The sequence below is a fragment of the Salvelinus fontinalis genome, chromosome 38 (assembly GCF_029448725.1).
Source record: "Salvelinus fontinalis isolate EN_2023a chromosome 38, ASM2944872v1, whole genome shotgun sequence".
In the NCBI taxonomy this organism is placed as follows: Eukaryota; Metazoa; Chordata; class Actinopteri; order Salmoniformes; family Salmonidae; genus Salvelinus; species Salvelinus fontinalis.
Genome location: NC_074702.1, coordinates 26,558,379 through 26,846,736, shown reverse-complemented (window position 1 = coordinate 26,846,736; position 288,358 = coordinate 26,558,379). Strand labels below are relative to the sequence as shown.

General features: G+C 44.4%; 2 protein-coding genes across 4 annotated transcripts in view; both read right to left on the bottom strand.

The window, feature by feature from the left end:
* LOC129837737 (uncharacterized) overlaps positions 1-8,205 on the bottom strand; it is an 8,891-nt gene extending 686 nt beyond the window's left edge. Inside the window, exons 1-7 of the mRNA XM_055904146.1 lie at positions 7,714-8,205; positions 5,330-5,450; positions 4,093-4,259; positions 3,611-3,798; positions 3,328-3,472; positions 2,147-2,271; positions 1-1,496 (exon numbers count right to left, since the gene is read on the bottom strand). The exon at positions 1-1,496 is cut by the window's left edge and continues 686 nt beyond it. Of these exons, the coding sequence (XP_055760121.1) occupies positions 462-1,496; positions 2,147-2,271; positions 3,328-3,472; positions 3,611-3,798; positions 4,093-4,259; positions 5,330-5,450; positions 7,714-7,762 (1,830 nt within the window). The 5' untranslated portion in view covers positions 7,763-8,205 and the 3' untranslated portion in view covers positions 1-461. The remainder of the gene's footprint in view (positions 1,497-2,146; positions 2,272-3,327; positions 3,473-3,610; positions 3,799-4,092; positions 4,260-5,329; positions 5,451-7,713) is intronic.
* Positions 8,206-73,807: 65,602 nt separating this feature from the next.
* On the bottom strand, positions 73,808-284,561 carry LOC129837231 (mannosyl-oligosaccharide 1,2-alpha-mannosidase IC-like). Of its 3 annotated transcripts, none has more exons than XM_055903228.1 (12): positions 282,811-284,561; positions 185,837-185,933; positions 157,457-157,572; positions 140,649-140,729; positions 97,173-97,267; positions 92,283-92,406; positions 91,654-91,747; positions 90,164-90,279; positions 88,152-88,371; positions 79,851-80,023; positions 77,312-77,427; positions 73,808-75,759 (listed from the first exon to the last, which is right to left on the bottom strand). In XM_055903228.1, exons 1-12 carry the CDS (start codon positions 283,378-283,380, stop codon positions 75,615-75,617), a joined length of 1,947 nt encoding a protein of 648 aa, XP_055759203.1. In that variant the 5' UTR covers positions 283,381-284,561; the 3' UTR covers positions 73,808-75,614. The 3 variants fall into 3 exon arrangements, with proteins under 3 accessions (XP_055759203.1, XP_055759205.1, XP_055759204.1); XM_055903230.1 differs by lacking the exon at positions 282,811-284,561 and adding an exon at positions 271,843-272,520; XM_055903229.1 differs by lacking the exon at positions 282,811-284,561 and adding an exon at positions 271,196-271,784.
* Between the last annotated feature and the right edge of the window lie 3,797 nt (positions 284,562-288,358).

Genomic DNA, 288,358 nt, shown 5'->3' with positions numbered 1-288,358 from the left:
ACATTAAGATGTGTGTATGTATGCACACGCATATTGGTAGAACTAGCCTATTGCTGGAAATGTTGCAAAATATGCAAATGAAAAAATCGCCGTCACAATCAAATGTACAGAATCTATTTTACAGCATTTTATCCTACATCCTACATTTGTCATAATGTAAAAAAGGGCCAAAATTATAGCATAAACTCAGTAGGATTCCATTGAGGGGGGCATGTGTGCTGGATACTGGAGTAGAATCATGCTCTTGTTTCTGAATCATAAGCTCCATAGCAGGCAGGAGAGGGACCGTGAAAGCCACACTGCACCGCCACCAAAACGCTCTCTCTGCTACTTCCATCTTCTCCCTGCACTTTGTGAAGGCTCGCTGAGACGGAACTTGTCTCTGACGTACATTGGGAACCCAAACAGAGCGAAGAACAGGCCCTAAAGATTATTTTAGGGAACTAAAAAACGAAAACCAATCATCCTAGAATTTGTACCACCCAACCTCCCAGAAAGAATTCACTGCCTCTTTCATCTCCTCCTTCCTCTCCTTCTTCCTCTTCCTCCTGATCAATCCAAGCCTGTTGCGGAGCATATGAGGAAATCACAAAGTTATCCTCTGCTGTTAGCACTTGAGGGGCAAGGGGTACCCAGTGTTGTTTGTAACCAGACAAGAACGTCATTGATGAGGTCTCACAGTCTGCAAGGTTGATGGGAGGTATGGAGTGAGATGGTGAGTCATTGGAGTTATTGAAACACATTGGAGAGATTGGGGTGTATATTGTTCTCTCCTCCTCTCTCCCTGTACCAGGGTCCAACCACTCTGTCTCGCCCGTGGTGACCAGATCAGACAATAGTGATGCCCCTTGCCCAGTGTTGTCTAGGTCCCACAAAAGGGACTGCCCCTCAGCGTCTGTAGGCAGTGCCATACTGGCCATGGCACTCTGTGTCTCTGGCTGGAGCAGCAGAGTGGACAACTGCAGTTGGCCATCAATACGCCGCAATGTGGGCAGTACCAAGGGGTGCCCTCTTGAGTCCCTGTCTCCAACACACCGGTTCGGCTCAGGTGGTGCTCCACGCGAAAACAAAACTGGACCACCTTGAACCCAACTGGGTTTGTGGTCACTGGATTCAGATGACCGTGGAGAGTTGATGTTGTCTTCGCTGTCTGGATGGCGATGGCATTCTTCCTTCATACCTTCATTGGCCACCTGCACTACGACCATGCTATAGTTGGTGGAGGACTGGGTGCTATTGTTGGAGTGCTCTGGGGGTGGACCCTGCTGGCCCATGTAGGTGTCACAGTGCCTGGGCTGGGCAATGGAGGAGGGTCCGTCCTGGGGGGAATAGGGCCCAGACCCACTGCTGGTGAACTTTGACCCCATCTGGAGTTTATCAGTCTTCAAGTCACTGTAGGAGAACCCCACAGGGTAATGATACGGCTTAGCAGTGGAGATAGTGATGGTTTCTGGAAGGTACCACGATGGAGGTGGGATGTTGCTTGTTGTCAGTTTCTGTGTAGAAGAGAAAGAGGATTTAGTTTATGTAACTTACTAAAGCACCTCTATGACCCCCTCTCCATCCCACCAAACCCTTGGAATCATTGAGTGGTTACAATGTATGTCAAACCAAAATGAACTTGTTCAATTATAATTCTGAACAACTTTCATGGCAAGAATGAAATGAGCTCAACTGAAACAACACTGCTGTAATCTTTTGTAATTGCTTTCAGTTCTTGGCATGAAATGCAAATTACAGTGATACAACTGATTAAACAGGTATGATTTCTCAGCATATGAGAGGAAATGGAATAAAACAGATGCAACTTTGGGAAGATTGGTAAATGCAGCCATTTAAAGAGAAAATGAATGACGATAAAGTTAAATCATTTCCTCATAAATCAGTGCATGTGTAAATTGCAAAGAGATCAAATGTTATTGTAACTACTGTTACACATTGTGGCCTGTTCTAAATGAGGTGTTGCTGTAGAAAAGAGCTGAATGTACTGTGTGTTTGTGGCTGAGATTAAACTCCGGTTCGGTTTCACCCTATTGAACCCTCTCATACACGTGTTACTGTACGTTTTGCCTGGAGGCCTGTATTTCCAGTAACAGGAACTGGCACTCCTTCATGTATGGGGAAATCTCCAATCAACATTTCTTACCAAGGCGTCTGGCATGTTACTCTTCTTTCTCACATAGTGACGACACGCCACCACCGGTAGTAGGAGGGAACCAAGTAACAGACACACTAAGAGGAGGAACCAGGGGAACAGCAGCCAGGGGTCACCTAGATGGGGGAAGATTGTTTCTATTACACCTCAGTAGTGGCAATACAGCTGCCTCACTCTCAGAGCCTATTGGAAACAGGCCAATAGGATGTAAATTGCCAGCGCTATAGAGCAAGCGTGGGCGTGTCCGTGACGTCAGTCAGTACAGTAGTTTCAAGGATTCATAAATAAGAGGCTACATTCAGTCTTGTCACCAGGAAGTGAGCCTTTATATAATCTTTTAAAAGGCAGCAGGAATACCCTTAACATTGTGAAACTACAGTCAATGCATTTACAGTATGCCTTTCAGTTCTTAATGGTAACAGTATGATTACTCAAATCATTCACAAATTATTCATTCAACAAAACTAGCAAAGGCAAAAAGAAAAGGCATTACCAGCCTGGTCTCATAGACTAGAAGTAACACAGTAAATGTAAATCCGGTACACTCAAATGGGTATGATATGTTACGTTTGGTATGGTTACAAAAGACAGATAGTTACTTAAAGCAAAAACAAAAGTTGGGTGGTTGGTCGTGGTGGATGGGTGGATGTATAACCAAAGGATGCGAGTTCAAATCTCATCACGAAAAATTTGAGAATTTTAACAAATTAGCAACTTTTCAACTATTTACTACTTTTTAGCTACTTTGCAACTACTTAGCATATAAGCTAACCCTTCCCCTTCCCTTAACCCTAACCTTAACCCTTTTAGCTAAACCTTCCCATAACATTAACCCTTTAACCTAACTCCTAAACTTAACCTTAACCCTAACCCCTAACCCCAACCCCTAACCCCTAGCCTAGCTAACGGTAGCCAGCTAGCTAACATTAGCCACCTAGCTAGTTCAAAACATATTGTACGTTTTTCTAATTCAGAACATATAATACAAATTTCAATTCGTAACATATCATACGACATGGGTGACGGACAACCACAAATGAATACATACAATACGAAACGTAACATATCATACTAAATGGAGCGTCTCGGATTTACATACAAAATAATACGAAATGCTCTGAGACCAGCTTATGCATACATTCAGAGCCTTGAATGACACCAGATGACCTCACCTGGTAATGCCACACAGAATGTATGGCTCTCACTGGCATTTCGGTGTATTTCTATAGTCGGGATGTACACCACATAGCCACAGTACTCTACGTTGCTGTTCTTTAGATTGTCAAGGACAAACTCTCCAGTTGTGTTTTTGTGGACCTGTGGAAAAAAGAGTCAGCAGTTAGACCATGTTTTGTATATCTAATATGTGTGTGTGTGTGTGTGTGTGTGTGGGTGGGTGGGTGTGCGTGTGTCTGCATGCATATTGTGTGAGCAGTACTTGTGGGGGGGTATCACCTGTGCTGCCCAGCTAGGACGAGTGATGTTGAGGATATAGATGGTTGGAGGGTTACGGTAGGAAAAGTTGGTACTGTTGAAAATCTCCTCGATGGAAGTCTTATTATCCGGTCCCAACGGTAGGGTGACAGTCACTTTTAAAGATGATGTTGTGAGGTTCACAGACACATTGGGTGGGCCAAGGACAGCTGACATGTAAAAGACAAATAAAGGGTGAGAATAAGACTAGGGAAAATAGAGAATTAGAGACAATCTGAAGAAAACAGGATAAACCCGTTGAGTATGGACCAAATGCTAACTGGACGAATTGGTGAATAACATAAGCTTTCATGGAAACATACTATGATGTCATTAGAGAATATGAACAGATAATTGGAGCGATGTGTATGTATCACAACTAAGGATTCTGCTCTCTGAGCCAACACATACCCCAAAAACATCCCAAGCAAGAAAAAGTAGGATAAAGAGAGGGAATTGCTTACTGTCTCTCAGAGGTTTAAACCGTGCTGTATGGCCTAGCGAGTGACTGTTGGCGAAAACCTCAGCGTAGTAGAAATTTGGATAGATGTATGGTGTCTCTGCAGTGAGGTCACAAGAAAGAGTGGTGATGTTCTGGCACGCCATCTTCGGCTTGTATGGCTCTCCGTATCTATAATGAACACAAAAACCACGATCAAACATAAAACACACTATGTAAGGAACCCTTAGCCAAAATTGAATGTTGCAATTTGTAAAAATATTGAGTCACACTTTACTTGATGCCTGCAGGTACACTGCTTTTTATATTGTTATAAGCATGTATGAGCCTTTATCATGACATATCACGTTGTAAATGTATTGCCTTTCAGGGTGTGCTTGCGGCAGCCTAGCTGCTAGACCACAAACAGCACAACAGAGTTCTGAAATAGGTGTGTTATTTAACCCCTTACTTCCTCATATAAAAATAACTAAAGGATAGTGTGTCAAACAGGGAACCGATATTCAGCAGGGATGATCAGGGCCAATCTTTTTCTGAACTTATTTGATGGTGGCGCTATGAGGCAATGCGTAAGGACATGCAAGCCATTCCAGGCGACAGTCTCGTAGAAACAAATCAATGCAATTGGTGTGGCACTTGGCATTTGCCCGTCAGACCGGGTCACGATGAGCTGACGTTTCCACTTCGTAACAAGATCTCAAAGAGGCAGTAAGACAAAGTGATTGAGACGAAAACGTTGGCCTCACATAGCCACAGGTGAACTGAGTGCCGTTTGTAAAGTTAAATGGTACATTTTTACAGGCATTTTTTTTTTAACAGATTTATCCCTGTGGTGTGCAGAGAAACAGAGTGAGGCCTGTGGTAATGCACAGACCACAGCCTGTATGCTAAGGCTTGCCCCAGCCAGTGGAGCTCAACCTGCAGCATGGAGAAGTACAGTAGCACCACGCTTTCAAGGCTGATGGCAGTAGGTGGAGCAGCAAATCGAAAGAGCAACGCACCATATCCAAAACAATGGGGACAACGATGGGGATAACGATAGGGACAACAATGGGGATAACGATGGGGACAACAATGGGGACAACGGTGCTGAAAAGGAGCATGGTTATGTCTTTCAGCACACAGCTTTAAAATGTGGTTGACATAAGTCACATATTGCCCTAGGTCACCCTAGCCTAGGCACATAAATATGTTGTTGGCTTGAAAGGTGAAAAGGTGACCACTGTATTCCTGTCTCACACCTTTTGTAATGGACACTGTAAAGGACCCCTTCATCTGGGCTGTCAAACTTGTTCCAGTGGAGCACAGTGATGAAATTCCTCGAGATGAAGTATGGCTTCCCTTCACCAATGGCGGAACAACCTAGAGATAAAGAGAAAGACGGTGGGGAAAGTTAACTTGAGACTGTCCATTTCCGAATAGCATTCGTAGTATAACGTCTCGCTAGTCAGTACACAAAAAGCACTGCTCTATTATTCAACATTGTCACGACCTATGTGACATGCACACAACAACAGCCTCTGTCAAAGGATCTGCCTCCCTCGGGATACACTTGCTCCATTTTCACTCACAGCAGCTGTGGGCCAAACTCAAACAGGGCTTACGTGAGCTGGGCTTTGTTTCATTGGCAGCAGGAACTAAAGTGTGTAATTGTTCCAGGGCTACAGAGGAGGGAATTTAAGCAACTGAACATGTGGAAGCAAGCCAATCGTTTGATTTGAGTGAGAATAGGATGAAACAAAAGCCACAGTTTGGGTCTGTAGGGCCCATCCACAAAGGGATGTTTCGTAATAAAATACCGTGCCCATTATAGGACAGCCTTAATTCCTCAAGAGGTTTGTGCCAGTCTTATCAGGACTGTATAATAAGATAGAAACTGTAGTGGAAGAATGATAGAAGGGGATAATCGCGACTAGCGACTTGCAGGCGCTGAGGCCCAGCGTGATGACATGGATCATGATTTATGACATTGTTTGTATGGCTGATCATCTGTAGGGCTATCTCTGGGGACTTCTCTGGGGAGGGACGTTCCCACAGAACCCTGCGAGTACGGAGACCATTGGAGGTGTGACGACAGATGAAAACGTGAAATCAACTAAATGAATGTTGTTGGGAGTTAAATTGTTATGTTTGCGAGTTAAATTGTCAATGTTTGAATTGTTTTAAGAGTTCATATTGAGCAATGGATTTTGATATGTTTCATTGTGCTGTAAGTGCTATGGATTTATTGTTACAGGGAAAATGCATCATTCTGTTAATCGGACGGCTGATATTTCAAAGAGGGAGCGGCACAGTGGCGCTTTGCTATATTCTAAATTGAGTTGATTAGATTAGAATCTGGGTGTGTTTCCCTGTCTTTAGTTTTTACTAGCCAAGTGCAAAGAAATGTTCATTCAGGTTGAGTGTGTGTTCATGCTTGAATTTGGTTCAAGGACAGTAAATGTGTTTATATTTTGAGAACTTAAAGATCATTCTGAATTGAAGTGTAACCACGTTAAGTCTTAGCCTATTGGTGATAGTAATTTATGCTGAATAGTCTGTAATGTATGTATGTCACGTACACTGCAATTGTTTGAGTGTTAATTATTTCACGACTAGGACATTCTTCTAGTTGAATTGAGTAAATGCGTTCCTCTCTCTACAGAGTCATTCTTTGATTGATTATAAGTCCCATACTCTTATAATTTAGCAGGTCTATTGTCAGTTGTTATATACACAATACCCATAGCATATGCCTGGGTACCACCTTGACGTCCCTGATCTGCTTGCTTCAGTAAATGAATGCTAGAACATTGGACGCCAGGATGAGCTATTCGTATCTAGTCTCTTAATAGTTGAATAACGGTGCAAATTAGACATGTTCATTATAGTCATTCTGAGAGGTGATGCAAGGCTCGCTACCTTGACTAGATCCTCTAGAGACGTACAGGGCCTGTCGCATTTATTTACATAATGTTGGAGTCAGATTGATAAAGGTAGTTTATTATTATGCTCAACATCCTTTCTACATGACGGTTGGATCATTTCCATCCAACTACATAACGGGTGGGATTTTCACTACACTACAATATAGATACACTAGGAAGAATTTATACTTAATTAACCTTTCCTTTTTTTTTGGTGTCAGTTACGTATGTAGAACCACTTACGTCACAATGCATCTGGTCATGTCTCGTGCAGATTACAGGTTACGTAATTCACCAGAAAAGGATACACAGTCTCGACTCCCTTCAACATCAGCGTTTTGACATGCTCTGTAATAATGTAGTCGATATAATAGGCCACTCAAATGAACTCAAATGAATCCATTTTCCATTGATCGCTATAATTTAGTCCACATGGGGTTCACTACTCTTTGTCCACCAGGAGCTTGATTAGAACTGTGGGGAAATCTCAAGAGACTCACGTCATCTAATTCATTGCGACTACATATTAAAACAAAGACTATCGTCATGCGTCCCAAATGGGCCCCTACTCCCTATATGGCGCAGTGCTTTTGTCCAGAGCACCAGCGCACACTATTTAAGAAATAGGGTGGCATTTGGGACCCAGCCTAGGTTTATACCTACATAGAGTGCGCTCATCCAAGTCAAACAGGAGATCAGTAGCGCTCCGTTAAACTCACCGCAGCAGTACAGGAGAAGCACCACGACCTTCCTAGGCCACAGATCCATTGGGCTTGAGGAGTCAGAAGAGTGAGATTAAAATCCCGTTCTCACGGTCTGTACTCCTTTGTCCTGATTTCCTCAGGGAGCACCCACCATGTGATGTGTAGTAAATACGACTCCAGTCAACAACAACAAAACAGGAATGGCCCAGGTCCAAAATCAATGAAGACACAAGGAGAGACCACGTCCCAATCCTCCGGGTATCGGAGAGCAGATCTGGGCTTCATAGGATATCCTATCCACGACCTGAACCATCTCTGACCAGCTTAGGGAGAGGAGCACCCATCCCCAGGTGTGCTGCAGGTGAACTTTGGAACCGTCTTGTCAACTTTGTTCCTGTTTTTGTCTCCCTGTGCTCAACCTCCCTCCCACAAAGTCTCTACTACTGTGTTGGCTGTCCTCTCTCTCTCTCTCTCTCTCCCTCTCTCTCTCTCTCTTTCTATTTTTCTTTCTCTTTCTATTTCTCTCCTGTTCTTGTCTTTCAGGTTTTATCTGAAAATGTATCCTAAATATTTACAAAGGCGATGGAACGCGCAATTGGTCAACACATCTCACCGCCACATGAGAATAAACTGTTTAACCTGTTTTCAGTTTCTCCAGTATTCCATTGCTGTGATTAATGGTTTTCAAACAATGGTATGTTACATAGCTGGTTATTCAATGGCACACCTTTCTGTGCACAACCAAGGTGTGTACAGAACGTGAATTACTGTATCGGAATGAATGGAGGAGACTCCAAGAAATATTGCTTCAATGGATCTTTGTATGATAATTATGGAAATCTGATTTTATAATGGAACCCATTTTGTTTTCCACAGGAGTCCTTGCTATCCACCGCCATATCACATAGACTAAGTTTTAATATGGTAATAGCATGGACCATCAAGTTATTTGATTCTCAATCCAGAGGGTATAATACACACTGAATTATGTGTCTATTATCTATTGTATACACTGGTGTGAAGAGTTGGTCATCAGTTTACAATAGGAGGAAGTGTCACGCCCTGATCTGTTTCACCTGTCTTTGTGATTGTCTCCACCCACCTCCAGGTGTCACCCGTTTTCCCCATAAGTCCCTGGGTTTGTCTTGTCAGGTCAAGTCAACCAGCGGGGTTTTCCGTGTTCCTGCGTTTTCTTATCTCTCTTTTGCTAGTCATCCCGGTTTTGACCCTTGCCTGCCTTGACTCTGAACCCTCCTGTCTGACCATACTGCCTGCCCTGACCTCGAACCTGCCTGCCACTCTGTACCTCCTGGACTTTGACCTTGTTATGATCTCTTGCCTGCCCCTTGGATTATAAAACATATCAGAGTCTCGATCCATCGGCCTTCCGTATCTGCATCCGGGTCTCGCCCTGTGCCCTTATAGGAAGTAAGAAATAGGAAGAAAAAAAACGCTACAGAGGTCAAGGTGTGCAAAACATACATTATCTAATGCTGTGATTATTCCATATAATTGTTAGTCTAAGATGGGAACACTAAAACGTTGTTGATTAAGTCATATATGAGGGACCTTCTATCTCCATCAACAGTAACAGAGATGACTGTATAACACTGCACTCAATAACTGGATAATTGTACAGAAGTATTCATCCTCAGCGCAAATAAGCTGCTGTGTTTACGTTTATGTCTGTCTGAGTGTCGAAGAATCCTATTGGCCATAAATACTTAAGGCTGCGTGCATAACTCTACGACAAAGAGCAAATCAACATTCAAATTCAGTGACTCAGACATAATTGGACTGGGTAAAAACAGAGTGTGGACCATGGTCACTGAATTGTGATTCCAGTTGGTGTCTGCAAGACTAGAACACGACTCTAACCCCCTCGTTTCCATGAGATATTCAACGGTTATTTTGCATCACAACAAACAATCTATTGGTGTAACTTAACCCCACAACTCTCTGCGTATTTATGTATTTATGCCTGGGAGTGTAGCACAATTAGATAAGACATTTTGCTAAGTGGAAAAATCAAATCAAATGGTATTGGTCACATACACATGGTTAGCAGATGTTATTGCAAGTGTAGCGAATTGCTTGTGCTTCGAGTTCCAACAGTGCAGCAATATCTAACAAGTAATATCTAACATTCCACAACAAATACCTAATGCACACAAATCTAAGTAAAGGAATGGAATAAGAATATATAAATATATGGATTACAGTATATACATATGAGATGAGTAATGCAAGCTATGTAAACATTATTAAAGTGGCATTAATAAAGTGCCTAGTTGTCACGCCCTGACTTTAGTTATATTTGTTTTCTTTATTTTTTGGTTAGGTCAGGGTGTGACAAGGGTGGTTTGTTTAGATTTTGTATGGTCTAGAGGTATGTAGGTTTATGGTGGCCTGAATTGGTTCCCAATCAGAGACAGCTGTTTCTCGTTGTCTCTGATTGGGGAGCCTATTTAGGTTGCCATTTTCCATGTTGGTTTTGTGGGTAGTTGTTTTCTGTTTTGTGTTGCTGTACCTTACAGGACTGTTTTGTTTTCGTTCCTTCTCGTTGTTATTTTGTTTAGTGTTCTGGTTTTAATAAATATAACATGAACACTTACCACGCTGCACATTGGTCCGACTACTCTTCATCCGAATACCAATATCTTTACACTAGTGTTCCATTTATTAAAGTGACCAATGATTTGAAGTCTGTATGTAGGCAGCAAGCTCTCTGTGTTAGTGATGGCTGTTTAACAGTCTGATGGCCTTGAGATAGAAGCTGTTTATCAGTCTCTCGGTCCCAGCTTTGATGCACCTGTACTGACCTCGCCCTCTGGATGGCAGCGGGGTGAACAGTCAGTGGCTCTTGTGGTTGTTGTCCTTTTTTTGTCCTTCCTGTGACATTGGGTGCTGTAGGTGTCCTGGAGGGCAGAGAGTTGGTGATGCGTTGTGCAGACCTTCACCACCCTCTGGAGAGCCCTGCGGTTGTGGGTGGTGCAGTTGCCATACTAGGCGGTGATACAGCCCGGCAGGATGCTCTCAATTGTGCATCTGTAAAAGTTTGTGAGGGTTTTAGGTGACAAGCCAAATGTCTTCAGACTCCTGAGGTTGAAGAGGTCTGTGTGGGTGGATCATTTCAGTTTGTCAGTGATATGTACGCCGAGAAACCTAAAACTTTCCACCTTCTCCACTGCTGTTCCGTCAATGTGGATAGCGGTGTGCTCCCCACCAACCTCTCCTTTGTTTTGTTGACGTTAAGTGAGAGGTTATTTTCCTGACACCACACTCCAAGAGCCCTCACCTCCTCCCTGTAGGCTCTCTCGTTATTATTGGTAATCAAGCCTACTACTGTTCTGTCGTCTGCAAACTGATGATTGAGTTGGAGGCGTGCATGGCCACGCAGTCATGGGTGAATAGGGAGTACAGAAGGGGGCTGAGCACACACCTTTGTGGAGCCCCAGTGTTGAGGATCAGCGAAGTGGAGATGTTGTTTCCTACCTTTACCAGCTGGGGGCGGTCCGTCAGGAAGTTCAGGACCCAATTGCAAAGGGCGGGGTTGAGACCCAGGGCCTCAAGCTTAATGATGAGCTTGGAGGGTACTATGGTGTTGAATGCTGGAAGGCAGTGTATTCATACATTTTTAAAAGCCTTGGTATCTTTACCCTATAAAGCTGGACTGCAACACAGAGCATGAAACTAATGTAATTGTGGGTTTCTTCTGCGGTCCCGCTCACCTCTCTCATCGGGAACAGATTTGACACATGCAGGAGATAGCAAAATCCAGCACTGTAAATTATATTCCTACAGTCAATACTTCATGACTGATGTAGACATAGCATTCACATATGTCCCTCTTACCTCTCTAACCAGGAAAATAGATGGATGTACACAACAGGAGACAGAAAGTCTTGGCCTAAATATTATTTTCCTTCAGTCAATACTTCATGACTGATAAATATAGACAGAGACCTGCATAAAATGTTCTGTCCTTTCACAGAAATTTAAGGGACAATATACACTCTTTGAAAAACGGATCCAAAAGGGTTATTCAGCTGTCGCCATAGGAGATCTCTTTCTGGTTCCAGGTAGAACCCTTTTTGGTTTCAGAGAGAAATCTTTTGGGTTACATTTAGAACCCTCTGTGGAAAGGGTTCTTCATGGAACCCAACAGGGTTCTAACTAGAACCAAACAGGGATCTTCAAAGGGTTCTCTTACAGGGACAGCCAAATAACCATTAGGTTCTAGATAATATCCTTTTTCTCTAAGAGTGTACAGTGTGCACCCAATAAATTGTTCTATCAAAAAGTTATTGAGGTTTATTGTATTTATAAATCCGACCAGTTTCTTATTTAGAACTTTTGATCCAAGGCTGTTTGCCGAGAACTTTGATATGAGATGAAGTTTATCTTCGAGAAGTGTCTCAGAGTTGTCACCATATTCTCAGGAGAGAAGTGCACACATAGATACACTAAAATACAAGGTTTTATATTTCATTATGTGAGTCCACGCACCTCTTCCTCCATTCTCTTCAAAAGCAAATGATTAAGAAGTCAACAAGGAAGGCCTTTAGAGATTAGAAACCATGGCCTTATCTGCTCCCTAGCCGACGCTTTTCATACACTGCTGGCAGTCCTCTCATCATTACATGACAAATTCATTAGTCTCCCCACAATTAACTAGTTTTACCTCCCACTGCTCACACTCGCTTCTCACCCTTGTTCAAATGCAAATGAGAAAAGCCAAAGGTAGACAAAGAGGATCAGGGAAAATTACACCGTACAAAATGGATGAGAGGTCCCATGGTGCAACAGTGCTTTTGCTGCCTTTATTTGCCGTTCAGAAAATGAGTGTGAAAAATAAAACTGTTTGGCGTCAAATGAATTGCTATAATGACTCATAATCATAGCCATACTGCTGCCAGTCCAGCCATGCAGTCCCACAGTACAGTGTGTGCATCTTAGTAAAAAAAACACAATTAAACAAAAACTATTATGGCCACAAATGTACTGATCAATCATAGCAAAACAGATGGTCTTAAAGCAAACAGAGGGATTTCAACTTTCTGAAGAGTGTCCTTGCTTCAGCTGCAGAGTTAACTGTGCAAAAATGCAATAATTGCTATGTGAAAGAACAGATTCAGCTCAGCAAAGGAATCATCGATGGGCTCCAAGCACAAATCACTTGTCGCACATAATTGCAATAGGCATCATGATGTTCTCTTTCAAATTAGCTCCACTTTATGATTCTTTGCTATCCTCACTGGTCAGACATATGGAAGTTAATAAAAATATTCTACATGAGCTACATTTTCAATGGTTTACTTTTTTTTGTTTGGTCTATAAACTTGTAAAATATACACAAACATGCTGATAGCGCTTCGATCCAATTACCAAATTTAATTAACTGCTGTTTGACTACTGTGGCAGAGCCACTGCCACCTGAATATGACAGCTGGCCACAGGCTGATAGAGGAGTTGGCCCATTTACAAGACGCTGTGTTCTAACAGAAAGATAACGGAACAGCCACCTCAACCTGGCAACAAAATGATCTGGCAACCCAGCAACATCAAGCTCAAAATCCACAGCATCCTAAGGTACTGCAGTATGGGCTACTCGATTTAACAACGCAGAGAGGCCCTATTGTTCTTTCCAGTATTCCTTTTCCTCAGGACTTGTGAAAATGTGATAATTTTTGGGGAACAAATCTGAGCTTTGATTGTCCGTCTGTTCGTTCTGAACTTTTCATGAGGCATGAGATGAGACATCTGCCCATTTTACTGACTCCATTTATTGGGCCTAGTAACAAAGAAATCAATCACAAGATGAGACTATTAATTAAAAAGAGAACAAATGAACTGTCTGGGTAATAGACATCTGTGAACTTCCCACCCATGGAGACCCAGAGAAGTAGAGAAAGGGGGATGTTCTGTGTAACTACAGTATATTGGACAGTGTGTTACTATGCTGACCTCAACTTCTACTGAAAGTCGTCGGACTCCCTTTGAAGCCCAAAGTTCATCCTGTCGACAAGTTTTTTTTATCAGCATGTCACCCGAGAAATCCATACGCTCCTGTGATCCCTGGCTGTTTCCAATTCCTACTCTGCTGTAACAATGTGCTCGAGTGGATTCTAGACGAGAATCTATCTCTTTTCTCCTTGTCACCAAATCAATTCACAGCCAAGGCACCCTTGAGAGAAAACAGCTTTGAAGTTGGACACAGACTGAGTGAAGAAAGAGAGAGTGAGAGCAGACCTAGCCTTGTGCTTCAGGAGCATCATCACTGGTTCTTCCTGCCTGTTTACCGTCACAGCCAGTCAAACATGACTCACACCTTTCACCTATAGCTAGCTGGTCTACAGAAGTAGTGGAATGAGTCAGTACCTTTGATCTGGCCTTGGAAACATATGTTGGTCTGAGATAACACTGTCCCCTTTAGGGCCAATCATCCAGGGGTCTCAGTGCAAGAAGGAACAGAGGGAGCCGGTACTGCGGCCATATTAGACATTTTTCTGTCAACTGAGGGACTTTCTAATATGGATTCTGTGAGACAAGGGGGTCTTCAAGCATACATCACCTTACATTGCTGCATCTCGTCACGCTAGAAGATGTCTCGCCTACATCAACTGACATACATAGCCAAGCATTGTCTGTACGTCTCTGACTTTGTGTGTAGCTATCCCACATCTCTTTCTGGGCATAAAGCAGAGATTACTGAATGCTGATCGCAGCCGCCCTTCACATATAGAGGAATAGAGTAATACATCACGAGCAGACCACAAATGGATTCAGAAGGGAGAAATAGAAACACAAAATAGAATGCGGCCCCATTGAAATGATAAGTCTTAGAATGTGTGGAGAGCATGGAACCAAGGTCTTCTCTGTCTCTGCGGGAGAAAAGCAGCTAATTACTGGCTGCTGACTGCAGGCGGTCGATAGGCCCTAGTTCCCTGCAGGGCCGTATCCATTGGAAACGGGTCTGAGATCGAGCTCGCTGCGGGAATGGGAGAAGTGATCACCCACCGCCTCCCTGGAAAAGGTCTCGGTGGTATTTTGAGGCTCAGGAGGGGGGTCATGACAATCTAATGAAAGCTCACAGGTACCCTGAGCAACTCTGACAGATCCTTCTCAGACAGAGAGAGACAGAGAGAAGGGCAGGAGGCAGCGCCACAGAGACTGGTGGACTGAGAGAGTGTACACACTCTCTGTCTGGCACAGCCAGAAGAGGACTGGCCACCCCTCATAGCCTGGTTCCTCTCTAGGTTTCTTCCTAGGTTTTGGCCTTTCTAGGGAGTTTTTCCTAGCCACCGTGCTTCTACACCTGCATTGCTTGCTGTTTGGGGTTTTAGGCTGGGTTTGTCTACAGCACTTTGAGATATCAGCTGATGCAAGAAGGGCTATATAAATACATTTGATTTTATTTGATTGACAGTTAGACAGACACATGAACATGAGGGCGGGCAGGCAGGCAGGCAGACAGACAGACAGGCAGACAAACAAGCAGGCATGCAAGAAGGCAGAGAGGTCAACATGCACAACAGGGGCCACATTTCAACCTGAATTCACAGGAATCTAATTTACAATCTATTACAAACCGTATTACTGCCTCTATAATTTTCTCGAAGAATTTGACCTCGACACAGTTATAAACTGTCATGTGTGTGGCACAATAGGCAAACGTGAAAAAATATTATTTGATTAGGGCAAGGGACAAGAAGAAAAGTTAAGCCATGTCTTATGTCACAGTAGCATAAGTATGGAATGAGTCAGATTGTTCATCAGTGTCAATTTATTCACTAATGGCCTCAAAATAACCCTCTCAAAAGAGGTGCCTTTTTCCGACATTAATGAGAAATTATTATAACGAGACAATAATGTACTATTTGTCTCCAGGCAAAGACATTTGATTATATCATTAAAGTATGCGGCATGTAGCTGGGCTAATGGTGTGGCATTATCAAAACCAATCAATTTTGCCTCCATCATTTTAATTTGTGGACGACCAAGATGTGTAACTTCGCAAACAACAGGAAACTGTTCGTTACACCAACAGTCTTGCTTTGTTGTTGGGTAGGCGGAAAATAATGTGACTAATGTGAGTTAAGCAACCAGACTTTCTTGCGCTCAAATCCTTGATGGCGCTTTTGCTGTTGTAGCTTTATCCAAGTACTTAACCTGCATTATTCCGGGAAATGAATAATTCAATAGAACCACGCTCTTATCCCTGATCCCCACGTCAACATGAATAGGGCCAGGCAGACTAGCTTTACAATCAATATTTCATTCTGCCAGGAGCAGTAGCATACCCAGCCAGGCACCGGAGCCCACAGACAGCAGTCATATACAGCTCTGAGACGCTGCTCTAGACATCTCCTCAAAGGTCGGCCAAATTAGAGCAAGTTGGAAGCAAGTGTATCTACAGAATGAGGAAGTGATTCACATGGAGAATCATCACATCATCCGAGAAGTGCAAATCGACACAAAAATGGCGACTTTTGAAGCTACAAAGCCAAGGTCGGTGTTACTAAAGGGAGGGATAGTGGACTGTAGTCGACACCAATGGATGATACAGAGTCCGGTGACGATTTTTACCGCCAGCTCAATGCGTCCTCCTGGATTGACCACCACAATACATCACCTCAGATCTTCCCGTTCCTCGTGTGGCAGCCATGTTGGACTTTTCATGCACAGATAAAAGACAGGCCGCTTCATTTGTAAAAGAGTGAAAGAGACCCTTTGGGCATGAAACACTAACAATCAAAAGACATATATTGGATACTAAAGATCTGCCTCGGGCCATGTGAGTACACACACACTTTCTACACATCCAAGCAGCACCTTGGGGAATAAGAAGAGTGAGAGAAAAAAACACTGAATGACTGTGTCCTTCAAACCTAGAGTCCGTTTGTTCTGATTATTGGATTCTCTGAGATGACTCTGAATTCACAATGTTGGCATTTTTGTGCTCTTCTCACAAGTCAGCAGCAGCATACGGGACCATACTGTCAGCGTCAGTGTGCAGTGCCGCTCTCCTACAGCGGGGCCATTCCTAAAAAACTCAGACAAGGCCTGTACCAGAGGACATTACACTTTTTTTGCTGTGGGATCTTTTAATTAGGGGCAGTTCACCATTTTTGCTGGTCATTTAAAGAAATGCACCTGACCTTCCATTTATACTGTAAAATAAATTGCACACCCTCCCCCTCTCATAGAATAAACTCAAAATAATGTTTACGAGCACAAATAACAACAGCTGTAGCAACCCTGTGTTTATAATGCCACTTCAACATGCTTTTGTGGTACAGTCGATGCCACGTAGGGCTACGGGCCAGAATGTTGAGGGTTCGACCCCCTCCATGGACGAGCTCATTCTCCCTGCTTGACTCATTACACTACGATCAGAGCCGGCTGTAGACAATGATCAGCTAGGTTTGATGCAATATTTAGAATTATATAAAATATATGCAACACATTTTTCACCAACAGCTTTCTGTTTCAATGCACCACACAACCAATAAATAAAGCATACCGACTTCGGGCACCTCCATGTCATGGTTTGCATCCTGCCACCTCTGGCCCTCTCACCATCTGAAACCTTACCTCTTCAAAGAGTATCTTAAATAATCCCACAGCACCCGCCCTTGTATCACCCCCCCCCCCCCCCCCCCCCCCCCCCCACCACAAGTAAAAATAATTATAAATAAATGCATTTCATGAACTAACAATTGCACTTGAATTGTCCCCTCCTTACTGGCACTGACTTTGCTGATGGCTAGTTTATTGAGATAAAAAGTACATACTTATTAAGATGAACGCACAAACATTAAATCACTCTGGATAAGAGCGTTTGCTAAATGACTAAAATGTTGTTGTTTTTTTAATTGTAGGCTGCTGGTATCGAATGCTTGGTTTGACAGTCTCCAAAAGCCTTAAAACCTTTCTGTAACAGATATCTCTTTACATTCATCAATGGAAAGAGACACAGTTTGTATTGATTTATTGGCTGATTTTATTTGTCAGTAAAAAAAATACATACACTGCTCAAAAAAATAAAGGGAACACTTAAACAACACAATGTAACTCCAAGTCAATCACACTTCTGTGAAATCAAACTGTCCACTTAGGAAGCAACACTGATTGACAATAAATTTCACATGCTGTTGTGCAAATGGAATAGACAAAAGGTGGAAATTATAGACAATTAGCAAGACATCCCCCAAAACAGGAGTGATTCTGCAGGTGGTGACCACAGACCACTTCTCAGTTCCTATGCTTCCTGGCTGATGTTTTGGTCACTTTTGAATGCTGGCGGTGCTCTCACTCAAGTGGTAGCATGAGACGGAGTCTACAACCCACACAAGTGGCTCAGGTAGTGCAGCTCATCCAGGATGGCACATCAATGCGAACTGTGGCAAAAAGGTTTGCTGTGTCTGCACAACAGCATGTGAAATGTATTGTCAATCAGTGTTGCTTCCTAAGTGGACAGTTTGATTTCACAGAAGTGTGATTGACTTGGAGTTACATTGTGTTGTTTAAGTGTTCCCTTTATTTTTTTGAGCAGTGTATATACATCAGTGGCGACCTGTCATTCAGGGCAGCAGGGGTAGCTCCAAAATGCAGGTGTTTCAGCCTAGCTTAGTGCTTTCTGTGGTGTTGGAGCAAGCCAGCAGAAAATACGGAGTGTTGCGCCGTGATTGGCTCAGTGTTCTGTCACTCATGGGGACACTACGTCACCACCAAGTCTAAGGGTAGAGCTCTAAAATTCTAGGCCCTTGGGTGCTGCCATAGAATTACATTAGAAGTGCCCATCCAAGAAGGCACAAGGTCATTGGCCACAGATAAAATTATGTCAAATCACATTATATCTACAGTAACTTTGATTGGACTGATCATGTCAACATCATACTTGAAAAATCTTAGACATCTTGGACATAAAGATTACACAACAAATTGGAAATCGCAAATTCAACAATGAGTGGTTTGGAAGGAATCAGTGTCTAACTGCAAGCATTGCAAAGTAATCATTCACCTGCTATTTAGTGGAGTAGCTGTGTGGTACCAAGTTTAAGATTAAGGGTCTCTTTTCCTAGTTTAAAATTATAAACATTCAAAATTGGCCATGGTGTCAATGAAGCATGATTTGTGCCGCACTCAAACGAATTGTTAACTCGGAACTGCAAAATCTGTTCAATTGGGAATTCGTAAAAAACGAGCCACGACTGGAAAAATAAGTGTTGAACTTTCATCCAACTCAGATTCTCAGGCCTCTTTCTAGTGCTACAACTTGAAGATCACTGACGTCATCATGATTCAACCTTTTTTTCTCTCTTCGAGTTCCCAGTTGTCTTGAAAGCACCATAAATCCAGAGAATGGCAGAATTCATGACAACATTTGCCCACGAAGGACCGCCGCACCACCTTCCTGTTCAAGTTAGCGCAACACAACAAGGTGAGTCCAAAAACGTCTTGCATGCTGCTGCATAAATTATGTAATATGTCAGGGAGATATGTATATAGTAGCTAATAAAGTAATACTAAGTGCATGTTGTGTAGTAAGCTGTTAGTAGTCTGTGTGCCTCACCCTAATAATTTGGTCTATTTACCCCTCTTCATTTCGCCTACTGTTCTGACTTGGTGGTGCACATGTAGCCTATAACCTGTTTTTGAGAAATGCAATCATTAAATATTGTAAGAGCTTTCATTGTCTGCTTATATGCCTCCTTTATTTATCCTACAGTTCTGACTTGGTGTACAGGGAGAACACTGTAAGAACGGCCCATGTTCTGAATTCTGTAGCTGTACATTTTAAAAGCACTGAACAAATAGTTATATTGACTACGTCCGTCCTAGCTCGCTTATTAATGTCAATCGAAATCAAGGATTGCCTCTTATCGTCCCCTACGGTTTGTACATCTCAGTTGTCAGTAGAAACCACATTTGTTTAAGCAAGTCAGCCATATCAGCTATGTTTTTTTTAAAGTCAGTAAATGGGGCTGAATGAACTGTTTCGCTGCCAGACAAGGCTTCGCTGATAGCCAGGTGTAGCAGTATTAAGGTGTTGGGACTGCTGTTGGGACTTTATGTAGTTTCTGGGCACCGTTTGTCACCTTTATAGTGCAATTAATGTATTGTAGTGTTGTGTTGTGCAGTGGCTTTGCTGGCATGCATCCCACTTTATTTTTGCCCCACCAAGATATAAATGCTAAAATCGCCACTGTACACAATACAAAGATTTTTTTAAAGTGACCGGGATTGCACAATAAAGTCAGGGACTTATTTCCTTTGTGGTCGCAATTTTCTTTACATAACTACGTGTACAATTACATAGATAGACACACTACAGAGATACAGACAAAAAAATCCTAAACCTCCAGATGAGTATCAGGGGGGAGTTTAAGTACAATTCTTAAAGCTTGTTTTGGCTGGTCTGTAGCTTAGTCTTTGTGGCTGCTGGTGAACCATGATGTGGAGGCATAATCAAAGAGACATGGACTAGCGCACTTGAGTCTTTAAGGTGTCTATAGCTAGGTTTCCATCCAATTGACGACAGATTCTCATCTGAATATTCTAAAATCTGCATATAAACAACATGCAAATGTTCCCATCAGAGTTGTGTTTCCATCAAATGTACATGTTGCGGAGAAAGTCTGTGCGTAAATACGTAGTGCACATAAAAATAACTTTTGCAATTAAATTCCCATGTACTGAATATTGCCAATAACATGTACTGGTATTGGCACATGCACTGTAGCCAACAGCTTGCATATACAGTACAGTGCAGGTATAGCCTACTAAATAATACAATTGTTATGGACAGAAGTGTGAGATTTATTTATTTGTCGAATGACAGCCAAGCTTTGATCATCATGTCACCAGAATAAGACCCTCAATATTTATTGAAAGGAGCATCAAGCTCATCACCTTGCACTTTCATCACCACAACCTGGTTAATGTCAAGCCATTTTGAGGACTCTGGAATTACATTTTGGATGAACGTGCGCACGCCTACAGGAGACTTTTGAAGTAGCCTAATCAGATTAAAAGATTGTGACTGGTTGTGTTCATGCCACATATACAAGGTAATACATTTTAAAAGTTAAATAATAAATATTTAGGCTTTATTGAAGCATTAGGTTCTAGGTGTGCAAGGAATAGGCACTCCGTTTGGAGGGGAGGGAGAGCTCAAGTTAAGCTTTCCTGAATATCTGGGCCTGCCGGGAGCGTCTGCGGCCACATTATTAAAGGACGACTTGGGAGAATGATGATCTGCAACAGACAGTTCATCTCAGTGTCAGAAGTAAAAATGCCGCCAGTCTGGCCTGCTACTGTGCCTTTCTAGACCTTATAAACTGTTGAGAGTAGGCCCGCAACTGATCCCAATGGAATGGCTTTAATTCAAATGATATGATCACTGCCGCCTAGTGTAGAATTTTGCACTCACTTAAAAAACACTAATGCAATTATTCATTGCGTTGTGGTGTTGTAGGCTAGTCTAGGTAGGATAATTGTATTGTCCCTGAACAAGATCAAAAGCTTTTTGAGCAGAGTGTCTCGTGTCTTTCATGCTCAATGAGGCACCTGGCCTCTCCGCTGCCTATCAGCTATTCCTATTTGTTCTTCAGGATTCATAATGACAATTGATGCAGCTTTGAATGCTTATATGTGTGGTACAATTGCAAGTTAGCCTATCGCAGATCTGGACAAATGATCCACCTACCACTGTTGTCACTATGAATGGTGGATAAAGGGCAGGATAGACAGTTAGACTGGTAGACTATATTGATCTGTGGTATAGTTAAGCAATAAGGCCCGAGGGGGTCATACTGTAGCATTCACCTGGTCAGCCTACGTCATGGAAAGAGCAGGTGTTCCTAATGTTTTGTACACTAAGTGTATAATGTACTAACTGATGAAAAGGCAATTGAGAAGTGAAGAAGCTCTGCGATAACAAAATTCCCAAATTCATCCCTAAATTAGCATACTTTTGGGACACTGCCTCCAGTAAATAAAAGCAATTGCACTTGAGTTAGCCAACTGGTACTTTCATCTACACAGCCTTAGGAACAGCTAAGGACTGTTCCCAGCTCGACGCAACGTAGAGTGCCTGGACACAGCCCTTAGCCATGGTTTATTGGCCATATATCACAAACCCCGGAGGTGTCTTATTGCTATTATAAACTGGTTACCAATGTAATTAGAGCAGTAAAATAAATGTTTTGTCATATCCATGGTATGCGGTCTGACATACCACAGCTGTCAGCCAATCAGCATTCAGGGCTCAAACCACCCAGTTTATAACAAAAGTTAACGTGCGGAAAAGCAGATGAGGAAATTTGGCTTGGATGGAAGAAATTATATAGCAAAAGCTGCAAAAGAGTGAATGTAAACCAGGGAAAAAAACGCCCGACCTTCCGCTGTGCCCAATAAAAAAACAACACAACCCTCCCCATTTCGATCTGTCCCTTATATACAGTTGACGTCGGAAGTTTACCTACAGTTAGGTTGGAGTCATTAAAACTCGTTTTTCAACCTCTCCACAAATTTCTGGTTAACAAACTATAGTTTTGGCAAGTCGGTTAAGACATCTACTTTGTGCATGACACAAGTAATTTTTCCAACAATTGTTTACTATCAGATTATTTCACTTATAATTCACTGTATCACAATTCCAGTGGGTCAGATGTTCACATATACTACGTTGACTGTGCCTTTAAACAGCTTGGAAAATTCCAGAAAATGATGTCATGGCTTTGTTCATCCTTGGAAGCAATTTCAAAATGCCTGAAGGTACCACGTTCATCTGTACAAGCAATAGTACGCAAGTATAAACACCATGGGACCACGCTGCCGTCATACCGCTCAGGAAGTAGACGCGTTCTGTCTCCTAGAGATGAACGTACTTTGGTGCGAAAAGTGCAAATCAATCCCAGAACAACAGCAAAGGACCTTGTGAAGATGCTGGAGGAAACAGGTACAAAAGTATCAATATTCTCAGTAAAACGAGTTCTATATCGACATAACCTGAAAGGCCGCTCAGCAAGGAAGAAGCCACTGCTCCAAAACCGCATAAAAAAACAGACTACGGTTTGCAACTGCACATGGGGACAAAGATCGTACTTTTTGGAGAAATGTCCTCTGGTCTGATGAAACAAAAATAGAACTGTTTGGCCATAATGACCATCGTTATGTTTGGAGGAAAAAGGAGGAGGCTTGCAAGCCGAAGTACACCATCCCAAACGTGATTCACGGGGGTGAAAGCATCATGTTGTGGGAGTGCTTTGCTGCAGGACGGACTGGTGTACTTCACAAAATAGATGGCTTCATGAGGCAGGAAAATGATGTGGATATATTGAAGCAACATCTCAAGACATCAGTCAGGAAGTTAAAGCTTGGTCGCAAATGGGTCTTCCAAATGGACAATGACCCCAAGCATACTTCCAAAGTTGTGGCAAAATGGCTTAAGGACAACAAAGTCTAGGTATTGGAGTGGCCATCACAAAGCCCTGACCTCAATCCCATAGAAAAGCTGTGGGCATAACTGAAAAAGCATGTGCGAGCAAGGAGGCCTACAAACCTGACTCAGTTACACCAGCTCTGTCAGGAGGAATGGGCCAAATTTCCCTCAACTTACTATGGGAAGCTTGTAGAAGGCTACCCAAAACATTTGACCCAAGTTAAACAATTTAAAGGCAATGCTACCAAATACTAATTGAGTGTATGTAAACTTCCGACCCATTGGGAATGTGATGAAAGAAATAAAAGCTGAAATTAATCATTCTCTCTACTATTATTCTGACATTTCACAGTCTTAAAATAAAGTGGTGATTCTAACTGACCTAAGACAGGACATTTTTACTAGGATTAAATGTCAGGAATTGTGAAAAACGGAGTTTAAATGTATTTGGCTTAGGTGTATGTAAACTTCTGACTTCAACTGTATCTTGTAATGCTACTGAACTCTGACAGTTTCAGGACATGATGGGAAACCAGGGGATCACACTGAAACATACATATCAGACATGATCTGAAATATGAAATGCTTTCCTCCAAAAACATCTATACGGACATAAATCTCGTTATCGGCCAGCTACACCAGTTCCAATGTTTTATACATTGCCTATGATGTCCAAATAAATGTTTCAACCTTTCAAAGACGTATAGCCAAACCTCCCAAGCACACCAATACACACTCATAAAAATGAAAGCCTCTATATTTTACCAAATGCTCTTTAATTAAAATTCAGGCATTCTGCATCAATATATACAGTAGGATATTTCGCCATTAAACTATAAGTGCCTATTTCCCAGGCAGAGATTAAGCCTAATCCTGGACTAAATGCTCTTTCAATGGAGAATCTCCACTGAGACTGCCTTTTAGTCCTGGACTAGGCTTAATCGGTGTCTGGGAAGCCATCCCTAACGGTTTCCACATGGTAACTGCAAAGGTATAGCTAAGCCCTCTCATGTCGTTATTAACTCCTCTGGTACTTTCCAAAAAAAGGAGAACTGGATTTAAATGTCAGTTCCCTAAAATAGATACACACAATGAAATCACTCAAACAATGCTTTGCTTTCACCTTTCACCCTGTTCCTTTTGGTTAGGGTTATTACAGTACAGCCAACTGACACCTAATTAGAGCACCATCTGTCCGCTTTTCCCGAACATATTTAAACCACAACAGCCATTTGATATTTTCCACTCCATACTTCTTTCTGAGGGAGAGGGAGAGGGATAGAGAGCAAGAGATGGATGCACACGCACATGCACAAACACACACACACACGTCACCTACACACGAAGGCAGGCCGGCTTGAGGCATGTGTTTTGCAAAATAAAGTGGTGTTGGAGTAATTTAAAATTACAGAGTCAGTGATCTGTTAACAGGGAGGCCTCCAGTGAAGTCAAACCTATAGCACAGTGTTTGAAAGCTGGGCTACTAGGGACTGGCTGTCCCCCTAGCATAAACAAACGTGGTTGTCTCCCAACCACAACAACACAACTGAAGAGGAGAGCAGGCATAGCTTAAGAGTAGCTGTAGGGTCATAAGACTGTGTAGATGAAAGTGCCAGTTGGCTAACTCAAGTGCAATTGCTTTTATTTACTGGAGGCAGTGTCCCAAAAGTATGTTAATTTAGGGATGAAATAGGGAATTTTGTTATCGCAGAGCTTCTTCACTTCTCAATTGCCTTTTCATGAGTTAGTAAATTATGTACTGAGTGTACAAACATTAGGAACACCTGCTCTTTTCATGACATAGGCTGACCAGGTGAATCTTACAGTATGATAACCTTATTGATGTCACTTGTTAAATCCACTTCAGTGTTGATAAAGGGGAGACAGGTTAAAGAAGGACTTTTAAGCCTTGAGACAATTGAGACGTAGACTGTGTATGTGTGCCATTCGGAGGGTGAATGTGCAAGAAGATTTAAGTGCCTTTGAACTGGGTATGGTAGTAGGTGCCAGGTGCACCGGTTTGAGTGTGTCAAGAACTGCAACGCTGATGGGTTTTTCACAGTAAACTATTTCCTGTGTGCATCAAGAAACATCCACCACCCAAAGGACCTACAGCCAATTTGACACAACTGTTGGAAGCATTGGAGTCAACATGGGCCAGCATCCCTGTGGAACGCTTTCAACACCACTGTTTTGAGGGCAAAATGGGGTGCAATTCAATATTAGGAAGGTGTTCCTAATGTTTTGTACACTCAGTGTATATCTTTTCGTCTATTAGATCTCTGACAACTTTGAGTGTGTAGATGAAGTTAAACTTGAAGGCAAGAAATCTCAATATACAGTACAAAAGTGAATGACTTTGTTATGTAGTTTACAGCAGTTAAGGCCAACTATGCCAACGGCAATAAGTACACCCCAAGTGACAGCTTTATTCTGTGTGTTCATTATGTTAACTTCCATCTCTTAGCTTCCCAGTGGAAATTATCTCTTTGATAAATCCAATGGGAAATTCCAATTAGAAAATCTAATCCTTTCAACAAACACATGGGATACAAACTAGGTGGAATGAATGTGTAAATGATGTGAGAGTGATGCGCAGTATAAGCAGTCCTCATCTAGGATGCCAGTTCTAATGACTCATCTGACTCGAGAGCAGCTATCTAACAGCAGAGAGAACATCTCAGTTTACCAGACAAGTCCACATCCAACTCTAGTTGTTTATCTCTTTGCTAGAACTCGGAAGGGAAACGATGGACCTGAGGACAAAATCGCCATGCCTTACGGTGTCCATGCCTTACGGTGTCCATGCCTTACGGTGTGCATGCCTTACTGTGTCCATATTAGGACATCATCACACGTTCACGGCAAAGTATAACTTATTCAGACACCATTTCAGGATGGCTTCAAATATTTTTGCTGTTTGTTACGTACATAGTTTACAGCAGGTATAAAAGGTGCAATAATCAATATCAATAATGAAAAAGTCAAATAAAAATGTACAAGTAACAGGAGAAAGTAGCATGCATAGCAATAAACTGATATGTACACAATGGGATATACAGTGCAGATTATGACTGTGATATAGATGCAGGATCTTAATTTGAGCCAGTTTGCTACAGCAGGAAGATAATCCTCCAGTAACAGAAAATGTTAATTGTTTTGTGGATTATAATTAATGGGCATTTTTGCAGGGGTTGATACATTTGTATCAACACCGAACAAGGGCACTCACAAGTAAAAACATTCATGATTTGTTGTTCCAGGAGTCGGTTCGTGTGCAAGGTATATGATTAATGGGAGAATAGTTATAGAATGTGTTCACGATAAGTGTCCCTTTCTCTCTCTCTCTCTCTCTCTTTTCCCCCCTCTCCATCTCTGTGTAATAAGTCATCATGGGCCTCCCGAGTGGCGCAGTGGTCTAAGGCACTGCATCGCAATTGTTAATTGTTACATGATTCATTTAATGGGGTAACAATTAAACATAGTTAGTGGATTAAATAAATAACAGTCATCAGATTAATGAAAGTAAAGTCTTCGTTTTAGCCTATGGATCATAAACACACAAGAAATGACAACCTGCATTCTGGGAATTATGGGTTCTCGATGCTTGCCCACACCGACGCACACTTACATGCCTTTAGACGTTTTGGTCCAATATGAGTGTGGAATTCATATTAGGGATTCTCATTGCAATAATGAGCAAAACAAGAGGTTGAGGTATTTTGTAGTCTCAGGACACCATTTGCCAACATCATTTGCCTAACACTAATCCTGGAGGTAGCACTTCAGATTGATGTGCCAAGTGCAAAATCAAAATTGCCTATATTGTAGAAATGTATGATGTTTTTTGTTATTGTTGCTTTTCGGTCTTGATTTAAGATTAGGGTTATGCATTAGGGTTAGCAGTGTGGTTAAGATCAGATTTTAGGAATTTGTGGCAGTGCTGTCACGTTCGTCGAAAGGATCGGACCAAGGCGCAGCGTGCGTAAAGTTCCACATCTTTTAATTAAATGAAATTCACCAAACAAAACAATAAAGCACAAGAACAAACGAAACGTGAAGCTACTGGTGTGCACACAGGCAACTATCTGTAGACAAGATCCCACAAACATAATGGGGAAAAATGGCTACCTAAATATGATCCCCAATCAAAGACAACGATAAACAGCTGTCTCTGATTGGGAAGCATACCAGGTCAACATAAACCATTAATCACCTAGATGACCCACCCTAGTCACTATCATGCCCCAACCAATATAGAGAATAAACAGCTCTCTATGGTCAGGGCGTGACAGTATCCCCCCCCCCCCCCCAACGGTGCGGACTCCGGCCGCAAAACCCGACTCAATAGGGGAGGGTCCGGGTGGGCATCTACGATGAATGACACAGGACGTCGGGAGCCGCTCCGGTGTGGGGCGAAGTACCCACTCCGCTCGCAGATTCTTCATCCTCCATGGCGGCTCTGGTGCGGGGATCGTCGCCGGAAGCTCCGGACCGTGGGTCGTCGCTGGAGTCACCGGACCGTGGATCGTTGCCGGAGGCTCCGGACCGTGGATCGTTGCCGGAGGCTCCGGACCGTGGATCGTCGCCGGAGGAACTGGACCGCCGACCGTCGCAGGAGGCTCTGGACTGAGAACCCCTGCTGAAGGCTCTGGACCGCCACCCGTCGCTGGAGGCTCTGGACCGCCACCCGTCGCTGGAGGCTCCAGACCGCCGACCGTCGCTGGAGGCTCCGGACAGCAGACCGTCGCTGGAGACTCCGGACCGCAGACCGTCTCAGGAGGTTCCGGACCGTAGACCGTCTCAGGAGGTTCCGGACCGTAAACCGTCTCAGGAGGTTCCAGACCGTAGACCGTCTCAGGAGGTTCCGGACCGTAGACCATTGACCGTCTCAGGAGATTCCGGACCGTGGACCGTCGCAGGAGGTTGTGGACCGTCGCAGGAGGTTCCGGACCGTGGACCGTCGCAGGAGGTTCCGGACTATGAACCGTCGTTGGAGGTTCCGTACTGTGAAACGTCACCAGAAGCTCTGGACTGGGAACTGTCGCCGGAAGCTCTGGACTGGGAACTGTCGCCGGAAGCTTTGGAGTGGGAACTGTCGCCGGAAGCTCTGGATTCTCCATCTAATTCTCCCATCTCTCTCTCTCGTCCCAGAGGACCTATTATTTGACCCTGCTGGTCATCTATGAACATTTGAACATCTTGAAGAACGAACTCTCCTTAACCTTTCTCGCCCCGGGGTTCTGCTAGCGGAACACCCACAACATTCCGCAGCGCGCGAAATTCAAAAATATTTTTGGGAAATATTTAACTTCCACACATAAACAAGTCCAATACAGCAAATGAAAGATAAACATCTTGTGAATCCAGCCAACATGTCCGATTTTTAAAATGTTTTACAGCGAAAACACAATATATATTTATGTTAGCTCACCACAATAGCCAAACACACAACGCCATTTATTCACCACTAACATAGCTTTTGCAAAACCCACAAATAGAGATAAAATTAATCACTAACCTTTGAACAACTTCATCAGATGACAGTCTTATAACATCATGTCATACAATACATGTATGTTTTGTTCGAAAATGTGCATATTTATAGCTACAAATCCTGGTTTTACATTGTGAATACGGTGCCATAATGCACCAAATTGTCCGGAGAAATTTTGGACAGTCACGTAATCTAACCAAAAAACTAATCATAAACTTTACTAAAAAATACATGTTGTACAGCAAATGAAAGATACACTGGTTCTTAATGCAACCGCTGTGTTAGATTTAAAAAAATAACTTTAGTACAAAGTACAGCATGCAATATTCTGAGACAGCGTCCAGCAATTCTCCGCCATGTTGGAGCCAACATATTCCACAGAAATACGAAATAACATCATAAATATTCTGTTACCTTTGATGATCTTCCATCAGAATGTAGTGCAAGGAGTCCTAGTTCCACAATAAATCGTTGTTTTGTTTTAGAATGTCCATTTCTTCTGTCGAATTAGCAACTTTGGCTAGCATTGTGGAGGGCACATGTCCATCAACTCTTGGCGCATGGAACGAAAAATTCCAAAAGTCACAATAACATTGAATAAACTGGTCAAACTCAGTTGAAAATCCATCTTTATGATGTTTTTCTCATATGTATCCAATAAATTCCAAGACGGAGCATTTCGTCGTGTATACCTAACGCATTTCAGAAGACAATGTGGGGTTCCCTGGTGCGCGGCTAAATACTTCCAATAGGGCGGACCTGTCACTCCAAAAGCTCTCATTCGGTCTCACATCAAGCTAGACACCCCATTCAACATTCTACTGCCTGTTGACATCTAGTGTAAGGCGTATGAAGTGCATACAGATCCATAAATATAAGGCAATTGAATAGGCAAGGCCTGACACAGAGCCCCATTTTCAGAATTTTCACTTCCTGTTTGGAAGTGTTTGGAAGAGTTCTGTTTTACTCACAGATATAATTCAAACAGTTTTAGAAACTTCAGAGTGTTTTCTATCCAATAGTAATAATAATGACCTCCCGGGTGGCGCAGTGGTCTAGGGCACTGCATCGCAGTGCTAACTGCACCACCAGAGTCTCTGGGTTCGCCCCCAGGCTCTGTCGCAGCCGGCCGCGACCGGGAGGTCCGTGGGGCGATGCACAATTGGGCTAGCGTCGTCCGGGTTAGGGAGGGTTTGGCCGGTAGGGATTTCCTTGTCTCATCGCGCTCCAGCGACTCCTGTGGCGGGCTGGGCGCAGTGTGCGCTAACCAAGGGGGGCCAGGTGCACGGTGTTTCCTCCGACACATTGGTGCGGCTGGCTTCCGGGTTGGAGGCGCGCTGTGTTAAAGAAGCAGTGCGGCTTGGTTGGGTTGTGCTTCGGAGGACGCATGGCTTTCGACCTTCGTCTCTCCCGAGCCCGTACGGGAGTTGTAGCGATGAGACAAGATATTAATTACTAGCGATTGGATACAACGAAAATTGGGGATAAAAGGGGAGAAAATTTTTACAAAAAAAATAAAAAATAAAAAAACAATAGTAATAATAATATGCATATCGTATGATCTAGAACAGAGTACGAGGCCGTTTAATTTGGGCACGATTTCTTCCCAAAGTGAAAACAGCGCCCCCTATTCACTAAGAGGCCATGTATTCTCATAATCTCCACCCGGCACAGCCAGAAGAGGCTGGCCACCCCTCAGAGCTTGGTTCCTCTCTAGGTTCTTTCCTAGGTTCTAGCCTTACTAGGGAGTTTTTCCTAGCCACCATGCTTCTACATCGGCATTGCTTGCTCTTTGGGGTTTTAGGCTAGGTTTCTGTATAAGCTCTTTGTAACAACTGCTGAATTAAAACGGGCTTTATAAATACATTTTGATTGATTTGATTGATTGTAGTAAAGACACGTTTAGCTACATTGGCACGTATCTAGGTTTTGCCTTTAGAATTCGAGACAATTCACAATTAAGGATACTTTTCACTTCTCCCATTGACTTGCCAAACCCCAAATCTGGTCTGTCGAGTCTGTCAAGTCTGCTTCTCAACACGTTGCCGGAAGTATCTCTATGATGTGCCTCTGGGTTTGAAAACTCTGTGACCATATTGTGTATGAATCTATCAATACAGTATGATATTGGTATTAAGAAAAAGTGAAAGGAGAGCTGCTGTTTGAATGCTCATCATTCTTATACTCTCTCTCCCTCTTCCTCTCTTTCTCTCTCTGTCCTTACTCTCAGCTGTCTTTTTCTGCTCTATTTATTGTTCTCTCCTTCCCTCTATCTCTCTCTCTTCTTCCCTCTCTTTCTCTGTTCTTTTTGTTTAACTCATGGAGAGAAAGGGGTGAAGGGAAGTAATAACCTCTAGCTAGCAACTGACTGTAAATAATGTTCTTGTCCGAAAGCCTCCAATAAAATAACTATTTTATTAATATGTCTGATCCTAAAATCTCTGCACCAGTTTTGAAATCCAGAATCGTCATACCAAGTAAACCGAACCCATTGGCCCTACTCAGTGCTTCATGTTTTATTGCTGGAAGGGGAAAGAAGAGCCTGGGTGGAGATAATACTCTGTGGCGTACTCTTTTCTTGGATTTATTCTTGTTTTTGTCTTCACATTTTTTTATTGAATCGTGTCCAGCTTCCAAAACACTTCAGTATGGTGGTCACAAGTTGCAAAATAATTTGTCCTTCTGGCCAGCCCTGTTCCTATACCTTTCTTATTATGTTCACAATCATAGGCATAGTCATTATCTATTTCCTCAACATAGGTGACCTTCTGTGTGTTAAAGGTCCACACAGGCATCCTATTTCTCAAGCCTTTGAATGACCAAAACGTCACCCATAATATTTGTACAACATTAAAACACTCAGAATTGAAGACATTTGACATTTTTTCTCATCTTTAACAATCAGGAAGCCTGGAAGAACAGGCTGAGTGGGCGGAGAGCTTATCTTCATGATCTCGGCTTGATTGACAGCTCTGAAATGCACTTGTGGTCGTTGCCAGGTAACAAGGTAAACAATGGGCTACAGGATGTAGATGAAAACAGCATAAAACAGATGTACTGGACAATTTGAAATATGCAATATTTGGTTGTGCACTTATTTGTGAAACTTTTGAATGTTTTCTATTTGGAAATGTTCATCTGCCTGAAATGCTCAACTGATGTAGATTTGAAATGAACGACTATAACTCGTATATGTTTCCACAGGCTTCAAAGCATAACCCCTCGTCTTTGGCTGTGGGAAAGCTGATTTTATATCACAGCATTCCTGCTGCAGTGGTTGCAGTGGTTGCCTAGAAAAGTCAACACATACTCTATCATTACGGCTTGATGGTAGGAGAAAGACAAAAGGAGATGGAGAGTGAAATAATAATCCCAAGGGTTACATTTGAAATGCTATACACACCGCAACTCCTTTTGTGGACAACATTCCTTTGTGCCAACTGTGTGCTGGCAGTTTTCAGACTCAATGTAGGGGGCTTATGGATGGAAGAACAAAAAACATATAGGTGTGTTACAGAAAATATACAGTTCACAAGTCAAAACAGCCGCAGCCACTGCTGTATTATCTAACGGCCCCCCCTCCCCCGATCCCTCCAAAAGGTTGGCTACCGTGTCAGACTCATCAAACTGATACTTACATTATGGTCACCGCTTGCAAGATCCGCTGTCAATGATGGTACAGCATCCATCTTCAGGATTAGCTTCCTGGCAAGACAAAGCGAATCTGCTTCCCAATATATAAAGCAACTTTGCTTGAAATGTGCACTGCATACGCATGACATGATCGTAATTTTCGGTGCAGCCTGTCCACCCTGAATGAAATGTCGGATGTCTTCATTTGTCAGAAAATAGTGCAACTTTAATTCTACACTATGGCATCCAGTCACAACACAGTGTGCTTTAGCCGGCATGCTGGGAAGTAGCTTGCTCGCTAACAGTCACACCACAGATGAAAGGTTACCGATATCTTTTGTATTACTAATTTACGGTTTGTAAATAAAGCCAAAGCAAGGCATAAGCGCAAATGTGAATAGTAAAGATGATAAGACGCTACCATTGGTGCATTATATTTCCAGCTTTATGTGACGTTGCATAAAGCCGGAATTAAATCCTTAGTAATAACTGCCTCCTGAATCCAAGTGTTTGACAGGTTACTGTTAAAACGTTACTGTTACTGTTTGACAGTAACTTTATGATCAAACTTTATCAATGTACCAACTACAGTCATTTTTCATCTCTTGTGTCGCCCTACAATGAACTGGTTTCATCCAAATATCATCCCATTTGATGAAAAACATGATTTTCACTGTTTCACTGTTCCACTGTAAGATACTGTTACATTGCAAAAATCCCTAAATTCATCAAAATACCTAACTATTATGTATAGGTACCCGTTTACTTTAGTTAACCCATAATTGTGACGATTAACAACATAACATTTCACAGTAAATCCACTACAACAGACTGTGATCCTTAGGTAAATGATCTCCTGGGACAGACACGGTTATTGATTGTTTTTCCAGAGCTCGTTATTGTCATGTGGGATAATAATCCAACCCTTATCGTTGATGTAGAGGAAATGAGTAGGCAGCAAGATGGTTATAAACATTTCATCAACTTCATGCATGTTTGTTTTTTTCCGACTTGGGGTTTGCAGAACTCTGCAGCTCTGGAGGCAGCACAGCAGCCTTGCATAAATCAATTTCTCAAAATAATTCAAGCCCAAGTCCTCGGCCGCATCAAATTGGTCCAAGTCCAATTCAGGCTTTGGGTGACACACATCCCTGATATTCTTCTTCCACTTTGATCAATGAGAGCTGGGCTACAGTGAGTGTGGGACACTTTTAGAAGAGCATGAGAAGGGGAGAGAGAAAGAGAGAGAGAAAGGCAGAGAGAGGGGTATACTTGAAAATACCTTCGGTAACCAAAAAGTTGCATTAAAACTTTTTGGTGAAATCACTGCATGTACAAAACATCAGGAACACCTTCCTAGTATTGAGTTTCACCCCCTTCTGCCCTCAGAACAATCTCAATTCGTCAGGGAATGAACTCTACAAGGTGTCGAAATCGTTCCACAGGGATGCTGGCCCATGTTGATTCCAATGCATCCCATAGTTGTTTCAAGTTGGCTAGATGTTCTTTGGCTGGTGGCCCATTCTTGGTACGGGAAAGCAGCATTGAAGTTTTTGACACACTCAAACTAGTGCGCCTGGCAGCTACTACCATACCCCGTTCAAAGACACTTAAATCTTTTGTCTTTCCCATTCAGAGGCTGGAGAAAGAGGAGGCAGAGAAAGAGAGGCGGAGAAAGAGAGGCCGGAGAGCAGGCTGCCTTCTAAGGATTCGGAGGCGATCGAATAAATCCCCACTTCCCTCAATTCTGCTAGCAAACATGCAATCTTTGGACAATAAAATCGAAGAGTTACGCGGAAGATTAAACTACCATTAGACATTAAAAACTGTAACATCTTATGCTTCACAGAGTCGTGGCTGAATAACAACAATATCAACCTACAGCTGGCTGGTTATACGATGTACCGGCAGGATAGAACAGCGGCATCTGGTAAGACAAGGGGCGGCGGACTATGTATTTTTGTAAATAACAGCTGGTGCACGATATCTAAGCAAGTGTAGAGCTATTGCAGGAAGCACCGGTGACTAGATCAATACAAAAGTGGTCAGATGAAGCAGATGCTTAGCTACATGACTGTTTTGCTAGCACAGACTAAAATATGTTCCGGGATTCCTCCAATGGCATTGCGGAGTAGACCACGTCTGTCATTGGCTTCATCAATAACTACATAGACGACGTCGTCCCCACAGTGACCGTACGTAATACCCCAACCAGAAGCCATGGATTACAGGCAGCATCCACACTGAGCTAAAGGCTGGAGCTGCTGCTTTCAAGGAGAGGGACTCTAACCCGGAAGCTTATAAGAAATCCCGCTATGCCCTCCGATGAACCATCAAACAGGCAAAGCATCAATACAGGACTAAGATCGAGTCGTACTACACCGGCTCTGATGCTCGTCAGATGTGGCAAGGCTTGCAAAACATTATAGACTACAAAGAGAAGCACAGTCGAGAGCTTCCCAGTGACACGAGCCTACCAGACGAGCGAAACTACTTCTATGCTCGCTTCGAGGCAAATAACACTGAAACATGCACAAGAGCACCATCTGTTCCGGCCCCACTTCCATTTGCATACCGCCCCAACAAATCCACAGATGATGCAATCTCTATTGCACTCCACACTTCCCTTTCCCACCTGGACAAAATGACCACCTATGTGAGAATGCTATTAATTTATTACAGCTCAGCATTCAACACCACAGTGCCCTCAAAGCTCATCACTAAGCTAAGGACCCTTGGACTTAACACCTCCATCTGCTACTTGATCCTGGACTTCCTGATGGGCCGCCCACAGGTGGTAAGGGTAGGGAACAACACATCCGCCACGCTGATCCTCAACACAGGGGCCCCTCAGGGGTATGTGCTCAGCCCCTTCTGTACTCCCTGTTCACTCATGACTGCACGGCCAGGCACGACTCCAACACCATCATTAAATTAGCTGATGACACAACAGTGGTAGGCCTGATCACCAACAACAACGAGACAGCCTATAGGGAGGTCAGATGATTGTGGACTACAGGAAAGAGGACCAAGCACTTCCCCATTCTCAACGACAGGGCTGCAGTGGAGCATGTTGAGAGCTTCAAGTTCCTTGGTGTCCACATCACCAACAAACTAACACGGTCCAAGCACATCAAGACAGCCGTGAAGCGGGCACGACAAAACCTATTCCACTTCAGGAGACTGAAACGATTTGTCATGTGTCCTCCAATCCTCAAAAGGTTCTACAGCTGCACCATCGAGAGCATCCTGACTGGTTGCATCACTGCCTGGTATGGCAACTGCTTGGCCTCCGACCGCAAGGCATTACATAGGGTAGTGCGTACTGCCCAGTACATCACTGGGGCCAGGCTTCCTGCCATCCAGGACCTCTATACCAGACGGTGTCAGAGGAAGACTAAAGCCACCCTAGTAATAGACTGTTCTCTCTACTACCGCACGACAAGCGGTACCGGAGCGCCAAGTCTAGGTCCAAGAGGCTTCTAAACAGCTTCTACCCCCAAGCCATAAGACTCCTGAACATCTAGTCAAATGGCTACCCAGACTATTTGCATTGCCCCTCCTCTCCACACCACTGCCACTCACTGTTGTCATCTATGCATAGTCACTTTAATTAACTCTACCAACATGTAGATACTACCTCAACTAACCGGTGCCCCTGCACATTGACTCTGCACCGGCACCCCCTGTATATATTGTTATTTTTTGACTGCTGCTCTTTAATTACTTGTTACTTTTATCTCTTATTCTTATCTGTATTTTTTGGGAAACTGCACTGTTGGTTAGGGGCTCGTAAGTAAGTATTTCACTGTAAGGTATTCGGCGCATGTGACTAATACAATTTGATTTGATTTGAATGGCACACAAACACCATCCATGTCTCAATTGTCTCAAGGCTTAAAAATCCTTCTTTAACCTGTCTCCTCCCCTTCATCTTCTCCCCTTCAATAGTGGATCATAGCTTAACAAAATAGCAGGTGCTCATAATGTTTTGTACACTCAGTGCATACTGGAATGTGGCATTGTATGCATCAAGACAAAAAAAGAGAATCATTTTCAGAAAATAATGATAAAACCTCTGCCAGAAATGCACAGAGAAATACTCAACAGTTCTAAGGTCATTTTCATCAATGAGATGATATCACAGCAAAAGTTTTGGGCTTAACATAACATTTCCCACAATCTTGGCTGGTGCAATAGAAATTATATTGGATTCAAACTTACAAGTTTTACTATCCGTGCTATTAATTGGCTAATTAACAGGGAGAGCACAAGGATAAGGCTTATCATTATTAAAGATTTAGTAAATCTGATGTCTCCTTTTGAACTCTGAATTAAAATACTTGAAATAAGGCATTAAAGGCATGATTTAGGAAACTGTCTAACCCAATTTTAACATCTAAAAACCGCAAAGTTTCATTTTGGGTTCTGTCTCGTTGAGTCATTTCAGAAAACACTCTAACGTCCTGCTGAGACTAAGGCTGATGTCATGCTGTTTTTAAACTGTTATTGAACTGTTAAAGGGATTGATCCATGACTCCATGAAAATGAACTGGACTGAAAACACATGAGTCTTCAGTGTTCATAAATCCCTCACGTTCATTTTTATCTGTAAATCCATATCCAAAATCCAGCCATAGTCATTCAAGAGCAAACTTTGACTTGACAGGAAGATCTGCTTCAACTTCTCAATGTCGAAACTTTCCTCTCTTATCCTTGTCACTCTTTCCTTCAAAATGAGGACATTTTGCAAGCTATCTGCATTATGCAAGCTATCAAAACTCAGCCTAAACATTATCTTGTAGAGATATTATTTTAGGAATGAATAAGAAGATAAAGCGTGATAAATTGACTGTCAGTGTTTGGGTCGTGTGCTTATAGTGCAAACGCATCTTTCCCCCTGTTAGGGCTGTCTTTCTCCTCATCCTCGGACGAGGTGAGGAGAGAAGGATCATCAGACCAATACGCAGCATTAGGGAAATAAGCCATCTTTTATTTAACGACGACGGCAACACGAAAACAGAAAAACAAAACACTTTCAAATATACAAAACAACATAAAACAGGTCAGGACCGTTACAGAACCCCCCCCTCAAGGTGCGAACGCCGGGCGCACCAGCACAAAGTCCAGGGGAGGGTCTGGGTGGGCAGTTGACCACGGTGGTGGCTCCGGCTCTGGACGCTGTCCCCACACCACCATAGTCACTCCCCGTTTCTGTCTTCCCCTCCCAATGACCACCCTAAAACTCACATCCCCTAAATAAACGGCCAGCACCAGGAGAAGGGGCAGCACCGGGACAAGGAGCAGCACCGGGACAAGGGGCAGCACCGGGACAAGGGGCAGCACCGGGACAAGGGGCAGCACCGGGACAAGGGGCAGCACCAGGATAAAGACCAGCACCGGGATAAGGGGCAGCACCGGGACAAGGGGCAGCACCGGGATAAGGGGCAGCACCGGGATAAGGGGCAACACCGGGACAAGGGGCAACACCGGGACAAGGGGCAGGTCCCGGCTGATATACTCTGGCAGATCCTGGCTGAGGGACTCTGGCAGGTCTATGCAGGCAGACGGCTCTCGACGCTCATGGCAGGCTGACGGCTCTCGACGCTCATGGCAGGCTGACGGCTCTCGACGCTCATGGCAGGCTGACGGCTCTCGACGCTCATGGCGGGCTGACGGCTCTCGACGCTCATGGCGGGCTGACGGCTCTCGACGCTCATGGCGGGCTGACGGCTCTCGACGCTCATGGCTCTCTGACGGCTCTGGCTGCTCATGGCTCTCTGACGGCTCTGGCTGCTCATGGCTCGCTGGCGGCTCTGGCAGATCCTGTCTGGTTGGCGGCTCTGGCAGATCCTGTCTGGTTGGCGGCTCTGGCAGATCCTGTCTGGTTGGCGGCTCTGGCAGATCCTGTCTGGCGGGCGGCTCTGGCAGATCCTGTCTGGCGGGCGGCTCTAGCGGCTCCTGTCTGGCTGGCGGCTCTAGCGGCTCCTGTCTGGCGGATGGCTCTGTAGGCTCATGGCAGACGGGCGGCTTTGCAGGCTCATGGCAGACGGGCGGCTTTGCAGGCTCATGGCAGACGGATGGCTCAGACGGCGCTGGGGAGACGGATGGCTCAGATGGCGCTGGGGAGACGGATGGCTCAGATGGCGCTGGTGAGACGGATGGCTCAGATGGCGCTGGTGAGACGGATGGCTCTGGCCGGATACGGCGCACTGTAGACCTGGTGCGTGGTGCCGGAACTGGAGGCACCGGGCTAAGGATAAGCACCTTCCTACTAGTGCGGGGAGCAGGGACAGGGCACACTGTACTCTCAAAGCCTACTCTATCCCTGATGAGAGGTACCGGCACTGGTGACACCGGGCTGAGGTCAAGCACATCAGGATTAGTAGGGGGAGAAGATACAGTGTGTACAGGGCTCTGGAGACGCACAGGTGGCTTAGTGCGTGGGGCCGGAACTGGAGGCACCGGGCTAGATACACGCACTACAGGGAGAGTGCGTGGAGGAGGAACAGGGCTCAGGATACGCACTGGTAGCCTAGTGCGTAGTGTAGGCACTGTAGGTACTAGGCTGGGGCGGGGAGGTGGCGCCGGAAATACCGGACCGTGGAGACGTACTGGCACTCTTGAGCATTGAGCCTGCCCAACCTTACCTGGTTGAATGCTCCCGGTCGCCCGACCAGTGCGGGGAGGTGGAATAACCCGCACGGGCTATGTAGGCGAACCGGGGAAACCATGCGTAAGGCAGGTGCCATGTATGCCGGCCCGAGGAGACGCACTGGAGACCAGACGCGTTGAGCCGGCCTCATGACACCTGGCTCAATACCCAATCTAGCCCTACCAGTGCGGGGATGTGGAATAACCCGCACTGGGCTATGCACTCGTACAGGAGACACCGTGCGCTCTACTGCGTAACACGGCGCCTGCCCGTACTCCCGCTCTCCACGGTAAGCCTGGGAAGTGGGCGCAGGTCTCCTACCTGCCCTTGGCCCACTACCTCCTAGCCCCCCCCCAAGAAATTTTTGGGAATTACTTACGGGCTTTTTGGGCTTCCGTGCCAGACGCGTTCCCTCATAGCTCCGGTTCCTCTCTCCGGTAGCCTCTGCTCTCCTCAGTGCCTCCTGCTGCTCCCATGGCTTTTCGGGCTTCCAGCCACGTCTCCTTGCTGCCTCTTCATATCTCCGCCTCTCTGCCTTCGCTGCCTCCAGCTCAGCTTTAGGGCGGCGATATTCTCCTGGTTGAGTCCATGGTCCCTTTCCATCCAATATTTCCTCCCATGTCCATGAGTCCTGGTTTACCTGTCCCTTACTCCATTGAGTTTTCCCTTGCCGCTTGGTCTTAGCGTGGTGGGTGATTCTGTTAGGGCTGTCTTTCTCCTCATCCTCGGACGAGGTGAGGAGAGAAGGATCATCAGACCAATACGCAGCATTAGGGAAATAAGCCATCTTTTATTTAACGACGACGGCAACACGAAAACAGAAAAACAAAACACTTTCAAATATACAAAACAACATAAAACAGGTCAGGACCGTTACACCCCCAAGGTTTAATATGTCATACAAACTTCTCCCGCATACAGTGCACTGCACAGCCTCCCCATAATGTATACATACCAGATCTTTATCTTGCTTTTTGTACTAGCTGCCATACTTGCAGTGAATATTGATGCAAATAGGAATTTTTCTGACAATAGTTTCAGTCAAGAAGGTCACAGAAATATGACTGTGCATAACAGTGAGAGTGACCCTAGAGCTTTCAATAGTCAATACAAACCGAAGTGGCATTCATAATCTTTAAATCTTTAAAACAGAAAAAGTGTTTTAAAGATTATGAAAAGTATAGTCACCACGGCATTTCAGCGAGCAAGAGATCAAACCATGGAAAAGAAGACTGCAGTTTGCAATAGGAAAAATGCGGATAGTCTGGCTTGTCTTAAAAGAGTGAGTTATGTTTGAAACTGTGCCTTCAACTGTCTGTGTCAAAGGTGATGACTTGAAAACCAGACACCGCCTCACACAACAATAGTTCATTTTCGAACCAAATTCTCTGTGAGCCTTGATATTGCAGAGTTCAGTCAGCCAAAGTGAGATTCAAAAACGTTTCCCTGTATGCTCGGACTTAAAATGCCAACTCATGATCTGTGAAATCCTAACTTAATAAAGATTGATTTGGGGCTCTATTCAAAGTCTGCTGTAAAGCTGAACCTCCGTGAAATTTAAAGGCAATGAACTTCCTTGAATATGAAAGGCAAATAGCTTCAGTTTCAAATTTAAAGGCAATGTTCCCGCTTTAGCTGCATATCTTAGCTCAATCGGAAATTACCTTTACATTTCTATTGCGGAATTTGTAACGCTTCAGCTTCACAGATTTAGATAGAGCCGTTGATCAATTGATTGGATAAGGCAGGTTCATGACTCAGTAAAGTAACAAGGTTCTAAGAGACATTGCTTAGGATCCCCACCAAACCCAGTGAGATGATGTCAATAAAGACATCAGGGCTACTGTTAGTCGACCGAGCGTTCAGCGCGCTGTTGATGTCTGACTGCTGACATTTTTGGTATTTCTACATGTAAAATCGGGTTGCACTCGGTTCGCATGTACGTTCTCTCTGCAGGCCGCATGTACGTTCTCTCTGCAGGCAAACACTACTGGTGTGTTCGAGCCCTTACTCGAGCCAAAGTGCATCTCAAACAGTACCTACTGTATGTTGAAGACATGTCAGAAACTCCACTCAAAAATAATATTTTGGTATTTTTTTTATTAGTCCACCGTTGGTACAGTTCCACAATGGAAAATGCATCATATGATGGAAAACGCATCATCGGGAGGATGTGGCAAGTGACACTTTGTTTCTTGAAAGTCCAATATCTTGAAAACTTGACTGCTTACTAATAAAAAATATACACTGCTCAAAAAAATAAAGGGAACACTTAAACAACACAATGTAACTCCAAGTCAATCACACTTCTGTGAAATCAAACTGTCCACTTAGGAAGCAACACTGATTGACAATACATTTCACATGCTGTTGTGCAAATGGAATAGACAACAGGTGGAAATTATAGGCAATTAGCAAGACACCCCCCAAAACAGGAGTGATTCTGCAGGTGGTGACCACAGACCACTTCTCAGTTCCTATGCTTCCTGACTGATGTTTTGGTCACTTTTGAATGCTGGCGGTGCTCTCACTCTAGTGGTAGCATGAGACGGAGTCTACAACCCACACAAGTGGCTCAGGTAGTGCAGTTCATCCAGGATGGCACATCAAAGCGAACTGTGGCAAAAAGGTTTGCTGTGTCTGTCAGCGTAGTGTCCAGAGCATGCAGGCGCTACCAGGAGACAGGCCAGTACATCAGGAGACGTGGAGGAGGCCGTAGGAGGGCAACAACCCAGCAGCAGGACCGCTACCTCCGCCTTTGTGCAAGGAGGTGCACTGCCAGCGCCCTGCAAAATGACCTCCAGCAGGCCACAAATGTGCATGTGTCTGCTCAAACGGTCAGAAACAGACTCCATGAGGGTGGTATGAGGGCCCGACGTCCACAGGTGGGGGTTGTGCTTACAGCCCAACACGGTGCAGGACGTTTGGCATTTGCCAGAGAACACCAAGATTGGCAAATTCGCCACTGGCGCCCTGTGCTCTTCACAGATGAAAGCAGGTTCACACTGAGCACATGAGCACATGTGACAGACGTGACAGAGTCTGGAGACGCCGTGGAGAACGTTCTGCTGCCTGCAACATCCTCCAGCATGACCGGTTTGGCGATGGGTCAGTCATGGTGTGGGGTGGCATTTCTTTGTGGGGCCGCACAGCCCTCCATGTGCTCGCCAGAGGTAGCCTGACTGCCATTAGGTACCGAGATGAGATCCACAGACCCCTTGTGAGACCATATGCTGACACATGCACATTTGTGGCCTGCTGGAGGTCATTTTGCAGGGCTCTGGCAGTGCACCTCCTTGCACTAAGGCGGAGGTAGCGGTCCTGCTGCTGGGTTGTTGCCCTCCTACGGCCTCCTCCACGTCTCCTGATGTACTGGCCTGTCTCCTGGTAGCGCCTGCATGCTCTGGACACTACGCTGACAGACACAGCAAACCTTTTTGCCACAGTTCGCATTGATGTGCCATCCTGGATGAACTGCACTACCTGAGCCACTTGTGTGGGTTGTAGACTCCGTCTCATGCTACCACTAAAGTGAGAGCACCGCCAGCATTCAAAAGTGACCAAAACATCAGCCAGGAAGCATAGGAACTGAGAAGTGGTCTGTGGTCACCACCTGCAGAATCACTCCTGTTTTGGGGGGTGTCTTGCTAATTGCCTATAATTTCCACCTTTTGTCTATTCCATTTGCACAACAGCATGTGACATTTATTGTCAATCAGTGTTGCTTCCTAAGTGGACAGTTTGATTTCACAGAAGTGTGATTGACTTGGAGTTACATTGTGTTGTTTAAGTGTTCCCTTTATTTTTTTGAGCAGTGTATATATGCTGTATATATTGTTTTTTGAGTGGATTTTTCCTTTAAGAGATCAGGCAACAATAGCAGCCATGCCTGTGCCCTAGTGTGGTTTCTAAGTGACCCTTCTTCATGCCTTGTAATTTTTTACAACCATAAAACCCTTATTTACTCATATCTAGCTTTTAAAAAAATCTTTTTGGTTTTGTTCATGGTACACCATATCATTCTTTAGTAATTCCTTCAGTATTTAACATATACTCTATCTGGTGCAATGGTTTCAACCGTGAATCATCTCACAAGCAGCTGATAGAACAAAATAGGAGAAAACACCCATGAATGTAAAAAAAGGCCACCAGAGGAAGTAACAGAATAGATCTCGACAAATATCAATACCTGTTTAAAGTGAAAAGGAGAACGCCTACACATTAGAGTGGAGGTCAGGAGAGCTAAGCTTCGCAACCTTGGCAGATTGAAAAAGCTCGATGGCATGAACTTGCCCTAGACTTTTATTATTTAATGCTTGAGAATTTACATTGAAAGTCTGAGCCCTGATAGCTGCTCGCAGCGGCAGCTTTGGAAAGCACAACAGGAGCTATTTGTCTGATTTAAAAATGCTCCCAGGGAGACAGACAGGGGTGGGAGATATAGTGGGAGACTGGGAGTGGGGGGAATGAACGAGCAAACAAATGCATTATGAAAATGAAACACCAGAGTTTTAGGCTGTCTGGTGTGACCTTTAGCAAATAGATTTCTGTAAACTATGAGAAATGAAAAATAATGACTGTGACATTCTGATTAGGGAGTTATATTTGTGTGGCCTTGGAAAATGTAACACACATTCATACACACACAGGCCCATACATGCGCAGGCACATTCCTCTTGCCTTGTTTGCCGCTTCTGATTGAAGAGGGCTCTTGTGAACTCACACCACGTTATCATGGTCACTGTCACCACATTTCCTGGTAAAGGTCAAGAAAGGATGCAGTGTTGACATTACAATTAGCCAAAACTCAACTTGAAGTTCAGGACAGTCGAAAGTCGAAACAGTCCTAGGCCCACCGTGCCGGACGAGGGATATGGCTTGAAAACGAATCTCAGTCCATGGATGGAAGGTGTCGCTGTGCTCCTAATTATCCCATTATCCAGGCCGCGAAATTGAGAAGATCAAAATACTGTTTTTTATTAAACTGCCTTTTTCATCAACATGCTAGGCTAGCTAATGCTTAAGCAGCCTATTGGATTCCACAACACTTTCAGCAGATATTTATAAAAAAATACAGAAATACAGACGATATGATGCATTTTGTATCATATGATACTGCGTTTTGCATCATATGATGTAAAATTCTGTATTTTGAAAGTTATATTTCTTGATTGTTGACATGCAAAACATTTTGGGACTATATAAACAATGGACTAATGAAACAAATACCAAAAGATCGTTTTTGGGTGGAATTGTCCTTTAAATCAGTTCCATTCAGATCTTGGTGGTTCCCTACTGCTGTGTTTTGAAGAGCTCATGAGAGAGAGAGCGAGACAGAGACAGAAAGAGACAGAGAAAGAGAAAGAGAGGGAGGGTTAGAGACAGATGGAGAGAAATAGAGAGAGAGAGAGAGTGAGTGTGAGAGAGAGCGAGGGAGCTAGAGAGAGAAAGAGAGAGAGATAAAGAATGAGAAAAAGAGAGATTGCTCACAGGCACAAGACAGACAACACTTGACTGGAAACAGCGGGAGCCCTGGGGAGATGTAAATAGTGGTGGCATTACACAGGAGACAGCTGCCAATCTGTCTGAGACTTTGTCTGTCTTTCTGTCCTCCCTCGCGTCTGTATGTATGATAGGGAATCTGTAATTACAAGCCATTCCAGATGCAGTATATGAATAATATGAATAATACTAAAGGCCCATAACCAGTAAATCAATAGCACTCCAACACAGATCTATTACACTTGGTATCTAACTTCTTGCGATATATGTCTCAGACCACCCCTCCGCACCCTTCGCCCCTAGCTGCCTTTACCATTTAAACTAGCCTGTGAACTCATGGTGGCATTGCTGCAGTGACCACAGTGATAGTCCCATTGACAGACAGTAGCTGTGGATTCACCAGGCTCAGTGGAGTGGACATTTTTCCGCTAATGCGCCAGAGCCCTGGTCAGAGGGCGGCCTACTCCAGCCTCTCTATTACATTAAGTGGATTGAAGTGGGCTGCTCAGAAGAGCCCATTTCGTAGCTCTCTTTACGACTCCGCCAGGACCAGGGCAGCATTCCAGCGGCTGCAAACAGGCGGAGAGAGAGGCGCATAAAGAATTCTTAACAAGACCCAATTATCCTGCAAGGAAAACTTCCTCCAGACTTACCTACAACTACATGAGCTCATTGTACACCAACACTCCTTTATACCCACGTTGGCCCCGTATTTACGAGTTTCAGAGTAACAGCACTTGTATGGGATAAGATGTCCCCTTTTATATGGACAGATTGGACCTGATCCTAGATCAGCACTCCTACTCTGAGACTGCTCCTCTGTGAATAACAGGTCATTCTCCCTAGAACTGAGTTCAGTGTACACCAGCACTCCTGTATACCTTCATGCTCAGATGCTATAAGAGTACAGTATACCTTATTGGGTGAAGAAGTGGGAACTGGAGAATAAGACAATCTAGGTAAACAGAGGGACATTGATGTACAGGCATGGAAGATCAGGGAGGATATTGAAGAATAGAATGTAGTAGATAGTACATTTTCATGGAGGGCAAGTGTGTTGTGGGGGGGGGGGGGGGGGGGGGGGGGGAGTCTTATAAGTGCTTGTGGGATCATGTGTGTACCTATGTGTGTGATGTCATCACACTATGTGTCCGGAGAGAGGATCAAGTTCCCCGTCAAGCGGAATTCTAAGTATGCATGGCATGGGAGGGCAAATGATGATGCTCTCTATGAATAATGCAGCTCATGTGGGAGGTGCCGTGTATCCTCCTTAGCATTTGCTTTGCTGACACCTGCTGGTGCATCAATAACAAAAGCAATTAGAGCCGTGGCCCTCTAGGACATCCTGGCACGCTCTCAAACCCAGTCTAGCTGCTTTTTGTGTCCTCTTTCTCTCTCGCTCTCTTCTCCTCTCAGTGAATGTCTCTCTGTCTTTCTAACTCACACCCTTTGTTCCACTCTCTTTCTATCTCTCTCTCCATCTCTCACTTTCTTCTCTCTCTCTCCTGTTCTCTCTCTTTGTTCCTCTCACAGAGTGTCAGGGACACAACTTTCCCCCAAGAGATTTCCCTGCGGTCTGTCACCCTTTTGCTGTTTATTTGATTGGTGGAATCGAGAGACCATCCTGCACTCATTTCACCGCTGTCTCTCCTAATTCAGTTCCGCGCTGTTTCCCCGAAAACAAACATTGCTTAGAATCTTAAACTTCTCTCATATATCCATAATATGGTGGAATTCGTGTTCACCTTGTAGACAGGATTACTGTAACATGAGGTCATGGTCTGCATTTACTACAAGCTCTTTTCGATATTATCTCAAGACTGAGTTGAGACGTTGTCATCTTCTCTCTTCACCCCTTCTACTAACATCTTCTAACCTCTCAGTCAAATCTTCTCTACCCAGAAATTGGGTAAATAGACACGTTTCCAAGTGGATACTTGTTGTCCTTGGCCATTTATAAACTTTGGAATAGACTGTTGGATATGCAATTGCCAATTGCCAGAATAGCCAGCAATGTTTTCCAATGGGATCTCTCCATAGGGGGAGCTGGGCAACTGATATGTCTGACCATTTCCAACAGGGAAACATAGATGCTAAGATTTTCACGTAATCATAGTGGTGGTGCTGAGGGTGCGGCAGCACCCCCTGAAAAAAAATATCTATATATACATATTTTATAAAAAATGTAAAAAATTAAATCACAAAAGTTGGTCTTTAAATAGTCCTGTATTAACAGAACGATATAGCCGTCTGCAGCGTGAGCAAAATTGTATTCAATTTAGAGTTTTCACTTTATATACATCACAGGAGACTAAAATATAACAAAACTATTTGACATAGAAACACCAAAAAAACCTTGATTGATTAAGAAATTCTGAAAAACATTAATAACTTTCTACTCATGAGGCCAATGAGGGCGCTTTTTGGTCATTGACTGCATGAAAGGGCTACAGGAAATACAGTTGAAATCAGAAGTTTACATACACCTTAGCCAAATACATTTAAACTCAGTTTTTCACAATTCCTGACATTTAATCCTAGTAAAAATGTCCTGTCTTAGGTCAGTTAGGGTCACCACTTTATTTTAAGAACGTGACATGTCAGAATAATAGTAGACAGAATTATTTATTCCAGCTTTTATTTCTTTCATCACATACCCAGTGGGTCAGAAGTTTACATACACTCCATTAGTATTTGGTAGCATTGCCTTAAAATAGTTTAACTTGGGTCAAACGTTTTTGGGTAGCCTTCCACAAGCGTCCCACAGTACGTTGAGTGAGTTTTGGCCCATTCCTCCTAACATAGCTGGTGTAATAGAGTCAGGTTTGTAGGCCTCCTTGCTCAAACACGCTTTTTCAGTTATGCCCACAACTTTTCTATGGGATTGAGGTCAGGGCTTTGTGATGGCCACTCCAATACATTGACTATGTTGTCCTCAAGCCATTTTGTCACATCTTTGGAAGTATGCTTGGGTCATTGTCCATTTGGAAGACCCATTTGTGACCAAGCTTTAACTTCCTGACTGATGTCTTGAGATGTTGCTTCAATACATCCACATAATTTTCCTCCCTCATGATGCCATCTATTTTGTGAAGTGCACCAGTCCCTCCTGCAGAAAAGCACCCCCACAACATTATGCTGCCACCCCCGTGAATCACGGTTGGGATGGTGTTCTTCGGCTTGCAAGCCTCCCCCTTTTTCCTCCAAACATAACATTGGTCATTATGGCCAAACAGTTCTATTTTTGTTTCATCAGACCAGAGGACATTTCTCCAAAAAGTACAATCTTTGTCCCCATGTACAGTTGCAAACTGTTGTCTGGCTTTTTATGGCGGTTTTTCTTCCTTGCTGAGTGGCCTTTCAGGTTATGTCGATATAGGACTCGATTTACTGTGGATATAGATACTTTTGTACCTGTTTCCTCCAGCATCTTCACAAGGTCCTTAGCTGTTGTTCTGATATTGATTTGCACTTTTCGCACCAAAGTACGTTCATTTCTAGGAGACAGAACGCATCTCCTTCCTGAGCAGTATGACGGCTATGTGGTCCCATGGTGTTTATACTTGCGTACTATTGTTTGTACAGATGAACATGGTATATTCAGGTGTTTGGAAATTGCTCCCAAGGATGAACTGAGGTCTTGGCTGATTTCTTTTGATATTCCCATGATGTCAAGCAAAGAGGCACTGAGTTTAAAGGTAGGCCTTGAAATACATCCACAAGTACACCTCCAATTGACTCAAATGTTGTTAATTAGCCCATCAGACGCTTCTAAAGCCATGACATAATTTTCTGGATTTTTCCAAGCTGTTTAAAGGCACAGTATGTATAGTTCTGACCCACTGGAATTGTGATAAAGTGAATTATAAGTGAAATAATCTGTCTGTAAACAATTGTTGGAAAAATGATTTGTGTCATGCGCAATATAGATGTCCTAACCGACTTGCCAAAACTAAAGGTTGTTAACAAGAAATTTGTGGAGAGTTTGAAAAACGAGATTTAATGACTAAGTGTATGTAAACTTCCGACTTCAACTGTATGTCTAACATTTTATTCCCAAAAAGTGTTGTGAAACAAGGAGTGACAGCAATCCACGCTTTGATTTTGTTAGAAAAGTCATTGCCAAGAAACACTTATGTTAGCATTTTCGGACTATGTTCAGATGACATGAAAATAGATCTCTGGTGGGTTTGGTGTTGAAAAATAGAAGTATAGTATTCAGAAAAGTACCTAATACCTACGGTAAAGTATGGTGGTGGTGGATTTTTATGTTATGGGGCTATTTTGGTTTCACAGGACATTTTAGCCAAATAACTGGCTAGAAGTGGGATCTAACCAGAAAAACAACGACCCCAAGCACTAATCAAAATCCACCAATACATTTGATTGTCCATAAAATCAACACTCAGTCTCCAGACTTGAACCACATTGAAAACCTGTAGTTTGAATTGAAGAGGGCAGTCCATAAGAGAAGATGAAGGATATCAAGGATCTGGAAAGATTCTGTATGGAGGAACGGTCTGTATGGAGGAATGGTCTGTATGGAGGAATGGTCTGTATGGAGGAATGGTCTGTATGGAGGAATGGTCTGTATGGAGGAATGGCCTGTATGGAGGAACGGTCTGTATGGAGGAACGGTCTGTATGGAGGAATGGTTTGTATGGAGGAATGGTTTGTATGGAGGAATGGTCTGTATGGAGGAATGGTCTGTATGGAGGAATGGTCTGTATGGAGGAATGGTTTGTATGGAGGAATGGTCTGTATGGAGGAATGGTCTGTATGGAGGAACGGTCTGTATGGAGGAACGGTCTGTATGGAGGAATGGTTTGTATGGAGGAATGGTCTGTATGGAGGAATGGTCTGTATGGAGGAACGGTCTGTATGGAGGAACGGTCTGTATGGAGGAATGGTCTGTATGGAGGAACGGTCTGTATGGAGGAATGGTTTGTATGGAGGAATGGTCTGTATGGAGGAATGGTCTGTATGGAGGAATCCCTCCCAACGTGTTCCACAATCTCATAAAACATTTAAGAAAAAAGCTAAATTTTTAACCAGAAAAACAACGACCCCAAGCACTAATCAAAATCCACCAATACATTTGATTGTCCATATAATCAACATTTTGCAATGGCCATCTCAGTCTCCAGACTTGAACCACATTGAAAACCTGTAGTTTGAATTGAAGAGGGCAGTCCATAAGAGAAGATGAAGGATATCAAGGATCTGGAAAGATTCTGTATGGAGGAACGGTCTGTATGGAGGAATGGTCTGTATGGAGGAATGGTCTGTATGGAGGAATGGTATGTATGGAGGAACGGTCTGTATGGAGGAATGGTCTGTATGGAGGAACGGTCTGTATGGATGAACGGTCTGTATGGAGGAATGGTTTGTATGGAGGAATGGTTTGTATGGAGGAATGGTCTGTATGGAGGAATGGTCTGTATGGAGGAATGGTCTGTATGGAGGAATGGTTTGTATGGAGGAATGGTCTGTATGGAGGAATGGTCTGTATGGAGGAACGGTCTGTATGGAGGAACGGTCTGTATGGAGGAATGGTTTGTATGGAGGAATGGTCTGTATGGAGGAATGGTCTGTATGGAGGAACGGTCTGTATGGAGGAACGGTCTGTATGGAGGAATGGTCTGTATGGAGGAACGGTCTGTATGGAGGAATGGTCTGTATGGAGGAATGGTCTGTATGGAGGAATCCCTCCCAAAGTGTTCCACAATCTCATAAAACATTTAAGAAAAAAGCTACATTTTTGTATTACTTGTTAAACAAAATCTCTTACTCTGATTGATTGTATTACTATAAAATAACATAATTTCCCAATTTTTTGACTTCAATATAGCGCAGTATTTGTATTACTAATTTTACACTGTATTTTTTGGTCGTCTTTATCAAGGGTGCCAATAATTATGGACCTGACTATATTGAATGTGAAATTCAAACACTAGCGCTGACACAAAATTGTTGACACTCCAGACAATCATGTCTCCCTCTTTCTGCCATTCCCGAAACATTGGCGTGTAGTTGAAAGCAACGCCAATGTCAATGCATAGGCATAGGAATCCTTCAAGTTTGGACCCCAGAGATCCTGAGCCATTCAAACTAAATGCATCCCATCCATTTGATGATACGATCTGTTTGTCCCAGCAAACCTGAAGGGTTTTATTTTCTCTGCATAATTAGCTCAAAAACATCCCGTACAATCCGACCCTTAACAGCTTCCACCGCATGAGATAAATGCTTGTGGGCTGTGGGAGTAAGACCCAAGGCCTTTGAAGATTTTTTTGCACTCTAATGGTTTGACCCAAAAGGGAAATACCCCATGTAGATACAGTGGTAGGCCCCAGACTAAGAAAGCCTATGAGAACAGTGAAGAGAACAGCGGAGACACTGATAATAATAGTTAATAAAGCCCACTGGGTTAAGTAATGGGTTTTATGTGTGTGTGTGGTTGGGTGGGTGGAGTGGACTAGACGTTTCCTAACAGATCATTCATCTACCCTCGCTAATGATGGCTGCTGGTTCAATTAGAATTAGTTGAATGTGTGCTGGAGTTTATTCACTTGAAATGTGACAAACTTGTTACCTACCCAGTTGTGAATGATTCATGATTCATTTTGTTTTTTTTATAACCCAATGAATTAGAGTGAAAGGAAAGGACATGAAACACTTTCCAATTTCAGATACTGATCTGCGGTCTGTTACACAACGATCTAATTTGAAACACCACTTCAACCTGATTGACCATAATATTCCTAATCTAAAGTTGTTTTTAATTGTTGAGCTCAGATGAACAGACATATGTTGACTGCACTTGATGGCTCAATCAGAGCAGAAGTAAATTACTTTTTGTCAGCTGGAAGGTAACACATACAGAGGAGGCGTCCTTAGACTAGGGCTTGGATACAGCGCTTCAGGGTCTACTTAAGTGCACACCGTATGAGTAGAGAGATGGGAGCGCCAGGCTAGTGGGTGGCAGCCTGGTAGAAGCCTTATGTTGAGGCAGCAGACACAGATGAAGTCCTTCAGTAGGTATTCGGGACCACAGGGCACAACGAGCATTACGGGAAAGTGTTCTCCTCACAACAGTGTCCAACATAATCAATGGAACAGCAATAGGCGACAAAATAGAAACCAAATCAACAACCAATCGCCCCCATCCCAAATCAAATAAATCACGTTGTTGAAGAAGTCACCATGGTGGATAAGGGGACTAGACGAGTAGTCAGCAAAATAACCTTCATCTGGGTGCCTGAAAAATGTGGATTGAACAAGAATTAGAAATCCTTAATTTCTTCCCATTGGCTATACCGTGGCACTGTGCAATTTTTAAAAAGTCCTTTGATTCCCATCCTCTCTCAGTTTCCCAGGGCCCAAGTGAGAGAGTTACTTTTCTTTAGAAGAAAAACTGTCTGAAACCAACAACAAAAAAAGGTTACGTTCGCTCCGCTCAAAGGCTCCCTGAGGAAGGTGCCATTTAGTTCCCCCCTTGGCTGCGCGTGTTTCAAAAACTGTATTGCTTGTTCATTTTAATGCTATTTGCCTTTTAAAAAATGTTAATTGCTTTTTGTCTTTAAAGGACTTGGTGGCATGACACGGTTGCTCTACTCACCCTACCGTGGCTTGCTTCTCTCCTGTTTTATTCCACAAAAGCCACATCCTGTTGTCACGCTTTTGAGAGACTTACAGTACTACAAGCTGGTGTTGATTTAGCTTTCAGAACATCAGATAAGGAACCAATATTGGGGTCAGAGAACCGGTGGTGTCTGCAATATTAAAATGAGTAAGTGAACAGCAGGTGGCTTTAATCAGATTAAAGGCTTGTTGAAGCCTCCTTCTGTGTGACATTTGATTTATTTTTGAAGAAGTTCTGGAATTGGCATTTGTTTATTTATATTTTGTTTTGAGAATAGTGTGCTCTTGTTATAGGATTGTCCTGTGGCTAATTACTATCTGAACAGTATGCTATGTTCGTACTCGCTACGGTTTATTAGGGAGAGCACATCATGATCATGTCTTATGAAAGTTCACCATGCAGCTACAACCGTAGAGCTGTGCTCCTGTCAAAGGGAGTCTTTAAGTGTGTTTGCTAGTAATACACGTATAATGGCAATGAACGCTGTGAAGGCTGGTGCAGTCTTGTGCCCAATACCGAAACATGCAGAGACGTTTGTCAAGACATTGAGGAGGACCACGCCCAACTATCAATAAGACGAAAGACTTAGATAAGGAGGGCAATGAAGGACCATGGTGCCATACTGTCTCGTCCCCTGCCAACGTGCCCAGTAGGGGCCCACTGCCCAGGCTCCCTGCTGGCTTTGGGGACTTGGAGAGAAGTATCAGAGGGCTTTGAGAGAGTCCCACTCAGGCCCGTGGGAGAGTGCCACTTTAAAGTCCACATCACAGACCGGATCAAGCCACCATCAAGCCTTTGATTAAGGTTAAGTTCTGTGGTGCTAAGTCAAGATGACACCACTCAAAGCACAGCAGGACACCCCCATGAAAAGCACTAAATTGATCCTTTCCCCCGCACTGATGAAAACTCAGGGCAAAGCTCAGTTGAGATAAACAACCGAAAGGCACAGTGCACAACCCTTAGTGTTCCACGCAAGTGCTCCATAAAATACACTCGGTTCTTTCAGGAGTATCTGATGTCCTTGTTTGATATTTGGTTCTCGCAAAACAAAATAGATTTAACTATACAAGTTGTAGATGAGGAGTTTGAAAGTGTTTGGGGGTTAATGAAGACTGTGGCACAGTGACCTGATAATTACAGATATTAAGCGAAGATTGAGCTGTAAACCAATTGTCAGCAAATTCAGTCAGTTTTTCAGAGTTTTCTTGATAGTTTTTTAAGCAATTATTTATGTATCACTGGAGTTTTACATCACTGTAGCAAAAGTTGATGAGAGGCTGAGTATAAAAGCGTGTGTGTGTGTGTGTGTGTGTGTGTGTGTGTGTGTGTGTGTGTGTGTGTGTGTGTGTGTGTGTGTGTGTGTGTGTGTGTGTGTGTGTGTGTGTGTGTGTGTGTGTGTGTGTGTGTGTGTGTGTGTGTGTGTGTGTGTGTGTACGGGCATGTGTGAGCATATCACCCTGACTAGTTGTATTTGCTGAGTCATAGTGTGGGTTGTGGGGCCCTGGGGATGGGGTGTATGGGCTGCTCCATCGGTTGGCATCATTGATGGAGTGCTGGGCTCATTAAATCCCCAGATGGCGCATGCACATGCGTGGTGCAACAAACGGCATTGTCACCCAGCGGGGTGAGCTAAGGACCACATGGGACCCTGGTCTAGCAGATGACCACTGACCACATGGAACCTGTTCTTGCTGGGAGCTCATCTGTTGTGACGAATCAACAGAAATAGAATGACAAAGGGCTGGCAGTATCTTTATTACGTTTCTTAAAGCAATGGGCTAATTAAGTATTAAGTATTGTGTCCTGACTCTCTGAGGTCGTTAAAGATCCCATGGCACTTATCGTAAGAGTAGGGGTGTTAACCCCGGTGTCCTGGCTAAATTCCCAATCTGGCCCTCAAACCATCACGGTCACCTAATAATCCCCAGTTTACAATTGGCTCATTCATCCCCCTCCTCTCCCCTGTAACTATTCCCCAGGTCGTTGCTGCAAATGAGAACGTGTTCTCAGTCAACTTACCTGGTAAAATAACGGTAAAATAAATAAAAAAAAACAGCATAACTAAGGGATTATTTGCTGGCAGTTTGTACACACATAAACACATTTGGGTGCACTATTCAAGGAAGTATCAGATATTTAAAAAAAACTTGGCTTTAAATGTAGCTGTGATTCGAGAGTAAATTGTGTACCCTCGTTAGAACTCATTTCACCCGGCATCCCCCGCTGCATGTTTTGGATGTAACCCCCCCATTCAGACTGCTGAATCAAAGAGGATGATATGATCACATTTTACAGATGTGGTCTGTTAATGACTGAATATCATCCAGAAACAAAGCAGTTTCCCTCCTGACTCACTTCCCACTTAACGCGCCCTCCTGTGAACAGACAAAGGCATCAATCCGGGATCAGTGGTCTAAAGAGAGAGATAATCAGATTGTTTTCCAATATCAACTCCAAAAGCCTGCAGTTTAACTCACTTGTGGACTTACCTACCTCTTACAGTTTCCCCAGAGACAAAAGATCCATTCTGAATGAAAACAAAGGAAACATAAGATTGTTTTCCATTAAAAGTCTCTCTCCCAGCCAATGCTCATTACCGTGGGTGCTCTTATTGAGAAGAGATGTGTTTATTTTATACATTGTAGACCCTCTCTGCAGCAGATAATCAAAAGACAGGAGAAAGGGGGAAGAAGAGAATAAGAGACACAGAGAGAGAGAGAGAGAGAGAGAGAGAGAGAGAGAGAGAGAGAGAGAGAGCAGAGTGGGTTTTGCTTACTCCAAGACTAAACTCAGGAAAAGCTCATAAAACCAGGGTAAATTATATTTGGCTTCCTCTTTATCTGTGGCAAGCAGGCAGTCTGGGAAGTTTGAGAGGTTTATGGGTAATGGAAAGAAGAGAGCAGCCGTGTGGCCCGCCTTTATGAACAGGATTAAGCCTGAGTCGTCAGGCTGTAGGACAAGTGAGTGGGTCTGGTCTCACACATTTAGTAACTGTACAGCAAGATTGTCTGTCACTGCTCTCTCTCTCTCTCTGGTTTTGAGTATGCTGCACAGGGAATCATCCTAATTGATGTTTGCTGTTGTCACCTCATCATCTTGGCTTGAATGTTTTGGTGCATGTCTGATTTTGTTTAGCCTATTAAGTCTGTCTGTCTGTCTGTCTGTCTGTCTGTCTGTCTGTCTGTCTTTCTTTCCTTCTGCATTGATGATCCAACCCAAATTGAATAGCGTAAAAACTTTATGAGAGAATGTCGGCTATTTGCTTCTCTTGGAGGTAAGTCTTCTATAACATCTGTGGTGAGTGGGAGGGTCCCTGTCGTCAGTGATCAGACACACCTCTTTCTCTTGGAGTATCACAGGGGATGCCTGTGTGGCTGGCTTATTACAATACCAGCATGAGACACCAGGATTGAACTGGGGTGGCACTAATGTAGTCGTCAGGAACTGCAGACCTCCTGGGGACATCCGCCACCATGAATACTGCCATAATACTGCCAGGCTAGGAGAGAATATCATATTTCAATATCGAAAATACATAATTAAGTCTTGGGCAATTGGTTTTGCTAGCTAGATTGATGTCGGAACATCATTTGATTGACTGTATCACACTATCATACATTCTTTATCTCAATCTGAAGTGAAAGGAGGCTTCGAGATGTTGCCACCGAATGTGTTTTCTTTAAATGCTGAATAACACTGTGAATACCTGGTGACAGGAGCGGTGTAATTAGTGGTGGCAGCTCATCTACTGTTTCCCTTTCACTCTCTGGCAACTTCACTATATCTGCATTCCTGTCATACACCTGATGAGACAGGAGTTACTAGGAAACCAAGCGAGACAGGCCGCTATAGTAATTAACCAAGTAGATGGATGAACTTTGTCAAATCAAATCCGTTTCATAAACGTTCCGTCTTCATGAGCGTGTTGCTGATGTTGGACTATGAAAGGAAATGAATGAGCAACAACATATTGTTATGGAAAAGCAACTGATTTGAAACTCGTGTTCTAATTTGAAAACAACGGCACACATTTTGGGAGGCAACAATGTATATCAACTCTGGTTACACAAAAGAACATTGAACAATGTCATAATTGTTCAATAGGCTCAAATTGTACTGGTATGATTGAAATGTGAAATAGACTCTGCATTATTTTAATATATCCGTTTAGTCATTCATCATTTGTCTTGGCATATTGTGAAACTCAGTGTCTGCTGAATGTTCCTCTAATGATAGAAAGAGAATGTGACGAGGTAATAAAGAACTCTACAGCGTTTGTGCACAATGTGCATTGTTCTTCGAATCCAGTGTTTTGTGCCTGTTGCCTCAGTTCTGTTTTCTAAACTGCGCCAAGCCGGCAACCACACACATACACACACTCATATACCAAGCCTTCAACCACACACACGCGGGAACCACCTGCTGTAAAACTGATTAGTAAAGCATTGTCCTCCTGGTCCTGGAATAAATGGCTGATTGGATGCTTAATGAGAAAGGGAGGGAGGGCATGTAGAGGTTAGACAACTGCTTCTGTTGATACTTCTCCTTTCATGAACTCATTTGTACGTTTTCTCAGTTTAAAGATACATTTCCCTTCCCTGGAATAAAGACAATGGAACATTATGGAGAAATGATCATTATCATATGCCTTCTGTTACCAGAATGTTTGATTGTGGAAATCTTCTCTGCTTCTGTTTGAATGCTCCCCAGTAATAGGAAATGCAAACCGCATCACGTACCAATAGCTCATAATATAATAATATACGTAGTTTGAGTTGACTCCGCCAGGTCTGTCCATGTGTCAACCTGTTTGAGTTAGCTTTGTAGGCCTATCTCTGGAGGGTGCTGATGTTGTAAAGCAAACAAACACTAAGTAACAGACTAGGAAGAGGTAGATTAAATAGTAGGAACCTGGTTTTCAACAGATGCTCACCATCCATCTGTTATGACAAGCTGCACTGCTAATTACACTAGCGGAGACGTCTATTGCATTTTAATGGCCTACACGCAGCTGATCTACAAGGCCCTCGCACACATGCGTTACAAGTGAACCCCGAGCCTTGACTTGTGAATAAATCAGAGGAGAAGCAGCCCTGACAGCCTTGCCCTCCACTCCTTTCACAGGAAAGACAACCCTGGGAAAAGCAGACAGCGTAGCCTAGAAATGTCATATGGATACAAGAGTTGGCAGAGAGAACATGAGCCAACACAACATACTGCTAGCTGGCTAAGAAATGCAAAGAGTGGGTGGAAGAGAGAAATAGAGAGAAGTTGGAGTGGAGATAAATGGATTGCGGGAGAAAGATAAAGTGAGAGAAGAGGGGAACAGGGAATGGAAATTAGAGGGAATGTGAGGGAGAAACAAAAAAAGAGAGTGAAGGAAAAGGAGAAGAGAGAGGGTGAGAGACATGAGGAGAGCGGCTTGGAGCAACAGAGAAACACCAAATGCCTGTTCCACTTGACTCCAGTTCTTCTCTCCCCACAGTCATTTAATGGTGGTGTCGCCCGCTATCCCTTCTATAAGCCCAGTGCCTTATCCCAACAGTCAGCCCAAAGGTGATGAACGACCTGTTGTGGTTATATTGCTGGCATGTCTGCAGCTGGAGCCCCTCAGAGAACAAAGCATTACCTACCCAAACAACCATCTCCAGCACAACACAGACAGATAGCAAAACAACCATAGAGGTCTGATAGCCAATACATCTGGCAATTTTTCAACTTTGAATAGTTGCTAACTGCATGTTTCACTATGTAGTCATGCATATTCATAAAACATATGTCAACAGCCATGTACTCTACAGAATTAGCGTTGGACTCGGACATAGGCCCTATACATGTGTTTTTTAAATGTACCAACCATGTAAAATATTTGTACGGTTCAATTAGGCAGGACAAGATGGCCCCCACAATCCTAAATAGAACCACAATTGACTATACAGTCAGGTCACCACAACGTACATCCCCCTTATTTTTAAAAATATTCTATGTGTGCCTGGCAGTTCCATAACATTGTTGAGATGAATTGTCATTTCAGTTATAGGTTCAGGCAACTTTAATTCATAACATTCATGACCGCATCAATATGAGATTCCAATGTTGAGATAAAAATGTACAGTGCCTTGCAAAATGATTCATCCCCCTTGGCGTTTTTCCTATTTTGCTGCATTACAACATGTAATGTAAATATATTTTTATTTGGATTTCATGTAATGGACATACACAAAATAGTCTAAATTGGTGAAGTGAAATGAAAAAAAATTACTTGTTTCAACAAAGAAAACACACAAAAAAAACAGATAGGTGCATATTTATTCACCCCCTTTGCTATGAAGCCCTTAATACGATTTGGTGCAACCAATTACCTTCAGAAGTCACATAATTAGTTAAATAAAGTCCCCCTGTGTGCAATCTAAGTGTCACATGATCTGTCACATGATCTCAGTATATATACACCTGTTCTGAAAGGTCCCAGAGTCTGCAACACCACTAAGCAAGAGGCACCACCAAGCAAGCAAGCAGTACCATGAAGACCAAGGTGCTCTCCAAACAGGTCAGGGACAAAGTTCTGGAGAAGTACAGATCAGGGTTGGGTTATGAAAAAAAATCTGAAACTTCGAACATCCCACAGAGCACCATTAAATCCATTATTAAAAAATGGAAAGAATATGGCACCACAACAAACCTGCCAAGAGAGGGCCGCCAACCAAAACTCATGGACCAAGCAAGTAGGGCATTAATCAGAGAGGCAACAAAGAGACCAAAGATAACCCTGAAGGAGCTGCAAAGCTCCACATTAGAGATTGGAGTATCTGTCCATAGGACCACTTTAAACCATACACTCCACAGAGCTGGGCTTTACAGAAGAGTGGCCAGAAAAAAGCCATTGCTTAAAGAATAAAATAAGCAAACACGTTTGGTGTTCGCCAAAGGGCATTTGGGAGACTCCCCAAACATACGGAAGAAGGTACTCTGGTCAGTTGAGACAAAAAATTTAGCTTTTGGCCATGGAAAACGATGTCTGGCGTAAATCCAATACCTCTCATCACCCCGAGAACACCATCCCCACAGTGAAGCATGGTGGTGGCAGCATCATGCTGTGGGGATGTTTTTCATCGGCAGGGACTGGGAAACTGGTCAGAATTGAAGGAATGATGGATGGCGCTAACTACAGGGAAATTCTTGAGAGAAACCTGTTTCAGTCTTCCAGAGATTTGAGACTGGAACGGAGGTTCACCTTCCAGCAGCAGGACAATGACACTAAGCATACTGCTAAAGCAACACTGGAGTGGTTTAGGGGAAACATTTTAATTTCTTGGAATGGCCTAGTCAAAGCTCAGACCTCAATCCAATTGAGCATCAGTGGTATGACTTAAAGATTGCTGTACACCAGCGGAACCTATCCAACTTGAAGGAGCTGAAGCAGTTTTGCCTTGAAGAATGGGCAAAACCACAGTGGCTAGATGTGCCTAGCTTATAGAGACATACCCCAAGAAAGTTGCAGCTGTATTTGCTGCAAAAGGTGGCTCTACAAAGTATTGACTTTGGGGGGGGGGGGGGGGGGGGGGGGGGTGAATAGTTATGCACGCTCAAGTTCAGATTTTTTGTCTTATTTCTTGTTTGTTTTACCAAAATGTTTTATTTTGCATCTTCAAAGTGTTAGGCATGTTGTGTAAATCAAATTATACAACCACCCAAAAATCAATTTTAATTCCAGGTTGTAAGGCAACAAAATAAGAAAAATGCCAAGGGGGTGAATACTTTCGCAAGCCACCGTAGTACTGACTTAATGTTAACATTTTAGATTCTGTTTGGCTCTTTGTGAGAAATACCTATAGTGCTCTTTTGCAAACCTTGTATGCCTAATCCAGATCTGGTTTTATGAAAGTTTCCATACTTTGGAGACTTGTGCATAGTTTTTAAAGCCCAATTCTGGATGCATCCTCATGGAGTAGCACTGTGCCCAAATTTTTCACTATTTGGTACAATTCACCGGCTGCAGTCGTAGCTTGGCAGTTTCTTGTTATTGAAAAAGTAGCACATCTGGTGTCTGTGAAAATAATATCCCATTGTGCTCGAGGAGGCAATCCAGCTTCTCTCCTATACTCTGGAGAGATCATAATGACCATAATAAAAGACATAGCTCTAAGGTATTTTAGCAGCATCTCCATCGAGGAAGCAGCACAGGCCTGGACTACTGCTTTCCAACTGTTTTCCAGTTAGTGCAGCAGTCAAAGGAGAAAATATTGTCTATCTGTCAGATAAACAAGAACATGCAAACAGCAGAGTCACTGGAGAAGCCATGACTTTCCAATGCCTTAGAAACAATAAGGATAAACTTGAAGTATTCACCCCCTTGGCATTTTTCCTATTTTGTTGCCTTACAACCTGGAATTAAAATAGATTTTGGGGGGGGTTGCATAATTTGATTTACACAACATGCCTACCACTTTGAAGATGCAAAATATTTTTTTGTGGGGAACAAACAAGAAATAAGACCAAAAAAGCTGAAAGCTTGAGCGTGCATAACTATTCACCCCCCAATGTCAATACTTTGTAGAGCCACCTTTTGCAGCAATTACAGCTACAAGTCTCTTGGAGTATGTCTCTATAAGCTTGGCACATCTAGCCACTGTGGTTTTGCCCATTCTTCAAGGCCAAACTGCTCCAGCTCCTTCAAGTTGGATGGGTTTTGCTGGTGTACATCAATCTTTAAGTCATACCACAGATGCTCAATTGGATTGAGGTCTGGGCTTTGACTAAGCCATTCCAAGACATTTAAATGTTTCCCCTTAAACCACTCCAGTGTTGCTTTAGCAGTATGCTTAGGGTCATTGTCCTGCTGGAAGGTGAACCTCCGTCCCAGTCTCAAATCTCTGGAAGACTGAAACAGGTTTCCCTCAAGAATTTCCCTGTATTTAGCGCCATCCATCATTCCTTCAATTCTGACCAGTTTCCCAGTCACTGCCGATGAAAAACATCCCCACAGCATGATGCTGCCACCACCATGCTTCACTGTGGAGATGTCGTTCTCGGGTGATGAGAGGTGTTGGGTTTACGCCAGACATGGCGTTTTCCTTGATGGCAAAAAAATCTACATTTTCATCTCATCTGACCAGAGTACCTTCTTCCATATGTTTGGGGAGTCTTCAACATGCCTAATCAAAGGCCTGTGCGGTCCATTTATAAAATTGGTCAGGGGTAGGCAACCCTGTTCCTGGAGTGCCGCAGCTGCTAATTGCTCAGTTCAGTGATTGCCTACATTCAACACACCTCGTCTTCCAGGTTGGTTAAATCAAAAACATGAACTGCCTGCGGCACACTAGGAGCAGTGTTGCCCTAAGTCATCCTAAACACAATGTGATATCAGAATATTAGTACCGCAAAGACATCCTTGGCTGGAAACGCATATCAATTTGTCTCTGATCCCATTGTGCTTCAAATATGAAAATGCGAGACACAGTGTTAGAGCTGAAGCAGAAAACAATAGGATACAGTGTGGTCAGAGCTCCAATTGAGCACATCATTGCTTCATTGACTTTGCTCAATGTCTTCTTAACTGTCCATTCCAACTCACACAAGTGCTTTTTAGCCAGCTAATGTGAAGCCAGAATTTGCCAAATGTGGCCTATGGAAGTTTGAGACTTTAGGAAATATCTTACCTTCACTTTATTGTTGCAAATGTGAGATTTCAGGATATAATATTTCATCTTAATTTTCTGTTTTGAATAGTTTCAATAAAATAATATGCATATGAGCTACCTGTTCTGTTTGCCCTAAGATACTAGTTCGATGAAGCATTGAATTCAGCACACGTCTGTCCTTATTTTGGCCCCTGGGTGCAATTACTCAAAGACACTGTGCTCATTTGATTAGACCTGTGTGACAGATAGGGCCCCCCTCAATCAACGGTGGCACATTATTTATGGAAATGACTTCACGGGCAATTAACAGCAGAAATTTGAATGTGGGCTGCAAGTTGTCACAATTATTTTTGTTTTTGTGATTCATAATTATGAAAAATTTGTAATATCTAATAAAAACATGGAATCGAGTGTCATTCAGGCATGTCGTGCCTTTGTTGTTTGTTCTAACAAGCTTGAAAAAACAGGGATAATTACCACTCTTAACCTGATAATGATGTATGGCTTGCATATGCTTTTAAAAGTGCCATGAATAAACTGTAAAGAGTCATTCTTTCATATGGAACTTCTGAACAATTACATTTCCATGTTTGCCCCCAGAAAGCACGGCCATTAACTTGGTCTACGTGCCAAATGGAATCCTTTTACTGACATACCGGGTCAAAAGTAGTGCACTATAAAGGAATTATACAAGTATGCAACGCTAGCTGTCATTAAATTTTACTTAACCTTGTAAAATATGTAGCACTATACATTCCTTTACAATTCATCAGCTGAGATAAAGCACTCCAGCTGTGGAACAAGATGTAATCACCAGCTTCAGTACAACCACCATAGAGACATCAGCTTCAGTACAATCACCATAGAGACATCAGCTTCAGTACAATCACCATATAGACATCAGCTTCAGTACAATCACCATAGAGACATCAGCTTCAGTACAATCACCATAGAGACATCAGCTTCAGTACAATCACCATAGAGACATCAGCTTCAGTACAATCACCATAGAGACATCAGCTTCAGTACAATCACCATAGAGACATCAGCTTCAGTACAATCACCATAGAGACATCAGCTTCAGTACAATCACCATACAGACATCAGCTTCAGTACAATCACCATAGAGACGTCAGCTTCAGTACAATCACCATAGAGACGTTAGCTTCAGTACAATCACCATAGAGACATCAGCTTCAGTACAATCACCATAGAGACATCAGCTTCAGTACAATCACCATAGAGACGTCAGCTTCAGTACAATCACCATAGAGACATCAGCTTCAGTACAATCACCATATAGACGTTAGCTTCTGTACAATCACCATAGAGATAGCAGCTTCAGTACAATCACCATAGAGACATCAGCTTCAGTACAATCACCATAGAGACTTCAGCTTCAGTACAATCACCATAGAGACGTCAGCTTCAGTACAAACACCATAGAGACATCAGCTTCAGTACAATCACCATAGAGACATCAGCTTCAGTACAATCACCATAGAGACATCAGCTTCAGTACAATCACCATAGAGACATCAGCTTCAGTACAACCACCATAGAGACATCAGCTTCAGTACAATCACCATAGAGACATCAGCTTCAGTACAATCACCATAGAGACTTCAGCTTCAGTACAATCACCATAGAGATAGCAGCTTCAGTACAACCACCATAGAGACATCAGCTTCAGTACAATCACCATAGAGACGTCAGCTTCAGTACAAACACCATAGAGACATTACATGTAGCTTCAGTACAATCACCATAGAGACGTCAGCTTCAGTACAATCACCATAGAGACATTAGCTTCAGTACAAACACCATATAGACGTCAGCTTCAGTACAATCACCATAGAGACGTCAGCTTCAGTACAATCACCATAGAGACGTCAGCTTCAGTACAAACACCATAGAGACGTCAGCTTCAGTACAATCACCATAGAGACGTCAGCTTCAGTACAAACACCATAGAGACATTACATGTAGCTTCAGTACAATCACCATAGAGACGTCAGCTTCAGTACAATCACCATAGAGACATTAGCTTCAGTACAAACACCATATAGACGTCAGCTTCAGTACAATCACCATAGAGACGTCAGCTTCAGTACAATCACCATAGAGATATCAGCTTCAGTACAATCACCATAGAGACATCAGCTTCAGTACAATCACCATAGAGACATCAGCTTCAGTACAATCCCCATAGAGACAACAGATATTTAGATGCAAATTAGTCATACAAGTTTGTCATTACTGTGATTAGCAGGTGTCATGCAACACAACATGCTTCATCACTATTAGAGGATATGGTTTTCTATGCTCATTGAATTTGTGAGTCCAACATCAGACATTGCTGTTACTATACAACCGCAGAGCACAAGGTTTTTCTGAGGTCAAACAAAGGAAGAAATTATAATATTATCATTCAACAATATACAAGTCTAATAGGGGATCAAATATGTACTTCTAATTTGGAATCAACCACCATAGAGACATCAGCATTAGTACTTTTTATTTAGAAAGCTGTAGGACAATATTTCACAAGATAAACACCCCCCCCCCTCATTAATTATTCGCACAATAAAAAATATCTAGTCAGTCCCACTTTGTTTGCATAGTCTGGATAGTCCATCTGTAGATGCCCCACAGATGGTCATACTACCAACAAACTATCTGTTGATTAGCAACTGCTTGCTAAGGTTACAGTTAGGGTTAGGTTTAGAATAAGGGTTAGGGTAAGAGTTAAGTTTAACTTTAGGATAAGGGTGAAGGGTTAGGGTTTGTACATAGTCAGTTGAAATGTTACTGGTAGTCTGCATCTACAGATGGAGTATCCACATAGTGTTAGCCTACCAAATATTCTGTCAGAAAATTGGTTAGCATGTCTTATCTTGCATAATACATTATTTTGTTATTTGGGCTGCCCTTGCTTCCCGATTTAATAGACAGATTGATCATTAATATATACAGTATATATCAGGAAGGAACACAAGAGAAAAAGCTGTTAAAGGGGTGTAAAAGTTATTCGTGTAATAAGACTTTGTTTGGAACAGTACCCAGCTGCCTCTCAATTACAATTAGCTTAATTGAGGCCCTTTTTTTAATGAACTGAGTGTTTCAATCACTCTAAAGTGCGGCGATTGAAAGAGCCCGACTGTCAATCAACAGTGGCGGCCCATAATTACCGTCTGCTTTCGCACAGAAGAGTTTTCCTATTATTAATCCCCTTCATCAGGAATATACTGCTTTCAAAGCACTACCTGGCTCTTTCGATTAGCACACTTGTTTTTCAAACCGTGCCTGTCTTCTCCACCCACTTCCGCAAAAAACTCCCAGAGCTGCGTTAATGATCTATAAACTCCCCGAGACTTATATGCAAACGTGTATGCAACTGCACTAGCACCAGAAGATTCTTTTGAAGCCACTTGAAGCTAAAAAAATCTAGGAAAACGTTCTATGGTACAAATGTGATCTTACTTCGTTTCATACCAGTGACTTCATAATCTGCGTTACGATCTGCCGTGTACAGTTAGACATCTAGAAATCAACGATAATGACACGAAAATGATGGAAAAACATAAAATCACAGCTGTGATTCAGATCTGAATAAGGATAGTCCTCATCACACTTTGTCCATTGCGATATGCAAAAGTGATTAAAATAACATTAAAAAGCAATAATGCCAGCTCTTTGGCTTTGCATGATATGTTCATTATGGACTTTAATAATAATGAAGGAGAGTGGGGGGAAAAAGTAGTGCAAATCCTAGGCTCACCATAGAGCAGCTAGTATGCTCCAGTCATCGTCTAGCTTTAATTAATCAGTGGTATCACTTATACAAATGAACGAAGCACAATAACAATTAATCTGTCTTGATGTTATAACACCACAGATCATAATAGAACAATGAGCAGAACATTACTTCAGCATATTGCTACAGATGGGCTTGAGAACGCCACACTGAAAGTATACTGCAAGCGTATCATCATAATATGCTGGGAATGCCTTTGTGAATCGTATCTATTTTGATTTTGAATTCAAATAATATTTAGGATAAGCATGAAACTAGACATGATAGCATTCCGTTCACCTGATCCATCATCAAGGTGTCTAGTGCAGAATTCTTTCTCTGTGTATTACGGTGTCCATATAAGGACGCCACGTCCATGGAAGTTGTGTCTGTCCTAATATGGACACCGTAGAATAATAACCTCTGACTGATGCCCTCGGGTGGTGACAGGGCCAGAGAGGTTCTGCCTTCCAACACAATCAGCAGTCAATAGGGCTCCTGTATTCGGACTATAAAATGTTCTGGTCCCCCCCTTGTTCAGTAAACACTAAATCAAGCCATTCTGAAGGTTTTTCCTCCAGGTGTGAATCAGCTATTCATAAAGTAGCACACAAGTGCAAAAATAACTATTACACCTGTAGATGCAGGTGTAACTAACTAATAAAAACTGCTCCCAGGTGGCTACTATTGGACGGTAACGGAAGCAGGTGGAGGGCCATTGGTCAAACACCGGGGGGAAGGAGTCCTTGGGAAAGAAGCTAGAAATGAATCATGCAAATGTTTCTTTTATCAAATTGCCACCGGCGAGCAGGGGAGTCCCAGGCACGGGATAGCTTGGAGGCTCAAAAGGGCTGGCGTCAAGACCAATATTCACAACTAACTCTATATATCCCATCTTCTGAGTTTTCTGGTTGGTCAAAAAAGGTTGGGATGCATAACTGATATTATTATGGTCGGGAATTGGTGTTTGAATGGGAGTTCACTGACTGTTTGGGTTGAGATTCATTGCATGGTGGCTGAATTTTGTCACAGGGACTGGGCAACAGATGTACAATTACAGATCCAGAATGGAAACCATTGAAAATGCAGTGCAATGGTCTCCCATTTGTCTAATGTTGTATGAATGTCTTTTTAGGTACTGCACAACTGATTTCTGGATGACTGTGGGTATTGAGGTGTAACTTCACTACAGAAACAAACTGCACCCCTTTGGAGGTAACTCAAAACAAAAGGTTTCAACTCTAGACTAACCTTGGCATTTATACTTCTGTAGAACTCTTTTACATTTCGTGGGGGAACCTTTTACCCTCAAACTAGCAAACTAGACACTCTAATGTACTTGTCCTCTTGCTCAGTTGTGCACCGGGGCCTCCCACTCCTCTTTCAATGCTGGTTAGAGCCAGTTTGCGCAACCAAAATCCCAAAACAAGTTGCACATATTGAATATTGGAGGGAATTCTACGAATTCAGGTATTTATATAACACTTTTCATTGAATAAATATTTTGTTCATAGGTAGTTTTGATCCTGGACTCTGATTGGTTGATAGCAGGGAGTTATATCACCACAATCCCTGTATTCTCCGGCGTATGCCTGCCATAGATCAAGCAGTACCAGCACTTCAGGTGAATATTTTTTTCATTGCATTGTATGAGGTTATTCTTCTAATCTAAACTTGGGAGGTGAATTGATGTTGTGCAAGGTTGTAATGTCTTCAAATGTTTTTGTGTTATTTCCTGTTTTACAGCTTCAATGCTTTGGAACCTGGTGTTGTTGTCGCAAAGGAGCGTTCGGACTCAGTCGGGACCAGGTGCTGCTGCACAACGCTGACATCCTTCCTCCCATAGATGGTCTGCCTGTACAAACACCACCTGGACTGGACACAACTAGACAAACTATCTTTTTGACAAGATCAGGGAGTTTTGCGACAAAGAGGCTATGGACATCACATGCCCTGCACCAAAGTCAAGGGCAGGACAGAAACAGACTCTCCGAATATAGATTCCCTTGTTCATGCGTGGTTTGGACGGACCAGTCATCAGCACTATCTGCAGTGCCTCTATTCACATGACTCTCTCATAACACACACCCCGTACGTTGCTGCTACTATTTATTATTTATCCCGCTGCTCAGCCACTTTACCCCTGATTGTATGCATATAACTACTTCATCTATCACTGATATCGTTATTGATATAGTTCGTGTACATACTGTATATCATTTTATTTATATTGACTCTATCTATTTATGATATTGCTACTATGAAAGTAACCATTTGGCTGTACAGTTTACACCTTCTGTAGAGACCCATCCACTTAGCAAGACTTAGCAAAATATTGATATATAAAATGAATATTGATATGTGTGGTCGTAACATGATTTTGTGACATACCACACAGACTCACTAAACACAAATGCTTCATTTTTAAATTACGTCTGAGTGTTGGAGTATGCCCCTGGCTATCCGCCAATAAATAAAATAAAAAAAATTGGTCCGTCTGGTTTAAGGAATTTGAAATAATTTATACTTTTACTTTTGATACTTAAGTACATTTGAGTAATTCCATTTACTTTCGATTCTTAAGTATTTTTTAAAACCAAATAATTTTAGACTTTTACTCAAGTAGTATTTTACTGGGTGACTTTGACTTTTACTTCAGTCATTTTCTATTAAGGCATCTTTACATCTGGACACTTTCTGTTTACCTGTAATTTGTCGTTATTGTAGGCTACTATCACTTTTAGTTTTAATCTTTACTACACTATTCACTGTTTAGCACACCTCATGTGAATCCTTAAATAGATGGGTGGGGCTGGTTTAAGAGGGTGTGAACAATGCTGAATAGGTGTAGACAAAGGAAAGCTCTCCAGTAGGTATCAAAACATTCAAAGGCCATTTTCTCAAAAGTGAGTTTACAAGTGTATCAACTTTCAAAGCAGGATGACTTTCCCATTGTTCCTCAAAAATGCAGTGTATGATATACCATTTTGTAGCTCTGAGTCTCTACTTTTTACCAACGTAAAAAAAATAAAAAAAACATAAGACCGAATCCAGATGGTGAGTCACATATCTCTATAGATGATCTGTCTACCTGGTCAAAATCACTGATACAGACCCCCCCCCTCCCCCCCCTCCAGAGAAATCTAGATTCAAATAGAGGTCCTATCAATAACATTTATATAGCCAGAAATATGTATTTTTGGTTGGGGTCAAAATGACCACAAAGGAGTTGAATTTTCTAAAACAAAAGGATTTAAATGCATTAAGAACAAGTTGATTGACAAAGTCAGAAAGAATTGAAGAAAGCACCTTTGGGCTATGAGATCTACAATATACCTATTGGGTCAAAATGATCCCAGTCGATAGTTTGAGAGTTACAAAGATGCTAAGATTTCTCCAGAGCTCCACTCAGGGCTCAGCATCTGTACATTGATTACTGCTGGTCCTCAGTTGAAGAGGTCCATGTAACTATTTAGAGTCTAGACATAATGCCAGCACACAATTCAAACTAACCCTGCAAATGTTCATGTAAAACCATGGGTGAGTGTTATTCTTCTCAAGTATGTGGTGCTCAATGCTGTTCGACCCTGGTTGAATCATTAGAATTGCAATAAGTGATTGCAACAACCTTTAAATCAAGCATAGCCTGCCTATTATCCTGTAAAACACAACATAATCTTAGAGCAATGAGTTTCATTTCAATCTTCACAAACAAAAACCCATCTCAGTTTAAACAATTATCCTGTAAACATATTTTGTATTCTAGAGCGTCGTCAGTCTACGTGCGTTCCAAAAAGCTTCAGCACATTCCCATCAGAACACACATAATTGAGATGTGTTAAAAGCATAAGGCAGGTTTCCCTTTAACAAAATTGTTATGGCTTGGAATGAACTAGGCAAAACTCATACCCATGTTGATTTTAGTATACTGCTGTTAAAACAAAACAATGGTATGAAGCCCATTCAAAAGCACCTGCAGAATAACAAGACAAAACTATCTCCGATATGAAAATACATAATATCTGAAGAGAGGGAGAGAGAGGTAGAGAGAGCCCTCGAACCATTGTCAGAACAACAACTGCTGAGAAAATAGGGCTCGTTCCAAAGTTTTTAATGCCTTAAATCTCTCCAAACTGCGGTCACTGTAATGTCACAGAGAGGGCGATATGCATAGTATACGGCGCTGTGAGTGACAACTGGATATTATTAATTACAATGAACTTGGTAGAAAAAAATTGCGTTAGATTAATCACGACAGACATTCTGAAATAGGTTCTCTGATTATTCAAAGCCTCAGGAGAAAAAATATTCAACATTAATTGGTATAAGAGCCTGCTTCACTCTGGCAACTGCTGACAGACCACAAATCACCAGCTCCAAACACAGCATAAACAGTCGTTGACGTTTACTGAGGCAGAATAACACGACATTGTTGTTTCGCCCACATTGTCTTCTCTATAATTTTAACCCTGAATAGTGTGACCTTGAATTACCATGCAATCCTGCAAACTACAGTACGAATCATACTATAGTTCACTGAATAGACTTTTGAACAGATTCTTTTACTGGATGTCTTCTTCTGTTGAACTCAGTATTCATGAGGGTTGTGTTCACTAGTAATAAAACGGAAGGAAATGTTCCCGAAACGAGGAGGTACTATCCGGAATTGTCCAATAAGAAAGGTTGATTTCTGTTTCCGTTGTAAAATATTTTGCTACACTGTGCTCTAATGAACATGAGGTCCCAGTGCTATGGATGTCTGTGTTAGCAGCTGATGATGCAGCTGTGATTGCTCCCTCTCCCTAACAAGGTGTTGGTAGCTTGGTGACCCAGGACTATTGGACCTTGAGAAGTGCTAGCGGTGCAGTTTTCTGACAGACCAATCAGCACACCGTTGTCTGGGGGAATCTGCTCAACACACACCCACATACACCCAGAGTCACAAGCGTTGGGCCAGTAACTGAAAGGTCGCTGGTTCGAATCCCTGAGCCGGCATGGTGGAAAAACCTGCTGTTCTGCCCTTGACTATGGCAGTTAACCCTCAACAACAACTGCTCCCCTGGTGCCGATGATGTGGATGTCGATTAAGGCAGCCCCCCCACACCTCTCTGATTTAGGTTAAATCCAGAAGACACACTTCAGTTGAATGCATTCAGTTGAGCAACTGATTAGCTATCCCCTTTCACACGCACACAGTTGGGGAAAACACAAATCATTGTCTCCTCTCACAAGCTGGGTGACTTGGAAGAAACCATGGAAAATTCCATTCTATTATGATAATGTTGAACAGTAATGTGAGTATGCCTGTATGCCCTGGAAAAATAGGATGATTTCCCAACATCATACAGTCTTGACATTAAGATTTGATAATCATTAGCAACGTAATCTAATCATGAAACCTTTAAACTGCTATATCTCCAACTGAGGGAAACATAAGAATAGAATTGAGCGAGGATAGAGACTAGTTGAATCTGAAAGGAAAGAGGTTCATTAGAATTTGATAATGCTTGGGGAAATGCTTAATGTTTTTGCTTCCATTGTTTGACCTTTAGTCTGTCATATTCAGGCCTGCCCTGTTTCTTCCATCTTTTTCTATTGAACAATGACCCGGAATTGTCTGCTTTTGGAAAATTGGCCTTTCACCTCAAAGAGCTGTCAAAAACTTAAACAAACCCATCCTTTCACAAGATTAGATATGGGCAGTTTCTTATTTTTTGCTGAAGTATTACCCTGAAAATCTTTCAATTGTTTCTCGTTTTTTTACTCTTCAAAACCCTGAGAGAAAATAACCACTTAACAAACCATGAAAGTGCGCACAGACAAGACACAGGGAGAGAGAGGGCGGGGGTAAAAGCCATTGAGCATGAAGTCAAACCTTGATCTTCATTTCATCCCTTGAAGAGGGAGGTTGAATAAGGAATTACAGTCTGTCTCGCTGCCTCCCTGGTCATCGGAAGAGACTGAGGGAAGTGAGCAGGCATATGCTAGTACAACACATCTCCCTCCCCTCTTCTTTACAGTGCACACAGACGATCATTTAAATCCCCTGCCATTCCCCTTTGTTGTCCACACACACACCAGGTCCACGCCAAGCGTTGTCGGGCCTTCCTCTGCGAGGCGGCCATCTTGATCGCAGTACATGCACATAGGGACCCAGCACGGGGAGAGCTATGGAGGCCGTAAGTGAGCCGTGTGGGGCCGCCGAGACCAAGCTGTGAGAGGAAGATAACAATGGCCGCTCACTAAGCAGCGGTGACTGGCCCCCACCGTCTCCTCTGCTCTGTTTCACTGGAATTATTACAGGGGGGATTATCTGTATCAGTCCCAGGTGCATTCAAATGTACAGTAATCCCCCCCATCCGTAGCCCCCAACACCGAACAGGGCTGCTCATGGATGCACACCGTGCTCCCTTTCTCTCACCTTCTTTCTTTCTAAGACCTTAAAGCTAAGACATCTCTTAGTACGTCAGCATGTCTTTGACTGTTTGACTCAAAAAACATTGTGTAAAGGGAAGAAAGTGGGAGAATTTCAGGCATTTTTTAGAAAAGACTATTGTCTGTTTGTTTTTGTCTGCTTGACTTATCTAAGCAGGGTACATTTGCTCTGTTGACAAAATATAATACAATTCTAATAACTTGATTTGGATAAGCCTTTCTGGTTACATGTGAAGGTATACTATTTGGAGCAGAATGAAATGAAATTGTCCCTCCTGTGTTCCATTGGTGTGATGACTAAACCCACATTATTCATTTTCGGTTCCTAATTGCTGGAACCTTACCTATCTTTGAGACGTCCCCCCATCAATTAAATCTGTAATGAACATCCCCTGTGCCAACAATTAATCAAATTTCATCACTCGGTGAGCACCTCATCTCCTCTCATGAAAATCAATGAGGAAAAATTCCATTAAAACGCAGACTGATATACTAGCAATGAATCCAAGCAGCACAAAACCAGTGTTGGGGAAGCTACTCTGAAAATATAGTTTACCAAGTTACCAATTACTTCACACGGGAAGAAATTAAGCTACGTTAAAGCTACCCTGAAGAACATGCCGTTTACTCAAAGTTACTTTGAAAGAGTTCATTACATCCAAACTATTTTGTGATAAATTATCATATGTAAATCGGAAATGTCATAGACAACAAATGGCAAGAATCGATCACTTTGGGGTTATATGTTAACAGAAGGTGTAATTCAGCCTATTAAACACAAAAACGATTTTTCACGTGAACATTTTCCAGGTCTAATGCCGAAAAAGAAAGGGAATTATTTCTTACTTCACCCATATTTGTTTTTTTGCCCAAAAAAGTAGAGTGTAGTTCCAGTAGTTAGCTACACCGCTACATTGTGAAAAAGTAGTGTGTAGTTCCAGTAGTTAGCTACACCGCTAAATGGTAAAAAAGTAGTGTGCAGTTCCAATAGTTAGCTACATCGCTACATTGTGAAAAAGTTAACTACTGAAAACACTACCTAGATTTGAAATTTGTTCAACTACCACTAAGCTACTGCAAAATGTCGTCAAATTACTAGTTGAACTGCATGTAGTTCACTACTCCCCAACACTGCGCAAAACTATGCATTTATGATATTGAATAAGTTGTTGAGTCTTTGAGACATAGATGGCATAAAGTATGCCTCGATGTTATGCAAAGAACTACCTTCCCAAGAGTTGTGCTCAATGGACAGACTGTTTGAAGGCTTAGCTGGTGTGCCCTTCTATGTTCGGATCACTCTTTCACACTATACCTTCTGGCTTCCTTTAACCAAACACCCACTGACTTCACTCAACCAAACACCCACTCCCCTGTAGTGTTTTGTGTACCTGGGTCCAGATTCACAAACCACTTCTTACGCAAAAACGTAAAAAGATTCTTACAAAGGTTTTGTGAATGTGGGCCCTGAACTACAATGTGAACAAGAGCTAAGAGCCATGTAAATATTTCTAATCTTGATGTCATGGAGAATGATCTTGTCTGATATTGATGTTGTTAAGGTATAGGAAACGTTGTATTGGTAGACCTGGAGCACAAAGCTATAGAAAGCAGAGCTTTGCCAATTGCAGCATTGGTGGTACAGATACGTGATGCGGTTTCAATTGTGAAGTATGGTGAAGCTCTTAGGTCTTCAGTATCAATAGGTGAAGTTGACAGTGTATTCAGGAAATACACTCAGTCAATGTGTTGGAAGGTGAGGTCAAACATAGATTGAACACTCCATACAGTAAAAACCATAAGCAGTAATATTAGGGACAGACAACAACAAAAATCCAGACAAAGCAAATGAAGTTGCTTTAAATGTACAAAGTTGCACAGGTCTTTTATCAGTATTTGAAAATATTCAACAATGAAAGATAAGTAATAACAATAATTCATATCAACCAGAACTATAATTAAAGTCAAAGTTTTTCCTCTTTTACAGAAACACCTGAGGGAAGCAAATGAAAAAGCAATGAAAATAATGATGTAATTAAGTCAAATAAATCACAAAAGAAACTGAAGATAAGCTAATACAGGGGACCCTTACATTCATCCAGGTCTGTACAGCAAATTCTCTCTGTATTGGACAGCAGTGATGATACGAATAAGGATGAAATAGGAAAGCGCCGTTCACATTCCCCTCTACTGAATACATTTTAGCAAACCCTTAGCCTCAAGCCTAACTTTCCCCACTGTGGATTTGAGAGAGCCGGAGCTCTCGATGAGGGCTGTTAACTTTGGCAGGCATATTTGAGCCCAGTCATACTAAGTGACTGAGACCAGCTGTGGTGATCTTGCCTCTGGGGTGGTTGTGAGTGCTTGTGTTACAGTAGCAGGACTGACACTTGTGTTGGAGTCACAGAACTGACACTTGTGTCACAGTGTTACAGTAACAGGACTGACACTTGTGTTGGAGTCACAGAACTGACACTCGTGTCACAGTGTTACAGTAGCAGGACTGACACTTGTGTTTTAGTCACAGGACTGACACTTGTTCTACAGTGTTACAGTAACATGACTGACACTTGTGTTACGGTGTCGGTCACAGGACTCACACTCGTTCTATAGTATTACAGTCACAGGACTGACACTCATTCTATAGTGCTACAGTAACAGGACTTACACTTGTGTTACAATAACAGGACTGACAGTTGTGTTAAAGTCACAGGACTGACACAATGTGAAGTTATGCTCTGAAAGGCAGTGTCCAGGAGGATTCAACACAGACTTGGCCTGATGAAAATATGTCACCAGTATTGTACTCGAAACAAATTATAAGGACAAAGAATTTATAAAAATGGGCCCTGGACATGTAAGACATCTCTCCAACAACATCTTCAGTTTTCAATTTGTCCCATGCCTGTTATTATTCATTTAACCTGTTTCTGCAAGGAAACTCTGAATAAACAATCCTTTTCAAGGTGGATTTTGAGTATTACATTTCACAATTGTCTATACATTTAATATTCAACACCATTCAACCCTCCCTATTAGTCTGTCATCTTACTCTTGGTCAAATCTCACCACAAAGATGATGTGTTAAGGGAATTATGAGGGGGTGAACAAAAAAAAAAAAACTTTGGTCAAAGAGACAGAGAAAAAAGCCATAAAAAAAAGCAATGACAAGATCAAGTGAAATCATTAATTGATTGCGGTGAAAAAACGGAATCAAAGCAAAAGCTCAGTGGTTCTCTCTCTCTCTCTCGCTCACAATATGGCCCATAATACAGCACTCTTCCCATTACATTTGGGTCTGCAAGATACTCTTGGTTTCCTCACAGAGGAAAGAAGGAAAGAAAAAAAGGTGCTCTTTTCATGAAAATCATGTTCGTCCTGATTGTCCACAGAAAGTAACGCCGGCAGGAAGTAGTCCCGACCCGGCTCAAGATTATACAATCACAGCGTATACGACAAGATCCTTTACTGGAAAGGAATTGAGAGTCTGTGACAGGGCCCAAGGGACGTTGGCCCTGCATTTTGTTGCGGTGTTGTTACCTGTGTGTAATGTTGTCTATGTGTGGGTCTATGTGTGTGTTTTGTGTGCATGTGATGTAACAATACGTGTTACTCTGTGTCTGTATCCAGGTGAGTTGTGCAGTGGTTGTACAGTAGGTTGCTACTCCGAGGTTGTCTTGTCGTGTGTCCCTCCCTCCCCCTGTAGGCAGCTCTTGCGGACAACGGGCAAGGGGTGAGCTTCTGTGTTGAACACCCAGTCCTCCAGAGGCAGCAGGTCATCGTCAGAGAAGAGCAGGTATAGATACCTGAGAGGGACAAACAGAGTCAGTGTCTGGGGAAACGAACGGCTACAATAAAGGATTGGCTGGCTAGTTTTCTCCTAGACTACGGGTATCTAAACAAATACATCATGGCTATAATGCTATTGTATGAGCCAATAAAACATGTTTTAGTCATGGTTGGGCAGTGATAGATTTATTACTGATGTAACGACATGACATTCTTTGCTTTTGTAAAACAAGTCTCTTTTGTAATGTCTCACAACTATTGAATGAATTATTGAATTATTGACGAATACAATACATGATGAACAACAGCAAGGTGAAGCGTGTGCTTTATTTAAAGCTTGTCTGGAGATTCCCCCCCCCCCCACAATAAAAATCAAAATTAGAATTCATCTTATCTCTCGTGAAAAGAGTTAGTATAAAACACAGCTTTCTCCATTTTCCCACCAAGGTTTTCAAGGGTTCTTTCTCTAAGGGGGCCCAGACGACGCTCACACGTTCCTCACGGTCTGAAACAACATCACTATGTGGATTGTCCACATCACTTAACCAGCCCATCACACACGGAGTCTGAGAGGGGGCTAGATGGAGTCTTTCAGCTGAATCTAAATGGGAATTCCTCAAAGTCTATTCCTTTCATGATAAGGTTTGTCTGTAAATGTTGAAATTAAAATACTGTGCTTGAGTGCACTCAATATATTGTGTGAATATCTTAGACTAATGTGAGTGTTCTCACGATAGGCAGACCAGTCAACAGGGTGGAAAGTGTAAACCATAGCTAACGAGAAAACATTTCTTCATGCTTTAGAGTCTAAGCCAGGGGGGTGGGGGTTCTAAGCTAACGTATGGAATTGTTTTAAGATGGTCATACCAAGGATCATTTATCTATTTGATATCAAGTTTTAGGACCCTTTAAGGTATAAAAATAAAACTATTATTTGATGAAACACTGAATTTAGCCTTACTGCTAGCAGCCCATTGAAATGCATTGAATAACAGCTTCATACATGGATAAACAAACAGATAGTTCCCCCAAAAATCTAAAGGAAGTTTGTTCTGAACTGTCTATCCTATATCTGAGAGATAAGGAAGATCAGGAATGATTGTCCTTTCTTGTGAGGCTTGTGGGCGTCCTGGAGCAGAACAACCAACATGTAGTCTCATCTTCCCATCGAGGGCTCAAACTACCACAGACGTTTTCGTGAGAAGACAGATTTCTCGGGATGTCTCATGGTCTGACAAACCCCGCTCTAGCTCTGCCACCTTTCACCGGAGATGCGGAAGGGCGACATCGGTGGATGCAGTGGATTGAGAAGCAGCCGGTGAAAAAAGATATCTCGAGCTTAAACTAACAGATTTTGATGGGGATTTTTGTATTATGCTAATTCCATCGACTCTAGGGGGCTTTAAACTGCAATTGCCATTTACTTCTTACTACTTCTCAGAAACTGTAAATGCCACTTACACTTAGTGGAAGAAGCTCTGTAGCCGTTTACAAATCAAAAAAAGCTAAGTGTTTGCTGGTATATTCTCAGTAGCGGGGGGGATGTTGACTTTGCCGTGTTAGACTTACTTGAGTGTCTCGGAGAGGAAAAAGCTTTGTTGCATGTTATCGTGGCTGACTGTCTGGGCGTACACGTCTCGGATCCCAGAGAAACCAGCTTCGACTCTGCAGTGTTGCTCCAGAGCCTGGGGAGAAGAATAGAAAGAAGAGAGCAGGAGGGACGTTAATGTCAAAATGGACATGTACTATACCAGTAGTTAGCCAATGGGCACAGACAGTATCTTCCTACCTATCGACGTAATGACTGCAATTCATATCAAATCAAACTTCCAGTAGTAGGACTGCAGCTCTCAAGTACTGGAGTTGCGCAACCCTAATAAGGGAACGTAAGGTTGTTTACGGAGAGCCAGAGACAGATGCGTCAACCTCGTACCGTGTCCTCAAACGCCCGCTTTTACCTCACAGCACACTCACCTCGTACGACACCAAACATAAAGCCTACTTACATTAAGGTCTTGTCTGGGGCACCGTATACAATATTCAACGGCATCCAGTAGCACGAGTGAGAACAAGAGTTTGGGGTTGAGGTGGTGAATGGGGGCAGAGCTAATAACGTGGCTCCCAACCCCCTTAGCCGTTGCCATGGGGGTCGGGATGATAGATTTAGCATTCATGCTGTGTGATCAGACTGACACATGCATTAATTATGGGGCACAAAGGTTGACAAAACGCACACTTTGCTTCTTCTCGTGCAGATGCAACAGGAAGAACAGGGGTCTGTGTTAATTATGGTGCATTAGTCTGCTTTTGTCAAGGGGCAGTAATATGCTAATCAGCCTGGCTAGTTCTGCCCTCACACTGCCTTGACAGATGTAGCATCGAAGGACCTTGATCATGTTCAATTATATGTAATGTACATTAGCTCCTCGAGAGAATACGCATGGACAGAGACCAGTACAGATGTCAGATCTCAATTTGATTCCTTTTGTCGCAGGAGGAAAATCAGATTTAAAAAATCTATTGTTTTATTATATGTCGAAGGAAAGCAACAGGTATAATAAATGGTTGGTTTTCTCAGTGCCTATGTGGTCCAGCGGTTACAGCCACTAACCCCGGCACACATATGCCAGAGTCGGCATGGCTTCGAATCCGGACCACTACCCTTTGACTCATGGATGAATGTCTTTTTGTAACGCATTAATTCCACGTGTTTACAGGATTCATTCCGCAGGGTTACAGCACAGCTGTCAAACTCATTCCACGGAAGGCCCGAGTGTCTGTGGGTTTTCGCTTCTCACTCGATTGACGAATTAAGGTCACCAATTAGTAAGGAACTCTTAAATGAAAGGACAAAAATTTAAAACTGCACACACTAGGCCCTCCATGGAATGAGTTCGACAGCCCTGGGTTACAGGGTTAAAACCGAAACAACTCGAAGGTTAACAGTTTGGGGTAGGCAACCCTATTCCTGGAGAGCCGCAGTGTATGCTGGTTTTTGATTTAACCGACCTGGAAGACCAGGTGTGTTGAATTTAGTCAATCACTGAACTGATCAATTAGCTCAGTTTGTCAGTTCAGAGATTGACTAAATTCAACACACACGGTTGGTATTGTAATCAGAACAACTTAGTCCTTTTTGAACAGAAGGGCGATGTATCTATTTGACAAACATTCTGTGCAATAGAAATAAAGTTTATAACCGTTTACCACGGCAAATCTACTATGGCAATTTACCCTACACTGTATGAATGTAAACTGTTGGTGTAGCCTATTGTTATTATTTTATTTGTTTCCTATTCATCTTATCCAAAAGTGTCTGGTATGGTCATTTCTTATCAAGGTCAGGGGTCAAATATCCCTGGAATAATATTTGAAATGTGTAAATAAATCAAGTCAATCAGGGGATTGAGTTATTTGTGCCAGAAAGGCGTGGTAGGCTGACATGGTAGGCCTATATGTGAGCGCTGAAGGCAGTGACCCTAACAGCTAGACCACCTCAGGCCACGACCGAACTCAATTCTGACCTTAGGATACACTTGACACTTGTATGTTGTAACCTAGTGTAGACCAATATTTATCTTGTGTTATTAAGCTATATAAAACGACAGTTCCTGTGATTGGCTGCATTTCAGATACATTTTTGTACATTTGAATGTTACAGTAATAGGACATAGGCAAAGAATTTAAGCGAGCGAGAGAGAAAATGATTTTGATAGCAAGCCCTGATCCAAATGACTCGACTGCCCCCACATGCAGGAAAGATAACTGCTGTTTTTCGGGGACTCATTTGAATTTCCTGATGCAGCAGGAAAATTCTCTGCCACAAGAGTGATCAAGTTAAGATCCGACATCTGTACGTGGGATATGTCTCTACTGAGGTTTTGAATCATATTTCAACACATTCCAGAATCCAGGTTTTATTGTTCTTTACACATCCTTGTTAAATGCACTTTAAGGATAAGCGCCAGATCTCCACTCAGTTTAAACTGCTAATCAAAGTGTAACAAATAAAACCAGAAGATATTTTGGAGATTAAGCACCAGAGTAATAAGTCATTCGTTTAGTGACATTATGAAGACTGTGCAACGTTAACGTCTGTGTGACTCACCTCCACTGCCTCCCAGCCCCACTCCCGGTACTTGGGGTCATGGGTCAACCTCCACATGTACATGTAGCTCTCGATGACCTCCGGCCGCAGGATGTAGTATCTGTCACTCAGTCTGGTCGCTGTGGCTTCCGCCCCGCCGTCGAATCGGAATGCCTCGGGCCCTAATTTTGTAGCTAAAGGGAGATTAGAGAGACACAGATTGAACAGATCACTTTAAAAAAACCTGGGGGATGAGGAATATTATTTCAGTCAATTTATTTTTAAGTTAATAGTTTGTTCAATCAGTCTTCTGAGGTACTGAAACAAATCAAAACTAATCACATAGTTGTGGGTGAATTAGCAATGCACTATAAATACTATAGCCCTCGCACAGAATCGGGATTCTGACATTACGCTCTAAAAAGTCATTGAAAATGAGCTCTACAATAAAGACCTTTTCCCCAGTTGGTCTTGTAACCCAGATGGTCTACACATTCTGTTTCTGTTAGCCGGCTGCCACTCTGGAAGGCCATATCGACAGCATGTGAACAGGATTCCCATCTACAGTAGCACAATGGTTGCTATTCTGGGTAGAAATGTATTTTACATTTGGAGTTCAGGTTAAGACCATTGACATGGCAACATTTCACATTCTGAATTTCAATCAGGACGAGTGTGTATTTCTACGTATGTCACATGACGCATGTTTAACATATTGTGTTTTTTTCCCCCAAACCGTAGTAGGATATTTGCCAGGTGGTTTGCAAAACCCTTACCAAAAATCACACACACGTTGAGCTTAAATTTCACATGTGAAACCATATTTTTACATGTATTACATTTAGAGTTCACATGTTAACGCGTGAAGAGAATAACATGTTTCACCTCACATGTGAATTGTCATTTGGAATATCGGATATGCAGTTATATTTCACATGTGGAATTGCAAGTTCACATGTGGGGTTGAAATAATGTTATTCCCCTCACATGCGAAAAGATGGTGTTACATGTTGCAGTAGCAAAGCTTCCACTGGTGGAATTAGGGTGACCACATGTAAAAAGCCCAAATGTGGGACAAGGGAACAATTTTGCAGGACTATCGCGGAACAGTGGACAGAATTGTAAAAAATCTTACAGGTTAATGGATCACGTTCAAATGGGGACATAGTTCTGCTGTATGAAGGTCACTGCCGGTTAAAGGGGCAATCCTTAGTAAGTACATCCATTTTAGTACTTACTCACTGTAGTCACAACATCCATCTGGCAGGAGAGGAATGAGAGCAGCAATGGCAGCAGTGGCATTTCACTCCTTGACATCATCACCTTACTATTTCAGTACACACGACCGACTCCAACTTTCTCAACTCTTTTAAGGACAGAGAGCCCATCTGTCTTTTGAACTATTGACTGTTTTATGTTTCTATACATCAACCTTCATCTCCTCCCCAACAGCGAGGCACATTAGCCAATGACGGAAAACTTTCAGAGATTTTCTCTCGTGTCTGAATCGATATAGGGATGTAAAGATGGTGCTGGAGGGTAGGGCTGCCGTCTTAACGGCTCTTAAGTTGAGGCTAGGGGGTGCTGTTGTCACTATTTATGGAAATCGTGTAATTTTTGAAACGGCTTCCTACTAAATTCTTGATCGTACAATATGCATATTATTATTATTATTGGATAGAAAACAGTCTCTAGTTTCTATAGCCGTTGAAATTTTGTCTCTGAGTGGAACAGAACTCATTCTACAGCAATTTCCCTGACATGGAGTCAGATTTCACACATTTTGGCCCCTGATCTGGAGTCAGTTAAAAGGCCACTGTTATTGCTATGAGTATACAGACACTGCTTACGTCTTCCCCTGGATGCCTTTACGTGATGACGATTTGAATGGTATCGATTGCGCAATCACAGCCCCTATAAAACAAAAACACGTGTAGGTAGGAACTCTTTTCCAGGTGCGTCAGGCGCGCGGAGGACACCGACCTACTCTTTTTCCAAGCATTAGTGTAGCCAGTTATATTTCTCCGGTCATGTTTCTACTCGTTATAGGAGTTAAAAACATCATAAGGTAGTTAATTTAAAGTGTTTTATAGCAATTTATATCCGTTTAGTGCGATTTTGGGACATTTATTTCTGAGACACTGTGAATCTCTGGGCACGGTTCCAGTTCATGCCGAACGCAATGGGCATTTCTACATGGCAAGAGGACAGCTTTCGACCAAAAGACGATTAGACCCAAGAAAGGATTCTTTGCCCAAGATTCTGATGGAAGAACAGCTCAAAGTAGGAACAATTTATTATGATAAATCGTGTTTCTGTCGAGAAATGTTAATCGCTTATGACGCCATCTTGCTAGACGTAGCTTCGCTTGGCGCAAACTGTATTGAAAAGTAAGGATAATTTAAAAAATGTAAATCGGCGATTGTATTAAGAATTAAATTGTCTATCAATCGCTGTCCACCCTATTTTTTAGTCACGTTTATGAGTATTTATGTATACGACTAGATCACTGTCTAATATGGCGCACGACATTGTCTGACCAGCTGGGCAACTTTTGTCATTGTCTAACCATGATTTTGGTGGCTAAATATGCACATTTTCGAACAAACTGTATATGTATGTTGTAATGTGATGTTACAGGAGTGTCATCTGAAGAATTCTGAGAAGGTTAGTGAAAAAATATATTTTGGCTATGTTTACGTTATCGCTCTCTTTGGCTAGAATCAATGCTCTGGTAACGTTTGCATATGTGGTATGCTAATATAACGATTTATTGTGTTTTCGCTGTAAGACACTTAGAAAATCTGAAATATTGTCTGTATTCACAGGATCTGTGTCTTTCGATTAGTGTATGCTGTGTATTTTTAAGAAATGTTTGATGATTAGTAATTAGGTAAACACGTTGCTCTATATATTTATTCTAGTCCATTTGTGACGGTGGGTGCAATTGTAAACTATGACATCTACCTGAAATATGCACATTGTTCTAACAAAACCTATCCTATACCATAAATATGTTATCAGACTGTCATCTGATGAGTTTTTTTCTTGGTTAGTGGCTATCAATATCTTAGTTTAGCCGAATTGGTGATAGCTACTGGTGTTGGTTGACAAATAAAAGATGGTGTCTTATGCTAATGAGTTTAGCTAATAGATTTATATCTTTACATATTGTGTCTTCCCTGTAAAACATTTTAAAAATCGGACATGTTGGCTGGATTCACACGATCTGTGTCTTTCATTAGCTGTATTGGACTTTAATGTGTGAAAGTTAAATATTTAAAAAATATTTTTTTTTTGAATTTCGCGCTCTGCCTTTTCAGTGGAATGTGGGGGGGGGGTGTGCCGCTAGCGGCACCCCAGTCCTAGACAGGTTAACCAACCATGCTATTTAAAAAAAAATGTTTTGCGTTGTTCGTAACTTGTTTTGTACATAATGTTGCTGCTACCTAAAAGTGCTTCTAGGCATCAGAACTGGGATTACTAACCTCAAATTGGAGAAGGATTTCTTCTCCAATGAGTCAGACGCGAGGGATATACTACAGACACCCGACCAGACCCAGATCCCCGTGATTCGCTGGAAAAGGAAACGTAGGTTTCGCGGAAAGAGATCAGGATGCCTTGTGAGGATCAGGCAATAAGTGCCTAATCTGCCCTTGCCTTCTGTTCTGCTAGCTAATGTTCAATCGCTGGAAAATTTATGGGACGAACTTTAAAGCGCGTATATCCTACCAATGGGACATTAAAAACTGTAATATCTTATGTTTCACCGAGTCGTGGCTGAACGACGACATTAAGAACATACAGCTGGCGGGTTATACACTCTATCGGCAGGATAGAACAGCAGCCTCTGGTAAGACACGGGGCAGGGGCCTATGCATATTTGTAAACAATAGCTGGTGCAGTCTCGAGGCTTTGCTCGCCTGAGGTAGAGTATCTCATTATAAGCTGTAGACCACACTATCTACCTAGAGAGTATTCATCTGTATTTTTCGTAGCTGTCTACATACAACCACAGACCGAGGCTGGCACAAAACCACACTCAATGAGCTGTATTCCGCCATAAGCAAACAGGAAAATGCGCTCCTAGTGGCTGGGGACTTTAATACAGGGAAACTTAAATCAGCTTTACCTAATTTCTATCAGCATGTTAAATGTGTAACCAGAGGGAAAAAAATTCTAGACCACCTTTACTCCCTCACCCTCCATTTGGCAAATCTGACCATAACTCTATCCTCCTGATTCCTGCTTGCAAGCAAAAATTAAAGCAGGAAGCACCAGTGACTCGGTCTATAAAAAAAGGTGGTCAGATGAAGTAGATGCTAAACTACAGGACTGTTTTGCTAGCAAAGACTGGAATATGTTCCAGGATTCTTCAGATGGCATTGAGGAGTACACCACATCAGTCATTGGCTTCATCAATAAGTGCATCGAGGACTTCGTCCCCACAGCGACTGTACGTACATACCCCAAACAGAAGCAATGGATTACAGGCAACATTCACATTGAGCTAAAGGCTAGAGCTGCCACGTTAAAAGGAGCGGGACTCTAACCCGGAAGCTTATAAGAAATCCCGCTATGCCCTCCGAAGAACCATCAAAAGGGCAAAGTGTCAATACAGTACTAAGATCGAATCATACTACACCGGCTCCGACGCTTGTCGGATGTGGCAGGGCTTGCAAACTATTACAGACTACAAAAGGGAAGCACAGTCGAGAGCTGCCCAGTGACACGAGCCTACCCTACGAGCTAAATAACTTCTATGCTCGCTTCGAGGCAAGTAACACTGAAACATGCATGAGAGCATCAGCTGTTCCGGATGACTGTGTGACCATGCTCTCCGCAGCCAATGGGAGTAAGATTTAATTGGATTTGATTTGACCTTTAAACAGGTCAACATTCACAAGGCGGCTGGACCAGACGGATTACCAGGACGTGTACTCTGAGCATGCGCTGACCAACTGGCAATTGTCTTCACTGACATTTTCAACCTCTCCCTGTCTGAGTCTGTAATACCAACATGTTTCAAGCAGACCACCATAGTCCCTGTGCCCAAGATCACTAAGGTAACCTGCCTAAATGACTACCGACCCGTAGCACTCACGTCTGTAGCAATGAAATGCTTTGATAGGCTGGTCATGGCTCACATCAACACCATTATCCCAGAAACCATAGACCCACTCCAATTTGCATACCAAACCAACAGATCCACAGATGATGCAATCTCTATTGTACTCCACACTGCCATTTCTCATCAGGACAAAAGAAATACCTATGTGAGAATGATATTCATTGACTACAGCTCAGCGTTCAACACCATAGTGCCCTCAAAGCTCATCACTGAGCTAAGGAACCTGGGACTAAACACTTCCCTCTGCAACTGGATCCTGAACTTCCTGACGGGCCACCCTCAGGTGATAAGGGCAGGTAACAACACATCTGCCACGCTGATCCTCAACACGGGGGCCCCTCAGGGGTGCGTACTCAGTCCCCTCCTGTACTCCCTGTTCACTCATGACTGCACGGCCAGGCACCACTCCAACACCATCATTAGGTTTGATGATGACACAACAGCGGGACAGTAGGCCTGATCACCGACAACGACGAGACAGTCTATAGGGAGGAGCCCTGACCATGTCGTGCAAGGACAACAACCTCTCCCTCAACGTGATCAAGACAAAGGAGATGATTGTGGACTACAGGAAAAGGAGGACCGAGCACGCCCCTATTCTCATCGACGGGGCTGTAGTGGAGCAGGTTGAGAACTTCAAGTTCCTTGGCGTCCACATCACCATCAAACTAACACGGTCCAAGCACACCAAGACAGTCATGAAGAGGGCACGACAAAACCTATTCCTCCTCAGGAGACTGGAAAGATTTGGCATGCGTCCTCAGATTGTCAAAGGTTCTATAGCTGCACCAACGAGAGCATCCTGACTGGTTGCATCACTGCCTGGTATGGCAACTGCTTGGCCTCCGACCGCAAGGCACTACAGAGTGCGTACGGCCCAGTACATCACTGGGGTCAAGCTTCCTGCCATCCAGGACCTCCATACCAGGCGGTGTCAAAGGAAGGCCCTAAAAATTGTCAGAGACTACAGCCACCCTAGTCATAGACTGTTCACTCTGCTACCGCACGGCAAGCGGTACCAGAGCTCCAAGTCCAGGTCCAAGAGGCTTCTAAACAGCTTCTATCCCCAAGCCATAAGACTCCTGAACAGTTAATCAAATGGCTACCCAGACTATTTGTATTGCCCCCCCCCCCCATGCTGCTGCTACTCTCTGTTATTATCTATGCAAAGCCACTTCAATAACTCTACCTACATGTATATAATTACAACAATTACCTCGACTAACCTGTGCCCCCGCACATTGACTCTGTACCAGTACTCCCTGTATATAGCCACGCCATTGTTAATGCTGCACTTTAATTATTTGTTATTCTTATCTCACTTTTTGGGGGGGATTTTCTTAAAACTGAATTGTTGGTTAAGGGCTTGTAAGTAAGCATTTCACTGTTGTATTCGGTGCATGTGACAATTAAAATTTGATTTGGCTAGAAGACGGGGGCCAGCCGGCCCTGTTGTGTTGATGGCACAGATCCAGACAGCAGAGAGGAACGGCAGAAGGAGAGACCCTTTTAACCTCCTTTCTCACTCCAAAGGCATATCCAATCCAACAGAAGCTAAGAGGCTCGGAAGTGAAATATTGAGCAGCCCTCTAATGAGAAGGGGGAAAAAATGAAAAGCAGAGGATGGCAATATAAAGGAGGAGGCGCCTTTTGGGTGGGGAGATCAAAAGTCTTCTAAGTATATCGAGAAACCTGTTATGCGATGAGTCACATTAGCTGTATTTTCAGGATGAAACCGGTCTGCTCACCTTGCGGTGGAAACACCCAAAATTGATAATATATTCCCGTTAATTTTCAAGGCCGAAGATGAGAAATCAAGTTCAAGCGAGTTTTTTCCCCCAAAAGTGAACACAACTCATCATTTTTTCTCTCAGTCTTTTAGATTTCTTCGAGTTCATTCTCCATCCAGACAGTGCACAGTAAATAAAGGATCGTTGAAAAATGTTGGGTTGAATTGACTCTACTGGGAGTGTTCTTAACCCTCGGGAGTGATACGCTCCCTGGAGTTAGTGTTGATAACTGGAGTTGATTGGGACACAGTACTTTTACCTTCATTAAGAGTAACCATAATGTGACACTATAAATATTTAAATAAGGCTTTATACCCTTATAACTCAAAGGAAGTAAACTGAAGGAGACATTTACTCTGCTGGAGTTGATTATTAGTTTTAATTCGTTTTTTATACTGAAAAGAATAAAATGGCAATTAGAGTTAAATTTAAGCAACTCTTTGCGAGTTGGATATTTACTCCATTTAGTGTAATTTTAACTTACAAAATATGAACACCATGACCAGAATAGTTAACAATATAAATAGTTAGAATAATTTTAACTATATATATATATCATATAAACCCCAAAATAGTGTAAAATGAACTGTGTGTGTGGAATCTCATCAAGACTGGAGGATCTTGGGCTTGTTTGATCTTTGGCCTGTGGTCTCTGTGAGACTCTCATTCTCTGTTTATTTTTTACAAATGACAGACATCTTGGTCTTTTCTCCATTCTGAATCACCACTGACTGCCTTCAAATTATTACTGCTTTCAAAAGAGGTCTGGTAGGACAGCATGAGTGCACATTGAAGTGTCGAAAGATGATAAAGAATAATTTGGAATAACTTGTGCTCCTCACACCAGAGACATGAGGTTCTGCAGCTACCTGTAGCTGCCAGCTAGGAGTGATTCTCTGGTTTATTCAGGGGGAAATTAAATGTAAATTGTCTGCAGATTTTTTTTATTTGCAATATGACTCAATCTCTCCCCGACGAAGGCCATGCAGCCGAAACGCTTCAGAGTTTTAAATCTCTGTTTCCATTGAACATGCCATACAAATAAAGGCATTTTAATTCATTATATGAAGAGTGACCTGGTCCCCCATCCTTTTTGATGACCAATTTACCTCTTTTACCAAAGAGAACCTTCTATGTACAAAAACCTACTATGATCTTTATATTTTGCTCTTTTTCTGGGGGTCACCAAATTCCTTCACTTAACAAGATAGTCTAACAGCATTGTAATTTCACTGACTTGATAATGTCCTGCACAATAACAGGAAACACTGTAATTGCTCTGAATACACAGAGCAACATCCAGCCATTGGATATCCAATATCCTTAAATACTCATCTCATACTGTACCTGTCCTTGTTCACACAGATGTCCTATACTCAATGCCTTCCCAGTCCTACTCACCAGATCTACTATAGCTCTCGTGGCAGGTGTGCGTAATCTCTGCAGCCAGGTCCAGGTAGTGCTGTCTCTTCTCTGGAGCTCCGTCGTCCGCTCCGATCACCACCATGCCCCCGGAGAAGCAGGCCAGGTGGCCCATCTTGTGGTCCAGGATGCCCCCCCTCCACTCCGCCATGTAGGTCAGCCCACCAGGGGACTTCTGCACCAGGTTAGCCTCGATAGCCTGGGGGACGATTGACATTTATAAATGGGTGAGACACAGATAAATCTATAATAATTGACTGCAGCATTTTTTCAACTCTGTGTTGCTCTGAATCCTGCTGGAACTGTGATGGGGAAACATGGTTAGCATTTATACTAGCCTGGGGGGGGGGGGGGGGGGGGGGGGACCAAGAAAACATACACAGGCAAACCTCCACTCACATACAGTGGAATACAGCTTTCTACCTTAGAAATAGAACCCAGGCGTTTTATTCTAGTCATTCTATATGTATGATTTCAACTCTGTGGGTTCTGAATGCTTCTGTTACTCTGAAACTGAGATGGTGAAACATCAAAAAAGACTGCAATTGTTTTTCAATTTAAATCTGATCCAGGAACAAATTCTGGAGAAGCAATTGGAAGGTCTGGAATACAGTTCTATCTACAGCACAGGTGCCATGGCAGTGCTGGGATGTCAGCTGTTTCCATTGGTGTGTACCCAAGTTGTTGTAGGGCTTCTTCTATCAACAATGTTCTGTGGACGCATGTTTTGTAGACCTACTATCTATGCACATTGCCAATGTGAACAACGTGTCCATATTGGTTAGTGTGTCTGCATTTATGTATGGAATTATTTATACATCTTATAACACATTCTATTCTGATTCCAGGAGAGAGGTGGAAACAAAGGAGAGATAGAGGGATGGAGAGAGAGGGAGAGTGCGAAACAGAGATAGAGAAACAGGAGAGAGACTTGAAGTTTCTCCCACCCCTGTTGCAATGTCTCCTGCCAGAGTTTGTCTTTTTTTGGAAAGTCAGGAAACAGAGTAAGCTCTCTCTCTATCTGATATATATATATATATACAATACATAGCATAAACTTTGATGAAATGGCCAATCCACTGCCTAGATAGCTGAAACAAGTTAATCTTGCTTCTAGCGCATAAGACATTGATCCCCGCCATTCTTATTTTTATGGATGGCACCAGCGGGAATCAAACCCGCGATCCTAAAACCTAGCAAGCATTTCTTACTAGCTACGCTTGAGAGCATTATACAAACACAAACAATATGGCTATGGTGTGATACCAGAAAACTATAACTATTTTAAATACCAGGCCACAGGAGAGAGATTGTCTATAATTAATGTATTTGCCTCTGGCTTGACCCTCCAATGAGCAAATAGTCTCATCAGCCTAAAAGACTAGTGTCAATGGTATTTAAGGAGAAGATATTGTGCTAATTGATGGCTGAGGGATTAGGTGTGCGTGTGTGGAGGAGGTTGTGTGTGTCGTGCCATGTTTGTGAGTGTGTATGTGTGGTGTGTGAGTGTGAGTGTGTGTGTGTGTGTGTGCGTGTGTGTGCATGTGTGTGTGCGCGTGTGCGTGCAGGCTTGCTTGTGTCTGCTTTACGACAGAGCCGTGGGGTAATGGAGCCTTGTCCTTCACTCAGCACTCCACAGTACACAGTTTGCTATGTGCTGATGGTGATTATTACCGTATACGTGTGTTAGCTCATGTGCATGTTTGCGTGTATGTTTGTGACTTTGTGTGCACACGTACACGCGTGTGCATGTGTCGTGTGTGTGTTTGTGCATCACAGGTTGCTGATACTTGTTATGTAATACTGTAAAAGTATACCGAATTCTAAAGCTACAGCGATAACAGACCCCAGTCCTCCTTTCCGTTGTTCCCTCCATCCATATAGCCTTCCATATTGCATATATCAATTCACAACAGTGCCTGCTGAGATAGAGCGGCCCCCTGACGACAGCAGTAGGTCCCTCTCTGTGCGCTATATGGCATTTCTCCTACCTCCAGAGCACTGTAGTACATCGTCTTAGCCTCCTCATCCGTCTTGTCTGACATCAGATATGATTTGATCAGATACTCGTAGAAGCTATCCCCCAGGCCGCCAATGGAAACGTGATCTGGGAGAGGAAAAGGAGAGACATCTGACATTATCTCCACACGGGGGAGGGGTCTTTTTCACAAAAATTACTCTGCAGTCTCACAGGCAGGCGACCTTGGGTTTACTAAACCCAATAACCAATGAGTCAAATAGAATCAGAGTATACGTGGGAATCTCTTGTGGGGTATGAAAGACTGACTGATTTGTAGATTCATACTCTGGAGTAGCCTTAGCACAGAAAATAGCATTGTCATTATGGCTAGCTTATCACGTACCCACACAGTTGTGGTTTTAATTGAAATAAAAATGATAATTGGTTAGTACAACTTCAGATATGATTTTTTTCCCCCTCCCACTCAATTTCATGCTAATTTAACAACTCTGGATAAGATACCGGGTTGGAGACGTTTTTGTGCGCTCACACATCCACACACACATCCATGCAGGCACGCCCACCCTCCACACCACACACTCCTACACACTGTGAAAGGTTATCACACAGCGTTTTGTTAGCCCTTGACAACAGAACACCAGAGACTGTGGGAGAGGTCTGTGTGAATCCGTGCTTTCTGCTCTGTGCCCCATGTACCCATGCTGACAAAAACACAGGCCGGACTGAACACCCATCTCCCTCTCCTTCCTCTCCTCCTTATCTACCTGCTTCATTAACCATTCACCCACAACAACAATTATCCCCATAATCAGCCAGATTAGGACTTCCAGGCCCACATCTTCAGATGCCATCTCGGCATCTCCCATTCCTCTGCCTTTCAGATGAATCGGAAAAGATTCAATTTCCCGACGTAATTGGATTCATTATTACTTGAATAACCCAGAGCGAGGCGATATACAGCACTGCTTGAGACTGACATTGCTACTGAAAGAAATAAAGGCAGAAAAAGGGATGGATGACAAGGAGGCTCCAAAGGATGTAAATAGGAGCGCTCCTGCAAGGTCGGAGGACTGTGTAGAAAGTCAGAAGGTCAGTTCACGGACGACTACAGGGTAATAATATGGAATTGGAAAAAGTATGGAAAAAAAGTCTACGATTTGCCTTTGACTGGGTTAACCAAGGACGTTCTTTACTGCTGTACTACAATTACAAAGGAGGTGCTTGTATAGTGGCAAAAGCTTTCCTGTGGATACAGTAAGTGAAGTGTGGTGATGGAAATTAAGCTAGCCTGCTAGCCAGATAGCACTTTTTAGACCAGGCTAGTGGAAAATGTGGAGTGAAATCTTGTCTTCCCAAAAAAATATTACCTTTGGCTAGTAGAATGCCACTCAGGTTGTCTAGTAGACATTCTAGTCTACTAGTGTGGCTGGCCAGTGCCCATTATGTTCCATGATAATACTATAATAATGTGTATCTCCTTCGGTGGAGACCAGTACTCACGTTGGACCCAGTTGCCACTGACGGGACTCAAGAAGTTAGGATAGAGACCGTGAGGCTTCTCAATTTTGTTCAACAGCTTTCGGATATTCATAACCTGCAACACCACACAGTAAAAAACACATTAGCTCTGAACAAAAAAATCTTTCTGTAAACTAAAAATAACTGTAGAGAGGATTTCAACTTTGGCATCACATATGCTTCTAATTTATGTAAATTACCTTGTACCCTGAAGTTGACACTTACAGACAAATTAGATAGGAAAAGTTGTCATCCAATGAAAGTTACCATTATGTTCAGTATGCCCATTAAAAACATTCACAAATATACATGAAATGAATGGAAAGTGAAGTTCCTAAGAATAGTAATGACTGCAGCAAGAAAAACACACATTGATAATGGCATAGAGCATGCATTGATAAGCATACAATGTTAACAGTTTAACATATTTTACCTAGTAAAATCTGATATTCTGTTGCAGACAGTCACAGTCATAGGGTAGCAACATGGCAAAAACGTCCCCAAAGTTCCCAGGTTTTTGAGTAATTCCTGTTGAACGATTCTAATTGGGAAAGTTTCTGGATTTGTGCAACCCAAGTCACTCACAGTATTGTGGGTACCGTAGTCCATACCTTCTCTGTGTAGATGCCATTGTTGGAGAGCTCTGATAGGTGGACAAACTCCAGGTGCAGGGTTCCAAACTCCGCCAGGATACTGCTCCCGGCTGACGCCCAGCCCCAGCTCCAACTGGTGCCACTGCAACAGAAACCATACAGCGACAAGTGAGGACCACAGTCAACACACACTGTTATACACACTGGGAACAGAAACCATACCGTTTTAAGTGAGGACCACAGTCAACACACACTGTTATACACACTGGGAACAGAAACCATACCGTGACAAGTGAGGACCACAGTCAACACACACTGTTATACACACTGGCAACAGAAACCATACAGCGACAAGTGAGGACCACAGTCAACACACACTGTTATACATAATGGGAACAGAAACCATACCATGACAAGTGAGGACCACAGTCAACACACACTGTTATACATAATGGGAACAGAAACCATACCATGACAAGTGAGGACCACAGTCAACACACACTGTTATACACACTGGGAACAGAAACCATACCGTGACAAGTGAGGACCACAGTCAACACACACTGTTATACACACTGGGAACAGAAACCATACCGTGACAAGTGAGGACCACAGTCAACACACACTGTTATACACACTGGGAACAGAAACCATACCGTGACAAGTGAGGACCACAGTCAACACACACTGTTATACACACTGGGAACAGAAACCATACCGTGACAAGTGAGGACCACAGTCAACACACACTGTTATACACACTGGGAACAGAAACCATACCGTGACAAGTGAGGACCACACTTAGCACAGTGTTACACACTCTGGACATTAGAGGTGTCACAGCACATGCCATGCCAAGTGAGGACCACAGTCAACACACACCATTACACACTGGTTCACACTCGAGACAATCATTACGTTCTGCAAAGTTTTAATTCGATTGTAATAATGGGCAAATAAACAGTACTGCAACTTGATGTGATGCTACAATTACACGTTGTCCTTACAAAATGTAGGCAGATTATACAGATAAACAATCAACACCAGTGTCAGTTATGAAAAACATTCAATTTTCACCAGCAGTTCCCTGGTTTGTCTTTGAGGCCATTTAGTGTCTTGGAGCCAAAGCGTTATACGGTTCTAGTGCTCCGACACCTACAATATCTCCAAAATGTGTTTTCTTTTATATCCCAGAGCAACGGCAAATCGTTTGTTTCTTTCTTGCTTTTCAGAAGGCACTGAGACGAGGAGACAGATATCCAGTCAGATATTACAATTGTTCATCACTCTCCAGAATTGTGTATTTTGGTGCTGAAGAAAGTACAGAGACTAATGTGTGTCCCAAATGGCACCCTATTGATAATATAGTTCACCACTATTGACCAAAGCCAAAAGTAGTACACTATATAGGGAAGAGGGTGCCATTTAGGGCGCAGGATAAAGATTAAGCAGGTCTGGATCTGTTTGTCCCTCTTGGGCACCAACCCAGATGCAAGCTGATGCACCGCATCATTTGTCTGGGGATCAGAGTGGGAGGCTTTACCACCCTCTGTAGATCAATAACACCGTCTACTTCTGCAGAGTTGAGCATTAAGTTCATCTTAGAAATTAAGACAAGAGCGTCAACCAGGGTCACCAATAAACCATGGCTGCGTCCAAAATGGCACCCTAGTTCCTACATAGAGCAATAATTTTGACCAGGACCCATAGGGCTAGTAGTACACTACAGTGAGTAGAACACTATATAGAGAATGGGGTGCGGTTTAGGATGCAACCCATATCCTTTTGTCTTATTTCTCTCTGGAAGTAGTGCACTGTGAGGATGATATGCGTAGCCGTCTCAGAATAACAGCGTGTCTGTGTCTACATGACGACTTCAACGACGTGCTAATACACTCTGCCTGACCTAATCAGAGGAGGTGAGATGGAATGTCATTACATTACATTATAGTACATGACCAAATCCTACATTAATAGAAAGTGATAAAGTGATGAACGAAACTGAACGTACTAGCGGAGGATGGAAAGAAAAAAGAGAAACTATAAAGGGATGGAAGCAAAGAGAGATGTAGTCCTGATGAATATGCTTCTTATTAGTTTGGGGCTACACCATTAGCTGCTCAAGCTAAAGTAACATCGGCCCGTAGATTAGGAGGGAATGGCTTTAGTGACTTATTGCAAACAGGATACACGTTTTGGAATATTTGTATTCTGTACAGGCTTCCTTCTTTTCACTCTGTAATTTCGGTTAGTATTGTGCAGTAACACTGTTGTTGATCCATCCTCAGTTTACTCCTATCACAGGCATTCAACTCTGTAACTGTTTTAAAGTCACCATTGGCCTCATGGTCAAATCCCTGAGCGGTTTCCTTCCTCTCCGGCAACTGAGTCAGGAAGGATGCCTGTATCTTTGTAGTGACTGGGTGTATTGATACACTATCCAAAGTGTAATTAATAACTTTGCCATGCTCAAAGGGATATTCAATGTCTGCTTTTATTTTTCAAATCTACCAATAGGTGCTGTCACGACTTCAACCGAGGCAGGCTCTCCTTCCCGTTCGGGTGGCGCTCGGCGGTCGTCGTCACCGGCCTACTAGCTGCCACTGACTCTTTTTCCTCCCCCTCCTTATGTGTTTATTTGTATCACCTGTGTTGAGGTAAATTGGTAATTAGTGTGGCTTTATTAGTCAGCCAGCCCGTACGCTTCTTTGTGCGGGATTGTTCGTTTGTAGCTTTGGATTTCGGGAGTGGTTTATGTATTGTGGACTGGGTTTGTCTCCCGTGTTTTTGGACAGTTGTTTATGACACCCAGTAAGTCCGTGTTGGACATTTTGTTTGCCAGTTGGGCATTAAAGTATCAACGTATTGAAGCTCTGCTGTTCCTGCGTCTAGCTTCACACCCCCCGACACCCAGGTCGTTACAGGTGCCCTTCTTTGCGAGGCATTGGAAAACATCCCTGGTCTTTGTGGTTGAATTTGTGTTTGAAATTCACTGCTCAACTGAGGGACCTCACCGATAATTGTATGTGTGTGGTACAGAGATGAGGTAGTCATTAACAAATCATGTTAAACACTATTATTGCGCCTCCCGGGTGGCGCAGTGGTCTAAGGCACTGCATCGCAGTGCTAGCTGTGCCACCAGAGATTCTGGGTTCGAGCCCAGGCTCTGTCGCAGCCGGCCACGACCGGGAGGCCCATGGGGCGGCGCACAATTGCCCCAGCGTCGTCCGGGTTAGGGAGGGTTTGGCCGGCAGGGATATCCTTGTCTCACCGCACACTAGCAACTCCTGTGGCGGGCCGGGCGCAGTGCACGCTGACCAGGTCGCCAGGTGTACAGTATTTCCTCCGACACATTGGTGCGGCTGGCTTCCGGGTTGGATGTGCATTGTGTCAAGAAGCAGTGTGGCTTGGTTGGGTTGTGTTTCGGAGTACGCATGGCTCTCGACCTTCGCCTCTCCTGAGTCCGTACGGGAGTTGCAGCGATGAGACAAGACTGTAACTACTACCAATTGGATACCACGAAATTGGGGAGAAAAAAGGGGTTAAAACACTATTATTGCACACAGAGTGAGTCCATGCAACGTATTATGTGACATGTTAAGCATATTTAACTACTTAAGTTATTTAGGCATCCACTTTGATATGATGGAGTATTGTGTGTAGGCCAGGAACAAACAATTTTAATTGAATCCATTTTAAATTCAGGCTGTAACACAACAAAATGTGGAAAAAGTCAAGCGGTGTGAATACTTTCTGAAGGCACTGTAAATTGGTACATTGCACACTTTAGGAAACTTGCAAAAATAATTATCAGCTTTTGCATTCAGTAACTTGCAAACAAGTGTTCCATGCTTTCTCTATGCATTATTCATTGTGCTCCTTGTATGAATTTGTTCGCATTGCTAACTACAAAGTATTTACCTTGAGGTTCTTCAATGTGTTGAGGTCTTTTGGGAGCACGTGCAGTATTCTATAAGTAGTCCCGATTTACTGTGTGAAAGTCCACATGGGACATGCTACATATACAACAGAAGACTTCGAAGACTTTCAAGTCAGCCCATAGGCAGCATATTAATTGTGTTATACTGAATTCCCTTGGTGTTTGTGTTTGTGTGTTTGAGGACATTAAAGATCTAGTACATCAGTGTACTACATTATGGGGCAACATTGTTTCTCTCTGAGCTATCATGAAATCCCTTGCTGTTTGGGTGTAGGTGTGTGTGTGTGTGTGTGTGTGTGTGTGTGTGTGTGTGTGTGTGTGTGTGTGTGTGTGTGTGTGTGTGTGTGTGTGTGTGTGTGTGTGTGTGTGTGTGTGTGTGTGTGTGTGTGTGTGTGTGTGTGTGTGTGTGTGTGTGTGTGTTCAATATGCGTTGTGTGTGTGTTTGTGTAGTTTCTGTACATGTAAGTTCCTTTACCTATGTCGCTGTAATTTATAATGGGTATCGTTCCTCCCTGCCCATCTGCACTCAGGGTCCATGTTACCCATCTAACTTGAATTAGCTCTGGAATCAGTTAATTAAATTTGCCAGCAACTGTCTGCTTAGACAGGCGGGTTAATTGGAAGCAGGTGGCAGGCAGAGGTGCCAGAGAGATGTATTTTTAGATGATAAGATAGTGAATTTTTTTTACAAATTGTACAGTATCTTAACTATGTAGGGTTGGGGGGGTCTTGCATATGGGGATCCCGATAAAATCGCACAGATCAGGGTTTAACACGTTATTTAATTTGTGGCTCCAACACGGGGCCGAAAATGTCAAACATTTCAAATGCAAACAGAAGTATAAAATGGGCACCACCTTCTTATTGCAATGTAATTCAGCTAAATGTGTTGGTAAGGTCTCCTACAATATGTGTTTCTAATAGGATACTGTAGCTAGGGAGTCATGGGGACTGGTAACTAGGCTCACCTGCCCAGGTTGATGACTCCACGTGGGATACCTGTTGGTGTGTTGAAGGCCGGTAGCAGCTTCTCCCCAAGCACCATAACTTTCCTCTTGAACATCTACAACAACACAGAAGGAGGGACACTTAGCAAACTCTCCCAATAACACACAAAGACAGATGTACACACACCTGTGCAAAAACCAGCCGCAACCCCAGAGATGCACACCACCCCCACGTCACCTCAACACAGGCATATTTTCATATTGGCCCCTGTAAGAAAAACCTTTTTACTTCCAAGTACAGAACGTTTTCACCCAACAAAGAACCGTCAAAAAACTCTTTCTTCAGATGAAAAAGGTTTCATGTAGAACCCTTTCATGTAGTGAACAGTCAAACACAGAGAGTAGAATTAAAGTGTAGCTCCAGCCCCAATACTTTCCAGATGGCTTCCCAGTCTCTCTCAACAAAGCTAATTATGTAGAACATAACAAACCCAGGGACAACGGACAGATGACGCTGCTCTGAGAAGGAGTAAAAGCAATCTTATTGATGTAACCCAAAGCAGTTCAATTAAAACTACACTCTCTTTGCTGCCTGCCTCTTGAAAGCAGGGCCAAGGGAGGGTGAAGCACTGTCTCAAAGTAAGATTAACAGGTCAGATTGATCTGCATAACCTGCGAAGACAGAGTTAGAAGGAGAGAGAAGTAGAGAGGTAGAAGAGAGAGGGTTAAATAGTGAGATACTCAGAGCGCTGGTATTAGAATTGAGATGCAAGGCTGCTAACAGAGAGAACTAGAAAGAGGGAGAGGGATATTGTTCAGGGGAGACTGTGTGAATCAGGCTTTTATGGTCAAATTGCTGCAAAGAAATCACTACTAAAGGACACAAATGAGAAGAAGAGACTTGCTTGGGCCAAGAAACACGAGCAATGGACATTAAGCAGGTGGAAACCTGTCCTTTGGTTTGATGAGTCCAAACTTGAGATGTTTGGTTCCAACCGCCTTATCTTTGTGAGAAGCAGTAGAAGGTGAACGGATGATCTCTGCATGTGTATTTCCCACCATGAAGCATGGAGGAGGAGGTGTGATGGTGTGGGGGCGCTTTGCTGATAACAATGTCTTTGATTTATTTAGAATTCAAGGCACACTTAACCAGCATGGCTACCACAGCATTCTGCAGCAATACACCATCCCCTCTGCTTTGCATAGTGGAACTATCAATTGTTTTTCAACAGGACAATGACCCAACACACCTCCAGGCTGTGTAAGGGCTATTTGACCAAGACGGAGAGTGATGGAGTGCTGCATCAGATAACCTGGCCTCCACAATCACCCGACTCAACCCAATTGAGATGGTTTGGGATGAGTTGGACCGCAGAGTGAAGGAAAAGCAACAAAAAAAAAATATATATATATGTATATATATATAAACTAAATGCAAGGACAGAGAACCCAGCTCATAAAGTTATACAACTATCTCAAAAGGCTACTAACACTTGATCCAGGAGGGGATAGATATTCTGTGCTGTAACCAAGAAGCTTGGTCTTGCAAACTAGCTACCTATAGCTAGCAAGTTAAACCAAATGCATAGCTGGAGCCCTGAGCTGGAGAAAATGTATTTGGCACTAAGATGGTTAACTTATAGCTAGTAAAAGTAAAACAAGGTTGTCCACTATCGGCATATCTATTTATTATTGCCATCGAAATGTTAGCTGTTAAAATTAGATCAAACATTAATATTAAAGGATTAGAAATCCATGGCTTAAAAACTAAGGTGTCATTGTACGCTGATGATTCATGTTTTCTTTTAAAACCACAACTAGAGTCTCTCCAGGGCCTCATAGAGGATCTAGATACCTTTGCTATCCTCTCTGGATTAAAACCAAATTATGATAAATGTACCATATTACGTATTGGATCACTAAAAAATACACATTTTATATTGCCATGTAGTTTACCAATTAAATGGTCTGACGGAGATGTGGACATACTCGGTATAAAAATCCCAAAAGAAAGAAATGATCTCACTCCAATAAATTTTTATAGAAAGTTAGCAAAAATAGATAAGATCTTGCTACCATGGAAAGGAAAATACCTGTCTATTTGTGGAAAAATCACCCTAATTAACTCTTTAGTCATATCACAGTTTACCTATTTGCTTATGGTTTTGCCTACACCTAGTGACCTGTTTTTTAAATTATATGAACAAAAAATGTTCAATTTCATTTGGAAGGGCAAGCCAGATAAAATTAAAAGGGCCTATTTATATAACGAATATGAATTCGGAGGGCAGAAATTATTAAATATTAAAGCATTAGACCTCTCACTAAAGGCATCGGTCATACAAAAGTTATACTTAAATCCAAACTGGTTCTCTAGTAAACTGGTACGAATGTCTCATCCTATGTTCAAGAAGGGCCTTTTTCCCTTTATTCAGATTACACCTGCTCATTTTCGGTTGTTTGAAAAGGAAATGATCTCCAAAATATCCTTATTCTTTAAACAAGCCTTAGAAAGTTGGTTGCAATTTCAGTTTAATCCACCTGAAAGGACGGAACAAATAGTACAACAAATATTGTGGTTAAATTCAAATATAATAATTGATAAAAAAACTGTATTTATCGAAGAAATGTTTAAAAAAGGTATAATTTTTGTGAATGATATCATAAATAGGACTGGTGGAGTTATGTCACACATGCAGCTAACACAGACATATGGAAAAGTCTGCTCTACCCAAAATTACAACCAATTAATTGCAGCATTACCACAAAAATGGAAGAGGCAAGTAGAAGGGGGAAAAAGTAAGGAACTTGTATGTCGGCCCTGTATTAAAGAACAAAAATGGTTAAAGAAAAGTGTGATAAATAAAAACATATACCAATTTCATTTAAGGACCAAAAAACTAACAGCTGTGCCATACAAATTGCAAAATAGTTGGGAAGAGATTTTCGATGTACCCATTCCATGGCACATGGTTTATGAATTGATACGCAAAACAACGCCGGATTCAAAACTTCGAATTTTTCAATATAAATTACTGTACAAAATTCTTGCAACTAATAGAATGTTATATATATGGGGTATACAATCTTCCCAGCTCTGCAGATTCTGTTGTGAGGAGGCAGAGTCATTAGATCATTTATTTTGGTATTGTCCATATGTAGCTCGTTTTTGGTCACAGGTCCAGGAATGGCTGAAGAATTGCAACATTTGCCTAAAACTAACGCTACAGATAGCAATACTGGGGGATTTGAAAAGCCATAGTCAATCAATCAATAATATAATAATTATTTTGGCAAAGATGTTTATTTTTAATTTACAATCTGTAGAAGCTATGAGAATAGGAAGGTTCAGGTCTTTTGTGAAGCATCACAGCACAGTTGAGAAATGTATGGCAAATAGAAATCCGAAATGGATGATGTTGGAAGATAGATGGGAGGGGTTGGGTGGAGCTGAAGGGTGGGACTAATAACAAGATAAACAATATAGGGCATACGGGATCTGTGAAATGTGTATAGGTGCGGAGCTTTTGTGAAATAGCACAGTTACAAGTGGAAATAAAATTGGATGGACAACAGAAATAGAGGAAGGACTAAGAACAAATAAGAGAGAACTATTGTAAAGTGGACTGTGTCTGTAAGATAGGTATAAGATGTAGAAATTGAAGGTAAAAGCAGAAGTGTTTATAAGTTTACTCCAATTGGGGGATTGGTGGTAGGGTCGCGGGGAATAATAATAAAGGCATATTCTTTAAAAAAGTATGTATGTCTATATAGGTATGTGTATGTATATATGTGTATATGTATGCATACGTATATGGATATATATATTTACCCAAAAAAATATGGGGGAATGGAAATGATGCAGACAATTACATTGGAAGCAACATTCTTTCCGCAATACTAAGCTGATCCACCCCTAAAAAAAAAAAAAAAAAAAAAAAAAAAAACGTATAGCTAGTAATAAGATATTTATCTGGCATACATTAGTAGTGAATTTCAAGTGTAACAAAACTTCAGTCTGCTCCATTTGCTCTTTATAATCAAACTGGCTAAATAAAATGTTTTACAAAAAAATCAAGATGCCCCGGTATACGGTATAGAGTACCACAGTATGAGTCTTAATACCCATAAAACCTAGCAGTCAAACAGGGAAATGGTTCCAATTGTTTTATTCCACCATTCATTTTCCCCATAGGGGATTTTAGAAACACATAAAATAAGGGTTGTGCTAATTAGCTGCTAATGTAGCAAGCATAAAGTGCCACAAATACCACGGTGATCTAGACAGGCTGCCGAATCGAGGCAAAGGGAAATATCTCTGGATTAACTACCTAATGTAAACTAAATGTATTCATTAATAAATTGACAAAATATCTTTAAATTGACAATTCTGTGAACTGTCTTGTGCACGTTTTACATTGACACAATACCTGTTAGCAAAGGTGTCAGCTAGAGATGACGTACAGAGATTTGTGGTCTTGCATGATGTCTACTTTGATGCTAATTAGTATTTTTGAATCAGAGTAAATAGAGCCGAATATATTGATAAAAGTCTCCTTGTCCGAGACAGATTTACATGGTTATCAAAACGTCACCCCAGGGCGAGCCTACATGAAACACAACCCTTATTCTTAGTGTGTCTAAAATTCCGTATGGGAAAAATAAATGGTGGAAAAACGAATGGAACCACTTCCCTGTTTGACCGCTAGGTTTTACGAGTATTATGACACCTCCACTGTGGGGCTCTATACCGCCCAAGCCTAGTGTGTGTGTTTGTGTGTGTGTGTGTGTTTACAAAGTGTCACAGTGCTCTTTGGCAGTCTCTCCGTCTCACCGCGTGGTAACTCAGCTAAAAGAAAGAGTGAGTGAGAAGGAGAGGAGGCGGCGGGTAGAGCTGAGTGTTCATATAGGTTGTAAACCAAATGGCACCCTATATCCTATATTAGTGCACTACCTTTGACCAGGGCTCTGGGAAATAGGGTGCCACTTGGGACGCAACAAATAAATGGATGTCAGAGTAACTAGCCATTAGAATTATGATCATCAATAATGTCAATATGAGTTGCCCGTGTCCTTGTCCTACAGTAAGTGAATGATACAATGTCTCTCCTGACTGCGGCACTCTAACTGCTAGCTCCCACTGCAGCCGAGAGCCAAGGAAGGCTCGTTATCGCCATCATATGAAGGATGCGCCTGGACACGGTCTGTCTGGGCATTGATTCACACTTTCTGGGTCTTTGTTTTTTGTGACCAGGAGGCAGAGTGGGCTACAGACAGATGTACTGGCACATGAGTGATTTGGACACATTATGTGTGTGGATATATATGTTTACACTCACATGCATGTTCTCATGTGTAATGTGCAGATGTGCACACGATCTTCATTGTCATTGGCAACATGCGCGCACGCACAAACAAATCCTTCCACCTACTTACCCACCCACATGCAAAGCTCAGGTGCTACCCGTGCCCTTGACAAATGCCCATTTACTGCCAGCTGCTACAATGTCATTTCTACAATCCAATTACCTATAGTTATCTGCATGTTACACTCCGGCACAATCCACACTAGTTCAAATGACTCAGATTCACAGGGCATTGACACCACACAGAGACATAAAAAGCCCCGTGAGGCCACAGTGGCCAGAGTAGTCATCGCTCCATCTAGCAACTGGGGGCCCAGTCCTTTGCTGGCCCACTAGCCCTCCAGAACTCCCATAATTCCATTCCCTCTTAGCATACTGGGAGGGCCTGGGAGACCCCGGGTGGATTTACACACAGAGGAAGCTCATTAATCCATACTGTAGGATTCACGGCTAAGATGAGTGTGTGTTTGTGTGTGTGTGTGTGACGGGAGCTGCAGATTGGCCCTCTGGTCCCAGAGCTCCATCTCTTATCAAAGAGATTACTAATGACCCTCTCCCCGTTCTTCCTCAACCAAACTAGCAGTTCATGGGCATCATGTAAACACATGCCCACATTTTAAAACCTACGTGCACACACACACACACACACACACACACACACACACACACACACACACACACACACACACACACACACACACACACACACACACACACACACACACACACACACACACACACACACAAGAGTGCACAAACTCCAATTATATCCCACTGTTATTAAGCCTTGTTTACGCGCTTAGAAATTCCTTATATATCAATTACAGCAAGAGCCCTTTTGAGGGCAGCTGTGGTATGCTTTACCGTTGAGCACAAGCAACGTTGCAGGCCTCCTTTCACATCTATCTAAATCTACCTCTCCCTTCTATAGTGCAGAGCAAGACTTCAGCACAGCTTCAGCTGATCTGCATCTCACTCACACCCTCCTCTCCTTCTGCCTCGGCTCATTCCCCCCCCCCCCCCCCCCCCCCCTCTTCTCCCCTGTAACTATTCCCCAGGTTGTTGCTGTAAATGAGAACGTGTTCTCAGTCAACTTACCTGGTAAAATAAGGGTAACAAAAATTTGACAAAATCCCAGAAGTGCCTATAGAGACGTGCTGCTGCTTCATATGCAGCGCACGTTATCGTCTACGCATACTTCCCAACCATCCCACGCGCCTATCCCGGCGCTCATCCACAATCCTTAACCCAGCCATCGGATCAACGGACAAGGCCACGGCACGGAGGACCATTGATCCGTTGTAACAGGAGACGGCTCGCTTACTTCGCTTTCAGTTTGGAATTATGCCTTGGGTGTTGGACACGACAGTCGCAAACTGAACGGCTTTTCTCTTTTAAGCACAAGAGACGTGTAGCGGCGACGCAGTCACCTCTCCCTGAGTTAACACTGTCAGGGACCAGTGGAGACAGACTGAGGGGTACAACTCTGTATGTATGGCACTCTCAGTTACCATTCAAACTTCTCAATTGTGAGTCAAAGAAACACTTGAAGTGTGAAAGTGAAAATGAGAGGTTGTTGCTCTTTTGGTGGAGTCAGTTTTCACTTCTGTGCTCCAGCTGTTGTCCCAATTTATTTTATTTTTTACCCAGTACAGTGGCGAGATTCTTGGTTATTAAGTAGCATACAGGTGTAACAAGAACTGACATTGTCAATAATTTACATACAACTTACTGTACAACAGTTCTGTTTCAGTGGGATATAGACCAACTGGAGGCTATATATCAGGACAACAAGGAAAACTCTCTGCACCTACCTGATGCATGTGTTTCTCAACTCCAGTCCTCCAGTACCCCCCAACAGGATACCTTTTTGTTGTGGTCCCAGACAAACTCACCTAGTTCAACTAATTGAGGGTCTGATGATTAGTTTGACAAGTTGAATCAGGTGTGCTTATCCAGGGCTACAGCAAAAATGTGTGCTGTTGGGGAACACTGGTCTAACGATGCAGACCATTTGCGCAAAATATACACATGTATTTCCAATGTCTTGCTGGCACATCTTTTGCATGACAGGACAGAGAACAACTACAAACCCTTATCTGAGGCCTGATAATGCCAAGCTTGCCCTATGGCACTGGTCCATTATCGTTTTTTTTACGACTCAAATTTTGCACCTCCTTGTGAACACTTAAAAAAAGCTGTGCTTTTTACGACCGTGGATGAATTATTTCTGTTCGCCAGCTGTGCGTGATGAAAACCGAGCGCAAAACACCCTCTCTGACCTTCACAATCCACCAATACCCCACCAGGACAAAAACATATCCTTTTTTTAACCACGTTTCCTCTCCTGTCTCATTCCTCCATCTGTGGTAGGCTTTTACTCAGGGTAGCAGCTGACTAAAAGGCTGTAAAAAGGCTGAGGAGACCAAAGCTGTCCGCTTGGATCGCTCACCCAGCCCAAACCAGCATAACCCCCATATGTTGTTTCTCTCTGGCGTGCCCCGGGCTGCCGGGCCTCAGTTCCGAAAGGCCTTGACTGAGTTGACCCTTTTCTCTGTCCGCACCATGATGATGATGTCTTAAGAATCGTTGACAGACATGTTCTCCACTTGGTTCTGTCACTCGGTGTCACACAGTGTCCTGAAAACGGGGACCTAATCTAGGAGGTCATTGAGGTCAGAGGAGGACCTGTCGACCAGACAAAGCCTGTGAAAACACAATGTTCGGAGCCTGGTTGGGTGTTCCTGTGACATCTTTATGTAAGGCGACCGTTCTCCTCTGCCAAGGTTAGAGTTGGCTATGTCATGATGTTCTCTCTGCCGTTATGCAATACCCAGAGGTTGCTCTGCAATCCTATTGGGGCGTTCAGAATCAGACACACTATTTGCGCGTGACCTCTGTGTGGTCCAATGTTTAGAAACTGCCCACGTCACCACAACGTAAAGGTGGCAGGTAGCCTAGCGGTTAAGAGGGTTGGACCAGTAACCGAAAGGTTGCTGGTTCGAATCCCCGAGCCGACTAGGGGGGAAATCTGTTGATGTGCCCTTGAGCAAAGCCCTTAACCCTAATTGCTCTGGATAAGAGATACGATGAAACATGTTACAGTGGATGATCTGTGCTCTGCTAGTTGGAATTGCACAGCTGAGTAAGACCCTTGAGGCCAGGGTATAAGAAGTGCCAGTACATGGTGAACCACTGAATTGTAGCATGTATACCAGGGCTATTAGACATGTAGCTTGATTAGCTAGAAAGAAAATGGCCAGAGGGAAAGATACTGGCATGTGCTACCCATCTTCGAAACTCAACATTAGTCATCAGACGACATCCTGGCCAGAATTAGCACAGTGCTCTCAGCAGCCTTCTCTCATCTTACAAGGTGTGTGTGTGTGTGTGTGTGAAAGAGAGAAATGCACAAAGCACAGCACACATGGTTGAAAGCCTGCTGCTGGGTGCCTGCTGCCCAATATCTGAGTTGTAATACTACGGCGCTGCCCTGATAAGAATCTAATTTGCTCAGTAGGATTTAACTGGAACAATCGGTCGATTCTTATAAGCGGCGGTCTGTCCCGGCTGGTTTTTGCCTCTATCCCAGCGGTTTACATCATTATTAGCGTCTGATGGTTTTACCATTAATTCTTATGGACAGTCTGGGAGTCTTGTAAATACTACTAGTCTTTAGAAGAGAAGCACAGACCATGAGCTCGATCTACTAAGTGTTCGCACCAGGTGCAAAGAACACCAAAAACAAAAGCTACGAAGATGTAATTATTCTTTATCTCTAGATCTTATTCTTTTTACTAGCTAGTAACTTTTTGTTCTGTCCTCATTGTTTAATTCCATTCAAGTATATTTTTTTAAATAGGTGCCGACTTTGATTTGCACTTAGTAAATCTCCGTCATGTGTCTTTGATTGATACACTACGACAAAGCCAGGGAAACGGAACACGTACTTTTATCCTTGCTGCTTTTCACCACCGTCCAAAGATAAAACAGAGACCCCTTCCGTCTCTGTCAGTTTCATGACAGGAGAGAGACACACATTTCCTGCACATCGATTCCATTCTTCATTTCAACACGGCTGACCGCAGGAGAAGCGGAGGAGTATGCAGGTTAGGGAACTGGATGGCCTCAGAGCAGGAGTGCCACTCTTTTGCCTTATTTGTCATGGTGAATAGGATTACATGGACAGGAGGGACCTGATCCTAGATCAGCACTCCTACGATAGGTCGCTTCATGAATACAGGCCCTGGAATTGCATTGGATCTTCAATGTTAGGAGGTTGAAGTTGCATGCGGTAAGAGATGAAGCTATATACATTTGAGCTAGGTACTTGAGTTGGACCCAATCCATAAATGCCTTACACTATTGATAATACGAACATATACTGGTTGGGTAATTCCAGCGGAATGCTTCTGGGAAAGATTGGATAAGTGAAGCTTGTCTCCAAATCGTGATCATATCACACTTAGCTTTGATGTGAAGCTAGTTTCTCTAAATGGAATCCTGTATTTCCAAAGCATGTAGTCTACACCAAGGGACTGATTACGGCTTAAGGCTGTGTCATCACTGACTCGATTCCCGTGTGATACTAATACAAAATGAAAAGTGATTTAAAAAGTCCAGTTGTAAACTTCCAAGATATCGACAGTTATTTGCCTGACAGAGCAGAGGTAAAACAACATGTTCTTCACTTGAATGCGTTCTGCAGTAGCATTGATTAACACATGTGCCTTGAGCATGAGTGTCTGAACTGATACAGGTGACACAGTGACACAGATGTACTGTAATGTATCTAGAGCGTCTGCTGACTAGCAGCATGAAGCCCCCCATGCGTCTCCATTCGCCGTGACGTCGTCTGAACTAGAACATGATGTGTATAATTTGAGTGGCATCGCCTGAGACCGAGAGGGAGCGTTAAATGAGGTCATCAAGTGAATAAGATATGAAGACTTCTCTGGGGGGAAAACACGGACATGGTTAAGAATTCCACACTGAACCCCATTGGGAAACAAACAAGCGGAAAGCGATCGTCTGCTCTGAAATCTTCGGAACACTTTACATTATAACGAATAGTAAATGACATTCATCTGCCCATGTTATTCTCAGTAATGTAATTCTCGGTGACGGACAGTCTCCCAACGTTATTCTCGGTAACGGAATCGTTGTGCCTGACGAACATGATTCCACGGTTCCACAAAGTTCTATGGTTCCCCCACTCTGAGCCAACACAGTGGAGGTAATCAAAATAACTTCACAGTTTGTTTGCTGGGTATAACGCGGCTGTCATGCCCTGTCTTTGTTGCGCCCCCATGATGCAATTACAGAGGTTTCGGCTCCAGCGTATCCCGGGGAAGCCGACAGTGAGCTTTTTATGTTCCCTATAGTCGAATTACCTAGCCATGGAAGGCATACTGTGCCTATGAAAAGATGCCAGGCTAAATAACTTAAGTCTCTGAAGGGGGATTGGACGTTTCAGCTGATCGAAGCTCGCGTAGACGATCAATCATCACCTAGAGTAGATATAGTATTGTAGATGTAGATTCAGCGAAGTTATAGCCTCAGCCACCAAGTGGCACTGTATACTGCCTTATGTCTTGTGTCTTGAGAAGGGCGGTTTGAAAGTGAGTGTTAGTTACAATGCTGACTTACATTGCTTGCATTCCCCACCAATATAGACGCGTAACAGTCAAATGTGTTTGAATTCCCATGTAGGAATATATGTAAATTATAGTTTTGGTGGTTGCAGGAATAAAAAATAAATCACTTTTTTTACTACACCTCAACTACACCTGAAAGGAATGTGTTATTTCTCCTGAAGTGAGCCAGCAGTCACATTGAATCAACTCCTACCATCCATGTGAAGGTTCCTGGAGAACCCAAACAGAGTGTATTACTCCTACACAGACAGGAGGTTGTAGCTATTCAGTTATCACAGTTACCAGTACAACACCATCACAAGCTCTATCACCAGCCACCAACCTTTCTACGAAAGTCGAACAATATTAGGAACCCCGATGTATCCGTATCAGCTGGCACGGCGCCCTCCTTACATCAGACGAACCGTCACGCACCACCGCTCGCCCAGACTTCCGCTCCACCAATAATACAGCTGTGAGCTCCATCCATCCGCCGGCTGGGTCGTCTAGCTCGGCCCCGTCGCTGGGGTTACAGTGGCGTTGGCAGGGGAACAGGGGGTGATGGGATGTGGAGCGTCCATAGAGGTTGGAGGATGTCAGGTTCATTTCTCTTTAAGGGTGTGACAGTTTCTTCACAGCCCTAGCTGGAAGGAGGGGACACCGGGTACATGTTGACTTGCTCCAGAGGCAGACAGAGATGGAAACTAACTAGTGTCCTCCTCGAGGAGATGAGACACAGAGAGGGAGACGAGGAGACGAGACACAGAGAGACGCTTAAAATCTGGAGAGTCTCGTTAAAAATAAGACTGAACTAAGGCAAAGTGCACTAGACCTGCATAAAACTTTTCAATAATACTTTTCTATTCCAAGGTTAGCAACAGCTCAATGACAAGAACAGAATGCAGAAAAATCTGCAAAAAACAACATGTATTAACAAAAACATTTCTTTGTATTTCTGTAATGTTCAGAGTTTGCAAATAGGCTAACAGACAGAACAGTCTCTCTTTTAGTATTCAAACACGATACCTGTACACAAACAGTATTTCTCAAGGTTTCTGCATGATTACTTCAGCACACTGTAAACAGGGAAGAAAGAAAACCGAGACCTGTTGATCATGCTGAATGTGTGTAGCCAGGGAGAGACAATAGAACCAGGGGATTGAGTATGCTCCGTAATGAGATTGAGTAGAGCAGAGTGGTGGTGGTGGTGGGAGGGTAGAGCCTGTTCCTGGACACAAAGCAGAAGAGGAGAGGGGGAACAGAGGCAGCTTGGCCTGTCTAAGAGACCAAGAACAGGCAGATCAAATGCGGGTTCTCTCTGGACTATACACTGGCTGCTACAGAACCAGAGAAATAGGACGGAGCTGATTTACAGTAGTACTGGCTTCAAAGCACTGCCTCATCAAAGCGGCATGAGAGGATACGGTCACACTTATAACGGTGTGTGTGTGTCAGGGGGTGGGGTGGTTTGTTATAATGAGAAGATCTGACGATGTGTGATTGTCCAAGATAAATCACAGTCGTAACTATGACTTTTCTTTGTGTATATAGTATCCTCTATGAGAGTGTGTGACAGGGGGGACAATAAGGCACTGTAACACCTGGGTATCAAGTCTGTGGCGGTCATCCACTTGATCCTAAGTGATGTATCTCTTGATTTATATATTCATGCAACTGAAGTGTTATATCGTTGCCGTTAGCGCCAGTTTTGACTGACAAACACTGTATGTAATCTACCCGCTAACTGTTGAGTGGAATCACTCACTCCCCATATACATTTGAACAGGCAACTTAACACACTGGTGGGGCTGCACGCCTCAAATAACAACCATTCAATCCCCTTAAAAGGCGTCCACTTCCACTCCCAAAAATGGCAAAGTGAAAACTCTCAATAAACACCATTTTCACAGCTCTTCAAAGGGAGTTGCGATCTGTTACCTCCTGTAATGACAGACAATGAGCAGGTTTCATCTGGCTGGTGGTTTATGCTATAACTTTTTAAAAGCTCTTGAAATGGATCCATAAAGACATACAAAAAAACATAGCTACAGTTTTATTGTCATAGTATACCGTCATAGATGACAAGAGCTGCATTTTGCTATTGCAACAAAAGCATTTAGCTGCACCTGGTTTAACATCTGCTGATCTGTTAACGCGACAAATAAACTTTGATTTGATTTCGTAGATGTAAAGAGCCGCAATGCCTTGGTCTGAGTGGGTGGGAATTCAGACAACGGTGCACCCGTCTGCTCGCATGGTGCAGCAAGCCATTAACCGTTGTCTTCCCCTAGCTATGAGAGTTGTGTGGACAGGCACAGATGGGGAGGAGAGAATGAGAACAAGAGGTGACGGAGAGTTTTTAGCACATTGAATGCACGCGCTCCTGTAAACTGCCACAGACGCGGTAGGAGAACATCTGCGCCCAGACCTGTGGACAGCTAATGGCAGGCGTGATTCCACAAAAAGACAAGAAAGGGAAAACACGGGTCATATATGATTCTATTACCCACGGTGTGGAACTGAAGTCTAAAAATACCAGACCTGATGTGAAACATTTACATGCACTGAATGCCTCGTAAAAATAAACACAAGGGGTTCGCTGCAGGTTGGCGACACGGGCTGCAATCTGCTCCTTTTCCCTATCAGTGCTGCATCAGCACGTTGTATATGACCGACCCTGTGACCTTGCTGCTTCGAGGGTTACATTAAAGGTGTGTGCTCCATATCTGAATCTGATGACTACGCTATGTAAACCACTACTGGTTTTGTCTAGCCTGATGAAAAGACAATGACCTTTCGTTTCCAATAGCAGTCTGCCGTCTGCAGAGGTTATTTCTGTTTTATCTCCACATTCTATATTACTAATAGAGACACCTAAAGGGCATTTGGGTGACATCTCATTTGCACCTGCTTCAGAGTCATGGTTACATTCATAGCACATTCACAGCTCAAATAATCTCTCTTCTTCACATGAACGTACTGCGAAACAAGAGACATGACTGGGCCAACCTGGATCAAATCCACATCCCTTGCAACGCTTCACAATTCAAACGATCAAACAACGGTTTCAGTTTCAGTTTCAGTTGGACGCACAAACACACCTCGAAGCATTTCCTTGAAGCAATTAGTGATAACCTCAACCTTTCTTGTCAGTCAAACTCCATTTAACTAATGGTTGTTGCCAAGGAAGTGTCAGGTTGCCAAGGACCTATAACTACTACAGCTCTCGGTTCTTTCACACTGTATGAAGTCATCACCCTCCAGACACATCATCCTCCCAGCTGGGATCCTCCTTCACTCCATTATTTCCTGTGAGTGCTCCTCAGAGACAAAGTGCCATACGTGAGAAACATGCGTCCCTCCTCCGATTGGCCTTACTAGTTTCCTGGTTGCAGAGCACAGACTGTTGCTATGGTTTCTGCTCAGGCCGCGCTAACTCCGTCTGTCTTCGATGTCGGCTGGGTAAAACGCAGCGATTCCCCTCCGTTTTTTTTCTCAACGGGGAGGCCATCCATCCTGCCACTCTGTCACCCAGGCCGACACAGATCAACATAACTCCCAGCTCTCGAGAGACGATACACAAATCAACAATACATACCGTTTCAATAGGTGAATACCTTCTGTCAATATGCAACGTAGAGAAAGAAAATGACAAAAAAAATACAATGAATTTGTTGTCTGAAGAAATAGATAGGTGTAGTAAGCATCAGTTGTTATATGAATAACAAAATAAAGTATACACACACACATTGAACAACTTGGATAAGGCTCATGTGCTCTACAATTTATACAGTACTGCAGGGTGACTACTGAGGCGACGCTACACTAGTGTCTTGCTTGAGAGCACAGAATTGTAACTTTGACACCTGGGGCTTGAGCTGGCCAACCTGTGGCCAGTAGCCCTTGGCCAATGCCTGGCATTAATTTGAAGTTGCACTACACTATTTAATAAATATCTGACCCCATTTTCCCCTCAGTACACGGTATATCGCCAAGGTTACTACTGGACTGGAGGCCCGAGCAGCTCCACAACCCTATCGTTTCACATGAATGCATAAAACTTGGCCAAAGTAGACGAATACAATTCCAGCTCATTCGCACTGTGTCACTTGGAGATATGTCCTATGAAGGGGAAGGGCTGGAGGGGAATTGAAAAGAGAGGGTTTACTTATTCATTCGCTTCCTCTATTTTTCTGCCTGTGTGGTTTTTTTCACTCAGAGATCTCTGTGGAGTGGCTGTGGGATTGTGGGGTTGAGTAGTGTTAGCATTAACATTAGCGTAAGGTAGCTAACATGGTATGTGGAAGAGTGGCGTTAGCATATGCTAGCTAGCGAACATGCTATTGGACTGGCACATGGTAGCTAATATAGTGTGACGCTAAGCAGCGTTAGCGTGACTAACATGCTGGTGAGCAATGCCGTTTGATACTGCCAGAACCCCACTGGAAAGGCCTGGGTCAACTGAGGGATCCCCGTACAAATGTCACTGCTCATGGGTATTGCATCGAGCCTGGCCTTTTGATGCTAATTAAATGTTACTGTTAGCCTAGCGTTTAGATGAAGAGGCGCACAGGAGGGGAGAAGGGGGGAGTGCAAGAGAGCAAAGGCACCCACGTCATTTAGGGAGAGGGTGGTCTCTCTGAACTCTCTCTTCCACTCTTGTGTGAGACCAATATCATTTTCAAACAGAACACATTTGTCAGCGTTGTCAGATGAAATATACACCATAACAGTGCTTTTCTCCGTTGGTGTGGTTGCTTAATCAGTTGGTCTCCCTCTGGCATTAGCCTGATGCTACAACGTAGCTAACCAAAGTCAGGTGGGCAGAGGCTGGCTCACAACATCAAAGCTAACGTTCTAGGCCTGCGCAGGCTAATAAAAGGAGCGTCTTTGTGATGTGTTCTAAAGAGGTGTTGTATGTCGTGTCTGGGTTTAGGGCAGCGAGGGCAGCGGGGGCAGTTTGTTCTCTGAGGCATTCTCTGACCCTGACAGCTAACGCTTCAGCAGAGGCACAGTAGGTCTGGACTGACAGCTGTCTGTCGCATCGGAGGCTCTCCAAACGATATGCTCCAAACTGACAGGTCAGACGAAAACATGGGCTACTCTCCAGCAGAGGAACACACTGAAATAACCTCAGGGTGTAACAGGGAGGGGTGTGTCCGAACGTATTAGTGTTGTAGTTTGAAGTGTCAAGAGCACACCACGCATTGTGATCTGGCTAAACGTCCGTACAGAGTGTACCAAAATGGGTAAGTTGTAGGCCTGTTCAAACAAAATCATTATACCAAGGACAGAAAAGTATAACTTGATTAACTGTCAAGCATATAGTGACATACTTTACTCGCACACAAAACAAGGCTAGAACACATGTGCCTTCATGATCACACTGCCCTTTGAAGGTCCCCTACTTTACCTCCATTAACAACAAACATGCAGGTATGACCAGGCTGACAGAGTGGCATTAGCAGTTGTTCTATCATTCACAGAAAGAAGTCCAGCTTTGTCAGGACAATTCCTGGCGCTGTTGCTTGCCTTCCTGAATAAGGCTGCTGTCCCCTGTCCTGCACGTGGTGCAGGCTGTGGTCACCTTGCATTAGTTGCATGCCCACGGTGACAACCGCAGAGCCAAGATGCCTCCCACACTGGCAATTGATCAATCCAGCCAAAGCAATGTTTACCCAATATCTGTCAATAAATAAGTCCTGCAGGGGCCAAAGTGTCTGAAAGCATCTGTGAGGGGAGTCCGTCTGCTTGTGTGTGTGCGTTTGTCTTGCGTGTGGCTATAGTTTGGCAGCTCCCTTGTGTACCCAGCCTGTGGTGACAGACGTGCCACAATGAGTCTACCTGCCCAGCGTCTGAATGTCACTTTACTATAGTTTGCACTCTCCTATATCTCCTGTCCTTCCTTGCTCTCCCCTCTCCTGTCCTTCCATTCTTCCTTACTCTCCCCTCTCCTGTACTTCCTTACTCTCTCCTCCCTTACTCTCCTCTCATATTCTCTTCTCTTCTCCCTTTCCTCTCTCTATTTCAGCACAGTTCTCTTAGTACTAGGGCAAATCTGCCATTGATCCAAGGATTCCAATTAGCACACACCGATAGAAAACGACTTAGCCGGTGCCTCAAACTAAAAAGTTTTAAAAAAGAAGGGGGAAAAAAAGAGAGAGAATGATTAGCCGATTGGGCTAAATGGAGTGGAATAAAAAATATGTCGCTTTCACAAGAACACCGTTGAGCAGCAATTAGAGTGGCCTTATTGTGTTGCAACCAGACAAGCACTGTACCTGGGTATTTAACTCTCCAATTACAACTTCAATACGAACACACGCGCTTGGGAGCACGAACGCACGCACACACTCACACTCAATAAGCAACTGCCATCCCTAAATGTGTGGGTGTGCTCGAGCATGACGTCTTTACTTCTGTACATCTCATACTGAAACTAAGCGATAAACCTTGGGAATTACCAGTGTGCTTTTGACCGTTAATTACCCAGGAAGAAAGGGCAAACTACGGGGTCAAAATCAGGCCGCTGTGCAGTGACACGCCTGCAGGAGGGAGACTTGGGCCGACATGAAAGCGCTTTCTCCCCGGGGCGTCTATCACACACTGCGTCCCACTCCAACGCCAGGGCACAGAAGACGGACCAGACCGCGAGGCTCCGGCGAGGAGCCAAGCCTGGCTGAGAGGGAAAGGAAGCCCCGTGGACGATGGTGGCACGGTGCCCAATCACGCTTAGTTGCCACCACCATGGAGTCTCAGCTAACACTCGGCTTTGATGCAGCAGTCTCTGTCCTCCAGTCCCCCACTGAGCTAACACACGGAGACAGGTTAACTCGATCAGTGCCATCACGCTCAGAACGGTGAGAAGACACGATTACCCTAAAAGGGGTTCATTAAGGCTTCATTATAGCATATGCCTTCAAAACACAAGGCTCTGATTGGCTCTGATTGATATCATTAGGGGCAGAGTGATTTTTCCAGTCAAGAGTACTTATGCTGACAGGAAAACAAAATCAATTTGGGGCGAGAAAGGGGGAGAAAGGGTGACCTGACAGAAGAATGTATCGAAACTGAAGGAAAGGGGCATCATGTCCCTTATTTTAGGTCGTGATGGGGTTCATTCTAGTACACAATTGGCCTCTCTACCTCCCAAAGCTGTTAGGTTGATGGGAGAGGGATCGGAGGAGAGTGAGGAGAATGAGCATGGCGGTTGGTGGAGAAATTGGCCGTAGAGAACTGAGGTGCATTGGATTCGCTTAGTAGAGCTGATGAGCGTGTAAGTGGACTGGGGAGGAAACAACGCTCATTCTCCACCAGAGGCCTCAAATGTAATTACAGGCTAACAAAGCATGGTCCCCGCGGATGTCCCCCAAACCTCCCATTCCTCTTTTACCATGACAGCCTGGCACCGAGCTGGTGTCAGTCCGTGTCTTGTATTTGTGCTTGCCGTATAATCAGACATTTGCACTACACACATACTATACAACACATTCTCCGGGGGTTCGGTACGAATCATTTAACTGTTCCAGGAGCATCTTCTGTTGTTGTGTTAGAGGGGGAGAGTCTGTTCCGGGACTCCCCCCTCAGTTCACCCAGAGTAGAGGAAGTGTGTTTAAATCGCTATTTCTGAATATGCTGAGTGATTAATTGGAACTATGTTGCAATAGTAACTTATATATTTAGACTGTTTGTTGATGAAATGTGATAAAATGTTACTTTGACGATCATTGGCAAACCCCTACCTGGTTGGTTTAGTCCGGAGAGGGCAGAATGAGCCACGGTATAAAACAGTCCTCGTTGGCGTGTGGCTCAGTTGGTAGAGTATGGCGCTTGCAACGGCAGGGTTGTGGGTTCGATTCCCATAGGGGACAAAACAAAATAGAAAGGTAGGAAAATGTATGCACTGGAAGTCGCTCCCAGTGAGGCTGTCTGCTAAATGAGAAAAATGTAGATGTCTTGTTCATTGTTGTCTTTGTTTTGTACAAAGTTCTTTGGCACATGTAAATAAACCCACTTCGGAGGTTACTGGTAGTTCTGTCTCCTGCCTCCTCTCTGAACACCTCTACCGCTAAGGTCACTTTAGAGGCAGACTGGGGTATTGGTTTGGTTAGCATGTCCTTCATATGTTTGTGTTAGCGACCTGCGCTAGCCCTGTGAGAAACACCATTGGAAATCATATAGCCTGCTAGCTTGCTAAATATCAGATTAGTTAATATATCAGCACTTTGTAAGTGCTCAAGAATTCCCAGGAGACCCCTGTCTAAATAACTAGCATTCAAATGTCTAAAATACAGATTATTTTAAGGATATAAAAGACCTAACACAAACTGAAAGAGCTGTGGGTAGAATAATCATACTTTGACTTAGTTAAAGGTTCGTTTCTATTTTCTTTTAAATGTCACCGACAGGAGAGAGGAAAGGCGGCCAAAGGCAGAGACGTGTCCCAGTGAATCATGGGTAGACGCGCTCGACAGATGTCGTCTTGTTCAACGCATTGTGGGAAAAATCCAAACAAATATGCCACAGTTCTCTTCCTTCATCTCCAATCCCTCTCTATCTCTCCCTCTCTCTCTCTTTCCAAGTTGCCATGGACACAGGTAGTCAGACAGTGTGCTTCAGAACAGAGAGCTTGACCACTGGGATCACTTTGGCTTAAAATGTTCACCCTGCCATTAGCATGAACTGAATCATCCATTTCTAGGATGTAAAATACAATGGGGAATAACACAGACCATTATGGTAATTGGCAGTAAAGATATGCATTTTCTGTAATAATCATGTGGAATGTGGAGTACCATCACAATGACTATTCCCACAATTACCTTGAACACAGCAACCATATAACTAATACGCCTGTTGTAAAAGCCATTCAAATCGCTCGCAAATCCCATCGTGTAAATCAAGGATTATTTTCCAATTTCCACCATCTCAGTGATGGAGTGTTCTTCAGGCTATTCGCTAAAGTAAATGTCACTGCAAGAATGACCATGAACCTATTCATGATCTTCACAAATGACCCATCTCGCAGGTAATAAAGCCTTGCCATTTAAACACTATTTGATTGACATCTGCCAAATCCCTAGCTAGCACACGCCAGACCAAGCCTGTGAGGCACTTTGTGATGAGCCTGTAAAGGCACTTTGTGTTTGTGTGTAATTGTGTGATTGTCTGTGGGTGAGTGTGATTGTGTGCCTGTCTATGTGTGTGAGTGTGTGCGTCTGTGCTTCCATCTGTCCATGTGTGTATGGGTGCATCTGTGCTATGCGTGTGCATGTGTGTTGCCTACACGGCTGTGTGTGTCCGCTAGTCAGTACTTCTGCAACTCATCCATCACCTTGGTGAGGGGGAGGGAGGGATGAGGGGTCGTGATGGCAGCGCATCGAGGCTGAGCAGGCCCAATCAGCAGAGCCCTCGGTCTCTAATGGAGTGATAGATCGGCCCGTCTGCCCCATGTTAAACAGCCCCGCTCCAGCTGGAGCCCAAAGTCACGGGCATCATGCCCACCCTGTCCGCCGGGCCACTGTCTGCATCACAGCAAAGAGGAACCAGAGCGGGTTGAGGGAGGAGGCTAAGAGATGAGTTGGCTGGCAGTGACAAAGAGATAGATGGGACACAAATTATTGATTTCCTACTTTCCTAGAACTCTGCATGTGGGGAATGTGGGTGCTTTTGAGCTTAAGTGAGTGAGTGAGATATGATAGAGAGAAAGCGAGAGCGAGAGCGAGAGAGAGAGAGCATGCGCACGCTCACACCCTCACACATTGCAGTGCTATTAATTTGTACCACATGTGTACACACTAAATATGACATCTACCACTTGGCTTCTGTCATTCTATGATATAACAGCTTCCTGTTAGGGTGGCAGCTGGCCCAGTTTCTAGAAAACCAACTCCATCCATGCTAGCTTTCTGCAGAGTTTTACTGAACTGTACACTGGTCTCCACCCCGGAACTAGCCCGAAATGACTTGCTTTAGCCTAAGTCTCCACGCATATTAAACAAAATATCAACTTTTTGGGGCTATCATTGTGCAATAATCCTATTTGTAACAAAACTACAATGATACATTCCCTGTCCGGGCCTCCAGGGGGATCGAAGGAAAACATCCCTTTGTGAAGTCAGCAATTACCTGTCCTTGACCAAGGATGCATCCCAAATGGCAGACTTTCCCCTACATAGTGCACTACTTTAGACCTACAGTACATAGGGGATAGGTTGCCAGTTGAGACGCACCCCCAAGTGACTTTCTGTGGACTGAGGGAGAAGGAGAAACGGCCAGTGAATAAACCCGTGCAGTACATGCAATACCGATCACTACGCAGACGATAACATAAATCAATATCAGCCTCTTGGGGACATGCACTCGACAGTGTTGGGAAGAAGCATGTGAATAGCCTAACAATAAGCTGGTATCCATTAGTGCATCACTTACTGTGGTGAAAATCACCTTGGAAATGAATGTATTTTTCCAAGAGAGTAATTTGGTTCCAACACCTCTGCCTCCAGCTGTGCCTGGCTACTTCCCAGGGTGTTAATGTGTTGGCTGCCTTGAGTTTTCACCCAGAATGACAATATTACCCCACAAACTCACATAAAAATGAGGAGGCTTCAAGGAAAAAAACAATCAATAATGGACTGTGATTTAAGCCCGTCAATCACACTGGCTGGGAGCTACATACAATATAATTTAGCAGCCCTCCTAGAGATGGTAATGTCATCAAGTAGATGAATTCACCACAGTACATATACAAAACCCACTGACAGGTTGTGAGCCATCAATCAACAGAAATCACATTAGAAAATCTTTATTTTGTCATTTAGACCACTTTGCAAGCATGGATGATCAGAGAGAACTAAAATATGCATCCATATTCATGAAGAGTTAAAACGATGGGGGGTGGAAACAACTCATCCACGTTTGTGAGTGGGAATGAGGATAATGGAGCATCAAAGAGTCAAATGGAGCCTTTATTCGACAGCTTCAGAGCCGCGACAGAGCCGTTTTCATTGGTTATTTCCTTCTACCACATTGTCCCTACTCCTGCCCCAGGTATCACGTGTGGAGAAGAAAACTAAAGAGTATGTAAGAGATGAGAAGCGAAATAAGGAAAAGGCTTTAACTTGGGGATTAGAAGACTTCAAGCTGAACCTGGACTCTCATTAGACCGCATACTCTCGAACGCTATCTATGATCTTCAAATGCTTCCAGAGTGAGAGCGAGTGAGAGAGAGAGAAAGGGAGCGAGAGAGAGAAAGGGAGAGATGGAGAGAATGTGTATAATTTAGTATGAGCTCCATGCCCGTAGGAAACATAGATCAGAGAGCGTCCACAGGTCCTAAATGTGCTCTCTCCCCTAACACCGCGAAGCCTTACTGCCCTAAGGAAGAGCGCTTGTGAACGGACTCCTTTATCTCACAGACATCTTGGTGGGATAAGCTTGGTCAGGCTTATAGCAGAACCAGCTGGGAGGCTGAACTCCAGCTGGGAGTGACGGGAGAGCAAGGGAACCCATGCATTTAGCTGGGGAAGACAAGAGCAGAGTAACAAAACCAAGCAGACAGAGAGAGAGAGAGACAGAGAGACAGAGACAGAGAGAGAAAGAGATAATAAGCTGAGGAGGAAAAGAACAGAAATGGCAATTTGTGGAAAAGAAAAAGGGAGAGAGGAAGTGTGTCATGGACACCAGCTGCTTTAGTCCAGCTCTCCTGTCAGAGTATTTAATAATCACCATCAGCACATAGCAAACTGTGTACTGTGGAGTGCAGAGTGAAGGACAAGGCTCCAAAGCAGACACAAGCAAGCCTGCACGCACACACACATGCACACACACACGCACACACCACACATACACACACGCACACACACACACACACACACACATACCGCTAAGTAGGGGACACGCCAGCGTTATAATGAGACACGCGTTATAGCGTTATAAAATAGCTGGGGCTATTTTCTATTTCCAAGCTTCCCGCCTCTCCTTTGTGGTCGTTCTTCCTTCCGAATCATCAACTCCGGGGGGAACGCTTCCAAATCTCTCCTCGTACTGCTTGCCTGCTGCCTGCTAAAAGGCCAGCCCATTAGCTAATTGCGTTACACTAAATAAGAAAAAACAGATCAATTAGAGACGGCCTGTGCTTGATCGCCTGTATGTGTGTGTGTGTGTGTGTGTGTCTGAGTTTGTCTGTGTGTGTTGAGGGTAGGTTGGTGTGATACACAGAAATGCAGGTGTGGAAGCCCTAGTGGGTAATCCAATAACATACCTGAGCGATTGGACCGATGCGAGATCTCCCGCGAGTTAGGAGTGAGATAATACGTGATTGCTATTCCCCAAGCTGGAAAGCTTCATGCAATATTATTCATTATTCATCTGGTAATTCATTACTGCACTCAGGCCTTCTACCTGTCTGGCAATTCATGTGTTCCTTTTATGGCGCTAAATGAATAGCGCACTGCATCTTCATTACATCCTAAATGAATGTCAGAGAACGGCTTCCGCAGCGTTTCACTATGGTAACCAGCCACTGATGACATCGAAAGATTATTCACGGACAGGGAGATCAGATAAGAAAGAAATACCCCCCTTGCCTAAACACACACACACACACACACACACACACACACACACACACACACACACACACACACACACACACACACACACACACACACACACACACACACACACACACACAGCCACCATAACTAATTCCATAACACCTTATTTGGAATTAAAGACAATGTGACCAACCTTGTCTGAATTCACAATGCCTTCTTGACAGCACGAAATGTGATGTCTGACGTGAGGATGAAAACAAGACGCGATCAAACTTACTTCCCCTTTGCCTCCATCTGTCTTCGACTGTGAAACAAAGGGCCAGACCCCTGGCAGCTCTACACCAATCTACTCTTCAAACTTTTCTCAAAATCTGCACGTACAGTATATGTAAGGGATAAACAACAAACTGCTCTGGGAATGATGCATGCTGGGGAAGGTGTGCCACGACACACAGCCGAGTTATGACAAGGCAGTTTCCCACCCAGACTGAAAACGAAGCAGACATATCGAGCGGCTGAAGCTCTACATGGGAGAAAGAGTGACTAACTTTAATTCATTCATTCAGCTGTGTTCCACAAGGCTGGCTGGCTGGCTGGCTGGCTGTGTGTCTGTGTGTCTGTGTGTCTGTGTGTGCCTGTGTGCCTGTGTGCGTGTGTGCGTGTGTGTCTGTTACCTAACATCGTAATCTCCTCAGTCACAAATCAACCACACTCTCCCCACTTCGGAGAAAGCCTTTTTCCTGCAAGACATATATCACTAGCCAAAGCAACCAGGATCAATACCGTACACTGTTTAAAGATGTGGCCTTTGACCCACAAAGACTGTTATATACTGTGGCCTATAAAAATACACTTTACAATCCTTTTTCTTAATTATGAAAACTAAGGGTCCGTACTTTGAAAGGGGTTTATTGTTGTAGTAAAACTGTACAGTGCTGTAAATTTGTTTATATTCAGAATATACAGGGTAGCCTACAGAATATACAGGGTATCCTACAGAATATACAGGGTAGCCTACAGAATATACAGGATAGTTTACATAATATACAGGGTAGCCTACAGAATATACAGGATAGTTTACATAATATACAGGGCAGCCTACATAATATACAGGGTAGCCTACAGAATATACAGGGTCGCCTACAGAATATACAGGGTCGCCTACAGAATATACAGGATAGCCTACAGAATATACAGGATAGTTTACATAATATACAGGGTAGCCAACAGAATATCAAATCAAATCAAATCAAATTTTATTAGTCACATACACATGGTTAGCAGATGTTAATGCGAGTGTAGCGAAATGCTTGTGCTTCTAGTTCCGACAATGCAGTAATAACAACAAGTAATCTAACCTAACAATTCCGCAACTACTACCTTATACACGCAAGTGTAAAGGGATAAAGAATATGTACATAGAGATATATGAATGAGTGATGGTACAGAACGGCATAGGCAATGGTGCAGTACATGGTATAGAGTACGGTATATACCTATGAGATGAGTACTGTAGGGTATGTAAACATAAAGTGGTATAGTTTAAAGTGGCTAGTGGTCCATGTATTACATAAGATGGCAAGATGCAGTAGATGATATAGAGTACAGTATATACATATACATAAGAGATGTGTAATGTAGGGTATGTAAACATTATATTAGGTGGCATTGTTTAAAGTGGCTGGTGGTACATTTTTACATAATTTCCATCAATTCCCATTTTTAAAGTGGCTGGAGTTGAGTCAGTATGTTGGCAGCGGCCGCTAAATGTTAGTGGTGGCTGTTTAACAGTCTGATGGCCTTGAGATAGAAGCTGTTTTTCAGTCTCTCGGTCCCTGCTTGGATGCACCTGTACTGACCTCGCCTTCTGGATGATAGCGGGGTGAACAGGCAGTGGCTTGGGTGGTTGTTGTCCTTGATGATCTTTATGGCCTTCCTGTGACATCGGGTGGTGTAGGTGTCCTGGAGGGCAGGTAGTTTGCCCCGGGTGATGCGTTCTGCCGACCTCACTACCCTCTGGAGAGCCTTACGGTTGTGTGCGGAGCAGTTGCCGTACCAGGCGGTGATACAGCCCGACAGGATGCTCTCGATTGTGCATCTGTAGAAGTTTGTGAGTGCTTTTGGTGACAAGCCGAATTTCTTCAGCCTCCTGAGGTTGAAGAGGCGCTGCTGCGCCTTCTTCACAACGCTGTCTGTGTGGGTGGACCAATTCAGTTTGTCCGTGATGTGTACACCGAGGAACTTAAAACTTTCCACCTTCTCCACTACTGACCCGTCGATGTGGATAGGGGGGTGCTCCCTCTGCTGTTTCCTGAAGTCCACAATCATCTCCTTTGTTTTGTTGACGTTGAGTGTGAGGTTATTTTCCTGACACCACACTCCGAGGAACCTCACCTCCTCCCTGTAGGCCGTCTCGTCGTTGTTGGTAATCAAGCCTACCACTGTAGTGTCGTCCGCAAACTTGATGATTGAGTTGGAGGCGTGCATGGCCACGCAGTCGTGGGTGAACAGGGAGTACAGGAGAGGGCTCAGAACGCACCCTTGTGGGGCCCCAGTGTTGAGGATCAGCGGGGTGGAGATGTTGTTACCTACCCTCACCACCTGGGGGCGGCCCGTCAGGAAGTCCTGGACCCAGTTGCACAGGGCGGGGTCGAGACCCAGGGTCTCGAGCTTGATGACGAGTTTGGAGGGTACTATGGTGTTAAATGCTGAGCTGTAGTCGATGAACAGCATTCTCACATAGGTATTCCTCTTGTCCAGATGGGTTAGGGCAGTGTGCAGTGTGGTTGCGATTGCGTCGTCTGTGGACCTATTGGGTCGGTAAGCAAATTGGAGTGGGTCTAGGGTGTCCGGTAGGGTGGAGGTGATATGGTCCTTGACTAGTCTCTCAAAGCACTTCATGATGACGGAAGTGAGTGCTACGGGGCGGTAGTCGTTTAGCTCAGTTACCTTAGCTATACAGGATAGTTTACATAATATACAGGGTAGCCTACAGAATATACAGGATAGTTTACATAATATACAGGGTAGCCTACAGAATATACAGGGTAGCCTACAGAATATACATGGTAGCCTACAGAATATACAGGGTAGCCTACAGAATATACAGGGTAGCCTACAGAATATACATGGTAGCCTACAGAATATACAGGGTAGCCTACAGAATATACAGGGTAGCCTACAGAATATACAGGGTAGCCTACAGAATATACAGGGTAGCCTACAGAATATACAGGGCAGCCTACAGAATATACAGGGTAGCCTACAGAATACACAGGGTAGCCTACAGAATACACATGGTAGCCTACAGAATATACAGGGTAGCCTACAGAATATACAGGGTAGCCTACAGAATATACAGGATAGTTTACAGAATATACAGGGCAGCCTACAGAATATACAGGGTAGCCTACAGAATATACAGGGTAGCCTACAGAATATACAGGGTAGCCTACAGAATATACAGGGTAGCCTACAGAATATACAGGGTAGCCTACAAAATATACAGGGTAGCCTACAGAATATACAGGGTAGCCTACAGAATATACAGGGCAGCCTACATAATATACAGGGCAGCCTACAGAATATACAGGGTAGCCTACAGAATATACAGGGTAGCCTCCAGAATATACAGGGTAGCCTACAGAATATACAGGGTAGCCTACAGAATATACAGGATAGTTTACATAATATACAGGGTAGCCTACAGAATATACAGGATAGTTTACATAATATACAGGCTAGCCTACAGAATATACAGGGTAGCCTACAGAATATACAGGGTAGCCTACAGAATATACAGGGTAGCCTACAGAATATACAGGGTAGCCTACAGAATATACAGGGCAGCCTACAGAATATACAGGGTAGCCTACAGAATATACAGGGTAGCCTACAGAATATACATGGTAGCCTACAGAATATACAGGGTAGCCTACATAATATACAGGGTAGCCTACAGAATATACAGGGTAGCCTACAGAATATACAGGGTAGCCTACAGAATATACAGGATAGTCTACAGAATATACATGGTAGCCTACAGAATATACAGGGCAGCCTACAGAATATACAGGGTAGCTTACAGAATATACAGGATAGTTTACAGAATATACAGGATAGTTTACAGAATATACAGGGCAGCCTACAGAATATACAGGGCAGCCTACAGAATATACAGGGTAGCCTACAGAATATACAGGGTAGCCTACAGAATATACAGGGTAGCCTACAGAATATACAGGGTAGCCTACAGAATATACAGGGTAGCCTACAGAATATACAGGGTAGCCTACAAAATATACAGGGTAGCCTACAGAATATACAGGGTAGCCTACAGAATATACAGGGCAGCCTACATAATATACAGGGCAGCCTACATAATATACAGGGCAGCCTACATAATATACAGGGTAGCCTACAGAATATACAGGGTAGCCTACAGAATATACAGGGTAGCCTACAGAATATACAGGGTAGCCAACAGAATATACAGGATAGTTTACATAATATACAGGGTAGCCTACAGAATATACAGGATAGTTTACATAATATACAGGGTAGCCTACAGAATATACAGGGTAGCCTACAGAATATACAGGGTAGCCTACAGAATATACAGGTTAACCTACAGAATATACAGGGTAGCCTACAGAATATACAGGGTAGCCTACAGAATATACAGGGTAGCCTACAGAATATACATGGTAGCCTACAGAATATACAGGGTAGCCTACATAATATACAGGGTAGCCTACAGAATATACAGGGTAGCCTACAGAATATACAGGGCAGCCTACAGAATATACAGGGCAGCCTACAGAATATACAGGGTAGCCTACATAATATACAGGGTAGCCTACAGAATATACAGGGTAGCCTACAGAATATACAGGGTAGCCTACAGAATATACAGGGTAGCCTACAGAATATACAGGGTAGCCTACAGAATACACATGGTAGACTACAGAATATACAGGGTAGCCTACAGAATATACAGGGTAGCCTACAGAATATACATGGTAGCCTACAGAATATACAGGGTAGCCTACAGAATACACATGGTAGCCTACAGAATATACAGGGAAGCCTACAGAATATACAGGGTAGCCTACAGATTATACAGGGTAGCCTACAGAATATACAGGGTGGACTACAGGCTACAGAGGCTATATTTTCTATTGCGTGAGTTTTCTTTCTACTCTCACTCAAACACTTGTAAAGTTGCACTGAACATGGAAAATAGAAAAACTTTCTATTCCAGCTCCCCATCATTTCTCATCACTCTCCACCCTCTTCATTAAACACCTGCATGTATTTTAATTGGAGGGACTACATGAGCAGCCTGAAGGACAGAGGCTAGGCTAACTGACAAACAGAGTGGATGATTTGTAGTTGGCCCAAAAACTACTGCTCCTCTGGAAAAAGGGGACGTGACTGGTCAGTCCAGGTGTGGACTCACTACTAGCCAGTAGCTCACTTCAGCTTGATGGCCTGTGTGCTCAGCTCAAAAAGTGATAGAGATAGTGGCCGTGTCCGAATACCCATACTTGCGTCCTAAATAGTAGTCCGTTTGAGTGTGCGAAAAAAATATATATTTTGGATTTCTGTTTTCTCATTGAAAAGTGTTTTTTTGTTCTCTTGGCCTTCGTCAGAGCTTTTAAACTCAATACAAAACCATATTTTCATTTCTGAATGTGTCTACACCGGGGACTCAAGATGTATCTGCATGTTTGATTTACATGCTAATCAGGCCTTTTGATTTGAACATAGCCTATGGCTTGTTTTAGGTTTGTAGGCTAGGCTACCTATTTAATTATTTAATTCACGGATCAAACGTTGGCAAACATTCTAATCTCGTTCCCAATGATCAGTGTTTTAGTTTATTATGTTGCTGACCAGCGGTTCTGAATTTGCGATTCACCCGACTGTCCATGTTTTTCTGTACAATAGCTTTTTGATTTGATTTTTTTTTAAGTTTTGGTGTGTATAGTAGGCTATTCGATTGAAATTATACATGCTACAGCACTTTGGTTTCACTAATAAATATGTTCAAAAGGAACCAAATCATCTGTTTCTGTCTTTAGTCCTATTTTATTTAATAGGATAGATGCTATATGGCTACGGTATAGGTGGAATGTGATAGTCTGCCTATAACCAGCCTGAGTAGGCATATAACTCCATTCCTAATCTTTTCAGAGTATAGAGAAATTAATCAAATTGGAAATGAGTTATTATCAGGCTGGTTAATGCAATGCAATGCAATGCTACCGTGTTGCGGCCGTGGCATACTGCGGCGATGAGAACATAGTATGCAGTTTAAGTATGTAGTACGCTAGTAAGGGTATTCAGACACGGCCACTGTGTGTGTGTGTGTGTGTGTGTGTGTGTGTGTGTGTGTGTGTGTGTGTGTGTGTGTGTGTGTGTGTGTGTGTGTGTGTGTGTGTGTGTGTGTGTGTGTGTGTGTGTGTGTGTGTGTGTGTGTGTGTGTGTGTGTGTGCATGTGCGTGCTGGGACTATTAAACTAATGATGCTTTGAAAATGGGATGCCAGGCTGTTATGTGGGCTAGGCAGAGTCAGAAGAAAAGAACTAGAGGCCTGGATTCCTCAAAGCCCCGCGTCATTAAAGGCAGCCTAATGATCTGAAAGATTCCATTTTGTTTGCTGGCATCAATGCTGTGACTTGTAAAAACAAGGAACCAGGATTCAACAGACTCTCTCCTCAATAGGGGTTGGGTTGGGGTTAATTTGGGCATGGGTCAAAGCCTGGGTTGTATTCAGTAGGACACACTGTAGCAAGAAGCAGCATAACATTTTGCAACGTAAAATGAAAATGTGTTTCTTATTGGACAATGTTAGGAAGTCCCTCCCTGCTCCAGTCAGTTTTCCTCCATTTGGTGCCTAATGAATACACCCCCGCCCCTGCTAAATCCAACTGTCCTTAAACCCTGAGCAGTGCAAAAGCTTTTGAGACCACTAAGAACTGCAAAAATACTAATTGAAAGAGAGAAAAAGGTTGTCCCAAAAATAAAGAGAGTGGAGGCAAATAAATAATAGGGGTTGTGAAATATCAAAAGGGAAATGAGGAAGAGAAAAGGCCCAAGGTTCTTCTTTGTTTGAATTCTCTTTCTTCTCACATCAAATTGACCAATTACATTCTTAGCATCAATGGCAGCTCAACTTCTTTTATGCTCTTCATCAACAATATGTCAGTATTGATGATTGACAGAAGTATTCTGGAATGTAGAAGTGGAACAGAAAGAGGTTTATAGTATAAAGCTGAGCTATTAGTCTACATAAGATTTAGCACACATAAAATGCATGCTGTAATAATACATGGGAACATAAAATACATAATACATTTAGTAGTGATGTTACCACAGTACGTGTCTTGGTCCAATGCTTTCTTACTATATAATGATGTAGCTCGTAAGAAGTCCCACAAATGGGATTAAATGTTTGTACACATACACACAGTAGAAGGAAGATCTGGAGCAGTGGAATCGAGCGTTTTCTTCTACTACTAAGCCCACAGCCCAGATGCAGAGCACAGCAGGTTACAGTGTGACTATGATGATCCACCTTGATCTGCAGGAGATTAAATGTCTTTTTAGAGACTTTTAAGCTGCTGAGCGAAAAAGACACACATGCACAGAATTTGTACATGTACACACACACACACAAACACAAAACGCACACACGCGTACACACACGCACGCACACACACGCCATCCTGTAAGAGTCTTTGTAACCCGAGAATTGTGAATTAGAGGGCTTTGTCTAAATGGATTGGGATTTACAAAGACAAATTGCGAGAGGCAGAGCGGCAGGATTCATTGATTACATTGGCAAGAGTCAAAGATCTCTCTCTTTTTTTTTTGGTCAATACCGTAGTAAATATGGGTTGACACAGTAGAGTTTTATTCCCCATAGGATCTGCTAACTCTCTGAATACAACAGGTTGGGGATGTTGAGGCAGGGACAGAGTCAAGGACATTAACATGCCAGCTTAAATTCTGAGGAAAAACATGAACGCTTATAGATACTGTGTCAACGTGTGGATGGAATCAGGTCAGTGCCCATCAAATACACGACAGCTGAGATTAAATGATGATTTATGTCTGACCTCTCAGAAAGCCGCCATTGGAAACACTCTAGACATCTGACACATAAATTATAGTCTAGCAGTTGCTATGTTGCCATGGACACTACTGCTACAATCACCCACAAGTCATCGCTGAGGACTATATCTCTGTACTAGGGGGCGGCAGGTAGCCTAGTGGTTAGAGCGTTGGGCCAGTAACTGAAAGGTTGCTAAATCGAATCCCTGAGCGGACAAGGTAAAAATCTGTCGTTCTGCCCCTGAACAAGGCAGTTAACCCACTGTTCCTTGGCCGTCACTGTAAATAAGAATTTGATCTTAACTGACTTGCCTAGTTCAAAAAAGGTTAAATAATTAAAAAAAATGTTTAAAAAAAAATAGCCATGATTGTACTATATTGTATGACAGAAACATTATCATACAGTATATAACCCTCCCAACACACTACATTATCCAAACAGTCATGTCACTGCATAATGATATACCTTTTAAGCGAACATACAGTATAAAGCTATATGTATGATTAGAGTTGCACATTTTGGGGAATATTCAGAGGTGGAAACTTCCCGTGGGAATTAACGGAAATATATTGGAATTAACGAGCGTATATGGGAATTAACGGAAATATATGAAAATTAATATTAACACTATATAAATGTAGATGTTTCTTGCATTGGATATATTTACCATATCATATGGAGACAGAAACATAAACATTTTACCTTATAACTAGACATAATTGCAAATGATTAAATCCTTCCAACAGAAAAATAATAATAATTTCGTTACGAATTTAACTTTAATGAAATGAGTTGACTCTTCGCATGGGATGATTTCATTGAACAACAAAAGAAAGGGAATATTGAATGATCTCAATGATCCATTGCATCTCCCAAAAACATTTTCAACATATTGATAGTCTAGAAACTAAAGCTTTGGTTGTCTTCCTCTCAGGCCAATAAAAGTGAGAAGTCTTCTCCAGGCTTCCATTTCTTCTCTTACATCTGCAAGCAGAGTCTGAACATCAGACAGGATGGCATTGTCTCCCTCAATCCGTGTAATGGCTACTGCTATAGGTTTCAGGAGTTTCAGGATGCTTACCACTCTCTCCCAAAATACATCATCCAGGAGGATCCTCTTGATGGGGCTGTCCATATCGGCAGACTGTGATATGGCCATTTCTTGGAGAGACTCCTTCCTTTCCAGAAGACTGTCAAACATGATGACAACACCACTCCAGGGGGTGTTGCTAGGCAGCTTCAATGTGGTGCTCTTATTCTTCTCACTTTTATTGGTGAGGTAGATTGCTGTTATAACTTAATGACCCTTCACATACCTAACCATTTCCTTGGCTCTCTTGTAGAGTGTATCCATTGTTTTCAGTGCCATGGTGTCCTTGAGGAGCAGATTCAATGCATGAGCAGCACAGCCAATGGGTGTGATGTGAGGGTAGGACTCCTCCATTTTAGACCAAGCAGCCTTCATGTTCGCAGCATTGTCTTTCACCAGCGCAAATACCTTCTGTGGTCCAAGGTCATTAATGACTGCCTTCAGCTCATCTGCAATGTAGGGATAGGTGTGTCTGTTGTCCAGTGTCTGTACTCTTGTAGAATACTGCTTGAGGGGTGGAGATGATGTAGTTAATTGTTCCTTGCCCACAAACATTCAACCACCCATCAGAGATGATCGCAATACAGTCTGCTTTAGCTATGATTTGCTTGACCTTCACTTGAACTCTGTTGAACTCTGCATCCAGCAAATGAGTAGATAAAGCTTGTCTGGTTGGAGGGGTGTATGCTGGACGAAGAACATTCAGAAATCTCTTCCAATACACATTGCCTGTGAGCATCAGAGGTGAACCAGTTGCATACACAGCTCGAGAAAAACATTCATCAGCATTTCTCTGACTATGTTCCTCCATTGGGTCAAAAAAACTTCTGATTCGAGGAGGACCATGAGCTGTTGCTATTGATAAGGTGTCTTATTCATCATTTTCACCTCGAATAGAAGTAGAGGGACTTTTGTCAGAGGTTGCTTGTTATGAGCACTGATGGAACTTTATGCACTTGGCCAGATGATTCTGCATCTTTGTTTCATTCCTCACATATGATGGCACAGTCTTTGCAAATGTACATAGCTTTTCCTTCTACATTAGCTGCAGTGAAATGTCTCCACAATAAAAATTGTAAAAAATCAACAAATACAATTCCATGAACAGATAAATAGTTAAGCAGTTAGATTAAACAACTCCTTTGTAAGATAAATGTTTTAAAATGAAACATGTATGGAAACAGGTGAATTAAAACTATTCCGTTAGCAGGCTCACGCAAGCTAAACCCCACATGGTAGCAAATACTAACGAGCAGAAATTGTTAGAAATGATTTAAACACACTGTGCTGTAGGCTACTATTTACTATTTAACAACAAATCATGCATGTCATAAAAAATATATTCACCCCACCCAGTATTGTAATCAAAACTTACCAGAAAGCATGTAGTTCTTGGCTCAGACAGTGTAGTAGTGTGGGCTCAATAGCATCTCATTAGTGTGCAAGATCTTGAGAATCAGCTGTACATGTGATGGAAGAGTGCACTGTACATGCAGAGGGTTGCAATTCCATTGAATCGGGGATAGTTTAACCAAAATATGCCACAAGACCTAGAATTGCCTTATGTGTATCCCACAAAAAAAAGGTTCACTGTTATAAGCTAACTTTTTTGATGAATTTAAGCCAAATTCGGGCTTAACTTCCCATGGAAAATGTCAAATTCCAGAAATTTTCCGGAAGGTTTATGACCCTTTGCAGCCCTAGGTATGATTGAGGTCAAAACTCTCACTCTATCCTCAGCTCACATGAGTGTGTATCCTTCGCTCCCCCCCCAGGGATCAGTAGACAGATCCCTGTATCCACATTCTGATGGATATAAGGAGCACTCCTTGTACCACAGCGGTTGATATTCATTAAATTCCCTCCACCAACTTTCCCTGAAGAAAAATCACCTGGAGGATATCACACACACACACACACGCAAACACGCAAGCACGAACAGGCACACACAGGTCAGCTCCAGGAAGGTGATATATGTTCTACGGAGTGGATGGGTGAGAGAGAGCAGAGAGAAGACAAATAGCAGTGGGAGTAAGACAGATACAGTGGAGAGGGTAAAACCCGAGGGAGGGAAAACGAGAAAGAGCATTATTGAGAACGAGAGGGAGAGCGAAACAGCAGTCTGTGAGGGGAGAAACCGAATTCAACACGGAGGAATTCTCAGCTCTGTGGTGATGGTGTGTGTCTTCGGCATGGTGCAGCATTGTGTGTTCAGCGTGGAAGCAAAAGTAGGTCACCCAAATAAAAAATATTCTAAATAAGGCTTTAGCTACTGACGAATTGCATCCCCCACACTTTCTGAAATTGTGGGAATTCATTGACACTCACAGGACTGGAGGCTGGGGGACCTATTCTCCTGTGACACCACTGACGTGGAGCTCCGACTGGCACAGGCAGAAACTGACACTAGGTCAGTGAACCAGGAGAGGTGGAGAAGACTCTTAAGCAGCACCTGTCTACTTCAGGGGTATTTGAATGCTCTTTCCCCTCTGTCCTCTCACTCTCTCCTTTTCTACATCTCTCTCTCTGTCTCCCTCTCGCTCTCTCTTTCCATCTCTTTCTCTCTCTATAACATCTCTCTCTCCCACACACTCTATCTCTCCTGAACAAATTAATGTACTTCCCTCCCCACTTCCTCTCATAGCTGCCACTGCCTCTCCTTCTGCCTGCCTGTCTGTCTGTCCTCCACTCTGCCCACTGCAATTTTCACACAAGTTTGACTGAACCCAAAATGGTTCTACCTCGAACCAAAAGGGTTCTACCTGGAACAAAAAAAGGGTTATTCAAAGGTTTCTCCTATGGCGACAGCCGAATAATCTTTTAAGGTTGTAGATTGCACCTTTTTTCTAAGAGTGTACAGCAGTATACTAACAGAACAACCTGAGTGAAACAAGAGCTTGAAGAATACAGCATATACCATAAAACAACCATTCAGCATTGCAGTTAGAGCACTGACCAGAGAGAGCCCTTTATACAAGGTACTTAACTTGGGGGCAGTGGTCTAACTGTAAGCCAAGGACCCCCATAGGTCTCTATCTGCCCCAGCAACAGACCCAATCATACCACCAGCATTATTAATGGGCAGGTAAGCAATTCTCACAAGGAGTCATCATTGTTCTCCAACATCAATTTACCATCAGGTGCGGCCGAATGTCCTCCAGTGAAACCGGTTCTGCTGTCCCATAATATGTACACACCCGGGTTTCCGTTAGGAAAATGTGTCAGCGGAGATTTGACCGGCAGCATTTTAATGAACTGGACATTTAAGAAATGTACTGGACCCATATGCATTGGTTGAATAACCTGATTAGGATGTCCACCCACGGTTCTCAGAATGACGGAAATGAAATGTAGATCACGGTAATTCATCTTAACAGAACACGCAACTGGGACGCAACGACGTGCGCTATTCTTACCGAATTCCTACGAGCAATTTGAAGACGTTAGAATAAATAGGTGGAACACCAAAATGATACAGCCTAATTAGCATACTCCTGTCCATACAGAAATCAATAAGATCATTCAAAATAGGCTACTAGACCAGAAAGCATGATTCGGCCACAGAGGATCATTAGCTTCTGCGGATTGTTTTTAAATCGCATAGCCAACAGTTGTAAGAGCCTGGAATTTGGGAAGAGCGCGCGGGAAACACCAAATAGATGATTATTGAGTTGAGACTGTCAGTTAAAGGCAGAGAGACACAGCCAGGCATATATCAATATTTAAAAAATACAATTGTGGAAAAAGTTTAAGTTTAAGCCCACTAGCGGAGAACATTGGCCATATCCTCCGGTGAGCGTGCATATTGACTGTCTTTATCATTAGGACAGTGACACTTTTTTTGGGGGGGGAGACAATTTTCTCCTCCAGGTTAGATGGACGTCATATTGTATTTGTGTCTCCGCTGTTCGTAGGCCTAACTTATGGATATTTTTATTGATCTTTTTGTCAGTGTGAGGAGAGTTGGCTACCGTGTAATTTGTGTCCTATTCAAAAGATTCTACAAATGTCTCCAGTCATAAAAAGTGGAGGAGAATTGAATGAAATGTGTTTATAAAAGGCCAACATTTTCCTGTGCAAAGAAAGGGGAAGAAATGTAGGCGATCTGACATAGACTCGGCCTACTCTGAGCCACTACGCGCTGCATTGAATAGTCTTTTTTGAGAACAGTGATAGAGTTATATTATTAAAAAGCAATGAGGCTCATGCAACAGATCAGAACGTTTAGCATGAGATGTTGATAAATAATTATTTCTTCAAATTATAAGTGCAGCAATACCGCTGTGTGCGAATGTTCCTTCCATAATGAAATTAGCAGGAAAACGCCATTGTGAGCGGTTTCATGTGACAGAGATGAAAATATCCGTTAGAAAAAGAGGAAAGATCTAAACATGCAACAACTAACATGGGTTGCTAATATGATTAGGCTACTGCATTTGGCTACTGGACAATGAAAGAAAGTTGATTTGAAAACCAATAGAACACGAGAGACAACGACTACTGGTTTCAATGGTATATGGAAGTCTTGCCTGCACGTTTAGTTGGATTTTGGCAAGGCTACTTTGAAGCAAGGTAAGATATGCCTCATAATATATAGTAAAATGTTCACGTTTCAAACAATGAAGTATATGTTTTGAAAATGCATACTGCCTCCAGCTCATTGCAGAGTGGTGTGTGACGCGCTGAAGCCTGTCTATGCACTTAAATGGCGAATGGGAAGCGCGCTTCACTTACCAGTTGATAAATAAAAATAGTAGCTCATTTTAATCATGGCCATTGTTTGTTATTTTGTTTTTTTTACACGCCTTTAATTGCTTTTAGAATTGTTGTGCAATGATTGTGTTAATTAAAACACGTGCTTTACTCCAGTAGCAACAAACAGCTGTTTGAGCTGCATCAGCATCTCTCGTGCTACAGTACATCGACTTATTTCAATCAATGAATATGCTAAATACGCCAGCGCGAATTTTACTTATCGGCTTTTCATTTTGGCTATTACCAGCTAACGGAAAGCCTGGTACACACACACACACACAGACACAGACCTGTATTACCCCCTGTTAACTGTCTAAAGTGATTTACGTTCCCTGCTAACTCGAGAATGGTTCCAGGAAAAGGTGGCTTCTCAATTTGCCTCTCTTATCATGTGTGGAGGGAAAAACAGGAGAAGAGGGGTGGCGTTTGGAGACGGAGACGATAAATCTCGCTCCAGCAGACCCGTTGTCGTGGGCCGGGCAGTGTGGAATGGGATGACACACCGTAACCCAGTAGCACTACACAACCTCAAACGAAGAATAAGAGGGAGAACACACTTCTGTAATTCACTCAACTGTATGATGTGGTAACTGCCAAAATAAAGAAAACATTTGAGTTAATGAGGGATACAAAGTAAATTGAACGCAGGTGCTTACACACAGGTGTGGTTCCTGAGTTAATACGTGTCATCATGTATAAAAATGCTGGGCAGGCCATTATTTTGGCTACCATGGCTATTGATGACAATGCCCCCATCCACAGGGCACAGGTGGCCACTGAATAGTTTGATGAGAATGAAAACGATGTAAACCATTTGCCATGGACGTCTCAGTCACCAGGTCTCAACACAATTGAATACTTATGAGAGATTGAAGCGGCGCCTGAGAGACAGTGCTTTGCACCACCATCAACAAAACACCAAATTATAGAATTTATTGTGGAAGAACGGTGTCGCATCCCTCCAATAAAGTTCCGGACACCTGTACAATCTATGCCGAGGTGCACTGAGAAGCTGTTCTGGCTCATGGTGGACCAAAACCCTATATGTTGGTGTTTCCTTTATATTGGCAGCAGTTGTGGTAAATGCAGTTTATGATGAGGGTGGACAATTATTATTTTTTATGAGCATGGCCTTATTTATATTACGCCAGGTAACCTGGTGGTTAGAGCGTTGGACTAGTAACCGAAAGGTTGCAAGACCGAATCCCCGAGCTGACAAAGTCAAAATCTGTAGTTCTGCCCCTGAACAAGGCAGTTAACCCACTGTTCCTAGGCCGTCATTGAAAATAAGAATTCGTTCTTAACTGACTTGCCTAGTTAAATAGGTAAAAGAAAAGAAAAAAAGAAAACATGACAGCATATTAGATGACTGTCATTCATATTCCATTCACCCAGTTCAACGTAACAGCGATAGGTTTAGGATATTACATGATACTCGGATTTTCCCTATACCCATCATGACGTTGCTACAACCTGGCATATGAACGAAAGTTTACAACGTAGGTACACAAAAGGCAGAGAGAAAACTTTGAAGTGACAGACAGTGACAAATGGACAGACAGTGACATATTCAATACCGACTTGCTAACTCTTACCTGCATCTAGCTGATATAGGGTGTAATCATTAGTCCAACAATTGCAAACGAGAGTTTCTATTGGGAAAATGCAGATATGTTTATCCCCGTTTTGTTACGTTTAAGATTTTTTTCAACAGAATCGGCGGAATGAATACACCCCTGATCACACGTAAACACAGTTCACTTTCATAAAAGCCAGGTTGTATTCCGTCTCGCATCTATGGGCTCTCCAAATCTCATCTTTTCCCTTTGTCACTTGTGGACATCAATGCAAAACACATCAGCTGTATGTGACCAGGCAAAAAAAACTTTCCAAACCAAACCATATCATAACTGCTACATGCAGCCTACATCGTTGTCACCATATTAGCTAAAGTAATGTCATAGTCAACATAGCTAATATAACTAATGTGTTAATAAACCCACTACAATCATGCAGTAATGTTACAGTGTATAGTCAGTAAGCAGTTACACCAGCGGGCCCCGGTGGCAATAAATTAATAAAACCAAAAGCTTACCTTGACTTGGAAAAGTTCCAGTGTTGTGTTGGATAATCATAGCCATCTAGCTAACATATCATCCTTCTGTTTGAGCTGGGTGTTTGAGTAGGCTAAACTAGCTAGCTGCATTTGCTAGCTAAGTAAGTGAAACTGAAAAAAATTGATGACTCTCTCCCGCTTCTTCATTTTGGAAGAAATTCATTTGTTGAAAACTGTTCAACTATTGTCTTTCTCTCTTTTTGAGTCATCTACTCACCACATTTTATGCACTGCAGTGCTAGCTAGCTGTGTCCTATGCTTTCAGTACTAGATTCATTCTCTGATCCTTTGACTGGGTGGACAATATGTATATTCCTGCTGCAAGAGCTCTGATAGGTTGGTGGACGTCCTCTGTAAGTTATCATAATTACTGTGTAAGTCTATGGAAGAGGGTGAGGACCATGAGCCTCCTATGATTTGTATTGAAGTTAATGTACCGAGAGGAGGATGGACACTAGCATCCTCCGGTTACACCATTGTGCTATCCTAGGCTACTGTAGACCTTCATTTCAAAATAGTATGTTTTAATCAATTATTTGGTGATGTGATTATATTTAGCATAGTTATCTAAAAAGGATAACTTTTTAATTGTAAAAAAAAAAAAATCTGAAAATCACTGAGGATGGTCCTCCCCTTCCTCCTCAGAGGAGCCTCCACTGATTGTCAGTTACCTTGTACAGTATGTTCTAATATGTACTTACAGCACAGAGAAATGGCATGGAAAACAAACACAAATGCCAGTGTGAATCCCAATGCAGCTTCAGGAGTGACAGACTATGAGAAGGGATGTAAGGGTGCTGGATGTACGGGCTGTCTATAGCAATTTTACTCATCTGATCGCATTTGCATTTCACAAGGTGAATTTAAAGTGCATTTCACAATGTCTAATCAGATTCTATCCTCCTCATCTCCAAACATGAGAGAGAAATGAGGGAAGATATGAGGAAAGCTTCCTAGGCAAACAATTTGTTTACCAACTTCTGATTAATATGAACATTTCTACTGTATGCTCTTTGAAAGAGCAATTTACTATAAGAAGTATAACCATTAATAATTGCAATGGGTATAAACAATGATAACAGTTGTGTGTGAATGAATTGAAGCTCAAGCAACAGGCATCCACACCAAAAAATCTAAACTGAGCTTAGTGCTATGTGGGCAATGTGACAATATTGATTTTACACACTGTTCTTTTCCACATCCACTACTGGTTAAACGTTTCAGAACACCTACTCATTCAAGGGTTTATTTTTATTTTTACTATTTTCTACATTGTAGAATAATAGTGAAGACATCAAAACTATGAAATAGCACATATGGAATCATGTAGCAACCAAAAAATCGTTAAAGAAATCTAAATATATTTGAGATTTTTCAAATAGCCACCCTTTGCCTTGATGACAGCTTCGCACACTCTTGGCATTCTCTCAACCAGCATCACCTGACATGTTTTTCCAACAGTCTTGAAGGAGTTTCCACGTGCTGAGCACTTGTTGGCTGCTTTTCCTGTACTCTGCGGTCCGACTCATCCCAAACTTTCTCAATTTGGTTGAGATCGGGGGATTGTGGAGGCCAGGTCATCTGATGCAGCACTCCATCACTCTCCTTCTTGGTCAAATAGCCCTTACACAGCCTGGAGGTGCGTTGGGTCATTATCCAGTTGAAAAACAAATGATAGTCCCATTAAGCAGCATACCACCCTGCCTACCACTGCTGGCTTGCTTCTGAAGCTAAGCAGGGTTGGTCCTGGTCAGTCCCTGGATGGGAGACCAGATGCTGCTGGAAGTGGTGTTGGAGGGCCAGTAGGAGGCACTCTTTCCTCTGGTCTAAAAAATATCCCAATGCCCCAGGGCAGTGATTGGGGACACTGCCCTGTGTAGGGTGCCGTCTTTCGGATGGGACGTTAAACGGGTGTCCTGACTCTCTGAGGTCATTAAAGATCCCATGGCACTTATCGTAAGAGTAGGGGTGTTAACCCCGGTGTCCTGGCTAAATTCCCAATCTGACCATCAAACCATCATGGTCACCTAATAATCCCCAGTTTACAATTGGCTCATTCATCCCCCTCTCCCCTGTAACTATTCCCCAGGTCGTTGCTGCAAATGAGAACGTGTTCTCAGTCAACTTACCTGGTAAAATAACGGTAAAATAAAAATAAAATAAAAAAAGCCCAAACCAAATGGGATGGCGTCTCACTGCAGAATGCTGTGGTAGACATGCTGGTTAAGTGTGCCATGAATTCTAAATAAATCACAGACAATGTCACCAGCAAAGCACACCCACACCATAACACCTCCTCCTACATGCTTTACGTTGGGAAATACACCGCGTCTCACAAAGACATGGCAGTTGGAACCAACAATCTCCAATTTGGACTCCAGACCAAAGGACAAATTTCCAGCGGTCTAATGTCCATTGCTCGTGTTTCTTGGGCCAAGCAAGTCTCTTTTTCTTATTAGATTCCTTTAGTAGTGGTTTATTTGCAGCAATTCGACCATGAAGGCCTGATTCACACAGTCTTCTCTGAACATTTGATGTTGAGAAGTGTCTGTTACTTGAACTCTGTGAAGCATTTATTTGGACTGCAATTTCTGAGGTGCCGTTAACTCTAATGAACTTATGTTCTGCAGCAGAGGTAACTCTGGTTCTTCCTTTCCTGTGGCTGTCCTCATGAGAGCCAGTTTCATCATAGCCCTTGATGGTTTTTGCGACTGCACTTGAAGAAATCTTCAAAGTTCTTGAAATTTTCCATATTGACTGACCTTCATGTCTTAAAGTAATGATGGACTGTCGTTTCTCTTTGCTTATTTGAGCTGTTCTTGCCATAATATGGACTTGGTCTTCTACCAAATAGGGCTCTCTTTTGTATACCACCCTACCTTGTCACAACACAACTGATTGGCTCAAACGCATTAAGAAAGAAAGAAATTCCACAAACAAACGTTTAACAAGGTACACCTATTAATTGAAATGCATTCCAGGTAACTACCTCATGAAGCTGGTTGAGAGAATGCCAAGAGTGTTTAAAGCTGTCATCAAGGCAAAGGGTGGCTATTTGAAGAATCTCAAATATAAAATATATTTTGATTTGTTTAACACTTTTTTGGTTACTACATGATTCCATATGTGTTATTTCATAGTGTTGATGACTTCACCATTATTCTACAATGTAGAAAATAGTAAAAAATAAAGAAAAATGCTTGAATGAGTAGGTGTTCTAAAACTTTTGACCGGTAGTGTATATTCATATTTCACAAACATTCCGCCGTAGAGAAATGTTGTGCTTTCTCTCCCTGACTCACTCAGCCTCCAAATCAATGTCCATAAGCCGACTCAGGCGCTCATATGTCATTGGACTTGTTTTCCATTAATTTGGCGTCAGCATGGATTGTCCCCACTTCATCTGAACAGCCTAGAGCATCATGTCATGTACCATGCTTGGGCAGATGTTATTTTATATAGCATGCTTGACCTCCACTCTGTTCATAGTACATTGGTAATAGATTGGTAATACAGAGGGTCACATGTGGGTCAGTGCAGATGTGTGCCTGCGCTGTATGTCTGTGACAGTAATGTGGTCATGCCGGGAAAAGGGCCTGTGGGAGTTATGTGAGATGAGAAATGTTTTACACACTGACTATGTGATGAGATATCCTGTTTCTGTGTGTGTGTGTGTGTGTGTGCGCGTGTGTGTGTGTGTGTGTGTGTGTGTGTGTGTGTGTGTGTGTGTTTTATGACTTTGCAACACTATTCCACACAACTCCTTCATCATTCAAACTGCAGGGCCAAATCTCAATAAAGGAAGAGACCGGTTCTTCCTGAATCGAGGGGTATAATAGACATGAATGAATCTTACCTCCTCTCCTGTCAGGTAGTAAGCAGAGAGCAGCCCACCGACGTAACGGATATTCACCTCGAAGAGAGAAGCCTCACCGTTCTGTAAGAGAGAGATCACACTGCATCAGAGGTGGAATGCTCCATTCAGGACACAGCCCAATCTCATAAAGGATTAGTCAAAATAAGTCATATTTCTATCAACAGTCGCATGGCAACACCAACCAATCAGTCGTGTGATGATATAGAGGTTAAAAACATCATAAATAATGAATAATTAATAAACCTACATTTTTAATTGATCAATAATAATGAATGAGAAGTTGATGTTTGCGCTCTTGAGCCATAGAAGTACGTCAGAAATCCATATGTGAAGATCTCTTCACAGTGATAAAAGTGATACACATGAATGGCCAACGTGTTGCCCATTGAAACAGTGGAGTTATGCATACTGTTATACAGTAGCAGTTAGCTAGAGAGTAGGCTTGTTCCATCTTAGAACTAGTATTGCTTCCCACCCACGGCCCTATAAGATTCCATTTATATACGTTAAATAAAGACTCTAGAAGGGAACATTTCAATAAAGCCAGGGAAGAGAGTCAAAGGCTTGCGATAATGTTCGCTGCACTTTTACTCAATCTTATGTCTAATGCTTAGAACCACGGCAGACTATCGATTCTCCTCTGGCAGCCTTAGAAAATATACACCGTCTAGTTCACTGATGACTTTCCACTCCTAACTCTTTTTCGAGTTTTCTCATCACGTTTGCGGCCTTTCCAATTCTCTTTGTTGTGAGTTCCAGGATTTGAAAGTGGCGAAACCGTGCTAGGCTTTACTTTTCCATCTCCCGTTATGTCTGCTTTGACACATCTATCAGGATGGTGCAACTGGGTTAAGATGAAGCTGTTAGAATACACCATCTCAGAGTGCAATTAGTGCTCTGTCAAATCTATTAATATAGCTCCTGGAGCGATTTGCTGTTCGCCAACGTCAGACAGAGTTTATCAGTGCACTGCTCCATATGTTACGGGGATGAAGTTAAGAGGTGTTAAGGACTAACACGTGTCAGTGAATGAGATGGCGGTACGTCACCATAATTACAGACACTCACTCTCACCCGAGGTTGAGGTGACGATGGTGCTTATTGACTTGGAGACCTCTCAAGAAGGAAATTGCTATCTCAAGAAGCCACGATAAGGAAACTGTAATTGGGTGGTGCTGGAGAGGGTAATTACATCCAATCTAGAACCAGAGTAAAGATGTGGAGCGACTTTCTCTGGCATCATCCCAACTCTATCGTTTTCCACCATACATTTGTACACACTGAGAAGCTCACAAAGTAAAGTCATGTACTTTTAAAAAAGTTTTCAAGAGATGAGTGCTACAGTTTGACATTCTTCGCAGCTGTTAAATTCCAGCCTTGCACTATGTCATTATTAGGTAATGACTGCCGGGCTAATGTGCGACTGAGAAGTTGGCCACGTCTCTTTCAAGACAGTTTAGCCACTGACATTCTGTAAGACAAACTGCCAATCCTCTGCCACGGTGACCCAGCGGAGAAGTCTTGCCAACCCGTAGATGAGTGGCCGTTCTATAATGGACCTAAGATGGTGGTGATTAGGGACAGACTTTTAATTTGTCACCAGTGATGTTGGCACTTCGGCAAGGACAGCCATAAGGTACAACGAGGGGACCGTAATGGTGACTACGGTTCAACTGATCTGACTCATGCTACCAAACACAAGCCTTGTAAATCACTCTTCAAACGTCTCATAACAGTTCATTTAGTATGAGTGGTTTATTCCAGAGGCTTCGATGCTGATTGGGTCCATTGATAACGGATTTATATTATATAAGCGTTTCAAAAACATTTCATTAAAATACATTGTTATGCTTAATTTGCTATTGTTCTGTCAGATGTTTTCCAGTCATTTATTTCCGAATATAACGTTGTTTATTTGCATCACAGGGAAATATTAGGTCTTGCATTTACGTCCAAGACCACACACCTTGAGTCTCCACTGCAAACAAAGCAGATCGCCTTGGGAAAGCTCAACGCTAAATCCACTGTAACCACTTCAGCTGGGGAAAAAAATGTGATTAAATCTCAGCATCACACCCATACAGTATTGTCACGGGTGAAACAATAAACAACTAATACATCCAAAGTCTCCCCAGAAGGCTTTTCACGAATAAATAAAAAGCAATGTGTGCACATTTAATTGCTCCACTTTTCCAGTGCTATGCAGAGTGGAAAATAAAATCAGGTGAAGGAAGGAATAAAGGCCTGTTGTTTTTCTTTCTCGCCTCCCTCTGCTCAGCAGTGCGTCTAATTAGAAGACAACACAGGGCTGTCAGAGTTAACACGCCAGCTCTAACTGCCCCAGAAGAACACCTTTCTGCTTATGATCCTCTCTCTGTTGTAAGAGCACCACCACCTCCAGTACTATTCATACTGTATAGAAGGAGTTGCACTATTCAAATAAATGATTCGTCTGGGATAGGGCTGTATCATTACATTTTGTCAGCCGGTCATTGTCATGCAAAAGGCTACCGGTTTCACCGTAATTGAGCGTTAATTAACATAAACACCTTTAGCATCGCCAGTGTAATAGTTTAACTTTAGTCCGTCCTCTCGCCCCAACCCGGGCGCGAACCAGGGACCCTCTGCACACATCAACAACGGTCGCCCACGAAGCATCGTTACCCATCGCTCCACAAAGGCCGTGGCCCTTGCAGAGCAAGGGGAACCACTACTTCAAGGTCTCAAAGCGAGTGACGTAACCGATTGAAACACTATTAGCTCGCACCACCACTAACTAGCTAGCCATTTCACATCCGTTACACTCACCCCCCTCCTTTTCCGCAGCAACCAGTGATCCGGGTCAACAGCATCAATGTTACAGTTTAACTTTACGGCGTCCCCTCGCCCCGGGCGCGAACCAGGGGCCCTCTGCACACATCAACAACAGTCACCCACGAAGCATCGTTACCCATCGCTCCACAAAGGCTGCAGCCCTTGCAGAGCAAGGGGAACAACTACTTCAAGGTTTCAGAGCAAGTGACGTCACCAACTGAAAGGCTGCTAGCGCGCACCACCGCTACCTAGTTAACCATTTCACATCGGTTACATTCACTCCCCTTTCGACCTCCTCCTTTTCTGCAGCAACCAGTGATCCGGGTCAACAGCATCATTGTAACAGTTTTAACTTTACGTCCATCCCCTCGCCCCGACCCGGGCGCAAACCAGGGACCTTCTGCACACATCAACAACAGTCACCCATGAAGCATCGTTACCCATCGCTCCACAAAAGCCGTGGCCCTTGCAGAGCAAGGGGAACCACTACTTCAAGGTCTCAAAGCGAGTGACGTAACCGATTGAAACGCTATTAGCGCGCACCACCGCTAACTAGCTAGCCATTTCACATCCGCTACACCAGGCCCCCACACACACAAGCCGCATACAAGCCTCCTTTATAATATCTACATTTTAAAAAGTCTAATAAATCAATTGAAGATACACCCTCACAATAAATCCATTATTTAATTTAGTCAGGTCTAAAGAAACATTTTCTTCATATCATAATGTATTTCAGAAGAACAGAATATGAATTGGTCTACTGTACGTTATTATGTGCCATGCCATAGGCTGTAGGCTTGTTCATTTAGTAGACAAGATATGCTTATAAGTCCAGGGCCATTCTTTTATATTATATGATTAGGTTGCATGATTTCATAGTAAGAAGAATATAATTGAACTTAGCTGAATAAAACAGAAAGGATATTTTCCCCATTCCGGAGCGAGAGCGCGCATATGAAGCGGCTACTTGTATGTTGAGCATAAAAGTGATTATTTGAAACAGGACCTACAGTATACGCTAGATTTAGAGTTATTTGTCAACTTTGCTTGTGAATAATACAAACCTTAAAATGCCTTAGAAATCAAAAAATACATGGGAAGCATGATGCGACTATAGGCTATTGACGATTTGAGAAAGTTCCTTGCCTCAGGCTGCACACACTGTTTTCTCATGAAGTGATCATGTTTCCACCCATCGGACTATTCTCAATTTAACATTGTCTTTGCTAATATGTATAATTAGTTTCGATGTATAATTAGTTTCGATGTAGAATGACCCATTATCAAACAGGCAGGAACAGGAGCAAGAAAAAAAATGCATGTCATCCGTATTCCTCGAATAGCGAATGGAGGCCACTTTCCTGCCGTTCGTTTCACTCACGTTGGGTAGGCTACTCTGGTTATTTCTCGGCGTGACAGGTGATATTCAGCACAAACTCTGTATGCCATGAGCTCTCCAACCCTGTTGCTGCAGCTACCCAGTGCTTAATTTGAGAAACTAAGTGAAATCGGTTCGGGAACATTGATAGTAACATGCTTCACGACGAAACATATTTCATGAAACAACCACTCTCTCTGCACCTGGAGAAAGGAATGAAGGAGAGGGGATGGAAACGCACAGTGGTGAGATATTCTGTAGCTAAAGGTAATGTGTCAGCCTATTAATATAAAACATGCCTTATTACGTGGCTATTCAAAATCAAATACACATGTGTAGGCTAACTCTGGATTTGCTTAATCTAGGTTAGACCAATTATATACTAAAGATATCGTTTTTTTTTTACGTTTATCTTCCAAGCGTAATATGGGGTAGGCTAAATATTGTATAACCGCAAAATCATTATTTTTAATTAAATCTTTGTTTGGGTTTGGGCTCATAATAGGCATATGTGTATGCATAATCTATAATATGCATAATTGTGTTTTGAATGAATCATCACCTTAGAAAGCGCTGTCCACTTCGTGGTGTTAGGCTTTGAAACAACATCCACAACGACCATGTTTCCCACTCAGTTTCAACCTGCTGTTGGACTTCTTTCTTTATATTGATCATCACAGTGAGGGGAGTTTTAAAAGCACGATACTGTTTTGATGATGTGATTTTCGATTGCATTTACCAATAGAGCCCTGAATAGCAGGCCATTAGGACCTGATGGTCGTTAGCGACTTGGGTTCTACCAAAGCATGTCCAGTGTGCATAAAAGGAGATTACCATGCCTTTGCGGACACATAGGATTTTACTGTGGTCATGACTGCCGGTGTGGCAGTAAAACGCTCACTAAAAACAGCCCTAGTCTTGGGAATGGTCTTATATGGTCAAGTACAGGTCTGACTCTTTGTCCCTCACTGCACATTCCGGAGGGCAATTTGACTATTTCATAAAGCAGCTGACCAATAATGAAGCTACACAACAGAACATGTAATCCAATGTGGATTTAGGGGCTGTCTGTGTGTGATGTAAATACTACCAGATTGGCATCCAAAAATGGTGCTATATATATGCCACAGCTGTGCCAACGTGCCTGAAAGGAGGTTATGAAAAAAGTTAGTCTAGTGAATCAAATTATCTATGGGAGAAAAAATAAATACATTGCTGTTCTGCCTTGTTGCTGTTCTGCTTCAGTGTACAGTGTACAATGTTGTTGTCATTGTTTGATTCTTGCTTTTCGGTTGGTGAGCATTCAACAAAGCATGGCACTGGTTTTGATCACTCTCTCTGCCAAGATTAGACTGGGACATAAGCCTGATTGGCACTTCCCGCTGTGCTTTCGGTGTGCAAGAGGGGCAAATGAGACTGTTATTGAGGCCTGCAATGGACTGCTCAGGCACAAATATAACATTAATGGTATGATTTAATCCTAATCCGGGGCTATCAGAGCCATTGGGTACACATCACACTGCACGTCCAGACTCAAAGATTCAAATAGATTCAGAGTTTCGTGGGAAGCTGAACAGACAAGCCAGTATATAAAAATAGGAGTAGATCACGCCTAAATCAAAGTTGGTGTTAAACCAACAGAGCTGTGATTTAACTCAACTTCACTAATTAGCACGGATTGATTATGAAAGGGACCAATTAGGTGGTGTCACTCAGGTACTCGTTCGTCCACAACCTGGGAGCTGTAACTCTGCTAATACCGTTGCTGTGAACAGAAGTTCCTCAGAACTCCTTCCTTTCCTGTCACCAACAGGATGTAAATCCAGGGCTGTTTTTGAAAATGTACAGTAATTATGGGCTTGATTAGCATCAAGTCCATAATTAGGCTGTCCTAGACACCGGAGCTTTAATGACTGCTAACCTCTGGAGCATGCTAAACAGCACGACCTGGGGAAGGAGAGCTCGCGCTCATTTCTCACTACTAAAAGGGACACTTACAGTAAGTAATGTTGGGCCTTTACATGTTGTGACAGTGGTGACATCGTCATACATTCAAAGATCGGTGCTCTCATAATGCAGTTTTTCCTAGCCATCGTGCTTCTACACCTGCATTGCTTGCTGTTTGGGGTTTTAGGCTGGGTTTCTGTGCAGCACTTGACATCAGCTGATGTAAGAAGGGCTTTATCAATACATTTGATTAGCAGATTACATTGCTGATTAGTTAGTTGACATTGAGATATATATTGGTTTAAAGACAGAGTCTGAGCAAAGCATGAGGTAACTTCATTTAATTTAAGCACATTTGCGCATTTACTGTGTTATCATAAACAATGTTATATAACGGCTACTAAGAGAGGCTTCTCCAACGGAGTTAATGGAGATCAAAACAGAGAATGTGGTCCATTATTATTAGTAGGCCGTGTTCCTAATAGTGCATTATTCTAATAGGCATCAGTGGAGGGCAGCTTTTTGAACTGGAGCTGAGACACAACAAAAACACAACATATCAAAAAGGTCTTGGGTTGTTATGGGTGGGAGGACACTTTTAACTTTTCTTTAGTCATCAAAACAACACGGGTCAAGAGTTCACGACCTTCCTGTTTAGTCTAGATGTGTTTTATCTTTTATGTAAATACTGCCAGCCATTTTTACTGCCAGCCATAAGACTGTTAGCGGTAGGAGTAGATGTGATAGACCAGGTACTTTGATTTCAATGCAACACAATCACTCTGCCACCAGAGTCCCATTCTCTCCATGATGCATTTTTAAGAGGGGGCAATATAGAAGGCGCCACCACAAATCACTAAAGTCTTATAGGCCAATATATTCTCGAAATACACAGGCGAAATGGTTGGCTGCATACTTTATGAAAGTTCAGATTTCTGAACTCATCAGGGAAGGTACAGAAAACAATCTATCCCATAGTGATAGGCAATTCCATATCTTATCCAAAATGCATCCATCCATCCATCCATCTCTCTCTCCCTAACACATACACCCCCTTGACACTGTCTTGTACCACATCTTCACTGAATACATTACGGCAAAATAAGAGACTGACTAATAATAAATGAATGTCACTAGGGTGATAACTTTGAATTACAGCCCCTCGTCCTCCTCTATCACTCACAATCCCTCCATCTCTCCCATTGTCTGGGGAGTAGAAGGCATTGAAGAGGGGGGAGTTATTTAGAACAGAAGGTTTGGTGAATGCACCTCAAAGCTGTTCTCTTTGAGTGTACACACAAAGGCACTCAGACACAAATACACACACCAACAAGAACACGACAGCAGACATGTGTCTCCTGGAGTTCACAGGCAAGGAGAACGCTCTCATAATGCAGGTCTCTCATTGATTTATTTTTGATTTAGCTCATGGAACACTCCTCCACTCTCTCTCTGTCTCTCATTCCATCTCTCCCTCCTTGTTCAGTCCATTTTTCCTCCACGTCCTGGTTCCTGTGTGTGTGCCCGTGTGTCTGCCAATGGTACATCAGATCAATGTTTTCATCCAAACCTCGAAATGGATTCCCGAGCCCTGTCACTATACTGGCTGAAAGGCCCAAATACCATTATGTCTTATCATTCCTCTAATCCGATGTTCATCTGAAAATCATATAAACACATCTGTGCAGAGCATACAAGGAAAACATTGTTTGCCATCCATCACAATTCATCTCTGATCATCAACCTAATGGCATTGAGCCAGTGCCAACCTCTGCCGACCTACGTCAAGAGCTAAGGCTAGAGACGGAATTGAAATGTCACTGGTGTTGCAGTAAATAACAGTATATAGTATCTGTAATAAACCACCCACACATTGTTCTCCTCCAGCAGAGATAGGATGTCAGCAGGATGCCTTGACTTCATGGCTGGGGCATGGCATCTTCAGTCAAGCAGCCCCTCATATGATACATGCCCTCTGGTTTCAGCAGCCCTAATGACTGGAGCCCTGTGGAGCCACGTTTACTGTGGACATGAGGCCAGATCAGGTCAGCCAACAGGCCTACTGAGGTAAACAACAAGAGCCTGATCCAGATCTGCTCCTAGAGCCCAGACAGCTGCAAGGTCTACTAAGTTTGCACAGTGAGCTTCCAGAAATCAGATAGCAAACGCCAACCTACTTAAAACAACTGATAAACAAGGAAGGGAAAACAAGTTTGTACCCAAGGGTGGTCTTCCAGTTTAGAACAGCCAGGAGTCGCAGATGAACGAACACAACCTACTTGTCTTTGGAGCAACAACTCATGTTCTGGCAGAGTACGGGTAGGGTACAATAGGCGATTGCTCGGGGAGATTACAAAGAGACAAGAAACATTTTGATTTATTACCCAGCATTGTTTAGAATAAAAAGCTCAAAAATGTTTATCAAAGCATACCATGATCACATCTTTCTTTATAAGCAACACATTATTAAATCTGCATATGAGCTGTTTATCATATCTAGGCACTTACTGATTGCCAGAAACGCATTATGCAAATGTGCACTGGTAAACTGAGTCATCTCATACTGAATCAATTCTAATTGAAGTAACATGTCATTTCTCACAATTAAAGCATTGTTTTTTTGTGAATAGGGGTTCAATAAGGGCACGACAATATATCAATCAGTATGTGATCAATCAGGCCAATCTCTGGGGGGTTGATAAAGTGAATCCCTGCTTTCTCGGCTGACGGTCACTCTATTGTCAGATTAAAGTTCCAGGCCAATTATACAACTTTACAGCACAGTTTTGGCCTGAGGTACCAATATTCCTCTGAGGGCGAATAGAACAGCAAAGCTCTTCGTCCATCATCTGCATTTGCTAACAAAAGTCAAAATATTTGTGAACTACATTTGAAGAAATTAATGTCTGCTTTTCTGGTCAGATAATCAACGTGTTCTTTTGATCTTTTCTGCAGGACTGGATTTTATTAACCCTCTCTTAACCGTAAACTGACCACTGGGGACATTACGGATCTATCGTAGGATATAGAGCAAGTAAGAATGCTGCACTGTGGGTGGGTTTCAATTCATAATAGATATCCTCTTTCCATCTTAATAGAGACAAATGTTCAGTACCAGTCAAAAGTTTGGACACACCTACTCATTCAAGGGTTTCTTTATTTTATTTTTTACTATTTTCTACATTGTAGAATGATAGTGAAGACATCCAAACTATGAAATAACACATATGGAATCATGTCGTAACCAAAAAAGTGTTAAACAAATCAAAATACATTTTATATTTGAGATTCTTTAAAGTAGCCAACCTTTGCCTTGATGACAGCTTTGCACACTCTTGGCGTTCTCTCAACCAGCTTCATAAAGTAGTCACCTAGAATGCATTTCGAATAACAGGTGTGCAGTGGTAAAAGTTAATCTGTGGAATTTCTTTCCTTCTTAATGAATGCCTTTGAGCCAATCAGTTGTGGTGTGACAAGGTAGGGGTGGTATACAGAAGATAGCCCTATTTGGTAAAAGACCAAGTCCATATTATGGCAAGAACAGCTCAAATAAGCAAAGAGAAATGACAGTGCATTATTACTTTAAGACATGAAGGTCAGTCAATACGGAAAATTTCAAGAACTTTAAAGGTTTCTTTAAGTACAGTCGCAAAAACTACCAAGCGTTATGATGAAACTGGCTCTCATGAGGACCGCCACAGGAATGGAATACCCAGAGTGTCACGTTCTGACCATAGTTCTTTTGTATTTTCTTTGTTTTAGTGTGGTCAGGGCGTGAGTTGGGTGGGTTATCTATGTTTTGTGTTTCTATGTTGGGTTTGTCGTTTGGCCTGATATGGTTCTCAGAGGCAGGTGTTTGTCATTGTCTCTGATTGGGAACCATATTTAGGTAGCCTGTTTTGCCTTTTGGTTTGTGGGTGTTTGTCTTCAGTCTTTGTGTGTCTGCACCAGAAAGAACTGTTTCGGTTTTCACGTTTGTTGTTTTTGTATTTGTAGTGTTCAGTTTTGGATTAATTAAAATAAGATGAACACTAACCACGCTGCGCTTTGGTCCTCTCCTTCTTCCACCGAAGAAAACCATTAGACAGAGTTACCTCTGCTGCAGAGGATAAGTTCATTAGAGTTACCAGCCTCAGAAATTGCAGCCCAAATAAATTCTTCACAGAGTTAAAAAAACAGGCACATCTCAACATCAACTGTTCAGAGGAGACTGTGTGAATCAGGCCTTCATGGTCAAATTGCTGCAAAGAAACCATTACTAAAGGACACCAATAACAAGAAAATACTTTCTTGGGCCAAGAAACACGAGCAATGGACATTAGACCGCTGGAAATCTGTCCTTTGTTCTGATGAGTCCAAATTTTAGATTTTTGGTTCCAACAGAATTGGTGAGTGGATGATCTCCACATGTGTACTGTAGTTCCCACTGGGAAGCATGGAGGAGGAGTTGTGATGGCGTGGGGGTGCTTTGCTGGTGACACTGTGAGTGATCTATTTAGAATTGAAGGCACACTTAACTAGCATTGCTATCACAGCATTCTGCAGTAATACGACATCCAGCGCTTAGTGGGACTATCATTTGTTTTTCTACAGGACAATGACCCAACACACCTCCAGGCTGTGTAAGGGCTATTTGACCAAGAAAGAGAGTGATGGAGTACTGCATCAGATGACCTGGCCTCCACAATCACCCGACCTCAACCAAATTGAGATGGTTTGAGATGAGTTGGACCACAGAGTGAAGGAATAGCAGCCAACAAGTGCTCAGCATTTGTGGGAAATCCTTCAAGACTGTTGGAAACGCATCACAGGTGAAGCTGGTTGAGAGAATGCAAAGAGTGTGCAAAGCTGTCATCAATGCAAAGGGTGGCTATTTTGATTTGTTTAACACTTTTTTGATTACTACATGATTCCATGTGTTATTTTATAGTTTTGATGTTTTCACTATTATTCTACAATGTAGAAAATAGTAAAAATAAAGAAGAACCCTTGAATGAGTAGGTGTGTCCAAAATTACACTGGTACTGTAGAAGAACCATTAGCAAAAACACAGTAACACATCTAACCTGGTGTGTTTGGGGCAACCAACCAAGCAGGATGGGTCCCTGAAGTGCTTTGCCTGGTCCATTTACACATTCATCTCTTGGCCAAATCAGGGAACACATTAAGTGTTCTCTCACATCACACGTCACTTGCTTGACCTTTCAGTGTGACAACAGCCTGCGGGAACATTGCAAGGCTCCCCTCTCTTGCCTCTCAGTTTTTCCCCTGTGCTTCTGGCCTGTTTACAGACACTTTGCTTTGATATGCAAGCATCTGCGCTCCCTCCAGGCAGGGAAAAGCGACACACTACACAAGAGATAAACAAAGCTACTTCCCCTCAGCCCTCTCCAAAACGACACCCATGAGAGACTCTCTAACACTGAAGTCTCAATTCAGACATCTTGCTGGAATTGCAGGGCCTGGATGTGCTAATTATCCAGTCAGATGATGGTCTTTGTTAAGAGCACTGGTGTTTTCTAGTGCAACTTGAATTACCGTGCTAATAATGGTTAGGTTGTAGGTGGTTGGGAACCTTTCCTATTTTAGGTAGACTTTGAGGGAGAGACTCATCTGTCATTGGCCTAGAAATATTAGTGTAGATTATAGGCCTATTCCATTGACGTACGAAGGAATACGCATACTGAAATGTCACAAAGAGGATAAGGATATAGCTTGTTTGTGATCACTTGCACAGTTACCCAGTTTGCCCTCAGAATATCTAAGAGAGTGAAAAGCTGATGTGCTGAAGCCACAAGAGCCAGCTGCTCTGTCTGGATAGATCACAGTGGCCTGTTCTCTTTGAAACACAATCACAAAACTCACTGCGACTTTTCCTCTGAGAGACGAAATCCGAGAGATGTTAGAATGACTACGATGGAGAAACGGCGAGCTGAGAAAGGCAATAGAGAAGAATTGAAGGCGAGAGCCTCGAAGGAGGGGTAATAGGGGATGGATCTGTCAATAGGGGATAAAAGCCAACCGGTAAGAGTTCATTAATCACTTTCTGTTAGCCACCCTGATGAGAGACTGAGACTTGAGACCTGCAAGAGGAAAATACAATTTATCCCAACTTTTTACCCACAGCATTCGCTAGACTAACCAGGGACTCGAAACCCTTGAAAACGACCCCTTGAAAACTAATATGGGTCTATAAGAGAAGGATCGAAATCCCTATCGCGGGCAGCCAGGGACCACCAAACCCCAAAACACTAATCAACACTGACATCTCCAACTATTAATTTCATGTTCGAAAAGGATAAACAGCCTGTGGAATTTTGCAAAGTTAACATTAGATGGAGGCATTCCGAAGTTGCTCTCCTCTTTATAATTGGTTGAGTCACTGGAGGAAAGTGTATGATCAGAGTATTCCGTCTCCATAGGAACTCGTCAGGATTTGCAGCAGGATTTTGGGGAGTTTGTTTTAGTTTCGGCAGCAGAGGAGAGAGACATTCTACTGACTTAATTAATTCACTCAGCAGCACAAAGACAAATTACACTTGACTTTGAGTCTGCCCTCATACATCTCTATTTCCCACAGCGTTAAGTGTAGCCTTGTATTCTTCACTCGACTTTGTGGAGAAAATCAACAAGGCTTCTGGGTCACTCACAAAGCTCTTTAGTGGAAAAAGCTCTGTCACTCACAAAGCTCTTTAGTGGATCAATCTGAAAACCGAGGAACCATCTACACTGAACAAAAATACAAAAGCAACATGCAGCAATTTCTAAGATTTGACTGAGTTACAGTTCATATGAGGAAATCAGTCAATTGAAATAAATTCATTTGGCCCTAATCTATGGATTTCACATGACTGGGAATACAGATATGCATCTGTTGGTCACAGATACCTTAAAAAAAAGGTAGGGACATGTATCAGAAAAACAGTCAGTATCTGGAGTGACCACCAATTTGCCTCATGCAGCACAACACAATAGAGTTGATCAGGCTGTTGATTGTGACCTGTGGAATGTTGTCCCACTCCTCTTCTACGGCTGTGCGAAGTTGCTGGATATTAGTGGTACTTGTGCAAGAATTGAAAAAATATATTCAATAATAATAATTAAAACATTTTGAAAGGTAAGCGCCACACTGAAACTTTTATTTTGAATGGATACCGTCGCATCGCTTATTGCTGCAGGCGTGCGTACACTGCACTTCTTATTGCTGCTGACTTTACACATGCAGCGCATCCGCAGAGGTGAAATTTCGCGCTGCACACACTCACTGACCACTACAATAACGTTCTCGCCCCCCCACATACACACACACTGATCCAATGAAATTACAGATTTCTTGACACACACACTAATCCAATAACATTTTTATTCTGCAACACGGTTTTATTTTAAATGTGAGACGACCAATCAGATAATACCGATCATCCTCTGACAGCTAGCTTGATTGACAGCTAACTACGCAGTTGTGCTCTGTAGGCGTTGCACATGTGGATAGTTAACTGTCATTTAAGTTTTTAAAACGTGCACCTCCCTCTTCATCTACTGCTGCTTCCAATGTCAACAACAAGGCAGACAACCCAGTCCCCCGACTTTGTCAAATATGGTTTTACATATAATACAGTGAGTGTGGACCGCAGTGCGTTCTATGCAACGAGCTCTTAGCTAATGAGAGCATGAAACCCCTCCAAAATCAAAGGGATTTGGATACCAAGCACCCAAGACACAAAGATAAGACAGCTGACTTAAAAACAGTAAAATGTCAATATCTGGAGGCCTCACAAGATTCATTGAAGAAAAGGCACTTCGCATCATACCTTGTGGCCCAGCGCATTGCTAAGTGCAAAAAAAGCTGCCGCCAGCGCAGAGGATCTCATACTCCCTGCTGCGATTGATATGAAATCTTGGGAGAGTCAGCCGCCAACAAACTTAAAACTATACCCCTATCTAATGACACCATGAAGAGAATCCAGGACATGTCTGAGGACATAACGTGCCAGACATCAGAACGCATCAGTGAAAATGCCATTACGCACAGCAGCTTGATGAATCCACAGATGTGGCTCACCATAATTCTAATGGGATGGGATAATAACTTTGAGGAGCAGTTCCTTTTTAGTGCGGATTTGCCCACCACCACCACCACTTAACAGCATCTTGTCAAGCTGCAGGGACATGTCTGCGACTATTTCCCGGAGGAGAACAGGAGACAAGACGACGGGATACGGGACCCCTTTCGAGTGGAGATGGGAAGCGTCACGTTGCCAAGCAACGAAGAGGATCAGCTGGTGGAGCTGTCATTTGATCACGGACTGAGCATGCGCTTCCCGGAAATGACACTCCACAGTTCTGGTGCAGCATAGTGGGAGAATATCCTGCTCTCGCCTGTCATGCAACCAGAATCATGCTGCCGTTCAGCACTACCTATCTGTGTGAAAGTGGCTTCTCTGCTATGGCTGTGCTGAAAGCTAAAAGCAGAAACAAACTGGACAGCCAGCATGACCTCCGAGTTGCCCTGTCAACCATCACCCCAGACTTCAATAAACTTATCAAACTGAAGAAACACCCCCAGCTTTCCACTGATAGGCAACACACACACACAAAATAAATAAGTCAATATGTTAATTATTGTTGTTAATTCATTCTGACATTCATTTGACATTGTATTGAACTGGTTAAAAACGTACCCCGTAACAAACTTTAAGGTTGTGAAGTTATTCACATGGTAATTGCTGATTAAGAATTCCTAAGGATGTGTTTTTTCAATTGTAAACATTGGTAAGTGTTACTGTTCAGTAACATTATTAGACTGGCTTTGATGTCATGTTCTGAGTGTTAATGTATTACACCCCACTCCTGAACTGGTCTCCTAATTAAAATGGCTCATTCTCTTCCATTGGTACATGTTTTATCAGTTAATATGGCTGTAATGACTTTCTTTACTTCCACAATTGAGACCGAGTCTATTTAGTAAGTGAAGCCTGCCCAAGAAGGAAGCTGCAATACAACATTACTCAATTGTCATTGTCAAATTTGGGTCCCCAGCCAAAACTTCAATCCCTATATGTCAATTAGATCCCTGAACCAGTTCCCAAAGTATGGTGACTTTGACCTAAAGTGGCCTGGCGTCCATCACAGGACAGATATCCGTCCACTCAGACGAGGAGACTCTCTGGGACAACTGATCAGAGGAGTTGGAGAAGTGAATGGTGACAGATTGACCTCGCTAGCCCAGTGATAAAGTGCGGCCGGGAGTGTAAATCCTCCCTGGGTGTCTTTATGATGCTGACGAGGTTGCTGTTTGTGATGGGCTGCCATTACTGAGTGTCTCTTGCCCTGGCTCTCTCTGCCAAGACCAGGAGCTACTCATCTTCATACTGCCCAACTGCTGCGAGGGAGAGACTGAAAAACTGGGTGTGAGAGGGAGAGGGAGGGAGAAGAAAGAAAAACAGAGGAAGATACGGCTTGCTTTGTGTGTCTAAAATGGTTTCCATGTTCTGTACAAAAATTGTACACATGATAATGCATGTGTCGTCTTTTTGCATGTCAACATCTATCCAAGCCTAGCCCATCTAAGTTCACAGCAACTATTAAGAGCACATCAAACACGTCACTCAGGAGGTTTGAGTAGATTTCAGTATAATTCCCGAAGAGGGACAAAGCCAAAGTGCTATAGGGAATAGCCAGATCAATGAATAATAGAAAACAATAGAAAACAATAGAAAATGCTGACCTCGGACAATGTATCACCTTAACACATTAAAGACATCTCTTAGCCAGTAGATGTCAGAGAGACGATATTTGATTAGTGACTAAAACAAATAGCCGTTGGACAAAATTAACTCTCATCAATGGGGGACTTACACAAAGTGTGGGAACAGAGTGGAACGGAGGGCCTATAACTAGTCCGTTAGCAACAGGGCACACGAAGCCTGGCGGTGCTCACCTTGCTGGCTGGCACCATCACTCTCACTCACTCAGTTTCCACATCATGTCCAAACTGGCAGACCTCTCTGTTCCCGACCCCGAGAAGAAGTCTATTATCATGGAATTACACAATGGGGAGGCCATGACCTCCTCTCTCTCTCGCTCCTCTCTCTCTCTCCATGCTTCCACATACATTTCCTCTTAGTCTGTCCCTCTTTTATTCATCCAATCCCACAGCACACAGAGTTCTGGGAGAGTTCAAATAATCCCATGGCACAGTAACAAATCGTGGTTAGAATGGATCAGTTGTTCAGGGTTGGCCACACAAGACATCCTTTATTCCATCTGGAATGCCCTATATAGCTCTGGCAAACTGTCCCACCCCCTGGACAGGACTTTGGGTCCGTCAGGGGACAACCGGCTTAAAATCAAGCTGGCACACTAAGACTACTGGTGATAACTTTATTAAGTGTATGTCAACCTAACAAGGGCCAAGTCAGACAGCCTACTTCTAGTGTTGGGGTAGTTGATTGGTACTCCAACATAAATGGCAGAGTAACTATCCAATAAAATTGAGGGATTGAAAACTTGGTCAATCAGGGGACACCAGGTGGCCTAAAATCAACCGCAGCACTAAGACCACTACTAAGAGTGTTTGTGGTAGACGATTGGTCCTCCAACATGAATGGCAGAGATAATATCAAATGAGTGAGTTTGATCTTACCGAGTTCAGGTCCAGGCTGGTCTCCACCCACTCCTTTGCGTCATTGTATTCGTCCATTAATCCCATTATATACAGCGTGTCCAGAGAATCCACGATGGAGGCTCCCCTCAAACCACCTGCAAAACACACGGGACACAGAACAGTCAGAACCATGGGGTATAGGGACTTGCAGTGCCAGACATCACACTGCATTCTCGTTCTGGGTGAATTCAGAATGACTAGAGGTGAGGCTCAGAGACAGAAAGAAGTACCAAGAATGCACAGGTAAAGTTAAGCAAAGCCCTGAAATGCCAAACTACAGTGGCACAAACTACAGCTATCACGTCTGCATTTTTAATCTCAAATTCTGGTATGCCATTGTGTAGGCTGGATGAAAAGCGTTTACCTCCAAGATGAACAGTAACAGTCTAGCCTGCTGCATTCCTAATTGTATTCAGTACAGGAACTGTGATCCCTATGCTCCAATGGCTGGTTTTAGATGCACTTCATTTGAGGTTATTAAATTCCCTTCACAACCTTAATAAGAAATGTTCAGAGGCTTTTATTCAATCCCACCGCCCCTAAGAGCAAGATTGGATGGTCTTTTTCTTCTCATATGAAGAAATATGCGGTTCGTGGCTGGCTGAAATGGAAAGAGCTGTGAACAGAGGAATATGTGTCCTTATTGTGTTATTGAGCAAAATAGTTGCAGGAGAGACACACCAACTGAAAGCCTGAGAATGGAGTAATAACAACTAGTAGAAACTATGCCAACATATACCGCAGGACTGGCCATTACATGCATTGTCGGGCTTAAAAACAGAACTATAGGTATAGTAACCGATTCTGCTGAAAAATATGATGTGCACCTTCATGTTCACCCCTAAACAGAGCTCAACACAGAGACTGTGTCTATCTGACGCAACAACACAGCAACACAGCAACCTGGCACATGAAAGTGGTGCGATTCTTATAAGCAGTTATTGTGTAGCTCGGCAGATATGCAAATGAAAAATCGTATCTTGAGGCGACAAAATATTCATGAAGCAGAGGCAACAGAACACTGGAGGCGAGAAGGGGAGCGATTCTAGCTGATAGTTTCTCTAACCCGAGTCATTTGAATTTGGCCAGACTGTGCAACGCAGTGGGCGGCTAAGACGGCAATGGTTTGGCTTGTCTGATGTGGTTTGGGTGGCGGAGACAGACGTCAAACTCTCTTATCGTCACGCTAGCCTCCTCCCTGCAAACCCCAACTCAGCTTTCCTCTGCCCTCGATTACAATGGCTTGCTAAAGTATTCACCCCACTTGGAATTTTTCCTATTTTGTTGTCTTACAACCTGGAATTAAAATGTATTTTTTGGGGGTTGTATCATTTGATTTACACAACATGCCTACCACTTTGTAGATGCAAAATACAAACAAGAAATAAGACAAAAAAAAATAGAAAACTTGAGCATGCATAACTATTCACCCCCCCCCCCCCCCCCCCCCCCCCAAAAGTCAATACTTTGTACAGCCATCTTTGGCAGCAATTACAGCTGCAAGTCTCTTGGGGTATGTCTCTATAAGCTTGGCACATCTAGCCACTAGGATCTTTGCCCATCCTTCAAAGCAAAACTTATCCAGTACCATCAAGTTGGATGGGTTCCCTGGTGTACAGCAATCTTTAAATCATGCCACAGATTCTCAATTGGATTGAGGTCTGGGCTTTGACTAGGCCATTCAAAGACATTTAAATGTTTCCCCTTAAACCACTCCAGTGTTGCTTTAGCAGTATGCTTAGGGTCATTTCCTGGTGGAAGATTAACCTTCGTCCCAGTCTCAAATCTCTGGAAGACTGAAACAGGTTTCCCTCAAGAATTTCCCTGTATTTAGCGCCATCCTTCATTCCTTCAATTCTGACCAGTTTCCCAGTCCCTGCCGATGAAAAACATCCCCACAGCATGATGGTGCCACCCCCATGCTTCACTCTGGGGACGTTGTTCTCGGGGTGATGAGAGGTGTTGGGTTTGCGCCAGACATAGTGTTTTCCTTGATGGCCAAAAAGCTCAATTTTGGTCTCATCTGACCAGAGTACCTTCTCCATATGTTTGGGGAGTCTCCCAAATGCCTTTTGGCGAACACCAAACGTGTTTGCTAATTTCTTTCTTTAAGCAATGGCTTTTTCTGTCCACTCTTCTGTAAAGCCCAGCTCTGTGGAGTGTACGGCTTAAAGTGGTCCTATGGACAGATACTCCAATCTCCACTGTGGAACTTTGCAGCTCCTTCAGGGTTATCTTTGGTCTCTTTGTTGCCTCTCTGATTAATGCCCTCCTTGCCTGGTCCATGAGTTCTGGTGGGCGGCCCTCTCTTGGCAGGTTTGTTGTGGTGCCATATTCTTTCCATTTTTTAATAATGGATTTAATGGTGCTCCGAGGGATGTTTAAAGTTTCTGTTTTTATTTTTAAACCCAACCCTGATCTGTACTTCTCCACAACTTTGTCCCTGACCTGTTCGGAGAGCTCCTTGGTCTTCATGGCGCTGCTTGCTTTGTGGTGCCCCTTGCTTAGTGGTGTTGTAGACTCTGGGGCCTTTCAGAACAGGTGTATATATACTGAGATCATGTGACAGATCATGTGACACTTAGATTGCACACAGGTGGACTTTATTTAACTAATTATGTGACTTCTGAAGGTAATTAGTTGCACCAGATCTTATTTAGGGGCTTCATAGCAAAGGGGGTGAAAACATACTCACGTGCCGCTTTTCTGTTTTCTTTCCCATTTCACTTCACCATTTTGGACTATTTTGTGTATTTCCATTACATAAAATCCAAATAAAAATCTATTTAAATTACAGGTTGTAATGCAACAAAATAGGAAAATGGCCAAGGGGGATGAATACTTCTGCAAGGCACTGTATATCTGCCTCAGATTTATTTCTAATCTAAATAATCATAGCATACATGTAATATTAGCCTACAGTATGTGCTTTTCAGATTACCCAGAAAGCCTCTCACATTGTTAACCTTTCACTCTACCACAGTGCCAACTGAGGTCAGCTGATAAGGTCAGTGGAGAGGGTGGAGGGTGCAGGGATGAGGGTTCGTAGGTGACATGGCTGAGGGATTAGCGTAATATGTCCATGGCCTCGCCGGCTGATACAGTACAGTTAAGTTACACACTACCAGCCAGCCCTATGTCATATACAGTTGAAGTCGGAAGTTTACATACACTTAGGTTGGAGTCATTAAAACTAGTTTTTCAACCACTTCACAAATGTCTTGTTAGCAAACTATAGTTTTGGCAAGTCGGTTAGGCCATCTACTTTGTGCATGACACAAGTAATTTTTCCAACAATTGTTTACAGACAGATTATTTTACTTATAATTCTCTGTATCACAATTCAAGTGGGTCAGAAGTTTGCATACACTGAGTTGACTGTGCCTTTAAACAGCTTGGAAAATTCCTGAAAATTATGTAATGGCTTTAGAAGCTTCTGATAGGCTAATTGACATCATTTGAGTCAATTGGAGGTGTACCTGTGGATGTATTACAAGGCGTACCTTCAAACTCAGTGCTTCTTTGCTTGACATCATGGGAAAATCAAAAGAAATCAGCCAAGACCTCAGAAAAAAATTGTGGACCTGCACAAGTCTGGTTCATCCTTGGAAGCAATTTCCAAATGCCTGAAGGTACCACGTTCATCTGTACAAAGACTAGTACGCAAATGTAACAGTATAACTTTACATCGTCCCCTCGCCCCGACACGGGCGCGAACCAGGGACCCTCTGCACACATCAATAACGGTCGCCCACGAAGCATCGTTACCCATCACTCCACAAAGGCCGCGGTACTTATACGTTTCAGAGCAAGTGATGTAACTGATTGAAACGCTACTAGCGCGTACCCGCTAACTAGCTAGCCATTTCACATCCGTTACACTCACCCCCCTTTCAACCTCCTCCTTTTCCGCAGCAACCAGTGATCCGGGTCAACAGCATCAATGTAACAGTATAACTTTACGTCGTCCCCTCGCCCCGACACGGGCGCTAACCAGGGACCCTCTGCACACATCAACAACAGTCAACCACGAAGCGTCGTTACCCATCGCTCCACAAAAGCCGCGGCCCTTGCAGAGCAAGGGGCAACCCTACTTAATGTCTCAGAGCAAGTGACGTAACTGATTGAAATGCTACTAGCGCGCACCCGCTAACTAGCTAGCCATTTCACATCCGTTACACTCACCCCTCTTTCAACCTCCTCCTTTTCCGCAGCCACCAGTGATCCGGGTCAACAGCATCAATGTAACAGTATAACTTTAAACCGTCCCCTCGCCCCGACACGGGCGCGAACCAGGGACCCTCTGCACACATCAACAACTGACACCCACGAAGCGTCGTTAGCCATCGCTCCACAAAAGCCGCGGCCCTTGCAGAGCAAGGGGCAACCCTACTTATACGTTTCAGAGCAAGTGACGTAACTGATTGAAACGCTACTAGCGCGTACCCGCTAACTAGCTAGCCATTTCACATCCGTTACACAAATATAAACACCATGGGACCACGCAGCCGTCATACTGCTCAGGAAGGAGATGCGTTCTGTCTCCCAGAGATGATGACTTTGGTGCAAAAAGTGCAAATCAATCCCAGAACAACAGCAAAGGACCTTGTGAAGATCCTAGAGGAAACGGGTACAAAAGTATCTATATCCACAGTAAAAACAAGTACTATATCGACATAGTACATATCGACAACCTGAAAGGCCGCTCAGCAAGGAAGAAGCCACTGCTCCAAAACCGCCATAAAAAAAGCCAGACTACGGTTTGCAACTGCACATGAGGACAAAGATCATACTCTTTGGAGAAATGGCCTGTTTGTCCAAATGGAACTGTTTGGACATAATGACCATTGTTATGTTTAGAGGAAAAAGGGGGATGCTTGCAAGCCGAGGAACACCATCCCAACCGTGAAGCAAGGGGGTGGCAGCATCATGTTGCGGGGGTGCTTTGCTGCAGAAGGGACTGGTGCACTTCACAAAATAGATGGCATCATGAGGCAGGAAAATTATGTGGCTGTGGCTATATTGAAGCAACATCTCAAGACATCAGTCAGGAAGTTAAAGCTTGGTCGCAAATGGGTCTTCCAAATGGACAATAACACCAAGCATACTTCCAAAGTTGTGGCAAAATGGCCTCAGGACAACAAAGTCAAGGTATTGGAGTGGCCATCACAAAGCCCTGACCTCAATCCTGTAGAAAATTTGTGGCCAGAAATGAAAAAGCGTGTGCGAGCAAGGAGGCCTACAAACCTGACTCAGTTACGCTAGCTCTGTCAGAAGGAATGGGCCGAAATTCACCCAACTTACTGTGGGAAGCTTGTGGAAGGCTACCTGAAACGTTTGACCCAAGTTAAACAATTTAAAGGCAATGCTACCAAATACTAATTGATTGTATGTAAACTTCTGACTCACTGAGAATGTGATGAAAGAAAAAAAAGCTGAAATAAATCCTTCTCTCTACTATTATTCTGACATTTCACATTCTTAAAATAAAGTGGTGATCCTAACTGACCTACAACAGGGAACTTTTACTAGGATTAAATGTCAGGAATTGTGAAAAACTGAGTTTAAATGTATTTGGCTATGTAAACTTCCGACTTCAACTGTATTAGGGCTGTTGGTCCCACTTTATTTGGATAGTCCAGATTTTCCATCTGTAGATGGTCTTCGGATGGTCATACTATCAACAAACTATACGTTGCTAAGCAATTACTTTCTAAGGTTATGGTTAAGGTTAGGGCTAGGGTTAAGTTTAGCGTTAGAGCTAGGGTCAGGGTTAGCAGATAGATAGTGTTACCAGGCTATTCACTCGATTTTATCCCTTGGAGGACTGCAGTGCTTTTCTCAGTCATAATTCTTCACACGGCCACTTTGCTCCAAACCTTTAATTCTGATGAGTGGTTGCAGGGCTCAGTGACAGGGATCTCAGTGTGTTGTCTCTCCCCTGCCACGGCCAGTCGCCTCCTATCTAATACATGCAGCCACCCACCAACCACGCAGCTAGTCACCTCCCATCAGCCACACACCCCTACCCACCAACCACGCAGCTAGTCACCTCCCATCAGCCACACACCCCTACCCACTAACCACGCAGCTATTCAAATCCCATCTACCACCACCCCTACCCTGCAACCACGCAGCTAGTCAACTCCCATCTACCACCACCCCTACCCACCAACCACGCAGCTAGTCACCTCCTATCAGCCACACACCCCTACCCACCAACCACGCAGCTAGTCACCTCCTATCAGCCTCACACCCCTACCCACCAACCATGCAGCTAGTCACCTCCCATCTACCACACACCCCTACCCACCAACCACGCAGCTAGTCACCTCCTATCAGCCACACACCCCTACCCACCAACCACACAGCTAGTCCCCTCCCATCTACCACACACCCCTACCCACCAACCACGCAGCTAGTCACCTCCCATCAGCCACGCACCCCTACCCACCAACCACGCAGCTAGTCACCTCCTCCCATCTAACACACATCTCAGCCCACCTCAGCTGGGTTTACCCTGACAGGGGTTCACCTTACATTGACACTGAGAGAGCACTGCTACCGTCCAGCTATACCTAGGCCGATTCAGAGTTGAGATGAGCATGCATAACTTGGGCACTGCTACCCTCCAGCTAGAGACACTGCCCAGTCACTGCCCAGTCATGGGAAATCCATAGATTAGGGCCTAATGAATTTATTTAAATTGACTGATTTCCTTATATACTGTAACTCTTATATTTTTGTTCAGTAGTTTCACATACGCTATGAAGGTAATGTACATCACTGACATCTTGCCGACACTGTGAAAACTCTGTGAAACAAAGTGAACTTTTTCCTGTCTCGAGCAGATCTCGTTGCTAAGTCCATTGCCAGCAAACGAAGACTCTCAAAAGCATATTCTCCATTTCCGTTTGTGAAGGACTCTCACTATGCTCAGTGAGCACTTGACTGTACTGTTGCAATTTGATGACAAATCATATTTCAGAGCACACAGAGAAAAAAAAGCGATAGCTAATACCCCTCATTACCAATCCCGGCGGAGGCGAACGTCAGGGAGCAGTGGAGTGTGGAAAATTCCTATTGAAAACAGCAGCAACAAAGCACAGATGATTGATGGACTCAGATGAGAGAGGTAACAGATACATCCATCACACATTACTCTCAGGGTTCCATGGCGTGGCCCAAACATAGGCCTTAATTATTTCAGAGGCCCTTCACCTGGAAGGGTCCTACTCCAAGGTGCCTTGGTGGGGGTATGAGCACTTGGTGCAGGTAGGGTTACTGGGGTATTTATCAATCCATTTTACACATGGGAGTGGCTTTGTTCATCACAATCAGGTAGTACCGACCATTAACCATCAAAGCTTAAGTGAGGTATCTATAATCTAACCTTGTTATAGTCAAGCACAAAAACAACACCATCCATCTATAGATTCTCGGTGTTGTGTTTGCCACACGTGAGTGCTTGGAGACACAAACGAGACAGTAGAAATGATTTTGTAATAACAGTTGTTCGCCAAACTGAAACGTAATCACATATCATGTGTTTAAATTCATACCAATTAATTATAAGATAACCATTTGAAATGCTGTAATAAACTGATCCTGTTATGAACTGGTTTGCTATGCTCCCACATTCCAAATTGATACGAAAACAAAAGAGTAAACATTGCAATTGCTATGCAACTGTAATTACTTTAACATTCATTACTTTAACATTCATTACTTTAACATTCATTACTTTAACATTCATTTAAGCAAATATTATTTGGATCTAATTCCTTCCCCCTAGCAACTCAGGAGCTCATCACAGTAGAGTCATTCATATCATTAATTTTGTGTGTGTGTGTGTGTGTGTGTGTGTGTGTGTGTGTGTGTGCGTGTGCGTGTGCGTGTGTGTGTGTGTGTGTGTGTGTGCGTGTGCGTGTGTGTGTGTGCGTGTGTGTGTGTGTGCGTGAGTGAGTGAGAAAGTGTGTGTATTTGTGTGTGTGTATGCGTGTTTTCCATAATAAGTGTATGTACAAGCATGTGTGTGTGTGTGTTCATCGGCATGTATTCTAGGTTGGAAATGAGTGGGAGAGATTGTATGTGTGTTACTGTGTATTGTGTGTACAGAGTGCATAGGAACCTATTGGTGAAACATTGGCTGGTGGATGTTCAATTATCAAAGCTGTCACTGGCAAGGCAACAGGGTCAGGTTGGTTATACTAGAGAGCCTATATACACATGGTCAATCAATCAACTCACTCACTCACGTCCACGTCCACAGACACACACACCACCACACACGGACACACACAGGCCTGCACGCACACAGAAACACACTCACGCACATGCAAACACATGCCCGTACACACACCCAACACACATACAGCACACATGGCAACAAATTCTCGTGTTAACCATTGAGACAAGCAGCAAGCAGCATGCTGGAACAACATTCCCTCTGAGCAACCTCTTACCCTATAGGGCTAATCAATAAATAAACTGTTCTGTTCATACAGAAACAAATGGATGATTTGATCACCTCTTTGCATTGACAACGATGAAATTGCATTCAATAGGCTATAACTTCATTAACCCTCTCATGGACAACGTTGAAGGCATTGTTGGAGAACCTATACGTACTGTATATACTGTATGGAACATTGGCCACCATTCAGTGAGGACCTTCAGTAGTTACCATTGACGACAGAAGAAGAACCAGAGACCAAAAAAAATGGATCTACACTGCTAATTTGTTCTGCAGTCTCGTTCAATTAAGCTCTCAAACGTACACCATAAACCGTGAGAGAAATAGCCCGGTAACATATCAAGGTGACTTTAATAGATAGAGACTCTGGTAATATCACATTAATTACACCAGTCTTTTATTACTGAGTGTGGCTGTCACCAGGGTAACGCTGGCCTCGTTGACGTCAGCGCACGTGTCCTCGTAGCTTACCGTTCAGGTCCCAGTGAGTGGTATCTGGGGTTCAGATTTAGCCGTGACATGTCAGTGTTCAGGAATCGAATTTGTTGAATGTACTTAAGAGGTGTCTGTGTAGCATGGAACTGCACTGAGGGTGAAGGGGTTGGTGAAGTTGAGAAGAGAAGGATGAGAGCATATTGGGGAAAAGCCAGGGAGGGTAAAATGTGTTGTGAACGTGTTCCAAGAAAGAGAGAGGGAGGGGGGGGGGGGGGTCTTAACAGCAAAGAGAAAGGTGAGGAGGAGGGATGTAAGAAATACCAAGGCTATCAATCAGAGTGGAGTTTTCAGCAGTATTTTATTACATTTTTCTTTCGCCTTTATTTAACTATCGGTATGGAATATCAATGTCACAGTTTAGCCTCAGACAAACACCTGACGGTAGTGTCAATTGAATTCAAATAGAGACGAGTGGCCAAAATTCATTTGACCTATTCGAGCTGACGATAGTTAAACCACAAATATACTTTTTCCTCTCGGGATTGAGGTCACGGGGTAATTATTGCAATGGTATATCCTTAGTTGGTCTTTCAAGATTTTCTGTCAACAATGTTTTCTTTCCTTTCATGTCATGTGGTGTCTGTCGCAAGTGTGACATTCTTCTGGATCGTCAGACCTTTGTGTTCTTGGTGGTTTGCCAGCTCACCCTGGATATTTTTAACACAACAATTATTTTTTGTCTACAGTTCCCAGTCAGAGTAGCCGTCTGGAGCCCAGTGAGTTTGGCCCTCTCAGGAGAAACATCCTCCTCCAACTACTGCTGAAACCACCTGATGTGGCCAAACCAACCACAGGCTGTAAGGGAAATGTCTGGCTCACCACGCTTTGTTTCAGTCTACTAGGAATAAGTCAGAGAGATTGGTGACAATGTAAAAAGAAAAGTGCTACTTTTGACAAAACACACTATTACTTGAAATGGATATTGGTACTTTCGAAATAGTTTCCTACCCACTTCAATCTCACGGAACCTCCCCATGAGAGCATTCAAACCCACACAAACCTAGATCACTTAGACACACTGAATCCAATGAACTCTCAAACCTCCCTAATGGTAAACATCATACATTCTCTGGTCCCTGTAAGTAAACTGGGAGATGATCAGCAGTATATAGGCAAGAGCAATAGAGCCTCTGTTTGAATCAAACATAACAACTACATGATTGCCATGGAGACATAGCTGTTGTTATGGGAGCTGTTTACTGATGCACATGATCTAAGCCTGAGGGGAGCTGTGTGTGTGTGTACGTCTGTGTGTGTTTGTGTCTATGTGGTTGTTTGTGTGTGTGTGTGTCTGACAGTGATGTAGCACCGATGTCCAGTCGAGTCCCAACCGGTTGTAGCAGAGGGCTGGGAGAGGATGAGGCAGGGAGAGAGTGGGAGACAGTGTGTGTAAAGTCTGCCTCTCGGTGTAGGGCCACACAGAGCAGACACACACCGGCTGGTGACCTGCTCTAACGTCCAGCTGCATGCTGATTCAAACCATTTATCAGCATAGAAAAATGTCAGAAGTCGGAATGTACTTCGGAAAGCTTCAAGGCAATAATGCCTGTTGACAATCTACAAAAATGAATTACCTCTCATAATACAGAGTAAACCTCTGGTCTGACAAGGTCCATTACACAATATCACCCCTAAACAAACGTACTGACTGCAGTGTCTGCCTGTGTGGCTGTTGTTACAGTGGGTATCTATTCGTCATCATCTGAGCACCAGAGTGGCCACCAAGGAAGCAGAACCCAGAACACAACACAGAGAACCAATAATGTGATTCCCTCTCTCCTCATTACGTCTTTATAATGTTCCTGGGGGGGGAATGAACAACTAGACAAATCCTAATGACATAAAGTAGACTATCCCTGTAACGGATTGGCCTCGTCTATTTGGTGTTATGTTTTTCAGACACCGCAGCCAAAATACAAGACCCAGCCAATGAGCTTAACAGGCCTAGTTCCTCAAGTTGTCAGTCTTCCTCAAGTTGTCAATTAGATGATGTCAGTTAATTTGCCACTATGGGACCGCGAGACAAGCACAGAGTATCTCAGCCCCACCCAGTCCTGTCAGATGTTACAATATCTCCAACGAGATTACAGACGGCATACTGTGCTATCGAACCCCTCTGTCCATCCATCCACCCCCTCCCACTCTCACCACGATGGATTGACACACAGCCACAGTGGGGTAGAAGATTATATCTGATGCTATATTAATTGTCAAACCACCACATCTGATTGGAGGTGACAAATGTGCCATGATTGGTCAATTATTTCAGACCAGGATAGGCCTATGGTGCGAACAATTCAACGACATTGATACCAATAGTAAATAGCTATAGCAGAAAGAGCCTACAACACAAATTGGAGGCACTCAGTCTTCAGCTCAGGAAACTGGGGCTGCAGCGTAGCCTAGTGGTTGGAGCGTTGGACTAGTAACTGAAAGGTTGCAAGTTCGAATCCCCGAGCTGACAAATCTGTAGTTCTGCCCCTGAACAAGGCAGTTAACCTGCTGTCATTGAAAGTAAGAATTTGTTCTTAACTGACTTGTCTAGTTAAATAAATGTTAAAATATATATAATTGACAGGTCTTCCTGTTTCCAGACGGAGATGCAGAGTGAAGTTAGCATTAGTTTTCGCTCCAGCTGTAAGCTGAAGTAGAGAACTCCCCTGGTCTCCCCATCTCTCCTGGAGATTAAACAGAGCAGCCTTGCCTGTCAGCTGTGCTATACACAGACAAACACGCGCAGGCACGCTGCACACCGACAGACACACACAGCCACCTGAGTAATGTTTGCCTGGGCCAATTAAAATGGGTTAGAATAACCTGGCCAACCTGCTGATGGAGAGGACCCGTCCGCTAGAGAAATGAAAGCAGCATCGTTAGTGCACACAAGTGTAGGCGAGGAGGTTACCCAGAGGGAGGAAGTGTGTGTGTGTGTGTGTGTGTTGATCCATCCTACTTTATAAACAAACTGCCCCAAAGTATATATTGTATATAGACTGGCTGTGGATTTGGAAATCCCATTAAATAATCATCTAGTGTGATTGTATGTTGTCATATGGGATATTACAAACGGTGGGAAATCATTTACATCTTTAGAATATTAAGTTATAGAGCATTTTCCAACAAACCAAACATTTTGTAAAGAGAGAAAAGTATTTACACACTGTGTGCATAGCAATGAATTAACAATCCACCAATAATTGGTTCATTTAAAAACTCAGCAGGTGCACTCACCTATAATTTCATGCAGTCACCTGTAATTTCACAGCAAATTGCAAAGGTCAAAAAGCTGTCATCTCTTTCTAACATTTGTTGAAATTCAAATCCTTAACTCATTCAACAACCTTTAAACACCAGAACAAAACTTTGTCCCTCCACCTTTCCAAACTCTCCTTTACTCACTCTGAGAACTCAATTAATTTCTTAAACTCCAACATTGCTCTCTCTGTCTCTGTTCTCTCTTCTCTCCGTTTGTAGTTTCAGGGATGCCATGGGCTCTTGGCACAGTTATCCTGTTCCCCCCTCTCTCTGAAGTGTGGCCCAGACTGTAACAGTGGTTTGAAAAGTTTCTCTGACCCCTCCGGCAGGATACACCAACACAAAGCATTCATTTCACACCTTTTATTTATTCATTCCCCCTTTCCTCTCCACACAGGGGGACGGAGAGACAAACCACTATGCAGTATCCACTCTCTAATCATGCTCTGTCTGGGGCACCGCGAGTCACACCTTTACCGCCCAATTACCAATGGATCCCTTGGATACCTGAGCAGGTCGACCAATGAATAACCTGTATGCACAGACACACTAGTGGTGGAGTGTGAAGAAGAATGATTATAATTGGTTCAAGGAGAGAGAATGTGTGCTGGGCCTATTAGTCAGTGAGGGCCCTTATCTGTTGAAACTGTGTGGTGGTCACCACAGTAACAAAAAACACTTCTGCTGTGTTAATGGGTAGGGAGGGATCGAAAATGCTGTGAATGCTAGCTGTGAATAGGAACTGTGAGCTGCATTGTCAGTGTTGTTTCAATGGGCAAAAACCTATATGGTATATCAGGGGATTTAACAGAGCATAAACTAAGTAAGGAGACATACATACATACAAAGTTTTCCAGTCAATACTCCACATAGAAAGTAGGTCTACACTGAGAACAAGGAGAGATACTATATACAGTATACCATGGTTGTGGATATAAATGGATTATATAGTAGACTAAGTAGAGGCAAGAACAGACTGATTGGTGGATGTATGATGGGGAAAACGCAAACACTTTGTGAGTATTCCATTGCACTCTGCATGGCTACGGGGACACGCAGTGGCCTAGAGTGAGCCAAGGATGGGATATAAATAGAAGAAAAAGAGAAAGAACCAAAAATCTGCTCCTTAATGCGACCGTGAGCTTAGAGGCTTGAGGGAGTGACGGCTGGTGATTAAAGTGCCAAGCTGATTACCTACACCCCACGGCCCATGTCACGGACCATGTCATCGACTCAAATAGCCATGAGGACGTCATCATCTGGGTCACTGTGTCTTCGACGCGACACGTACATCACGTCGGGCGACTTGGACAAGACTGACCGGTTTACATAAACTCTGGGTCGGGAGCCAGTAGACGGGATGAGTCGTTTAAGGGAATAACAGACATAAGAATGAGATATAAAGTTGTAGGTCCAGGTAAGTCAACCCCTGATCTTTGACCCTAACTATTTCTCTCTACGATAGAGTACAGTACAATCCCTTTTAATCCCCCTGCTTTGTCGTACATGTTGCTACCAGTTTTCCATTATATTGACTGTGTAATCCCTATGGCGAGGGGCTTGTTGATGCGCTCATGTTCAGTACAGTGGGGTTTGATTTGTTTGTTTTAATCCAAGGATGGGGAAAGGGGTAGTCTGTGGTGGTGAGGTTTAATAGAAATGAATCCTTCCCCCTCCGTCCTATCAACTACTGTATGTCCTCACAGTGGAGCTAGAAGATATATTTGCATGGCTCAGAGCAGTGTAGTTGTCACAGTAGAGACTGGCAACAAAGCGAGACCATGACGAGTATCGTCAGCTGAAGACGAGCTTCCACTGGATCGCTGTCAATCCTTGAAGTGATGACGCAACATACTCCCTGCAATCTCAATGAGCTAGCGCACCCTCTCTAGCACCAGGGTCAGCGCACTCTCAAATGTTGTTTTTTGCCATCATTGTAAGCCTGCCACACACACACTATATGATACATTTATTAAACATAAGAATGAGTGTGAGTTTTTGTCACAACCCGGCTTGTGGGAAGTGACAAAGAGCTCTTACAGGACCAGGGCACAAATAATAATATAATAATAATCAATAATTTTGCTCTTTATTTAGCCATCTTACATATAAAACCTTATTTGTTCATCAAAAATTGTGAATAACTCACCACAGGTTAATGAGAAGGGTGTGCTTGAATGATGCACATCTCTGCAATGTTGGGTTGTATTGGAGAGAGTTTCAGTCTTTTTCCACACACAGTCTGTGCCTGTATTTAGTTTTCATGCTAATGGGGGCCAAGAATCCACTCTCACATAGGTACGTGGTTGCAAAGGGCATCAGTGTCTTAACAGCACAATTTGCCAAGGCAGGATACTCTGAGCGCAGCCCAATCCAGAAATCTGGCATAAATTTAATTTTCACAGAACCGCTTGTTTCAATTTCGATGAGGCTCTCTTGTTCAGATATCGATAAGTGGACTGGAGGCAGGCCATGAAAGGGATAACGCCTTCCAGTTGTTTGTGTCATGTGTTTCGGGAAAGTACCTGCGTAATTGCACACCCAACTCACTCAGGTGCTTCTCTATGTCACATTTGACATTGTCCGTAAGCTTGAGTTCATTTGCACACAAAAAATCATACAATGATGGAAAGACCTGTGTGTTGTCCTTGTTAATGCAGACAGAGAAGAGCTCCAACTTCTCAATCATAGCCTCAACATGTGAAAATTATGGTCAGTAAAGAGAACTTTAAGCTCGTCTCTCAAATTTTTATTTTCTGGCAATATATGGTTGATGCCCATATCATGGTTGATGCCCATATCATTGAATAGTGCAGAAAATACACGAGAGTTCAGGGGCCTTGCTTTAACAAAGTTAACCATTTTCACCGTAGTGTCGAAAACGTCTTTCAAGCTGTCAGGCATTCTCTTGGCAGCAAGAGCCTCTCGGATGCTGGATGCTGCAATGTACCCAAGTGGCGTCGGGAGCAACTGCTTGCATGCACATTACCACTCCACTATGTCTCCCTGTCATGACATTTGTGCCATCAGTACAGATACCAACACATCTTGACCACCAATGTCCATTTGATGTCACAAAGCTGTACAGTACTTTAAAAAACATCCTCTCCTGTTGTCCTGGTTTCCAGAAGAGGATGTCTTCCTTAATTGACCCCCCATAAACGAACCGGACATATACCAGGAGCTGTGCCAGGCCCGCCACATCTTTTGACTCATCCAGCTGTAACGCATAAAATTAATTGGCTTGTATGCGAAGCAGTATTGGTTTCAAAACATCTCCTGCCATGTCACTGATGCGTTGTGAAATAGTGTTGTTTGATGAAGGCATCGTCTGTATAGTTTTTTGGGCCTTTTCCCCCAGAATTGTCTCAGCCATATCCGCAACAGCAGGAATAATTAAGTCCTCCACAATAGTATGGTGCTTGCCTGTCCTAGCCACTCGGTAGCTCACCATATAAGACGCTTCTAGCCCCTTGTTATTAATGGTATCTGTTGCTTTTATACATGTCTTACTACTCGAAAGTTGTCTTAATTCTCGCTCAAAAAACTCCTGTGGCTTATTTTTCAAATTGGCATGTTTTGTTTTTAAATGTCTGTGAAGGTTTCATTAAGTTGTGTGAGAGTACTTTTGCACATATAACACACTGTGCCTGAGGAAAGGCACTACTCCCAATATAAGTGAACCCCAAATCAATGTAGTTCTCATCATATTTGCACCTCTTTGACGGTCCAACGTCCCGGTCTGTTGTTCGGTGCTTCCCATGTAAGGGGGCAGTAGCTCTTCGGCTGCATCAGATTCACAACTGTTAGTGTTCATGCTAGCTGGGCTAACAACAAATGTAGAATTACTGATGCTAACATTGGATGTGCTCATGGAAGCAGAACAACTTGTGTCGTCGACAGGTGCAGGTGTAGTACTGCTGGTAGCAGCAGTACTACCAGTAGAGCTGGTAGGTCTCTATATGGCCTTACTTTTTCTAACCATTTATCTATTTTTGAGCAAACAGAATGATCAGCAGCTACGTTTGGCTACATACGGAAGGTTAGTGCAATTCGCGCGAGAGAGTAACCGTTAATGTGATTGGATCTTAATTATTTGACTAGGCTACCTGTATTTAACATTGTGTTGTTATTTCGCTGAACACTAGATGGTTTAATAACATTTTTGGCAGTGAAACGAGGCTAATCAGCCAAGAAAAAAAACTCACCCAATTGTATAGCCCCATTGGAAAAGATAAATGGACTGTTTGAAAATGCAAAGAAATGTTTATTTTTTTATAAATAATTATTATAAAGGATTTTTAAATGTGAATCAAATTTTTATTTGGCGTACCCTTGACGGCATTGCACATACCCCAGTTTGGGAATACCTGAGCTGGCGCGATCTGCTAACACACTTGGCTGATTTACATCTCTACTGTGAAGCAGTTCATGTTGTGATTTTTTTTTTTTTTTTTTTTACTTGGTTCGCTCGCTATTTCTACTGGCTCTCGGCTAGCTCACTTGGTACCACTTTCTGCTAGCTCTAGGCTGCCTCACTGGCTGGCTCTTTCTGCTAGCTCTAGGCTGGCTCTTTCTGCTAGCTCTAGGCTGGCTCTTTCTGCTAGCTCTAGGCTGGCTCCCTGGCTGGCTCTTTCTGCTAGCTCTAGGCTGCCTGACTGGCTGGCTCTTTCTGCTAGCTCTAGACTGGCTCTTTCTGCTAGCTCTAGGCTGGCTCCCTGGCTGGCTCTTTCTGCTAGCTCTAGGCTGGCTCTCTGGCTGGCTCTTTCTGCTAGCTCTAGGCTGGCTCTCTGGCTGGCTCTTTCTGCTAGCTCTAGGCTGCCTCACTGGCTGGCTCTTTCTGCTAGCTCTAGGCTGGCTCTTTCTGCTAGCTCTAGGCTGGCACACTGGATGGCTCTTTCTGCTAGCTCTAGGCTGGCTCATCTGCTGGCTCTTTCTACTTGCTCTAGACTGGCTCACTGGTTGGCTCTTTCTGTAATCGGTACCTATTCCTACCAGCTCTCGGCTAGCTCACTCAGCTAGCTACTTTTTCTAGCACACCCCACTAGCTAGTTTCCTCCGCTCCCTCTGATGTCTATGCAGGTCTGTGGACCCCAGCTGAGTGTCCAGAAAGGATCCCTGTGAAGCTGTACTAGAGGCTGGAGCAGTGCATAGGAACCTGTAAGGGCCTGTAGGCTCCAGGCTGTTGTATATGCTCCAGTGCCAGCAGCAGCAGAGCAGTGCAGCCAGGTCTGCCATCATCCAGCGCAAGGAGAAACCTGTTCTGACAGGCGGTCTTCTCCCACAGCGCACAGTCAGAGACTAGCTGTGGAGCTAATCTCTCCTTACTGTACATACTATCACTGTACCTCTTACATACTGTTATCACCTACAGTACAGTAGAGACAATGCTTACCTGTTGCACCCCTGCATCTAATATAGGAAGCAGTAAAAATATCACTGTATAAGACTTGGGTAATGTTTGGATAAACATCCTTATCTACTATATATGTGTCATTTTTACAAAACGTGGAACGCCCCCGTCTGTATTATCTCACACATGGAGAAACAGTAAGCTTTTAAAACATACGTGTTTCCTGACACAGATTTTCCTCCTAGAAAGTGTGCAAGATTTGCTAATGAGATGAGAGAAGCAGGTGGCAACTCCCATTCAATAGATGGTCCCTTGACAATAACACATTAAATAATAAGAAGCTGTACTCCAAACTGTGAAATCTGAATTCATGCATTAATTGCTGTATATACGGTGCATTCGGGAAGTTTTCAGACCCCTTGACTTTTTCCACATTTTGGTACGTTACAGCCTTATTCTAAAATGGATTAAAAAAAGGACAAAATTCTCATCAATCTACACACAATACACCATAATGACAAAGCAAAAACAGGTATTTAGAAATGTTCTTCCTGGAGCTTGGTGGTTCCAAACTTCTTCCATTTAAGAATGATAGAGGCCACTGTGTTCTTGGGGACCTTCAATGCTGTTGGCCTTATTTGTTACCCTTCCCCAGATCTGTGCCTTGACACAATCCTGTCTCTGAGCTTTACGGACAATTTTCTCTGACATACACTGTCAACTATGGAAACTTATATAGACAGGTGTGTCTTGTCCTAATATTTATATATTTCTCGTCCTAATATTTACAGATTTCTTTATTCTTGTCCTAATATTTAAATGTATATATTTCTTTATTCCATTCTTTGACTTTTAGATTTGTGTATTGTTGTGAATTGTTAGACACTACTGCGCTGTTGGAGCTGGGAACGCAAGACTTTCGCTACACCCGTAATAACATCTGCTAAATATGTGTATGTGACCAATACAATTTGATTTGATTTTGGTTAAAAAATAAACGTAATCCATTTTAGAATAAGGCTAAGTAACAAAATGTGGAAAAAGTAAAGGGGTCTGAATACTTTCCAAATGCACCATATATAATAAAAACACTTTGTCTATGACAGCCAATAGAAGCTCATCATAACACAACCCTTCTTACATGTGTCTCTTGGGGAAAATCTTCTCCATATGCTAGAATAGACATCTCAAACTAAGTCTTCCTATTCCCTGAGACCTAGCAAAGAAAAGATTGAAAACATTGTGTAGAATGTCTGCCTCTAAGAAGACAACTACTGTACGTTCCATTAGAAAATGCAGTAGGTAGAATAATGAGAGCTATACACATCTACTGCATCTCATAACTGGTGTTTGTTTAATAACCTCTAGGATCGGTGTCCCGCCCGCGAGATGGTTGAGCTAACATAGGCTAATGTGATTAGCATGAGGTTGTAAGTAACAAGAACATTTCCCAGGACATAGACATATCCTATATGTGCAGAAAGCTTCAATTCTGCACTGTCCAATTTACAGTAGCTATTACAGTGAAATAATACCATGCTATTGTTAGCGGAGAGTGCACATTTATGAACTTGAAAATGTATTAATAAACCAATTAGGCACATTTGGGCAGTTTTGATACAACATTTTGAACAGAAATGCAATGGTTCATTGGATCAGTCTAGAACTTTGCACATACACTGCTGCCATCTATTGGCCACAATCTAGATTCCTAAGTCATATATGGGCCCTTCTCTTGCATTTCTTTATATTATCTTTTACCAGATCTAATGTGTTATATTCTCCTACATTAATTTCACATTTCCACAAACTTCAAAGTGTTTCCTTTCAAATGGTATCAAGAATATGCATATCCTTGCTTTAGGTCCTGAGCTACAGGCAGTTAGATTTGGGTCATTTTGTCATTTTAGGCGAAAGTTGAAAAAAAGTGTCCGATCCTTAATAGGTTTTAACGGTGGGAAAAGCATCACCTTTTAATGATTCTGTATGTGTGAAAGATACAGTATGCCCATCCCCCAGCACACACAAGACAGTGCATGAAAAAGATGCTTCACAGTCTATAATTATGATGATTTGTGTCTTGCTGGAGAGAACGATGGAAACCTTATTGGTTAAACATCAGATCTGTGAGATTGAAAGGGGGGTTGGGACTGGGTGAAGGGTCTCCAGGGTGAGAGAAGTGACAGGGGAAGGGGGTTGTCACCTGGGGCTTTGTCGCTATGGCGATATACCGTAGATTATATCTTCCACACTGTATGTCACCCATAACAGTGCCTGTGGGATGAGGGTAAGTAAGCGGGATGAACGGGTGGGGTTGTATGTATTATTTGACTGTCAGAGTAGAGGCGTCATTCGCCTAGCCCTTCATTTAACCTTGACGAAAAGGTTCTCCCACCTCATTTACCACTCCCTACTGTCACCTTCACCGAATGCACACTCCCCTTGAGACCAGATGCACTCTGGGACATAATTGCAGAGTGAGAAAGAGCGGTGTGCTCTCTGTACACGTGGGAGAGCGGTGGATAGAATGGCAATAGCGTTCGGGTGCTTCCCAGTTCAACGCCTTTAATAAAAAAAATCTCCGGATAACAGAAAAGGGAGAACCGCGACTGAAGGGGCTTCAAGGTCGACTTGGCGCCAGTGTGTCTGTACTCCTGTATGGTTTTATTCACTGTGACAGTATCTATACAGACTGGCACTCTCTAAAAGATGCCTTCAGAATCTTAGGCCTCTCTATGTCTCATAGTTTTTTCTCCTACTCACATCATAATAATTCACCATGACTAGCTAAATTCTTATCCATCAGATGGAAGGGATCGATCGGCTTCCATTGAGCTTCCACATGGCCTTCTCCGTGCTCCATGCTGCTTTTACGACGATTGAAGTGCTTGTGGGTTTTTTCAATAAACGCCTCTGGTTTAAATGGTACCTGGGTGTGCTGTGCACAAAAGGTCAAGGGGTATTTGGTATTTATTAGGATCGCCATTAGCCACTGCAAAAGCATCAGCTACTCTTCTTGGGGTCCACGTAGAGCCGAGGGGTAGGCCCGTGTCTCATTCTGGGAAGGCTGGTGCTCTTTAATTACATCTCATGAGGGGAGAGAAAATAAGAAAAGAGGAGAAGGGGAGGGGAGGCAGAGGTGTAGAGACTACCGAGGGGGGATGAAACGAGGGAAATAAAAATATATTTTGAGAAAGGACACAACAGCGATAAGATAAAGGGCAAGAGGAAATTGCAAAGCATCCTGCAGAAGGGAGCGAGGAGAGAGTGGGGCGTTCCGTCTCTTTGTGTTGGGGAGAGAGATTTTCCAAAACACTGCCTGTGGACAATCCCATTACTAGCCATAAGACATCCATTGTTTAAGGATAGAACAACTATTGGAGGACAATATTGTGCTCCACAGGGAAAATAGATGCTGTGACTGCTAATGTTATGTCCTTTTCTCCAGTACTGTCATGACCATTATGTCCTCCTCAGCATCTGGCTGCGATGGGTTTGCTCTGTATGATACAGTGTGTGCTTAAGTTAGTGACCCACATATTCTAAAGCTGTGGTAATGACATCGCTCACAGTGGATGAACATCCCTTTAAGCCCCTATTAAGGCTTGGGGGTGGTTCGCCTCGCATTAGAGAGCGTGATACTGTCACTGTCACTGTTTAATGAGATACAGTAGTGACTTGCATCATTTTCTGATCGATCCACAACAATGAAGCTCAGGGTTGGAAGGGGAGAAAATAGGCAGAGGCTAAAGATAAGAAGATAAATGAGAGTCATGGTGCAGAAAACAGAAAAGTACATCATCAAAACTCATCGAGTGGACACCTATTGGTATGAAAGACGTCGTCAAGTTACTGTACACATTAGGGCTATGTGTGACGATCTTGAAAACTGGGACTTAATCTTGGTTAGCGTTTCCATCACCGTTTTTTGTCTCAGTAAGCAAGAGACACAAGGGAAGGATTTACTCATGGGTTTATGTGGCAGTGTTGGCCTGAAGCAACGGTCTGTTGATGAGCAGTTTACAGAGAGCTTTCAGCCGACCGTTCCTGGAGCTTGCCGCCTAATCCTATTCCTTACAGCAGCCGGAGATCTCGAAGGGTGTTTGAAAGTCAGCCCATGTTTTCTTTCTTCCATTTATTCTTCTCTCTTTGGTGATGATGAGGGGGGGGGAGAGGTGAAGGCCAAGGTTTCCAAGGACACATAATGGGCAGACGGGGTTGACATGAAACATATTCTCTCCTCTTTAGCTGCTCCTCTTTAGCTGCAGCTTCCCAGCCAAGGACAAAGGCAAGGAAACAGCTCTGGAGTCGAAGAGCCCAAAGCCTTGATTGTTGTTCACAATGGAGTGGTACTGAATTGTTACCTTTCTTTTGAAATTGGAGGGTTTGTAGCCTTGTTTGTTTGCCGCAGCCGTAGAGGTTGAACAAAATGAACAATCAACTTGTCCTCTGGAATTTGGTTTGAGTGATTTGGACGCTGAATGATAAGGTATTAGGAGTCTGGGGGAGCTAGAGGGAGAACAGTAACGACAACAACAAGATTAGGCTATAAACGACTTCCGTCTTTAAAAATCCAAACGCCTTCTGTCTTAGGCAATCACTGCCTGGGTGAATTCAAGTGAACGCTAAAGGCTGTGTTCAATAAGCTTCAAGGAGTGAACTCGTTCGTACACCTTAACGTGATACTAGGTACATGGAGCTAAAAGTAAACTATTAGAACGAAGAAAAACTCCAGCACACCGGGAATCTTGATGCTTCCCCCAAAAATATGGATCTGTTTGTCTTCTTTTTAACTGTATTCAATAAACTAGAAGGGAAAATAATAATACTGCCTGACCCAGAGTTTCCCAAACTCAGGGTCCCCTTTGCTAGTGTTTGTTTGCACTGTTCTATGCTATGTTTCCTCCGGTGCTAATCTTTGCTTCGCTATATCATTAGACGTACAGTATGTGTGTGGGATTGAGAGTTGATTTAGTACATGACTTTCACCTCCTGTTCTTCCTTTTACATCCTACTCTAGCTCAAGTTCTAGCTCTGTTCAAAGACAGGGAACACCTGCTGTTTGATGCTTGCTTCGAATCAGCCTCACAGATAATACGCACGTTTGAAGAAGAATGTCACAAGATTCTTTTTTAGTTTAAACACTCTCTATCATAAAACTAGGGCACCAGCAAGAGCTCCTGAGCCAAACTCTCACAATTGTTCAATGTGCTTAAGTGTTTTCTCTGGCAATTCTCTAAATATTAACAAGTGTCCCTGCATGACTTTATGTTACCCTCTCAGAAAGTTTCTCTCCATATCTATACATATACAAGTCTTTTTCCTAGCCGCAAGCCTTGGATGTATTGATACACCTGAAGACTTCCAATCAACCCTTACTCCAGGAGATCTACTTCTTCTCTTAGAAGGCAGTGACAGTTGCTGCACATGTCCTTGCCGACTCTCCTGTCCATCAGTTATCCCCCTGTAATGATGCGTGTTGGCTGAGGCACAACTCTCATGCACCGATTCAGACTGCAGAAATCTTCTGTCTGCCAGCCAGGGAAGTCTTAACTACCTGTCCAGTTAAATGAGCACTTCAAGCTAACCTAAGATAATCACTGAACTCTGAGTGAGTGAGTGAGTGAGTGAGTGAGTGAGTGAGTGAGTGAGTGAGTGAGTGAGTGAGAGAGTGAGAGAGTGAGAGAGTGAGTGAGTGAGTGAGTGAGTGAGTGAGTGAGTGAGTGAGTGAGAGAGTGAGAGAGTGAGAGAGTGAGAGAGTGAGAGAGTGAGAGAGTGAGAGAGAAGAGAGAGAGAGAGAGAGAGACGTTTGTTTTATTACCCTTGTGGGGACAAACAATTGATTCCCATTCACAATCTTATTTTCGCAATCCCTTAACCTTTAATAACATATTACTGCATTGGGCTAAATCAGGGTCACACATTGTGTTTCTTGGAAGTCTTAAACAAATTTACTTTGTAACAAAAGTATACACCTCACACACATGGTTATGGGCTTAAAAAAGAAAGCACCTGTACCATGTCAGATGTACTGTAGAGTTAAAATGTATTACATTTAAAGTTTGCATTCCGATATTACACTTTATATATATCACAGTGGACTAAAATATAACAAAACAGTTTAACATAAACACCGTACTTTCTGCATATTTATTTATTATTAAATATGAAATTATGAAAAATATTAATAACATTCCACCAATTAGGCGACTAGAGTGCACTTTGGTCATTCGATTGCAGGAACGGGCTACCCTAACCCTAATTGTAACCCTAACCCTAATTGTAACCCTAACCCTAATTGTAACCCTAACCCCTGAACTTAAAACAGCCTTTTTCCTTGTGGCGACCAGCAAAATGCCCGCACTTGTCTGAATGTTCCTTGTTTTACTATCTTTGTGAGGACAGTAAAACCCAAAAAACACACACAAGCTAATCTGCCCGTGTGACACATTATGTCTCTCCTTTACCAGTCAAAGGCATCACATGAAGAGCATCATTTCTCATACCACATTAAAGATTAAACCAACCTTCCATACTATCATAGGGATTTCAACACATCCAGTTTCAATGTGTCATGTTTCAGTATGTTAACATCAGTCCTCGATTGTACTCGGCATATCAACAGCACTCATTTCATTTCTCGAAGCATCCGGCCATGACACATTTAGAAGACTTGTTGTCCAATTAGCCTTGTCTGTGTAAATAGAAAGCTGAGTAAATAGATGTCTGTCAAATATAACAATACTAACAAAGAACCATCTGAGGCTCAGAGACCAAATGAAACGTGACTTGAAAGTGATAGCCAATAAAGATGGCCGGTTGTCGATCTAGAATAAGATCTGATAGCATTTTGTGTTTTACTATGCTAAGCACAATCTGTCGTTTAACCTCTAAAAGTCTAAGCCGTTGGGGGGGGGGGGGGGGGTTGCACTAAGCTAACATAAGAAAATGTTTTTATATGGCCATACCATGGATAACACCATCGTGTTGGTGAGGGTCTTATCTTTCCATAGAGTGGTCAGATTAGTTTTGTAGGCCAAACCGTTTGGCCGCTAGAGACGTTTTCGTGAGAAGACCTGGTCTAACAAATAGAGCTGTAGCTCTTCCACATTCCACCGCAGATGCGGAAGGACAACATAGGCAGATGTGGTGGATGTAGCTGCAGCCCATGCAAAACAGATACACTATACATACAAAAGACTGTGGACAGCCCTTCAAATGTGTGAATTTGTCTATTTCAGCCACACCCATTGCTGACAGGAGTATAACATCTTTTGTCGGGAGCTTCATGAAATGGGTTTCCATGGCTGCACACAAGCCTAAGATCACCATACACAATGCCAAGCGTCGGCTGGAGGGGTGTAAAGCTTGCCGCCATTGGACTTTGGAGCAGTGGAAACGCGTTCTCTGGACCGATGAATCCTGCTTCACCATCTGGCAGCTCAACAGACAAATCTGAGTTTGGCAGGTGCCAGGAGAACGCTACCTGCGTCAATGCATAGTGCCAACTGTGAAGTTTGGTGGAGAAGGAATAATGGTTTGGGGCTGTTATTCATGGTCGGGCTAGGCCCGTTAGTTCCAGTGAAGGGAAATCTTAACGCTACAGCATACAATGACATTCTAGACGATTCTGTGCTACTTTGTGGCAACAGTTTGGGGAAGGCCCTTTCCTGTTTCAGCACGACAATGCCCCTGTGCACAAATATAGATCCATACAGAAATAGTTTGTCGAGATAGGTGTGGAAGAACTTGACTGGCCTGCACAGAGCCCTATCCTCAACCCCATCGAACACCTTTGAGATGAATTGGAACGCCGGCTGCGAGCCAGGTCTAATCACCCAACACCAGTGCCCTACACCACTAATGCTCTTGTGGCTGAATGGAAGCAAGTCCCTGCAACAAAGTTCCAACATCTAGTGGCAAGCCTTCCCAGAAGAGCCAATAGGCTCTTAAGGATTAATCAGCAGGTCTAAGTAAACAGTGCTTTAAGCTCGTCCACCTACGACAACTGCTTCAGCATTCAACAATGTGATATATCACATTCATGATTCAACTTTACTTTTTTTTTTATACATCAGAGCAACCTATGATACAACTAGGAGTTAGAGATTATGCTGCCACTTATCCTTCCCTATATTTCAAAATGAGCATTGGAACAACATCAAATTGTACCTACAAGTGTATAATGATCATAACAAATGTGAGTGGTATGAATTGTTCTCACCTTGTTCCTGTCATAGGCCACTTTGTGTAAAGTGTTACCCACTTATAATTCTGAAAGTTATAGCAAATATGTGTGGGTCTTGGAAAGAATGTTAATGTGGAATTATAATGATTAAATGCTTTTAAAAAGTTGCAAATGAGGTGTAGTTGGTCAGAACAAATCAATGTTCTGTAAACTCCCACGTGAAGTTCACTCCCACACATAAACACAAGAGCCTTCAGCACCTACTCTAGAGTTCTACTGTGCCATTACTCGTGAAAACAATGTGAGAATGAACTTGCATTTCATATTTTGAAGTAAATGCCTCAGTAGTCTCTCTGTGTAGTTGTCCAGCAGCCCTACAACCTTTCCGTGGGCAAAGAGGGGAAAGCGTGACGTCTTAAACCATGACTCACAAAGAGAGAAGGAAAAGAGAGAACGAAATAGGAGGATGCAGAGAAAGAGGATGGCGAGAGAAGAGAGGCAGCGGCAGATGTCTTCTACCTCTCGTTCAGGGGCTTTGACTGAGTCTGGAGTGAGAGAGAGCAGGAGGGACGTTCCAGTGACTTTCAGCATATTTATAACATGCTTGCGACAAGTAGGCTAACCGAGGATCCAATCTCACCCCATCTCTGTTTACTCATTGGATTAAATTAAAGAACACAGCATCCAATTTCACACCTGGCTTCCTTCAACATAGCACTCCTCCAGCACAGTGTGACAGTCACCCACAGCACAACCTCTCGGCTCTCTTCCCTTCCCACATGTTCCTCAGTATTAGCAAACTGAGCGTGGAGAGAGAAAACCATGTCAGATTTCCAACGGAATGGAAGTTAATTTGCTTAGTGGGATTAGCGATATTGGGTTGAAGTAGTAAGCCGATCTCTTTTCCCAGAGATTTGAAAGAATAGAGACAATTTTGAGAGACGAATTGACTGGTTACTGATTTCCACAGCTATCTTCTCTGCGAATATCTGGCTGATCCATATAGGGGGATAGTTATTTCACAGAGGCTAATTACGTTACTCAGATAAAGGGAGCAATTAAAAGATAAACACCAGTAGGAGTTTGGTGACCTCTAACCTCTAATAGCAGCTGTCTGTGTTATTTCTACATTTCACTGCATAATGGTACCTTAGTGGTACTGTGTAATTACGTAGAGCAAAAATGTCAATACTATTTAGAAGATGTACGATCTTCCCATGTGTTACAGTAGGTTTACACAGCTGCTGTAAAATCATATGTACAGATGTTTCTTTAAAGGATCTTTCAGGCAGCTACCATAAGGGTTCCTTACCAGAATGATCATAATGATAACCCCTACACAGATGGATACTTACAGACGGAAGATCTTAAGTTGAGCCAGTTTGCTACTGGAGGAAAATAATCGTGCAACAAAAAGAAATTGGGAATGATTATGTGGATTATGATTAATGAACATTTTGGCAGGGGTTGATACATTTCTCGTAAGGGAAAATCAAGTCTAAACTTTCTAAACGGAAATGTCAAACTTTAGAAGCCTTTCTAAAACCTCCAATACACTACATGTTTTAAATGTCCTGCATTGCAGGAAAGTTCTCCAGACTGATCAAATTAAAATCCAACATCTGTAGGGCTATGAAATACAACCAGACATCATGCAGAGGTTGGATAAGGTCTCTTTTGTGGGTCTTAATTCCAACACATGGGGAAGAGAGAAGGCTGAGTTATCACCCTACTTGCATAATGCATGACATTTACATGAATACTACAGTACAATTCACATTTACATGTATTTTCTATTCGGGAAGAGACATTATCGTATTACTACTACATGATGATAGACAGAGAAGAGATGCCATCAAACCTCTGAGAGAAAGGTGAGCATTGTCTCACATAATGGCCTCAATACTCCACAATCCCAGTAGACAGGATGTGGAGGAAGTCAGGCGTGTCAGACAGACAAAGGCCCACCAACCCAATCCTCATTAAAAGATGATCCCACTTTTATTTAAGAGCTTTATCACCGGATATCCTGTGGCTCAGATGTGTGTGTGTGTTTGTGCGTATGCGTGTCATTAGGGACCTGAGGAATCTTCTGGTACCATGTCCGATTAATGCCCACACAATGACAACGTGGTGTAGAGGCTGCCGGGGCAGGTCACAGTCCGATGGACCCGGAAAGAACCATTCTGACAGGTGGGTTCATATACACCGACAGGTGGGAAATGCACATAACATGCACTGCTTGTCAGGAAGCCTATAGCAAGACTTTCCCAACTTCAGTTCATCCATATGCAACACAACAAAGATGTTTAAATAATGGTAGCCAGGGGATCCTCAACTTGCATGCCTCTAAAATGTTCACGAGCGAAAGATACCTTCCACAATGAGAGCATTCTCTTCTATGAGCGATTAGCATGAATGAAAACTCTTTGACCTAGAGGTCGACTAAGACCCACAGACAATTGTGTGTCCATGACTGCTGACCATTTGTGTGTACATGACTGTTTTTGACAAAGACTGTAAGTCCTTCGCGAGCAGCTCCCCAGTAACCTGTGGGGGCCTTTTAGCCTGGGGCCACAAAACACCACTCACCAAACATGTTCCCAATGTGGCCATTCCTGGTCAGGGGCCGTAGCTCGTTCTTGCCCCAGGCGAAGCTCTTGTAGTTGTCCCAGGCAAACTTCATCATCTGAAACACAAATACAGGTGACGGGGTTAAGAACACAGGTCAGTCACTAAACTGATGGCAAACCACCTGATTCACAACAACAGCCTTAATTAAACTGGAATGGTGGCCTGCAGCAATGTCAATGAGGGATTATTGTTTTGCTGTGGATTTAAGACAGGCATGCAATTATCACACACAAACCACACAGGTAAGCAATGCCATTGACAATACGCCCAACTAACCCTGTTAAATCAAATTAAAAACAAGGTGGATCGCCATTCTCCTTCCAAAAACCTTCCAAGATCTCCTCAATTAAAAATAATCATGTTTTTTCCCACTGACTGATATGGTCAAAGTGATTTAATTGTGTTATGCCAACAACAAAATTAACCAGGTTTTCTGCATTTTAGGCAGTGTAAAATGAAGGGTTTAGGGTAGAATGGTATCTACAGAACAAAAAAGGTGGAGCTGTTTATTTATTGAACTAGGCAAGCCAGTGAAGAACAAATTCTTATTTACAAAATTCTTATTTACTACCCCGGCCAAACCCGGACGACGCTGGGCCAATTGTGCGCCACCCTACGGGACTCCCAATCACAGCCGGATGTGATTCAGCCTGGATTCGAACCAGGGACTAAAATGCTGCCTCTTGCACTGAGATGCAGTGACTTAGACTGCTGCGCCACTCAGGAGCCCAATTTAATGATGATGGCTGGAAGAGCCCATGCATCAAATGAATGCATAACTTTATGACTAGGCAGACACTGACAGCAGCCGAGGCAGTGTCTCAGGCGATGTTCTTGTTCGTTTTCTCTTCTCGAGGAGGCGATGAACTTAAGAGAGTTGATTCGTTAATATGTACATTTTGTTTCGATGTTGAGTAAAGGCTATGCAAGTTCGCGCTCTGTGTGGCTGAGCTTGTAACTTTGCAGGACATTCTGGAAACTATGTTGCAGACCTCCAGTACAATCCCCTGGACGTCTGTCAAAGCTTTTTTTCTGCCGTGAAACATATTGTACTATCAATGAGGATAAGAATATTAGTAGCGTATGATCTTGTGAATATGAATCAATCATAAAAACACAAAAGGAACACTTGAGCCCACTGCTATAAATGTAAATATTGAAACAAAAGCAGAATTCCTACTTCCTGTAAATCTCCCACCGAGGAAATTAGCTAACCACCACACCACCCTAGCATGTCAGAATTTGATTTGGTTGACTGACAGACCAGGAATAGTCTTTTTTCAGAGGCGGAGTGGTAATATGATGTGATTTATATCGTGAACACTGAATGAGTCTGTGGTAGTCTCCAGAGGTTAATTGAGAACAGGCTAGCAGCATCCATCTAAGCCCAAGACACACATGCAACATATACTGAACCAAAATATAAACCGCAACATGTAAAGCCTTGGTGCCATGTTTCATGAGCTGAAATAAAAGATCTCCGAAATGTTTCATGTGCACAAAAAGCTTATTTCTCTCAAATTCGGTGCGCAAATTAGTCTATGAGAGAGTGTTCTCACGTATAACAGCTAAAGCCTCCGTAACAGAGAGGGAAGACAGATCTTTAGATCTAAAAGCACTAGCAACTGGTGACAAAAGGGGTCAAGGTTCAAGAAAGGCTGAGAGCCGAGCTGGTGCTACCTGGGCTGGTGAGTTCGAGCAGTAATGGAGTCAGCTCGGCTTACATCAGTGCAGGTCGGGCAGAAACAACAACATCCTGCTTGGTGGCCTAATGCAGGTTTACACACACACACGTATACAAACGCTTGCTCACCCATCCACACACACAGGGATGCGACAGTCACCACAGGTGGACACTCAGTGTCATTGTTGAGCCTTTGCAGAGTAGTCGTCCAAGCCATTTTGAGCGGGCATCGTTTCAAAAGAAGCTTTCTCGCCTAGAGATATGCCAATATTAACGCCAATAATTTATGCAGGACCGCATCCAGTGAAAGTAAAGAACTAGCTTGAGACATGATTTGGGGATTAGCATCAAGGATATTGATGGTGCAAATTTGTTTGCTCGGCAATAACTCTTCAGGCAGGGCCAGAAAGACTAGCATAGGTGTTGGGTCCAAGAGAGGACACTAAAGTTTACAAAACCAGACAAAATACTTTTCCTTCGAGCAAAGGATTCAGGTTTCAGTTGAAATACACGTTTTCTAAACGCTAGATTTGCTCTACTCCCCAGGGATAGAAAGTTGAATGGAAAAAATGACCTTGACATAAATGCTGGGGTTTTGTAAACGTTTGAACTCTGTGTTCACCGTATCTGGACTGGGGAAGCTCTGCAGTTAAAGCACAAATTAACTGAGTGTGTAGAGATCGCAAAATGCAATCTGTACAGAATGAGAAACGGCAGCAGGAAATATCCCAGAATAATACAAACTTGCCAGATACTGTGTTTTCTGATATAATTTCCCTTTTAATATTCAGGTCCAGTGGCATAGTAATCTACACAGAAATGGTCTAATATACAGAATAATAGATAACGTGTTCACTCAGATAATTCCTCAAAAGTAGTAGGGTGCTGAATCCTCGTATCAAATATATTTCTAGTTAACGCAGCAAGATTAGAGAGCGTTCGGCTTGTTTACTGGAACGTACAGGCATCACTCAAAGCCTCCTACCTAACTCCTACTCCGCACTATTCCCCCAGTGGCTCTAGCAGCCAGCTGGATGTGATGTTCCACACAGACTGTAGATACAACATAGAGATAATTACTGATGGTTCCACACCAGCGTAGAGGAGGACACCGGCCTGTATAATTATATCCGCTGACATTGTTGTGATCAGTAGGGCGGCGTGAGATGACCAGGGTCAGAGACCGCCAGGATCACAGCGGCAGCGCACACACACACACGCGCACGCACAATCAGAGACCACACCAATCGATAGCACCCACTACAGCCCTAGTACGCTTCCACCCAGGCAACCTTTCTAGGAGAGCAAATGGATGGGGGCAAACTGTTGCCAGGGGTAAATACGTTAGACATATGGCGCCTGTCGTAACTGCTCTTTGGCTCATTAATTGGCTGGTTGTTGGGCAAAGCAGTTCAATAGCAGCCAGTGATTAAAATGAATCACACATTTATCAGGATGCAATTTGCCAATTCCATTCCCTGAGGTCGGAAGTCAATGCTTTCCAACCCGACTCTCGAGGATTTTCGCACGACAACACGCCGACATGAAAAACAAGATGGCTTAGAGCGCTTCAGTGAATATGCTACCACCAAACAGATTTATCAAAATCTCCTGGGAAAGATGCAGTATCACCGGTTTTGATCGTAGCAAATACAACAAAATGATGAGCAAAGAAAATCATTACAGAGACATTTGTTTTCCTTACATTAATGAGAAAACTCACTGTCTGATCATTTGACGAAAGGCTCTGAAAGACTTTAGGTTTTCTAATTAAAATCAGCTGTAAATAAGCAGCTAGCTGTAGATGAGCAGCAAACGCCACAAATACACCATGGACATGCCAAGCCTGGTATGGAGTACATTTTAGGACACCATCAGCCTCAAAGGGGGGTTGACGATTGACACAAAAAGGGTGAGGCTTGAGGCTGAGGGTGGCCTAAAATGGATACCATACTCTAGGTCACAACTACCCTCTCCTCTGTAAAGGGTTAAAAGCGCAGAATATTGGCCAGCAGGAAATACCACGAGCCCCTAGTGTGTAAACCACTACCCCTGGACCAGATGAAAATAAAGGGCAGCCATTAATAACTGGCTGCTGGTTCTCTTCAGCCTATCAGCTCAGCACGGTTTCTCAGCAGGGGACACACTGGCCTGTCTTTACTCAGCTCTGGACAGACAGCATGGCATGCTGGGAAGAAAAAGGGCTTCTGTAATGGAGCAGGGCACATGAAGAGAAGGTGACAACAGGACCTTTAACCCTATGGTTTTTCCTGAACTAAGGCTGGGCAACGGATAGAACTGGCACCGAATGTCCTTAAGGCAAAAAGATATGGTGTCCATATTAGGACAGCCTCAGTCCCAAAGACTATATACACCTTCTCTTCAGTTTGTTCCAGTACGCACCAATCAACAGTTTGCTGTGCTGTTGCGGCTGCAGAGACACCATTTCGAGAGCTTGTGACTACAAGGTTCCATCTGCAAAAGGAAGATTCTGAGATAATTGGCTTTAAAGTTCCGAACCCTCATTGGTTTGAATGGTGTATTCTTTTAGACTTAACAACATGAATTGGGGGTATTTAGAGTACTATTTAGGTAGAGAACATTGACCAGAACAAGGTTACGTCAGTAACTCAATTGTAGATAGAAACGTATAGTCCCAAGCTCTCGATTTGCCACCTTCTTAATAATCACCTATTTGCACAAACAAAAACTGTGAAGGTACGGACACCCACACATTATTGGTAAAAGTGGAGCATATGTGTTTGTGCACTCTCCAAGGTGATTCATACCGTATCCTTATTATGAATTATTAATCATCACGGTACAAAATAATGCGAGCAGAAAAACAAGCTTGAACGTTTGTATTGAGAGAGCCTGTAAGGTCATGTACTATATGGAGTGGATCGGGAGCCTGGTGGTCATTAATATAGACCAGGTCTGTTGTGTTAGAATGGACACGCAACAGCAGCTCTGAACATAGCCTGTGTACCCCTGTAGCAGGGTTTTAACACACAGCTTAGCAGCAAACTTTTTTTACTGGATCCAATATATAGAAGTCATCATATATTATCCGATTTTGGATAATGTATCCAAATGTATTCATTCCTAATGCTTTACTCAAAATATTCACATCAACTGAGCAAAAAAAGAAACGTCCTCTCACTGTCAACCGCGTTTATTTTCAGCAAACTTAACATGTGTAAATATTTGTATGAACATAACAAGATTCAACAACTGTGACATAAACTGAACAAGTTCCACAGACATGTGACTAACAGAAATGGAACAATGTGTCCCTGAACAAGGGGGGGGGGTCAAAATCAAAAGTAACAGTCAGTATCTGGTGTGGCTACAAGCTGCATTAAGTACTGCAGTGCATCTCCTCCTCATGGACTGCACCAGATTTGCCAGTTCTTGCTGTGAGATGTTACCCCACTCTTCCACCAAGGCACCTGCAAGTTCCCTGACATTTCTGGGAGGAATGGTCCTAGCCCTCGCCCTCCGATCCAACAGGTACCAGACGTGCTCAATGGGATTGAGATCCGGGCTCTTCGCTGGCCATGGCAGAACACTGACATTCCTGTCTTGCTGGAAATCACACACAGAACGAGCAGTATGGCTGGTGGGATTGTGATGCTGAAGGGTCATGTCAGGATGAGCCTGCAGGAAGGGTACCACATGAGGGAGGAGGATGTCTTCCCTGTAACGCACAGTGTTGAGATTGCATGCAATGACAACAAGCTCAGTGCGATGATGCTGTGACACACCGCCCCAGACCATGACGGACCCTCCACCTCCAAATCGATCCCGCTCCAGAGTACAGGCCTCGGTGTAACGCTCATTCCTTCGTCGATAAACGTGAATCCGACCATCACTCCTGGTGAGACAAAACCGCGACTCGTCAGTGAAGAGCACTTTTTGCCAGTCCTGTCTGGTCCAGCAACGGTGGGTTTGTGCCCATAGGCGACGTTGTTGCCGGTGATGTCTGGTGAGGACCTGCCTTACAACAGGCCTACAAGCCCTCAGTCCAGCCTCTCTCAGCCTATTGCGGACAGTCTGAGCACTGATAGAGGGATTGTGCGTTCCTGGGGTAACTCGGGCAGTTGTTGTTGCCATCCTGTACCTGTCCCGCAGGTGTGATGTTCGGATGTATCGATCCTGTGCAGGTGTTGTTACATGCCTCATGCCTCTTTGCAGCATGCCTAAGGCACGTTCACGCAGATGAGCAGGGACCCTGGGCATCTTTCTTTTAGTGTTTTTCAGTCAGTAGAAAGACCTCTTTAGTGTCCTAAGTTTTCATAACTGTGACCTTAATTGCCTACCGTCTGTAAGCTGTTAGCCTCTAAACGACCGTTCCACAGGTGCATGTTCATTAATTGTTTATGGGTCATTGAACAAGCATGGGAAACAGTGTTTAAAACCTTTACAATGAAGATCTGTGAAGTTATTTGGATTTTTACGAATGATCTTTTAAAGATAGGGTCCTGAAAAAGGGAAATGTATTTTTGTTGGCGAGGTTACATCCCATTACGTACAAAGGGATTAGGACAACTGTATCAAGCAAATTTGGGCTAAAGAGAGCTTTTATTTTTGATTGGCGAAGCAGTGCATCACATTGGAAATGTATCAACTGCATTGACTGTAACTCTTAGAAACCCAAATGGTGCTTCCAGCGTGGATTGGATCACTGAGCTGGTGCGTAACAAACACGTTATCGAACACATGGCATCACAAGCTGTGCAGGGACCAACATGTGTAGTCTGCCACCCAAAAGAGGTATGGAGAGAAAGCCCGGGCTTAGACTGGCAAGCCGCAACGCTTTGGAGCCTTTTCCGGATGCCTAACTATGGCAGATCTCCCGCTTAGCCAGCACAGTGAGGGCCCTCGTCACAATGATATTTAATCCATACCTCCCCTGGTTATGTGAGACCCTTCAAAGTGCCTGCTCTTAAATTATAAATCCCTCCGCATCGCAAAGACTGAATGAGGGAGGACATTTGACAGGCATTCAGTACCCAACTACAGAGAGTTAGCATGTATGGAACGATGGAGATGGAGGGTGGGCTAAATCAATTAGCAGGATGGCTAAGTAAAACTACTTCTTTGGCAGAGGGTAAGATTGTAGGAAAGGAAGGACAACGTACAGTATGGTACATCCGGCAGTATTTCGTCGGGGTGAAAGCTGTAAGGTGAGAGAGAGAAGATGGAAGGCGGGAGTGAGGGACGACGCATAGACTGATTAAAGAGGGAAATACTGAACTAACAGCCATCCAGGAGTCAGTGAGGGAAGAGGAGCCTTTGTTAGAGAGCAGAAGGTACTGTACACTCGTGTAAACACCCTTGCTATTGCTGACAGAAAGACAGGAATCGGGAATATTATTCATATAGCATAGGAAACTGACAGAAAGCTTTCCAGATCACACTTTTGAAGGTTATCAACCCTTTAATGGCACTGCATTCCATAAAAATCATGTTCCTGGAAATGCAAGGTATATGCATGCTGATTGCTGAATAAGGACACTCACAGTGACACCATTTTTCACATCCCTGATAACAGAGAATAGAGAGTGAACAAGACATTTTTCATATGGAAGAGAATAAGGGTACTGTGGGTTAACCACTTCCACCGTGCTGGCTAAAATAGCTCCCACCTCACCTCCACGCAGTTACAATTGTCTATTGCTTCAAGAGGGGTTTTGCCTTCACTATTAAGCCCAATATCTGAGGTGAAAATTATAGTGAAGCGTGATGCCAACCTGCACTGCCAACCTGCACTGCTCTCCTGTCTACCCCATACCTTCCTCAAACCATTCTGCCCAGCAACAGGGTAGACTTGTTTGATATGGAAAGCAATGGTCTGTGAATGGCCAAGGTCTGAGAGCTTGAGCCTGTGCAGTCCATGTACAAGTACATACGGTCCAGAATGCTCAGTCGGTTGGAGCATGTTGCTGGAGGAGATATCAAGGTTGTCAGTTATACATTTCCACCTCACATATCTCATAATAACACTTGCTATGTGATAATAAGTCATTTTAGATACATGTACGTTCGATAAACACATCATAGTACATGAGAAGTAACAAGTGGGTTCTCAGGGGACGAATAAAGGAATGAATAAGTGCTAGCCTGTTCTACACTGATACACACACGACAGCGTCAGTCAGGCAATCGTCTTAATCTTAACGTCTTAATCCTCCATCTCCTACGAAGCTGTCAATCAAACCAGCATCCGCTCTCCCTCCCGGTAAGAATGGTACAGTTCTCATCCCATCTCATTTGGACACCCACTGCTCCCAGCGGGAATGCTGCATTATTCCCCCCAAAAAAAGAGATGAGAAAAATCCCCAGATGTATCAATCCCCACTCTGACATGTTTCCATCTTCTATGTCGGGCTTCTAGCCATACATCCTCGTTTGGAGGGAAAATGCGAGAATGGGGGAAAAAACAGTGCATGTGCATTATTGGAAGCTTGAAATAGATAAACCAAAGAGTGTGGAATATGGAGATTCATTGTGTTTCTTCACACACACACACACACACACACACACACACACACACACACACACACACACACACACACACACACACACACACACACACACACACACACACACACACACACACACACACACACACACACACACACACACACACACACACACACACACACACACAAACAGCAACCCATCACAGCTCAGTGTGCAAGGCAGCCATTTAGAAGTCACTTGCTTTAATCACACTCAAGTGCTGAACAGACAGTATTCAAATCCCGACAAGGCCGTGCACAATGAGAGGGACTCTGATCTCTGAAGACTCCAATGCCAAGCTACCCTGACTTCAGCGGTATCAGTCTCTCTCTGTCTGTCTGTGTATCTTTCTTTCTTTTTATACGGTTGATACTGGTTCTACCATGGTTTTATCTCTCTCTCTCTATCTCTCATACACTATTTGTCCCTCTCTCTCTCCGGTTCTCTCTCACCAATAACTTACTTTGAAGGAGTAAGAGCTGGAAAATCTATTCCTCCAAACTCCTACAACACATTGTGAGTGACAAGGAAACTGCATTCAAGATGATGTATATAAACATTACACTTCTACTAAGAGAGGGATTGTATTTAAACTGAACGAGGTGTAAGCCAGGGGCCTCCTCTGGCTCCCAGCACAGATGGCGTGTTAACCTCTATGTCCACGGGGCCCTCGGGATCCTAACTGTCCCACTGGGTCTAAAGAGTACCATTAAGAATTATAGAGCTGGCCCTACAGTGTAGAAGACTGAGCACACACAGGGCAATACGCCCTCCAGTGGATTAGACAGACAGACAGAGACACAGAAACACAGAGACAGAGAGACAGAGAGAGAAAACTATACGTCACCAAAAATGTATTAAAACTTATATAGACTTACACAGTTATTATGACACCTTCCTGAGGACGTCCTCCAACCTATCCGAGCTCTTGCAGCATGAACTGACATGTTGTCCACCCAATCAAAGGATCAGATAATTAATATAGTACTGAGAGCATAAGCTACAGCTAGCTAGCACTGTAGTGCTAGCAAATGCAGCTAGCGAGTTTACCCTACTCAAACACCCTGCTCAAACAGAGGGATGCAATGTTAGCTAGCTGGCTATGACTAGCCAACACAACACTGGAACTCTTCCAAGTCAAGGTACGCTTTTGGTTTTATTAATTTATTGCCACCGGGGCCTGCCGGTGTACCTCCTTACTGACTGTACACTGTAACGTCACCGCATGATTGTAGTGGGTTTATTAACACATTAGTTATATTAGCTATGTTGACTATGACATTAATTTAGCTCATATGGGGACAAAGATGTAGGCTGTGTTTAGCGGTTATGACATGGTTTGGATTAGAATGTTTTTTTCGCCTGGTCACATACAGCTGATGTGTTGTGCATTGAAGTCCACAAACGAAGGGAAAAGGTGAGCGGGGGAGAGTGCATAGAGGAGAGAAGGAATACAACGTGACTGCTATGAAAGTGAACTGCGTTTACGCGTGATCAGGGGTGTATTAATTCCGCCGATTCTGTTGAAAAATGTTTCTTAAACAGAAGCAAACGGAACAGGGATAAAAAAAATACCTAAATTTGTCCATAGAAACTCTTGTTTTTCTGTCACCTACTGACAGCTGCGGTCTCTTGCCGCTAGCAATGTGTGTGTGTGTGTGTGTGTGTGTGTGTGTGTGTGTGTGTGTGTGTGTATTGTTTATGTGTCTTATCACACTATTACTGACACATGCAAGCACAAACATACAGTATATACACACACACACACACACACACACACACACACACACACACACACACACACACACACACACACACACACACACACACACACACACACACACACACACACACACACACACACACACACACACACACACACACCTCAATAAACACGGATGCAGAATAACTCTGAATTTTGTTCAAATACAGTACTAGGTATGCAGTTATAATACTAGCCTAAATACAGTAGGGGTGTGTACGTAGGTGTTTATGCAAATCCCTTCCCTCCCATGTGTCTGTGTGTGTGTCTCTATGGCTGCGTTTACACAGGCTAATTGATCTTTTGACTAACAAGATCAGCTCTGAAAAAGATCTGATGTGAAACGATCTGATGTGATTGGTCAAAGGCCAATTAGTGGAAAAAAGATCAGAATTGGGATGCCTGTGTGAACGCAGCCAAGTTTTTTCAGAGCCAGCAACAATACTTCAACTTTAAACAGTCCCCAACCAAATAGTACTATACCGTTCAATGTTGACCACAAAACCTCAGAAAAAATATATAATTTCACACCACATACCACATGAGAAGGTGGCTCCATAAATATTCATATAGCCTCCAAGACCTCGTTGCTGTCCGCCTTCCCTCCAGACACGCTGTGTAATGCAATTGTTATGTTTGTGCCACAAGCGGGGAAGTGTCTCTTTAATCTGAGAAGGGCAGGGAGGATCATTGGTAATAAATCACCCCTCCACCCTGGCGTGGCAGCTCCAGACAGGAGGCCTTAACGAGGTGCTGTGTCATCACCTGGAGGGGGAGGAAGAGGGGGAGGAAAAGGGGGAGGAAGAGGGGGAGCCGATGGGGACCTCTGGCAGAGAATGCATCAGCTCCACCCCTCTTCACAGCGTACCTCTCCCCTCCTTCTCCCCACACCAACTACCACTGGCTCCTACATCAGTGAGGAGCCATTTCCTCCCAGTAAAAAACACATTTATATGGAGCAGCTTGAGTAGCCTACCTTAGCAGGACCCTGAAGGCCAGTGGAGGGGTCTAACTCAGCCACCCAACTCAGCACAAACCTGCGGACGGTTATCACGAGCCGAAAATAAAGGAGGCACCACGACAAGGGACAGCAGCATATACTGAGAGCTGTACAGCAGCTAGTTCACATAGAAATAATGGCTGTCTGCTAGCTCCACTTGACTTGACTACTGAACAACTGAACACAGCCCTAATGGCAATTAGAGGGAGCGATTTGTTTGAGTTATACAGGTATATATTCAATGGAATAAAAACAGTGTGACGGAAGGTTTGTTTGGGTAAATTTATTGAAATTCTAATGGTTCAGATGGCTCTGCATCTGACAAAAGGGATGCTGGGAAATGCACAGCGTGCTTGGAAATAATTTACTTTGTCAAATGGTGTCAATGGAGAACATGTATTCAATACAGAATGTTGAACACCCTGTCTCCTTCGGCCGTAATGCTATGTTTACAGAAATTGTTTACTTGGAACATAATAGATGTTTTTTGCCATGGAAACATTTTGCCATCTCTTACAAGCACAACTAATTAAAAGTACATGGTCCTTGGTTTTCACCGTCCAATTCCGTCTAACTAGAGTACTTACTTTGAAATATTATTATTCACCTTATTAATGATAAACAGGGTGGAACATTTCTGCAAATATAAAAAAAAAATATATATGAAATCACTTTGAAACACCATTAAATCAGTCCCTCCACTGAGTATTCTGTCTCTGTCTCTGTCTCTCTCTCAAACACACACACACAAGCATAAAGACTACCTATCGTAGAGAATCTATTAGTTTATATCAAATTACTGCATCTTGTATTCCTATCCATGTAAAAAGGATAAAGCAGCCTAATGAGCAATTTGAGGATTCAAGATCGACTATGAGGTGACTCTCCTCTGTGTACCTGTGTGTGTGTGTGTGTGTGTGTGTGTGTGTGTGTGTGTGTGTGTGTGTGTGTGTGTGTGTGTGTGTGTGTGTGTGTGTGTGTGTGTGTGTGTGTGTGCGTGCGTGCGTGCGTGCGTGCGTGCGTGCGTGCGTGCGTGTTCGCCAGACTCTGTGTGCGTGCATGTGTTTGCTCCTGCCGGCCTGCGTCTGCTCGTCTCTCCAGCAGAGAACTTTACCCACTTTGCTTCCAATCGGATCATTAGGAGAGTGTGCATGGCCTGTGCCTAGAGGCCTCCAGAGTCTACAGACGTGAAGACTCCATGAAAGACTCACGCCGGGAGAGTAAAATAGCCACAAACAGCCTATTTAAATGGCTGGTTTGGGGTCCTGGGCCCTAGTGATGGTGCTGACCCGAGTTTCGGTCTGCTTAAATGCCCCCATTAGACCTCATAGGGGAGCAATGAGGAGAGAAAGAGAGAGAGGCACAATGGAGCTCCGCTATATACAACAGCCATGCTTATGAACAATAGTCGCTCAGTAATACGTCCTTGTATTAAAGACAATGACTAGGCGTAATGATATTTAGTCCAATTGGTAATTGAGGTGTTTGTTATATCTTCCCTTTGATGTGATTGGCGTATATTTGCCCTCTGGCATGCTTTAGTTATCTCTGCCCGCAGGAGCACGGCTCGCAGTGCCAGTCAGAGTGGGCAAAGAGCAGGCACAGGGTAGGCTGGGGAGATGGCAGGACAGGGGCCTAGGAACATGGTCAACTTGCCCAATGGGCACCAGGCTGGTGGACCGAGTGGGCAGACCACCAGCCACTAATGGGCATGGGGATGGAGAGAAGGGGGCAAGGCTAGGGAGGGATGTCCAGAGCCCTGAAGGCACAGCAAAGCTGCAAGAGGGCTTGGTGGTCATGGACAGCGATAAGGGACACAGAGAGCAGCAGTATGTGTACGGGTGAGTGGGGACCACTAAGGAAGGGGCTGTTGACCAGTGAGGCTAAATTCTATATGTGAGGGTAGAATTTCTGTACATTCCCTGAAATGACTGTATTTGCATAAACAAATGCTACTGGAATCTCAAAATCCACATACGGATTCATAGGATTTAATATGCAGAGGCATCAACACAACATATTTCCTTTCGATTCTGTCTAAGCCGAGGGAGTAGGACAGTGCGGTAGTAGTCGGTAAGGTAAGACACTTCAGAATACAGTATATCATGGTTCAAGTGAGTCATTTATTTCTCCCACAACTTCAGTGGAGTTACATACTGGGGACTGTAAGGTTGCAGGTTGACAAATGCACAAAGCTAAAGTGAACTAGTCCGACTTTCGCTTCTCTTTTCCTTTTCTCCGGATCACCGGGCTGGCCCAATCGATAAGTGCTGTAAGAGAAGTTGATGAACTTTGAAGAGGTGGATGTCGGGTGGAAGTCAAGTGCTAGCTCTCTGAAGTTCTCGGGGGGAAACAAGCACTGTTCACAAAAAGGCCACCGCCACCCTCTCTTCTCCCCTCCCCTCCCCACCCCTCACCTCAACCATCTTCCTGACTACAGCTCTGAGACCTCCCTCCCTTACGGCAACGTAATTATAAAGCATACATCAAGGGGACGAGGTCCAAAATGGTGTGCTCGTGAAAATAAATACAAACCAATACCAAACTTGTATTATTTGAGAGAGGGAAGAGGAGGAGGGGATGGAAAAAGTGGTGATAGAAGGACACGCACGGGGGAGCGGAAAGTAATTTGTGAGCAAGAAATTGCCAATTTGAGTGTGCTGCCTGGGGATATGGTTCCTCTTTACGTTCCCATGGCATGTGTTCTGTGGATAATGACAGTGAGAGGCCACGCTTATTAGAGCTCAATCCACCAACAACCCATAACTTCAAAAGGAGTGTTTTTCATGGGGATCCACAGGTGTTTCTGTCCGCTTACGGTAAACATTTGCAGAGAATGCTGGAATGCAGAGGTCTTGTTTTAAGAGAGAGAGAGAGAAGTGCAAGGAGAGCAGTTTTATGTCTGGGAGGGTGGAGGGTGAGGAAACGGGACGCTGTTAATTGCCTTCCCAAATCAAGGTAATGCAAGGTGAACTGATTCTAAAATTAGGAAGTCATCAAAATGGAACGTCTGTCTGTCTGCCAGTAGGCCTGCCTGTCTGTCAGTATGCCTGCCTGTCTGTCAGTATGCCTGCCTGTCTGTCTCTCCTTCTCTCGGTCTGTTTGCCTGAGCAACTAGCTTTCCACCCTCCCTTACCTGTCTGAATATCACATAGCACATCACTACCCCAAACTGCCTCAACAGTTCCACACCATCCATTCCACTTACCAAATGACAGAATTAATCCTTTCATCATGTTGACCAGCTGTCACAGTCTGACAGAAAGTCAAGTGACTGAGATCGTCAAGGGTATGACAAAACACCACTTTTCCATTTTAGAGCAACCCACACAGGTCCTTCTGTCAAAATCCAGTCAAATCGGCTGACAGATCTGAATTGGTTCAGCAATCTGTCAATCACCAGACCAGCCCATGGTGAGGTGAAAGTGTGTCCATCAGGACTTCTACCAGACACAGTTGGCATCAGTCGGTGGGCTGTTTATACCCTGCTCTGTGCCAGTTTAGCTCCTCAACCAACACGGTAGGTGTCCACCATTACTGACATCCCTAAATCAATATGAATATGGACAGCCTTGGTACCAGGCCTTAGTGTGCTTTCCCCAGACATTTAGACTATAATCAATGTGCTCTGAAAGGCATATTTGCCTAATGGTTTATTACTCTATTAACAGTGCCATCCTCTGAACAGGCTCTCATATTCTACCTGTCGGGATATAGAGCCCTTTGGGGCTGCTAGCTTCAAAACACCTGCCTCCCTCACACAGTACATCAAACACTAAGACAGCCCCTTTGAACTCTGTGGTGTTACCAGCCAAACCACTGCTTTTATCCCCCGAGAGAGAGAGAGAGAGAGAGAGAGAGAGAGAGAGAGAGAGAGAGAGAGAGAGAGAGAGAGAGAGAGAGAGAGAGAGACAGAGAGACAGAGAGACAGAGAGACAGAGAGACAGAGAGACAGAGAGACAGAGACTCTGGAGTGTCCGTGTGCAAGCTCATACACAACAAGACCCAATACTGTGTTCTGAACTTCCAAGTGACCCTCAATCTATTGAGTCGGTCTTTCCAAGCCACTAGAGCAAAAGCACAATTTCACATGCTGGTAATATATTATTAGAATGTAACTTCTCCTAAGAAATGTCAAACTACATAGGTGAGTGCGCACGTGTGTGGGTGCGTCTGCGACTTATCCTGGGAAATGACAGAAAGTCGTGAGCACTGCCATCACCTCTCAGTTCTACCTTATCATTACTGATGGCCCTTGATGGCATTTCCAAGGGAAACAGTGTCCTAGCTTCATCTCACGTAAGAAAAGCTAGCTCGGTAAAAACACCATTTATTTTCCTGATTTCCTTGGTCAAATTTGTCTTGAAAACATTACATTTGCATATCAGAAAAGTTCCTACAATAAATAATTATAAGGAAAGGAGGGAATATATTCAGTCTACTGTATATAAACATTGTTTTTTCTCAGCGTGCACTGCGCTCGGCCCACCAAAGGAGTTGCTAGTGCGCGATGGGACAAGGACATCCCTGTCGGCCAAACCCAGACGATGCTGGGCCAGTTGTGCGCCGCCCCGGTAGCGGCGGGCTGTGACAGAGCCTGGACTCGAACCCAGAATCTCTAGTGGCCCAGCTAGCACTGTGAAGCAGTACCTTAGACCACTGTGCCACTCGGGAGGCCTGGGCTGCTAATCTAAGCCTCAATCCAGGAGGAGCTTTAATAATAGATGATGTCTTTGCTCAGTCAAGATCTCTATGAAGGACACGCAGAGCCAGGCTAGTCATATTAATCATCTGTGCTAAAAATATCTTTATGTGAATATGTAGCCACACACTGCAACAGTCACTACAATATACAATCACATTCTGCACGCATTCCTATGACATCTACAAATAGCAAAATGCCCAAAATAAAATGGACTCATGATGCATACCGTGGTTTTTAATGTACGACCCAAAAAAATGATTTTGAATGTTTGCTGTGGAGATATTGATTGTTGAATTCTACAGGAGTTCGAAACACGAAGAGAGGAAAATAGCTTTCTCGGCCTGTTCTGACATTTATTAAAATCTAGAGACTGATGGACACTGTTCACTCTCCATTCCACAGACCTAAATGGAGGAAATCCATGTGGTTCAATATTCCAGGGACTCCTAAACCCCAAGCTGAAAGACATGTTATTGGCTGATGAAACTGACCATATGCTGGCATATTGATTCAGTTCTAGGGATTTTGTTTTTGTTCCACGGTTAAGGAGCGCTAGCTGATTTAGCTCTGCTGCTACATTTACGAATGTGTGTGTGTGTGTGTGTGTGTGTCCTGTGCTGATAGCATTGCTCTGCGCGGTGGCTGCAGGTCATTTCTGGAGAGCAGTTCAATCACATACTCTTTATAAAAAAGATAGTAAACAACAATTAACCAAGGTGACCTGGCTGCTACATCATAACCACAGTGTTGATTTGCGGCTTTAGAAACTACGCCGCACACACACGCACACACACACAAAATGTGGCTTTCGTGGCCGATACATACAGTCGATCTGTAGAAATATAGATCTGACATCAACGTTTAGACCCTAAACAGATAGTTGTCATCGGTTGGTTCACCGCTGGGGTTTCGTCGCACCACTGGTTGGTGTTCCTGTAAGTTTGTCTAGCGAGCCAACTGGGGCAATTGGTTATGGAGAAGATGGCAGAGACAGACGCCACTCTAATGACCTGTTTAATATCTCTATGACCTGAAGGCTCCTCCTCCGCACGGTCGCCTTGGGAAGAATGCCACCTCCCACTCACTCTGCGGCTGTTGCCATGGCATTAGATTGGAGGTTGGACAAACACTATTACAACCTTGGATAAACAGTCAAAAGAACCTCAGCAGGTGTGTGAGGATAATCTTTGTCAATGTGAAAAGGAAAAGTGGCGGCTCTATCCTTCCAACACATTTAATTCCATAGCGACAGTCTGACTCCCACACACTGGAAGGCAACAGGGAAGCAGGGAGCCACCAAACATAACAGAGTAGTCAGGGCCGCCAGGCTGAACCGACGCACACTAAATGCGGCGAGAAAGTAGTTATCTGACGATAAATAGTTCCTTAGGAAGCCTATGGGCTGTTTTTGGATATGTCCACTTCTGGACTCCTAAATTGTGATGTGATGGGGGAGTTGGAGAGTGCGGCAGAGTTACAGTTTGTATAAATCCTCTCAGAGTATGTCCATTACGGCCGATCTGGAGAGACACAGAAAATAAAATAAAAATGGGGAATAACATGCACGATCCACCATGGCAGTTTTGTAACATCACAATATTTTAGTCCCTCATGCCCGTCTCTCAACTTGAATAGACTGTTCTCTCTCCTCCCCTTTTCGCTCCTCTCCAACCCTGTCCTTACCTCTCTGCTCTCCTCTCCAACCCTGTCCTTACCTCTCTGCTCTCCTCTCCAACCCTGTCCTTAACTCTCTGCTCTCCTCTCCAAATCTGTCCTTACCTCTCTGCTCTCCTCTCCAAACCTGTCCTTACCTCTCTGCTCTCCTCTCCAACCCTATCCTTACCTCTCTGCTCTCCTCTCCAACCCTGTCCTTACCTCTCTGCTCTCCTCTCCAACCCTGTCCTTACCTCTCTGCTCTCCTCTCCAACCCTGTCCTTACCTCTCTGCTCTCCTCTCCAACCCTGTCCTTACCTCTCTGCTCTCCTCTCCAAACCTGTCCTTACCTCTCTGCTCTCCTCTCCCCTCCTCTCAACTTGATGTCTTTTTTTGGCAGACAGACTGTTACAGACCAGTTAAGGTGCATTTAGCCAAAGAGATGTATTAAGGCCCTGGCCAGCCCATAACTCTCCATCTGTTGTCTATGGGCTCTACAGGTGGCCAATGGTTCTGGCACAGGGTGAACCAAGCTCAGACCAGGGCCCGTATTCACAAAGAGTCTCAGAGTAGTAGGGCTGATCTAGGATCAGTTTTGCCTTGTTGATCACAATGACTAATATTATATAGACAGGAAGGACCTGGTCTTAGATAAGAACTCCTACTTCTACTCTTATTAAGAGAGTTTTTACAGTGACGAGAGTTGAAGGAGATTCGCGAGAGGTATAAAAATATAAATAATGAGATTAGACCTTTTACTGTAACGAGACAATTCTGTTTACACTGCCCTGCTTGGAGGGGGGCAACTGTTTCGCACGCACTTGCCCGACAGTTGCCCCCCTCCAAGCAGGGCCGTGTAAACAGAATTGTCTTGTTGAGGCCAACGCGCCTACAGTAAAAATCGTAATAGCATAGCAATACTTTTAAACAGCTGAAATGTGTAGGCATTTCCCTTATCTTAAAGACTTGTTTAACTGAGTTTTTATCTGAAATAGCAGTAAAATCTACGCCGTAGCTAAGGTAATCTCAGAACAAAAGTGAGCAGGAATGTAAGCATCAACTGCCCAGTGAATTAACAACAATTTGCTTTTTTTCCCATGTAATGAAAGCCCGATGGTCAGCGGGAACACGCCTGCTCCCGCTCTCCCTCTGCCTATCATTACGCACACCTGTCACCATCGTTACGCGCACCTACGCTTCATTGGACCCACCTGGACTCCATCACTATGTTGACTGCCCCTCCTTGATCTGTCTGTTTCTTTGGCTGTGGATCTGTAGGGCTGTGGATCTGTAGGGCTGTGGATCTGTAGGGCTGTGGATCTGTAGGGCTGTGGATCTGTAGGGCTTCCCCCTTTCCGCTTGCGAAGTCAAATAAAGAACACAGGAAGAAGCAAAAACACCTACTGTTGCCAGGTAGATTAATAACAAAACAGGGGCATCCCATCCCAGCCTCTGGTTTGGATATGGTACAATAATAAGAGCTTATTATCATTGATGTAAGGAACAACGCTGGGGACGAGAAGCAGGTACAGGGAGTGAACATTTAATGACCAACGGCCATGTAACAGCACAGGACGGCGTCTGGACAGGAACACACAACGACGTTGATGCTGACGCAGGGCTGCTTCAAATCAAGTAATATCTATTAGATTGAGATGTTTCATCCTGACTTTCTCTAACTCATTACCAACCCATTTGTTACTGTAAAAAAAATGATCTAGCCATCTATATTCTCTTCTCTCTCTTTCTTTATGCCTTTCACTTACATGAGCTCTACTTATCTTACCCTCCTCCCATCCATTCTTTTCTGTGAAGGATTTTATTTCTTTTTCTCCTGTGACTTTCTCTCTTTCCCACCGTTCTTGGAACATTTTTGAAGCACTTTCTTTATATGTGTCTTGAGGTGAAATGAAAAGGCTGATGACGCCAGGCTAGTCTTTGTTCTTCATTTCCAAGGACCCCTCTGCCTGCCTACTGAAGAGAGCCTTGGCGTCGAAGCCTACTCTGACGTGCCTGATAGAAATGATTTGTGTGGGTCATCCCGACAGCGTCCTTCAGTGTGCTCTTTCCAATTGTCACAAGCACACACACACACACACATTTTCTCTTTATCCTGCCCATGAATCAAAGGAAATCATTTTAGTGTCAGAGTCACAGCATGATGAAAACATGTGGACCGTGATTAACATGGAGAGGTCTGGATTCATGGAAGATCCAAATGAAAAGCTAGCGGACACTAGAGCGAGAGAGAGATCTCTCTCCCTCTCCCTATTTTCCTCTCTCTTTCTCTCTCTATCTCCTCGCTCGAAAACTCTTGTGTGCACAGAACAGGGGTGATGCTAATGGGAAAAATGAATTATGAATCGAAATCATTTTCCCTCTTCAGTTTGCCAGCAGAGAGAGGGATAAGGGGATGTCTTTGGCTGAAGGCGTGAGGGCGAGGCGACTGAAGAGGACCTGCTCTGTCTTTTCTACGCTTGTCAATGTGGTTTTCACCGGATCAAATCAATGCGAACTCAATCCACGAGCCAATGAGGGCCTGATGTGAATACTGATGCGCCTTGATGCAATATTGCCCTGCACTTAGATGAACAGAAACAGACAGAAACAGAGAAAGAGGAAAAATAAAGAAATTAGAGAGAAAAATCCCATAGTGACTTTCAGGCCACAAAGCAGAGCTTCTGTCTCCTGTTGTTTCACTTCCAATCAACGTCCTGTCAGTCAGTCCTGTCCCTCAGGATCAATCTGATTGATGTTATTGGCTACAGCCATAATTCTCATAGATCAACATTGGGCGATTTGACAGGAGGTAACATACCGTAATGGGAGAGATGACCTGGAGTAATGGAAATGGGTGAATGGTTAGGAGGCATGTAAGCTTCCCTAATGTCATCACCTTTGAACTCGGGTACCACGCAAACATCCATATCTTTTTACCACCACGGAGATCCTGCATCTACTGCAGTCAGATATCCGTTTGCCGTCACTACCACAAACTCTGCTACTTCCTAGAGGTGAGCCGGAATCTTCTAGAACAACCCATGTCTCACACATGCTGACTTATAGCAGCACATCGACAGAGAGAGAAACACACACACACACACACACACACACACACACTTAAATCAGACACCAACACCCACAGACACACACACACAGACACAGCCACACAGACACAGCGACACTAGCAGACACACATACACACAGATGCACACAGACACCAACTGAAATCACATCGCCACATGAATGCACTGCGCCATTTAACGACTACAGCCCTAATTTCCCTACAGTTGTGGATATGACGGTCGCCTCAGCACCAGTGGGAATCAAACCCAATTGAGTTACAGCCACATTTAATGCTGGATAGTCAGGAGGGGAAAAGAGAAAATAAGAGGAAAGAAGGGGAGAGGAGAGACTGTACAGGGGGAAAAGAGAGCAGGATAGGAGAGAGGAGAGAGGTATCGTCCCTGGTAAAGTTGTCTGGTAAACATCGCCATGGAGGAATCGATAAATTCCAAATAAAAGATGGCCTGCCTGAGCAGATGGGTATAACAGGGTCCGTAAATAATAAAAAAGATGGCTCCCAAGATGACGGAATATGATTTAACTCCTCTTTAATGGGAGGGAGATAAAGATGTCTGAGGAATTATATGGCGGGACGTTGGGACTGCTTTTTTGGCAAGGGGGTGTGGCGGGAGGGGAGGTGCAGGGCTAACTGTCACATGCTGAGGCACTATGGGTAATTTAGGAGCGGGTGAGTGATGCTGTGACACTGACTCTGCCTAAGGCACTTTAAGTCACAGAGAACTGTCGCAAAAGCCGATGAGAGAAATATTGTATGGAGGCAAGTCCCTTCACTAACCATGGAGTAGGGCTGTGGATCTGTAGGGCTGTGGATCTGTAGGGCTGTGGATCTGTAGGGCTGTGGATCTGTAGGGCTGTGGATCTGTAGGGCTGTGGATCTGTAGGGCTGTGGATCTGTAGGGCTGTGGATATGTAGGGCTGTGGATCTGTAGGGCTGTGGATCTGTAGGGCTGTGGATATGTAGGGCTGTGGATCTGTAGGGCTGTGGATCTGTAGGGCTGTGGATCTGTAGGGCTGTGGATATGTAGGGCTGTGGGTCTGTAGGGCTGTGGGTCTGTAGGGCTGTGGCTCTGTAGTGCTGTGGATTTATAGGGCTGTGGATTTATAGGGCTGTGGGTATATAGGGCTGTGGCTCTATAGGGCTGTGGATCTGTAGGGCTGTGGATCTGTAGGGCTGTGGATCTATAGGGCTGTGGGTCTGTAGGGCTGTGGATCTGTAGGGCTGTGGATCTATAGGGCTGTGGGTCTGTAGGGCTGCAGGGCTGTGGATCTGTAGGGCTGTGGCTCTGTAGGGTTGTGGATTTATAGGGCTGTGGGTCTGTAGGGCTGTGGGTCTGTAGGGCTGCAGGGCTGTGGATCTGTAGGGCTGTGGCTCTGTAGGGTTGTGGATTTATAGGGCTGTGGATTTATAGGGCTGTGGTTCTATAGGGCTGTGGATTTATAGGGCTGTGGATTTATAGGGCTGTGGTTCTATAGGGCTGTGGATTTATAGGGCTGTGGATTTATAGGGCTGTGAATTTATAGGGCTGTGGATCTGTAGGGCAGTGGATCTGTAGGGCAGTGGATCTGTAGACCCCATATTGCTGGGAGGTGGGGATACACGGCACAAAGGAATACAAAAATACAAGGCAAAAATAGATGGCTAGCACCACACAGAATGACTGCAGGGCGAACACACATATGCACCTTACACACAAACACCTTCATCATGGGTATTTGCTATGACTTCTGTAGCCAAGGCAAGAGGTGGTTCCGAATGCACACAAGGGGCCACACAAACACACACAGAGCCCTGCGCTTGAATACAAACCGGATTTCCAGTCTCTGCAGACCGATATATGAGTTAGAGCAGATCCCCAGTCAGTCACCACAATTCATCTTTACTGAGTTAGAGGTGGTCAGGGGCCCTGGGCTCTAGACTGCCTGCCCCCTAACCCTGGTCCTCCTTGGCCCTCCAGTATGACTTACAGTGCTTTAAATGACTGTCTGGGGAGGAGGAAGAGTGAAGGAGTGTAGACATCATTGCAGCATTCCAAAAGTCACCCTATTCCCGATATATATCAGTGCCCTACTTTTGACCAGAACCCTATCAGGCCCTGTCAAAAGTAGTGCACTATAATGGGAATAGGGTTCCATTTGAGACACAGACCATCAGCCATTAAACAGATCCCTATCACAGGAGGGTCAGCAAGGCACTTTACATAGCCAGAAGGGGGACATGACGTGATAAGCAAGGGAAACACGAGTGATTTTACTGATCGTAAAAAAACAACAATAAACGGAAGGGAGGGTTAGTTGTGCTTGATCAGGTGGAAGGGTGTTTGTGTGTGTTGGGGGGGGGGGGCTGTGTGTATGCATGTGGGGTGGGGGGGACTGTACTGTGTATGTACAGACCCCACACGTATGACTGTTTACGTTCATGTGAGCGTGCATACACACCTCCCTCTGATAACAGTGTGAGTCACCACAGTCCATATAACGACTGACTGCTCTCACCCATGAAGGTAACCCTCCCTTCTCCTGTTCCACCTCTACCTCTCCTCCACCTCTCCTCTGTCCCCAACGCCTCGTTTACGCCCTATGAATAATACAGGAGCTCCAGGACCGAGTGCCCACCGCCGGCTACCCTGGAAACCCAGCGCCTCACCTCCGCGGCTGGGTCGCCCCGGCCGAAGGAGGCCAGATCAATCAGCTCTATGGTTGTCTAGGCAATGTGCCCACGCATGCCTGATTCTGCCCGTTACACGCCTAGCACTTTGTGAAGGACACATGCCCCCGGTGGGCAACACAGATCTAACATGCCAAGGTATTAGGTTCATACACACACACATACACGTGCAGGCAGACACACAATTTGCAGGACACGTGCCCACAGTGACACGGATCTAACACACAACTAGCACGCAGACACAGACTCCTCCTCTGTTTCTTCTGGTCACTAGCTGTCACTCATGTCTATCATCCCATAGAGGCCGGAGGGAAAATAAAGGCTTTAGTGAAAATGATAGACCACTCAAACCATTCAAAAACGTCTTGAGATTCTTGACTTGACTCTGTCCTGCTAGCATTGTAGGCTCATATCTAGGCCACTTGCATTATAAAAAGCCTGCATCCCAAATGGGAACCTTTTCCATATAGTGCACAACTTTTGACGAGGCTCTGGTCAACCGTAGCGCACTAAATAGGGTGCCATTTGGGATCCAGTCAAAGCTAATAGATCCTACTGCTTTTGCAGCGTCCATGTCTTTGTAATATGCACCAGCTCCATCTATCATGTGACTCAGGCCCAATGTGGCAGTGCTCTGCGAATAAACAGGCAGTAATGGATGTACATGTAAATTGACTTCCTGTGGATTGAGTGACCGTGGTGCAGCGTATATCGCAGCCTACCTCACAGACACAATCTGGTCTCTCTCAAGCCAGAGTGGCTTCATGTAACCCAATGTCAGTGGGTATCTCTCTCTCTGTGTGTGTGTGTGTGTGTGTGTGTGTGTGTGTGTGTGTGTGTGTGTGTGTGTGTGTGTGTGTGTGTGTGTGTGTGTGTGTGTGTGTGTGTGTGTGAGTGAGTGAGTGAGTGAGTGAGTGAGTGAGTGAGTGAGTGAGTGAGTGAGTGAGTGAGTGAGTGAGTGAGAGAGAGAGAGAGTGTGTGTGTGTTGGTTCTTCTATACTTGTAGGGACCTAAAATCCCCAAAAGTCCCTACAAGTATAGTAAAACAAGGTAAATGCTCCCTTACAGGGACATATCCCACGTCCCCATAAGGACGTTTTAAGCTTAGTGGTTAGGTTTAGGGTTACAATTAGGGCTAGGGTTATGGGTTAGTGGTTAGGTTTAGGGTTACAATTAGGGCTAGGGTTATGGGTTAGTGGTTAGGTTTAGGGTTACAATTAGGGCTAGGGTTATGGGTTAGTGGTTAGGTTTAGGGTTACAATTAGGGCTAGGGTTATGGGTTAGTGGTTAGGTTTAGGGTTACAATTAGGGCTAGGGTTATGGGTTAGTGGTTAGGTTTAGGGTTACAATTAGGGCTAGGGTTATGGGTTAGTGGTTAGGTTTAGGGTTATGAGTTGGGTTTAGGGTTACAGGTTTGGGTTACGGGTTAAGGTTAGCGTTATGGTAATCATAAGGGAAAATAGGATTCTGAATGGAAATACATTTTAGGTCCCCATGAGGATAGAAGAACATAACATGTGTTTTTGTGTGTGTGTGCACGTGTGTTTCTGGCTGTTATGAAATGAGGAGCATCGCTTTTCCTTTGTGAATTCTTTTTTGTATTCATCCGTTATTAAAGATATTTTCATCTTCACAGTGCTCTGGGGTAAAGTTAAAGATTAAAGATCTAGGAACAGCATCCCCTGCCCCAATCCTAACCTTACCCATTAGTGGGGGAAATTAAAAACTGACCCAAGATCAGTGTCTAGGCCCTGTTGCTAGGTACAACTTCACCCTAATCCGTTGAGTGGTGCAATACTGATTCCAAATCTGTGTTTGATAGGCTTTGTCCTCCTATGATGATCACAATCAAGATCAAAATGATTGTGAGGGTCATTGATCTCTTCCTGTGCTGACTGTACTACACACGGTGAATATGGAGATCATAGAGCTATCAGAGAGACAGAATAGAGGAGGCTGGGTGACACATCATGCACACAGAGGCACAAAGGCACACACACAAAGTAAGATAATATTATGCATACAGTGTCATACACAAGCACACAAACTCTCTATCGCTCTCTCTCCCCCTCTCTCTCACACTTTCTCTTTCGATCTCGCACATTTTCTCACACATCACCACACCCTCCCCCCCCTCCGCCGCCGTTGACGCTGTTCCTTTCTCCATGCTAAGCTCTGGCAACCTGTGTGACATCCCTCCCAAACCCTCCCCAGCAGCAACAGAACACTGTTCACACGGAACAGAGACATGCGCTAGTCAGGCTGGAAAATCCGAGGAGCCAATCTCGCAGCTGGCAACTCATTTATTTGCACATATACGGTTACGGTATGGGTCATTGTCCTGCTGGAAGGTGAACCTCTGTCCCAGTCTTAAATCTCTGGAAGACTGAAACAAGTTTCCCTCGAGAATTTCCCTGTATTTAGCGGTATCCATCATTTCCTTCAATTCTGACCAGTTTCCCAGTCCCTGCCGATGAAAAACATCCCCACAGCATGATGCTGCCACCACCATGGGATGTTATTCTCGGGGTGAGGAGAGGTGTTGGGTTTGTGCCAGACCAGACGTTTTCCTTGATGGCCAAAAAGCAACATTTTAATCTCATCTGACCAGAGTACCTTCTTCCATATGTTTGGGGAGTCTCCCACATGCCTTTTGGCGAACACCAAACGTGTTTGCTTATTTTTTTTCTTTAAGCAATGGCTTTTTTTCTGGCCACACTTCCGTAAAGCCCAGCTCTGTGGAATGTACAGCTTAAAGTGGTCCTATGGACAGATACTCCAATCTCCGCTGTGGAGCTTCGCAGCTCCTTCAGGGTTATCTTTGGTCTCTTTGCTGCCTCTCTGATTAATGCCCTCTTTGCCTGGTCCATGAGTTTTGGTGGGCGGCCCTCTCTTGGCAGGTTTGTTGTGGTGCCATATTCTTTCAATTTTTTAATAATTGATTTAATGGTGCTCTGTGGGATATTCAAAGTTTCAGATATTTTTTTATAACCCAACCCTGATTTGTACTTCTCCACAACTTTGTCCATGACCTGTTTGGAGAGGTCCTTGGTCTTCATTGTGCTGCTTGCTTGGTGGTGCCCCTTGCTTAGTGGTGTTGCAGACTCTGGGGCCCTTCAGAACAGGTGTTTATACACTGAGACCATGTGACAGATCATGTGACACTTAGATTGCACACAGGTGGACTTTATTTAACTAATTATGTGACTTCTGAAGGTAATTAGTTGCACCAGATCTTATTTAAGGGACTTCATAGCAAAGGGGGTGAATACATACGCATGCGCCACTTTTCAATTTTAATTTTAATTTTTAATTTTTTGAAACAAGTACTTTTTTTAATTCACTTCACCAATTTAGACTATTTTGTGTATGTCCATTACATGAAATCCAAATAAAAATCCATTTAAATTACAGGTTGTAATTCAACAAAATAGGAAAAACGCCAAGGGGGTGAATACTTTTGCAAGGCACCATGCATGTACATAAACCATGCAACAGTAGGAGACGAATGGACAGACAGACGAACGGACACAGACAGACAGACAGACAGACAGACAGACAGACAGACAGACAGACAGACAGACAGACAGACATTGCATAAAAAGGGGCGGCAGGTAGCCTAGTGGTTGGGCCAGTAACTGAAAGGTTGCTGGATCGAATCCCCGATCTGACAAGGTAAAAATCTGTCGTTCAGCCCTGAACAAGGCAGTCAACCCAGTGTTCCCCGGTAGGCCATCATTGTAAGTAAGAATATGTTATTAACTGACTTGGTTAAATAAAGGTACAATAAATAAAAAAGATATGTAAATAAACAACACAGACTCACACACATGCTGTGCTCTCAAAGACCCACACTGTCAACCAGACTCTCACAAACAGGCCAAAGCTGTTTGTTTCTCCTAGCTACCTTAAGTAGAAGGCTTCTCAATAATGACTCACACGTTCATGTGAGGTTATCTGTTATGATTAGGGCAGGGATGGTGTATGGGGGAAGAGAGAGAGACCACTGCCTCTATAGTGGCAGGTGTGTGCCTCAGCCAGTCAGCCACCACACATTCCTGCCCCAGCAGACACACTCTGCTGGCCCGTTCCCTGTCACTCCCATAGGGGAATGGGATATATGATCTGGAAGGATGGCCTATTCCACCCAGGTAATTACTGGGCTCAGGAGCAGCGCTGACAGATGACGGACCAGTCATTCAATCATCACATCGATTCTTCCCCCCCGGCTCGTACAAACTTGTCACTCCCCTTCTTTTCAATCCTCCCCCATGACACACATAGGAGCATACACACACACAGGAACCCACACATACACACTCTCACACACCTTCATACACGCACCCACCACACACACACACTCATGAACATACACAGTCACACAGTCTCACCATTAATGCACACACAGATCTCTCCCATTACCGAGTGCCACTCCTTGGTTCTTAACCCCTGCGACCTCCAGACACCTCAGTCTTCAGCATGATTTCCCCCTCTGTCAGTCAACCGTAAAGCAACAGGGAAGGAGGAACACCAAGGACAACAAGCCATTTCCTGCTCTCCTCAAGCAGAGATACAGAACACCTCTCTCTCCCTCTCTTGTGTTTTGTGGTATATACCTCCCTCCCTTCCTCCTGTTATCATTCCCATGTGCACTCCTCTGGGGTATTGTAGTCTACGCCCTCCCTGATAACCGAGGCTGGCTGGGAGAGACCGATTACACCGCTGGTTCATTAAACCCTGTTCACCCCCATCTTCTCCCCACTCTCCGAACCGCACACAGTCGACAAGAGCAGGTGCAAAGTTTCACACCCCCAGGTACAGTACAAACTCCCATGGAAGATGAAAAGCATTTGGGGAGGAGAGGAGAGGATCAAAGTTAGAGGCGTGCGGATCAGAGCCGCAGATGCCAATAGCTAAGGCCCATTGGAGAAAGAGAATGATAAGGTCTTATCTGAGGAAGAGAGAGGGAGAAGGAGGAGAAGAGGAGAGAAGGCAGAGAGAAAGAGATGATCCTGTTAAATAGTCCCATTGTTGTTGTAGATGATATTGGGACTCATTAACGAGATTCTTTGAAATTATTCCACATTGGGAGGAAGATAATGAGAGCAATTAAAAAGGGTATTTTAAAGAGGTCGGGATTATGAGTGTGTGTGTGTGTGTGCATTGTGGGTACTTTGTGTATGTGTGCATGCATGTGTCTGTGGGTAGGAAACTATATTCACCTGATGGAATACCAGTGTATTCGGGAGCCAGAATTTGGAGTAATCAATTTGAATAATCACTATTCAATCACTATTTAGCATATTTAATAATCACTATTTAGCTACTAATACTCACTATTTAGCATATTTAGCTCTTGTTCTATTGATTAGTGTCTTTGACAGAACAGGTATAACTAGGTAATGATGAGGAAACTGTCCTCAGCATGTCCCACACTAGATGGTGCTGACAGCTTCACAACTGGGTAACACTGCAGACCCAAACACATTCACTCTGACATGCACGCACGTGCACACACACACACAAAGGAACGCTCACACACACACACTGTAGCTTTCCATCCCCAGAAGAGTGACAGTTTGCTGATATAATTGGGTGATTTGGGTAAAAGTTTAAACAGATTCAATTAAAGACATCTACATGTGTTGCATGACTTTCAGACTAAATGCATCTAAAGCCACACACACAGAGACAACAAATAGTGAGAACAGCACCAATTGGGACCTATGGCTGGTTGTGTTTACTGAGAAGTCAGCCAGCAGCCTGTCTGCCACTACTATACCAGAAAATCCTTCTGCTCTCTCTCATCTCTCTCTCTCGCTCTCTCTCATCTCTCACTCTCTCGCTCTCTCTCATTTCTCTCTCACTCTCTCACTTTCTCGCAGTGCATGCTGGGAGTTTTTTTGGGAGTTTTGAGTTTTTTTCTTGATTCTGTTCTTGGTCTTTTCTTTCAAATATTTTCTGTGGTGGAGGGTTAATGCACTATTTGTTTTAGCGGTATCCACAGGTTTTTCAAAGAAAGAGTGAAAGAGGACAGAGTTCATTTCCTGGGGTTTGGAAGGTGTGGCGTGCGCGATGGCTTCTGAGCCGAGCGCGGAGGAGACGCTGTCAATACGGCATGGATTCAGGTGTGTTCCTGAGAATGGAGTTAAAGTGGAGGAGGTTCTGCTCGCAGGCGGTGAACAGGAAGGAGCTGAATTTATACAGTCCGCTTCAAGAATGAACAAAGCTGTGGTTGTGTTCATGAAAAGAGCAAATTTGGTTGGTAGGCCAATTGCTAGTGGAATATTTGTAAGGGGTGTGTTGGTGTCAATTTTGCCTCTTTCTACCCCTTCGACAAGGTCAGGAAAGAGCTGAGTGGTTTTGGGTAGTTTGCTAGCGGTTTTCGTGTACTGTCAGCAGGTTTTCAGGCACATTCCGTTAAGACCGTTGTTTCATTCCGGAGGCAAGTGTTTATGTTTCTGAATAACAATGAGCAACAGCTAAATGTGCATTTTAAAGTGAGGCATGGGGAGAAGCTCTACGCAGGATTTGGCAGCACAGATAGTCTACGGTGTTTTGAGTGTGGGGATTTAAGAGCTTTGGGTGCCCACACAAAGGCTGTAGACAAGGTGAGGGCACAAGCGCCAGTGGGGGAAATCAAGGTCAATGTGCAGGGGGCAATGAGATGCAGACAGCAGAGGCTTGGCCTAGTCATGCCAGGGATGGTGGTGTAGATGAGGCTGGGCCTAGTCATGCCAGGGATGGTGGTGTAGATGAGGCTGGGCCTAGTCATGCCAGGGATGGTGGTGTAGATGAGGCTGGGCCTAGTCATGCCAGGGATGGTGGTGTAGATGAGGCTGGGCCTAGTCATGCTATGGAGGGTGGTGTAGATGAGACTGGGTCTAGTCAGGTTATAGATGGTGGTGTAGATGAGGCTGTGTCTAGTCAGGTTATAGATGGTGGTGTAGATGAGGCTGGGTCTAGTCAGGCTAGAGATGGTGGTGTAGATGAGGCTGGGCCTAGTCAGGCTAGAGATGGTGGTGTAGATGAGGCTGGGCCTAGTCATGCTATGGATGGTGGTGTAGATGAGGCTGGGTCTAGTCAGGGTCTATAATTAGGCTAGAGATGGTGGTGTAGATGAGGCTGGGCCTAGTCATGCTATGGAGGGTGGTGAGGTTTAGGCTGGGTCTAGTCATGCTATGGAGGGTGGTGAGGATGAGGCTGGGTCTAGTCATGCTATGGAGGGTGGTGAGGATGAGGCTGGGTCTAGTCATGCTATGGAGGGTGGTGAGGATGAGGCTGGGCCTAGTCATGCTATGGAGGGTGGTGTAGATGAGGCTGGGCCTAGTCATGCTATGGAGGGTGGTGAGGATGAGGCTGGGCTTAGTCATGCTATGGAGGGTGGTGAGGATGAGGCTGGGTCTAGTCTGGTTATGCTAGTGGATGAGGAGAGTATAGTGGTGAAGTGTAAGAGACTGGGGGGGGGGGGGGTGTCAAGCGGAAAAGGAAAAAGGGGGAGAAGAAGGTGGGATGGGAGAGGCTGGTGTTGTTAAAGGCACCATGGAACCTTTGCCTGGTGCTGGGGGGGAGGCCCTGACCAGAGAAGACAGGCAGGTGGTCAGGATGGGAGATGGAGATGAGGAGGAAAGTGAGTCTGAGGAAGAGGATGATGAGGAGTTTTTTTTTCCAGACTCCTCTTCAATGGGTTTGGAGCTGACAGCCAGTCAAGCAGAGGGGTCAAAGTACACGTTGAGGGAACTGACAAGTTTCCTGAATGAAACCAAGGGGAATAAAGTTAATCTTGAGGCATTTTTTTCTGATCTAAGAAAGTTTGTAAGATCAGTGCAACATGCTATGAAAAATGAGGGACATGGTTGCCTCTCACCCAGGAAACGGTTTAGGTTGAGGAAGTGGCTCACAACAGTGTGTAAGGGTCGACCTTCAGACACTGTTTAGATGTATCGTTTCTTTCTGGCACTGGGGCTTTTTGAGCTTTGCTATTGGTCTCTTTCTTTGCTGGCTTTTCTCCCACTTCTTATGGAGACTCTTCGGGTAGGATTACTCAATATAAATGGCGCCAGAGAAGCGGGAAAGAGGAGTGTGTTGGGTGAATATGTAAAACAAAAATGTGTCTTCTGCAGGAGACGCATAATGATGTGGTGAATGAAGTCGACTGCCGTCGGGCGGCTCTGACTCTCCTGCCCAGGAATACATGGAGGGGGTGGATCATTAATACAGAGGAGAAGGCGGGGAAGAGAGGAGGGGAGGAATAAAACAATAACAACCCTAACAGTGCTGGGGGGGGAAAAGAGAGAGAGAGAGAGAGAGAGAGAGAGAGAGAGAGAGAGAGAGAGAGAGAGAGAGAGAGAGAGAGAGAGAGAGAGAGAGAGAGAGAGAGAGAGAGAGAGAGAGAGAGAGAGAGAGAGAGAGAGACAGACAACCAGGGGATTTAAACATCAGCAGTTGTGAATGAGGGCAGTGTGACATCTACTCATATCCCACACACCCTCCCCCTCTACACACACACACACACCGTGTACACTCTCACACACATACATACAGTACACACACACACCAGATGGGCTTTTAGGGATTAAGGCGACGCTTCTCCATCTTCTCTGAGCCACACACAGACTAGCAGAGTCCACCAGAGCAGCTCTTCAGGCTAAAATGAGCATGTGAAAGCTGGAGAAGAGCTTTTTTTTTAGGCCGGTGACTCCAAAAAAACAATGCCTCGATAATGCCCCCATAATTCCCCGCTTGGGTTTACAGCCGCCGTGTGTCAAGTGTCAAGGTTTTACTCCGGCACAACATGTAGTCTGGATTTGTGCCTGCAAAAACTGAGGGAGGCAGTAAGCATACTGTAGCTCCCTGTAAACCCCTGGGATTATGAAGAAAGAATTATCTGTATGGGTTGAGTTGTTCAGCTGTTGCTTCCTACTGTACAGCTGATATTCAAAAGAGGTATCTTTGTGTTGGGTTTTGGCAGGATGGAGAGAATGAATGAGTGAGGGAATGACATGTGTACACCTGTCTACTACTCTCACTGAAAGAGGCCACAATCCTTTCATAGTACACATGACTGCTCTGCATGGGGCCTTGTAGTGGCACAGAGGGCGGTGAAATGGCTTGAACCAATTTTCCCCAAACCCTGGAGGCAACAGCCTTATCAGAACCCATGAACTGCACTGAAACACACTGATGTGGATGGTTAATGTGTTGCACTGAAACATACTGATAAAACACACTGATGTGGATGGTTAATGTGTTGATGTATCTTTCATGAACACAACATTGATTAGTCAGCACCAGAGTCAGGGCCTTGTCATTACCTAGCGGTCATGTGACCGATAGTGGTGTGGAATCATATCAACGTGGATTAATCAGAAAGCACAAGCTTGATTAGGTCAGGCGATTGGAAATAAAACTCTTACGCACTCATGTGTGTTTAAAGTACGATCCTGTGCCTTGCTTAGTGCACTGGTTCCATGCAGACCTGGGATCAAATACTATTTGAAATCATGTCAAATACTTTAGCTTGGCTTGATTGAGCTTGCCTGATGCAATGGAACCAATAGAATAGTGTCAAAACTGCAAACCCCACCCTCTGACAGGCTAAAGCAAATGCAAATAGTATTTGAACACGGGTTTGGTTCCATTTGATACCAGGGTTTGTGTTTATGGTAACGTCCAGAGCCTTAAAAGGACACCAGGCAAATACGGGAGAGACAACCCACAGTGTTGTAGTGTCAACACTGACCTGCACAGCACATTGTCAATACCAAAGCCTGAGCTTATTCAGTTTCACACATGGGTTTTCTGTATGTGCCTGCACTAGAGCAGAAACACACACGCGCGCGCGCACACACACACACACACACACACACACACACACACACACACACACACACACACACACACACACACACACACACACACACACACACACACACACACACACACACACAAATAGACATGAACGTACAGAGAACCTACACACGCACACACACACACACACACACACACACACACACACACACACACACACACACACACACACACACACACACACACACACACAAATAGACATGAACGTACAGAGAACCTACACACACACACACACACACACACACACACACACACACACACACACACACACACACACACACACACACACACACACACACACACACACACACACACACACACACACACACACACACACACACACACACACAAACACATAACCCCCGCCACACCTCTCACCCACACAAACACACAGAACCCTGCCACATGACACACACATACAGACACCCCCCCTACCCACCTACCTACACACACACATCCAACATATGCAGACTAAACTCTCTGCCATAGCCTCTCCTTTGGCCTGTCTGTTGATGTTTGTTTGCACTCCTCCATTCTACCCCATTGCCTCTCCTCATTTAGTGGAAAAAGTCAGAGCTCTGTAAGGGGGGGGGGGGGGGGGGGGGTCTTTTAGTGCCGCATCACAGGGCCCAATCAGTGCCAGGCTGGGCCACAGGACCCCCTTAACCGAAACACACACACAGCCTCATTTGACTGGAGGAAAAGGCAGAAAGATAAGGTTGACACATGAGAGAGAGAGAAAGAATCAAAGAGATCCACAGACAGACAGACACACATGGCGAAAGATCTAGGAAAGATAGAAGTGTCTGACTGAGATCACCAGGTACTGTGGGCCTAGCTACCCTCTGCGGTTTGGTGGATCATAAACAACTAGTTACGTCATAGAGATTCTCCCACCACTCAGATTGAAATTCGACGGACATAATAGGACCAAAAGGCACTGATCGGAATGTTTAAAAGCCACGGAACAACTGAACACAGATTAAGGACATGCTTGGGCTTGTACTCATTAGTAGAATCTATACCATTTCTCTGGCAGGCTCCTTAATGCATCGAAAGGAGAAGGAACCCACTATGGGCTATCACAATTCTTCAACCCACTTCCCTGTGAAAACGTATTTCAATCAGAAAGCCCTATTTGCTATTCAGAGAGGACTCTTAAATGCAAATGATTAAGATGACGAGAGAGAGAGCGGGGGAGTGGGTACAATAAGCCAGCTCTCCCCGAGAATTGGCTTAATCTCATTTGGCTCACTTTCGTGGCAGAGTGTACACCCACAGACGCACACACATTTGAACGCACACACACACCAAAGCACTAAAACCAGCCCAAACACACAGCACAACAGTAGATGATTTACCTAAATGACGTCTAGGAGGTACATACAGGACCGCTGCACCACTAGAGCCCTCCATACCTCAGCTACAAAGGGCTATTGACGCAAGACCAACATTAGCTAATGCATTGATGATGAAAACGTTCTCCTGATAAAGACTCCATACTTGAGAAAAAAAGATCTATTTTCATGTCGAGTGTTGAGTCTTCTCATGTTACGATAGTGCTAATCCATTTGATGACGTCTGACGATGGCTTTTTGATAGAGGCTCGTGATGAAAGGCAATTGTAACAGAAAGGAGGATGTGATTTACGCCAGGGGCGGGTTTTGCGGTTGTCAAGACGGGCGCGTGAAGGTGGTGGTGAAAGCCTGTCCAAATACGATGACAAAGTGTTTCGCTTTTGAAGAGTGGGAACTAGTAGAGGGAAAGACAGATAAGGGTGCTGCCAGTCAAGCTCTGGTGAATTACATTTAAAATGTTCCATGCCTCAAGGCTACTAAAGTTATACCTGAAATAATAGCTATTTCTTCTCGTGTGTACTTTCGCTATGGTGTTTAAATAACACTGGTTGGAGTGGATTTGCGTGTTTGATAATCCCGTATCAAACACAGACACTACTTGGACTGGACGTAGTAGTGGACGCCGGTGAAAGACTCTATAAACCTCACATTCTGGAGCGCCCAGTCAGTCACACTAACAGTCCACCATGTATAGAGAGGACAGGAGTGAACAATTCCCTCTGTCTTTCTTTCTGCTGAAACACCTCTCCCAGCAGTCAGAGCATGTTCCTCCAGACAGCCATGCCACAAGGTGACATCATGCTTTGCAATAACATGTAATAGTCCTCTGTTCTCTGAGATTGGATGGTTACTTTAAAACCAGTCAGCCAATAAGAAAAGCCTGTCCCGCATAATTTTCCCCCGTGCCTCCCCTCTCTGAAACCAAGGTGACACAACCTTTGCACTTTCAGCAAATAGGACTTTCAGCAAATAGGAGAAGAAGATGGTCCCAACAAACCCAATACAGTCTGGGAGGGCACAGAGGAGACTGATTCACGCTCTTTCTCCTACAAGATAGTGTGTGTGTGTGTGTGTGTGTGTGTGTGTGTGTGTGTGTGTGTGTGTGTGTGTGTGTGTGTGTGTGTGTGTGTGTGTGTGTGTGTGTGTGTGTGTGTGTGTGTGTGTGTGTGTGTGTGTGTGTGTGTGTGTGTGTACTGTCTCTCAGCTGTGGACTACAGGGAGCAGCATTCTTTATTAGGTTCAGAAGCGGGAGAGGCGCCACATCCACAGGCCTTTCATGTTCGCCAGTGACACTGCCACAGGACCTGCCCTCCAGGCTTGCAGCCTCGTCCTCACAGAGCCCACTGTGCACTCCCAGCCAGAGCCGCAATCCCATCACACTAGACTACATGTACTCGATGGTAGAAGACAAACTGTACTGTACTCTATAGAGTAGCATAACTCAAGAGCTACTGCACTGTCGTCCTATGTCTGCTATTCAAAAGCGCTGTAGCATGAGGCCTGGTCCCAGATCTGTTTGTGCTGTATAGCCAACTCCTATGGTCATTTTCACTATAGCACAAACTGATCTGGGATCAGGCTACACAACCCCTGCCCCTCTCTGCCTACATAAATAACGCTGTGTTAAATCTGTGCTAAATCATCAGTTACTGACCACTTTTAACGAAGGCCTAACTGATCCAATAAACCCATTAAGGGTTTAGATGAAATGGGAAAACAAAGGCCCAAAGCCCAACGCACCAGGGACTGAGCTCCTTACCCTGCCTTCATCAATAACCTGGCTGAAGAGAGTCAAGGGACACCATGGGATTCAGATAAATGCATAGTTAGGGCCCATGCCTCTCAGTAGGAGTCCTGATCTAGGATGGGTTTTGCATTTTATAATGAATGGACAGCGGGGAGGCCTGATCCCATTCTAAGACTGGTTGTGAATACAGGCCCAGGCTATTACAGGAGCCTATTACAACAGACTTCCACCAGCACTGAAGCAGTTTAAAGAACCACATAGGAAAGGGCTTTGTGCAGCTAAAACGACAAGTTGACAAAAAACAAAACTAACTATTTTTAGCCCAGACAGACAGTTTAAGGCAATCAAACATTGTGGTCAGAAGGAAACGGTCTATTTCTCGAAGGGATGTCCATCTAAGAACCATACAACTCAGATGAAGTCTCTCTCTGTCAGCGCTGGAAACAAATCTGTTTTGCAGCCAGTAGACTGAGACGTTACAACACGTTGTTGAAAACAATGGCGTCATCCTCATTTCATTTCCTATGAGCGTGTTTGTTGGGCTTAGCTCCACGACAAGCTGAAACAGTCCAAATCCGACGCCATTAAGGATTTGTACATTGTTGCCACTGAGCTAAAAAGCCAAGGCATTGCCTAATAGAATGTACCGGCATGATATGTGTGTCACCATCTGTATAAGAGAGAGGGGTTTAGGGTGTGACCTTTTCCCCCTCTATCCTCCATCCCAACCCTCTCGGGAGGGATAAACCATTGGCAGAGGGACAGTCAAGACAGGAATTGGAGAGAACATTATCGATACGCCGGTCAAACCATCTACATCCACAGCCCAGCCATCCATGCCAGGCCCGCCATCGGAGCCATTAAGCCAATACGGTCTCCATCAGCCAAATGGACAACCAGCTACTACCAGGGTCAAGATGGTTTATTGAGGAAGATGGTGGGGGTGGGTCATAGAAATAGAATGACTAGAATAGACAAAGCCGCTCAGACCACAGCCATTTGTCAGTACCGTACACTCATGGGCACACTCAAAATATTATATTTCTATGGGGTGGAAGAGGGAGGGTGGTCAATCTTTGGATTGAAGATCTCTGATATGAATGAATGAGAATTCCCAAGCAGCTGTGTATTATTCGGATGCCTATGATAATGTGCCTCAGAGACAAGGCTTACTTTGAGGAGGGGATGATAGTGAAGGATGGAACTCAAAGTTATAAAAACAGAGAGAGGCACACCAATGGGTGATAGGGTGAAGGCTTTCTGGTGATACTGCTTCTGAGTGACACTGTCATTTACCTGTATATTCCAACTAGCTCTCACAGTCTCACGTCAGAATCAGACGTTCATCCATGTTTCTCAAATGTCACATTTCGAAAGGTGTTCCAAATGTCAAATTCAAAGTGTTTAAGGTTAACTTTAGCCATTAACTCCACATTTTTAAGGTTAGGGTTTGGTTGAGGCATTAACTCTGAATACCTTAAGGTTAGGCATTAACTCTGAATGGTTAAGGTAAGGGTTAAGGTTTGGGAGGGGCTTAAATTTGTTTTCAAAAACAACTTTCTATCGCTGGATTCAAACACGTAACATTCTGAACCAGAGGCAGATGCTTACGCTCATACGCCATCCCGGTCCACAATGCCCTGGCAAAAACTAAACCCATTTGAAGGTAACAGCTCTGACTGTTGTCCTGACGTCCTCAGACATGGATGGACGTCGCACACTGACTTGTAGCATGGCTGACCTGCCTGGTATATTCATAGTTCAAATCTAGCAATAAATGAAGTATGCTTCATGCAGTCAGCACCATGATATGGGGGGAACTACAATGAACGAAGCTCCCTCAGATAATGCTCCATCTTAAGAAAGTACAATCTGGGATCTTGGACATTACATTTTCACAGCCCCACCCATCAGCTGCATACTTTACTTACTTTACTATCCATCAGCTGCATACTTTACTTACTTTACCACCCATCAGCTGCATACTTTACTTACTTTACTATCCATCAGCTGCATACTTTACTTACTTTACTATCCATCAGCTGTATACTTTACTTACTTTACTATCCATCAGGTGCATACTTTACTTACATGACTATCCATCAGCTGCATACTTTACTTACTTTACTATCCATCAGCTGCATACTTTACTTACTTTACTACCCATCAGCTGCATACTTTACATACTTTACTACCCATCAGCTGCATACTTTACTTACTTTACTATCCATCAGCTGCATACTTTACTTACTTTACTATCCATCAGCTGCATACTTTACTTACTTGACTATCCATCAGCTGCATACTTTACTTACTTTACTATCCATCAGCTGCATACTTTACTTACTTGACTATCCATCAGCTGCATACTTTACTTACTTGAATATCCATCAGCTGCATACTTTACTTACTTGACTATCCATCAGCTGCATACTTTACTTACTTTACTATCCATCAGCTGCATACTTTACTTACTTTACTATCCATCAGCTGCATACTTTACTTACTTTACTACCCATCAACTGCACTCTTTACTTACTTTACTATCCATCAGCTGCATACTTTACTTACTTTACTATCCATCAGCTGCATACTTTACTTACTTTACTACCCATCAGATGCATACTTTACTTACTTTAATATCGATCAGCTGTATACTTTACTTACTTTACTATCCATCAGCTGCATACTTTACTATCCATCAGCTGCATACTTTACTTACTTTACTACCCATCAGCTGCATACTTTACTTCCTTTACTACCCATCAGCTGTATACTTTACATACTTTACTACCCATCAGCTGCATACTTTACTTACTTTACTACCCATCAGCTGTATACTTTACTTACTTTACTATCCATCAGCTGCATACTTTACTTACTTTACTATCCATCAGCTGTATACTTTACTTACTTTACTATCCATCAGCTGCATACTTTACTTACTTTACTATCCATCAGCTGCATACTTTACTTACTTTACTACCCATCAACTGCATACTTTACTTACTTTACTATCCATCAGCTGTATACGTTACTTACTTTACTATCCATCAGCTGCATACTTTAATTACTTTACTACCCATCAGCTGCATACTTTACTTACTTTACTACCCATCAGCTGTATACTTTACTTACTTTACAACCCATCAGCTGTATACTTTTCTTACTTTACTATCCATCAGCTGTATACTTTACTTATTTTACTATCCATCAGCTGTATACCAAAACAAAATGCGGGGCTACCGATTTGCTACGAGACGAATCCCAGATGGAAGCTTTAACGTGACAGTCAGGAGACTATCACTAACTCAGCCTGTGAGAGTCATGTGGGATTAGCTCACACCTCAGTCTGCACTCCATATCACAGTCAATATGTTCAACACCCACCAACACACACGTAGGCGCACGCACACACACACGAACACACACACACACACACGAACACACACACACACACACACACACACACACACACACACACACACACACACACACACACACACACACACACACACACACACACACACACACACACACACACACACACACACACACACACACACACACAGCTCCTCTGGCTGCTAAGAAAGTCACGAGAGCCCTAAGGAGAAGATGTCAGCTCTGTGACAGAAGCACTGGCAGTGTGAAAAACATGATCTCCTAGTGAACATCATAGGAGCATGAAGAGGGTTAGGTGTGATACACATGTCCTGCCAAAGAGGTTTGCTGTGACTGATGACGTGCCAATCAGCAATAACAAACAGACACCTGCACTACACAGACAGACAGACAGACAGACAGACAGACAGACAGACAGACAGACAGACAGACAGACACAAAAGCCTTCAAATGGATCCAATAACCCAACCAGCCATTCTACAGACCAGACAGTACAAACTAACAGTATTGTAATGTAATGACCAATAGAAAAAACAAGAAGAGAAGTTATCATTGAGACTGTAATGTAATGTAGTCTCTAATCAGCCGCACAGCAGACTCCATCCATGCTGCGACGTCTGGTCCTCTTCCTGTAGGCAGACTCCATTACCCACAAGCCCCGCCATCAGGCCCTGCAGATGTCAGGTGACCCCTCACGCAACCCAATTATGCAGTTAAGACTGCGGGCTGAATGAGATCTCTGTTCCTTCCTGTCCCTGAGCTAGTGGATGATGAGGAGTATAGTACAGCACACACACACACACACACACACACACACACACACACACACACACACACACACACACACACACACACACACACACACACACACACACACACACACACACACAGCACACTACATGCCCAGGACTTGACTCAGGCAGTCAGAAACTATCTGACTCATGCATGGGAATCCCATTACCAGCCTCGGCTCGCTGGTCTCCGATTCCACAGAAAACGGGATGACTCAAGAAGTCCTGACTTCTATCCCTGGGGCGTTAGTGGAGGATGGGGGGGGGGGGGGGGGGGCAAAGGCCCACACATACGCATATAAACACACACACACACACACACACACACACACACACACACACACACACACACACACACACACACACACACACACACACACACACACACACACAAACAAATAAAAGCACATATATAAATGCATGCACACACATACACAGGCACACGCACACACACACACACAGACACACAGTACATTACACACACACAGTCTCTGTGATCTGTTGCCTGCTCTCTCTCATCCTGCTCTCTTTCATTCAACGCACCGTGGTTAGACAGAGAGGGCAAGATGTCGTAGGTTATGGGTACAAGGCTCTCCTGTATCCCTGGAGGAAGAGCATTAACTGGGGTGTGGTTACCACTACTGACAGAGCCATTTCTCTTCCCCCTACTGCACTAATATCAGTCCTTCACCATTTGTTTAGTGTCTGAGCCTTTGGCCCCCAGGCTACCGGAGCCCTCACTTACTAGTGACCCTCATCCACAAAGACAAACTTGCTGGAATGGAAGAAGGAATGGAAGGAGAACCATGTATCCTCGTTATGAAGTGTTTATCTCATCCATGCAGTGTACTGTATTTCACCGCAGTTGAAATGTGGTGTTGTAATGTAATGGGGAGTTACGACAGTCCTTTTCAGTTGTGATTGACTTTTGACCTAAGTTATGGCCCTGGGTTAAGAGGCTAGCAGGACTAACAGGCTAATGATGCCTTTTTGGTGTGATGTTTAATGGATCTCTAAAAGTGGACAGAGGCAGGACCCACAATGACACAGCACACAGGAAGGAAAAACGATGAGAGTTGTCTAGCAACTGCCTGACACTAAAAACATTGATTACTTCAAGAAAAGGGCACGGTATGAGCGTTAGCGCTATTCTAGCTTTCCCCATCTGAAGCCAAAAGGCTGCAAAGAAATTGGAACCAGTGAAAGGAGGACACGGGCCATTTACACAGCATCATCTACCGCGCAGTTAGCATTTGCGTGTTTGCTTTTACAGAGAGACTTCGATGAACACTCTTTACCAAAGCCGGTGGGAGGTTTGCTTCAACCCACTGGACCACTAGGTCATCTTCGAGACTAGTTGGATAAGAGCGGGAGAGAGGGGGAGGAGGGATGGTGGGTGGCTAATGTTTGTCAGCTGCAGCCAGTCTTAATTGATGACCTGCTGTTCTGTGTGATTGGAGACATGAGGCGGGTGCAAAATGCTGATTAACACTGTTTGGTCGGCCCAGCGTAGTCGGCGCAGTCTGTTTCCTCGATACCACTCCCAGAGTTCCTGTTTGTTTGTTTTAGCGAGATGGTGGGAAGTTTATCTTCTATAGGCTCCACTTTGTCATGCTCTGTCTCTGTCTCTCTCTCTCTATCATATTTCATCCCTCAGACATCTGAGTGACAGCCTTACCAACAAGCAGTCCGTTGAGATGATTCAGGCCGGGGAACAGTGAGGTTGAGCGCCCTGCTTGGTGCCCACATTCATCTACCTGGAAGGACGTTAGCCAAATGCTAAACAGCTGATAACACAGATGAGCTAGCAGCTGGGAAACATATTCCAGCGATAAATTGAGTCAAATAAAAGACAAATTTGGATTTTTCCATATCAATGCAAATGGGCCTTCCTCGAGGGCAAATTAAATATTCAAGAAACGAACAGAAACATAGTTCAAAATAAATGTAGGCTTTTCATGCAAAGGCCCTTGTTCAATTTTATAGAATAGAATCACATCTGGGATTTTGGAACACATTGGCAAGGTTAAGGTTCTAGCCAATGAAACGAAAGCACACTGGCTTAATCATTAAAAAGAATGACAGTTATTTTAAAAACAGAGAATATCCAACAATACAACCTATTGAATCAAATACAGTATAACAGAGTTAGGTGTGGTAGGTAATATGCACCTGTAATGGATGAAATGCATCACCCAAGTTCAAATTTTTATTACACTCACATAGCAGTCAATACAAACTGAAATCCATGAGCAATAAAAAAATAGAATGAATGAATCATTAATTAGAGAACAGGAGTTTGGTATGGGTGCGAGTTAGTTTTGGCTGCGGGTGTTCCTGCCCGTCACCATGTTTCGGTCACGCACGACTCAATGTAGACCAACACAAAGATTTGACAAAGTCTGTATATTACCGCAAACACACACACAAACCGGTGACTTGTGTCTCCTCTCTACCAAACAGCATTTAATGGGCTATTGACATTCCCCTTGCTCTGGCTTTCACTCCTGTCATTCACAATCAACTCCAGATCAGGGAGTGAAGGATACGCTGCGTTTAAAAGCCATTAAGAGGGAGAGAGCGAGAGGAGGAGGGAGGACGTGAAAGGTAAGAGTTTTTTGCTAAATACAAATTCCAGATTTTTGCGGTCACGGCGACATGAAAATTTAAGCCATCTTTTCATTTTTCACAGGGAACAGTGATAATGCATCTTCATCTGAAGAAGAGGGAGAGGGAGAGGGAGAGAGGGAGAGGGGGAGAGGGAGAGAGGGAGAGAGAGAACTCCAAGAAGTGTCTCAACAACTTAGGAAACTCCAGGAATTATTACAGCTCTCCTGACCGTCAGACAAACCTCCCATCTGAGATTGGAAATCCATTTTTTTTAAGCAGCAGAGCTGATGGGAACAGAGCAGGAGAAAATGAAGCACTGGGGATTTTAGAGAGTAAAAGCTTCCAGATCAGTGCCCTGCACACACACAAACACACACACAAACACGCACCAACACATGCACGCTTTACATCTGGGACAAATTATGCAACCCACCAACCAACCTCATCTGCCTGTATAACTAATCAGTGTGACAAGCCGAGCCTCCAACCGAGACGTCTGAATACCGAAATCCCCAAACCCGCCACCGTCCCCTCAAAACACACACACACACACACACTCAACGTCACACACTCTCCCCTCAGGACAACGACTGACGATCTACACACACACAGACACACAAAAACCTCTGTGGAAACCTTCGTAGTTCCATAGCTTAAAGAGGCAGGTTTGAACTAATACTATTGTTGATGGTTTGTCTGTGACGCTCAGAGATTTCTGACACTGTCCGTTTGTGAAAAGCCTGAATGGGTCAAAGCAGCAGTCCATTAACCAGGCTATTGTGCCGTAAGAGTTTGTCAAAAAATCCTGCATAAGACTGATGGTGTGAGCTAAATGCCCCTCAGTTCACCCCAGAGTTGCTCCATTCACCATGGTGTTGACTCAGTGCTCTGTAATGGGGCTGCTCCGTTTCTGACATGCTCAGTCATGCCAAAGTTAGCTCTGTCATTGAAGCTACACACACAGGCCTGCGGGGGGAGCATGGAGGACAAGGCAGCAGCAGCGGTAGCCAAGCCCAGAACAGTGCTCCTCAGTGGGGCTCTTATCTCACTTTATCATGGGGCTGCCCTTGGGAGCTGGGGCTGAGCACAAACCCCATGATGCATGAGTATTTCTGGCCCAGCCAACACGGCAACCTTCACAACAACCCCGGTGTCGGGAAATCTTGATGTACGACTGCATCCACGAGAGAGAGTGTTTGTGTGTGCGTGTGTGCGTGCGTGCGTGCGTGCGTGCGTGCGTGTAGTGAAATTGAAAGTGGCACGAGAGTGCAATCGAAACAAGCAAGAGGTCAATAGTTGACCCATTACATTCAAATCAAATCCAATTGTATTTATCACATGCTTCGTAAACAACGGGTGTGGACTAACAGTGAAATACCCTTCCCAACAATACAGAGAGAAAAAAAGAGAAATAATTTTAAAAAATAACACGAAGAAGAAATGAGTAACGATAACTTGGCTATATACAGTTGAAGTCGGAAGTTTACATACACCTTAGCCAAATACATTTAAACTCAGTTTTTCACAATTCCTGACATTTAATCCTAGTAAAAATGTCCTGTCTTAGGTCAGTTAGTTAGTTAGGATCACCACTTTATTTTAAGAATATGAAATGTCAGAATAATAGTAGAGAGAATGATTTAGATCAGCTTTTAATTCTTTCATCACATTCCCAGTGGGCCAGAAGTTTACATACACTCAATTAGTATTTCGTAGCATTTAAATTCTTTAACTTGGGTCAAACGTTTCGGGTAGCCTTCCACAAGCTTCCCACAATAAGTTGGGTGAATTTTGGCCCATTCCTCCTGACAAGAGCTGGTGTAACTGAGTCAGGTTTGTAGGCCTCTTGTAGACCGCTTTTTCACTTTTTTTCTATAGGATTGAGGCCAGGGCTTTGTGATGGCCACTCCAATACCTTGACTTTGTTGTCCTTAAGCCATTTTGCCACAACTTTGGAAGTATGCTTGGGGTCATTGTCCATTTGGAAGACCTATTTGCGACCAAGTTTTAACTTCCTGACTGATGTCTTGAGATGTTTCTTCAATATAACCACACAATTTTACTGCCTCATGATGCCATCTATTTTGTGAAGTGCACCAGTCCCTCCTGCAGCAAAGCACCCCCACAAAATGATGCTGCTTCACGGTTGGGATAGTGTTCTTCGGCTTGCAAGCCTTCCACTTTTTCCTCCAAACATAACGATGATCATTACGGCCAAACGGATGCCGCCTGTAATCCATGGATTCCGGTTGGGATATGTACGATACTGTGGGGACGAAGTCGTCGATGCACTTATTAATGAACCCGGTGACTGGTAAACTCCTCCATTTTATTGGTTGAATCCCGGTACATATTCCAGTCTCTGCTAGCGAAATAATTCTGTAGCTTAACATCAGCTTCATCAGACCACTTCCGTATTGAGCGAGTCACAAGTACTTCCTGTTTGAGTTTTTGCTTGTAAGAAGGAATCAGATAGAGTTATGATCAGATTTGCCAAATGGAGGGGGAGGCAGAGTTTTGTGCGTGTTTCTGTGTGTGGAGTAAAGGGGATCTGGAGGTTTTTCCCCTCTAGTTGCACAGGTGACTGTGGTAGAAATGAAGTACAACCGTTTCATTGCATTAAAATCACCGGCCACTAAGAGCGCTGCCTCTGGATGAGCGTTTTCCTGTTTGCTTACGGCCCTATACAGCTCTATACAAAATGGATGAAAACTGTCTTGGTAAATAGTATGGTCTGCAGTTTATCACGAGTAGATCTTTAATATTGCAGATTGTAGGTTATATCAGTTCAATTGTTTGCATCATTTTCTAATACTTCTTATATACATTTATCCCCTACCCTACCATCCCTACCCTAATTGGAGTAAACTCATTGACAACAATACTTCTGCTGCTACTGACAGCTATTTCACTCACATCTACGGTACCTGTAGTTAAATAATTATACATATATTCCTAATTTCCTTTTTCTTCAAGTGCTGGATTTTCACCCACAGCGGCCAATCCACCATTCATTCTGATCTTAACTCCAACCCCTTCGATGTCCACAGATTAACCCATCTTTCTCAGTATAATGGCATTTTGCTATTTACTTCTGCAATAGATCCTTCCATTTTACTATGATGCCTTACGAGGGTTCTGAACATTTTTACCGATATTTCTGTGAAAAGAAATACTTTACCCAAGTATAATGACATTTCCCACACCAGCCTTAACATTACTCGAAGCTGCCGTTCGGTCTTGACATTGATTAGAAAAAGCAGCTAGATATACAGTATATTATCGATGTCCTTGTTCAGCCAAGACACAGAGAAACATAGGATATTACAGTTCTTCAGGTCCCATTGATGGTCTCGAACGGAGCTTGTCCAGTTTGTTCTCTAGTGATTGTAGGTTCGCCAATAGAACGGAGGGTAGAAGCGGTCTATTTAGTCGTCGGGCGTAGTCTCATCAGGGAGTCCGCTTGTTTGCCTCTCTTGCTCTTCCCGAGTCCCGGGCATTAGGGCCTGGTCCGGGATGAGCAGTACATCGTTAAAGTAGATATTTTCATTCAAATCGAAGCTGTCCAGAAACTGTTTTCGGGCATAGGAAATAATGGCGTAAATATTATATACAAAGAAAGTTGAGATCAGTGTAAAGATAAACACACAAAATAGCAGCATTGGTCAAGAGCCCGTAAGACGAAAGATATCCATCTCTGCAGAACATTCCGCTCCACAGGATGGAAGTACTTGTATGTAGAGTGGCTGGCGTGACATAAATGATGTCAACAACAGTCCAGAGCTGCTGTTCTCTTGTCAGCTGCACAGTGATTTCCGTACAGGTAATGAGAGAGAGGCCGTCCTCATTTGTCATGCTTTGTGGTGGGGGGCGTCCATGCAAAACCGATAGAGCCATCTCACTGTCTGAAGATACAATGCTAGAGGGGCTCCTGGGTCCACAGAGAAAGGGAGAGAGTGTGTGTGTGTAGGGGGGGTTACTGGTATAGTTGTTCATATTTCTACAATTAAGCAAAAATACAGTATGTTGTGATATGCAATTGGCCACTCATCTGGCTTATTGTTGCAACTCTGCCAGTGTTAGTGTGTTCAATGTAAAACTGACTTTACATGATACACATCACATCCATTCATTTCACTAGATTTCATTGTCATGGCAATTCTAAATCATTAAAGCACAACATCAACCAAAGTTGATATAATGTTTGAATTTAGAATGTGAAGGTTTCATTGTGATGGTGATTCTATTGATAAGAGTAAAATACCATTTGAATATGATGACGTCACAATCTAAAATAGCAACTTTAGTAGAATTTAGAGTTTTATAACATTTGGATGTTTGGCACCAATGTTGATTTGTAATTCAGTTTTAGTGGCAAAAACCCCAAGGCTAGACTAGACTAGACTTGCTTCTGCTATCCAAGATGATACATTTTTGAAAAAGGAGCTTCAATACCCAACGATTTCACCAGTCCGGACCATTGATGTCACAGGGACATCCGTATTTTCTTGCAAGTCTATCAAATATCATCATCAATGGTAAGAATCAGATAGAAGATTCTTACCTAAACGTGGTGCTTACTTTTGTTTATTTGTCAACATTCCATGTTTAGAACGTACTGTAGGTATGTATAGAACTGGTTCTATGTGTGAATTTAGATCAGATCCTCCCAAGTTTCTCAGAGATCTTGCTTTGTGAGTAACACTGGAAGTCCTGGACCCTAAACATGGCCAGATTCCGCTACCTCAACCAGCACCTACCTGAGCATGAGAAACTCAAACGAAACACATGGAGATGAGGTGCATGGTGGCGTTTAACAGGAAAGCGAGGAAGGAGTTCTACGAGCAGCATGTGAGCTCAGGCGACCAGTGGCTCTTTTCTAATGAAGAGAGGGAGAAACTGGAAGAAATTCCGGAGGTGTTGGACTTGGCTGCAGAGATGTGGTTTCTGTGAATCTCTGATTTACTATGTCGACATAGTAAGATATGATAGAATGAGATAAGGACGGTAGGTTTAGTAAAGTTATTGTCTATTTTTCAGCAATCAAAATAAATCGCATTTTAAATATCAATATCAAAATTGCGTTGTGTCTTTTGTGTGTGTGTATATGTGTTTATGTACTTGTTCGTGTTTGCGTTCGTGTGTGTGTACACTGCCATGAAAGTTAACCAAATAAGATTGTCAATTTTAGGGGAGAGCTGGTTCATTCCCAGCTAGGACATTTGGTTCCTTGGATGTTGTGCGAACTTACGTTTTTGGTTTACTATTGGTTCTGGGAACGAAGCCATAACTTTCCTGACAAGTAAAACTGAACGTTTTTTAAACGTTCGGAGAACGGAAGAGAAAATTTAGCCTGTTCTGGGAACGTTAATCATTTATATTTAGGTTGCAGGGAGGTTCTGACAACCTTTTACTATGATTCCCTGAAAGCTTTCCTGGGAGGTTTTATAACATTCAAAGAACGGAAATGATAGGTTATGAGTCATTCTATTGATAACAATACACTAACATTGTAATATTATGATATCACAATTGAAAATAGCAACTTTAGTAGAATATAGAGTATAATAATACCCAGCAATTTCGCCAGTCTGGACCACGGATGGCACGGGGACATTTGTATTTTCATGCAAGCTATCAAATATCATCATCAATGGTAAGAATCAGAGGATTCTTACCAAAATTGTATTCCTTGCTTACTTTTGTGTATTTCTCAACATTCCACGTTTAGAATGTACTGTATTTAGGTATGCATAGAACTGGTTCCATGTGTGAAATTAGGCCTCGGTGACTGAATCGCATGACTGGATGTATTTCACACATATTGAAACACAGACATTCAGAGATTAAACCAGGGGTGGAATTTTCTCTAGGGACCGGACACCCCGGCATTCTGTAATTTAGTTTTTGTTTGAGTTTTATAATTTCACTGTAATACAAGAATCAGCGCCTGGCGTGCTTTAGGACCATGCGGACGCCTCAGCAGGCTGTTTAGCGGTTTTAGAGGGCTGGATTGAGAACCACGCGAAAGGACGGCCGGGTTGTGTCACTTCTAAAACCAAAGTTCCGCACCTGGATTACACATCTGGTTTAGTAGTCCAGAGATCGCTCTATTCGTAAAATAAAGACAGAGATGCACCTCAAATACTCTCACACAGACATACACATGCACACCCGCAAGGGAAACATCTGCTTCATAATATGGGCCCGGAGTCGGAGTGGGTGAGACGTACAGAGAAACTAAAAGAAACAGAGTGATGCAGATTGAAATGGTGGGGATGGGTTTCAATGAACGATGGGTTTCGTGACTCTTTAACCTGTCCTGTTCCATGTTGATCCTCTGTATCTTTATGTTATTTGGAGAGGAGATAGATAATATCCCTAAGATCGAGTCTTTCCCTGAGTACTGATCACGGGTGATGTTTAGCTTTTTCCTCTCTTAAATGATTAGGGTTAGAATGGAGGGTTAGAAAAACTGGTCCTAGACCTAGGCCCACTATAGGCAACTTCTATCTCGAAGCCATTTAAGAAAAGGTGAGAAGTATGAAGGAGTGTTACTTGGGTCACATACAGAGTGTTTTGGGCAGCTATTTTCTCTTATCATCCTCTTTGTTGAATATGAGACCTGTCCGAATTAAATATGTTCCCATAATAAGATGTCAGTCAACCATCCACCTCCTAAACTAAGGGAACTAACAGACACTTCCTGGGGACCGTCTCTGACAATGACAAGGCCCTCCTTCATTCTGCACGACACTACGTTGTAATGGCAAGCTAAGCACTGGTGTAACAAAGGTTACTTGAGGTCAAGAAGTTTAGCCAAGGAAGAGTTTGGAGAGATGCAGGTGTCAAGGTCTAGTGACGAGTGTTACTATACTCTACTACAAAGCTACTATACTCCCCACAGAGTAGCTTTGGTCGTTATTATTTGAAAAACATTATCTCATAGGAACAGAAATAGACGTGAATGTATTAGATTGCTTCTTATCCTCGGTAACAGAAGCAAAAGTTGATATAGTATTTTCTGATTGGCTCCGATAACTCCAAAAGCGGCACAACACTGTGGTTACTTCCTCATTCTCCGCTGCTGGATAGTCCAATGTGATATCAGGAGTTAACAAGAAAGGGGAAGCTGCAGTTGGACTGAGCGCTAGGGAAAAAACGTTCCGCTTTACTAAGAGGAGATAAAACAGACATCTAAACTATTACTTAAAAAATGCCTGATGCTTCAGAAAACCCACCAAAATTTGATATTTATATTAGCCTAAAGCAAAGAATAGGGAGGGAGCCGCAAGTATATTCTAACACCCTTGTAACACCAATGTTTAGGCGACGGGTGTCAAACGTGCCTGTGTCCATTTGCAGTCTAACAATTGATTCCATATGGCACCCAACACTAGCCTCTTTGATCGTTCGAAAATATGTTTCTTAGTTGCTGTCGACTTTATTGCCAACGTCCCTCTTGACATTTCCAGAGATAACCCCTCAGGCAAGATGATTGCTTTAGACCATGGCCAACGTCATCTAATCTCAAAGAGACTAGTCTGGTACCGGCTTACTGGATATCCTCATGACCTGATGTCTCAGTCAGCGTGTCAAAAATGACATCGCAACTTCATTGAACTCTGAACAGTACTACAGACTCCATTGGGTTTACTGTAAACTCGAAGTCAATGTTCCATTGGTGCCAAGCTGAAGAACTCAATGTCCCCACAAGGACATTGAGGCTGTATGAGGCTCCATTGACGCTCCATTTCACTCCAGTTACCAAGGACACAGAGAGAGAGGGAGAGGCAATCAGAGAAAATTGCCTTCTCTTTGTTGAAGATTCAGGGAAGTGCTTTCTATGGTAATGGAATCAAGGTTAGAAGAAACAGTCGCTACAGACGACGGTCTCCTTGAAATTGGAGACGAACGACAAGCGACATCAACACCGCCCACCAATCAGAGAGGCCGTTCAATCTCATCGGGGTTGGGAACGAGATGGTCTGATAGTGACGCGTGAGAGCGAACTCAGATACTCAGACACTGTGATGAATCCACGGCATACAGTTGACCTCTTTCAGATGTGTACTCACACACAAGGGTTATTCATAACCCAGGCGAGAGCGGCAGTCGTTAAGTGTCCTTTAAAATAATCTCCATCAATCCCTAGATTAGACAAAGAGAGATGTGACTGGAAGTCATGATGAGTGGATGATTCAGACAGACAGGACGTGGGAAACAGTGCTACATGACAGCCTGTGCCATGGAGAGATAATTGGTGGGTGCACATAATGGCAAACAACATGCCTTCTCATCGGCCACACAACGTCCTGTTTTTCAATAGGCTGTATCTAGAGTGGGCCCCATGTCAACAAATCAAATACAAATACAAATGAAATCAAACTTTATTTGCCCCCTGCACCGAATTAAACAAGTGTAGACTCTCTACAGCAGAGTCTCACAACTCAATCGCTGGTTGAAAACTGTTTTCTGCCCCTCCCAAAAGGTAGAATTTGTAGATAATTGGCCCTCTTTCTGGGACTCACCCACAAACAGGACCAAGCCTGGCCAGTTGAGGAATTACGTACTCCATCCTAGCTGGAGGGGTGCTCTCATCTTATCTACCAACATAGACAGGGCTCTAACTCCTCTAGCTCCACAATGAATTAGGGTGCAGGCCAGGCAGCAGGCTGTTAGCCAGCCTGCCAGCTTAGTGGAGTCTGCGAATAGCACAGTCAGTGTAGTCAGCTCAGCTATCCCCATTGAGACTGTGTCTGTGCCTCGACCTAGGTTGGGCAAAACTAAACATGGCGGTGTTCGCCTTAGCAATCTCACTAGAATAAATACCTCCTCCATTCCTGCCATTATTGAAAGAGATCGTGATACCTCACATCTCACAATAGGGCTACTTAATGTTAGATCCCTCACTTCAAAGGCAGTTATAGTCAATGAACTAATCACTGATCATAATCTTGATGTGATTGGCCTGACTGAAACATGGCCTCTTTAGGCTAGGGGGCAGAATATTGATGTTTGGATGAAAAACGTGCCCAAAGTAAACTGCCTATTTCTCAGGCCCATAAACTAGAATATGCATATAATTGGCAGATTAGGATAGAAAACACTCTAAAGTTTCCAAAACTGTCAAAATATTGTCTGTGAGTATAACAGAACTGATATGGCAGGCGAAAACCTGAGGAAAATCCATCCAGGAAGTGCTGTTTTTCTGAAACGACTCTTTCCATTGCAAGCCTATCCTCCATTTAAAGGGATATCAACCATATTCCTTTCCCTATGGCTTCCACAAGGTGTGAACAGTCTTTAGGCATAGTTTTAGGCTTTTATTCTGAAAAATGAGCAAGAATGATCACATCGAGTCAGTGGACAGCCAGATGTCCTCAGATTTGTGCATCCGCACGCGCCGGGAGCGAGACCTTTTCTTTCTCTCTTCTAATGAAAAGGCTACCGTCCGGTTGAAATATTATCGATTAATTATTGTAAAAACAACCTGAGGATTGATTAGAAAAAACTTTACGGATAGTATTTGGAATTTTCGTCTGCTCGTCGTGACCGCACGAGCCTGTGGATTACTGAACAACCAAATGGAGGTTTTTGGATGTAAAGAGAATCTTTATCGAACAAAACGAACATTTATTGTGTAACTGGGAGTCTCGTGAGTGCAAACATACGAAGATCATCAAAGGTAAGTGATACATTTTATTTTCTGACTTTCGTAACCAATCTACTTTGCTGCTAGCTGTTTGTAATGTTTTGTCTGCTGAGAGCTGTCCTCACATAATCGCATGGTTGCTTTCACCGTAAAACCTTTTTGAAATCTGACACGCCGGCTGGATTAACAACAAGTTAAGCTGTGTTTTGGTGTATTGCACTTGTGATTTAATGAAAATGTAATATTTTTAGTAATTTAATTTGAATTTGGCGCTCTGCATTTCACCGGATGTAGACGAAAATAATCCCGCTAAAGGGATCTGAGCGGCAAGAGGTTTTAATTAAGACTGATGAATTTAATGTGTTAAATGAGGTCTCACCTCCTGGTTACACTAGTGACCATATCCCCCGTGCATCACGCAAAGGCGGAGGTGTTGCTAACATTTACGATAGCAAATTTAAATTTACAAAAAAAAAACGACATTTTCGTCTATTGAGCTTCTAGTCATGAAATCTATGCAGCCTACTCAATCACTTTTTATAGCTACTGTTTACAGGCCTCCTGGGCCATATACAGCGTTCCTCACTGAGTTCCCTGAATTCCTATCGGACCTTGTAGTCATAGCAGATAATATTCACATTTTTGGTGATTTTAATATTCACATGGAAAAGTGCACAGACCCACTCCAAAAGGCTTTTGGAGCCATCATCGACTCAGTGGGTTTTGTCCAACATGTCTCTGGACCTACTCACTGTCACAGTCATACTCTGGACCTAATCTTGTCCCATGGAATAAATGTTGTGGATCTTAATGTTTTTCCTCATAATCCTGGACTATCGGACCACCATTTTATTACGTTTGTAATCGCAACAAATAATCTGCTCAGACCCCAACCAAGGAGCATCAAAAGTCGTGCTATAAATTCTCAGACAACCCAAAGATTCCTTGATGCCCTTCCAGACTCCTTCTGCCTACCCAAGGACGTCAGAGGACAAAAATCAGTTCACCGCCTAACTGAGGAACTCAATTTAACCTTGCGCAATCCCTAGATGCAGTTGCACTCCTAAAAACGAAAAACATTTGTCATAAGAAACTAGCTCCCTGGTATACAGAAAATACCCGAGCTCTGAAGCAAGCTTCCAGAAAATTGGAACGGAAATGGCGCTACACCAAACTGGAAGTCTTCCGACTAGCTTGGAAAGACAGTACCGTGCAGTATCGAAGAGGCCTCACTGCTGCTCGATCATCCTATTTTTCCAACTTAATTGAGGAAAATAAGAACAATCAGAAATTTATTTTTGATACTGTTGCAAAGCTAACTAAAAAGCAGCATTCCCCGAGAGGATGGCTTTCATTTCAGCAGTAATAAATTCATGAACTTCTTTGAGGAAAAGATCATGATCATTAGAAAGCAAATTACGGACTCCTCTTTAAATCTGCGTATTCCTCCAAAGCTTCAACCCAAATTGGTCTACACAGACAAGTTCTGGCCTGGTTTAATTCTTATCTGTCGGAAAGATATCAGTTTGTCTCTGTGAATGGTTTGTCCTCTGACAAATGTTTGTCCTCTGACGTCCCTAGGAAGGGTGCGTCACTTGAGTGGGTTGAGTCACTGACGTGATCTTCCTGTCTGGGTTGGCGCCCCCCCACTTGGGTTGTGCCGTGGCGGAGATCTTTGTGGACTATACTCGGCCTTGTCTCAGGATGGTAAGTTGGTGTTTGAACATATCCCTCTAGTGGTGTGGGGGCTGTGCTTTGGCAAAGTGGGTGGGGTTATATCCTGCCTGTTTGGCCCTGTCCGGGGGTATCATCGGATGGGGCCACAGTGTCTCCTGACCCCTCCTGTCTCAGCCTCCAGTATTTATGCTGCAGTAGTTTATGTGTCGGGGGGCTAGGGTCAGTCTGTTATATCTGGAGTACTTCTCCTGTCTTATCCGGTGTCCTGTGTGAATATAAGTATGCTCTCTCTAATTCTTTCTCTCTTTCTTTCTTTCTCTCTCTCGGAGGACCTGAGCCTTAGGACCATGCCTCAGGACTACCTGGCACGATGACTCCTTGCTGTCCCCAGTCCACCTGGTCGTGCTGCTGCTCCAGTTTCAACTGTTCTGCCTGCGGCTATGGAACCCTGACCTGTTCACCGGACGTGCTACCTGTCCCAGACCTGCTGTTTTCAACTCTCTAGAGACAGCAGGAGCGGTAAAGATACTCTTAATGATCGGCTATGAAAAGCCAACTGACATTTACTCCTGAGGTGCTGACTTGTTGCACACTCGACAACTACTGTGATTATTATTATTTGACCATGCTGGTCATTTATGAACATTTGAACATCTTGGCCATGTTCTGTTATAATCTCCACCCGGCACAGCCAGAAGAGGACTGGCCACCCCTCATAGCCTGGTTCCTATATAGGTTTCTTCCTAGGTTTTGGTCTTTCTATGGAGTTTTTCCTAGCCACCGTGCTTCTACACCTGCATTGCTTGCTGTTTGGGGTTTTAGGCTGGGTTTCTGTACAGCACTTTGAGATATCAGCTGATGTAAGAAGGGCTATATAAATAAATTTGATTTGATTTGATGTAGACTTTACCGTGAATTGCTTACTTACAAATCCTTAACCAACAGTGCCGTTCAAGAAGAAGAAAATATTTACCAAGTAGGCTAAAAGAAAAATAGATAATAAAAAGTAACACAATAAGAATAACGAGGCTATATACAGGGGGCACCTGTACCGAGTCAGTGTGCGTGGGGTACAGGCTAGTTGAGGTAATCTGTACATGTAGGTGGGGGCGAAGTGACTATGCATAGCTAACAAACAAACAGCGAGTAGCAGCAGTGTACAAGGAGGGGGGGGGGGGGGGTCAATGTAAATTGTCCGGTGGCAATTTTTATGAATAGTTCAGCAGTCTAATGTCTTGGGGGTAGAAGCTGTTGAGGAGCCTTTGGTCCTAGACTTGGTGCTCCGGTACCGCTTGCTGTGTGGTAGCAGAAAAAACAGTCTATAACTTGGGTGACTGGAGTCTCTGACAATTTTATGGGTTTTCCTCTGACACCACCTATTATATAGGTCCTGGATGGCAGGAAGCTTGGTCCCAGTGATATATTGGGCTGTTCACACTACCCTCTGTAGTGCCTTACGGTCAGATGCCGAGCAGTTGCCATACCAGGTGGTGATGCAACCGGTCAGGATGCTCTCGATGGTGCAGCTGTAGAACCTTTTGAGGATCTGGGGACCCATGCCAAATCTTTTCAGTCTCCTTAGGGGGAAAAGGTTTTGTTGTGCCCTCTTCACAACTGTCTTGGTATGTTTGGACCATCGTTGGTGATGTGGACACCGAGGAACTTAAAACTCTCGACCTGCTCCACTACAGCCCCGTCGATGTTAATGGGGGCATGTTCAGCCCGCCTTTTCCTGTAGTCCACGATCACCTCCTTTGTCTTGCTCACATTGAGGGAGAGGTTGTTATCCTGGCACCATACTGCCAGTTCTCTGACCTCCTCCCTATAGGCCGTCTCATCGTTGTCGGTAATCAGGTCTACCACTGTTGTGTCATCAGCAAAGTTAATGATGGTGTTGGAGTTGTGTTTGGCAACGCAGTTGTGGGAACAGGGAATAGAGGAGGGGACTAAGTACACACCCCTGAGGGGCCCCAGTGTTAAGGATCAGCATGGCAGACGTGTTGTTGCCTACTCTTACCACCTGAGGGCGGCCCGTTAGGAAGTCCAGAATCTAGTTGCAGAGGGAAGTGTTTAGTCACAGAGTCCTTAGCTTAGTGATGAGCTTCGTGGGCACTATTTTGTTAAATGCTGAGCTGTAGTCGATGAACAGCATTTTCACATACAGTTGAAGTCGGAAGTTTACATACACTTAGGTTGGAGTCATTAGAACTCGTTTTTCAACCATTCCATAAATGTCTTGTTAACAAACTATAGTTTTGGCAAGTCGGTTAGGACATCTAATTTGTGCATGACACAAGTCATTTTTCCAACAATTGTTTACAGACAGATTATTTCACTTATATTTACTGTTTCACAATTCCAGTGGGTCAGAAGTTTACATACACTAACGTGACTGTGCCTTTAAACAGCTTGGAAAATTCCAGAAAATTATGTCATGGCTTTAGAAGCTTCTGATAGGCTAATTGAGATCATTTGAGTCAATTGGAGGGGTACCTGTGGATGTATTTCAAGGCCTACCTTCAAACCCAGTGCCTCTCTGCTTGACATCATGGGAAAATAAAATAAAAATCAGCCAAGACCAAAAACTTGTAGACCTCCACAAGTCTGGTTCATCCTTGGGAGCAATTACCAAACACCTGAAGGTACCACATTCATCTGTACAAACAATAGTACGCAAGTATAAACACCATGGGACCACACAGCCATCATACCGCTCAGGAGGGAGACGCATTCTGTCTCCTCGAGATTAACGTACTTCGCTGCGAAAAGTGCAAATCAATCCCAGAACAACAGCAAAGGACCTTGTGAACATGCTGGAGGAAACAGGTACAAAAGTATCTATATCCACAGTAAAACGAGTCCTAATTGACATAACCTGAAAGGCCACTCAGAAAGGAAGAAGCCACTGCCCCTAAAACCGCCATAAAAAAGCCAGACTACGGTTTGCAACTGCACATAGGGACAAAGATCACATAGGAACAAAGATCTTACTTTTTGGTCCTCTGGTCATTTAACAAAAATTAAACAAAAATAGAATTCATGTTGTGGGGGTGCTTTGCTGCAGGAGGGACTGGTGCACTTCACAAAATAGATGGCATCATGAGGGAGGAAATGTATGTGGATATTTTGAAAAACATCTCAAGACATCAGTCAGGAAGTTAAAGCTTGGTCGCAAATGGGTCTTCCAAATGGACAATGACCCCAAGCATACTTCCAAAGTTGTGGCAAAATGGCTTTAGGACAACAAAGTCAAGGTATTTGAGTGGCCATTACAAAGTCCTGAGCTCAATCCTACAGAAAATGTGTGAGGTGAACTGAAAAAGTGTGTGCGAACAAGGAGGCCTACAAACCTGACTCAGTTACACCAGCTCTGCCAGGAGGAATGGGCCAAAATTCACCCAACTTATTGTGGGAAGCTTGTGGAAGGCTACCCGAAACGTTTGACCCAAGTTAAACAATTTAAAGGCAATGCTACCAAATACTAATTGAGTATGTAAACTTCTGACCCACTGGGAATATGATGAAAGAAATAAAAGCTGAAATAAATAATTCTCTCTACCATTATTCTGACATTTCATATTCTTAAAATAAAGTGACCTAAGACAGGCAATTTTTACTGTAATTAAATGTCAGGAATTGTGAAAACTGAGTTTAAAAGTATTTGGCTAAGGTGTATGTAAACTTCCGACTTCAACTGTAGGTGTTCTTTTTGTCCAGGTGAGAAAGGGCGGTGTGGAGTGCGATTGAGATTGCGTCATCTGTGGATCTGTTGGGCAGTACGCGAATTGGAGTGGGTCTAGGGTGTCCGGGAGGATGCTGTTGATGTGAGCCATGACCAGCCTTTCAAAGCACTTCATGGCTACTGACGTGTGTGCCACGGGGTGGTAATCATTTAGGCAGGTTACCTTCACTTCCTTGGGTACAGGGAATATGGTGGTCTGCTTGAAACACGTAGGTATTACAGACTCGGTCATGGAGAGGTTGAAAATGTCAGTGAAGACATTTGACAGTTGGTCCGCGCATGCTTTGAGTACACGTCCTCGTAATCCGTCTGGACCAGCCTCTTTGTGAATGTTGACCTGTTTAAAGGTTTTGTTCACATCGGGTACAGAGAGCGTTGTCACACAGTCATCCAGAACAGCTGGTGCACTCGTGCATGCGTCAGTGTTACTTGCCTCGAAGCGAGCATAAAAGGCATTTAGCTCGTCTGGTAGGCTCCCGTCACTGGGCAGCTCGCGTCTGGGTTTCCCTTTGTAGTCCGTAATAGTTTTCAAGCCCTGCCACATCCGACGAGCGTCAGAGCCGGTGTAGTAGAATTCAATCTTAATCCTATATTGACACTTTGCTTGTTTGATGTTTCGTCTGAGCTCATAGCGGGATTTCTTATAAGCGTCCAGATTCGTCTCCCGCTCCTTGAAAGCGGCAGCTCTAGCCTTTAACTTGATGCAGATGTTGCCTGTAATCGATGGCTTCTGGTTGGGATATGTACTGTGGGGGTGTATTCCTCAATGCCATTGGATGAATCCCGGAACATATTCCAGTCTGTGCTAGCAAAACAGTCCTGTAGTGTAGCATCTGCGTTATCTAACCATCAACAGACTATACTCTGATACATTTCTATGAGGCACAGATATATCACACCATAGTAAAAAGTTTTGCAAATGACAACAGAAGTAAGCCTTTGTTATTGGACGAGTCCAGGTAGTCCCTCCCTGTTTCAGTCCGTTTGGTGCCTAATGAATTCTACCCTGGAGACTGGTAGAGGGAGGGGCTGTTTAACTGACACTCAGCAGGGTAGGGAACAAGGAAGCAGTAATGTCACCCAGGCATGTCTGTCACGGTGAGACCATGGGGACAGCTCTAAGCCCTCCCTGCCTGTCACTAGCCTGTCCCCAGCCCCTCAGTGGTGGTGATGGTGCCCTCCATCCCCCCGTCCCCTCTGCCCAATACAATGGTCCTCATCCACAGTGTGCATCTGTGACCCCCAACAATAACAAAGAGTGACACTGTTCGCTCCAATGAAAAGACTCTGTCCATGTCTGTCTGTAAGTGTGTAACCCCCTCCCTTCTCCATCCCAGAATCCTTTGCTCTAATAACTAGGTTGTCATTCACCCTATTGGGTGTCAGCTCTGCTTTGAGACTTTGAGGCCTCCCCTATTGCTGTTTTGCTTTTTTTGAGGGGTACGCTATCATTCCCCCAAGCTGCCCAAAAACAATGGCTCTCTTTGTTTTTCTTTGGGGTTCTTCATCTATGGGGCGCTGGGCTGGGAGGGGGGGGTGTAGGATTCTGTCTCAGACTTGGACAAAACAAAAGGCAGACTTATTCATTCATACCCCATACCACCCAGTAATGTCTTTATAGTGAAGCACAAAGAATGCGATAGTGCTTTGCAGAAGACAGACTCAGGCTCGCGGTGCTATTACCTTCTCTTCTCTCTCAGAACACAGATCACTAGAGTCTCATGTTTACTCTTTTCTCCCAAATATTATTTCAACCACCCCCACCTCCTTCATCATCCCCTCCTCTCCCTCGCTCTGTTTATCTCTCTAGGTGGGAGACACTGTCTTATACCATTGCAACGATTCCCATACTACAGCATCTCTCTCTCTGCTACGTGGATGCCTCTTTCTGAGATAGATATAGACTGTCAACTTTATTATGCATTTACACATGTAGTTAATGCATAATTTGCGCTACGGGTGGAAAGGGGAATGACAGAGAGCTCATAAACACACACACATGCATGCACGCCGCATACACACACACACAAACCCATCCATCATACTAACGAGATACATTTGTATACAGGTACAAAGTCCTAACCTACACCGGGTGCACTGCACCCACTGACACACCTTAACCAAAGGATATACACACGCACACTCTTATGCGCTCACACAAAGACACTCTAACAAATGACTCAAGTGATTCCATTTGACAGACACACACAATTACATTTGCAACGAGATATGATCCTCTAAGAAAAACAAGGCCCCAGAAAAAGGCCACAAGACGGACAGCCTGCATTATGAGAGATGAAACAAGAAATCAGCGCTAATCATCAGACATCCTAATTACACTTGAAGTGCGTCCCAAATGGCACCCTATTCCCTACCTGGTGCACTAGTTTCAACTAGAACCCTATGGGCCCTGGTCAACCGTAGCAAACTATGTAGAGAATAGGGTGCCATTTGGGACAGACCCTTGGAAATGTAGCATTACTGAGTACCTCGCCTAGCTAAGACTAAGACCCATCCAGCCACAGAGACAAAGCGAATCAGCATTCGTTCCCTGCTCTTCCAACACAAGGCTTCTTCGCCTCGCCGGCGTCCTCGTCTAGCGGAGCGTGATATCCCCGTGCGCCTCAACAAGCAAATAGGCCACCAGCCTACTGTGGTAATTGGGGAAAAAGATGGGTCAGATTGCGGGGAGGACACCCGGCTCGGGCGGCGCCACAATGTAATCAGATGGAGTCTCCATATTGTCCTATGTCTCCATTGTAGATGCATAGACAGTCGTTAGACTCGTCACTCATGTCGACTTTCCACATGCCTGGTGTTTCTCTTCACTATAGCTTAAGGGGTGAGCTTACATACCTGAGCCACATTAAAGACTCCGTATTCCCCTACGGGTGTCAGTCAAGCTTTCTGGGTATCTGGTGGAAATAGCATAACAGACATCTGGCAGCCAGACCACTTAACGTGAGTGTTATGACGATTGCTGAACAATCCCATCACCAGTCGGAGTACATGGGTAGAATTAGAAGCAAAAATGCTGTAGCCCTCTATGCATAGTCCAGGACATGGCATGCATTACGGTTTTGTGGTCTGAAAGGTCATTCAAAACCGCACCGATGTTCATAATTTGCATTGTAGATGCGCTCGGGCAAACTTGGATCTTCAGGAGTTACAACGAGCTATGTGATGGGGTGGGAAATTAGAGACACCTAATATTTCTTACAACCGTTACTATCTAAGAACTAATTCACAGCTGTAGTAATTCATGAGCTGCACATAAATCTCCTGCTGAACTCAAGTGTCCTCGGAGGATTCCAATATCCCCACAGAAACAGGAGCGGGTCCATATCCCGGCGTAGTAATCCATCGTGGGGCGCTACCTCATTAAAATAAATCTCGAGAATGAGAAACACAGCATGCTCGCTCACCCCCCCACCCCCACCCCCGCACCCCAACAGCCAAATGTCATTCCAGCAATGTCAGCCCACGGTAGGACACAAACCAAAAACACCCAGTGCTCACCACCACTCTCACTCCTGCATGCCTTGATTAATCCATTAGGAATTTGTCATTGTTGCTCTCTGTGGCATTTCCAGCTCGCGACCAGTCAGCCACAGCGTACCAGAATGTCTTTCCAAGACCAGACAATCCAACTGAATTAGGGCTGAACCCATTTAGTTGACTGGTCGATTGTTTGGTTGATAGGCTGCTGGTCGACCCGAGATTTCTTTAGTCATTATAATAATAATAAGTAATGTAATTATCACTAGTAGGCTTAGTATAGGAGCCTGGTATAACTACCATCGAGCTGTAGGCCTAAGAGCACATCCTGTTTAGTCTTATTACCGAGTGGCGCAGCAGTCTAAGGCACTGCATCTTAGTGTTAGAGGTGCCACTACAGACCCTGGTTCAATACCGGCCGTGATCAGGAGTCCCACAGGGCGGCGCACAATTGGCCCAGCGCCATCCGGGTTAGGGGAGGGTTTGGCCGGGGTAGACCGTCATTGTAAAATGAGAATTTGTTCTTAACTGACTTGCCTAGTTAAATAAAGGTTAAATAAAATAAATACCGGAACTTACTTAGGCCTGTATTTCAATACACAGGCTACTGTATCAATCTATCATTCATTCGTTCATGTCATCACACAGCATACAAGTCATTCATGATTTGAAATGCAATCAAGCATTTGAGTTTTTAAATAAAATAACATAGAGGCCCCTGAATAATCAGCTTAAACAATAAATAAACCGTTCCATTTCGGAAATTGCCTTCACGAATGAATGAACATGTTTTTAGTCATTGCTGTAAAAAAGGCTTTACAAAAACAAAAAAACAAAAAAAACATTACAACAGACTCACTGGTACGCCTATAATTTATTTAGCGTTGTTTACATTGTTCCAAACGGTCAGAAAAATGATATTGTCATCAACAGCACCTGTTTGGCGCACATAATATGTACGCAGCACTTGCTTCTTCTTTTTCTTGATCTCCAGTCAAATTTATTCCACACATCTGATTTTTCCTTTACCTCCTGAGCAACCAGTTTCTATTTTTTTTGTCACATCCTCTGCATCTATTTTACTGTCACATGTGTTACGGTGTTCCGAGTTTGTTATAACTCATTTATTCATGTGATTATGATATGCTATAGGTCAGGCCCAATTAGTCACGTGCAGGCAATGCATACGTGTGTCATGTAAGGAGAGCAAGGGTTAAAGGAATAGGGAATGTTTTTCCGAAATAAATGAGGGATTTAGGTAACAGAACTTTTCAGTCAGAAATGGCTGTAATTGTGTTCCAGATTCAGCAACACGGCCAGCGCCATAAACACTGTTGATGTTGATGCTGCAGCAGGGAGGAGAGAGAGAGACAACGGGTGCTAGTCACACAGTCGCTCGCTGTCATTTGGTTTACACAGTGCAGCAAGTCTGAGCCTTGCCCGGCACAAACAAACCAATTGCTGTGGGACTCCCTCTAGTCATTTATGTGTCTTAACTATTTCATCAAACAGTGCTCCTAAAGCATCAGACAAGCTCAGTGCATATAGTTGAATTGATTAAAACACATAGGATGTGTCTATACATGGAAAAATACATGTTTTAACATTTCGACCAATCAATTGGTTGAAAGAACAGACGACTCTCGGTCGACCAAGATTGTTTTGGGGTCGGGGACAGCCCTAAATGTAATAGATGTGCCTGCTAGCCCTGTTAGCGTCCCGCCCTGAAGCTAAGATAACTGAGTTTGTGCTTCATCCTCAATACAGTCCTAATCTAGCTGTACCTCCTTCCCTAAGACTATAGGCTAGTCCTATCCCCCCTCTAAAGCTAGGCTAGCCTGTTAGCTTACCACCCTGAAGCTAGGCTAACTCTGAATACAGTTATAACCTTTACTCCACACACAGAGATGCGTACAAAGCTTTAGGATAACTCTATCCTCCTGACTCCTGCTTACAAGCAAAAACTCAAACAGGAAGTACAAGTGACACGCTCAATATGGAAGTGGTCCGATGAACCAGATGCTAAGCTACAGGACTGTTTCGCTAGCACAGACTGTAATATATTCCGTGGTTCATCCGATAGCATTAAGGAGTTTACCACATCAGTCACCGGCATCATTAATAAGTGCATCGACGATGTCGTCCCCATAGTGACCATACGTACATTTCCCAACCAGAAGCGATGGATTACAGGCAACATTCGCATTGAACTAAAAACTGGAGCTGCCGCTTTCAAGGAGCGGGACACTAATCTGGACGCTTATAAGAAATCCCGCTAAACCTTCCGACGAACCACCAAGCAGGCAAAGCGTCAATACAGGATGAAGTTCTAATCCTAATACACCATCTCTGACACTCGTCAGATGTGGCAGAGCTTGCAAACTATCACGGATTACAAAGGGAAACCCAGCTGCGGCCTCCCCAGTGACATGAGCCTACCAGTCGACCTAAATTCCTTCTATGCTTGCTTCGACGCAAACAACACTATGCATGAGAGCGCCAGCTGTTCTGGACGACTGTGTGATCACGCTCTCCATAGCCGACGTGAGTAACACCTTTAAAGAGGTTAACATTCCGAAGGATTACCAGGATGTGTACTCAAGAGCATGTCCTGACCAGCTGGCAAGTGTCTTCACTGACATGTTCAAACTCTCTCTGACCCAGTCTGTAATACCTACATGTTTCAAGCAGAACCCCATAGTCCCATTCTAAATCTGCGTAGCACTCCCATCTGTAGCCATGAAATTCTTTGAAAAGCTGGTCATGGCTCACATCAACACCATCATCCCAGAAACCCTCGGCCCACTCCAATTCGTATACCGCCCCAAAAGATCCACAAATGATGCAATCTCTATTTTACTCCACTCTGCCCTTTCTCACTTGGACAAAAGGACGTGAGAATGCTGTTCATTGACTACAGCTCAGCATTCAACATCATAGATATCCGAAGATGGTGGCCAGCAGAGATAGGTGGGATGGGATGAGGGAAACTGAGGGTTGGAATATGGAACTAGAGATGAGTGGGAGTGAAGTTGCTGAGTGAGGGGTAAAATGATGGTTTGCCTGAGGCTGATGCCACGCAAGTGCTCACACGTACACAAGCACACGTAAAGAGTGCCACACATACAGCTGGCCTTGCTGTTTTTTTAATTGTCCTTGATGTCTTTTGTTTTACATGGTTGTTTTGTTGTTGTTTTCCTTTGTTCTTGTCTATTTTTCATAGTTGTTTGGTTGGATTGGATGGGGTTGGTGGCTTGGATGGGGTGGAGACGGGGGACGGGGTGTGTCTGGGGTGGAGGGGGAGGTTTTCAGGGGGGACTGTAGGGGGTCTTGGATGGTTGGGGGCGGCAGGTAGCCTGGCAGTTGGAAGCATTGTGACAGTGGCCGAGATGTTGCTGGTTCGGGTCACTGAGTCGACTGGGTGGGAGATCTGTCGATGCACCCTTGAGCAGGACACTTGACCCTGATTGCTCCCGTGGGTCGTTCTGGATGGGAGCTATCATGGTCCAAACACAAACCATCACAGTCATGAAGTCCTCAGGAGGCTGAAAAGATTTGGCATGGGCCCTCAGATCCTCAAAAATGTCTACAGCTGAACCATTGAGAGCATCTTGACTGGCTGCATCACCGCTTGGTATGGCAAATGATTGGCAACCGACCGTAAGGTGCTACAGGGGGTAGTGCATACTAGAGGTCGACCGATTAATCGGAATGGCCGATTAATTAGGGCCGATTTCAAGTTTTCATAACAATCGGTAATCAAGATTTTTGGACACCGATTATGGCCGATTGTAACGGTCCTGACCTGTTTTATGTTGTTTTTGTATGTGTTTAGGTCAGGGCATGTGTTTTGGGTGGGCAGTCTATGTTATCTGTTTCTATGTTGGTTTTGGTTGCCTGGTATGGCTCTTAATTAGAGGCAGGTGTTTTGAGTTCTCCTCTAATTAAGAGTCATATTTAGGTAGGGTGTTCTCACTGTTTGTTGGGGGGTGATTGTCTCCTGTGTCTGTGTCGATGTTACACCATACGGGATTGTTTCGGTTTGTTCGTGCGTTTATGTAGTCTGTTCCTGTGTCAGCGTGCTTCGTGTATTTGTAAGTTCGTTTGTTCAGGTCTGTCTACATCGTTTTGTTATTTTGTTAGTTATATCAAGTATAGTTCGTTTTCGTCTTTGTCTGTTTTTTTTATTTAATAAATTCATCATGTATTCACAACCCGCTGCGCCTTGGCTCGATCACTACTCCACCTCTTCTTATGAAGAGAGAGAGGAACGCCGTAACAGAATCACCCACCATTCCAGAGCCAAGCAGCGGAGTAATTGGAGTAAGGGACAGGAAAAGAAGGAGCAATGGACATGGGACGATATATTGGACGGAAAGGGTTGCTACACATGGGAGGAGATCCTGGCTGGTAGGGATCGCCTCCCATGGGAACAGCTGGAGCCACTGAGGAGAGCAGAGGCTACCGGAGAGAGGAACCGGAGCTATGAGGGAACGCGTCTGGCACGGAAGCCCAAAAAGCCCGTAAGTAATTCCCAAAAATTTCTTGGGGGGGGGCTAAGAGGTAGTGGGCCAAGGGCAGGTAGGAGACCTGCGCCCACTTCCCAGGCTTACCGTGGAGAGCGGGAGTACGGGCAGGCGCCGTGTTACTCAGTAGAGCGCACGGTGTCTCCTGTACGAGTGCATAGCCCAGTGCGGGTTATTCCACCTCCCCGCACTGGTAGGGCTAGATTGGGTATTGAGCCAGGTGTCATGAGGCCGGCTCAACGCGTCTGGTCTCCAGTGCGTCTCCTCGGGCCGGCATACATGGCACCGGCCTTACGCATGGTTTCCCCGGTTCGCCTACATAGGCCGGTGCGGGTTATTCCACCTCCCCGCACTGGTCGGGCGACCGGGAGCATTCAACCAGGTAAGGTTGGGCAGGCTCAATGCTCAAGAGTGCCAGTACGCCTCCACGGTCCGGTATTTCCGGCGCCACCTCCCCGCCCCAGCCTAGTACCTACAGTGCCTATACTACGCACTAGGCTACCAGTGCGTCTCCTGAGCCCAGTTCCTCCTCCACGCACTCTCTCTGTTGTGCGTGTATCCAGTTCGGTGCCTCCAGTTCCGGCACCACGCACTAAGCCTCCTGTGCGTCTCCAGAGCCCTGAACACACTGTATCTTCTCCCCCTACTAATCCTGATGTGCTTGTCCTCAGCCCGGTGTCACCAGTGCCGGTACCTCGCATCAGGGATAGAGTAGGCTTTGAGAGTACAGTGTGCCCTGTCCCTGCTCCCCGCACTAGTAGGAAGGTGCTTATCCTTAGCACGGTGCCTCCAGTTCCGGCACCACGCACCAGGTCTACAGTGCGCCGTATCCGGCCAGAGCCATCCGTCTCCCCAGCGCCATCTGAGCCATCCGTCTCCCCAGCGCCATCTGAGCCATCCGTCTCCCCAGCGCCATCTGAGCCATCCGTCTCCCCAGCGCCGTCTGAGCCATCCGTCTGCCATGAGCCTGCAAAGCCGCCCGTCTGCCATGAGCCTGCAAAGCCGCCCGTCTGCCATGAGCCTACAGAGCCGTCCGCCAGACAGGAGCCGCTAGAGCCGTCCGCCAGACAGGAGCCGCTAGAGCCGTCCGCCAGACAGGAGCCGCTAGAGCCGTCCGCCAGACAGGATCTGCCAGAGCCGCCAACCAGACAGGATCTGCCAGAGCCGCCAACCAGACAGGATCTGCCAGAGCCGCCAACCAGACAGGATCTGCCAGAGCCGCCAACCAGACAGGATCTGCCAGAGCCGCCAACCAGACAGGATCTGCCAGAGCCGCCAGCGAGCCATGAGCAGCCAGAGCCGTCAGAGAGCCATGAGTGTCGAGAGCCGTCAGCCCGCCATGAGCGCCGAGAGCCGTCAGCCCGCCATGAGCGTCGAGAGCCGTCAGCCCGCCATGAGCGTCGAGAGCCGTCAGCCCGCCATGAGCGTCGAGAGCCGTCAGCCCGCCATGAGCGTCGAGAGCCGTCAGCCCGCCATGAGCGTCGAGAGCCGTCAGCCCGCCATGAGCGTCGAGAGCCGTCAGCCCGCCATGAGCGTCGAGAGCCGTCAGCCTGCCATGAGCGTCGAGAGCCGTCAGCCTGCCATGAGCGTCGAGAGCCATCAGCCTGCATAGACCTGCCAGAGTCCCTCAGCCAGGATCTGCCAGAGTATATCAGCCGGGACCTGCCCCTTGTCCCGGTGTTGCCCCTTGTCCCGGTGCTGCCCCTTGTCCCGGTGCTGCCCCTTGTCCCGGTGCTGCCCCTTGTCCCGGTGCTGCCCCTTATCCCGGTGCTGGTCTTTATCCTAGTGCTGCCCCTAATCCTGGTGCTGCCCCTTGTCCTGGTGCTGCCCCTTGTCCCGGTGCGGCCCCTTGTCCCGGTGCTGCCCCTTGTCCCGGTGTTGCCCCTTGTCCCGGTGCTGCCCCTTGTCCCGGTGCTGCCCTTTGTCCCGGTGCTGCACCTTCTCCTGGTGCTGGCCGTTTATTTAGGGGATGTGAGTTTTAGGGTGGTCATTGGGAGGGGAATACAGAAACGGGGAGTGACTATGGTGGTGTGGGGACAGCGTCCAGAGCCGGAGCCACCACCGTGGTCAACTGCCCACCCAGACCCTCCCCTGGACTTTGTGCTGGTGCGCCCGGCGTTCGCACCTTGAGGGGGGGGTTCTGTAACGGTCCTGACCTGTTTTATGTTGTTTTTGTATGTGTTTAGGTCAGGGCATGTGTTTTGGGTGGGCAGTCTATGTTATCTGTTTCTATGTTGGTTTTGGTTGCCTGGTATGGCTCTTAATTAGAGGCAGGTGTTTTGCGTTCTCCTCTAATTAAGAGTCATATTTAGGTAGGGTGTTCTCACTGTTTGTTGGGGGGTGATTGTCTCCTGTGTCTGTGTCGATGTTACACCATACGGGATTGTTTCGGTTTGTTCGTGCGTTTATGTAGTCTGTTCCTGTGTCAGCGTGCTTCGTGTATTTGTAAGTTCGTTTGTTCAGGTCTGTCTACATCGTTTTGTTATTTTGTTAGTTATATCAAGTATAGTTCGTTTTCGTCTTTGTCTGTTTTTTTTATTTAATAAATTCATCATGTATTCACAACCCGCTGCGCCTTGGCTCGATCACTACTCCACCTCTTCTTATGAAGAGAGAGAGGAACGCCGTAACAGAATCACCCACCATTCCAGAGCCAAGCAGCGGAGTAATTGGAGTAAGGGACAGGAAAAGAAGGAGCAATGGACATGGGACGATATATTGGACGGAAAGGGTTGCTACACATGGGAGGAGATCCTGGCTGGTAGGGATCGCCTCCCATGGGAACAGCTGGAGCCACTGAGGAGAGCAGAGGCTACCGGAGAGAGGAACCGGAGCTATGAGGGAACGCGTCTGGCACGGAAGCCCAAAAAGCCCGTAAGTAATTCCCAAAAATTTCTTATGAAGAGAGAGAGGAACGCCGTTACACCGATTACACTGCACTCCACGAGGAGACTGCGTGGCAGGCTGACTACCAATTATGCGAGTGCAGCAAGGAGCCGAGGTAAGGTGCTAGCTAGCATTAAACTTATCTCATAAAAAAAAATCTATCTTATCATAGTTAACTACACATGGTTGATGATATTACTAGTTTATCTAGCTTGTCCTGTGTTGCATATAATCGATTAGTTAATATTGCCTGCTAACATGAATTTCGTTGCGAACTGTGTGAAGACCATTTCTTCCTAACAAAGACCTAATTAATTTGCCAGAATTTTACATAATTATGACATAACATTGAAGGTTGTGCAATGTAACAGCAATATTTAGACTTAGGGATGCCACAGAACGGTTCCGTACTTCACTGAATAAACGTTTTGTTTTCGAAATGATAGTTTCCGGATTTGACCATATTAATGACCTAAGGCTCGTATTTCTGTGTGTTATTATATTATAATTAAGTCTATGATTTGATAGAGTAGTGTGATTGAGCGGTGGTAGGCAGCAGCATGCTCGTAAGCATTCATTCAAACAGCACTTTCCTGCATTTGCCAGCAGCTCTTCGCTGTGCTTCAAGCATTGCGCTGTTTATGACTTCAAGCCTATCAAATCCCGAGATTAGGCTGGCAATACTAAAGTACATATTAGAACATCCAATACTCAAAGGTATATGAAATACAAATCGTATAGTGAGAAATAATCCTATAATTCCTATAATAACTACAACCTAAAACTTCTTACCTGGGAATATGGAAGACTCATGTTAAAAGGAACCACCAGCTTTCATATGTTCTGAGCAAGGAACTTAAACGTTAGCTTTTTTACATGGCACATATTGCACTTTTACTTTCTTCTCCAACACTTTGTTTTTGCATTATTGAAACCAAATTCAACATGTTTCATTATTTATTTGAGACTAAATAGATTTTATTGATATATTATATTAAGTTAAAATAAGTTCATTCAATATTGTTGTAATTGTCATTATTACAAATATATATATAAAAAATTTAAAAAACGGCCGATTAGTCGGTATCGGCTTTTTTTGGTCCTCCAATAATCGGTATCGGCGTTGAAAAATCATAATCGGTCGACCTCTAGTGCATACGGTCCAGTACATCACTGGGGCCGAGTTCCCTGCCATCCAGGACTTCTATAGCAGGCGGTGTCAAAGTAAAGCCCTAAAAATTCTCAAAGACTCCAGCCACCCAAGACATAGACTGTTCTCTCTGCTACCTCAAGGCAAGCAAACAGCTTCTACCCCCAAGCCATAAGACTGCTAAACAGTTCATCAAATGGCTACTGGACTATCTGCATTGGCACCCTTTTTTTTTACACTGAGTCTCTTGCAGTGGCTCCATACACACTCACTGGAATCTACACACTCACATATACTACACTGACACTCCAACACACACATACACACACATACGCTCACACACATACGCTCACACACACACACACACACACACACACACACACACACACACACACACATTCACAGTCTTCACATACGCTACTGCTACTCTGTCAATTATCCATCCTAATTGCCTTGTCACTTTTACCCCTACCTGCATGTACATAGTTACATATTATTACCTCAATTACTGTACCTAAACTACCTCGTACCCCTGCACATTGACTCGGTACCTGTCGCTGTTTACAGCCTCGCTGTTGTTATTTTATTGTGTTACCAGTTCAAAAATGTATTTTGTACATTTTTCTTACTTTTTAACTCTGCATTGTTGGTTAAGGGCTCGTAAGTAAACATTTCACGGTAAAGTCTACATCTGTTGTACTCGGCGCATTATTTCATTTAGTCGAGCTGACTGTATCTCCTTCCCTCAGGCTTACACATATAGCCATGTTCTCTAAAGCTAGGCTAGCCCTGTTAGTGTCCCACCTTCAACCTAGGTTAACTCTTTTTCAGAGCCTCATTCTCAAACGAGCAAAGCTATAGGCTTCCCTACTGTAGCTATCGCCTTCCCTCGGCCTATAGGCTAGTCTTGTTGTTAGAGTCCTGCTCTCTAAAGCTAGGCTAGCCCTGTTAGCGTCCCTCCTTAGTTCCAGTGGGAAGCTGAGCTCAAGGCAGGGATCAGAGGGATTAGCTCAGCCCCGAGACAGCTGTCCCACACACGTCCCGCTTCCCTGGGTGAATCCTTGCCGTGCGTGACCCCCCGCCGCCTGCCTGCAGGCCATATCTGCTCCCATGCCTGCCTCCGGGGAACCATGACATGAGCAACATTATCTTTCTGAGGGTTTTACTTCTGCCACAGCATTGGTGGCACAGTCAGCTAGAATGACACTCAGAGGGTCTAATGTTTACAGTGATGTAGGAGGTGTGAAATGCTACCAATAGGTAACCCAAAATCTCAAGATGTTCCTCTGTTGTAGACCATTCCTGTTTTGCTGTTTCGGCACATCCACGACCTTGCACACATAAGTAGACCTACATGTTACAACACCACCAAATACTAACATTCCCCACCACACACAACACACAAACATTCTGTCCAGCCTGCAGGCAAAGAAAATGCTATTTGGCGTCCCAGTGCAGGTCCGAGGCAGGGGACTGGGCTGGGGGCATGTCTGCCTGTGGTTGGACACCACAAGGGCTGTTCGTCATGTTTAAAAGGTACTGAGGGAGTTAGGTAAGCAGGGTAATATGTCTACCCCCCCACCCCCACCACCTCCAGAGTAAATAACCAGAGTGTCAGCAGCTGACCCGCACCAAAATTGCCTTATTGATCCCAGGGCGCTTTTGCTGCTTGTTGTTTGTGCATCCTCAGGTCTTGCTAGAGCTACACATTTGAACACTCCGAGGTCCAATATAAAGGAGAGTAAATGTGAGGCAAAACAGAGGTGTGCTGTAGTGAGGAAGAGTTTAAAAAACATTGGGGGTGGAAAGGTTAGACGTCAGACAGACCTGCTTTATCATTTGGTGGGGATGTTCAGGAAACAGCTTTTTCCTGCAATATTCAGCTGAAGTGGCGTACATTTTGGGGGAAATTAAGGCTACAGGGCAAAGAAGGAAAGGAGAGTACAAATTCCTCTATTGGACAAAGACTAAAACAAATATAAACACACAAACCCGCAGACACACACATACACATGAACACACACACATGTGTGTACACACACACACACAATGTGTGTGCTGTATTGAGCTGTAATCTAAAGGGGGATACCGGGGGGAGACTGTGTCTCAGACACAAGAGGCAGAGCGAGGCAGAGAGAATAAGGCCTGTCAGCCTCCCAGCATGCTCAGCCCCAGAGAATGACTCCTACTACCTCTGAAGGGGGCCGGCATCAAACAGACACACACCTCCTGCTGGTTGTATTTGTTTGCCTCCCTCTTTCCCCCCGCCCCATGTGCTTCACTTAAAAATGCTTCACTTGATCTGGCATTCAGAATACCAAGACTCTTGTTTACACTCTATCTGACAGCTCTGCTGTAAGAGGGAAGGAAAAAAGGTTGGCTGCTCTGAAATACACCCTTTCAATAAACCCCCAAACGTTCCCCTTTTAGCTCTAAATGTTTCGGGGAGTCAGAACGGTGTACATTTCATGCCTTTCAACTCGCGGCAGCTAGTGAGCTCATTGGAATGTCGGGGATAATGGACCTGGAGTTTTGTGTGTTTCGCAGCTCTCCGAGAGTACAGAGCAAGAGTGTTGATTGTAACTACAGCCCCATGGAGGAGGTTGGAAAAAAGGAGAGGAGGAGGAGAGGGGAAGGGAGCTTCGTACTGGAGGATTGTCGAAAATGCGAGGGAGGAAGTGAGGGGACAGCATGGTGAGAGAGCAGCAGCAGGGAAAGAGCAGTGACTTACACCTCGCCCCTGGCAAAGGAAACAAGAATGCGAGCTGAGCAGGGCCACGAGTCATACATCTCTATTGTTTTCCTTCCCAGCTTCGAGAGGCGTCCCAATAAAAGAGCCTGGTTGCCTCGGTCGAAGGGGTGGGAGTCAAGAGAGGAGCTGAGAGCGCATTTTCCAAGGGCCAAGAGGGGCCAATCGGGAGCCCTCCCCAGGAGGCGTCAATAACAAGGCAGTCGGGTCAGGCCACAGGTTGCCAGGATGTTATGGCTCTGGTTCCTGTGACTCCGCTTATATGTTTGCGTGGCTGGGCGCCATATGAACTTTCACCCTGATGTGCCTGAGCCGGGGCCTGCAGATGGATGACAGTGAGAAACCACAGGGCTGAGGCCTGCTAATGATAACCTCTTTGCTCTATAGAAACACAGCTGAGCCAGCTTCCTGTTTCCTATTTGAGGCACAGGAAATAGAGAGTGACACCACATCAAAACAGACAACCCTGAAAAACAAGGGTTGGCTCTTTTTGGGTCTTTTGAAAAACCCTCCTTTCAGCAATTTGCTGAAGAGTAGTTAATACTCTTATCTGTCACACAGGGCTAGTTTGAGTCGTCATAGCCTCGCCCGGCTCATTGATGTCTCTATAGCTTATGGAAATTAGCTAGCGACACCTATTGAAAATTACAGTAGGAGATGAGATCTGAGAGAGGACACAGCGGGATGTAAATTCGCTCTCGCCACACTACTAATTACACATCTTCCACAGCAGTGCCTGGAGGTGAGGCGAAAGGAGCGAAATACTGGGAAAACTGCTTCCCCTTAATCAGGAGCCATGCACTGCTTAATGTATTCCAAAAGCTTTGGGATGAGGTGTGTGGTGTGTGGGGGGGGGGGGGGGGGGGGGGGGGGGGGGGGGGGGGGGTGTGTGTGTGTGTGTGTGTGTAGTAGGCCTATATAAAATGTAGCCCTATATAAAATGTGCATGTGTGTGCTTGCTTGCCTATGAGTACTTTTATATGTATGCACCAGGTGGTATATGTATATAAACTGAGTGTGGTGCACAATAAATCACCCTGTAACCACATGAGAGTTGAGCACCCCTCACCCCGTTAAAGACGATTCAAAAGGCTGCCTGTTCTGGCTGTTTAGAGCGTTTACTGTAGAAGAACCCCCCCCCCCCCCCCCCCCCCTCCCGTTTATGCTAATGCAGTCAGTAGAGGGGATGGCGCATTAAGGACCGTGTTCAAATGTTAAGTGGAATAAAAAGGGCTGATGCTGCTGCATCCTCTAACCCGGAGGGGGAGTCAGGGGAAGGGTGTGAGGGAGGGAAGTGTGAGAGAGAAGGGGTGAGGGAGAGAGGGGGTTGAAAGTTAGGGCACAGACTGACACGGCCAGGGTTTAAGACACTCTAGGGACACTGGGAACTCAATAACGGTGGGAAACGGGGAACGGTTTCATCGTAACACAGTCATGTTCATAGACGTGATGGTACCAGCTGGAACTTAGAGACGGCACACGTTGGCACAGCCAGGAGAAATATGCGTCCGATGATCTCTTGTTCGAACCCTTCGGAGTTACCGCCGTGCCATTGGCTGCTGGGCGCTGGTGCGTGACCCTTATAGGACGTGCTCGACCCCCTCCAAAGTAACAGGGCTCTACGACAGCCGGTCCCGCCGACTGGACCCACCTGCCTCTCTACTAATGAAGACGTTCTCTCCAATTCAAACAATCTCCGTAGGGAACTACTACTACTGTTTCAATAACCATTCATCAAAGCCAAAGGCAAAGTCCACAGAATACTATTGTGTCAGGACAGGGCACATTCCTCAAGCGCAAAGTCCCTTCAAAAATATCAGGGCCTCAAATGCACTGAACATGCACGCATTGAACTTTACAAGACCTTCCAGGGACAAAAAAGTGAGTTAAACAAACAGTCGATCTACACGCAGATGGTAAATACAGAGAGGTTAGGCCTTGAGGCGTACACCAAGCTAGGCTATCCCGTCATCTCCTGTAAATGTGAAACATCAAAACAGCCTGCTACAGCCATCATTATGCCATGAGAATAATCATAGCCCGCGTCATCATCATCAGCAGCAGCAGGAATTGACTTGGTAGAAAGACCAGTTATGAGAGAGGGCACTGCATTGATTATCACAACGATTATAGTGAGTCCCTCTAGGTGTGTGCGTGTGTGTTTGCGTGCGTGTGTTTCATCGGGTAGTGCTGTGAGAAGGCAGAAGTGCAAGAAGAGAGAATCTCATCCCTCTCTCATTCCTTCAAAGGCAAAGTAGTGACCCTGTCAGTGCTCTGGGGAAACTGGTACATCCACTACACTCAGGTAAAGTACTTAAGGAAAAATACTTTAAAGTACTACTTAAGTAATTTTTTGGGGTATCTATACTTTACAATTTATATGTTTGACTACTTTTACTTTTACTTCACTACATTCCTTAAGAAAATGTTGGACTTTTTACTCCATACAGCTTCCTTGACACCCAAAAGTACTTGTTACTTTTTGAATGCTTAGCAGGACAGGAAAACAGTCCAATTCATGCACTTATCAACCGAACATCCCTGTTCATCCCTACTGCCTCTGATCTGGCGGACTCACTAAACACACCTGCTTCGTTTGTAAATGATGTCTGAAGGACGGAGTGTGCCCGTAGCTTTCCATAAATAAAAATATATATAAAAAATGGTGTTTGTAAGTATTATACTTTTACTTTTGATACTTAAGTTTTAAACCAAAATACTTTTACTCAAGTCGAATTTTACTGGGTGACTTTTACTTGAGTCATTTTCTATTAAGGTATCTTTACTTTAACTCAAGTATGATAGTTGGGCACTTTTCCCACCACTTCCCAGGAGGTAGGGAGAGAGGAAGGGGAAATGACAACTTAGCAGTAAAGGGACAAAAGGAGATATGTACAAGGATGGGAGAGATGCACAAGGATGGGAGAGATGTACAAGGATGGGAGAGATGCACAAGGATGGGAGAGATGTACAAGGATGGGAGAGATGCACAAGGATGGGAGAGATGTACAAGGATGGGAGAGATGTACAAGGATGGGAGAGATGTACAAGGATGGGAGAGATGTACAAGGATGGGAGAGATGCACAAGGATGGGAGAGATGCACAAGGATGGGAGAGATGCACAAGGATGGGAGAGATGCACAAGGATGGGAGAGATGCACAAGGATGGGAGAGATGCACAAGGATGGGAGAGATGTACAAGGATGGGAGAGATGCACAAGGATGGGAGAGATGCACAAGGATGGGAGAGATGCACAAGGATGGGAGAGATGCACAAGGATGGGAGAGATGCACAAGGATGGGAGAGATGCACAAGGATGGGAGAGATGTACAAGGATGGGAGAGATGCACAAGGATGGGAGAGATGCACAAGGATGGGAGAGATGTACAAGGATGGGAGAGATGCACAAGGATGGGAGAGATGCACAAGGATGGGAGAGATGTACAAGGATGGGAGAGATGCACAAGGATGGGAGAGATGCACAAGGATGGGAGAGATGCACAAGGATGGGAGAGATGTACAAGGATGGGTGAGATGCACAAGGATGGGAGAGATGCACAAGGATGGGAGAGATGCACAAGGATGGGAGAGATGCACAAGGATGGGAGAGATGTACAAGGATGGGAGAGATGTACAAGGATGGGAGAGATGCACAAGGATGGGAGAGATGCACAAGGATGGGAGAGATGCACAAGGATGGGAGAGATGCACAAGGATGGGAGAGATGCACAAGGATGGGAGAGATGCACAAGGATGGGAGAGATGTACAAGGATGGGAGAGATGCACAAGGATGGGAGAGATGCACAAGGATGGGAGAGATGTACAAGGATGGGAGAGATGCACAAGGATGGGAGAGATGTACAAGGATGGAGGGGTGGAGGAGGAGAGGAAGACGTGGCCTAAAGCCAGACCTCTCCGCTTTACTCACACTCACTATGAATTATTCATGAGTTCACAGAGCAAATGAAGTCAGAGGAGCCGCTGGCACAGGGAGGGGAAGATGAATCTCTTAACCTCCAGAGAGAATGAGACCCCGTCTGACTGTACACACAGTACTGTACATTCTGGGTGAACATACTGTGTAGACATTTGACGCACGCACGCACACACACACACACACACACACACACACACACACACACACACACACACACACACACACACACACACACACACACACACACAGTATGAAGTGTGCATTCTCCGTATACATCCTCTTATTCTATGGTAATAGACGCTATAGCCAAGTTAAAGCTACCAAAACATTGTTGGATGACGTTTTTCAAAGTTGCTGCAAGTTATTCCCTACAGAAGTTTCTGAGAAGAGGGTCACTTAGTTGGACAGCTCTGTAAAATTGGCCAATTACAAACGGTGCACAATCTGTCAGGTAGAAGCAGAGAGGCTGATGGGATTGAGCCAGCTGATGAGATAACCTAGGGGATAATGACACTCCTTAAAGACACCATTTCACACAGACATGACAGAGCCATCCTTCACCATGGCAACAACTACACTGATAATCTTGTCATCGTGACATCTTCGTGGCACCCTATGCTTAACGATGGCAATGGGTTTGTCTTGGTTGAGGGTTTTATGCTCCGTTAGTGTTTGCATTTTCCCTCCAAAAAAGAAATAAGGCCTTCAGTCACAACCCCTGCAGTGTGTGATGACCGCGCTATTTCTGCTCTAGACGTTTACTCGGAAACCCAACGGTGCTCAGGTTATTAGAGAGACAGAGTTGCAAAATAATGCAGCACCACACACAAACACACACATACACTCCCCCCACCTGCAGGCCTCTGTAAATACCATGCGTTGCGCAAATATGTTTCCCCATCCCAGGCTCCCTTAAGATGGAACTCTTTTTGGAAATGGACCAGCACAACGAGACAATGCATTACAGTAAATGCACGGCTGCGGCCAAGAATGTGACATGATAACATTGTTAACCATAATTATTGAAACCTAGCCATGCAATACGCCGCTAGCCGGGACAATAAATAGTACTAATCTCGACAGCGAAGAAAATAGAAAGCTTTCAAATTAAATGGACTCTATTTATTTTCTCTCCGTATCACACTTCTACAACAAATCCCCCCCGTCGCCAACTTTCTGTACCAATCCATACTTTTTTTACTCAAATACTTCAAATGCTAATAGACAAACGCTCCCACACAGAGACTCAAGCACAAACAGGAGCCCACACACTGAGAGAGGAGGGAAGAAGAGAAAGAGGGAGATAAAACTCATTAAAATGACCATTGATCTTACTCTGGTCTGGCTCAGTCTCTGGTGTGTCTTTGGAACTTTTAAATAATACTCTCAGTTTAGTTTAGAACACCAGCCTGGCCTCAGAGCCATACGCAATATACTTGACGTATTTCTTAGCACCTCCAAGACGTATGATACCTAATTATGGTATAGTTACTTGAGACAGGAACTATAGTACGGAGGTTGGTCAGAGAGGATTGGTGGGCGTAATCCAAGACAGTCTAGCAATCCAAAGGTTGTATGTTTGAGTCCCGTCGGGGACAACTGTAGCATTTTAGCTAAAACTTATTCTAAACTTAACCCAATTCACCTAACCTGCTACGTAAATTCAACTAACCTTCATCACCTAACCTTCAAGTTCTCCCCATAATTCTCTTTTATTGGTACGGCGCAACAAGCAACCTGGTCTCAGATAAAGACGTGCAATACTATCATTTCTCCAAGAAGCGTGATAAGTTCTGTCAGCCTAATATTTATTCTAATGTTCGACCACTATCCCATTCAGAATGTAACCTAACGTAACGTAGCATATCATACTAAATGGAGTGCCACAGGTTTACCTACAGAATCATATGAACTGCCCTGAGACCGCGTTGGGAACACAGAGTAGAGCACAGAAACAGAAACACCAATAGCAAATCAAAAAAGTGGAGGGAAAGTTATAGGCGGCGGGCAGCTCTGTGTACCCATTGGGAGCTGGCGTCACACACTAACATACACATATACACACACACACACACACACAAACACAGTCTCTTAAGAGCGAGAAACTTAGGGCTGAGCCCTTGCTGTTATTAACTGACAGCATGTTGGAAGGGTGCGTTAGTTATGGTATGGAGAGGCCATAGGGTTAGAAGAAATACACGCTGTAGTTCCCATTCTACTGACACAAAGAACTTTCCTGCCACACACATTCAAACTCCATCTGTCACGATACTGTTCATTTCTACACCTGGATATGTTCAGAGTGACCAGAATGTCCATTTCCTAATCTGACTCTGACTCTAATCGAACACGGATGATTTTAGCATCATTCTCCTTTGTCCTTTTCCCTGTCTTCCGTTCCTTTGAAAAGATCTCCTCGTCTGATTTAATTACATCTGCAAGAGGGAGAGTCTGACAGTGAGATTCTGGGGTCTAATGGAATATGAAAGACATAATTTACAGCTTGTGTCTCATGTGAGAGCAGCATGCCATTTCAACTGTATCAGAGAATATTAAGACTATGAAGATTTACTGCACAAACGGGCAATACTTTTTATGTATCTGGAAAGCAGCTGTTTCAGTATTGTCCGTAAGTCTAGCTCAGTCATGCCAGACTTTCCTATACACAGTGCAATCTTCCTCAACCATTTACAGTCAGAAAGGTCGAGGGCAGTGTGGATGTCAGAATCACCACTAAGTGACCTGGCGTGACAATGGTTGAAAATACCAATGCTTTGGATCTAGTACCTGGAATCTCAGTGCTTCAACAGCCAGCTGACCCCCTGTGAAGGAAGCATTCCTCAGACTCCCCCAGGGTAAACAGCCTTTAACGGCTCCAGACTGGGCCACTGCTGACCCCAACTGAGACGGACAGAATCACTGTGATTGAAGCCAATGCCTTCTGATATATTCCCAGCCTCCAAGAGTCCCAGACTCGATCCAGAGAGAGAGGGAGAGTGTGCATGTGGAAATTCTCTCCTTCGTCTCTCTCTTTACTCACTCCCTGTTCTTCTCTTCCTCTTTCCCCCTCTCTCAAGTGCCAGCTCTCTACTCTCTCTCCCTCTCTTCATCATTATCTCTCTCTCCCTCTCTCTCTCTCTCTCTCTCTCTCTCTCTCTCTCTCCTCCCTCCCTCCCTGGCACTTTAAGCTTGATTGTGCTGTGCTCGGCTCGTTGGCTAATGGTCACCACCGAATTAATTGCGACCATCCATCTCGTTTAACTGGGGGAAAACAAGGTCAAAGTTCCTGCCACAGTATCACTCCACCCCCACCCCCCCTCTCACTTATTCTCTTTATTTTCTGCCAAAGAACAAGCAGAGTCTATAGTATTACAGTACAATGTGTGCTTCTCACTTGCCTGTAGCCTACACTTCAAATTGTTCCATCTGTCAAAGCTAGACGGGCCCAAGGACCATATAAGACTTGAATGTAAGACAGTCCGCAGGCGATTGGTCTTCATACTTAGCATATTCTCTGAGCCGGCAGACCCTCGAGGCTCTGCAGGCTTGTAAACTATGGATTGGCATCAAGCCTAATACCTCAGACCAGCAGTTTGCGAAACATTTTGGCACTGTGACCCACTTAAAGCCTTTCAGATGTTCCTCAGCTCTAACAAAATAAACCAAACTATGTCTACTGTCTTTAGATGTGACGCAAGACAAACTGGCAAACCATCGAACCGCCAACGTGTCACGACCAACTATTTGGAAATTGTTGCATTAAACTACTTAGAGGCAATGTTAGCCATAATAGTATGCAGGCCGAGATACTGACCTACAGACATGACACCAAATCAATACTCAGTCAAATGACAGGTGGTGAAAGTGGATCCGGGGTGTAGTTACAGATGGAGAAAAGCTTTGACTGTGAAGTCCGTTATAGATAGATCATTGAAAGTCAAATCTGCACCGTCATCATGAGACTAGCAGTGAATCAGCTGTGTGGGCCTGGGCCTGAGTCAGTACAGAACCAGTTATGACGACCACCTACTGTACTTCCTGCATATTGGTACACTCAATATGTCTGCCTGTTCACCCACAACATACATTTAACTCGAATGGGGATTCCTATTCTAGTCATTCTATTTCTATGGATGAGCCATCCTGCAGTCTGATCTGGAGTCAGATCTTCAGGGAGAGCTTTGCTGTAGGTCAGCAGAGTTCCACTCAAACAGCGGGCCAGAAGAGCTCCCGAAGATAGACGCAGTTTTCATAATGGGGAGAGAAGCAACTCTAACTAGATCATTTGCACGGCTCAATCAGGTGTTTGGTCTTGTTCTGAATACGAGAGCTCAAAAGTTGGGATGGGTTTTGCAAGAGAGAAAGGGGTAGGGCCATGAGTTGTAACTGTTTCACACACGACCACAATATGTACATACACACCCTTTCCTGTCTTCAAGACTGTTCCTTCACAATCACCCATATTAGCAAACGTATTTCATTTACAACGTCACATTCCTCTAGTACAGTCTTGTCAGTGACATACACTGCAACGCAAAGGCCTTTCAGCAGGGCTCTTCATTGAACACAGCAGCAGAAACAGGCAACGGGTGATGAAACCACAAGGACACAACAGCCACCATGAAACCGTGCATAATCATTTACATCATGACGTGTCATGCTGAAGTACGGAAGGGGATTGAGCAACACGGATTGGAGCGGTACGACAGAGAGTGTGTGGAATTGTTTTGTCGAGAGTGGTTCTTTGCTAAACTGGTCACTATGGCGTAATAATTTCCATGCAATCAGTTTAATAATCTCCTCATTGCTCCACAACAAGCGCTCTTCCAACCACATACTTTGCCTCTTCTGCCGAAACTGCATAAACACTTGAGGCCTTGTGGTTTGGGGTTCTTTCCGAAAACCGTTCACCAACTCCAGCACTGAACATACAAGCTACACACAGAGTCCTACTACGCCCCTGTAGTCGTTCTCTGTTACACACAGATATCCCTGCTCTGCTCAGCTGACTCCACTGAGCCTCCAAGGCATCGGAAGACGTTGTTTTTTAATGAGAAGTGATTCACTGCTGCATTTCTCACCCAGTTTGTTCACGGCAGACCAGTCGTGAACAAACTCTCCTCTCTCCAGTCAAGATAAACAAGCCAGAAGACACCACCATTGCAAAGGGGGGTTGTAGTTGTAGGAGTATCATTTTTAACCTTTATTTAACGAGGCAAGTCAGTTAAGAACAAATTCTTATTTACAATGACGGCCTACACCGGCCAAACCCGGATGACTCTGGGCCAATTGTGCACTGTGCTATGGGACACCCAATCACGGCCGGTTGTGATACAGCCTGGATTTGAACCAGGGTGTCTGTAGTGACGCCTCTAGCACTGACACGGAGTGCCTTAGACCGCTGTGCCACTCGGGAGCACAAACCTGGACAGATGCAAACCTCACTGTGAATAACCCCAGCTAATAAAATGTTAGTTTCTCATACTCCTTCCCTTCCATTGATGTTAGAGAACCGAGGTTCAGCCCCTTGTCACATACACTTAGAGTGTAATTAATGATCCACAATCTGGCTCGAACACACACACACACACTCGCGCATAAACAATTGTTAGTCGCTTATCGAGGGTGTTTATTTCTTGTTTGTTTTCTTTTTCGACGGACACAGCAGGCAGAGAATTGGAAATTGCCTTTCCAGAGCCAATCATGCAAACTCAATGGAAGAAAGGAGAATCTGTGCTACGGTCCCTAATGAGTAGAGTAACATTACCTCTGTTTGATTAAGAGCTTAATTGTGATTATAATTAACAAATATAACCTCATCTGGCCACAACGGCCTTCTAAGTGGCCAGTAAATTAAAGGGCTAATTTCCAACAAATGTTGACAGAGGTGAAAATCGCTCCGGAAACGCTCGGGTGGACTGGCGTTATCCATTTCCTTGTTCCTCGTTAACGGAACTGTGTCACACAATGTAGAATTGGAGATCGAGACAGAAGACAGTGTAGCTTTAAGAAGCTAGTATGGTCCCCACAGCACTGCATACTGCATTTAGAGGCCCTATAACCTGATTCCCTCAAAGACACGGTTTCTCAGAGAATAGGCTTATTCAATAGGAATACAGCTTCCACTCTGACGTGAAAGCATCTTTGTGTGTCCTTGGGCAAGATGCTTGAGCTGTATGGATTAATGATTTTGTGTGTTGGAATTGTTACTACGGTAACAACTGTTAATGTTACTATGGTAACAACGTATGGTACAGATGGCAGACCCGTTGCAAATATCAGAGAACAGAAGTTTAGCCTAGTAGCAGAACTGTCGCTGCGCCACTGGGCTCCCGAGTGGCACAGCGGTGTAAGGCACTACATCTCAGTGCAAGAGGTGCCACTACAGTCCCTGGTTCAAATCTAGGCTGTATCACGTCTGGCCGTGATTGGGAGTCCCATAGGGCGGTGTACAATTGGCCCAGCGTCGTCCGGGTTTGGCTGGTTTAGGCCGTCATTGTAAATACGAATTTGTTCTTAAACGACTTGCTTAGTTAAATAAAGGTTAAATATAAAAAATGTAGAGAGCTGCCAAGGCTGTGCCTGTAAATATATCTGGGGCAGCACAGAGCTAAAGACCCAAAGAGAGAGACATGGTAAGAGGACAAGCAGGAAGTGGGAGAGAGTTATGGGGACCGGCGACCCTGGCCCTCTCTAGTGTCTCCTCTTTGACCTGCACTGTTCAGAGACGTGCCAGATTTACACACATCTTGTTTCTGACCAATTAGACAGGAATAAAAGCTGGAGGTGGGGCCGCAGGTTAAAACTGGACCACTTTACACTCATTCTCTCTCTCTCTTCATTTCTCTTTCTGGCATTTACAGGGAAAGGGAGGAGAAGATGAAGACAAAAAGAAAGCAGTCTCATTTGGCACCTAGTAGAGATGTCAAACAGGGCCTGGGTATTGTTCACACACACTCATGCATGCACGTGGGCACCTGTGTGAGAACTGACCGGTCAGAAAGCATGTGCAGTGTGGCATGACAGTTGAACTGTACGAGCACACACAGAGGCAGAATCCCATGTATTGTATGACTCCGTCTGTCTCCATCTTTCCTCTCACACAGTAACCTGTCCTTGACAACACAGAGGGAAACGTCCATTTTCTCTCTCTCCCTTTTGCTCTGTCTCGTTGCTTTGTCTCACTTCCTCCCCATCTCTCTCTCTCTCTCGTCTATGGTAATAATGTCAGCGATAGCAGCAACAGGGTGCAGCTAATGACACAGAGGGGAGGGAGATGTGCTCTTTAGTCTTTTCTGCGTTAGTGTGCAACATGGACGAGTCTCTGCCTGAAAAGGGAAGAGAGCTAAGCCATAAGCCTGGGAGAGACAGATATGAGAGAGGGAGAGAGATTACAATGTTGTTTTATGGGAATAAGGAATAGTCTAATAAGTCAAATAGAGGTCTAAATGGCTAAAAACGCAAAAAACATCATTTACCCCGACTTCAACGCAATTTAAAATCCCAAATCCGTGTACCCCTCTGTGCTCCTGTGGCCCCAAAAACAAGGCCAACACTGTGAGCGAACTGTAAGACCAGGTTGCTTCCACTGGAAAGTGACACAACACACAGGCTACGGTAAACAAGTAGGGGTGCATGTGAAAAGTACAACAAACAAACTGTTTCTGTGTCATTTGGCGACACATCTGTGGAAAGTCAAATGGTCAAGTCAGCCACGTCAGCAAATCCCTTTTTTTCTACCACCACATGTGACTTTTGGACTCTCAGGCCTTTTCATTCCAAAGTGAGCTAAAGGACTCTCTCTTACACATACGCGCACACACACACACACGCACACCACAACACACACACTCAAAGCTCACAAACCTCTCCCTGAATTGAGAGAAAATAAGTTGCGTAATAAATACGTCCTCCTTCACTGGTGTTTATGAAGTAGTGGGCTACTCTCTCCCTTAAACAGTGAGGCACCAATGACAGCCTCAAAGTGCCTTCCCTAGAAGAGAGGCCAGGCAGAAACCTGTGACTAGGGTCTGGTTTCAATTGCAGACTCTTTTGGTAACTTCGATACGAGGGGAAGAAATTGTTCCGAGTTGGGTCCTCTTCAAACAAACAACTCTCCCAACAAATCACAAGACAGACATGGCAGAACGTCGCGATTCCAAATCAAACTTTGCCGTCAAAACCTTTTGCAGTGGTTTTAATAATGGTAGTTGATGCAAACTAGCCACTTGCGAAATCCACTCATTAAAAATAACCTCAATGATCTCCATCTTGCTACTATGTAGTATTATATTCAAGCAGATAAAGTAGTGACCTAGGCAGTGACGTAGTTCCTCTATGCCAACAGAGTCCATCGTTGAAACCAGACCCTAGACACTGTTCCCTAGGGTCTGCTTTACCAGACTATGGCATTCAAGATGTGCTGTAACATAATATTTTACTTCCAGAGAGGAAGCTTCCCTCCTGGCTCCCAACACACACACACACACACACACACACACACACACACACACACACACACACACACACACACACACACACACACACACACACACACACACACACACACACACACACATAAAGGCAAGGTAATCTAGGCCTTGTGATTTAAGAGGGAAACACACTCACATACCTCTTGAACAGCACGCCTCTACAGAGACATTCCCTGGAGCTAGTGCCCTCTGTACAGAGGGGGGTGGGGGGGCTGCCTTGATTGCAAGAAGGATGCAAGCTCCTCTCCAGTGCTATCCTTCCTTTCCCCTCTCCTGTTCTCTCGCTTCACTCGTTTTCTCCGGGCTCTTTCCTGTGGGGACGCGCATTCACCTGACATTGTTCGACTTACATCTCATCAAACCCCCATGCCTGTACTCTGCTTCAGGCACAGAAAGGTTGCTTTGTCTGTGCACAGGCCTACACAAACAGAGTAGGTATTGCATTGACATGTCTGTAATATCACACTCAGCTGCTATCGACTTGCGCAATATTCCAATACCCAAAGGGCTCAGCTGCAGACTCCTCCACATGCGCGGGCCAGAGAAAACAACGGGCTCACATAACAAACACCAGCGTCTGACATTTGCACTTCTTCCACGGAGCCAGCGACGAAACACAAACGTTTCCCGCTCCTCCACCCCCCACAGAGACCCGCAGGGAGGGAGGGAAAAACGCATCCTACCTTGAAGTCATCTCAAATCTGATTGGTTGGATTGGTGAAAGCAACATAGGATGGTAACATTGCTTAGGCTATACCTATCCAATCAATTATAGACCTGCGCTTACCTCAGGGAAAGAAGAAAGGAAACCAAGAAGGAAACAAGGAAGGTAACAACAAAGGATGTATTTCTAAAGTATTCCAACAGGGACATGGCCCCGCTCGGTAAGCGGTCATTTCCCAGCCCAGGGTGAAGTCCCCTCGTGCACCTGGCCCGTAGCTGGAGACAGGAAGAGGAGGTTGAGGGAGGTCGCCGCCCCCAGCTGGTTGGAGGACAGCAGCAGAACACAGTGTCTATTTTTAACAGGAGCTTCTAACTCAGCCGGTCGCCCATTTCCTTTTCACAACTCATGGGGGTTTTCAGAAGATAGACAGTCAACATATTTTCAGAAGTTGGCTGGCGGTGTTTCTTTGGGGGGAAGTGAGGGGTGCGTGACTGATGTTGGAAGTGAGTGATAACAAAACAATATGTTTCATGGTGTACAATTTTCCTGTGGTTCACCATGATGTTCCACTGGTTTCTCTGGTAGAGAACAAACTGTTGTGGGAATATTTCAACAATGCCCTCAAAAGTACTCACTCAGAGTTTTCGTTCCGAAAAGGAGAACTGATTTGGCCTTAAATGATCTGCCATCTCCGGAAAGTCTGTTCAAAGCAGATGAAGCTTATATGCTGGACTGGTGTTTGGATTTTCAGTTTGTTACGAAAGTTGTGGCAACCCTTCAGAACGCAATTACCGAACATCTTATTCAAATGACAACCAACATGGTCAAAACACATGCAAGCGGAGAGACGCGCGCGCGCACACACACACACACACACACACACACACACACACACACACACACACACACACACACACACACACACACACACACACACACACACACACACACACACACACACACACACACACACACACACACACACACACACACACACACACACACACACACACACAGAGCCCTGGGGGAACTGTAGCCTTATCGCAACATTGGGAGGCTCTCTCTGCCACAGAAAGCCTGCAATGTGTCTGTCCCTTCGCTGCAGTACTCTGAACAGCAAGCAGTGAAGCAGATCCCCTTCACCGTGTTACAGTGTCCCCATACAAATATCCCTTACCGAGGCAAACCACACACACATACATATACACACATACACTGTGTCCTCACGTTGCAGTCGTACGTCCAGCATACGCACATTCCCTGCCTGTATTTGCCTGTGCCGACACATCCAGCACTAGAAAAATACACAGAGAGCAGAGAGCAAATCTTTGGGAGGGAGACATTTTTACTTTTTTCCTTTTTTTAAAGAAGCTGCTTGATGTTTGGTGTGTGTGTGTGTGTGTGTGTGTGTGTGTGTGTGTGTGTGTGTGTGTGTGTGTGTGTGTGTGTGTGTGTGTGTGTGTGTGTGTGTGTGTGTGTGTGTGTGTGTGTGTGTGTGTGTGTGTGTGTGTGTGTGTGTGTGTGTGTGTGTGTGTGTGTGTGTCAGCCCCGCGAATGGGAGAAAAAGACGGGTGTTCCTCGATTCATGTCACACGTTCTGTTTGCTCTGACGATTGTGTTTGTTCTGATGTACCGCCGCAGCAGCCCCCGCCACCGTAACTACACTGTGCGTCTCCACACCGACTAATAACCCTGTCTGAAGGTAAAGTAAGGAAGATATTAACAATTTAAAAGAGAAGAGAGGTCAACTTCCCGTTGATTCAGCAATGACTAGAACAGACTTGGTGTAATCTGCCAATAGCTCCCTCCCTGATATCAGCTCTTCAAGAGCCAATGAAACAGCAGTAAACCATGCAGGAACCCAATGAGGCAGCACCAAAACCATACAGGAACCCAATGAGGCAGAATATCACATAGTTAGAAGAATACAGAGGGAGGAATTTCCAAATGGAGGCCATTTCCACCTGATGAGGACTAGCAAAGGAGGGTAGACTTGCTGGGCTGTCCAAACAGAAACAAGCACACACACACCTGAACAATTGGCTTTGTTTAGAGGCATCATGTCTGTTCTGGCCAGGAAAGAGCCCTCGAACATTTACCTGCCATTGTCTCCTGTGCCGTCCTGTGCCACCTTGTCTTGGCGGTTGGCAGACACAGGGGGGGGTGCCACTTATCGCCTCGGCAGTTTGTTGAGAAACTGAAGCCCATTCCCATTTGGAACGACATGAGCTCAGCGGGGACATCGGAGCCATTGCTTTGGGCTGATCATTAGATCGCAAGGCAACCCTCTCGCTGCCTTCGCAAGTTATTTTCCCCTCGAATATCAAGTGTTTGCAGCCCTGCTGTTGCAATGTCCGGCACAGCACAGTCACACACACACACACACACACACACACACACACACACACACACACACACACACACACACACACACACACACACACACACACACACACACACACACACACACACACACACACACAGACACATAATGTCTGCACAACACACACACCAAACATGAAGCAGCTCCTTACAGTCAGACAGCAACACAATATAGCTGGTGGGGATAATTTGCTACAGCTCATTCTTCATCATACCGGAATAAGAAGGGTTTGGATGCATGTTGTTTTTTGTGTTTATTCTTAAATCTCCATGACTATGAAGTCAGACAAACTGCGTCTGGAATGGCACCCTATTCCCTACACAGCGCACTACTTTTGACCGGGGCCCATAGGTTTCTGGTCAAAAGTAGTGCACTGTGTAGGGAATAGGGTGCCATTTTGGGACACACCCGTGGGATTGGCATTGGGAATGTGAAGCACCAATAGGGACGATGGTTCTGGAACTCTGCCAAATGGGCTGAAACTGTGGAATCTCACGTAACAATTGGGAACAGCAAGAGCAGATAGCACTCCAGGGTACCCCGATAGGCAGCCCGCTGTCAGACATAAAATAACGTAAAATCACCAGAAGCTCAAAGTGATTTTAATTTAGGACATCTGTTCCCAAGTATTCCCATGTAGAAATAGAGAGGCGTATGTGATCGTATCCCAACGTAATCAAGGTTTTGTCAAACACTATATCTGTTTGGGATTCTTGTGGTCAATTTGCAGTCTACAAATTATTTATAACTATGTTCCGGTCCAGCGACCACCAGCTCAAGGAAAAATTGGCCCATGGCTGAATGTAATTGGGGATACCTGCACTATGCTATACTGTAGATAGCCAGCCAGAGAGTTGTTAACCTCTATGCTTTTCTAAAACACAGTTTTTTTGGCGGGGGGGGGGTGATTCATTCAGTGCTTCTTTCAAGGTTACACACTAGACTAGAGTGGACTTTCCCGCTGATTCAATACTAGGACAAAATGTTAGTGACAATGGTGTGGGACTGTTGATTATCACTTAACAACATGACCACTAGATAGAAGGGAGGCATGTGAGGACATTGAGAGGGTGACAACAGAGTAAGTGGAAATGACAGCATGCCACATCCCTGTCACATGCAATGTCCCAAAGCCATCCATGCATACTGGACACTGCCTGTTTGTCCCAACACTATCCCCTGTCTCCTCTGCTCTCTCCCCTCTCTCCTCTGCTCTCTCCCCTGTCTCCTCTGCTCTCTCCCCTGTCTCCTCTGCTCTCTCCCCTGTCTCCTCTGCTCTCTCCCCTCTCTCCTCTGCTCTCTCCCCTGTCTCCTCTGCTCTCTCCCCTGCCTCCTCTGCTCTCTCCCCTGCCTCCTCTGCTCTCCCCCCTGCCTCCTCTGCTCTCTCCCCTCTCTCCTCTGCTCTCTCCCCTGCCTCCTCTGCTCTCTCCTCTGCTCTCCCCCCTGCCTCCTCTGCTCTCCCCCCTGTCTCCTCTGCTCTCTCCCCTGCCTCCTCTGCTCTCTCCCCTGTCTCCTCTGCTCTCTCCTCTGCTCTCTCCCCTGCCTCCTCTGCTCTCTCCCCTGTCTCCTCTGCTCTCTCCTCTGCTCTCTCCTCTGCTCTCTCCTCTGCTCTCTCCCCTGCCTCCTCTGCTCTCTCCCCTGCCTCCTCTGCTCTCTCCCCTGCCTCCTCTGCTCTCTCCCCTGCCTCCTCTGCTCTCTCCCCTGCTCTCTCCCCTGTCTCCTCTGCTCTCTCCCCTGCCTCCTCTGCTCTCTCCCCTCTCTCCTCTGCTCTCTCCCCTGTCTCCTCTGCTCTCTCCCCTGCCTCCTCTGCTCTCTCCCCTGCCTCCTCTGCTCTCTCCCCTCTCTCCTCTGCTCTCTCCCCTGTCTCCTCTGCTCTCTCCCCTGCCTCCTCTGCTCTCTCCCCTGCCTCCTCTGCTCTCTCCCCTGTCTCCTCTGCTCTCTCCCCTGCCTCCTCTGCTCTCTCCCCTGCCTCTTCTGCTCTCTCCCCTGTCTCCTCTGCTCTCTCCCCTGTCTCATCTGCTCTCTCCTCTGCTCTCTCCTCTGCTCTCTCCTCTGCTCTCTCCCCTGTCTCCCCTGCTCTCTCCTCTGCTCTCTCCCCTCTCTCCTCTGCTCTCTCCCCTGCCTCCTCTGCTCTCTCCCCTCTCTCCTCTGCTCTCTCCCCTGCCTCCTCTGCTCTCTCCCCTGCCTCCTCTGCTCTCTCCCCTGCCTCCTCTGCTCTCTCCCCTGCCTCCTCTGCTCTCTCCTCTGCTCTCTCCCCTGCTCTCTCCCCTGCTCTCTCCCCTGCCTCCTCTGCTCTCTCCCCTGCCTCATCTGCTCTCTCCTCTGCTCTCTCCTCTGCTCTCTCCTCTGCTCTCTCCCCTGTCTCCTCTGCTCTCTCCCCTGCCTCCTCTGCTCTCTCCCCTGTCTCCTCTGCTCTCTCCCCTGCCTCCTCTGCTCTCTCCTCTGCTCTCTCCCCTGCCTCCTCTGCTCTCTCCCCTGCCTCCTCTGCTCTCTCCCCTGCCTCCTCTGCTCTCTCCCCTGCCTCCTCTGCTCTCTCCCCTGCTCTCTCCCCTGCTCTCTCCCCTGCCTCCTCTGCTCTCTCCCCTGTCTCCTCTGCTCTCTCCTCTGCTCTCTCCCCTGTCTCCTCTGCTCTCTCCCCTGCCTCCTCTGCTCTCTCCCCTGTCTCCTCTGCTCTCTCCCCTGTCTCCTCTGCTCTCTCCCCTGCCTCGTCTGCTCTCTCCCCTGCTCTCTCCCCTGTCTCCTCTGCTCTCTCCCCTGCCTCCTCTGCTCTCTCCCCTGTCTCCTCTGCTCTCTCCTCTGCTCTCTCCCCTGTCTCCTCTGCTCTCTCCCCTGTCTCCTCTGCTCTCTCCTCTGCTCTCTCCTCTGCTCTCTCCTCTGCTCTCTCCTCTGCTCTCTCCCCTGCCTCCTCTGCTCTCTCCCCTGCCTCCTCTGCTCTCTCCCCTGCCTCCTCTGCTCTCTCCCCTGTCTCCTCTGCTCTCTCCTCTGCTCTCTCCCCTGCTCTCTCCCCTGTCTCCTCTGCTCTCTCCCCTGCCTCCTCTGCTCTCTCCTCTGCTCTCTCCCCTGTCTCCTCTGCTCTCTCCTCTGCCTCCTCTGCTCTCTCATCTGCTCTCTCCCCTGTCTCCTCTGCTCTCTCCCCTGTCTCCTCTGCTCTCTCCCCTGCCTCCTCTGCTCTCTCCTCTGCTCTCTCCCCTGCCTCCTCTGCTCTCTCCCCTGCCTCCTCTGCTCTCTCCCCTGCCTCCTCTGCTCTCTCCTCTGCTCTCTCCCCTGCCTCCTCTGCTCTCTCCTCTGCCTCCTCTGCTCTCTCCTCTGCTCTCTCCCCTGTCTCCTCTGCTCTCTCCCCTGCCTCCTCTGCTCTCTCCCCTGCCTCCTCTGCTCTCTCCTCTGCTCTCTCCCCTGTCTCCTCTGCTCTCTCCCCTGTCTCCTCTGCTCTCTCCCCTGCCTCCTCTGCTCTCTCCCCTGCCTCCTCTGCTCTCTCCTCTGCTCTCTCCCCTGCCTCCTCTGCTCTCTCCTCTGCTCTCTCCCCTGCCTCCTCTGCTCTCTCCCCTGCTCTCTCCCCTGTCTCCTCTGCTCTCTCCCCTGCCTCCTCTGCTCTCTCCTCTGCCTCCTCTGCTCTCTCCTCTGCTCTCTCCCCTGTCTCCTCTGCTCTCTCCCCTGCCTCCTCTGCTCTCTCCTCTGCTCTCTCCCCTGCCTCCTCTGCTCTCTCCTCTGCTCTCTCCCCTGTCTCCTCTGCTCTCTCCCCTGCCTCCTCTGCTCTCTCCTCTGCTCTCTCCCCTGCCTCCTCTGCACTCTCCCCTGCCTCCTCTGCTCTCTCCCCTGCTCTCTCCCCTGTCTCCTCTGCTCTCTCCTCTGCTCTCTCCCCTGTCTCCTCTGCTCTCTCCTCTGCTCTCTCCCCTGTCTCATCTGCTCTCTCCCCTGTCTCCTCTGCTCTCTCCCCTGTCTCCTCTGCTCTCTCCTCTGCTCTCTCCTTTGCTCTCTCCCCTCTCTCCTCTGCTCTCTCCCCTGCTCTCTCCCCTGTCTCCTCTGCTCTCTCCTCTGCTCTCTCCCCTGTCTCCTCTGCTCTCTCCTCTGCTCTCTCCCCTGTCTCCTCTGCTCTCTCCCCTGTCTCCTCTGCTCTCTCCCCTGCCTCGTCTGCTCTCTCCCCTGCTCTCTCCCCTGTCTCCTCTGCTCTCTCCCCTGCCTCCTCTGCTCTCTCCCCTGCCTCATCTGCTCTCTCCCCTCTCTCCTCTGCTCTCTCCCCTGTCTCCTCTGCTCTCTCCCCTGCCTCCTCTGCTCTCTCCCCTTCCTCCTCTGCTCTCTCCCCTGTCTCATCTGCTCTCTCCCCTGCTCTCTCCCCTGTCTCCTCTGCTCTCTCCCCTGCCTCCTCTGCTCTCTCCCCTGCCTCCTCTGCTCTCTCCTCTGCTCTCTCCCCTGTCTCCTCTGCTCTCTCCCCTGTCTCCTCTGCTCTCTCCCCTGCCTCCTCTGCTCTCTCCCCTGCCTCCTCTGCTCTCTCCTCTGCTCTCTCCCCTGCCTCCTCTGCTCTCTCCTCTGCTCTCTCCCCTGCCTCCTCTGCTCTCTCCTCTGCTCTCTCCCCTGCCTCCTCTGCTCTCTCCTCTGCTCTCTCCCCTGCTCTCTCCCCTGTCTCCTCTGCTCTCTCCCCTGCCTCCTCTGCTCTCTCCTCTGCCTCCTCTGCTCTCTCCTCTGCTCTCTCCCCTGTCTCCTCTGCTCTCTCCCCTGCCTCCTCTGCTCTCTCCTCTGCTCTCTCCCCTGCCTCCTCTGCTCTCTCCTCTGCTCTCTCCCCTGTCTCCTCTGCTCTCTCCCCTGCCTCCTCTGCTCTCTCCTCTGCTCTCTCCCCTGCCTCCTCTGCTCTCTCCTCTGCTCTCTCCCCTGCCTCCTCTGCACTCTCCCCTGCCTCCTCTGCTCTCTCCCCTGCTCTCTCCCCTGTCTCCTCTGCTCTCTCCTCTGCTCTCTCCCCTGTCTCCTCTGCTCTCTCCTCTGCTCTCTCCCCTGTCTCATCTGCTCTCTCCCCTGTCTCCTCTGCTCTCTCCCCTGTCTCCTCTGCTCTCTCCTCTGCTCTCTCCTTTGCTCTCTCCCCTCTCTCCTCTGCTCTCTCCCCTGCTCTCTCCCCTGTCTCCTCTGCTCTCTCCTCTGCTCTCTCCCCTGTCTCCTCTGCTCTCTCCTCTGCTCTCTCCCCTGTCTCCTCTGCTCTCTCCCCTGTCTCCTCTGCTCTCTCCCCTGCCTCGTCTGCTCTCTCCCCTGCTCTCTCCCCTGTCTCCTCTGCTCTCTCCCCTGCCTCCTCTGCTCTCTCCCCTGCCTCATCTGCTCTCTCCCCTGCTCTCTCCCCTGTCTCCTCTGCTCTCTCCCCTGTCTCCTCTGCTCTCTCCCCTGCTCTCTCCCCTGCCTCCTCTGCTCTCTCCCCTTCCTCCTCTGCTCTCTCCCCTGTCTCATCTGCTCTCTCCCCTGCTCTCTCCCCTGCCTCCTCTGCTCTTTCCCCTGCCTCCTCTGCTCTTTCCCCTGCCTCCTCTGCTCTCTCCCCTGCCTCATCTGCTCTCTCCCCTGCTCTCTCCCCTGCCTCCTCTGCTCTCTCCCCTTCCTCCTCTGCTCTCTCCCCTGCTCTCTCCCCTGCCTCCTCTGCTCTCTCCCCTGTCTCCTCTGCTCTCTCCCCTGTCTCCTCTGCTCTCTCCCCTGCCTCCTCTGCTCTCTCCCCTGCCTCCTCTGCTCTCTCCCCTGTCTCCTCTGCTCTCTCCCCTGTCTCCTCTGCTCTCTCCCCTGTCTCCTCTGCTCTCTCCCCTGCCTCCTCTGCTCTCTCCCCTGTCTCCTCTGCTCTCTCCCCTGTCTCCTCTGCTCTCTCCCCTGCCTCCTCTGCTCTCTCCCCTGCTCTCTCCCCTGTCTCCTCTGCTCTCTCCCCTGCCTCCTCTGCTCTCTCCCCTGTCTCCTCTGCTCTCTCCTCTGCTCTCTCCCCTGTCTCCTCTGCTCTCTCCCCTGCCTCCTCTGCTCTCTCCCCTGTCTCCTCTGCTCTCTCCTCTGCTCTCTCCTCTGCTCTCTTCTCTGCTCTCTCCCCTGCCTCCTCTGCTCTCTCCCCTGCCTCCTCTGCTCTCTCCCCTGCCTCCTCTGCTCTCTCCCCTGCCTCCTCTGCTCTCTCCCCTGCCTCCTCTGCTCTCTCCTCTGCTCTCTCCCCTGCTCTCTCCCCTGTCTCCTCTGCTCTCTCCCCTGTCTCCTCTGCTCTCTCCCCTGTCTCCTCTGCTCTCTCCTCTGCTCTCTCCTCTGCTCTCTCCTCTGCTCTCTCCCCTGCCTCCTCTGCTCTCTCCCCTGCCTCCTCTGCTCTCTCCCCTGCCTCCTCTGCTCTCTCCCCTGCCTCCTCTGCTCTCTCCCCTGCCTCCTCTGCTCTCTCCTCTGCTCTCTCCCCTGCTCTCTCCCCTGTCTCCTCTGCTCTCTCCCCTGTCTCCTCTGCTCTCTCCTCTGCCTCCTCTGCTCTCTCATCTGCTCTCTCCCCTGTCTCCTCTGCTCTCTCCCCTGTCTCCTCTGCTCTCTCCCCTGCCTCCTCTGCTCTCTCCTCTGCTCTCTCCCCTGCCTCCTCTGCTCTCTCCTCTGCCTCCTCTGCTCTCTCCTCTGCTCTCTCCCCTGTCTCCTCTGCTCTCTCCCCTCTCTCCTCTGCTCTCTCCCCTGCCTCCTCTGCTCTCTCCCCTGCCTCCTCTGCTCTCTCCTCTGCTCTCTCCCCTGCCTCCTCTGCTCTCCCCCCTGCCTCCTCTGCTCTCTCCCCTGCCTCCTCTGCTCTCTCCTCTGCTCTCTCCCCTGCCTCCTCTGCTCTCTCCTCTGCTCTCTCCCCTGCCTCCTCTGCTCTCTCCCCTGCTCTCTCCCCTGTCTCCTCTGCTCTCTCCTCTGCTCTCTCCCCTGTCTCCTCTGCTCTCTCCCCTGTCTCCTCTGCTCTCTCCTCTGCTCTCTCCCCTGTCTCATCTGCTCTCTCCCCTGTCTCCTCTGCTCTCTCCCCTGTCTCCTCTGCTCTCTCCTCTGCTCTCTCCCCTGCCTCATCTGCTCTCTCCCCTGCTCTCTCCCCTGCCTCCTCTGCTCTCTCCCCTTCCTCCTCTGCTCTCTCCCCTGTCTCCTCTGCTCTCTCCCCTGTCTCCTCTGCTCTCTCCCCTTCCTCCTCTGCTCTCTCCCCTGTCTCCTCTGCTCTCTCCTCTGCTCTCTCCCCTGCCTCCTCTGCTCTCTCCCCTTCCTCCCCTGCTCTCTCCCCTGTCTCCTCTGCTCTCTCCCCTGCTCTCTCCCCTGCTCTCTCCTCTGCTCTCTCCCCTGCTCTCTCCTCTGCTCTCTCCTCTGCTCTCTCCCCTGCTCTCTCCCCTGTCTCCTCTGCTCTCTCCTCTGCTCTCTCCTCTGCTCTCTCCCCTGTCTCCTCTGCTCTCTCCCCTGCTCTCTCCTCTGCTCTCTCCCCTGTCTCCTCTGCTCTCTCCTCTGCTCTCTCCTCTGCTCTCCCCCCTGTCTCCTCTGCTCTCTCCCCTGCTCTCTCCTCTGCTCTCTCCCCTGTCTCCTCTGCTCTCTCCCCTGCCTCCTCTGCTCTCTCCCCTGCTCTCTCCTCTGCTCTCTCCCCTGCTCTCTCCTCTGCTCTCTCCCCTGCTCTCTCCTCTGCTCTCTCCCCTGCTCTCTCCTCTGCTCTCTCCTCTGCTCTCTCCCCTGTCTCCTCTGCTCTCTCCCCTGCCTCCTCTGCTCTCTCCCCTGCTCTCTCCTCTGCTCTCTCCCCTGCCTCCTCTGCACTCTCCCCTGCCTCCTCTGCTCTCTCCCCTGCTCTCTCCCCTGTCTCCTCTGCTCTCTCCCCTGTCTCCTCTGCCCTGAGTCGGTGAGGATGTGTGATACAGTATAGACATATGCTCTCACTCTCAGTCATTACTGAACTTCACAGAGCTGAACAGCAGGCTGCTGCCATACCCCTGGAGGTAGTCCTGTAGCAGTCTGCCCAGAACAAGTTGGTTAGGCAAACATAATAGTAGTTGGTGTGTGGATGTAACGGATGTGAAATGGATAGCTAGTTAGTGGGTGCGCGCTAGTAGCATTTCAATCAGTTACGTCACTTGCTCTGAGACTTAAGTAGTGTTGCCCCTTGCTCTGCAAGGGCCGCGGCCTTTGTGGAGCGATGGGTAACGACCGTGCTTCGTGGGCGACCGTTGTTGATGTGTGCAGAGGGTCCCAGGTTCGCGCCCGTGTCGGGGCGAGGGGACGCCGTAAAGTTATACTGTTACATAGACAGTGCTGTGTGTGTGTGTGTGTGTGTGTGTGTGTGTGTGTGTGTGTGTGTGTGTGTGTGTGTGTGTGTGTGTGTGTGTGTGTGTGTGTGTGTGTGTTAGCCCATAAAATCACCTTCATTACCCTCAACGCCTCATATCTATAACCATTGTTATGCACTGACAATGACACATTCCATTTTGCATAGTCACTAACAATCTGTGTGACTGTAAGATGTCTAGCCTAAAACCTCATCAGAGATCACAGAGAGCATGTTCGGACCATCTTTTCCATATTATTGGGAAGTGAACCATCCTTCTGGCCAGTGGCCACATTAAAAAAACAATTTTCGTAGGCAGCTTGATGCGTAATTACTGCACATGTTGATTACTTGTATTACATTGCAGTGGCATTTCATATTGTGACAATTGGTCTGCAATGATTTGACAGCTTAGGACAGGGATCCCCCAGCTGTTGTGTAGATAACTGTATTACACTGTGACTGCTTATCATCTTACCTCCTTGACTTTCTCCCGACGCTGAAGGGTCTGAGGGTCGCTCGGCTTGCCATGTTCGATCCCCAAGGGCGGCTTTAGCAGACATTTTTTAAACTTGTTGTAATCGAAAGAAGTATCCGTGTTGGCACCCTGGTTAGAAGACGAGGTCACTTTCTCATCCTTAGAAGCCGACTCCGTTTTCGACCTCGACAGCATCATGTCCTCCAACGCTTCCCCGCCAGCGACTTTCTTATCCGTTTTAGCCTCATTGGTGACAGAGGGCCTGCGGCTCAAGGCTTTGAGTTTTGTGCTTGTCTCCCCTTTGGCCGAGGTGATGCCCCGGAGATGTTCTGGGTCCTTTGCTCCCTTCTTAAGATGCTCCCTTACATCATTCTCAGACCCTACCGTTACTGGTTGGCTCTCCGTCTTTGAGAGAAAAATTCGTTTCAAACGGACAGAGTCAGGTAAGAAGAATAAGGCCCCGAAACACAGAGTTACCAAGCCCGAGAGAAAAAGTAGAAAGACGAATTTCTGGGATAGGCGAAGACCCATGCCCGATGCTGACACACCGGGCAACTTTCGGAAAACCATTGAAATTGTTTTTCTTTATGATTGCCTTAACTTATTCAGCAGTGGGCTATAGGCTACAATGGTTGTACAACACTCCACTCTCACACGATCTCTGCTGGGAAGTTTCCCTATGTGTCTGGTTTCATGTGTCAAAGTTGATATGAGGGGCTGAAAAACACACCCCTGTGACAAACTGATCGCCACAACTCTCCTTATCGTGCAATCGATTGGACCTGCATAGGTCAAGTTTACCTTTCAATTTTAGCAATCACGTTTGGCAATGAGATCAATAATGTGTGCCTTACATTAGCAGGTATTGGTCGTGACAGTCATAGCATAGGCATTTTAAGTTTTCAAAAAAAAAAAAATCAATATCTCACATTCACAAAGAAAAAGACAGGTTTATAATAAATGCCACTTGTGTTTGCGTAATCCGCACTAAATCGATGGATGTAAAATAACGGAATATGCGGAAATCTACGCTAAAATGACACAAGATGTTTCGTTACTTTACGTAGCCTATTGATCTTAAAATGCACCCATCACAAAGCCAAAGTAAAGTTGATCTTATCTTCATTATTCCAAGGCGTGCCAATCATTGAAAAATACATCACCGGATGGTAAAAGCAAGCGTAGAGCGTCTTTGTCGGCAGGTTCGTTCATAGCGGTCCCCGTTGCAGGTCACAGAATGATGTGTATAACCGAAGAAACCCAAGCATCTGGTTTTGTATCCTGTAAGGTAGGCGGATGCTGCTGCTGTATGAACACGTATATTTATTCATGCCGCCACCGTCCGTTAGAAATCGGCACGTTCTTCAGTCTCTCATCATATCTGAATACGCAGCACACAACCCACACAGCGAAGGTGAACGAATACGGTGTCGCATACGCGCACGAATGTATTTTAGTTTCCAAAAATCCGTAGAATGGAGACTAAAAGACAACCATCCAAGAGAAATAGTGCCGCTTGCAGTTCAATCCCATCAACACATCGTGTCTTCCACCCGCCGTCTAGGGTTTGTCTCCTCGTGCGCACCCTTTTTGTACAGTGTTCGCCCGCTTGCTCGCCATCAGCGCAGAGCCGGAGAAAGAATACATAAAATATAGGCTAGAGTGAAACGAATACTGTTGCTAAACCGAGTGGGTTGTTCGGGCTCTCTTGATGGAGACACGGTAAAGGCATACGAACCCACAGTCGAAGGGAGGACCAGCAGCAGGGGGTTTATCAGGCTCTCTGGGCGGTCAATTATGAACCAGAAGGGCTGTGGTCCTATTCCCAAAAATGCAGTATTGGATAATCTAATTTTAGCCTACCGTTTGGGTGGGGCATATATATCAATACGATTGTAGATATTAACCTATTTTTTGCCATTTAGTTGTTTTTTATTTTATTTAGGGACATAATAATCCATGGCACCGGTCACCACTCCATGCATTAATAACTCAATAAGCCAAAATAGTCTTTATGATGAATAGACTGCCAAAATGATGTTTAAGTCCATAGATATTATAAGACAACATCTAATATGAAAGGTAGTAACATTGACCAGATTCAACATAGGATGTGTAATGAAGAATTGTGCTTCCGTTGCATAGAAACAGTATGCTGATCACATGCCAAAAGTTTGGAAAGTTCTACCTCTGCATATAAGAAGAGAGGGGAGGGCAGATGATAAATTGCAGACATTTTGTCTCTGGACAACAGCATAAGATAAATGGTCCCAATTAACATGGTGGTAGCTTTAACTAAAGAGCTATGCACAGCACTCTCAAACCAACTGGAAGATGGGGAGGGTGTGGTGAGCACCATCAGAGAGTTTACAGGACACCTATAATGCATGGAGAACAAAAATACATATTATAGTCTCTCTATCTCTCTCTCTCTCTCTCTCTGGGCCTAATAATGCTTGGTTTGGGGAATCTTGGGTACATCTGCTTAAGTGGCATTGGGCTCAGGATAATGTTCAAATGTGTGTTGAGCAGTTGTTTATGTAATTCTCACACTCTATTTGACCCCAGAGTCTGACTGTCAACACATCCCACTGTAGATGTAATTCAATCAGACTAGCTGCTTGTAATTTACAGTGAGGAAAGCAAAAGAGGAGAATGAACTGTTAAATCACCCCATGTATTTCTTTGCAACCTGGTCTCAGAGCATTTCTTATAATTCTATACGTAAATCCAAGACACTCCATTTAGTATGATATATTACATTTAGTATGGTGTATATTACATTTAGTATGGTATATATTACATTTTGTATGGTATATATTACATTTTGTATGGTATATATTAATTTGTGAATCTCATCATCATTCCTTATGATATGTTACAAATTAAAATTTGTATGATATTGTAATGAAACAGCAGGGAGCAGGTCTCGTACCCTCGAACCTTCTAGCCCGAGGTCCGGCGCGCTATCGACTGTGCCGCAAAAGCATGCTCGTGCGGCAGAGTCGATTTCCGCGCTTATAAACCCAGGGTCGTTACACTATGTTACAAATTTCAATTCATACAATATTCAACAAATTGCAATTCGTACATGTTACGAAGTGGGTTGTGGTACAATATGGTACAACATAACGTATGATATGTTAGAAATTCCAATTTGTTGTTGCTCATGTTAGCTAGGTGGCTAACGCTAATGATAGCTAGCTCTAAGTGTTAGGAGTTAAGTTAAAGGGTTAAGGTTAGGGTGCAGTTTACTTTGGGCACGCTTTTCATCCGGACGTGAAGATACTGTCCCCTGTCCCAGAGAGGTTAGGAGTTAAGTTAAAGGGTTTTAAGGTTAGGGTTAGGGGAAGGGTTAGCTAACACCCGAAGTAGTTGCAAAGTTGCTAATGAACCAAAATGCTAAAGTTGTCCGTGATGAGATTCGAACACACAACCTTTGGGTTGCCAGACGTTCATAAGGTGTCATAACCAGCCATAAATTAACACAATATGTCACAACAGGTGTAAATATAACGGTCATGACAGTGTTATGACCATATTATGACAGGTTATGACAAGTTATGTCTGCTGTCATGACAATATGACATGGTTATTACCGTGTCATAAAATGTTATGACACTGGGAGTCAAGTCTAATGTTACTAATCAATGTGTCTCAATGGTACGAGTTGCAGTTGAGTTGGCACGGAGATCTGTAGGTCAGCGACAGGCTAGTTTATCATGAGGATAAACGAGATACATAACACACTCCCAGCTCTCTCATTGCAAGCAGATGTATCATTCAGTGTATCCTTGAAAGTACATCTCTTTGCGCTTTGCTTTCTCTCGTTGTTGAAACAGTACAGTTCTGAGTGGATGGGTTCGTGGCATGCATATCATGTCATACATAGTGAATTGTGGGGATCCACAAAACAGCCTTGGAAAACAGTGTTATTGGCTGAATAAGGAACACATTGGATCACTAGTGCGTAGAAAATCCCTACTGGACATACATTCCTCACTTTAGAGGGGAGTCATAATGTCCTCTATAATCATTACCCACTGGGCACACAATGGTTGAATCAACGTTGTGTCCACGTCTTTTCAATGAAATGACGTTGAGCCAACATGGAATAGACGTCTGTGCCCAGTGGGTAAACAATGATATAAACTTCATCAGGAGAGAAACCTCTTTATGACATAGAAAGAATTAGGTCTTCTGCTTGTTAGCCTTCCTTTTCCTCTTCCTCTACATTTAGATCTATGATTTGGCATGCGGACATCACTTTGTAATTTAGGCTTATTTAATGATCCATCAATACGTCTATCCTCCAGAGTCGGGCTGTTCTTCTGTTTGACTAGAAGACGTACGCCTTGTTCTCGTATTCAAACATTCATCATTCCTTTACCAACGATGCAAGGTTTTAGTCATTGTTCAAAGCGAGGCACAAATGAAAAAGTCCATCTCGGTGTCACGTTCATTCTAATATATCAAACAGTTTTGTTGTGGAGACGTATTGGCCTGTGCCAGCGTTGTCTGGATTAATAATATCACAGCCGCTGCTATTTCTTTTTTTAAGCACCCGGGCAAAATGAACCCTGACACTGGAACTGATGGATATAGAGCAGGTCTGAGGTTTGCAGCTCAACTACGCCAATCAATCCTGTGGGGAGAAAATAGGCCATTTTGACTTGTTGCACAGGGGACAGATAGAGATAGTAGTGCTGACTACACAGTCTTAACGTGTGAGAGAAGCCAGCAAGGGCTGCACGTCAGGACAACTATAGAGGGTGAACTAAAGGAGACGGTCGGTGTAGGACAAACTGACCTCCTCATGCAGAAAGTCCTTAATATCTCCAACATTGTGCCGATTCATAACATGACTGTGGCTGCGCAGACATCTATCCGTTATGTGTTCAGATCTTCCAAGGACAGGTCTTAAGTTAGGGGGTTTGTAGGCCTACTGTACAGTATATGTTGATAATTCATCCAAGTGCAAATCCCAACACGCTGATATAAAATGATCTGTGAGTCAGGATTTTCCTAAGTGGACCACGAATTGCAAATCGATGTTAGTCTACAGGCCTATTCATCCAGGTTACTACACCCTGGACTATTAGATAACTGAGAAGCTGGGAACTCAGCTGAAGTCCAGTGCATGTTTAGCTTGCTCAAATGAATTTCAAAACATTATTTTGAGGAGAATGGTTTACTGTTTTTAGTACCTAAACAACCATTAGCCAGCCATACATTACAGCAGGTATATGGACCATGGAAATTAGAAATGCACAAATGCAATTGCAAACCACTAATGCTATTGCCAACAGACCATTAAGCAAACGGAATGAACCTTATTAGTACTTAACTGCAGTGGTTATATATCCTTATGTGCTAGCCAGTCAGTTCTCAATCAAACAAGCCTGTGGAATACAATGGAATATCATTTTAAAAGGTCTGCTCTGTGGTTCTAGGATAGGGCACAGCACCATCTTCTGGCTGCTCTTGCCTATGTCTTTTGGAAACGTCGTCTCTTGCTGCCATGGCATTGAGCCTGCCTGGATGAATG

What these genes read in the sequence shown, in the direction of transcription:
- LOC129837231 (XM_055903228.1), bottom strand. Translation starts at nt 283,380, where the DNA reads ATGGTTTTCCGAAAGTTGCCCGGTGTGTCAGCATCGGGCATGGGTCTT. An exon ending in GGAGTCATCAACCTGGGCAG is followed by an intron (nt 92,407 to 97,172) that starts GTGAGCCTAGTT and finishes TTTCTGTTGCAG; the next exon opens with TGGCACCAGTTGGAGCTGGG. An exon ending in ATGGCATCTACACAGAGAAG is followed by an intron (nt 91,748 to 92,282) that starts GTATGGACTACG and finishes GTGGTGTTGCAG; the next exon opens with GTTATGAATATCCGAAAGCT.